The sequence below is a fragment of the Calypte anna genome, chromosome 2 (assembly GCF_003957555.1).
Source record: "Calypte anna isolate BGI_N300 chromosome 2, bCalAnn1_v1.p, whole genome shotgun sequence".
NCBI classification, from domain to species: Eukaryota; Metazoa; Chordata; class Aves; order Apodiformes; family Trochilidae; genus Calypte; species Calypte anna.
This window is the reverse complement of record NC_044245.1, coordinates 3,645,290-3,877,419: the sequence shown is the minus strand read 5'-3', so window position 1 is coordinate 3,877,419 and position 232,130 is coordinate 3,645,290. Positions and strand designations below refer to the sequence as shown.

The following is a 232,130-nucleotide window of genomic DNA, read 5'->3' as shown; positions in this document are numbered from 1 at the left end:
AGATCTGTGCAAAAATAAATTCTTCAGCTCTATTGCAAACAATAAAGCCCAGGATTATCTCCCATCATGAGTCTGTGCAACACCAGTGTAATTGAGAGTTCATAATAAGTACTAATTATAGAATAATATGAAGCAAAATTTTAACTTTGTATCTGAATTTTACCTAAACCTTCCAATTGAGCTTATCCAGAGAACTGAGAGCTGGTGTGGGACTCAGAAAGCACAGAAAATGCAAGAAAATAAAGGTTGGTTGGACAAAATGCCAGCAGAATATCTTGACCTCTTCCATGGGCTGAGAAAAGACTTTTGAAATAGTGCAGCTGTAAGAAACCAGCTTGAATAGGCTGAGATTTCACAGCTCACTTTCCAAAACTGTTTATTTATAACACTTAAATACAGAGCTGAATCCAAAAAACCTCAGTCTCAGACTCCCTGCTGATCTTTACATGGAGGTTAACCATAAACCAGGCTTCCCTATTTTCCAGGTTTTCTGCCCTCAGATGACAAAATGATTTTTTCCTGTTATTCTGAATTTGTGTTTATATGTTTCCTCCAGTCACTGGATGCTTTAGATCTGCAGATTTTCTTAAACAGGGAAAAAGCAGCTGTAAAATTACAAAACTTTCATGCAGCTTATGTTCCATTTTTCCTTCTGCTGCTCACCAGGGCTGATGTCCCCCTCAGATTTCCTTCCAAATAAAAATGCAGGCTTTTCATAGCTAGGCATGGTAATCCAAAAATATCCCTCTCATAATTAAGAAGCAAATCTGTGTGGCATGCTAATAACCGTAGCTAAACTTGCTGGATTAAATTGACCACTTCAGTGTCGAGCTGGAAAAACTGCATCCCTGGTGTTTATGTGCCCTTCCAGAGCTGCTTAGAGGATGATTTATTTCACCCAGCTGGTGTCAGGAGGCAAATAAAAAGTTGCTCTGCCTCTAAATTTGATGTCAGCCTCCTACTGGATGGCATTAAGGCTTGCTGTGGGTTATGCCCAGTGATGGACAAATGGAAGGAGGAGCCTTTCTTGCTCCTGAGGCTCAATGAGCTGCTGGCCTCTCCATTGCCTCACACCAGAGTAAGCTTCCTCCTTGTGGCTGTGTGTCCCACCTTTATTGGCCCCATGGTAATAGGGGGCCTGCCCTAACCAGGCACAGGTGGACTCACACCCACTCTTTGGCAACTCGAGGCACCTGGTTTATCTTGTTTCTCTACAGACAAAACCATAGGTAAACTGGCTCGTGTCCCAAGTCAGAACATTTCAGCATGTGCAAAGCCAAAAGTAATAAAAAATGTATAGCTAGAAGCAGCTTTCCAGCCAAAAAACAACAGCTCTGAGAGAGGACTAAGGGTATTAACAAAAGATTTCTTGTTCCATGTGGTCAGCACCCTGTAACGTTCCAAGTAGACTCTAAGTGGGGCTTCTCTGACTTCCTAGACCCCAAGAATCTCATCCCATCTCACATCCATGATCCCATCTTGTATGGATCCTGCAACTTTCTCCCCACCACGTGGAGACCTTGGTACCCAAACACAGGACTGAGTGTCTGCCTTCCAGCACATGTGATGGAGTGGGCACTGCTGCAAGCTTCCCAGGTCCTTCAAATGGAAACAACTCTGGTTATTTAATGTGAACCTGACATTTCAATTGTTTCCAGCCCATCTCCCATTCTCTTCTTACCCAAAACCATCATCAGAAGAAATCCTTCCTGCCAGTGAAGGTGTGATGCTTGTGATTCACCTGGCACATTTCAGGACTAATTGAGCCTCAGCCCAAGGGGTCTCGAGGGTCACCAAGTTAAACCAAGTTAAGTCTAGAGCTATGTGGAGTGAATCTCATCTTTATGTTGTTCCCACATTTTATCTTCTCTGTGGCATCACTGCTTCCTCACCCACCCTCCATTCTCACTCTGATGAGCATCCAATTGCCTGTTTACACCCTGAGTGTGTGTATTTATGAGTCAACCACACAGAGGAGTCAACTCCCATCTGCACCTGACAGGCTAAGAGCATAACCCCACGTGGCTTTGTGTTCCAAACACCTTAAATCTCACTTGAATTTTTTTCCCAAAACAAGTACAACCTCACTTCTGGGGAGAATTTACTTAAAGCATGTTCACAAACAGATCTCAATGCCCAGAAGAGAGAAGAGAGATTCATCACTGCAAGAGCAGCTGTGGACACAGCTTACTGACTTACTAACTTCTTACAACCAGGAGAAGAGCAGAAAGAGGCATTTAAGTAACAGCATCAGTTCTCTCCATAAACCTTTAAACAATTCCCTTCTGTTAAATTCAGTCCAAATTTTCTCCTTGGAGCCACTGGTGCTGGCTGCCAATTAAAAGCATCCAAATGGATACATTTGATTTCTTTTTTGTCAGATTGCAGTGCTAAAAGGGATCTGAAGCAGACAGCATCAGAGAGCATTACTCATGTATCCAGAAGCAAATACATTCTTTAAAAAGGAATGAAAAAAATCTCTTTGTGACTGACTACCTTTTAGAAAATTCCTGTTAGGTTATTCAAGGATCATAAGAGAGCAGAACATTATCACAAATATTCAGAATATTGGAGTTTTATTTGACTTAGAGCATAAGGGGAACAACCCAACACTAGCAGCTGTACCCTTAAGAGAGAGGGGCTGAAGGAATCCTGTATCTTTTATCTTCCTTCCTTGGTGTTTGATAGATCAATACGTGTATGATAGAGGTTCACAGTAGCCATTGAATTAATCTGTGTCCAATTGGCATCCCAGAACGATGAGGCAAATGTTGTATTCCCAAGGAACCAGACATCAGTGCTGGGATCGATCTTGTGCACTCATCATTCCTTCTCCTGCCACTCAGCAGGTGAATCCATGAATGTGAACAACACCCATAGGGTGTCATTCTGAAAACTTATTGAGTCCAGAGACAGAGATGGTTGCTCTTAATGAATCTTCATGTTTCAGTTGTATTTACTTTAGCTTTATCAATCAATAGTGCAAGCTGTGGCAGCTGGGGGATTGCTGCCTATACACCCAAGCTAAATCAAAAATGTCAAGATAAGTGCTCAGGATGCAGAATCACACAAACCAAGCCTAGAGAGGACTTTAAGAAGTGCTTTAAGTTATTCCTTCTCTGTGCTAGCCAAGCCCAGGCCTGAGACCTCTCAGATCAGGGCAATGTTATTGCTCCACAAACCTGTGACATCCTGGGACAGGGTGAGTAGGTCAAAACCAGAACATTTAAGAAGTGTGTCTTATGGAAACCATCAGAACAAGTTGCCCAGGGAGCTGGTAGAAGACTGGGAATATTCTAGAACAGGTTGGATGGGGGTCTGAGCAACCTGATGATCTAGCTGAAAATGTCCCTGCTCACTGCAGAGGGGTTGGACCTGTAAACATCTCTTCCAATCCAAACCAGTCTATGGTTACACCTTCAAATGGGACAGGTCTGTTTTGGCTGAAGGCAGGAAGGAGTTCTGAAGCAGCTACTTCTCAGAGAATTTACATGAGCAGTCTTTTCCTAATCCCCATTTCTTAGTTGCTCTGTCTCTGTAAATGTAAATGTAAACCCTTTTCTAGTATTTTTAAAGCATAGTATTTAACTCTTCATATGCTCTTAAAAATCTTGTCTGGCTTCAGTGCAGAAATTGGTTGCATTGGCTGCCAAGTGTGGGAAAGTAATCTCTTGAATCAACTTGTATTTCAGAGATTTTCATGGATCTAGAGGCCAGGTGGGATCATCAGCTCAGCCACGCTACCTCTTCCATAGTATGTGGGGTGGGATTCACCTCACCGTTATTTAAACCATTATTCACCACAATCCAAACCAGTCTATGGTTACACCTTCAAATGAGACAGGTTTGGTTTGGCTGAAGGCAGGAAGGAGTTCTGAAGCAGTCAGCTCTCAGAGAATTTACCCATAAGATCAGTCTTTTCCTAATCCCCTTTCTTTGTTGCTCTGTCTCTGTAAATGTAAATGTAAACCCTTTTCTAGTATTTTTAAAGCATAGTATTTAACTCTTCGTATGCTCTTAAAAATCTTGTCTGGCTTCAGTGCAGAAATTGGTTTCATTGGCTGCAAAGTGTGGGAAAGTAATCTCTTGAATCAACTTGTATTTCAGAGATTTTCATGGATCTAGAGGCCAGGTGGGATCATCAGCTCAGCCACGCTACCTCTTCCATACTATGTGGGGTGGGATTCACCTCACCGTTATTTAAACCATTATTCACCACAATCCAAACCAGTCTATGGTTACACCTTCAAATGAGACAGGTCTGGTTTGGCTGAAGGCAGGAAGGAGTTCTGAAGCAGCTACTTCTCAGAGAATTTACCCACATGAGCAGTCTCTTCCTAATCCCCATTTCTTAGTTGCTCTATCTCTGTAAATGTAAATGTAAACCCTTTTCTAGTATTTTTAAATCATAGTATTTAACTCTTCGTATGCTCTTAAAAATCTTGTCTGGCTTCAGTGCAGAAATTGGTTGCATTGGCTGCCAAGTGTGGGAAAGTAATCTCTTGAATCAACTTGTATTTCAGAGATTTTCATGGATCTAGAGGCCAGGTGGGATCATCAGCTCAGCCACGCTACCTCTTCCATAGTATGTGGGGTGGGATTCACCTCACCGTTATTTAAACCATTATTCACCACAATCCAAACCAGTCTGTGTTTACACCTTCAAATGAGACAGGTCTGGTTTGACTGAAGGGAGGAAGGACTTCTGAAGCAGCCACTTCTCAGAGAATTTACCCACATGAGCAGTCTCTTCCTAATCCCCATTTCTTAGTTGCTCTATCTCTGTAAATGTAAATGTAAACCCTTTTCTAGTATTTTTAAAGCATAGTATTTAACTTTTCATATGCTCTTAAAAATCTTGTCTGGCTTCAGTGCAGAAATTGGTTGCATTGGCTGCCAAGTGTGGGAAAGTAATCTCTTGAATCAACTTGTATTTCAGAGATTTTCATGGATCTAGAGGCCAGGTGGGATCATCAGCTCAGCCACGCTACCTCTTACATAGTATGTGGGGTGGGATTCCCCTCATAATTATTTAAACAATAAAGTTAGAGACAGACAACCTGCTCTGAAAAGAGCTCCTGTCCCTTTACTTTCCTCATAGGCAATGGATAGTGTCATTCCTTCTTCTCTGTGATAGATTTTGAGTAGGATGTGTCAATTACTGGGACTGTGGACTCCCTACTGCCAGTTCACTCAATAGCCTTTGGCTGACACATGGCTCCAAGGAATGTGAGCAGTTTGTGCCTGGAACTGTCAAGAGATGGAGAATCCAACACTTTCCTTTCTTGTGCTACTGATTTCTCACCCCTGTTATTAGAAACCAAACTCCAGAATTATTCCTAGCTTGATTGACATGGACTGTAACGGGGAGTAAGCAGCCCATGGGGAGTTATGCCCCTTCTTGTGTGACGAATCCATAGAAACATAGAATGATTTAGGTTGAAAGGGACCTTAAAGATCACCCAGTTCCAACACCCTTCCATGGGCAGGGACACCTCCCACCAGCCTAGGTTGCTCCAAGCCCCATCCAACCTGGCCTGGAACACTTCCAGGGATGGGGCAGCCTCAGCTTCCCTGGGCAACCTGGGCCAGGGTCTCCCCACCCTCACAGTACAAAATTTCTTCCTAACATCTAACCTAAATCAACCCTCTTCCAGCTTAAAGCCATCCCCCCTTGTCTTATTACTCCAGACTCTTGTAAAAAGACTCTCCCCAGCTTTCTTGCCCCATTCCCTGTTTCTGTCTAATGGCCCAAAAGCTTAAGTAGGGAGAGGTGACAGCAATGCTTGTTGGCATGGAAAGATTTCCAAAGAGGCAGAGGAAAAGCAAGGAGTGAGGAGATGAATGTGAAGGGATGTGATGGAAGAGTATGACCTGAATATTGAGAAAATTTGAGAATATTGAATATTTGAGAAAAATCAGGCACACCCCAGTATTGAAACAGGAAGACTGATCCAAGTGAATGATTAATTTCAAATGAGTAAGAAGGCTGTTTAATTACAGAGACAATCACTAAGCCGAGGAATTAATTGCCACCAGATATATTTAAAGACAAATGCAAGGTAAGAAAGACAGAGCACATATCTTTAGATGTTATTTATAGATGACCATGTTCCACTGGAAATCAGTGAGTAATATGCTGGATCTTCTGCAGACTTAAACAGAACAAATAATTCATGCTTCGGAGTACAAACTAAGAGTAATGACAAGGTGCAAACCAACAAGGAAGTAGCAGGATCTGCACTTTTACTGGTACCTTCTTTTGATATAAGGAGGATTGCTCAGTGCTTGAGACAGACCTACCTGTGAAACTGATATTCTTTTCTGCCACATTACCTCAGCATATTACAGTGTGAATGAATTCTTGGGGTTTTTTCATTATATCTTTGTGGAGTAGGAAGTAGCTGTAAGGATGGAGAAAAGCTATGGAAAAGGTAAGGAGAACACTTGTGTGTCCTAATTTAAATTAATTCAGGTACCTCATCTAACTCTTTGCACTGGCTGTCAATGGAAAAAGGAACCCTACTGGAAATAGGAACCTGAAACTTTGAGTCATTTGTTTTGCTCTCTTGAATAAAAAGGCTGTGGGATTTATAGCTGGGATGCAGAGTGCCTGTAGCAGATGATCTGATTAGAGCCTTCAAGGATTTGCCTGAAGTAATCCAAGTAGTTTGCAAAGGACAATGGATTTAAATCCTGGTTCTTACCCCTAATCACTGGTCCAAGCTGCCTTTTTTTGAGATGGAGTGAGATATAACACCCAGAGCAGCCTGATGACTCCTTCGTGTCTATAAACCAACAATGTGCTCCAACTGGGATTAAGGCAAAGCCCATAGCAACTCCCACAAGGGGCAGTGTGTCCTGCAGATCAAGTCAAGCTGTTGTCCTTCCCCAGTTCACCCCTGGTACCTTGTAAGTAGTTTTGCTCTCCCCCACCCCTTTTAGCTCAAGAAGGATGTGAAGGAAATACAAAGGACTGGGGAAAGGGCTAACAAAATTGTCAGGGGCCCAGAGGCTCATGCAAACAATCTGAGTGACACAGCATAACCTCCAGGCTGTGTTCAGGTAGTTCCCAAACTATTGATCCAGGAGATTTTCCCACACCCATCCACAGTGCTTCATCCTTCCCCAGGTTGATGCTCTTTCTTTGAAGGGTGGAGTAAATAAAGGGAATGAGATTATGGTGATGTTCCCTATCAGTCTGATTGGTTGTGGGGCTGTATTGAGTCCTACAAGTCATGCTCAGTATCCTTTGAGTGTGGAAGGATGATTATCTGCCCAGACCTGAAAAATCCCACACATCAGGCACTGCTCCCAGGAGGTCACCCAACCCTTCCTTGCATTTGAGGACTCACTGGAAGAAAGAGACCACAGGGATTTGCAACTCAGCAAGAAATGTGGCATTCAAAAAGCTCATTCCCCACCAGTGGACTGTTATGATGGGTTTTATCTTTACTGTGAGACCTGAGACCATGTCCATGGAGAAAATGCACACCCAGGACACGAGTAGCTGAATGTCCCCATGTCTTAAAGGCAACTGGGCTGGTGAAAGGACTCGAGCACAGATCCTATGAGGAGAGGCTGAGGGAGCTGGGGGTGTTCAGGCTGGAGAAGAGGAGGCTCAGGGGAGACCTCATCACTCTCTACAACTCCCTGAAAGGAGGTTGGAGCCAGGGGAGGTTGGTCTCTTTTCCCAGGCAACTCTCAGCAAGACAAGAGGGCAGGGTCTCAAGTTGTGCCAGGGGAGGTTTAGGTTGGAGATTAGAAAGAATTTCTTTCTGGAGAGGGTGATCAGGCATTGGAATGGGCTGCCCAGGGAAGTAGTGGATTCTCCGTGTCTGGAGATATTTCAAAAGAGACTGGATGTGGCACTGAGTGCCATGGGCTGGGAACTGCAGCAGTAGTGGATCAAGGGTTGGACTTGATGATCTCTCAGGTCCCTTCCAACCCAGCCAATTCTATGATTCTATGATTCTATGATTTTGTGATTCTATGATTCAACTCAGTGCCGATCTTGCATCAGGGTGCCAGTAACTCCAAGGATCTGCCACATGTTTGTCACTATCAAAGACAGCCTACAGGGTCAGAGAGATCACAATTTGATGCAGTGGAGTAGTATCTTATTTAAATTTTACTCAGACAGCTCTAATTGGAACAGAGCCTTCTTCACAAATTTCCATGCTGGATATTTTTTTTTTTTTAAGTCCGGCATCAAAAGAGAATGTTCAATACAAAGACCATTAAATTAGCCTGAAAAAATGAATCCAGGGACACAGTTTTACATTTCTCCTCCCAAATGAGCATGTAATTAAACATTCTTTTTGCATTTGAGTAATTTCATCGAGCTTCAAGCCTTTGGGCTATGTTCTGAAGTGGAAGATTGATTTTTATAGAGGTTTTGATGAAAAACTGGTTTTATTTTTGCAATTTATTCCACTTCTGTGCCACATCTGAGTGAGATTCATCCCCCTTATGATTTCAATGTCTTCACTGGAGATTGATGTGAATTAAATATGATTGGTTATGTCTCATAAATCTCCAGATACTCACATGGTAAATGGTTCTGCACAGCTCCAGGACTCGTGGCTTTGGATGTATCTACAGCTAAAGAAATTGTAGGATGCCAGATTGCTATTACAGAGAATTGTCACTGAATTAGTACTAAAATGCTGACTTTGCAGATGGATACCTCTGATCACAGACTTGAAGACAGTTCCCATGGGTGTTTTGAAATGGTAATTTCAAAATCTTATTACAAAAGTTTCAAAATCTGAGCAGAGATATTCACAACTGAGGCAGAGCAGGTATGGTACAAGAAGTAAACTAATTACATTATTGTGGGGATGTGCTCAGGTTAATCAGCCGATTTATTTTATTGATTTATAAGTTCTCAGGAGCATGATGCTTCTCTCATGTTTTCATTCCATTGTAGAGATCTGAAGCCACTTCCCAAATTAGCTTTGGAGAGTGTACAGAATCCCAGAATCCCAGAATGTTAGGGGTTGGAAGAGACCTCAAAATATCATCAAATCCAAGTCCCCTGTCAGAGCAGGATCACCCAGTGCAGGTCACACAGGAATGTGTCCAGGCAGGTTTTGAATGTCCCTATTCTGCACTTCCGAGAAGAAAACCCCCTTGTCAGCCAAGGGAGATCATGGTCTATTGTGCTCAGATCAAAACAGAAACATAGAATAATTTTGGTTGGAAAAGACTATAAGATAGCAAGTTTAAGTGCTAAAGCAGCACTGCCAAATCCAACACTAAACCATCTTCCTCAACACCACATCTAGATGACTTTGAAATCCCTCCAGGGATGGGAACTCCACAACCCCCCAGGACAGCCTGACAACCATTTCAGTGATGAAATTCTTCTTAGCATCCAATCTAAACCTCACCTGGCACAACTTGAGCCTATTTCCTCTTGTCCTGTTGCTTATTACTTGGGAGAGGAGATCAATCCCCCACCTCATCCCAATCTCCTTTCAGGGAGTTGTAGAGAGACAGAAAGTCTCCACTCAGCCTCTTTTTCTCCAGGTTAAACACTCAGTTCCCTCAGATGCTCCTCATAAGACCTCTGCTCCAAGACCCCTGCCCAGCTCCATTGCCCTTCTCTGGACACACTCCAGCCCCTTAATGTCCTTTTTTTTGTGAAGGGCCCAAAACCAAACCCAGGATTTGAGGTGCAGCCTCACCAGTACCCAACACAGGGGGATGATTCCTGCCCTGGTCCTGCTGGCCACACTATTGCTGGCACAAGCCAGGATGCTCATCCTCCAGGAGCTGTTTGAGCTCATTATGGAAAAATACAACCAATTCTTGAGGACATAATCTGTGCTCCTTTAAGTCTGACCAGAAGTTTGGGGTTTACTTTGGATTCATTTCTCATGCTGCTGCTGTGAGGTTTACCTGGTCCCTCTGCTGCAATCAATCTTTTTGTCTGCTGATCTACCTTATCAATGTGGCACACTCATGAATAATTGCCTGAGGATGTAAATAGTGTTCTAATTAGACCCAACATTTGAATGCTGGTGACACCTTCGTGACAGCCAAGACACCTCCTGAATTCCAGATTGTGCTTCCCTTAAACCCTTTCCCTTTCTGCAAATATCTTGAGATTTCTCTGCAATGCTGGAACCCAGCCTGGGGGGATTGCCTGGGAGAGCAGAGTCCTGGCATTCCCTGTCTGCTACAGGAATTATCCCAGGAGCCAGAAATGGATCCCTGAGCAGACAAAACCTTGTGACAATGTCAAGCAGCAAACCTGGAAGTCCCACAGGCAGAGCCAAAGTATTTTGACACACAGAGCTCACTGCAGTGCATACAAAGTTTATATGAAAAGAAAAGGTTTTCCACCCCTGGCTAGGTAAGAAAATGATTTTTTTAAGTTCTTCTAATGAAAATCATGGGGTTTTAACTCTCTGCTTCTGTTTTTCCCTTTCTTTAAACAACAGAGAAATAACTAAATTCGATAGGCCTCAGAAATGAATGCATTCAAAAGGGTTACACAAATAACACAAGGATACACAAACTACAGGTTTTAAAATAATTTATCCTTTTTAATTATGTCCCAAAACCTAAAAAAATCATGCTGATAGCAGTGGATCTCAAGCTAGTGACCATCCTTTGGAGAAGCCCAGAGGTCACTGTTACCCTCTTTCCCAACTCAAAGCAGGAGTCAGTCCAAGCAGATCATTTCAACCCAGGTTGTTATTGTTTGGATAATCACTGCACTTTTCAACTTTATAGATTGGACAAATAAGCCTAAAAACCAAGTAAATGGAAAGGATAAACAGGAGAAGTGTCAGCTTGATAAAAGAACTGGGCTGAAGAACTGCAGCAGGTTTGAGCTGAGGGTCCTGGTTCACAGCCTGTGCTGTCTCTTTGAATTAAACCCTCAACAAATCAGTGTCTGGGAGCATTTCAGCATCAATATTTCCACTGACTCCACGATTTTAATGCCTGAAGTGACCAAAATAGAGCCAAAACCAGAGCAGAGGGTACATTTGGAGGAGATATCACTAGCCCTGACCAAGCACTCCTAGATGAGACCATTGCTAAGGAGGAAGATCTATACTGTGGCCAAGAAGAGTGGGTCCCACATGTGTTTTCTGTTAACATAATCACAGCTGGAGGCAAAAAACCCTTCAGGAGTGTGAAGTTTATGTCACCCAGCTCTATGGTCTGGGCTTCTGGACCTTGTCTACCTAGAGCTGTCTTACTGTTGGAGGCCAGAGATAAGTTTTTTTTTTGAAGGGGATTTGTCTGGCTTGTTTCTGTGTCAGGATGAGCTAAATCCTTCCATGGACTGAAGTGATTAAACTCCCACTGCTTGTTAAAAGCCTGAGGAGACATCTGAACAGCTTTAACATGATGCTCTGTAGCTCAGGAACTGCAACCACTGTTTGAAAGAGCAACACTTCTGACATGATTCCCACCTCTTGTCCTGCCTTAGCTTCCCTAGCCAGAAAAATAATGGATGGATTGCAGATCCTGGAGATCCTGGATGGTGTTTGCCACACTCACACGGCTACAATAGGGCATCTCAAATAACACTCTCTGCCTGTTTTTAAGCAAACAAATGCCACCCAGAAAGCCCAACAAAGAGGTTATATAAGGGAGCAATGCTCTTTTTTTATGTACAGAAGACACAGTGGCTCCAGTGAAGCCGGAAGATGACCTAAAGATGCAAACTGTGGTGCTTTGAGATAACATTTTATTGTTTACAAGCTGGCTTTTGACAGGGAGTGTGCTTGTCTTGGTGGCCACAATTACAGAAACGCATGTAAATACTGACTTTTATTGCAGGGCTCTTTTGCTCTCCAGGAATAGACCAAGCCTTGCACAGCATGAAAAGTACAGCTGGTGTAGGGTATTCCCAGTGCTGAGTTTTGCCTGAACCTGACGACCCCTGAGGATCCCCACCATGGAAAGACTCCTTGGCAATGGATGCGGTGAGTGGCACTGAGATTTCCCTTCACTGAAACTCATCTTGTGCTTCAGGGAAGGCTCAGCTTTATGGCTTTGACAAGGACCATCACTGCAGGGAGGATATCAGAGGAGTTACAGAATCATAGAATAATTTGGGTTGGAAGTGACCTCCAAAGGTCACCCAGTCCAACCCCCTGCACTATCAGGGACACCCTCACCCAGATCAGGGTGCTCAGAGCATCCTCAAGCCTCACCTTGAACATCTCCAGGGATGAGGCCTCAACCACTTCCCTGGGCAACCTGGGCCATTTTTCCACTACCTGCATGGTAAAGAACTTTTTCCTAACATCCAGCCTAAATCTACTCTTCTCTAATTTTGAACCATTGCCCCTCATCCTACCACTCCAGGGCCTTGCAAAGAGCCCATTTCCAGCCTTCTTGTAGCCCCCCTTCTTCTCACAGAATTATTGAGGTTGGAAAGAACCTCTGGGATCATCAAGTCCATCCTCTGACCTAACCCCACCACATCAGACAGACCATGGCACTCAGTGCCACATCCAACCTTTCCTAAAAAACCTCCAGGGATGGAGAATCCACCCCCTCCCTGGGCAGCCCATCCCAATCCCTGATCACCCTCTCTGGAAAGAATTTCTTCCTCATCTCCAACCCAACCCTCCCCTGGCAGAGCTGAAGCCCATGGCCTCTTGTCTGACTGATAGAAACCGACCCCCCCCCCGGCTCCAACCTCCTTTCAGGGAGTTGTAGAGAGTGATGAGGTCTCCCCTGAGCCTCCTCTTCTCCAGCCTCAACACCCCCAGCTCCCTCAGCCCTTCCTCACAGGAATTCTGCTGGATCCCTTCACAGCCTCCTTGCTCTTCTCTGGACCTGCTCCAGCACCTCAATCTCCTTCCTGAGCTGAAGGGCCCAGAACTGGACACAGGACTCAGGCTGTGGCCTCACCAGAGCTGAGTACAGGGGCAGAACCACATCCCTGATCCTGCTGGCCACACAATTCCTGACACAAGCCAGGATGCTCTTGGTGTTTGGGTCCACCTGGGCACACTGCTGGCTCATGTTCTTGAGTTACAACATTTTACCCAGCTTGCACTTAAGAGTTAAAACCAACCATCTCATTTGCAGGGTGTATTTGGCAGCCTCAGCTCAGCTCTGGTTTCTGAGTGTGGCATTCACTGGCAGCAGAGAGCTGATGGGAGAGAGCCACTATTGATATCTAACTCTTGGTATTATGTTTGAATCTTGTCTGGGCCTGACTGATTGCCCTGATATGCAATTCTTCCGACCTGGGACATTTTTGAGGCAGCTCAGGAAAATCCTGGGTAAATTCCTGAGCAGGAAATGGTTTAAAGAGACATTTAGCTGTAAGCACTTCCTACAACCCCACCAGATTCCATAGGATTGAGTAACCAAAATTTAGACCAAGCTTATGTTGTGGTTTTTTTTTCCCCTTGCTGTGGATAATTTCTTTAAATTAAAACTTAGCTGATTTTAACCCTCAATTAAGAGTTTCCTTGTTAGCTTCCTATTGTTTAAAATTACTATCATTTTCTCACTTGTAAGCACATTGGAAGACTGGATTACATTTTAGAGTTGATTAGAATCTCACTTTTTATAGCAGGGAACTTCAGTTTGACCTGGACAGGGGTTTACAAATGGGTAAATCAGAACATCTTGAGATCTGCAAATTTCATCTGCATATCTGAGGCTGTGTCCTGGGGTCCCCACCAAGACTGCTGAAAAACTTTGATGAAAATTGTGGAGTCTTGATGCAGGGAAGTTGCCAGAGCTGTGTGCATCATCCATCAGCTCTGCCTGGAAAATACACACACAAACAAATGAAAATTGATAAGCTGCAGTTCAACAAGATGAGGCTGACTCACTGCAGAGGGAGCACAACCCACTCACCTCCCTAAACACTAGGAGATGTGGCTGTCTTTGAATTCACCCTCAGAGAAGCAGTGAAAGAAAGAAAGTAAAAATTTCCAAGCCTGGCTGCTCTTGTCAATGGGTCATTTTATATGCAAAAAAAAAAAAACCAAACCATCCATCAACCCCATTTTCTTGTGGGAATCTCTTGTGCCTGAAGATAGAAGGATCTCAGTGGGCTCAGCAGAAGTTTATGTTTAAAAAAGTTGGTCCCCTGCATTACCTGTGACCCAAAACTTGGGTACCTGAGAGCAAAATTTCCCATGAGCATATCATAGAATCATAGAATCATAGAATCATAGAATTGGCTGGGTTGGAAGGGACCTCAGAGATCATCGAGTCCAACCCTTGATCCACTACTGCTGCAGTTCCCAGCCCATGGCACTCAGTGCCACATCCAGTCTCTTTTGAAATATCTCCAGACACGGAGAATCCACTACTTCCCTGGGCAGCCCATTCCAATGCTTGATCACTCTCTCCGTATCCCTGGATGCTTGAGGTTGTTCTCCATGTTTGCAGTGGAATATTTGTTCCTTTGACAAAAGCATTCAGCTCTGTTTACAGGCGCTCTCTGGCCTGAAATGAACCAGTCCATGGATGTCACTCCCACCCTGCATGGAATTGTGGAACAGGAGTGATTGCTCTTCACTACTTGGAGCCAAAGTACTTGTTTGCTCACCAAAAATGTGCAACAGTAACATGGAAAACTTTTCTGCTCTTGGGTTTAAAACCCAAGACACTGTGAAAGCACAGAAGGCTTGAAAGCACAGAAGGCTGAGTGTAAGTAGAGAAATAAGGTAGCTTTAAGGTAAAAGATTAGTGTTATAAGTGCCAAGGGTCTTTTTATGTTGTTTTTGGAGTAAATAAATACAGCTCTGCTGAACTCTAGTGAACCTCCCTGGGCAGCACCTCCAATGGATCACAAAGCCCTTGATACATGGGGAGCCACTTCAAGGGATGGCAATTGGAGGCAAAATTCATGATCAAACTTTCTGAAAAAAGTCCAGTAATCTCTCTATGAAATCCCTTTCAGAGTCACCAGGTAATACAGGAGATATTAGCACAGAGCCTACAAATCAGGGATCAGTGTTGGGCCTGGTTCTGTTCAATATCTTCATTGATGATTTAGATGAGGGGATTGAGTCCATCATCAGCAAATTTGCAGACAACACTAAGCTAGGGGGAGTGTGGATCAGCTGGAAGGCAGGAGGGCTCTGCAGAGGGACCTGGACAGACTGGAGAGTTGGGCTGATTCCAACGGGATGAGGTTCAACATTCCAAGTGCCGGGTCCTGCACTTTGGCCACAACAACCCCATGGGGAGCTCCAGGCTGGGCACAGAGTGGCAGAAAGGGACCTGGGAGTTTGGATTGCCAGGAAGCTGAACATGAGCCAGCAGTGTGCCCAGGTGGCCAAGAAGGCCAATGGCATCCTGGGCTGGATCAGGAACAGCGTGGCCAGCAGGTCCAGGGAAGGGATTCTGCCCCTGTGCTCAGCTCTGGTGAGGCCACAGCTTGAGTCCTGTGTCCAGTTCTGGGCCCCTCATCTCAGGAAGGAGATTGAGGTGCTGGAGCAGGTCCAGAGGAGGCAACTGGGCTGGTGAAGGGACTCGAGCACAGATCCTATGAGGAGAGGCTGAGGGAGCTGGGGGTGTTCAGCCTAAAGAAGAGGAGGCTCAGGGGAGACCTCATCACTCTCTCCAACTCCCTGAAAGGAGGTTGGAGCCAGGGGGGGGTTGGGCTCTTTTGCCAAACGACTTTCAACAAGACAAGAGGGCACGGTCTTAAGTTGTGCCAGGGGAAGTTTAGGTTGGATATTAGAAAGAACTTCTTTATGGAGAGAGTGATCAAGCATTGGAATGGGCTGCCCAGGGAAGTAGTGGATTCTCCGTGTCTGGAGATATTTAAAAAGAGACTGGATGTGGCACTCAGTGCCATGGTTGAGCAACCGCAACGGTGGTTCAAGGGTTGGACTTGATGATCTCTGAGGTCCCTTCCAACCCAGCCAATTCTATGATTCTATGATTCTAAATAAGAAAAGTTTAGTAAATTCAATGCCATTGTCTTAATTCAGAAGCTCTGGAGCCTGATGTTTCACTTCTCTCAACATTTATTATGTCATCTTCTTGGGTAATGTTTAGCTCTCCATGGGAAACAAATCTTTATATGGCTGGTATTTTCTAGATGGCTACAGAAGCATCCAAAATTTAAATATCTTTTTCCTAAAAGCCAAAAAACCCAAAACAAACCATGCCAAACCTCCTAGAGATGGTTGCAGTTTGCAGGCATCAAAGTAATGCCAAACAATTTTAACTCCTTTGCTGTCATTCACCTCTTGATGCAGAAAATGAGAATGGGACATCTCTGGGGGCATGATTGCATATGGGATATTATCTTGTCATGGACATCTACACTGGCAAAAAAACTACAGGAACCATGGAAAACCTGTTCATGTCAATCCAGTTAAATCTAACAAGATTTAGTCTCTATACTCCTGGATTAGAGAGGATTTCCCTGTTTTGTATATTTAGTCTGGCAAATTTGGGGCATGAAACTGTTTTCTGTTTACGAGGAAAAAAGGAGTCTTCTGGAAAAAAAAAAAAACAAACAAAATGGTCTGGAAAATTACATTTATGTCAAATTCTTCCAGACAGCATCCATTCAAGACAATGAACTGTTATTCCCATTGGAACCTTTTTATTTTTCATATGCATTGAAGGGGCTTAGAATATGGCAATTCTCTCCATTAGCAGATGTAATGTTTTGCTGACATGGAGTAAGGATGCTTAATTTGCTTGCACAAATAAATCCTGAGGCAGCAGACATAGAAGAAATGCATCAGATGAGGGAATCAAGCAAGCAGCATAAATCCTCAGCTGTAATACTCAGCATCTCAACATAGAGAGCTCATCTGCAGCAGGCAGGAAGTTTTTAATATCTGATTCGTGATAAGGAGGGATGGAGGAAGAGCTCTCAACCTGGTTGAAATCTTTGTCTCCAAGAGATCACAGTCTGAGCTAAAAGGGAGAAGCAAAGCTGTTTGCATTTCTTAGCTGCAAGAAGGATTTTGGATAACAGGTTTGGGTTGAAAACAAGGGATATCCCAGCTAAACAAACAGGAGAAAAATCAATACTCTTACAAAGAATGTCCATTGACTGCCAAAAAAACCCCAAACAAACAGCCCAGATATCTGCTGAAACTCATTTTTCATTGGTTTGCTTAGGGTGTGAGACAGTAAGTCCTCCAAGCAGGCAGGTACCTTCACACTAACCACTTGGATTTAATATTTTTCTTTGGAAACAACAAGATTTCTGGGATGGATGGTAGACAGGCAGGTGGTTTCCTACCTGTAAGAAAACCCCTCCATTTTTAGGGGGATGAGAGGGGCTGTATTCTCCTCTCCTTATTCTCCATGGTTCAGTCCCAGGCTCCTGGGGTCCAGACCATTTGCCCAACTGATGACTTCAAGTAGCCCAAGGCTGGGGAAAAGCCCTCTGGGGACTCCAACACAACTGAAAAGGGCACAGGAGGTGGGGAAGGGTCTGGAGCACAAATCTTACAAGAAGCAGATGAGGCAATTGAGGTTGATAAAAGCCTGGAGAAAAGGAGGAGGAGAGGAAACCTTCTTGGTCTCCCCAACCATGGGAAAGGAGGTTGTGGCAGGGTGGGGTTTGGTCTCTTCTCCCAAGCAGTAAGTGGTAGAACAAGAGGAAATGGCCTCAAGTTGCACCAGGGGAGGTTTAGGTTGGATATTAGGAACAATTCCTTCACTGAAAGGTTTGTCAGGCCCTGGAACAGGATGCCCAGGGAAGTGGTGGAGAAATCCTCCCATCCAATCCACCCCTGGAGGGATTTCAGAGTCAGGTGGATGTGGTGCTGAGGGACATGACTTAGTGGTGTTGTGTTAACTGTTGGACTCAATGATCTTAAAGGTCTTTTCCAAGCAAAATGATTCAATGATTCCACCAATGACATCAGCCTCAGAGGTTTCAATCAGAGTTTGGGGCTTGATCTCCATACACCAGCAGCAAATACTCTGTGTACAGAGCAGCTCTGTGATGCATTTAACCAACCTGTGTGAAAGGTTCCATTTCCTGCCTCCTTCACAGAAATATCAGCTCTGTCACATCCTCTGGTGATAATGTGGAGCATTTATCTCAGTTCCTCAAGCATCATGCTTTAACCCAAGCTTTTACCTCATATAATCCCTGGTGTCAATCAGTGCCTTGGCTGCCCTGCTCCCTGTGGCTTCTGCTGCCAGACTTTTTTTTGGGAGGGCAAAATGTTTCCTCATGGTGGCCACAACCTGGGAAGAAACCTACATCCCCTGGACACTTTGGGTTAAGCAATTTGGATGTAGTGATGCCAGGTATTCTCCTTATCACCTCTCTGTGCACTCCAAGGGGAAAGCAGGGAGGGAGAGGCAAGCACCCTGTCTTCCCTGAGTCTTTAGCACATCATGTACCCTGGAGCAGTTTTACCAAGTTCCCTGTGTAAATTAGGCTGGTTTAATAATGCAGTTTTCCACTCACATTAATTCCTTCAAGTTCCAGCAGTATTGGAGCTCAGGTAGTTTGCCATGAGTTCAGAGAAAGTTCTTGTTTGTTTGTTTGTTTGTTTGCTCTTCCTGAGCCTGAGGAGTCTTTTTTTTTTTCCAAATATAGATTTTTTTAATTAAAATGTAAGATTTAAAAAAAAAATATTATTAATAAAACTATTTTATACAAGCACTTCATGAGTAGATGGTCCCCTGTGGGTATGTAATAGTAATTGCAAAGCTTGTTTTGCTACTCCCAGTAGCATTTATTGTATGAAAATAAATGTTGAGTACTGTGAAGCAATTAATCCTTAACTCTCCTGGGAGTTTGGGAGGTAATTATTACTATCTCTAGCTTACAGAGTGAGGTGAGCTGCAGGAACTGGATCCTTTGCCCTTGACCAGAGACCAAGGACAAGATTGTAGTTTGTTGGTACCAAGTAGATCCTTCAATCAAAATTTTCCACTCCTGCTCTTATCCAACTCTGCTGCTCCCATAGCTTTACAAGGTGCCACTGGACAGGTGGAAATTTCTAGAACTCCACTGAGTAAATCATGGGGACAGCTGGAGACAGAAAGTGAAGAAGGTCTGAGCTTTTAGCCCTCATGGATGGTGGTGAGTTTGCTTTAAACTTCTCCAAGAAAACATCCTGGCTCTGCACACACCACACAGAATCACAGAAGTATCTCCATGTGACTTCAGATTTTTCTGTACCAGTGGCTCTTTTGCAGGCTGACAAGTCCTGTGCTCTCTCTGCCATACCCTGGGCATCCTTTTAGCCCTCTTCTGCAGCCATTCTTGTGTCTGTATATCCTCTCTGGGACAAGGATGACAGCCAGAAGGATTCAAAACCTTGGTGCACTGTGGTTTTATGGAATCACAGAATTATCAGAGTGGGAAGGGACCTCCAGAGACCATTTAGTCCAACTCTTCCACTAAACAGACTCACTCAGAGCACATCACACAGGACTGCACCCAGCTGGGGTTTTGAATATCTCCAGAGAAGGGAACTCCACTGACTCCCTGGGAACCCATCGTTTTGTCACCCTCATGATAAAGAAGTTTTTTTTCTTATATTTAAATGGAATTTCCTACGTTTCAGGAACAGCATGGCCAGCAGGTCCAAGGAAGTGATTCTGCCCCTGTGCTCAGCCCTGGTGAGGCCACAGCTTGAGTCCTGTGTCCAGTTCTGGGCCCCTCAGCTCAGGAAGGAGCTTGAGGTGCTGGAGCAGGTCCAGAGAAGAGCAAGGAGGCTGTGAAGGGATCCAGCAGAATTCCTGTGAGGAAGGGCTGAGGGAGCTGGGGGTGTTGAGGCTGGAGAAGAGGAGGCTCAGGGGAGACCTCATCACTCTCTCCAACTCCCTGAAAGGAGGTTGGAGCCAGGGGGGGGTTGGGCTCTTTTCCCAGGCAACTCTCAGCAAGACAAGAGGGCAGGGTCTCAAGTTGTGCCAGGGGAGGTTTAGGTTGGAGATTAGAAAGAATTTCTTTCTGGAGAGGGTGATCAGGCATTGGAATGGGCTGCCCAGGGAAGTAGTGGATTCTCCGTCCCTGCAGATATTTAAAGAGAGACTGGATGTGGCACTCAGTGCCATGGTCTAGCAACCACAACGGTGGATCAAGGGTTGGACTTGATGATCTCTGAGGTCCCTTCCAACCCAGCCAATTCAATGATTCTATGATTCTGTGTTCCAACTGTGCTGTTGTACCAAAAAGGTAAATAGCTCAGAAGTCTCTGTGCTTCACTGAACAGCAGAGACATAACTAGGAGATGAATAGGGACCATCAAGAGCTGCTCTTCTGAATCCCATCATATCCCAGAGGCACAAAAATCCTTGGGTGGGATTCAGCTCTCAGTCTGGGCACCTGAATCTCAGTGTTGCCACAAAGCTGCCTAAAGGATCCATAGCAGCCCATGGAGAGATGGAGAGCGACCCAACTCACCTTGCACAGACATTTGGTTTGCTGGATGTCTCTTGAGGCTCCATTAACTTGAGGCTCCATTCACCTCCTAGTCATAAAATCATCATTTATTGAAAGAAGTCTTCCAAAACTCCCTTCCTCTTGCAGCTCTTATCTCAGCCCTTTCAAATGCCATAGCAGTGCTCTGGGTGGTCAGGATCACAGTCAGGAATAATCTTTCTGCTCCATGGACAGGGGTCTCCATGGCTGAAGGTTCTTTTTGCCCAAAAGGTTCAAGTAGGAGACCTTTGAGCTCCCTTCTAACCTGGAATTCTATGACCATTTCTGGTTGACATCTACTTCTTAAGCAAGGTGCTGATACTTGGGGAGAATTCAAAGCAGATGGTAGGAGGAGGAGAGGTGTTCTACAGAGTTTCAAATTAGGATCAGAATTTAAATAGGAGAATTGAGAGGCCATATTCTCAAAAAACCATTTTTTTTCTTGTGGACAAAATTAGGTTTTTTGTGGCTTTTTTTTTTCTGGCTTTGTGCATAAACTGGTGTGATAATTATCTTTTTTGTCTTGTTCAAAGATTTTTCTGTCCTTTTCCTTCATGATTTCATATACTGAGATCCTAAGAGTTACCTCCTTTGCTCTACTCACACACACAAAAAATGAATAAATCTCACCCAGTGACTTGTTAAAGACCTCAAGAAACACTGAGGTTGGAGGACCTATGGCACCTGTGCTTATGTCTGCAGTCCTTCTAGGCAAAATGTAGTTAGTGTTGCTCAAATCTCACAACTTCTGAAAGGACAAGACCCACTTTGTGCATTCTTCATCCAGAAAAAAAAACCCAAAACAACAAAACAAAGAACAGGTCAGGAAACAGTGGTGTAACCCACAACCCATCACACTGACAGTGCTGCCTCACTGAGCCTGAGTCCATCTTCTGTATCTTGTGTTTCCCAATGAGCTTGACAGGGTAAAACCTTTTTATTTCAGTGTTCATAAAGCACAGTATGATCCTGATCCTCAAATGGGTGATCAAATACAGATACAAAACCTGATAATAATTGGGAGTACCCTTGTTGTGCAATACTGCTTGAATGAAAGGTTTGTAAGATCTATGTTCAGAGAATTAGAACCCAAGAAAATTCCATGGATCTGACTAAATAAAATAAAATTAAATAAAACAGAACATAATAAAATATAACTGAATTACACAAGCTGTAAATCTGGCCTATCCCAATATTTTTGACTTGTGCAATTGCAGTGGTGGAACCACCAAATCAAAGGTGGTTTTGCTGTGTTCAGTCTCATCACTCACTTACTGAAACAACTGGTGGGTGTTTCAGTTGTTTTAACTATTCTGGTTTTGATAGAAAGCTCTAAAAGTGGGTCACAATAATTTTGTGGATTGTTCATAAAGCTGCCAAGTGTATACAGACACATTAGACAGATGGTTTCAGTCTTAGCCCCTTGTTTATCTTTGTTCACTTCAGAAAGCTTTTTCACCATAAGATATTATGCCCCTGAACATACATGAAATATTTTTTGTTGAAGTGCTGTGGCCTTGATTTTAAACTCTTTTTTCTGTACAGGGTAATCAGAATTGTGAATGGTGAGGGCAGAGATAATTCAGGTTTGGTTGGATGTTGAAGCAAGACTGAATGGCACCTCACCAGGTATTTCCATCCGCCAAGAAAATAATGCAGCAAAGGATGGTGGTGACTGTAGATGTCATAGAATCATAGAACCATAAAATGAGGTCAGAAGGGACCTTAAAACTATCTACTCCAACCTCCTTGTCATGGGCAGGGACACCTCTTACCCAGACAAGGATGCTCCAAGCCTCATCCAACCTGGCCTTGAACACCTCCAGGGATGGGGCAGCCACAACTTCTCTGGGCAATCTGTTCCAGAGTCTCAGCACCCTCCTACTGAAGAACTTCTTCCTAAGATCCATATTCTGCTTCACTTTAAAACCATTTCCCATTGTCTCATCACTGGACACTTATGAAAAGTCTCTCCAACCTTCCTGTAGGTTCCCTTCAGGTACTGGAAGGCAGCTCTCAGGTTCCCCTGGACTTTTCTCTTCTCCAGGCTGAATGATCCCAACTCCCTGAGAACATCCTCATAACAGAGGAGCTCCAGCCCCTCTCATTTTTGTGGCTTTTGTGGCCCCTCTCATTTCCTGCTTGTCATAAGAGATCCCTTTAGTCAGTAGAGATTCAGTCACTGCCATCAGCAGAGTCAAGGGCACAAGTCACTTCACCCCAAAGGATGAAAGGATAGATTAGATAAAATCTACTCAGGTGACAACATTTACATTCTAAACACCCATAATTAAATAAACTGTATCTATTCATTAGACTTATAAAAGATTGATGAAGGCCATACTTGTGCATGTCTGAAGTCATCTTATTTTGTTCAGCTGCCCTGTCTTGAGCCTATCTGCCTTAAAAAGCATCCAGTCACCATGCCAAACCAGAGATGGAGAACACTACAGAGTGGATTTTGCTAGGATCATTAATTTGCTAATGATCATTAATCATTAACCTGAGCTGCAGGTCTCATCCTTCTTCCAAATTTTCCTGCTCTCAACTAACAGCCATTGCCTTCTGCTACACAATTTTTCCTTCTGAAGAGTCATTTAGTATTTCAGAAGCATAGAATAACTTTAGTTGGAAAAGACAAGTCCACCTGTTGTCACCCAACATCTCGTGGAAAAGCTCAAATAAGTCACCTGGCAAGTTTCATTAATAAATTGGAGAATAAAATATCTCCCATTCTCCTCTCCTGGTTGCTGCTCTGTGGGCTGGGTTTTGCTCTGATGGAAGGAAGGTATTAAGATGTCACTTGTTGCAATTAAAGAATTGGAAAGTAACTTTGTCTAAGTGTCCCATCATGGTCAGAAACAGGATAGGTGTGATCCAGCACTGGATCTGATCAGTCACTCCTCTCTGTGGATACTTCACTTCTTAGCAGCAATTATATCCATAGATATAATCCTTCTTCCAGATTTTCCTGCTCTCAACTAACAGCCATTGTCTTCTGCTACATAATTTTTCCTTCTGAAGAGTCATTTAGTATTTTAGAAGCATAGAATAACTTTAGTTGGAAAAGACAAGTCCACCTGTTGTCACCCAACATCTCGTGGAAAGGCTCAAATTTAAATAAGTCACCTGGCAAGTTTCATTAATAAATTGGAGAATAAAATATCTCCCATTCTCCTCTCCTGGTTACTGCTCTGTGGGCTGGGTTTTGCTCTGATGGAAGGAAGGTATTAAGATGTCACTTGTTGCAATTAAAGAATTGGAAAGTAACTTTGTCTAAGTGTCCCATCATGATCAGAAACAGGATGGGTGTGATCCAGCACTGGATCTGATCAGTCACTCCTCTCTGTGGATACTTCCACTTCTTAGCAGAAATGATATCCATAGATACATATTCAAGATCAACTGGACTTAATTTTGAAAATGTAGGTTGATAGGTTCATAGATTTATTATGAGCTTGGAGTAGGAGATTCCAATGGATAAATATTTGGAGTAACTTGAGCAATCTCTCTGTGTTAACCAATGCTGGTTAAACCTGATCTGGTGCACTCAGGGGGATAAATCAAGAGAGATCTTCAAAAACAAACCCAGGGTGAGAGCTGGAATTAAAAATAAAAAAAATCACCTTAATTCCACTGATCCTGAAAGCCTTCCTCTGCTAATTAATAAATAAGGAGACCTGAAATGAAGGAAATCACCAATTTTTTATGCAACCTTTTGCAACTGATGAAGTCCTATTGGTGGATGTAATTGTCCTGTTTGCAAAGCAAGACAGCAAATGTTCTTTTGCCTCTAATCCCCACACAAATATTACACAGAAACGTATTTCACAGTTTGTTTACAGCGTGTGATGGGATTACCTTATTTAAACAAAGTCACCAAGTGGAAAGTGGAACAGATGCACTGAGTTGGGTTTGGAGAGAAAGATAAATGGGGAACAGAACCCCAGGCGCAGGGAACAGCAAATTCAGCCTTCAGTGAACTCTTGCATGAATCAGCTCTCAAATATTGTCCTCCTAGACATTACTGTTCATAGTCTTTGTATTTCTGATTGCCAGGGGCAGAGAGGAAAAAAAAACCAGACAGGAAACAACCCAGTTGCTTTTATTTACCTCCACGATTACCCTCCACCACGACTTCTTAGATTTTTCTGATACTTCTCAAGCAATAGCCAGAAAGATAAACCATTTAATGATGCCTCAGTTCAGATGTTAATTATCTTTAAGTAAAAGATTTAAATAATGATAATGAGGTAAGGTAGCCAAAGGGAAGATCCACGAGCCTAAGATAGTGATCACTGAAGTAACTGTGCTGCAAGTGATGGGAAGAAGAATTAAATTAAGATTTTCTTGAATTGTTCATAGAATTACCTCGGTTGGAAAAGACTTTCAAGATCATTAAGTCCAACCATTAAGTGACAAGAAAAGACCTTAACTAAGCCATATCCCTAAGAACTATGCCTCTTAAATACCCCCAGGGATGGTGACTCCACCACTGCCCTGGGCAGCCTGACGTTTTGTAACCTTTTCTGATGTTTGATAACCCTTTCAATGAAGAAATTCTTCCTAACATCTAATCTAAACCTCCCCTCGAGGCCATAAAGTGATGGTTCATGGCTGAGATGAGGAAAAAAAAAGCTTTTTAGTCTATTACATCAATATACTAGAAGAGAAACCGTTCAATACCACCCAGCTACTACCCTCCCAGCTTCACATGGCTGTCCTGAAGCCTAGCAACACCTTTTGCAGGGATTTATTGAATGGAAGTACAGTGGGATCAGCACCTGCCTTCCAGCAGCAGAGCAAATGGAAGCTGAAATTCAGTGTGGATTAAGTAAAAGTGAAAAAAATTGAGCAAAATCACCCACAAAATATCTAATCGATTGACACAGAGATAAGCTGAAAACAGAACCATCCTTTAGGGGAAATGCACCTTGGTGTTATAATACCTCTGTAAGTCAGTTTAATACTTAGGAATATTCCTGTCCTCACCCACTCATGGCAAAAAATAAAGGTTTAAACCATGGTCATCAATGTTGCCCATAAACTGGAGGGCAACAAAGATGGTTGGGACATTGTAGCATCTCTTTTATGAGGGAATGCTGTGAGATCTTTAACCTGGAGAAAAGAAGGATTTGGGGAGGCTGTATTAATGTCTACCAGTATCTAAAGGGGGGGTGCTAGGAAGATGGAGCCAGGATCTTCTCAGTATCATAGAATCATAGAATCATAGAATCATAGAATCATAGAATCATAGAATAGGCTGGGTTGGAAGGGACCTCAGAGATCATCGAGTCCAACCCTTGATCAACTACCGCCACAGTCACTAGACTATGGCACTGAGTGCCATATCGAGTCGCTTTTTAAATGTCTCCAGGGACGAAGAGTCCACCACCTCCCCAGGCAGCCCGTTCCAATGTCTGATCACCCTTTCCGTGAAAAAATTCTTTCTAATATCCAACCTAAACCTCCCCTGGCACAATTTAAGACCCTGCCCTCTTGTCTTACTGAGAGTTGCCTGGGAAAAGAGACCAACCCCCGCCTGGCTCCATCCTCCTTTCAGGGAGTTGGAGAGAGTGATGAGGTCTCCCCTGAGCCTCCTCTTCTCCAGGCTGAACAGCCCCAGCTCCCTCAGCCTCTCCTCATAGGATCTGTGTTTGAGTCCTTTCACCAGCTTGGTTGCCCTCCTTTGGACCTGTTCGAGGTTAGTAGTTCCTAGTGACAGTGTGAGGGGTAACAGGCACAAGCTGGAACACAGGAAATTCCATTTAAATATAAGAAAAAAACTTCTTTATGATGAGGGTGACAAGGCAGTGGCACAGGGTGCCCAGGGAGGTTGTGGAATCCCCTTCTCTGGAGATATTCAAAACCCCAGCTGGGTGCAGTCCTGTGTAATGTGCTCTGGGTGATTCTGTTTAGTGGAAGAGTTGGACTAAATGGCCTCTGGAGGTCCCTTCCAACTCTGATAATTCTGTGATTCCATAAAACCACAGTGCACCAAGGTTTTGAATCCTTCTGGCTGTCATCCTTATCCCAGAGAGGATATACAGACACAAGAATGGGTGCAGAAGAGGGCAAATACGATGCCCAGGGTATGGCACAGAGAGCACAGGACTTGTCAGCCTGCAAAAGAGCCACTGGTACAGAAAAATCTGAAGTCACAGTGATTGTCCACAGAGTCACAGAATTACCTCATTTGGAAAAGACTTTCAAGATCATTAAGTCCAACCATTAACAGACAAGACAAAAGCTTAACTAAGCCAAATCCCACAATCTGTGATCAAAATCTGAAGAAGGGAGTGAGTGTTCACCAACAGAGATCTGGGGGGCATGGGATGAAATGAGCAGGAGCTGGGTTCAAATCAAACACAAAAAATGCTCTTGGGCACCACGCTCAGTCCCCTGAGCAAACCAAACCATTTGAAAATGATGGAGACTTTCCCTGTCTTGAGACACAAAACCTTCAGATTCTCTCTCTGCAAAGAAACCAGGAAAAGAAATTAAAAAAAAATAAAGAGCAACATCTGCCTATACCTTTCCCCACCTCCCCTCACCCCTCGCCAGGAGAAATCTGTCTCTAAGAGGCTACTTAAAAGTGTTCAGGCTGCATGAATAAATGAAATAAGCAAACATAAAGTGGCTATTATTAGCAGCAAGATGCAGTGACCGGGTAAATGGCCATTCCCCTGTCATCTGAGCATCCAAACTGAGCTTTGCTGCCTGTTCAAATTGTTGTACAAGTAACTGACGTAATTAACATCTTGTCCCTCTTCTTACACAGGCAATTAGGAGCCACCAGGAGATGAGAAACAAGAGATAGGACTGGGAGTTTTCATGTCAAATGCAAAAGAGGGAGGAAAAAGAAATTTAGATGTCAACAAACCCAGGGATCTTTCTGTAAAGAGTTTAAGGGGGAGGGGGGGAAGAGACACTAAACTGGTTTTTCTCACCCTTTGTATGTTATCTCCAACAAAGTGAATGATTTAGTGGTTCGTTAAGAGCTACAGTCTGGATTTAACTTTAATATTTTAACCCATTAAACCGTTAAATTTAACCATTAAATTTAGTATTTTAACCCATTAAGCTCTTCCCCTAAAACTGGCAGCTTTCCTGGTTGTATTGAACAGCTTGGAATTAGGGAGCTGTCTCCATGGACTACCAACTATCAGGATTATGTTTCTCTCTCCTCAGCAGGTGGAGACAACAAATCTGCATCTGCTTGAGCTTGAAAATCTAGCTGGGTTTAGGAAGAAAAAATAGGAAGAAAGATATTTTTCTCATTGTTACCTTTATTTATGGGGCTTGTTGGGGTTTGGAGGAGAAAGCAAACCTATGTCTGGGGTTCCTCTTCAGCTGCAAAGAGCATTGCCCTGAATATGAAATGAAATGCTCCTCATCATGCTGGGGAGGGAAAGGATTTCCACATTTGCATCAAAAAATGCAGTGTGGTCTTGAGTCCTTCTTCCAAAATGAGAAGTTCAGAAAGGTCGTGTCACTGACCTGCACTTTTGTAAAGTGTTTTTTTTCCTTTTCTTAAACTTTTCTCTCTTTCTGTAGCAAGAAAGAGAGGATATAGAGATTCACAGGATGGAAGGGAGGGAGGGAGGGAGGGAGGGAGGGAGGGAGGGAGGGAGGGAGGGAGGGAGGAAGGAAGGAAGGAAGGAAGGAAGGAAGGAAGGAAGGAAGGAGGAAGGAAGGAAGGAAGGAAGGAAGGAAGGAAAGGAAGGAAGGAAGGAAGGAAGGAAGGAAGGAAGGAAGGAAGGAAGGAAGGAAGGAAGGAAGGAAGGAAGGGAAGGAAGGAAGGAAGGAAGAAGGAAGGAGGAAGGAAGGAAGGAAGGAAGGAAGAAGGAAGGAAGGAGGAAGGAAGGAAGGGAAATTAACAATGAAAAGGAAAATGGAAACAAGGTGGAAGAAAGAGGAAGAGAGGAAAAAGAGGGGGAAAAATGGAAAAATAGAAAGAATATTAAAATTGGAAAAAGTAAAGAGAAAAAAGGTGAGAGAAATAAAAAATAAAAATAAAAAAAAGAACTCAAAGGAGAGGAAAAAAGATAAAAGGAAAAAAGAAAAAAGACCAGAAACAGGGGGGAAATGAGAGGAGGAAGAGGAGAAGAGGCACAAGAAGGGAAGGGCCATAAGGGCAATAAAGCAAAAGGGGCAGAAAGGGATGAGGAGGGAGAAAACCCGGGAGGAAGGGAGAGAGGGAAAAGAGAGGGAGAAGGAGCAGGAGGGAGGGGAGCACCCTGGGGAGGGGCGGGCGGGGGGCGGTGCGGTCCCGCCCCGCGCAGGGAGGCGGCTGTGGGCGTGGGGGGGGGCGGCTCCGGCGGAGCGGTGCGGAGCGGGGCGGAGGGTCGCGGAGCGGGGGTGGTTGTGTCCCCTCCTTCCTTCCATCCCTCTTTCCCTCCTTCCATCTCTTTCCCTCCCTCTCCCTGAATGCGCCCAGGCCGGCGGCGGCAGCTCCGCGGCTCCGCGCTGCCCGCAGCCGCCCCGCCGGCAGCTTGGGGTGCAGGCTGAGCCCCGGTCCGGCAGGATGGGGAACACCGGGTTCGGGATGCTGGTCCTGGTTGTGCTGCTCGGATGCTTCTTCTCGGCGGTGAGTCCTTCCCCGGGTGCGGTGGCGGGGGCTGCGGGGCTGAGCTCGGCGGGGCCGGGCTCTCCGTGGTGCCTTCTCCTTGCTCGGAAGAACTTTGGGCAACTTTGAAATTCAGCGCTGTTTGGTTTAAGGAAGGTGTGTTTTGGTTGAGGTTTTCCTTTTCCTTCCGCTAATTTAGGGAAAAAAAACCAAAAAAAAAAAAAAACCCTCTTCGTTTTCTTCTTCGTTTTCTTCGTCGGGAGGAATTCACTTGGGGGTTTGAGCTCTTGGTTTTGCTGTCACTGAGGTTTGCAGCCTGGCTTGAGTTTCTTCTCTTCAGGAGCTTGATCGTTTAGTGCAAAGCTTCCCTCACCACCCCTCCCAAAACTGGGGATAACGGGATGACATTCCCGACACTAGGACAAGGGGGCTGGGTGGGACTTTCTTCTGGTTGTAGAAGCCAGGAGAAGTTCAGCAAAGTGCTGCTCTCTTTAGGCTAAAAACCTCACTGGGATGCACTGGAAGAGCAGAAACTGGGAGCAAGGGATGAGTTTTGGGGGTGCAGTGGGTGCTCATCATTCCCATCCTGGTGGGTCCCTGGCTGGGGGCAGTGCTGGGTTCTCCCCCTCCTCAGATGGCTTGGAGCAGGGGGTAGGATGAGCAAATGGGATTGTTTCTCCTGGCAATGTGTCTGTGGGTACACACACACACACACACTTATGCAGGAAAAAGCAAATTCTCTGTGCAAACAGCAGAGGTTCTGCACATCTCACTGAAGCTTCCTCCTGAAAGCTCCCATACACCATCCTGATCTGGATTGAAACCATCCAAATTGGAGTCAACAGGCTTGGGGTGGGGTGTTGGGGGGTGCTGGTTGTGCCTGAGTTTCCCTTTTCCTTGTAATCCTCTCCCAACCTTGTTTTTTGGGTCTTTGGGAGGTGAGGTCTCAGCAGCATCCAGTTGGGTTGGGTGAGGTTGCCCACAGGGTTGTGCCATTGGTGCTTGGTTTGTTCCACTCAGCTGGTGACAATAGTTTTAACAAAGCTGTTCTGATCCCCCAGCAAGTAGAATCCAACCCAGCTTGGGTTCAGAGAGTAGAAGGTAACCCAGATTTGGCACTGCATCACTCAGCTCTCCTTCTCAGTCGCCTTGTCCCTTAAGAAATGAGACAAATGGGCTTATTTCAAGTTGATTTTTTTTTTTTTGGCTATCACTGTGAGCCACCCAGCCATCTGCATCCCCAAAGATTCTCTTCAAGGAAGAACAGGCAGGGAAAATGGATTAAAGTATTTAAAAAGTGACCAGGCAATTAAATCCTGGAATTCTATAGACTTTGCTTTAGTGAAGATCCAAAAATAGCTCCTGTCTGGGGCTGGAGCTGAGAAGATAGTAAGAAGGCAGCACTACCATCAGCTGCTGGAGCTGCTCCAACTTCAGGTTCCACTGAAACCCGTGGCAAAATTCCCATTTTTGTAAGCACTTCTGGCACAAAGAGGTCCTCTGGGGCCAGATCCTCCAGGGAATTAAATCCCAAAGTCTGCTGAAATTCAGCATTCAAGTGGGGGCAGGATCAGGCCCTTTTGCTGGTGTTTGAGTTGCTGGTTGTTGTCAATAAGCACAAACCCCTCCTAAAGCTCTGGGACACCATCAAGGCCCAGCCTGGGTGTAATCCTGTTACTGGTTGCTTTTCAACCTTTGTATTCTCCTGTTGTTTCATACTTTTATCTCACTTCCCTGCCCTTGGTTTAGTGGCACCCTTGGTTGCTTTCTCATTCCTCCATTGGGTTAATGTTCCTGGGACCTGGTTCATAGCAGTGGGTTGGAAAGATTCACATGTTCCTTATCAGCCCTGCTCTGCAAGGTGACTAATACTAAAGTGCCTCAATGTTAAGAGAAAATCCATTTTTTTTTTTTTTTCCCCACTTTAAACCTGGGATTTGGTGCTCCTTTTTACGAGCAAAAATAACTTTGTGGTTGTATCAACAAGGCTCTGGGGCACATGGTGGCTCAGCAGAGGTGTTTTCTTGCAGTTTGTTGTTTGGTTTTGTGGGGTTTTTTGTTGTTTTTTTTTTACCCTTTGTAATTTATTGCCATAATTTTTATTGGGATGGCCTTGGAAAAAAACTTTGAGCCAGACCAATTGGCTCCTGGAGAAACTCAGTGTTGTAAAACTGTTGCAGCCCTGTGGTTTCTAATTGCTGTTGTAAACTTTCACCTCTTGTGGTTTGCAAAGGTGAAAAAAAAGGAAGGGGGGGGTGGTAAATCTCATTTGTTCATCAGACCAGGCTCACCAGAGCTCTGCTGCCTGGAAATGGTCAGGTTTGAAGATTTGGAAGCAAATTGCTGAAGCTGGTGGTGGCTGGGGCATGGGGTAAACTCCAAGTAACCCTTATTAGGCCCTGGTGGGTTGGTTACAGCTTTTTGGGGGTGTAACTGAGATAATCTGGTCCAGAGAGCTACAAGTTGAAGGTTTTTTTGTTGTTTTTTTTTTTGTTTGTTTTTTTTTTTTGTTTGTTTGTTTGTTTTTGTTTTTTTAATTTTTTTTATTTGTGATTTGCAAAGGTGGAAAAAAAGGAAGGGGGGGGGTAAATCTCATTTCTTCATCAGACCAGGCTCACCAGAGCTCTGCTGCCTGGAAATGGTCAGGTCTTAAGATTTTGTAGCAAACTGCTGAAGCTGGTGGTGGCTGAGGCATGGGGTAAACTCCAAGTAACACCTATTAAGCCCGGGTGGGTTGGTTACAGCTTTTTGGGAGTGTAAATGAGATAATCTGGTCCAGAGAGTTGGAGGTTTATTTTTCAGTGTGTTTAGTAAATGAGATGTGAATAATTTGAAGCAGTTGGTGGAGTCCACACACCTTGAGAGTGCAAGCTTGTTGGATTAGCCAGATCTCTCCAGATGGTGTAATTTGTGCTTTTTGTTTGGAGTTTTGTTCTGCCTCCTTGAAAGGAATAAAGAATTCAGATCTGCTCCTTTAGCAGAAGAAAAGGATCATTGTGAGAAATTGGTTAAATTTAAGCTCAGGGGACAGCCCCTTCCACCTTATCTGCATCCCTTTCATCCTGTCATTGACTGAGCAGTTAGATAAATACATTTAAACCAAAATAATCAATTTTTTCCCCTTTTTTTTAAATTGGCAAAGAGGCAGGGGACTCACTAGAATCCTCTAGCTTAATTCCTGCATCCAGCACAAAGATCCTTTAGCAACAAGAACCTGTGTTTGACAAAGGCCTTGCCATGAAACCTCAGTGTGTTCCTGAGTGTACTATTTTATTAAATTTGTCAACCTCTACATGCATGACTGACTTTATTTAAAGCCATCTAGGAGAACCAGTTGCCCAACCCCATAGCTTGGGAAAGTCTGGTTGCCTCCCTGTGAGACTGGAAGTTTTCACAGGATGTATTTTCAGCAATGCCTCTATTTTAGGAGCTTTTATCTAGGGCATAACAAGGTAAAAAGAGGAAAATAGACAAAAGCAGAGTGTCTGAGGTGTGTGTGTGTGGGGGAGGGAATACTATATGGAATATTTACAGGCTGGTTCCAGCCCCACCATCCTGTCAGCAGGGGGGTTCACACCAGAGTTCCCACATCTCCCAGCAGAAAACATCTGGATAACCAGGCAGGAGGGGAATCATGATGGAATGGCAGGAGATGAGTCCACCAGGGTGTATTTTTATTTTTTCTTTTTTAAAGAGTGGGATAATTGCCAAATCTTCAGCATCAGGAGGCAGATGGGACCATGGACAGAGAAAGCTGCTTGGCTGGAGAATTCGGGTGTTCATGTGGCTGTTGTTGCCTTCCCCCCCCCCCTTCTTTTACTCCTTCTTGTTCAAACTCCTTCCCATTTTAATACCAGTGGTGGGGTGACAGCCAGAGGGCTGCAGCAGATAAAAATGCAGAGCAGGGTTTGCTGTGCTCTGTGCTCAGTCCTCCCAGTGCTGACTCGTGATGCTGCTGTGACATTTTGTTCTGGTTTTCATTGTTTCACACTGGTATGACTGGTTTCCTCTCCCTGGAATACCCAAGGAGGGCTGGTGGTAGTTGGGAGATGCAGGGAAGTGCTCTGCATGTCTTGCAGATGGGCAACTGGAGGGTTGAGGGATGGGACCTGTGCCGTGGAAGAGGTGTTTGAGGTCTCCTGAGGCACTGACTGCAAGGAGATGGCAACCATGCAGAGCTGCTGTTATTTTTCAGGGAGAAAAAAGTGGTGGTGATGAGTGTAATTTGGTCCCTTTAACCAGTGATTCTCAGTGAAAACAACTGTGTCTTCATAGGATGATACTGTAGAAATACAAACTGGTTTGGGTAGAGAGGGACCCTAATGATTATTTAGTTTCAACCTCCCTTCCATGGGCAGAGACACCTCCCACCAGCCCAGGTTGCTCCAAGATCCATCCAACCTGGGCTAGAACACTTCCAGGGATGGGGCAGACACAACTTCCTTGGGCAGCCTGGGCCACTTTCTCACCATCCCTCATAGAGAAATCAGTAGAAATCAGTCTTCTATTTACCCAATCATATCCTGGGGGTTGGTCTCTTTTCCCAGGCAACTCTTAGCAAGACAAGAGGACACGGTCTCAAGGTGTGCCAGAGGAGGTTTAGGTTGGAGATTAGAAAGAATTTCTTTCTGGAGAGGGTGATCAGACATTGGAATGGGCTGCCCAGGGAAGTAGTGGATTCTCCGTGTCTGGAGATCTTTCAAAAGAGCCTGGATGTGGCACTCAGTGCCATGGGCTGGGAACTGCAGCGGGAGTGGATCAAGGGTTGGACTTGATGATCTCTGAGGTCCCTTCCAACCCAGTCATTTCTATGATTCCATGATTCCATGATTCCATGATTCTATGATTCTATGACTGGGAAGTTGGTGCCTGGGCAAGCTTGTAGACACAAATCATTGTTGGAAGTAGAAAAGAGAGGGAAAAGGGCCAGGAAGGGAATCTCCCTGATCAGTACCAAGTGTCCCATTTATTGGCAGTCTGAGGAAGGGCACCAGATACTGTGGAGATCAGTAAGACCCAGGATGAGATGATTTTTTTAACTCAGACCTGAGCACACTGGGAGATTTGTCAGACTCTCTGTGACACCTGGGGTTCAAATTCGGTGAAGGAGCTGAGGTACCTCTACAGAATAAAAAATATACTTGAGTTTTGGTGGGGAGCAGGACTTGGCTTGGTTTTCTGAACACAGGAGGTCATGTTCTGCCTCCAGACCAAGTCAGCCCAAGGTTGGCAGTGTCATTCCAGTGCTTTGAGTGGGATTGCTGCTGCTGCATCTCTCTGGCTTGGTGGAAATGGGTATGGAGATGTCAATAAATATAACCCCCTTCTCTGCTCTCCTTGACTTCCTCTCTTCTGTGTTGGAAAGAAGATGAAAAAATCCTCAGTTGTGGGCCAAAAACATAGGCAATGTGGGTTGGAGATGCTTGGTGAGCCCAGAGGAGGAGTTGGATGTCTGATCCTGCAGATGGGATGGAGAGCATGGACAGACAGACTGACAGGCAGGCAGCTCCTGCTCCCTCCTTGAGACTTGCCAAGCCTTCCTGTGCCATGCCATTGGTTTGTGCTCCTGCCCCATGGAGCTGGGCAGGGTTTTCCTTAGTGAGTGTTGAGCAGTTGCTATTTTACTGCTCTCTCCCTTCCATTCTCTCAGATGTTCCCCAGAAGTCACGAGCTCTCACAGCTTCCTTGTCTTTGCCTCTGAAAAGAAGATCCCAGAAGACTGGAAGAAAAATCAGACTTTTTTTTTTTTTTATTGAAGGTACAAGAGAGGTAGGGATGTGGTGGCAGCCATCAGCCTGGCCTCCATCCAAAGCTCATGCCATGGCAGGGAGGTCCTGTGTGTGCCTTCTTGTCACCATTCCCTTTGGGAGAAACCTGCAGCTTGCTTGGCTTGGTGCCTGACTTCCAGAGATTTCTCTGGAATGATTCATCTCTTGAGGCACCAGAGCTTCACCTTTGGAATTTCAAGACACATAAGGCAGGGAGAATAATGTTCAGAAAGTGCCCTGGGGAAGCTTTGAGAAGAAGATGGGCTCCCTGAAGCCACCAGTGTCCAGATGCTCCTTGTTGTATGGGGTTGACACCGGATTTGTCCAGACTTGGGTATTTAGAAAAACCTGAAGGCTTCTGGAGGTGTAAAAAAAAAGTGCAAAGTTTCTTTCTGATAAGGCTGTTGATAAAAAAAAGTACCAAGATGTTCTACTGGCTGTTAACTTGGCTACAAATCATTTTTAAACTCCTGCATAAAGCCTAATGAGGAAAGACTTAGAATAGCAAGAACACTTATGTTTAATAATTATATTTATGTCTTATAAATAGAAATAGCCTGTGCCAGCATGGCTTGACCTGCTGGGATGGCACAGGAAAGGTTAAGAAGAAGCAGATTTGGTATTTTTTTGCTGTTACAGTCCTGGCCTCCAATATTCTCTCCCCTCATCTCTCAGTCCTGGGGATTCAAGGCAGATTTGGTGCCCTGAAGTCACTGCAGCCCTGGGATGAAGTCAGAGGAGGTGACATCAGAACCCAGTCCAGTAATTTTTTTCGGTGGTTGGTTCATAAAGTGAATTTAGAGATATTTTTGAGCCCAGGGATATGTGCTGTGGGTTGCTTAAGGCTGGAAAAGAGACATTAGTGCTGCTTTACTGGTGATTTGTTGTGCCAGATTTTATCTACATTACTCAATTTTTAACATATATATATATGTGCATATATATAGTATTTCCAGGACTTAAAGACCTATTTTAGCTTCTGAGCAGGACATAAATTTTAGTACTTTACATAACAAAGTCCCTTTTCCAGCAGGCTGAAACAGTGGATATTCACAGCCTTAAACTCATTAGGCAGATTTCTCACCTCCAGGGCAGTCCCTAACCCACCCCTGTCACCCTCTGCACCTCTGGGAGATGGAGACTCACACTTGTGTCCTTTGCATTTAAATTCAGGTTTTAGACCTGAATTTGAATTCTTTTCTAAATCAGAACCAAATGGGGATTATTTTCTGATGGGTTTCACTAGCCAGCCAGGCAACAGACTTGGTGGTGCTGTGTTGATAAGTCCTGACTTGGCTCCATTGATTTGACTTGATTTTAAGTTGAGAAGAGATCAAAGGGACTGAATATAGAGACCTGAACTCTCTTGTTTGCTGAGCCACAATCTTCTCCTTGCTTTTGCAGCAGGCTTAGGAATGTTTCTCCTCTGGACAGTTTTGAAGTTAAGTATAAGCCCCACATTTTTTAATTTTCATCCCTGTGAAACTGCATCTCATCAAGAGGAGAGGAGGGGAAAAAAATCTATTTAAATACAGTTCTTGCCTTCAAGGGAAAATATCATTATTTGTGTCTCCTTTATAAAGCTGAAATCTATTGGGTGTGTTTTAAAAAGAAGATTTTTCAGCTCTCCAACCTTGATTCTGTGTTAACAGATGTTTTGATTAATACCAAGTGAAACATCACAAGCAGCATCTGAGCAGCCAATGTCTCCAGGGTCCTCAGAAATGTCATTGCCTGTCACACCTGATCAGCCTGTGAGCTCCCCAGGAGCTGACCTTGGGGTGGGATTCACCATGTAGATTAGAACACCCACATTTTGGGATTTCTCTGTGTCTGACCCAGCTGGTCTGAGCTCCTCTTGTGGTCAGCAGTGTGGTCAGGTTCATGGCTCACATCACTGGAAATGCAGGAAAAGATCCCACTGACCCACAGCATCCCTTACTGGAGAGGGATGCTGTGCTATCTGCCAGACCCAAGGGAGATCTCTCAATACAGAAAAATAAAATAATCTTCAGTTATTCCCTTTTTTTTGGACCCCTATGGACTACAGTTGCAGTTCAGTCACCCTGGGGTAGACACCTTTATTTAGAGGTCTTAAGCTGTGAGCTGAATCCCTCCCCAGGTTCCTCTTGTGTTGTATAAGAAGGCAAAAAAAAAAAAAAAAAAAAAAGAAGAAAACCTGCTCATGCTGAGCTTTTCCCTCCAGCCTGCTTTATTCATTACTGAAAAGCAGCTTTTAATTCATCTCCCCTAAGTGGCCAGGCTCCTGCAGTTCAAACTTTAAAAGAAGGAATCCCAGTGCAAGGGCAAAAGGGAAATAAAATGAAATGGACCCAGTGTGATGCTCACCAACCCCCATATAAATAATTAAATAAAAAAAAATATTAGAAAAATAATCTGTAACAGCCCTGTGCAGATACAACAAAATGAAGAACTGCTGCCACACTGCCACTCAGCATTTTTCTGCACTCAGCTTGGAGGCAGCCAGAATCCAAATCCTGCTGGAGATTATACCTCTTCCACCTTTATTTTGCTGTAACCCAACTGAGGTTTTATTTCCAGGGGATGCTGTGATGATTTTTCTGTGGCCTGTCCATTGCCCTTCAGAAAGTTCCTCCCATTCCATCATTCCCTGGGATGTATCTATTGCTCTTTATTTATTTATTTTATTTTTTTTAAGTCACCTTCCAGAGCCCTCAGGAGTTTGCTGAGCAGAGATTAAACCCCAGTGCCCTGGCAGATGTTCTTCCTTCCTTCCAGAGGGAGGGAGGGAATTAAATCTTCCCCAGCCCTGGTTTGATGGAAAAACCTCTCAGCTGTGGAGCTGCAGGAGCTGATGTGTTTCCATGTGTCCTGCAGCTAAACCCTTCATGCCAGCAGGGATTGGGCTCCATCCTCAGCTCTGCTCAGTATTTCTTGGCTGCTTTTGCCCCTGGAATTTGGGACTGGTGATGTGGGACCCCTCACTCAGCAAGGAAAGCAAAAAGGGATGGATGCTGCTTTTTTCCCCTTATGGGGTCTTGCTGTGTGCTGGAAGCCACACAAAGGGGGGAGGGAGCCCCTCTGTCACCAGCCTCTCAGCTTTGGGACCTTGGGAATCCCTTGGGATTCCCTCCTTGGCAAGGTTCCAATTGCCTTGGGGTCATTTCAAAGCAAGGTGTGAGCAGAAAAGCACTTGAGTTGAAACAAGCCTGCTGCAAAGTCTGCATCCATCTCTTGGGTGATTTTTCACTTTCACCCTGGCTCTTAAGCACAATTGGGCTTCTCCAGCTGTTTGTTTTTTGTTTTGTTTTGTTTTAGTGGTTTTGTGTGGATTTTTTTTTTCAAGAATAGAACCAGGTTTTCTCTTTGCTTAACATACTCAAAAGGCAAAAGAAAAAAGAAAAAAAAACAACCTGCTGCTGTAGCCCAGAAGGCCAATGGCATCTTGGGCTGGATCAGGAACAGCGTGGCCAGCAGGTCCAGGGAAGGGATTCTGCCCCTGTACTCAGCTCTGGTGAGGCCACAGCTTGAGTCCTGTGTCCAGTTCTGGGCCCCTCAGCTCAGGAAGGAGATTGAGGTGCTGGAGCAGGTCCAGAGAAGAGCAAGGAGGCTGTGAAGGGATCCAGCAGAATTCCTGTGAGGAAGGGCTGAGGGAGCTGGGGGTGTTGAGGCTGGAGAAGAGGAGGCTCAGGGGAGACCTCATCACTCTCTCCAACTCCCTGAAAGGAGGTTGGAGCCAGGGGGGGGTTGGGCTCTTTTCCCAGGCAACTTTCAACAAGACAAGAGGGCAGGGTCTCAAGTTGTGCCAGGGGAGGTTTAGGTTGGAGATGAGAAAGAATTTCTTTCTGGAGAGGGTGATCAGGCATTGGAATGGGCTGCCCAGGGAAGTAGTGGATTCTCCGTGTCTGGAGATACTTCAAAAGAGACTGGATGTGGCACTGAGTGCCATGGGCTGGGAACTGCAATGGTAGTGGATCAAGGGTTGGACTTGATGATCTCTGAGGTCCCTTCCAACCCAGCCAGTTCTGTGATTCTCAGGGCACTGACAGGAGGCCCAACACTCGGGGAAGAATTACTAACAGGCTCAAGTGTGAACTGCTGCTTCCATGTTTTGGGGGATGACACTGAACACAGAGCCCTGAACTTCATTGCAGGGCTGACGTGGAGCCTCTCTAAGACTTTTGTTACCCAGCCTCTGTGTTCTTCTGTATTGCTGACTCCTGTAGGCGTCCCTTTTCTTCTTTTCTTCTTGCTTTTCTTCTTGCTTTTCTTCTTGCTTTTCTTTTTTCTCTTTTTCTTCTTTTTTTTCCCTCCACACTTTTCTCTACACAAAGTTTTTTCCACCTTCTGGAGCCATTGCTCTGCACCTGGGGGATGGGCTGAAGCTTTGAGAGCAGAAATTGCTGCTCTTTCATCCCTTAGATGCAATTATTTCCAGCAGCACCATTTGGGGCAAAGTTAAACTTGGTTCCTCCTTGGCTTGTTCTCTCCTCCCTCCCTTGGGAAGTCATCCACGTGTCAGCAAACTGGATGTCAAAGGCTTTTTGCTTCAGGCTCTTTGTCCTCAGTGCACATGAGGGAAGGGTTGTCAAGGGAAAGAACAGCTCAGATAGGAACAGAAATATGTATTTATATTTTAATATATTTTTATTTTTCTGTTTATGTCTTTTATACATAGATACACACTTATGTATATAGTATAGACATATATTAAGGTAGAAATATAAAAAACATTTTCAGGTGTGGTAATGCTTCCTGAGCTCTAAAAGAGAAATAAAACTGAGTTGTAATCACAGCCTGAAAGTCTTTATCAGTGGAAGGAGAGTGTGCTGGCTGGATAGGGAATTGGGAATGTTTAGTTTGGAGGAGGCTGAGGGGAGACCTTATCACTCTCTCCAGCTCCCTGCAAGGAGGTTGCAGAGAGGTGGGTGTTGGCCTCTTATCTCAAGTGAGCAATGATAGGAGCAGAGGACATGGCCTGAATCATAGAATCATAGAATTGGCTGGGTTGGAAGGGACCTCAGAGATCATCAAGTCCAACCCTTGATCCACTACTGCTGCAGTTCCCAGCCCATGGCACTCAGTGCCACATCCAGGCTCTTTTGAAATATCTCCAGACACGGAGAATCCACTACTTCCCTGGGCAGCCCATTCCAATGCCTGATCACCCTCTCCAGAAAGAAATTCTTTCTCATCTCCAACCTAAACCTCCCCTGGCACAACTTGAGACCCTGCCCTCTTGTCTTGCTGAGAGTTGCCTGGGAAAAGAGCCCAACCCCCCCTGGCTCCAACCTCCTTTCAGGGAGTTGTAGAGAGTGATGAGGTCTCCCCTGAGCCTCCTCTTCTTTAGGCTGAATTCCCCCAGCTCCCTCAGCCCTTCCTCACAGGACTTGTGCTGGATCCCTTCACAGCCTCCTTGCTCTTCTCTGGACCTGCTCCAGCACCTCAATCTCCTTCCTGAGCTGAGGGGCCCAGAACTGGACACAGGATTCAAGCTGTGGCCTCACCGGGGCTGAGTACAGTTGCACCAGAGAAGGGTGAGAGTAGATTTGAAGAAGAATTTCATTACTGTGAGAGGAGTCAGGGACTGGAATGGGCTGCCCAGGGAGGTGGTGGGGTTATCATCCCTGGAAGTATTTAAAAACCATGGAGATGAGGCAATTCAGGACATGCTCTAGTGGGTGTTACAAGTTCTGATATATATATATATATTTTTTTTTTTGTCAGTATATATATATCACTGTGTATATATATATGTGTATCTGTATATATATTTTTATTTGGAGGGGGGATGCTGACACTTGGAAGCAGTGATTTTAAAAGTCTTTTCCAACTCTGACATAAAGGAGAAAAGTGACAAGTGCCTTTTTTGCAAAACCATCACTCCTCTCCTTCCCTGCTGCAGAACTAGTTTCCCAAAGCCCAGCCCACTAATTAATATTCAAGGTTCTGCTGGGCATTAAAAACCTCCAGCTCTCTGGAAACCTTGGTTTTTATGATCTGTGGCAGTTTGCATCCTCTCTCACCACCCACTCCTCTCTTGCTGCTCAGAGGTGATAACTCTCACCCACCCCTGCAGCCCCTCAGGAGCTGATGGTCTGACCAGCTCCTCCTTGGCCAAGTGATTCATTTGCTCTGCAGGTGCTAATTACTCTTTCCCCTCCCTCCTCCCAATAATTAATGAACTTGCCTAAACACAGAGTGGGTATTTCAGACCTATTCGTATCCTGAAGTTTCCTGACTGTGTTTCAGACTTAAAAAGCTTCCTTCCTTTTTTTTCCCTTTTTTCCCTTTTTTCCCTTTTTTCCCTTTTTTCCCTTTTTTCCCTTTTTCCCTTTTTTCCCTTTTTTCCCTTTTTTCCCTTTTTTCCCTTTTTTCCCTTTTTTCCCTTTTTTCCTTTTTTTCCTTTTTTTCCCTTTTTTCCCTTTTTTTTTCCTTTTTTTCCCTCTCCCCTATTGCCTTTCCCTTCCCCTTTCCCTTTTCCCCTTTCCTCCAACACTCCTGAAGTTTTCACACACTTAGGAAGAGCCCCATAGGCTTGGTGTATTTCTGGCTTCCACCTTGGCCCTCGTTTTCATTTGGCTCCTCCAGGCTTGGCAACACCATCCAGGAACAACCTTTGTGTCTCCTTGAGGTCTCTGCCAGAATCAGGCTCCTATTGTATTCCTAGGGTTATTTCCTTCCCACTTTTTTGCTTTGCTCCTTTGACTGGGAAGTTGTTCCCAGAGCTCTGGTGGTTGAATTGTGTTAGCCAAGTCCTCATGGTTTTATAGATGGAAAGGAAATTAAAAATTGGAGCTTACTGCCTTGGGTCTACTTGACCTGAGCCTCAGAAATGTCTTAAGGGACTACTAAGCATCTGAAAATATTCTTAAACCTGGCTATAAAGCTGAAGTTTAGTTGCTTGTTCAATTTATTTTTTTTTCCACACCTTATTGTTACATGGAGATAAAACAAAACCAGGATTTATTGAAGCAGCATCTTCCAGAAGCACTGAATTCAGCTGAGGAAGAAAAGCTAAGTGAGGGCTGAGTAAAGGTTGTGGTTTTCTAAAGGAAAGCCACCTCATGTGCTCCACACACTTTTGGAAAAAGAGATGCAGGAGGAAATGAAGTCCAGGTGGCTGTTGCAAGCTGTGATGGAGGCCTCAGGGAGCATCCAGGACCTGTGATCCCAGCCTGGGAATGTGTTGAGGACTGGCATGGGGGGAGAAGGAGGTTCTAATTCCGTGTAGGAGCAATGTGCAAGAGAAATGTGAGAGCAGTAGCTACAAACTCCAGCTGCAAGGAGGTTGGGATCAGTTGTGGAACAATCCCACATTGGAGCTGAGTCTCCTGTGCTGGTCACTCACTGATCCCACTTGGATCTCTGCTGTCTAGAAGCATTCCCAGAGCTGTAGCACTCCTAGGGACAAGCCCTGCTGGGAATGCTGAGCAGCCCAGCTGCAATTTTCACTCTTGTACATGCCATTTAATTTAATTTAAACTATTTCATGGTTTATAACTTGAAGAAAAGAGATTTAGATTGGACACTAGGAAAAAATTCTTTCCTGTGAGGGTGGTGAGACCCTGGCACAGGTTGTCCAAGGAAGCTGTGGCTGCCCCATCCCTGGAAATGTTCAAGGCCAGGTTGGATGGGGCTTGGAGCAGCCTGGGCTGGTGGGAGGTGTCCCTGCCCATGCAAAGAGATGATCTTTGAGGTCTCTTCCAACCCAAACCATTCTATGATTTCCCAGCACTTTTCTTTCCCTCTGCATATCACTTTTAACAGCAAATTTCTCCTCCCGTTCTTCTCTGCTGCAGATCTGACAGGATTTATTATGAAAACATCATCAGAATAAACCAGCAACCATGCCTTTGATTGGGGCTTGTTTTCTTCCCCGCTATGGGACTGCTGAAAAGTCAAGTTTCTGTTTCTAGAAAGGGTATTAAAATGCTTGGCAGGTTAATGCCCCTCTGCTTTGCAATTATTTCTTCTCTGCCAATTCACCACTCAAGCTTCCTGGGCTGTCAGCTCTGGAAAGGAGTATTAAATATATATTGCAACCCTGGGAGGAGAGCCTAACCAGTCAGAGTACAGTGCACCTAAAAATAAATTTCCCTTGCAGAGTGGCCTGGGGAGAAGTACAGGCAAGGAACAGTGTCTGCTGGGGTAAGCATGAGTAGGAGATGAACCAATAAATTCAGCTACAGCTGGAGAGAGGCAATGGTTCAAGCACAGGTTGAAGCTGAGAAGCTCTTAGTTCAGTTCCAGGCTCTGTAAATGAGCTTTCTTCTAGGGGTGGTGTTGCAGCTCCATGCCTAAAACCTAACCTGGAAATGAGAAAAATACACTTGCTTTACTTGCCCTTCATTTATTTCATAGAACCCTGGAATGGTTTGGGTTGGAAGGGATCTTAAAGATCATCTTGTTCCAATCCCTTTGCTGTGGGCAGGGACACCTCCCAGTAGACTCGGGTGCTCCAAGCTCCATCCAACCTTGCCGTGAACACTTCCAAGGATGGGGAAGTCACAGATTTCTCTGAACAACCTGTGCCAGGAAAGAATTCACCTTCACAGGAAAGAATTTCTTCCTGATTCCTTGTCTCATTCCCTCTTCTTTCAGTTTGAAACCATTCCCCTTCATTCTATCACTTCATGTCCTTGTCAAAAGTCCCTCCCCAGCTTTCCTGTAGCCCCTTCAGGTCCTGGAATATACTTTTGTCCTTCTCATATTAAACCATTTATCTTCCAAATATATTTTCCTTCAAAAAAATACCCTCCAATTCTAACCTCTTGGAAGCATCTGGGAAAGTGAAGGGCTGGTGCTGATGCAGGATTGTTTGTACACTCTCTGGGATTGCACTTGGCAGGGTGTGGGAAGGGTTGTAGGAGTGAGATGTGAGCACAGCCTGCCAAGAGCAGTCCCAAGAGCCAGAAAGCCAGCTGCTTTTGGGATGGAGGCTGGCCCATTTCTGCAAGGGATGTGTTGTCTGTCACAGGGACTGCATCAGAAGGAGCCTTCCTCTATGGTGTGTTCATCACTCAGGTGCTGGGCAGGTCTGGTCCAGTTCTGGTCCTCCTGCTAAAGAGAAAACTCCACCATCCCTCAAGTTCGGTCAGCTAACAGGTCCTCCTACTCTGTTTTTCCCAACAGAGCTTTTAGAGTCTCGTGGACCTTTTTCATGAGTGGTTTGGGTTGGAAGGGACCTTGAGAATCATCCAGTCCAAGCCCCCTGCAATGAGCATCTTCAACTACATCAGGTGGCTCAGAGCCCCCTGCAACCTGACCTTGAAGGTTTCTAAGGATGGGGTTTCTACCACTAGCTCAGTATGGCTCTGCCTGCCAGTAAAAGGCTGGCCAGGCTTGAAGACACCATCCATGTTTGGCTTTTGGACTGGTGAGAGTAGGAGCTGGAAACAGATCACCTTGGAAAGCTGTTAGTTTGTTGAGAGGTTGGCAGGATCTCTTTAGGGTTTCACACAATCCTCCCAGTATTGCAACTTCACCACTGGTCCAGTGGGAAGGTCCCAGTGGTGGTGCCTCTCTTGCCAATCTTCTCCTTGGTCTCTGTTTTTTGAGGGCAGATGTTTGTGAGTGCAGGACATGCTGCAGGACACGTTCCTCTTGCAGGAAACTCAAAACCAACTGGAGGGCTTTGCTTTGCATGTGGCAGAGGTTATCACTCTCACAGTTACCCCTGCTTTTGGGGGATCCATCCAGAGTTGACTTGTGCCTCCCTGTGCCACCCAACAGTGTCTATAATTTAGGCTGTCGTGGAGCTCGTGGCCATGAAGGGATGGAAATGTTTTGTTGGGGAGCAGAGACAAGGAAAGGTTTTCATCATGATGACCTTGGCCATATGGCCAGTGGCCATATGGACAGTCCCAGCATGGTGATTCGTGGAGGAGACACAGTCTGTTTCTTGTAAATCCTTTATTTCAGAGGCAAGAGAACAGGGCATTAATATTGTTGATTTCCAGATCCTTCACGCCATGCTAAAATAACAACAGGAAGCTTAAAAAAAGGTGCTTGTGTCCAGAAAAAGATGTGGCCAACCATCTCCAACTCCAGATGCCCAGGGGCCCGAGGTATTGACAGGAAGCTGAACACGAGCCAGCAGTGTGCCCAGGTAGCCAAGAAGGCCAATGGCATCCTGGGCTGGATCAGGAACAGCATGGCCAGCAGGTCCAAGGAAGTGATTCTGCCCCTATACTCAGCCCTGGTGAGGCCACAGCTTGAGTCCTGTGTCCAGTTCTGGGCCCCTCAGCTCAGGAAGGAGATTGAGGTCCTGGAGCAGGTCCAAAGGAGGAAACTGGACTGGTGAAGGGACTCGAGCACAGATCCTGTGAGGAGAGGCTGAGGGAGCTGGGGGTGTTGAGGCTGGAGAAGAGGAGGCTCAGGGGAGACCTCATCACTCTCTCCAACTCCCTGAAAGGAGGTTGGAGCCAGGGGGGTTTGGGCTCTTCCCAGGCAACTCTCAGCAAGACAAGAGGGCAGGGTCTCAAGTTGTGCCAGGGGAGGTTTAGGTTGGAGATTAGAAAGAATTTCTTTCTGGAGAGGGTGATCAGGCATTGGAATGGGCTGCCCAGGGAAGTAGTGGATTCTCCGTGTCTGGAGATATTTCAAAAGAGCCTGGATGTGGCACTCAGTGCCATGGGCTGGGAACTGCAGCAGGAGTGGTTCAAGGGTTGGACTTGATGATCTCTGAGGTCGCTTCCAACCCAGCCAGTTCTATGATTCTATGATACTTGCAAGTGGTGAGCAATTGAGTGAGAGAAGTTTGAAATCAGTGTCAGACATCAACAGTGATGTGGTAACCACAATACTTCTGCACAGCTCACCCAGGTGCTGGCTGCAGGTGAGATCTGGGTTACTGTGAAATGAGAATTAATTAATCTCAAGGCCAAGATATAAAGAACTTTGACTCTTCTCTTTACATTAATCTTTCAAATGTGTTTTTCTTAACAGAAAAACCCCCAACCTTTATTTGAGAAGTATTTTCAGACGAGTGGGGTTTTTTTGCTTGTAAAGCTGTGGGGAATGAGGGGGATAATTATCTTTGGGAAGTTTATTTTTTGATTGATGAGGGAGTAAAAAAAGAGTCGCTTTTCCCTTTTTACTTCTCATCAAGAAACTGAGAAAGTTTGCAACTTCTGAGTTACTTTTCTTGACAGAAGAATGAATAAATAAAACACATGCTTTTTAGGGATGATTTTTAAACTCTGTTTTTCAGGCCAGAAAATGGCCAGAATGTGCACAGCCATTTCTGGGAAGGGGGGAAATTTCAGCTTCCTGATAAGCATGTTGGAAGACTGACACACCCAAGGGAAAATGACCTCTCTTTTGGATCACAGAACAGAGAGTGGAAGAGTTTCAGTTTGAAAGCTGCTTGGTCACAACTTCATAGTTTGAAGCAAATTCACTGTGAGGCTGGGGATCTCTAACACACTTCAACAGCAGCAGGTTTAATTAATGAAGAAATAAACAGAGATAACATATTGCACTAAGGTTTGAGCTGAAAGGTATTTATGAATCTAAGACAGTCCTGACCACTGTGACCAGTTCTGGAGTCCTCAACACCAGAAGGACACAGAGCTCCTGGAAGGTGTCCAGAGCAGAGCCACTCAAATGCTCAGAGGGCTGAGCACCTCCCTGGGAAGCCAGGCTGAGGGATTGGGGTTGTTCAGCCTGGAGAAGAGGAGGCTCCCAGGTGAGCTCAGAGCAACCTTCCAATATCTGAAGGGGCTCCAAGAAAGCTGGGGGAGGGCTTTGAACACAGAGGGGGTAGGGAGAGGACAAGGGAAATGGGTTAAAACTTGGAGAGGGGAGATTGAGGTTGGACATGAGGAAGAAATTCTTTAATTTGAGGGTGGTGAGAGCCTGGCACAGGTTGGACAAGGAATCTGTGGCAGACTCATCCCTGGAAGTGTTCCAGGCCGGGTTGGATGGGGCTTGGAGCAACCTGGGCTGGTGGGAGGTGTTCCTGCCCATGCAGGGGGTTTGGAACAAGGTCTTTAAGGTAGGAAGAAATTCTTTCCTGTGAGGGAGGGTGAGGCACTGCCACAGGTTTCCCAAGGAATTTGTGGCTGCCCTCTCCTTGGAAGTCTTCAAGGTCAGGTTGGATGATGCCTGAGTGTTTCTGCCCATGCAGGGGGGTTGGAACAAGATGATCTCTAAGTTCCCTTGCAATCCAATCCAGTCTATGATTCTCTGGTTCTATGATCCTATGAGATTGGGGTTTTGGTGTCTCCTATGGAGTACATCAGTGAGTAACCCCTCCCCCCCTCAAGTTACCTTCTCCTACATTGGGTGGCATTTAAATGATGTGACTGCAAACAGCACATCTGGGTGTCAGGAGGGAGAAGACAAGTGGAGCTGAAAGGACAAAACTGAATTTTCTTCCTGCTGTGGGAGACACATAGAGATCAACCAATCTGTTCTTGGGTTTGTTCAGGAGATGGCTGTGCCACCCTCTGTTATCCTTGTGGCTGCACTGGTCTTGCTGGAGCTCCACACAGAGTAACTTCCCCAATTGAAATGAAGTTCTATCTGTTCTCTTTTCTGTCTGTGAGAATCAGTGAGATTCTGATGGAGAATCCCATAGCATCCACACAAACAGCATGAGTTCAAGACCTCAGTTCCATCATCTGCCTGAACATCCCTTTTCCCTAACAGGAGCTGGAACTGCAACCAGAAAGATGAAAGCAGGCAGGCACTCACATATTCATCCAACCCTAGGGATTTGACTAATAGTGGTGCTTGGGAAAATCCTACCCTGCGGTTACCATCCTCAGCCAGAATAAATCAGTTTAGCTTCACTGCTGGTGACATTGCTGGGCTGTGCCATCTGAGGGGCTGACTGTGAGCTTAATGCTCATGAAAATTGTTATGGGAGCAGCCCTGGAAGGCTCAAACCCAACTGCAGCACAGGCAACAGCAGCTCTTCCTGTGGCACACAAGATGCTACAGGGAGAAATAACACAAGGTGTTATTTCAAGCATTCAAGAAGCATTTTCAAGATGCCACAAGAAATAACTCAAGGTGGATGAGTGGTGTAGCATGTGTGGCCCAACCTTGCCCATATTGTGGCCTGTGAAGTTTGTTGTCATAGAATCATAGAATCATAGAATTGGCTGAGTTGGAAGGGACCTCAGAGATCATCAACTCCAACCCTTGATCCACTACCACTGCAGTTCCCAGCCCATGGCACTCAGTGCCACATCCAGTCTCTTTTGAAATATCTCCAGACACGGAGAATCCACTACTTCCCTGGGCAGCCCATTCCAATGCCTGATCACCCTCTCCAGAAAGAAATTCTTTCTAATCTCCAACCTAAACCTCCCCTGGCACATAAGGGAGAATAAGGGAGAGAGACTGAGGGGTTGGAAACTAAACTGCATTCAACTTTAATGTAACAGGAATGATAAATAGGAAAAATTACTAAATCTATACAAATATACAGGAAAATTGATCCCAGGTTCCTCCCCCCTTTCCCCCAATAACTCTCAAAGTCCAGGCTGGAATCCTGGGGTCAGCAGCAGTTGGGAGCTGGAGGCAGGAACACACAGATTCAGGCTGGGATGGATCAGGAGCACAGGCAGAGGAAGGGATAGAATCCTCCCAGGATGCTGAAGGAAACAGGGACAGGGGAAGAAGGGGGAGCAGGAAGGGGTTTGACCCTGGTGATGCCTCAAATTTATCCTGAGTATGAGGTGTATGGGATGGAATACTCTGTTTGGTCAGTTCTGGCATCTATCTTGTCTGTTCCTCCCCAAAGGAGGGTTTCAGGTGGGACCTCTTTACTCCTTCTGGTGGGCAAAATGTTCCTCAGAGCTGAGCAGTGTCCCTGGTTCTGCAGCCCATTCCCAGCTGGAACTCTAAACACCCAGAGTTCTCAGTCCCAGAGCAGCCACTGCCTGAGAACCTTGTTCATTTCAGCAAGTGCAGCTCCTTACAAGAGACTGAGCTGAAAGCAAAAGACAGAAAATCATCTTTATCCTGGCCCAAACCAGGACAGTCCTCTATGACTTTTTCTGATCTATAAACAGGGTGAGGAGCACTTGTTTGGGTTAACCCAAAGGGTTACACATGGTTTAGCAGAGTGAGTTTGCTGCACAGCCTGACTGGAGAATGGGAACAGGATGCCAGAGGTTTCCACGTTTCTTTTGTAATCAGTTAAATGTTCTCACTCTGATAAGCAAAGTATGGTTTTAATTAAAAAGCCATTCCAGCTGGATTTAATTTTTATGCCATTGAAGAGGCAGGCAAATTGCTGTGGATATAAAAAAGGAAAAAAAAAAAAAAAAAAAAAAGATGGTGTTCTTGTTCCAAAGAGTTGTAATCCACAATGGCTTAGATCCCAGGACAAGGCTACTTTCCCTGCTCCTTGGAAGAAGTGTTGGGATTATTTTTTTCTCCCATCTCCTCAGCAGGACCCGTAAGATATCCCTGCTTTGATTCCATATGTCTTTTAATTAAGGAGTTAATTGCACCATCCCAGGGGACAGCTGCAACTAGGGAGCCAACTTGGAACTTTTTTTGCCTTTGAAACAAGCGCTTGTCAGAGAAGAGCTGTACAGTTTGAGGGACTCCAATACTGAGGAAAAGCTTGTCCCTCTATTTTCTGTCCCTTTCAGATGCTGCATTTAATTTTGTGGGACAAAAAACTGGAGCTGGTGCTGGGTTACATCTACAGGACATTTAGCCATGTTTAATAGAAAATCATAGAATGGTTTGGGTTGAAAGGGAGCTTAAAGATCATCTTGTTCCAACCCCCTCCATGGGCAGGGACACCTCCCACCAGCCCAGATTGCTCCAAGCCCCATCCAACCTGGCCTGAATCAATCATAGAATCATAGAATCAATTGACTGGGTTGGAAGGGACCTCAGAGATCATCAAGTCCAACCCTTGATCCACTACCACTGCAGTTCCCAGCCCATGGCACTCAGTGCCACATCCAGTCTCTTTTGAAATATCTCCAGACACGGAGAATCCACTACTTCCCTGGGCAGCCCATTCCAATGCCTGATCACCCTCTCCAGAAAGAAATTCTTTCTAATCTCCAACCTAAACCTCCCCTGGCACAACTTGAGACCCTGCCCTCTTGTCTTGCTGAGAGTTGCCTGGGAAAAGAGCCCAACCCCCCCTGGCTCCAACCTCCTTTCAGGGAGTTGTAGAGAGTGATGAGGTCTCCCCTGAGCCTCCTCTTCTCCAGCCTCAACACCCCCAGCTCCCTCAGCCCTTCCTCACAGGACTTGTGCTGGATCCCTTCACAGCCTCCTTGCTCTTCTCTGGAGCTGCTCCAGCACCTCAATCTCCTTCCTGAGCTGAGGGGCCCAGAACTGGACACAGGATTCAAGCTGTGGCCTCACCAGGGCTGAGTATGGGGCCTGGAACACTTCCAGGGATGGGGCATCCACAGCCTTACTGGGCAACCTGTTTCAATGTTTCACCACCATCACAGGAAACAACTTATTCCTTATATCTGCGCTAAATCTCCTCTCTTCCAGCTTAAAACCATTACCTCCTGTCCTATCACTCCATGCTCTTGTGGAAAGTCCCTCCCCAGCTTGTTTCTTATCCCCCTTCAGTTATTATAAGGCCCCTATAAAGCCTCCCCAGAGCCTTTTCTTCAGCAATAAATGTGGACCCCACCCCCATTATCCATCCTGGTGGAGAACCTGCTTCCTGTGCCAATGAGCTGGATGTACACCTAGGAAAAAAAAGAGGTTTTTCACTTAGATTGTCTGGTGTTATCTGGTTGTGTTGTTCAGTTGTGGCATGAGATGCTGCAAGCAAATATCTTTAGCAACAGCTACAGGTATTCTGTATCACCAAGGATATGAGTGGTACACAGCTTTCCCAAAGGCTGATACACAAAAGAGAGAGTGCACCAGAAATACAGCAAGGTGATAGCTATAAAATACATCCAGAACTCTTGAATGTCTTGCAGATTGATTTATTTTTTAATTTCATTTATTTACCCCCAACAAGTATTTCCAGCCCATCTAATCACAATTCTAGTCTGAAGTGCTGCTGGAAAGAAATGGGGCCGGATCACTGAGTTTCATGGTCCTAAAGCACTTTACAAGGTTGGGTTTTGGAGGTGCAGATGGATGAGGTGCTGGGAGCAGGCAGCAGTGGATGGATGGTTCCTTACCCAGGCTGGGAAAGCTGTGGAAAAACTGCTTCCTCCTCACCTGCCTTGTGAGCACACAAAGCACAGAAGTTACAAATGGCCCTAAATGCTGCTATTAATTATTGAAATACTCGGAATTCTTGTAGAAATATGCCTTTTAATAAGCTACCACCATTTTGGTTTAGGCTTTGTTGCTTCCTCCCTTTCCTCTCCCTGTGTTTCTGGGTGAATCCCTTGATCCTCAGCCTAAGATTTTAGGAGTGAAGGTATCAAGCCACATTTCCACACTTAGAAAAGCCCCTTTCTCTCAGAAATACTTATAGTTTGATAAACCTATGGGGCTTGCACAAGGCACAGTTGTATCCCAATGCTGTGATTTAAAAGCATTCCAACTTTCTGCTATGTCCAAGTGCCATAAATCCTCATCTACAAATAGCAGCCATCCCTGTGTGCAGGGCTGGGAGTGGGATGTTCATCCCCTCGAGGCAGGAAATCCAGTTCAGGGAACTTAATGGCAGGAACCAGATGAGGCTGAGCACAATTTTTCATTGCAGTGGGCAGGCACAGACAGGTGCTGAACCCAAAATCCTCATTTTTCAGTTGTTTTGGTGGCAGGGTGTGGAGGTGGGAAGAGCTTCTGAAGGACTCGTGCTCAAACATGATGCCTGTGGGCAGTAGCTTACACTACCTTGTCTGGAACATCTTCCCTGACTGGAGTAACCTCTGTCCTGGCAATATGAGCTTGTGCCACTGATTTTGCCTCTGACCATAGATGAGCCTCAGGGAAAAGGTTCAGCTCTTCTTAGGAAGAATAAAACAACTGGGTTGTGAAATCCCAGTACTGCAGATGTCTGTGTTGGGTCTATGTTCTCAGTTGAGGAGACCCAGATTTGGCTGATAAGCCATGTACAGCCCTCCTCTGCAGGGATAGAACACCTAAAATAGCAGCTGGGTTGAAGCACCATCCCACAGCACATCTGCAGTCACAGGAATTGCACAATCCCTTTGTTTTCATTAAATCAAGAGCATCCAAATAGTTTGCAACTGGCAGATGCAGCCAGAGTTCACTGTGTCCCCAGCTCAGTCTGGGCTTTTGGGGCCCAACAAACCCAGAACTTGATGACATGGATGTTCTTGAACATCCAGGAGACAGCAAAGAAATGTAAGAGGGGTGTCTCTTCCCTGGGATAGTGGGACAGCTGCTTTGAGATGGATTTCTTTCTCCTGTACACAGGAACAGAGGAAGGCAATGTACACAGGACAGCTGGAGTCCCAGCATCCTTCATCCCTTAGTAAGAACTGGATGCAGATCCTCCTGGTTTGTCCTGGTTTGCAGATTGAGGTGTCTGAATTGAGTCATTTCATTATGGAATTGGTGTTTTGATCTAGATCCTGCTAGGGCAGGACCTTACACCATTTCAGATAGTTGAGGGCTCCTGGGTGCCTGTGCAGAGGGCACAGGTCTCCCACATGCCCTTTCTGGTCCCAGCCAGCCCAGTCCTGTCCCAGCTCTGCTCAAGAATGTCACTTGGGACTGAGCAGCAAAGTTCAGATGAATTAATTCTACCTTGAGTTGTGTCAATTTATGAGTGCACAGCTCAACGTCACCAGTCTGCACTGGTGAAATACCAGCAGTCACTTTGGGCAACCCTGAAAGCTAAAGAAGCAAAACCAGGAGCAAAAAACATGAAATAATTCTTAAAAAATGCTGAATTTCTCATTGATTAATCTCCTGGATTACAGAGGTTTGGTATCTTTCTTTTCTGGGCAATGGAGATGACTGGAAGGCTGGTGCTGTGGCTCATCTGTTGGCTGAGGTGGATTAACCACTCCAGGACAAAAGGAAAATGCTGCAAGTTTCTTGATGAAACCATGGGGACTGGCAGCACATGACTTTGCTTTGCCTCTTCTTGCTCATGACATAGATATTTAGACCTTGATCAGGCTATTTCTAACAACAAAAAAAGCAGTAATCAAAGAGGAGTGCCCCTGAAGTGGAGTTTCTAAGGACTTTTGAGCAGTGTCTCCCCCTCTTGAAGGTCAGAATGTTGCTGGAACTCCAGTTTTGAATGTTCTTGGTTTTGAACATTCAGCAGCAAGAGCAAGTGGGCTTCCATGCTTGGAAGCCAGCAGCTTTTTGAGAAAATTCAAGTGGAATGCAAGGTCTCAGTGCCTGGACCAAGATCTGACATCAGAACCCCAGGAAGTCTGTGCAGTTGTAGCTAAATTAAGATTGGAGTAATCCCTAATGGGAAGGGGAGGTTATTTTCTTTGGCTGGTTCTTGAAAGCAACTCATTTTCACCAGTTACCTCCAGTAACTGAGTCCAACAACCTGTTTCTGTTAAAAAAGAACTCTCACTTTGTTGAACTCTACAAGAACCAAGATGGAAATCTCAGCACATCTGTTTCCCCTCGCCCTGCCCATTCATCCAGACATCCTGGAGAGAGTTATGAACTTGCAGAGGTTTCCCCTGGCATCCCATTGTGCCTTTCTCTGCTAGGTTGAGTTTCCTTACAGCACAGCACCCCAGGAGACATTCAAAACCCATTTAACTTGCCAAAACCAAGGTGCCCAGGGTCTACTGAGTGAGGACATGCAGGTCTTGCTCCAGAAGGATGCAGAGCTCCTCTAATTACTTTTATATTTCCTTTCCACACCATCCCTTAGTCTTCAGTGCCTTTTTAAAATGCCTGATGGTAGTGTTACAGCACAGCTCTTCCCAATGGAATATAATAGGTTGCCTAGGGAGGTTGTTGAATTTCTCATTGATTTGTCTCCTGGATTATAGTGGAATGATGACTGGAAGCCTGGTGCTGTGGCTCATCTCTTGGCTGAGGTGGATTAACCACTCTAGGTAGTTACTCCAGGTAGTTACTACTCCAGTTACTCCAGTTAACTACTCCAGTTGCTCCAGGTAGTTACTCCACCTTGGGAACTGACAGCACGTGGTGGCCCCAACAGCCTGGAAGTGTTCCAGGCCAGGTTGGATGAAGCCTTGAGCATCCTGGTCTGCTGGGAGGTGTCCTTGCCCATGTAGTGTGGTTGGAATAAGATGAACTTTAAGGTCCCTTCCAACCCAAACCATTCCAGGATTTTATGAATATCATGTAGAAAATGAGTATTATCATCTCATTTTTCCTTGCTTCCAGTTTAGACAGCAAACAGTTAAGTTTGCCTTTTCTCAGCAGTGCATGCTGGAAGTCTGTGCTGAATTATTTACCTCATTATTTACCTCTTTTAATCCCCAAATGCTCTGCCACGTTACTTCTTCTCCAGAATCCAGGCTGCCATACTGGAGGTCTGGGCTGGATCTGTTCTTTTCTTGAGTGCAGCTTTTGGCTGTGTTCAGATAGACCTGAGGCCAGCCCAATGTAAGTGCTCCTAGGTGCAAGCTCTCCAAAACTGCTGATTTTAAATGTTTATCTCTTGTAGATCTTGTTTAACATCTGCCTTTATTAATAATGGGCTGGAAAAAGTTTCATCATCATCAGAGCCATGCACGTTGCCCTGCTGCTTTCCAAAAGCAGATTAAAATGACATTTTGAACTTCCCTCTACTGGCCTGGACCATCTGTAAGATTTGGTTTGGTGTAATGCTTTTGTTTAAAAAAACAAAACAAAAATAACCACAAAAAAAAAAAAAACCCAACAAAAGAAAACCCAAACAACCAAACTAAAAAACCAACCCTGCAAACACTGACTTCTCTTTAATCTTTTATTCTTACCAGCTGCAACTTTTTCTTGGTTTCTTGAGCTTTCCATGCAATGCTTCAAAGCATCATTTATATTTCTTCATCTGTATTTCTCCTCCAGCTAGTAAATATTGCTGGGTTTGGGTTATTGGTTTCCTGATTTATTTGCACTCTTGATTTCCCCTTGCAAGTCATAGTTGACCTGAGATTAGCTTTTATTCCAAATTAATCATTTGGATTGGGATATCATGCTTGGCTTGCTTAGTTATCTTTTTGGCCACCTGGCCTGTCCTTCCAGAAAAAACAGAACCTGTCTCACACCTCTGGGGTGCAAACAGGACAACCAGGGGCTGATGAATCAATCAGAGAATCAGAGAGTATCAGGTTGAAAGGGACCTCAAGGATTATCTGGTCCAACCCTTCCAACATTATTGTTTATCTGAGATGTCTCAGCATCCTGTTGAGCTGAAAGTTAAAACTTTTCCAAGTGATGGAATCCACCACTTCCCCTGAGAGCCCAGTCCAGTGTTTGAAACTGGAAAGGTGAGGTGGGAGGTACCAATCATTGGGCTGGTGTCTGACCATCAGGAGGAGAAGGTTATGTGCTGGGATGGACAAGGGCAACCAGATTTTATTACAGAAGCATAATGCAGGGGACAGTGGGAATATTTTAAGTGGAGTTGCTGCGGTTGCTTTCTGGAAAAAAAGGAAAAAAAAGAAAAAAAGTTATCATCTTCATAACTTCATTTTGACAGTGTTCTGTTCCCTGGAAAGGTATGTAGGCTCACCAGAGAAGAGCACTCAAGTGCAGCAATCAATTTGTTCCAGCTGTTTACTCAAAGCCCATTTTTTCAAATAAACATTCTAATCAGTGCAGTGCCATTTCCCAGAGGTCCCAGAGAGAATCTGAGAGGGGAACTTCATTCAGTGCATTGAGGGCATGGCTTTAATGTTGTTGTGCATAATTTAAGCTCTGTTTCATTAACAATTTGTTGGTTAGTGCAATTAATAATACCAGAGAAGAAAAAGAAATGTGCCTGATGTTAAATTCAGCTTTCAGGAAGTCAAATACATCCAAATGGGAATCTCCTGTTTGGTGTCAGTGTTCCTACAGAAATGTGTGTGTTTATAGAATATATTCCTGCTCATGTGAGTGGGATGGCAAGCTCAAAAACTTGGCTGGGTTTTGTCAGTTAATGTTTTTAGAAAACTCTTGGAATATGTTTGTTCTGTGTCCATGCTTGAACTGTTCCTGTGGTGAAAGTCTTCTGCAGGAGACCTCTGACTTCCAGGAGTTGGCCAAAAAAAATGCTGCTCAACTTCAAACTTCAGAGGGAAGAAGCACTTAAGTTTTTTAATTATTAGTTTTATTTTTTAATGATGCACCTGAATTGCTTTAAGACAACTGGGGCTTTGTGGTTATTTGCCTTAAGGCTTTTTTTGCCTAGGAACTTTGAGGGCAGCTTGAGCTATTGCAGAAGGATTTCTAAAGGGTTTTAAAGCTGTGCCTACAGTTTCATCTCTACATGTATCCAGTGTTTCTTGAAGCCATGGGATTTATCCTCCTTGTCTGGAGTTGTCAGAGAAAGAGGAAATGCATAGGGATGGCTTAGCAGGTGACATCTTTCCAGTTGCATCCTGAATTGATACCCCAAGGAGACAGTGGTGTCAACTGGGGATCGTAGGCAAAGGTCTTACAACAACTGCTGTTAAAATACTAGGAAATAAATTGTTGACATGTGAGTTTATCACAGCCAAAAATGGGAAAGTGTCATCAGAGATCACAAATGAAGTAAAAGGACCCAGCTGGGTGGGAGGGATGTGGTGTGAGGAGGTCCAACCACCTGGGATGGAGTCAGATGCTTGGAGAAGCTGCCAGAAATTAGAGAAGAAGCTCAAGAATTGCAGATGTGGAAGTGTTGGGCAGAGCTAACACCCTCCTGGTGGGCACCTGGGGCTGTGGGTTCACCATGGCCACTCTGAGGAGATCTCACACAGGTTCACTCACAGCTCCCTAGAGACCCCTCCTGCTCACTTGGATGCTTAGAGGTGTTGAAATCTCTGAGACAGGAGAGGAAATCAGAAAATCTCAGAGTCAGGATGGAAATCAGCATTTTCAAGAGCATTAATGTCTTGTGTGAAGTGTCCCCTCAGACAGATGCTGCCTTCAGGTTTATCCACCCCAAGGGACAGAGAGGTCCAGAAGTGAAGGGTGACTGTATTTAGGGTAGGATGTATTCAGGGGGTGATGACCAGGTCTGATCCTGGCCAGCTTTAGAAACCCTGGGAAAAAAACCTGACAGCAGAATGCCTCCCTTGCAGAACAATTTCCCTGGTTACTTCCATTCTTTCAGTGTTAGTTGAAGCTTCCTTATGTTTGTAGGAAATGGGATCCTTGTTCATAACAAGGCAATTCCCAGGTACTCTGTGAAACCCACCTGTCTGGGGAGCTCCACGTGTGTGCATGGGAGCTGCTGGGCTTTATCAAAGGAGAAAAACTAAAATGAGGAAATCCTGGTGTTTTTTTAAGAAGTTTTCTGTTTGTTTGTTTGTTTTAATCAAGTGCTTCTGGTGCTGTTCAAAAAACTTGTGGATGTAGCACTTGAGGACATGGTTTGGTTGGCTGGTGGTGTTGGGTTGATGGTTGGACTTGATGACCTTAGAGGTCCCTTCCAACCTTAATGATTCTATGATTTTTTCCAGGGCAGAGCTGTATTTTTACCCTTCTGTTTTCACATGAACATTTAGGTATCTAAGAGCTCATCAAGTCCAACCATCAACCCAACACCACCAGCCAAACAACCCTGTTGTGGCACTTGGGGAAGTTATGAAGGGGAACTCCCTTCACAAGAAGGTTTTCTGCCTCTCCTCAGGGACAATCTCAGTGCTTACAGTTTATTTTTCATGCTCAGCTGTGACTCTACAACCCAAAGTTCACTCTGTGTGGCTCCCACCTGCCCTATGATACCACTGGAATTTGCTCAAAGGTGATTTTGTTTCAGGACTTAGATAAGGGAACTGGAAGAGTTACATCTGGTTCCTGCTCCTGGTGGAACATCTTGTCTTCAACTTTGTACCCTTCTCTGCCTGCAAAATCACAACTTCTCAGTCTTTTCTTTTTTTTTTTTTTTTTTTTTTTTTTTTTTTTTTTTTTTTTTTTTTTTTTCCCCATTTTAGTCGATTTTCCACGTCAAGCATTTAAAGCAGAGGCTGAGCACATAGACAACTCCTTTTTTGTTTGGCTGGTTATGTTAAGCTGGAAATAACCTAAACAACAAACTGGAACCAAACTTTTGTTTTAACTAGAGATCAGATCCCTGATAGATTTGTCTCTATGAAGCAGATGTGTCCATTTGGTGCTAAAAGCCTTCAAAGAAGCTGGAGAAATTCTCAGCGTGGCCAGAGGAATGATACAAGGTCTGGAAAATGCTGTGAGGGGAAGAAAATTTGAGAACTGGGGATGTTTATTCTTAAAAAGAAAACACTGAAGGAAGAAATCACTATTTGTAGTCAATATATCAAAAGAAAACTGAAAATCAGAAGAGCATAAAATAAGAAGAGCATGAAAAGAAGAAGAGTGTTCTCCATAACCAGTCTGGGAAGAATTAGAAATCTGGACTTTAAATTGCAGTCACAGGAATTCAGTGTTATGAACAAAATGCACAAAATCTTTCAGTACAGAGAAACCTGGGAATAAATTAGGGACAATAAAGACATTATGGTGTCCCTTTCTAGGGACACATAAGAAGGATGGGACAAAACATTGTCCAAAGCCACTACTGAGACTTTTTCTGCTTGTGTATCATATGGGGTAAAATAGTTGGACCCTTATGGACCTTCCTAATTTTTGCTGGTTTTAATTTGTGCTCAAGATGTGAATGTGTGAGCTGGATTGTCAAAAGAAGAATCCCAAGAACTACAGCTCCTTCCTTTTGTCTTGGCCAACTTGAAATAGTTTTCAATAGTTTTCAAACAGAAGCACAGCCTGACTGAGGTTGGAAGGGACCTCTGGAGGTCAGCAGTTTGTGTGACATTTTGTCTGACCGTGTACACAACCATTAGTATCTGCTTTGTATCTGTGGTACAGACACAGGAGTTGAAAAGACTTCTGGTAAGCCGTGCCAGGCAGTGTTAAACCATTCCCAAGCAGTGCTTTGCTTCTAATCCACATTTCTGAACAGGATGAGGTTCAACAAGGCCAAGTGCCGGGTCCTGCACTTTGGCCACAGCAACCCCATGGGGAGCTCCAGGCTGGGCACAGAGTGACAGAAAGGGACCTGGGAGTCTGCATTGCCAGGAAGCTGAACAGGAGTCAGCAGTGTGCCCAGGTGGCCAAGAAGGCCAATGGCATCCTGGGCTGGATCAGGAACAGCGTGGCCAGCAGGTCCAGGGAAGGGATTCTGCCCCTGTACTCAGCGCTGGTGAGGCCACAGCTTGAGTCCTGTGTCCAGTTCTGGGCCCCTCAGCTCAGGAAGGAGATTGAGGTGCTGGAGCAGGTCCAGAGAAGAGCAAGGAGGCTGTGAAGGGATCCAGCAGAATTCCTGTGAGGAAGGGCTGAGGGAGCTGGGGGTGTTCAGCCTAAAGAAGAGGAGGCTCAGAGGAGACCTCATCACTCTCCGACTCCCTGAAAGGAGGTTGGAGCCAGGGGGGGGGTTGGGCTCTTTTCCCAGGCAACTCTCAGCAAGACAAGAGGGCAGGGTCTCAAGTTGTGCCAGGGGAGGTTTAGGTTGGAGATTAGAAAGAATTTCTTTCTGGAGAGGGTGATCAGACATTGGAATGGGCTGCCCAGGGAAGTAGTGGATTCTCCATGTCTGGAGATATTTCAAAAGAGCCTGGATGTGGCACTCAGTGCCATGGGCTGGGAACTGCAGTGGTAGTGGATCAAGGGTTGGACTTGATGATCTCTGAGGTCCCTTCCAACCCAGCCAATTCTATGATTCTATGATTCTCTCATTAGAGAATTCAGTCACAGGAATTTTAAGTGTTTTTTATTTTATTTTCCCGTTACATAGTTACCCTTGGTAGGAAATCTTCATAGGGTTTAGGCACCTGCTGGTTGAGATTACTTAATTTTTTTTCTTAATTGTTTTATTCTCTTGCTGATTTTTAGCTGGCATGTTTTGATTTGACACCAGCAGGTTTTTCCAGACCATTAAGTAGTTCTTTTAAAGCCATCCTCAGTGTCTGTCAGCTTGTTTAGTCAGGGTGTGTATTGTGTCAGCTACATGGGAACTAGGTGAAACCCTGGCTGTTTCCAAGTCAATAGAAATCTCTTTGACTGAAGTTTGTGTGCTGCAATTTATTCTGCAAAGAGACTACCACCTCCCAATGCAAACTTATTGGGTATTATTTTTAAAGGTGAAAAAGTGGACACCTGCCTCTGTGGGTGACCTTCTGCTTTGTAAAAGGTGTTGGTATGACCTCGAGACATAATAGTGGAGAATTAGAACCCTTCCAGTATCTGAAGGGTGCTGGAGTGATAGGACAAGGGGCTAAATTAAGAGTAGATTTAGACTGGATGTTAGGCAAAAGTTCTTTACTGTGAGAGGAGTGGATCAATGGCCCAGGATGCCCAGGGAGGTGGTTGAGGCCTCATCCCTGGAGATGTTCAAGGTGAGGCTTGAGGAAGCTCTGAGCACCCTGATCTGGGTGAGGGTGTTCCTGATACTGCAGGTGGTTGGACTGGGTGACCTTTGGAGGTCCCTTCCAACCCAAATGATTCTATGATTCTTGGCAGTCCTAGGTTACCAAGCCAGGTTAACTACTTGAACTTGATGATTTTGAAGGGTTTTTTGCCAACCCAAACAGTTATATGAATCTTTATGCTCAAGTTACACTGTCCCCAAGGTTGTATCCAGAGGTATCTGAAAAGCACTTACCAATAAGGCAGAGAAATTTACACTACAAGAGTTGTGCAGCAACAAAACAGTCTCCTAGAGTCATTGTGCAGTCTCTGTGCTTGAAAGGTTTTAAGACTTGAGAAATTTAAAAGTTAGAGAAATTTGCCAGAGCAGTGTTGGTGCTGATCTGGTTTCAAGCTGAAGGCTGGACCAGTGCACTCCAGAGGCCCCTTCCAGCCAAGACTTCTGTAATTTAATGTCATTAGGTTAACTACTTGAACTTGATGATTTTGAAGGGTTTTTTCCCAACCTAAACATTTCTATGATTATTTAAGCTCAAGTTACATTGTCCCCAAGGTTGTATCCAAAGGTACCTGAAAAGCACTTACCAATAAGGCAGAGATATTTATACTACAAGAGTTGTGCAGCAACCAAACAGTCTCCTAGAGTCCTTGTGCAGTCTCTGTGCTTGAAGGATTTTCAGGCTTGAGAAATTTCAGAATTAGAGAAATTTGTGGCTGAGCAAGATCAGTGTTGGTGCTGGTCTGGTTTCAAGCTTGAAGGTTGGACCAGTGACTCCAGAGGCCCCTTCCAGCCAAGACTTCTGTAATTTAATGTCACAGCACAAGGCATTATCCAATCTCCTGCAGACACCAGGATGCCTCTGCTGAATCCTGGGGTTGAGCAATGTTGGAATATTTCTTTAGCCAAATTTACTTCTGAGCCAGTGTGACTTTACTAAAATATTGGATGAAATTCCACCAGCTTGCAAGTGGGGGAGATTAGTTAATCAGGCTGTGATTATGTTGTTAGCTGGAGGCATGATACCACTGTTACTAATATAGGATTGAGCTTTTTCTGGGGCTTGGGCTCGTGCATTCAGCTTGCCAGAGAATCTGAGTGTCTCAGATTTAGTCTGTTAAAAGCAGAAATTATTGTTCAGTAGCACTGAGGGAGTAGCAGTAGGTTCTCAGCCTACCTTGGCAAAAATGCCCACTCCTGTTATTGGCTTTGTGCTGAGATTTATTTCTTCGTGTGTGCACAGAAGAGCTGTCAGTCCAAAATCACTTCAAAAGGTCATTTGAGAACCAAAATCTCAGTGAAATCAAAGGGATGCATGAAAACCTCCTCTTCTGGTATCCCATACTGTACAGGACAGGAGGACATGTACAGGGGAGGGACATGTACAGGACATGCCCCAGGGGAGGTTTAGGTTGGATATCAGGAAGTACTTCCTTATGGAAAGAGTGATCAGGGATTGGGATGGGCTGCCCAGGGAAGTGGTGGAGTCACCATCCCTGGAGGTGTTTAAGGAGAGACTGGATGTGCCATGGTGTAGCCAGTGTGGTGGGGTTAGGTCATAAGTTGGACTTGGTGATCTCAGAGGTTCTTTTCCAGATTCTGTATCTAATATTTAGAGGACACATGGGACAAAGGAGGAATAAGCATCAGGTAGGGTTGATTCCTTAACAGCAGCTTTCCTTTTCTCTCCTCTTTAACCTTTCTGGAGTTTAATACTGGGGAAGTAGATATTCCCTGTGCTCCTCACTGATACCTCTGTTCCTCAGCATGCTACCACTTGTAATCTCTGCTAATTCAGTTTACATGCTTGATGAAGATCCAGCAGAACTATTTTTAGCTCAGTTTCCTACTTTATTCCTCAGAAACAAAGTTTGGCTTTTTGTTGCTATGGTGTTGTTTCCTCTCTCTCTTTCATTTTTTTTTTCTTTTTAGAAAGAAGTTCTTTGGTATGAGGGTGGTGAGACTCTGGATCAGGTTGTCCAAGGAAGTTGTGGCTGCCCCATCCCTGGAAGTGTTCAAGTCCAGGTTGGATGAGGTCTTGAGCAACCTTGTCTAGATAGCAGGTGTCCCTGCCCATGGCAGGGAGGTTGGAGTAGATGATCTTCAAGTTCCCTTCCAACCTAAGCCATTCTATGATTGAATGATTCTTTTTTTACTCCAAATCCTGGCTTTCCAGCATTCCTGCTAACCTGCAGGACTGCAGTTTCTGGGGCAACCCTCTGGGATCATTGCTGTCTCTTGATTTGATGTGAGCAAGCATTCAGCAGTTAGGGATGCTGGAGAGGAGCCAGGAAACACCAGGCTCTGGATGAGAAGGTTCAGGGCAGGTAGGGGCTGCTGGGCTGGAGGAGGTGACTGTGAAGCATTAATTAATGCTGATCAGTCCAGAGGCAACATCATCAATCATCATCATCATCACTCCCTATCTCTTTTTATGGGATTTTTTTCCCCCCATCTCCAGTTGTAGGCAAACCTTCATTGGCTATTTGCAGGGATGTGTGATTGATTCTGCACCACCTGCTCCCCAAGGAGCATTGCATTCCATGGAGTTGTTCAGAAAATGCCCCAAGAGAGGTTTTCTGGAGACAGAGACCAGGTTGAGAGGAATATGTTACCTGTAATATTTCAGTAGGTCAGCTTTGATCTATGTGATCCAGCATCCCACAAGTTCAGTCAGCTAACAGCTCCTTCTACCCTGTTTTTTCCCAGGAGAGATTTTAGATTCACATGGACCTTTTTCATAGACTAATTAAATGCTTTGGATTGGAAGGGAGCTTAAAGATCATCGAGTTCCAAACCCCCTGCCATGATCAGGGACATCTCCCACCAGCCCAGGTTGTTCCAAGCTCCATCCAACCTGGGCTGGAACACTTCCAGGGATGGAGTAGCCACAGCTTCTCTGGGAAACCTGAGCCAGGGTCTCCCCATTCTCCCAGAAAAAAATTTCTTCCTAATTTCTAGCCTCCATCTCCCCTCTTCTGGTTTGAAACCATTCCCTCTTGTCCTATCACTCCATCCCTTGTAAAAAGCCCAACCCCAGCTTTCCTGTAGCCCCTTCAGTTGCTGGAAGGCTGCTCTAAGTTCTCTTGTAGTTTTGTTGGTAGTTTCCCTTGTCCTTTATCAATCACTGCATGTCATTGCATCCTTAGTAAAGCCACTGGGTTCTTAACAAATATCCCTGCAGACCTCTGGCTCTGTGTTTCTGCCTTCATCCCAGCCTAGAGCCCTCATGCTCAGCCACTTTGATTCCTTCCACTTCTTGCCTTAATCCCCATATCTATTGTTAAGGCAGTGATTTCCTTTTGACATGCCAGGAGAGTAGTTACTGAAGCTAGGAAACACTACATCCACTGATTTTCCTTTCTCTCCCCTCAAAATAACCCAAACCCCAGGAACCTTATCAAAACCAGCCACCAGTTCCATTGCCAGGAATTATTTTGATAAACCCCATTTTGTGTTTTATCCAAATCTCCAGCTGTTGCCTCCAGCTTTCAATCAAATGGTGTTCAGAAGTTGGGTGCACTTTTTGTGCTTAGAAAACTTGCTGATAGTTGTCTGGATCTTTATTTTTCCTTCTCTTTCCCACATAAAGATATAAAAAAAGCCTTAAATTTATTGACTTTCAGCCAGATGGTGCCACTCCCACCATCCAATCTGAGCATGTTTTTCTCTTTTGAGCAGCTTTCACCTCACATGCAGCTTCAGTACCCTGGTTTGCCTTCACAGTTAACAGGAGTTGCCTGGTGCTGTTCTCAGTTACTCCTGTGAAGTCATTTCCATCATGTGGAACTATTCCACTTTATTAATAAAATTATATTTTCACCTTCAAACTGCTTGGAGAAGCCAGGGAGCAGAAGTGGGTTTGAGGCTGTATGTGACTTCTCCTTTTTATGGGGCTATGTGTAGTTCTCTCTTGAATTTCAGCACTTGGTCTAGCAATGTCACCTTTTTTTTTTCTTTCCTGTTCTTGTTCTTTTTATTTATATCTCTGAAAGACTTTTTTCTGCTTCAGTGAGTTGGGTTTTCACAGCAAAGGCAAGACTTCCAGCAGTGTCCAGAGGTTTGCTGCTCCTTGTGCTGCCCTAAACATCATTTTCTTCCCAGCTATCAGCTGTATTGCCCAACTCTTCTGACCACTCCTAATCTCCAGGTCAAGTTTTATCTTCCTAGTTTTCTAATCTATTATTATATTTTATATTCCTCAAGTGAGATTTGATGTCTTTCTCTTGTTCCCATGGAACAAGAGTTGACTCCCACTCCTGTTTCCATCCAAATTCTCTTTTTCTTTCCTTTCTCTTTGCTGGCTGGCCAGTGTATTTTGAGGGAAATATTTAAAGATTTCATACCAAGCAGGACATCTCTGCCTGAGGTCAGAAGTGATGATCCCAAAGGTCTTGTCTTTTCCAACCAAAACCATTCTAGGTAGGCATCAGCAAGCTGTGGCATATGGGAAGGTCTTTCAGAAACAAGCAAATGGTGGTAATGCAGAACATGAAGTGTTTAAAGGTTTTTGTGACTGCTTTAGTTCATCTGTGGTGTAAGGAAGGAGTTGTTGGGTTTTTTTTGGGAGGGGCAGCCAGACTGACCTCATCTTTTTATTGTGGAATTTTTGTGGGTTGTTTTTTGTTTGTTCTTTCAATCTATTGGTTTGCTGATTGTAGTCTTTCTGCCTTGATTTCTCCCTCTGCCAAAAGAGTCTAAAGATATTAAGAAGAAATTCTTTCCTGTGAGGGTGGTGAGACACTGGCCCAGGTTTCCCAGGGAGTTTGTGGCTGCCCCATCCCTGGAAGTGTTCCAGGCCAGGTTGGATGGGGCTTGAGCAACCTGGGCTGATGGGAGGTGTCCCTGATCATGCAGGGGATTGGAATGAGATGATCTTTAAGGTCCCTTCAAACCCAAACCATTCTGTGGTTCTATTAAAGAAAGGCTCTGTGGTGACTGCTGAGATACACCATAGGAAGGATTATTTAATGTTTATCTTTCTTCTTATGTGTTTTTTTTTTTTCTGTCCCTTTATCTCCCCCTGGTTCCTCTAGGGGAAGGTGTGCAGACCTTGATAAACCTGTTCTCTGACCCAGTTTGCTTTTTATTATGATTGCTGGATCACAAGACCTGGAAGATCCACATTCTGGAGTCATTTGCTGTTTGGTGAGCTCAGGAAAGTTTCAAGCACCAGTTATGCTCTGACTGCTGAATGTGTCCAGTCTGGAGTGTTCATCTCAGCTGGAGATGCTAAGTCTGAGATGCTGAAGCAAGGAGAGGGTACATGGGGAATGCCAAACACCCTCTTTTGGTATCTGTCACTGAGCTTCAGAGTTCCTGCTCTGTGTAGGGGACACTGACTGCCAGGCTGCTGTGTGACACTTTAATGTTCACAGCCCTTCCCTCAGTACCTAGGAAAAAAAACAACAAACAACCACAAAAACAAATAAAAACAAACAAAAAAACCCTCCAAAACCCCGAGTTGCCAATAAGAAGCTGTGCATGGGAAATATGCCCTCACCAGACAGCCCCAGAGCTCCAGGTGCAGTCGCTGCTTAGTGCAGCTCTGAGATTTCCCACTGTCTATTTTGGCCAAGCCTGGTGTAGGGCAGTCCAGCCTTTATTAATCTAGGCACTAACTCTGGATTAACACTGGATTTCTGGACACTGACAGAGCTTTCAGTTCCCCTAGAAGTTCAAAAGGAGCTGCCCATGTTGCTGACCCAAATTGTTCCTCAAACCAGATCACTGCAGGGTTTCTGAGGAGCAGAGAAGATCCAGCTTGCTTCATTCTGCTCTACACCCTACCCAAAGCCTTACAGATTTCTGGGAGCCTCTGAGCAGGTCTGAGTTCAGTCCAAATCATCTTCCCTGTTGGGGCAGGTGGACCTCATGTGTGGCAGCGTTGTAGAAGGGTTTGGATTGGAAAAAACCTTAGTCCCAAGCCTCCTGTCATGGGCAGGGACACCTCCCACCAGCCCAGGTTGCTCCAAGGCCTATCCAACCTGGACTTGAACTCTTCCAGTTCAGGTTTGGAGATTCACCTGCATGGATCAAGGGGTTCCCAAGGTCACCCCAAAGTTTCAGCAGCCTGTGCCCATGGGATTCCTGCCTGGGCAATTGCAGGGTCAGTTCAGCCAAGTCACTTCCAGGATCTGGATGCCTGCAGGGAGAAGTCTCTCTGCCACCCCACTGGACAAAGGTGATGAGAAGTTTTTGAGAACTGCTTTGCATTGCTGCTGCAAGGAGCTGCTTGGCTGTTCTCTTTCTCTTTTTCTCTGTGCCTGTGCCACTGCTGCAATAGAAAACAAAGAAATAAGGCAATTCCACAGCCTGAGCTTCTCCAACGCACTTGGTACTTTTAAAAGCTTATAATAAATAAAGTTCCTCAGCCCTCTGCATTATTTTGACAATGCTTACAAGCTTATTTCAGAAGTGAAGGTGGCCATCCCAGCCCCACTGAAAACCTTAAAGATCATCTTGTTCCAACCCCCCTGCATGGGCAGGGATACCTCCCACCAGCCCAGGTTGCTCCAAGCCCCATCCAACCTGGCCTGGAACACTTCCAGGGATGGGGCAGCCACAGCTTCTCTGTGAAACCTGTGCCAATGTCTGACCACCCTCACAGGATGGAATTTCTTCCTAATTTCTCAACTAAATCTCCCCTCTGCCAATTTAAAACCATTCTCCCTTTTTCTATCACCCCATGACCTCGGAAAAAGTCCTTCTCCGGTTTTTTCTGTAGCCCTTTCAAATACTGGAAGGTTCTCTAAGGTCTTCCAGGAGCCTTCTCTTTTTCAGGCTGAACAACCCCAACTCTCTCAGCCTGGCTTCATAGGACACTTTTTTGTTAGGACCCTAATTCAGCCCTAATTCCCAACAGAGGGATATGCAAGCTTGTCACTAAGTAGTTAAACAACCCAGCTGCTCAGCTTCCTTTTCCTTCTGGGTCTCTGAGCTCTTTGCAAAACACTCTGCACATGTTTCTTTGATCTCCCAACCCCTCACACAGAAAGGAGACAATCAGAATAAATGAAGCCTCCATTCCTCCAAGCTGCTGGATTGATTGGGCCAAGTTGCCTTTGTTAAACAGGTCCTGCTTAGATGAGATGATTAAAAAAAAACAAAACCCAAAAAACCCAGCACAACATCTGCATTCCTTGTGAAATGATTGATCTGCTATTGGTGTGATTATATTGGGCAGAAGACTAAAATGGTTTAAACAGCAAAGTGAGAGTCAGGATACTTGGGCATTTGCCTGGACCTCTTTTATTTGGAAAAGTCTCCAAGGGACACGTGCTGATACCCATGCTCTTAGAGTCCCTTACTCATGGCTGGCTGCAGAGTAGTGTGTTTACAACATGAGTAGAGGTCGTAGCAGAAAAAATGTTTTCTGTGCTTCAAAACATTGGTTTTGCAATCCTTTATTGATCCTACAAAGGCCACAGGGGGTATTTGGGATGTTTTGGACTTGGGCTTATCTCTCTGTTCATGTCCCTATGACTGGTTCCAAACAGCTCCGTCCCAGTGCTGTCAGGACAAATCTGTAGCATGGTTTTGGATTCTTAGACAAAAATCCTTTAGAAGAGCAAATAATTATAATACACCATAAATAACCTTTTTTTTCTTTCTTTTCTCAAGGCCACCAGAGGCTTTTCAGCTTTTAAGTTTGACAGTGTTATTGTTGGAAATCGTGTTACCCTTCACTTCAGATAAAAATCCAGTGTGGGTGTCTTCCTTTGGTCCACTCTCTTTGCTCCATCTTGCACTTGCACACATTTTTTTGGTTTGGGTTGGGTTTTTTTGTTCCCACTCTGAAGTTTCTTAGCGATAACAATGCCCCTACCTTAGGATGCTCAAAATGGGGCGGCATCCAGTTGGCAGCCGGTCACTAGTGGTGTCCCCCAGGGATCAGTGTTGGGCCCAGTTCTGCTCAATATCTTCATTGATGATTTAGATGAGGGGATTGAGTCCATCATCAGCAAATTTGCAGATGACACTAAGCTGGGGGGGAGTGTGGATCAGCTGGAAGGCAGGAGGGCTCTGCAAAGGGACCTGGACAGACTGGAGAGTTGGGCTGATTCCAATGGGATGAGGTTTAACAAGGCCAAGTGCCGGGTCCTGCACTTTGGCCACAACAACCCCATGGGGAGCTCCAGGCTGGGCACAGAGTGGCAGAAAGGGACCTGGGAGTCTGGATTGCCAGGAAGCTGAACAGGAGCCAGCAGTGTGCCCAGGTGGCCAAGAAGGCCAATGGCATCCTGGGCTGGCTCAGGAACAGCGTGGCCAGCAGGTCCAGGGAAGGGATTCTGCCCCTGTACTCAGCCCTGGTGAGGCCACAGCTTGAGTCCTGTGTCCAGTTCTGGGCCCCTCAGCTCAGGAAGGAGATTGAGGTGCTGGAGCAGGTCCAAAGGAGGGCAACCAGGCTGGTGAAGGGACTCGAGCACAGACCCTATGAGGAGAGGCTGAGGGAGCTGGGGGTGTTGAGGCTGGAGAAGAGAAGGCTCAGGGGAGACCTCATCACTCTCTCCAACTCCCTGAAAGGAGGTTGGAGCCAGGGGGGGGTTGGGCTCTTTTCCCAGATGACTTTCAACAAGACAAGAGGGCAGGGTCTCAAGTTGTGCCAGGGGAAGTTTAGGTTAGATATTAGAAAGAATTTCTTTCTGGAGAGGGTGATCAGACATTGGAATGGGCTGCCCACTGAAGTGGTGGATTCTCCATCCCTGGAGATATTTCAAAAGAGACTGGATGTGGCACTGAGTGCCATGGTCTAGCAACCGCAACGGTGGTTCAAGGGTTGGACTCGATCTCTGAGGTCCCTTCCAACCCAGCCAATTCTATGATTCTATGATTCTATGAAAAGGAAGGAACTAAAAAGAAATGGAAAATCTAATTTTAAGACAGCTGGATGAGTTTATGGGCGAAATCAAAGCCAAGTTTGTTGCCTGGGAAATTCTTTCAGTCCTGTGTTCCTACAAAGAATGAGCAAAAAGGAAAGTCCTTGGATTGAAATTAAGATTGAGCTCTTCTGGCAACTGGCCAGAAGTGAAACTCCTTTGGGTTATGCTGCTGAGGCTTGAAATGGGACCTGTTTTAAATTTGCCTCTACACAAAGAAGGTTGAGAAAACCTAAAGCAGTGAGTGAAATCATGTTATAGGAACCATAGGAAGGCAAGAGGTGCTCCTGGCTGATACAATGACTATAATCAGAGGAACTTTGGGAAGGCAGTGATGGTATGAGACACCTTAATTCAGATGACTGTACCTGTGTGTCACTGAGAGTGTGTCAGCTGGGTGACCTGAGAGTGAACAGAAATGGATGGGGGATGTGATTTCACCTTCTGGAGGTTTTTGCAGTTCTCCTCCTTCCTTGTTTAACTCCAAATCCTATTTTCACTCTGGTCACCCTAGTCCCATCTCTTCTGGGATCTCCAAGTGGTGAACCCAGGAACACTCTGGGATCAAGAAGAACAGAGGTGCTGAGGCTCACATAGCTTCTTGTGGATCCATACTCCCATTTTACCTGTAGCTGAGGCTTTGCCATGGGTCCCATCTGCCTTTGAGGAGCTGCTGTGTGAGTAAAAGACTCAACAATAAAGGAATCAGCCCATGGTTAGCCCGGTCCTGTTAATAGTAGACAGCATTAATGAGACTGAACATTTTTGCAGCTCCTTCAGCCTGTGAAAATCCTTTGAGTTGTATTTAGGTTTTCTTTGCAGTGGCAGACTGTGAAGTAATCCTCTGAGAATTGGTGGGGTCTGATGGGCAGGAAAACTCTCATTAATAAAGACTCTGGGGACAATTCCACGTGAGAGTTGCTGCAGAATTCAGAGCTGCAAGAAATCACGTCCAGAAAAACTTCATGTGTTCATCCTTCATCTTTCTGCTCAGGGCTTCAGAGGGCATTTCAGGGGAAAAATGACCCCTGACAAACCCACCACAATTTTTTTTTACATGGGAGGGCTTAGCAAAGAAGGGTTTGCTGAGTTTCAGCTTCTCCCACAATGGATATGTCCAGGAGACTGGAAGACTCTTTACTACCTGGTGTTAATGTAAAGTAGCCAAAGCTGCTCACCCTTTTCCTTTGTCCTTTTGAGGTGGGAAATGGGAATTAGTGTCTCAACCCATGGTCTGTGTGGTCATTTGCCCGGAAAAAAGAAAAAGAAACAAAATTATAATGAAAAAAAAAGAACCAAACAACCCCAAAACCCAGGGAAAACAAAACAAAAATGAGGAAGAAGTGAAACGAGTTTTACCAAGCTGTCTAAAAAGTTGACTCCAAGCTTTTCTTGGAAGGATACACCAAGGAAGGAGAGTTATTTAGCCTCTCATCCCATTGAAGTTCTCCTTTGACAAGCAAAACTTGCAACTCTTGAGGGATCTTTGTAGCCACGAGCATTTTGTTAACTAGGAGGTGAATGAAGGCAGCTGAACTGGTGACCTCCCAACAGGAGACACACTTTTCTGTTTCTTAATGATGCCCACAATTTTTATTATTATTACTATTTTTTATTTTTATTGTTTCTGATTTATTTTTCCAGCTGACTCTGTTAGTCCACAGTAATGACAGCTGTGATATGGGAGGGTTGTTTGTGTTATCACTAGGGAGGTGGGAAAAGGTTGCTGTGATTTCTTGGGTTATTTATTTACTTGTTTAATTAATAGGGAAAATAAACCATAAACTAGGAGGCCTGCAATGTGAATCTGTTTGTTGACCCTGATAGTTTAGTTAAAAGGTCTTTTGACTTGAAATTCACACACCACTGACCTTCTCCAGCTAAATTGTAGGTGTTTTAGTTAGAACTGGTCCAACTATAGTCAGTGGAGTGGGATGAAAGCATTAAGAGCTGATGCTTGCCAGCTCTCTCTGGACTGTAAGGAATGGCAAAAATCAGTTCAGATTAAACATGTAGTTCTTAGCTAAATCCAGAAAGCTGTGACCCACTGAGAGAGAAGGTGACCTAAAGCCCACCCTGTTGGGGTTTTTTGGTTTGGTTTTGGGTTTTTTTGTTTTGCTTTTGGGGTTTTTTTGTTTGTTTGGTTTTGTTTTGTTTCCAGAATCATAGAATCATAGAATTGGCTGGGTTGGAAGGGACCTCAGAGATCATCAAGTCCAACCCTTGATCCACTACTGCTGCAGTTCCCAGCCCATGGCACTCAGTGCCACATCCAGGCTCTTTTGAAATATCTCCAGACACAGAGAATCCACTACTTCCCTGGACAGCCCATTCCAATGCCTGATCACCCTCTCCAGAAAGAAATTCTTTCTAATCTCCAACCTAAACCTCCCCTGGCACAACTTGAGACCCTGCCCTCTTGTCTTGCTGAGAGTTGCCTGGGAAAAGAGCCCAACCCCCCCCCCCGGCTCCAACCTCCTTTCAGGGAGTTGTAGAGAGTGATGAGGTCTCCCCTGAGCCTCCTCTTCTCCAGCCTCAACACCCCCAGCTCCCTCAGCCCTTCCTCACAGGAATTCTGCTGGATCCCTTCACAGCCTCCTTGCTCTTCTCTGGACCTGCTCCAGCACCTCAATCTCCTTCCTGAGCTGAGGGGCCCAGAACTGGACACAGGACTCAAGCTGTGGCCTCACCAGAGCTGAGCACAGGGGCAGAATCCCTTCCCTGGACCTGCTGGTCACGCTGTTCCTGATCCAGCCCAGGATGCCATTGGCCTTCTTGGCCACCTGGGCACACTGCTGGCTCATGTTCAGCTTCCTGGCAATCCAGACTCCCAGGTCCCTTTCTGCCACTCTGTGCCCAGCCTGGAGCTCCCCATGGGGTTGTTGTGGCCAAAGTGCAGGACCCGGCACTTGGCCTTGTTAAACCTCATCCCATTGGAATCAGCCCAACTCTCCAGTCTGTCCAGGACTCTCCAGTCTGTCCAGGAAAATAAAATAAAATCATTTAGGTTGAAAAGAATATTTTAGATGATGGAGTCTCACTATTAACCCAACACTGCCAAGTTCCCCATGAAACCCATGGCCCTCAGCACCACATCTCCATGGCTTTGAAATCCTTCCAGGGATGGGGACTCCACCACTGCCCTGGGAAGCTTGGGCCCATCCCTGACAATCCTTTTTGGTGAATAAATTGCTCCTAACATCCAACCTAAACCTCCCGTGGCACAACTTGAGGGTGTTTCATCCTATCACTGGTTATTTAGGAGGAGAACCTAGATGAGAGGTGTCGCTGCCCATGGCAGGGGGGTTGAAGAAGATGATCTCTAAAGTCCCTTCCAAACGAAGCCATTTTATGATTCTATGAAAAGACCAAACCCCCCCTGGCTCCAACCTCCTCTCAGGGGGTTGCAGAGAGCCAGAAGGTCTCCCCTCAGCCTCCTCTGCTCCAGGATCAACACTCCCAGCTCCTCAGCTGCTCCTGATTTGTGCTCCAGACCCTTCCCCAGCTCCTTTCTCTTCTCTAGACACTCTCCAGCCCCTCAATCTCCTTCTGGTCCTGAGGGACCCAGAACTGACCCCAGGATTTGAGGTGCAGCACAATGGGACAATCCCTGCCCTGCTCCTGCTGGCCACACTATTGGTGACACAAGCCAGGATGCTGGTGGCCTTCTTGGCCATCTTGGCACATCCTGATTCATATTCAGCTCCTGTCAACCAACATCTCCAGGTCCTCTTTTTTCCAATGGTTTGCCTAATGTAGATGTCTTTCCTCTTGGATTGGATGGAAAAAAAAAAAAAAAGCTGATATTTTAAAAATTGCATTTATAATCGAGTTTGCCTGAATCTATCTATCACAAACCTGCTTTGCAGAATACTAAATGATGAATCAGCCTCATTTTTTTTGGTTTTGAAAGCTGATAAAACTTTGACTCAAAAGCAAATATCAGGTCGTTGAGGTAAATATGCAAGTTTTTAGTGAAGGGAAGATGCAGCAGTGAGGTGGTTGTTCTTGGGCTTGGTAGAAAATTTACTGCATAATTTTATTATTTTTTTTAAATATGTTGTAAAAGTGCACAGTGCTTTGCCAACCCTGATCAGAGTTAGAGCTGTGTGAATTCATTTATAAAGTGAAAACTTGGTTTATTTATAGATCTGAGATGGTTTTGGCAATCGTTAAAGTCCAGAGAGTTAAATCTTGCCTTTGAAAAAGTCAGAATGTTTTGCAAACATTTCAGTCTTCATTTTTACAGCAAACCTCTCACGCTTACCCTAGTGCTTGCTTTAAGGTTAAAATAAAAAGGCAAGAAGCTCTGTAAATCAAAACAAAATGAATCAATGGTGCTTTACATGAGCCAAGAGAAAATTTCCTAAGATCTGTTTCCCTTTGGGAAAAAGAAAGACTTGAGAACCAAGACAACTCCAATTTTTTCCCCCTACCCTTGTGTTTGGGATTTTTAATTTTTATTTTGACTAGAAAACCAAATAATTAATTATTTATATTCTACTAATCAAGACTCATTCCCAACCTCAAGGTAATTACAGTCTGAGTAAGATATGGGGTGAAACAGTGAAGAGAACAGATTTGGTTAATAAGAAATGGTGAGAATAGATGTAATGTGCTAAGTGATTTTCTATTTTTTTTTAATCCAAAGGGCAATTTACATCAAACAATTGTTCCTTCTAAGGATTTCTGGGTCTTCTGCCTTACAGACTTGTCTGGCAAATATAGGGATAGACAAATTTCTCACACCTTTTGAAATGAGACATGGAAATGTGTTTTTTCTTTTTCTTTTTTTTTTTCTTCCCTGTCTTTGCCTATTTCTGCTGAAAATCCATGCTTTTTCCAAAACCTAGAAAGAGTGAACAATGGACCAGACAAAGGCTCATCCCCTGTCCTCAAAATCTGCCCCATCACCTACTCATGGTTTCTCCTGCATCACTTTTAACAGTGACAGTAAAAACCCAAGCTGAGCTTTCTACTCTTTTCACATCATTCCCCCTCTCACTCCCTCTTTGCTACTGAGTTTCTGGACAGGTTTTTCCTTTCCAAATGCCATTTCCCATCTTTTGTGGGGGGAGAGAGGGGGTTTTGTGCATATTGGGACCTCAGTTCCTGCTTGCAGTCGATGAAATCAGGAGTTCCCTCCAAGTTCAGACTGTGTTGGTGGCAGAGGGGACACTGTGTTATGTGACCCCTTGTCCTGGTTGTTCTTTTTTGGCATGTAAATTGTCATTTGCACATTTTCTGATTGAGGCAGCTGATGAATTAGATGTTGTAAGGAGGCTCTGATTAATTACCTGAGCATTTACAGCCACTGTTGCCTTTACCCCCCATGAAATAATTAGGGCTGACTGAGGAGGAACCACTTGAGGGAAGAAGTTTTGGCATTGGGAATTTCCTGCTTTTTACCTCCTTGATCTCCTAATTTGCATCTGAGATCTCACTCTTATTTGATTTGGGGTTTTGTTTTGCTTTCAATTAGGAGGCATGGGAGAATGGGGGGGAACAAGCCATGGAAGCACAGATCCCACTGCTCTTGGCATGAATATTAACACTGCCATCTTCCTGCCTTAGATAGCTCCTGGTGTTAGGTCAGGCAGGCAGGGTTCCCAGAAGATAAAGAAGCAGAATTGCTTCCTGATCATCAGAAAAAAATAAAAATAAAAATAAAATAAATAAATAAAAGAAAAAAGAAAGGGGGGGAAAAAAAGAAAAGAGAAAAAGGAAAAGTTGCTTTTTGTTTGTTTGTTAAGGAAAGTTTTATTCAGCAACCCCTGGCTTGCACTCCCTTCTCTAAACCAAACACAAAATAAAGCTGGAGGAGATGCTCTGCCAAATCCATGACTCCAAATGGAAGTTCAGGAATAATTTGTGATCCTGCTTGTGGGAGAAAGAGTAGGAAGTTCAGCAAAATGTTTTAACTGCCTGCTGCTCTCAACACAGGGTATGCTAAAATAGACAACATATCCAGAAATGGACTGAGAATCAGATTTGCTCCAGATTTCAGGTTCCCCCCACAGTGAGGATATCCCCAGTGACCCAGGGGAGCTCAGGTGGCCACGAAACCCCACGAGAACCCAGGGAAGATGGGTTTTGCTCACTCTTTTCCTTCTCTGCTCTTTCTGCAGGCATCCAGCACACTTCCAGAGTGCAGCATCATGCAGGAGATTGAAGAGGAACGCAGCCAGTGCTTGGCAGAGCCTCCTGGAGATAACCTGACATCAGGTATGGGGACATTCTCTTCTATCCTTGCCCTGCAAGCCCCATGAGACAGTCCCACACCTGCCTTACCTGTGCTATTTCTTACCCCTTCTGCTGCTGGAGCAGGTTGGTCACTCCAGCTGATGTTGAGCTTTCATATTAGGATGGAGGGAAATAGCTATTTCCCAGCACAACTCAGTCAACCAAGTGTTTGAATGGGTCACTGGGAACCAGTTGTTGCCTCCCAGTTGGGTGTCTCAGTGTGTTTAATGCCAGTCACCCACCTCTCTGAACTGGAAGTACCTCCATCAATTTTTCCCTGGAATCTAAAAGCCTGAACTTCACAAAGACCTTGATTTGCTTCAGTGGAAATCGTGGCAACCTTCTCTGTCTGTTGATCTGAACCATCCTCCCATTCCCACGCTACATTTGCTGGTGGCAGAGGAGAGGGAGGGAAGGTTGTCTAAGGGTGTCTATGAAGTTGAGCCAAGCAGCTGAGATCCTCTCCTTGTTCACATGATATGGAGCACACACCAGACTAAGCAATCATCCTGGAAGGTTGTCCTCTCCCCTTTACCCAAAATCTGCTCCAGTGAGCAGGAGAGGGGGGCCAGATCAATGATGCCACCTTTGCTCTCCAGCCTCCCAAAGTTTCTCCATCCCAGCCTTGGGCAGCAGCTCTGGAGCTCTGCCTCCCTCCTGGAGCAGGCATGACACACCATGCACCCAGCACATGCTCACCCAGGCTCAGTCTTCATTCGGAGAGATCAGTGTGGCAGAGAGAGAAAGTTGTTTTGGTTTTGGGGCTGTTCCATCCCATCCTCCAGCAGTGCTGTCAAAGACCCAAGAGTGAGCCCTGGAGTTGGACCTCTCCCCATCCATGTCTCTCTGAAGTTACAGGTCCTGGTTTAGTGAGTAAAGGGGGTGTAGGGAGCAGTGGCAGGCTGCCAGGATCCCAAAACAAGGGATCCCATTGCTGGGGAAGGGATGGGAAGATGCAAATCCTGCTTGATATTTGTCAGGGTTTAACACTGACCCAGCAATTAAACCCAATAACTGATGCTGCCTATTAATCCCCCTCTCCTCCCTGATAAGGAAGGGAGAGTAAGGGAAAGAGACTTAGAAGCTGGAAACTAAACTACACAGCTTTAATGAAACATGAATGATAAATAGGAAAAAAATCACTAAATCTATGCAAATATACAGGAAAATTGATCCCAGGTTCCTCCCCCCTTTTCCCCCAATAACTCTCACGTCACCCCCGAGGCTGCAGGGCAGCCCTGGGAAAGTCCAGGCTGGAATCCTGGGGTCAGCAGCAGTTGGGAGCTGGAGGCAGGAACACACAGATTCAGGCTGGAATGGATCAGGAGCACAGGCAGAGGAAGGGATGGAATCCTCCCAGGATGCTGAAGAAAAGAGGGAGAGGGGAAGAAGGGGAAGCAGGAAGGGGTTTGATCCTGGTGATCCCTCAAATTTATCCTGAGTATGAGGTGTATGGGATGGAATACTCTGGTCAAATCTGGCATCTATCTTGTCCCTTCCTCCCTAGGGAAGTGTTTAAAAGATGTGTAGATGAGGTCCTTAGGGACATGGTTAAGCACCAGGTTCAGTAGAGTTAAGTTAATGGTTGAACTCCATGATCTTAAAGGTCTTTTCCAACCAGAACAAGTCTGATTCCATGCATCCCACCTGGAAGATGTTTTCCCATCCCCTCTCCCTTGGCAATGCTTGCAGTGAGGTTACAGACTGCACAATGCTAATTAATGAGAGAAGAGCATCCTGCAGACAGCTGATCCCTGAAGGAGCTTTGCTTGATGCAAGGGTGGCTTTTGGCCTCTGCTTTTATCTCCTCAGATGTGTTTTTCTTTGACTGGGAAACTATTTCAAGTGTCCGTGTGCAGTTAAATGGAGCCATTTGAGGAAATGTTCTCCTGGAATCCAGTAAAAGGAGAAGTCAGAATAGTGAAAAACATTCATCTGAAAACTCACTAAATGCTTCATTTCATTTTCATGGATATTTAAAGAAATTCAATTAACGACAGCGTGTTCAAAGTGGAATAATAAATACTTCATGTGTTAATATTTTTTCTGCTTTTTTTCAAAATTATTTTTCTTCATGGGAAAGCTTAATCCAAAACAACTTTTTTTTTTTTTTTTTCTGCTGTATTGAAATTATTGAATTGAACTTATTTTACCCATTTCTGCTGTAAAACCACACTCAGTCACATTGCAAGCCCCAAATGCCCAAACACTGACAAGTATAAAAAAAAACCCTTTGGAGTATGTCTTTCATAATGCTGAAATATGGAACTGGGATAATTTTGTATTCCCACCCATAGCCAATAAATGGAACTGATGCAGAAACTGCAACTGTGAGCACTATAAATTGTGGGGGTTTTGTCCATGGAGACAGTACCTGCTCCATTAACTTGAGTTAATGTCAGATGTTGTTTGTGTATGGCTGCCTGCCCTGGGTAGGAGCAGTCATTGATGGATTCAGTGTAGAATAAGTGTAGGACACAGGAGGTGTCCAACCAAATTTAACCATGCAAAGTGTGTAAAAAACACTTGGAATCCATTTGTCCCAGAGCATCAGCAGGTATTTAACAGCTCCATACCTGACTCTTAGCTGGACCCTTAAGGGCTGCCCTGGCAACCAACAGAAAGAATCCAGCAGCTCTAAAGCTTTGGCTCTCAAATGGGTGACTGTGGGTGAATTTTTTAATGGAGAAGTCTGGTTTGAAAGTGATGTGGACAGGCAACTTCAATATGTCTAAAAGGGCTGTGACTCCACATGTGTTCAGGGCACAGTCTGTGAGCACAAGTAGGTCCAAAAATATGTTGTTTCTTTTTTTTTTATCTCTTTTTCTTTTTTCTTTTTTTTTTTCTGGCATTGGACTCATCAAATGAAGCTGAGCACAGCTGCAGAATGGTGAAACTCTGAACTTTGGCAGCTGGGGGTGAGAAGGAAGTTTTTGGTGAGAAATCTTAGGAGGGCAATCATAGAATCATAGAATCCTTGGGGTTGGAAGGGACCTCGAAAGATCATCTAGTCCAACCCCCCCTGCCAGAGCAGGGCCACCTAGAGCACTTCGCATAGGAACGTGTCCAGGCGGGTTTTGAATGTCTCCAGTGAAGGAGACTCCACGACCCCCCTGGGCAGCCTGTTCCAGGGCTCTGTCACCCTTACAGGAAAAAAATTTTTTTCGAATATTCAACTTGAACCTCCTATGCTCCAATTTACACCCATTACCCCTTGTCCTATCACTGGTCACCACTGAGAAAAGCCTAACTCCATCTCCCTGACACTCACCCCTTACATATTTGAAAACATTGATGAGGTCACCCCTCAGTCTCCTTTTCTCCAAACTAAAGAGACCCAGCTCCCTCAGCCTTTCCTCATAAGGGAGATGTTCCACTCCCTTAATCATCTTAGTAGCTCTGCACTGGACTCTTTCAAGCACTTCCCTGTCCTTCTTGAACTGAGGGGCCCAGAACTGGACACAATACTCCAGGTGCGGCCTCACCAATGCAGAATAGAGGGGGAGGAGAACCTCTCTTGCCCTACTAACCACACCCTTTCTAATGCACCCCAGGATGCCATTGGCCTTCTTGGCCACAAGGGCACATTGCTGGCTCATGGTCATCCTCTTGTCTACCAGGACCCCCAGGTCTCTTTCACCTACACTGCTCTCCAGCAGGTCAGCCCCCAACCTATACTGGGCCATCGGGTTGTTCTTCCCCAAATGCAAAACTCTACACTTCCCCTTGTTGAATTTCATCATGTTTCTCTCTGCCCAACATTCCAGCCTGTATGTGAGATCCTACGAAGGTGCTGACTGTTTAGTGGGAGTGTTGCTGGAAAGGAAAACATCCTAGAAAAACTCCCAGGAAAAATGTAATTTAAATGCAGTTCAGTCCCTCAGAGAAGGGGAATAGAAAGCAGTTGAGATCCCCTGCCATCCATAAAGGAATACTTTGATTTATGGCCAGCTAGGTGTGTGTTGCTTTCTGCTCATTCCACATCCTTTTAGCAACAAGAAAATCACTGGAGGTTTAACAACCCATTTGTTATCCTTTCTAATTAAATGAGTGGGAATGAGGAAACACAGAGTTTTGGTGCAGCCTGGTAATGAAGCTTCCTTTAGAAGCCATTATTGATTGTATTGATCACAGGGGCTTAATCATGGGTGTAATTGGATGTGTCAGATGGATTAGTCACCTCTTCACAACACCTGATGGGATCACCAAGACTGATCACCAGCTCAGGGTGAGCAGGTAGATTTCTACTAGCAAATGATAACATCTGTTTTTAATGTATTTTGTCTTCAGACACCTCATTTGTTTCTTGGAGTGGGTGGATATGTATGGGTGAAGGTTTTGCTTTCTTTTCAAGTTAAAATTCTGTGTTTTCAGTGCTGGGAGTGGGTGCCAATTGCTGTTTCTGCTGTCAGGAGTCCTGGCCCACAGCACTGCTCCTTAATATTAATTAGCAGGATGGATTAGCAGCACCTCTTTTCCCTATTAGAGGTGTAATTCAGTGTTTGTGAAGTTACCCACATTTGAGGAGACTTCAGCAGGGACACAGGAGAGACACAAAAGCATGACCACCTCTGATGAGCAGACCTTGCTTAGCATTTCACCATGAGAAGGGATGCAGAGGATGCTGCTAAGGGAGAAAACCAGCAGGGAAAACCAGAGTAAGGTGTTCTGGGAAAACCTGAGAGATCAAAGTCTGGATTTTAAATGGAAGTTTGTAACCATCAGGGGATTCTTAGGAGCAGCCTTTCTGGAAATCTGCAGGAAAAAGTGTTTTATTGACTCGGTGGCAAAGCTTCTCCAGTTTCTGAAGGGTGTGGAGGATCCAGCTGCATATTGCAGCTCAGGATTGGTTTTCATGAGCAGAATTCTCCTCTGCCCTCCTACCCTTTTTACCTCCATGCTGAAATAAGTCATAAAGCCACAAAGTGACAATTGTGATGCAATACAGTAGATTCTTGACCATTCAAATCATGACTTGGTAGACTGGGACTGGTTTGTTTCACCCAGGAGGGGAATCCCTTTGGGTGATTCTCTTTTAGGATGTGATGAGTGCCATCCAGATTGTCTTACCTCTTGATGAGATTTGTTTAGGATGAGGAGATTCTTATTGAGCAGCACAGCTGTGTTGGAAATAACCACACATCTCAGCTGGTTCCTCTCCTGATGTTCCCTGCCTTGGAGGGGATTTGGCCAAATGAGTTAGAAGTCTCAGTTCCATCATGAGGAGTGATGAATCTCTTCATCCACACACAGAATTGCATTTCAGGAAGCTAAACTTTTACTTGGGTGTTTTGTGAGATGGATTTCCCACCCCTTTGGCCCCCAAAGCATGCTCACGATATAATTTGAGCCTTATTAAAACAAAGAATAAAATCTTTTAAGAAATCTGTTACTCTGCAAGTGGCAGGATTTTTCCCTCCTCAGTGCATGAGAATGTATAAAATACCTCATCTCAACCTCAGGTGAGGCTGTGTTCCTAAAGCCACCTCTCTGACACTGCCTGCCCCATTTCTCTGAAGTGATGTAGAGGTTTTGCTGGGCTTTGACATGTTGGAAAATGAGGTTTGGTCACTCCTCCCTTTTTTCACTCAGCTAAGGAGAAAGGGCCTGCATGTCACACAGACATCCCTTGGTCTTAGACTAATGAAATTTATAGGTTTATTATGGATGAGGGGTCTGGATTTCCCTGCCAGAAATGGGCTTTTCTCCTGGCAAGCATGGCTGGGATGCACTATGTAAATAGTGATGGGTGACCCAGATCATGTCAGCTTGTAATGATGTCATTCAGCTGTGAATCATTGGCTGTGAATGCCTTAATTTCCCTTCCTAAACATGTTTTAATGCTGTTCCATGCTGCCCTCACAGTTGGTCTTCCTGCAAACTTTGCCTAACTTGAGATCCACAACTACACCAGACCAGTTGCTGCAGTTAGGGTGACTCCTGGGTCTTTTGGCTTTATTTTTCCTCCTTCAAAATAGAAACATTAACATTTTCCTATTGAGCAGGGGTGAGGTAAAGACAAACATACTGAAAAGTGTCCACCCATTTTACAAGTAGGACTTTATTAGAGGACAGAGGAATAGGCAATGTAGTAGTTTGGCAGCACCCAGAATTTAATTTTTCAGCACACTGGTAAGTACCTGGGGAGAAAAAACAGCCCCAAAGAGAAAAATCATGTCATCCAGGTTGGATTGCCTCTTGCCTTTCTCCATCTTTCCCAAATAAATCTCTACATCATATTGTGCATCAACCTGCAGTGGCTGTGGGTGCAGATTTGGGGGGATGATGTTTTCCCAGGAGCTGTTTGAGGAGTTTCTTGGGGGTGCTCAGGTGATGTGCAAAGCCACATTGCCCCACATGCCAGTGCCAAGCAATGTGGGGGGGTGATGGGCAGGCAGAGGCAGGAGCTTAAATCCTGGCAGTGTTCCATCATCCAGAACCACCAGGACATCTCAGTGCAGTTACACCACCAGCACCACTGCTCTCTGCAAGGTCCATGAGCTGGAAGCAGCTGGGAGGAGGTCACAGAATCACAGAACAGGTTGGGGTTGGAAGGGACCTTCAAAATCATCCATTCCACCCACCCCTGCCATGGGCAGGGACACCTCCCACCAGCCCAGGTTGCTCAGAGCCCCATCCAACCTGGACTTGAACTCTTCCAGTTCAGGTTTGGAGATTCACCTGCATGGATCAAGGGGTTCCCAAGGTCACCCCAAAGTTTCAGTAGCCTGTGCCCATGGGATTCCTGCCTGGGCAATTGCAGGGTCAGTTCAGCCAAGTCACTTCCAGGATCTGGATGCCTGCAGGGCGAGGTCTCTTTGCCACCCCACTGGACAAAGGTGATGAGAAGTTTTTGAGAAGTGCTTTGCATTGCAGCTGCAAGGAGCTCCTTGGCTGTTCTCTTTTTCTCTGTGCCTGTACAGAGCTGCTTCTGCCACTGCTGCAATAGAAAACAAAGAAATAAGGCAATTCCTTATTATAAGTTCCTCATTATTGATAATTATTCCATATTATTAATAATAATTATTAACAATTTTATTATATATTATATTATTAATATATTTCAATATATTTATATACTTTAATATATATTTTAATATATTTATATCTATGTTTAAATATATATTCAATATATTTTAATATATTATTATTATATATTGTATTAATGTATTTTATATAATATAATTGTTAACTATTAATAAATTATTAATAATTATTAACATATTATAGATTATTAATATATTTAAATATATTTATATATTTTAATATATATTATATAGACCAAAATATATTTAAATATATTTCTATTTATGTTTACATATATATTCAATATATATTTTAATATACTATTAATATTATACATTATTATATTTTATATAATAATTAACTATTAATTAATTATTGTTAATAATTATTATTCCTCATTTTTAATAATAATTCCTTATTATTAATTCCTCAGAAGCCTGAGCTTCTCCAAAGCACTTGGTAGTTTTACAAGCTTATAATAAATAGAGTTCCTCTGAATGATTTTGACAATGCTTACAAGCTTGTTTCAAAAGTGACGGTGGCCATCCCAGCCCCACTGAAAACCAGGCTTTTAGTCCTGGGACTGTTTCAGCCAGGACATTTCTAACTGGAAGAAGTGAGATTTAGGTTAGATATTAGGAAAAAATTCTTCACCGTGAGGGTAGTAAGGAAATGGAACAGGTTGCTTAAGGAGGTTATTGATGCCCCTTCCCTTGGGAAGTGTTCCAGGCCAGGTTGGATGGAGCTTGGAGCAACCTGGGCTGGTGGGAGGGGTCCCTGCCCATGCAGGGAGGTTGGAAATGGATGATCTTTAATATTTTAATATCCCTTCCAACCCAACCCATTCTATGATTCTGTGATCTGCATGCAGTACAGTGACTGCATAGGTGATAATTCAGTTAGCAGCAGCTTTCCCAAGGGTTAGGAGGAGAGGATGGCTGGAGGGGGTTTTGCTTCCCAGGTCCCCAGATGGTGGCAAATCTCTTTGTGTGTGCAGTGTGGCTGAGCTCCTGAAGCCTTGCTGCAAGGCAGGTCTCAGCACTGCATTGCTTCTTGCTGACTTCCTGTCAGGATTTAACACTGATCCGGCAATTAAACCGAGTAACAGACGCTCTCTGTTAATCTCTCTCTCCTCCCCGATAAAGAGAGAGAATAAGGGAGAGAGACTGATGGGTTGGAAACTAAATTACACAGCTTTAATGAAACAGGAATGAGAAATAGGAAAAATTACTAAATCTATACAAATATACAGGAAAATGGATCCCAGGTTCCTCCCCCCTTTTCCCCCAATAACTCTCACGTCACCCCCGAGGCTGCAGGGCAGCCCTGGGAAAGTCCAGGCTGGAATCCTGGGGTCAGCAGCAGTTGGGAGCTGGAGGCAGGAACACACAGATTCAGGCTGGGATGGATCAGGAGCACAGGCAGAGGAAGGGATGGAATCCTCCCAGGATGCTGAAGCAAACAGGAACAGGGGAAGAAGGGGAAGCAGGAAGGGGTTTGACCCTCTTGATGCCTCAAATTTATCCTGAGTATGAGGTGTATGGGATGGAATCCTCTGTTTGGTCAATTCTGGCATCTCTCTTGTCTGTTCCTCCCCAAAGGAGGGCTCAGGTGGGACCTCTTTACTCCTTCTGGAGGGTAAAAGTTTTCCTCAGAGCTGAGCAGTGTCCTTGGCTCTGCACACCAGTCTCTAGCAGTAACTATAAACATCAAGTGTTACCAGTCCTAGAAGCACACACTGAGAACCTTGCTGTTCATTTCAGCAAGTGCAACTAGTCACAAGAGACTGAGCTAAAAGCAAAAGTACAAGACAGAAAATCACCTCTATCCTGGCCCAAACCAGGACACTTCCACTTGCTTTTATTATTATGAAAAGACCCCAGGCCACAGAGGGGTTTGGTTTTTGGTTTTTTTTTAATTTTATTTATTATTTTATTTTATTTTATTTTTATTTTTAAGAAAGCTTCAGCCTCTCTGGGGCTGTAGTTTACAGTTCAGCTTAACCTGAAGCACCCAAATCGATTAAAAAAAAAAATTGAAGAAAAAGTAACCCTCTCTTTTTTGATCAAAAAAAGCAATCAGGTCTGGGATGGTTGGCTCAGCTCATGATCTGTTTATCCCATTATTGCTGATGAAATTGCTCTGCAATCAAATACTCCTTCAGTTGGAATACGAGGGAAAATACTCAAGAACAGAGAGGACAGACCTTTGAACTGCAGAAGACTTCTGACACCTGAGCAGATGGGATGTGGGTTTCTGCATTAACACAATTTCTTGGTTTGGTATCACAAGAGCACTGAGATGGACAGGGACCTCTTGGTCCAAACCCCTGGTTAAATTTCCCAGGTCTCTCAGCCTTTCCTCATGTGTGAGATGCTCCAGTCCCTTAATCTTTTCAGCCCTTTGCTTCCCTCTCTGGTATTTCCATGTCTCTCATCTGGGGATGTCCAGACTTGGACCCAACGCCCCAAACTTTGCATTTCCCTATTGTTGAACTTCCATCATTTTGTGATTTTTCAGGCCATCTTTCCTTTTCTTTCTTTCTTTCTTTCTTTCCTTTCTTTCTTTCTTTCTTTCTTTCTTTCTTTCTTTCTTTCTTTCTTTCTTTCTTTCTTTCTTTCTTTCTTTCTTTCTTTCTTTCTTTCTTTCTTTCTTTCTTTCTTTCTTTCTTTCTTTCTCTCTTTCTCTCTTTCTCTCTTTCTCTCTTCCTTTCTTCCTTCCTTCCTTCCTTCCTTCCTTCCTTTCTTCCTTTCTTTCTTTCTTTCTTTCTTTCTTTTCTTTCTTTCTTTCTTTCTTTCTTTCTTTCTTTCTTTCTTTCTTTCTTTCTTTCTTTCTTTCTTTCTTTCTTTCTTTCTTTCTTTCTTTCTTTCTTTCTTTCTTTCTTTCTTTCTTTCTTTCTTTCTTTCTTTCTTTCTTTCTTTCTTTCTTTCTTTCTTTCTTTCTTTCCTTTCTTCCTTTCTTCCTTTTCCTTCCTTTCTTCCTTTCTTCCTTTCTTCCTTTCTTCCTTTCTTCCTTTCTTCCTTTCTTCCTTTCTTTCTTTCTTCCTTTCTTTCTTCCTTTCTTTCTTCCTGTCTTCCTGTCTTCCTGTCTTCCTGTCTTCCTGTCTTCCTGTCTTCCTGTCTTCCTTCCTGTCTTCCTGTCTTCCTGTCTTCCTGTCTTCCTTCCTGTCTTCCTGTCTTCCTGTCTTCCTTCCTGTCTTCCTGTCTTCCTGTCTTCCTGTCTTCCTGTCTTCCTGTCTTCCTTTCTTCCTTCCTGTCTTCCTGTCTTCCTGTCTTCCTGTCTTCCTGTCTTTCTGTCTTTCTCTCTCTCTCTCTCTCTTTCTCTTTCTCTCTTTCTTTCTCTCTTCCTCTCTTCCTCTCTTTCTCTCTTTTTCTTTCTCTCTTTCATCTCTTTTTCTTTCTCTCTTTTTCTTTCTCTCTTTCTCTCTATCTCTCTTTCTTTCTCCAAAAGGGAAGACCTTCAGCTCTAAATAGTTTGGATCCTAAATTCTTGAAGTTAAGTGCAAGTGAAATGAGCTCTGAACTTGGCAGCTGGAGGCTGTCAGCATCTCACAGAGTCAGGCCAGCATTTTGTCTGTCTGTGACCCAAAGTTCAGTAGCATGGAAGTAGCTGAGATGATTTTTTTTGAGTGCCTGTGAAAATTTCCAAAAGCCATCAAGAAGCTGCTCCAGTTGAGCTTCTTCTGACACTTTATAATTGCAATCCAGACCTGGTTTGCAAGCAGGATTTGAAACCCAATCAAAAAGTAAGAGAGGTGGAAAACATGAAAGAAAATAGTGTCAGTCCCCTTCCCAGTGCCTGTTCATATCTGCTAAACTTCTACAAGCTTCAAACTTGTGGGCAATAGAGCAGAGTCCTGCAAGCTCATCCCAAACATGAATCCAGGACTGACAACAGCCCTGAAGAGAAGGATTTAGGGATGTTGGGTGATGAAAAGCTCAACATGAGTCAGCAATGTGCACTTGGAGTCCAGAAAGCCAACCATGGCCTGGGCTGCATCACCAACAGCATGGCCAGAAGGTTGAGGAAGGGGATTTTCCCCTTATATTCTGCTCTTATGAGACCCCCTCTGCAGTGCTGGGTCCTGTTCTGGAGCCTCCAACCCAGAAAGGACCTGGAGCTGTTGGAACAAGTCCAGAGGAGACCAAGAAAATGATCAGAGAGATGGAGCACCATTCCTACAAAGACAACTTGGAGAGAGTTGGGGTTGTTCATCCTGGAGAAGGGAAGGCTCCAGGGGGAGTTCAGAGAAACTTCCAGTATCTGAAGGGGCTTCAGGAAAGCTGGGGAGGGACTTTTGACAAGGGCATGGACTGACAGGACAAGAAGGGGAACAGTTTAAGCTGAACAAGAAGAGATTAGATATTAGGAAGAGATTCTTTAGTGTGAGGGTGGTTAGAGATTGGCCAAATTTCCCAGGGAAATGCTGTGGTTTTCCCATCCCTGGAAATGTTCCAAGCCAGGTTGGATGGGGCTCTGAGCAACCTGTGCTGGTGGGAGGTGTCCCTGCCCATGGTGGGGGAGCTTGGAATGAGATGATCTTCAAGGTCCTTTCCAACCCAAACCATTCCATGATCCTATGATAATGAGGACTGTCACATACAAAGAGATGGCATGGTGTTTAAACTCCAAATACTGCTTTTGCTGTTGCAGAGGCTGGCTTGAAAAGCCCAGTTGGAGCTTGGGGTTCTTTGTCAGTCCCCCTTGAAGAAGCCAAGTAGTGTTTGATGGGAGAAGAAGCAGTGAACATATGGATATTAAAAGTCAAGCTGGAAAAACGTTGACAAAGTTTAAATTAGGAGCCTGCTTATTCATCACCATCTGCTTAGAGTTCAGTAGGATAAGAAATAATTAATAGTTCCTTGCTTGCAAAAGTTCAAGTGGATTCTCACCTTCCAGTTGCATAAGGCTGGGATAGAGGATGTGTTGGTTGGATTTGTACACCAGACCAGGTAGCAGGAGCTCTCCAAGTTCTCCATCACTGGAGCAGGCACCATGTGGCTGATAGCAGCTCAAGTGCTCAAGGGAGCCCATGAATGAGGAAAAGGGTGGATGGACCATTCTCCAAGGCTAGGGAGATGCTGCATTTTCTGGCTGTGTCAGGGAGGAGGAAGATCCCTGAGACCCAAGTGCTTGTGTGGCTGCTCATTATACCTCCATGTACAGGAGGATGAATTTTTTCGTGAGCAAAAAGCCACTAAGTAGCAGAGAGAGCATTCAGGTGAGCCCCTGAACTGGCAGCTTGGGAGGGTGGTGGCTTCCAGGCAGAATATTCATCTTAGGAGATATCTGAGGGGGAATCTGTGTAGTAATGTAAGGTGGCAGTAGTGGAGCCAGAGGAGAGACTTAATTATTGAACAGAGGCCATGAGACTCAGCAGAGACAACTGTCCTGGTTTGAGAGGACCAGGATAGAAAGAACCTTCCTGGGACCCCCCCCAGCAGCTGCCAGGCTGCTAATGTGGTAGTAATAATGGGGAGGACCTGAGCCAATTGGAGGAGAGGGTGGGTGAGGTGACCCGAATGGACCAATCACAGTGCTCCTTCCTATGATGCTCAGTGTAAAATGCTCAGTTCTCCCAATAGAACCCTCTGGTGGGGTTCAGGTCTGTTTGCCACTGCTCCTCCTCATCTCCTCCCTGGAGAAGCCCATCATTCCCAGGACAGGTCACCTCCTGCCTTGCCAGGCAGGACCCCCTTGGGTGCTCTGAGGCTGTTGTGAACATCACTGAGACCCTGGGCTTGGTCACCCCCAGCTGCTGCCCAGTCCAGTGTGGGACTTTTCTGGTTCACCCTCATCAGCTGAGAAGGGTGAGTTCCATATTTACATATATTATATACACCTATCATTTCCTATTACTACCTCATTAAACCTCCCAAGTTTTTTTTCTTTCATCCTGAAGTCTCTCTCCCTTTTCCCCTCCATCTTCCCCTGGGATGGCAGTGAGGAATAACAAGGAGCATATGTCTCTTGTCTAGTTACTGTCTAAAACTGTGACAACAAATCACTGCATGATGCCTCCAAATGATCTTCCTTCATTAGCACTTCCTTTATCTGCTCTGAGACTCTTCTCACCCCCTAACACTTCAAGCTGCAGCTCTCACAGTGGTGGAGCCTCTTCTCTGAGAAGTCAAACAAAAGAAAGCTGGAAATCTGTTTATTATTATTATATATTATTATTTATTTCTTATTATTTTATTTTTTTTATTTTTTAAAGGCTAACTTTCCCTTGACCACTCTAGGAAAGCTGGCATCTGAAATATGAGAAAGAAATATATCTTGCTGTGCTGGTAAACCCAACTTCACCCCTTAGATGGGAACAGCCCCCAGACTTCTGTGTTGGCTGCTTTGCCCCATTCTTCAGCAGGTGGCCATTCTTCCAGGCCATGAATCTCTCTCTAAGGAAACAGCACCCAAAGGTGGTTCCACTACAAAGCTGTTGTTTGGGTGCCCATCCTTGCTTGGTAACCCACTGCTCATAGAGCCACAGAATGATCAGGGAATAATTTGGTTTGGAAGGGAGCTTTAAAGCTCATCTATTCCAACCCCTCTGCAGTGTGTGAAGATATTTTCAATTAGATCAGGTTTCTCAAAGCCCTTGGCTGTGAATGTTTCCAGGATGAGGGTTTCTACCACCTCTGGACAACCTGTTGCAGTGTTTCACCACCCTCATTGTAAAAAAAGTCTTCCTAATATTTAGTCTGAATCTTCCCTTCTTAAATTTAAACTGTCACACCTTCTCCTGTCACTACAGGCTCTACTAAAAAGTTTGCCCCATCTTTCTTATAGGACTCCTTGTCAGGGTTTAACACTGGCCCAGCAATTAAACCCAATAACAGATGCTGCCTATTAATCCCCCTCCCTGATAAAGAAAGGAGAGAGAATAAGGGAGAGAGACTGATGGGTTGGAAACTAAACTACACAGCTTGAATGAAACAGGAACGATAAATAGGAAAAAACCCTAAATATATACGAATATACAGGAAAATACAGGAAGATTGATCCCAGGTTCCTCCCCCCTTTTCCCCCAATAACTCTCACGTCACCCCCGAGGCTGCAGGGCAGCCCTGGGAAAGTCCAGGCTGGAATCCTGGGGTCAGCAGCAGTTGGGAGCTGGAGGCAGGAACACACAGATTCAGGCTGGGATGGATCAGGAGCACAGGCAGAGGAAGGGATGGAATCCTCCCAGGATGCTGAAGCAAACAGGGACAGGTGAAGAAGGGGAAGCAGGAAGGGGTTTGACCCTCGTGATGCCTCAAATTTATCCTGAGTATGAGGTGTATGGGATGGAATCCTCTGTTTGGTCAATTCTGGCATCTATCTTGTCTGTTCCTCCCCAAAGGAGGGTTTCAGGTGGGACCTCTTTACTCCTTTTCTCCTTCTGGAGGGTAAAATGTTCCTCAGAGCTGAGCAGTGTCCCTGGTTCTGCAGCCCATTCCCAGCTGGAACTCTAAACACCCAGAGTTATCAGTCCCAGAGCAGCCACTGACTGAGAAACTTACTGTTCATTTCAGCAAGTGCAGCTCCTGACAAGAGACTGAGCTGAAAGCAAAAGTACAGGACAGAAAATTACCTTTATCCTGGCCCAAACCAGGACACTCATTTAAGTGTTAAAGACCATCATAAGGTCTCTTTGGAGCCTTCTCCAGGCATAATAGCCTCAACTCTTTGAGCCTTTCTTCATGGGATGGGCTTTCCATCTCTCTGATTATTTCCATGACCTTCCTCTAGACCTGGTCCAACAGGTCCATATTTTTCCTGTCCTGAGGACTCCAGAGCTGGGCTCATTTCTCCAGGTGGGGTTTAGGACTGCTAATTCCCAGTTGGATAGTGGTACCTCCCCAGTTGCTTGTTGCCATCTGAGTCTACCCTGTCACCCAAAGTCCAGACCCGTTCCACTGGAGTCTTCCATGGAGAGCCAAGAGCTGATTTTTGCCTCGACCTCACCTTTCTACAACACAATGATGACATAAGACATTGCAACATCTGTTTAATACCCTGTAGGGCTTTGCTTTTGTTTTGCCTTGCTGACATGTCCTGGCTGCAAGCTTTTCAACAAGCAGCAGTGTTTATTTGACTTGGGAACAGCTGTCTGGTGGCTGATCAGGATTAAGAGCCACTTAGTGAGCAGGAGGCTTGTCCTGAAAAAGGCATTTTAGTTTGAAGCATCTGTAACATTTTCACATGTCAGCAGACTTTCTGGTTACTGTTTTTTGGTTTTTTTTGTAGCCTAAGATGATACAGAAGTTCTCACAGCCTTGGTTATGCAAAGGTTATAGAAGACAGGGGGAAATGCCAATGCTATAAAGCAGTGGAAAGCTGCAATTCAATTCAGAGCTCAGATTAAATCCATCTATGTGGGTCTTTTGTTTCTGACAGACTTGGGGTTTTGTCCCCCCCCTTAATCAAATTTCTGATTAAGACATCTCTTCTTCCTCATCATTTTCATTTTATATTTCTTTTCCTGCTGACTGCATCAGAGCACTTTCATGATGCTATCCACTCTTCTTCCACAGAATAAGAACATTGGAAAGTATTACCTGTGCCATAAGCTATGTTGAGCTCCTATTACATTATATGCTCAAAATTCAAAATCTGCCACAGCTGATGGAGATTTTTCTCCTTATTCTACTATGCACTGGACTTTCTGTAATCTAGGGCCCTTTATTTCTTGATATCCAGACCTTTTTACCAAGGAAAATGAAACTGGAGAACATGAGAAGCTGTGGTCAGAGGTACCATGCTTACATCCATCAGGCCTCAGAGGGTTTCTATCATGGAAAGACTTAAATTATCACAAATTTAGCATTTCCTTTTTCTTCCCTTCTAACTAGGGAAGGGAATCTGTGTGAAACCACAGCATCTGTGTGAAATCACAGCTTTCTGGTCCCTGTGATACCTTCCTACAGAGCTAAGGCGAAGGGTTTCCACACAACCTTCCCTGCTTCTCCAGTTGCCCCTCTAAATTTTTGGGCTGAGAAGCACATTTTCAGCACAAACTCCAGCATACATAATCATAGAATCATTTTGACTGGAAAAGACCTTTAAGACCTTAGGTGGTAAAAAAAAAATCTGTGGATGTAGCCCTTTAGGACATGGTTTAGTTGGCATGGTGGTGTTGATGCTTGGAGGTCTTTTCCAACCTTAATGTTTCTGTGATCAAGCCTGTTAACCCAACATTGCCAAGTCCACCATTAAACCATGTCCCTGAGCATCACATATACATGGTTTTGAAGTATCTCCAGCTATATTTAATAAGAAAGATAAATAATTATATATTTAATAAACAAGGTAGATAATTTAACAGATAAGAGCTGGATCATGGGGATGTAAGATGGTGAAGCTCTTTCCAGCTTTGCTTAAGGACTGCAGTAGCTTTTTAGTAGGACAGGCAGCCTCTGGCTGACAATTTGTAGAGAAAACTTAGACTTTAAATTTCCTTTTTTCAGTGGGGTGTCGTATCTTAGCCCAAAATCTACTGTGAAAAAGAGCAGCACAGTGTTGGCTGAAAATCGACCTTGTTGCAGAGCAGATCATTTGGACTTGAAGGTAAAGGATGATTCTTTAAATAGCACCAGGGTAAAATTCCTCTTAATCATGCCATGATTGCAGTAGGAAAGACCTCTCTACAGCATGTTCCAGACTGGGAACCATGAGCACATTGGTGGCTGTCACTTGTTTCTTTGCCTTCAATGAGCAAGTCAAGCTGAGCTGCTCAGTGGGAGGGTTTGCACTTTACATTTGAGTGGCCAAGTATGAGCTCTCCTCTTGGTGCTGCCATCCCAGTTGCCATATTCCCATATGCAAGTCAGGAGTTTGATGCAGATTGGACTAAATGTTGGAAAGTTGGGGAAAAGTCTCCTGACTCTCACAGCAGTTGAAGCTGCACTCATGCTCTGTCCTTGCTTGGCTTTTTTTCTCAGGAAGACCCCCAAAATCTCTAATGCTTTCCTCTTCACAGCATCCCTGTCTCCTTCTGATAGGGAAGACAGTGGAGTGTGGAGGAGCTAAAACCTGAGAAAATCCTATTTTCTTACTGCTTAAGACTCAGCTGGAGAGGATGCTGGGCCCTGTTGTCTAGGTGGTGATTTTTGCCAAGAAAGGTTGAACAAGATGATCCTTGAGGTCCCTTCCAACCTGGTGTTCTATGACTCTGATTCACATTAGACCTTTAATTACTAGGGCAGTCCCTCTTGCCTCCCCAGCACTCAAAAAAGCCCTGCTAGATGTTAAGCCCAGACATCTTCACCATCAATTGCTCTGGAGGTGCCAGCATGGGAAGAACTGTGTAGAAAGAGTAGGTACCTAAGTTCAGAATCTGATTTCTACACATCCAGTTCTCTACAACTTCTAGAAGAGCAGAGGGATGTGAGCAAGGAATGAGGAAGCCCTGGGATAATCCTTCAAGCATGCTCCATGTCAGAGCACTGGAGTTCTATCTCTTGTTTAGAGGTTGGTGAGGGGATAAGTGAGGTTTTTGGCAACCCCCGTTGTAAGTCTTTGTCTTGGATCTTTTGTTTCAGTTTACATGTTCTGGAATGAGGCAGAAAGGCTCAGATTTGATTTATCTGGTGATGAAGAAAGTAAAGTGTTCATTTAGTTTGTTGGTTAAATAAATTTAAAAAAAAAAAGCTGAAAGATTAGAAACTTTTTTTGTTTTTTTCCAAACTTGTTTCCTAGTAAATACTGATGCTGGAAAACCTCATAGGATTTTTGTGCTTAGAAATAATCCTCCAGAAACAGTTGCTGGTGATTTCTTTCACACTGTTTAGAATGACTCAGTCTGGAGGCTTAAGGTGAGGTTTCCTTCATAAGTCTTTGGGTCAGATTTCAGTAAACATTTAGAAAGAAAGATATCTTTGGCATTTCTTGGTGAGTGCTTGAACAGCTTCTCCAGGAAGCCTCTGCAGAAGTGCAAACTGGTTTTTACAGCAAGTAAGATGGGAAAAATGAAATTAATCTCTGTCAGATATCAAGGTGAAACCCAAAGTCAACTCTTCTCACCCACAGGCTGGGGAACCCATTTGCTCTCTTTCCCCATGTTCCATTTCAAGTCCATTTCAAGAGCCTCAGAAATGGTCAGAGGGCTGGAACACCTCTCCTGTGAAGCCAGGATGAGGGAGTTGGGGTTGTGCAGCCTGGAGAAGAAAAAGCTCCAGGGAAAGCTACTGGTGACCCCTCAGATGCTGGAAGGTCACTACAGGAAGGCTGGAGAGGGACTGTGTGCAAGGACCTGGAGTGATGGGATGGGGGCAATGGTTTTAAATTAGAGAAGATTTAGATTGGATGTTAGGAAAAAAGTTCTTTCCCATGAGGGCAGTGGAAAAATGGCCCAGGTTGCCCAGGGAGGTGGTTGAGGCCTCATCCCTGGAGATGTTCAAGGTGAGGCTTGAGGAAGCTCTGAGCACCCTGATCTGGGTGAGGGTGTCCCTGATACTGCAGGGCTTGGACTGGGTGATCTTTGGAGGTCCCTTCCACCCCAAATTATCTATTATTTGATGACTTCCTGCTGACCTGACCATGTAAATTGTCAATGGAGAGATGAATAAAGGAGCATCAGTGCCACAAAGAGAACATCAGGGTTGGGGAGGAAATGCTACAGTGTCAGGGCTTTGCATGCCCTGGCAGAGTTGTGGTTTTCCTTTAGCTTTGTGCTTTTCCTCTCTGTCACATCCTGAGTGATAGCAGGCAGCATGAGAGGCAAAAAAATAGCCAAATTAAATGCAAAGTCATGGAAAGCTGGAAAGAGATCTCTGAGGGGGTAGGTTTGCTTCAAAGCAGACTGTCAGGTTTGATAAAAATTTTTAAAAGTTGGTGAGATGGAGCTGGAGGAGGAGAGATGAGCACAGGATGCTTAAATGTATGAGTGGGGCTGGAGGGGAGGAGGGCACAGCAGCCAATAGAGGAGGGAAAGGGTTGAATTTTGCAGGGGAAGGTTGGGAGGTTTCATTATTTAGTGAAACCTGGTCAAATCCAACCTAAAGGTAAACCTCTGTTCTACAAGCCCAGGGCTGGGCAGGGGGGGGGTAGAATGAAAAACATGAGAGAAATGATCTGGAATTGCTTCCATGCTAGAAGCAACTAAAAGGCTGGGGCAATCAGCTTGCAAGAAAAGATGCCTGAAGAGGGATATGAAAGAGGGGTTTATGTTTTTTTTTTTTCTCTCCAGGGGAAGGGCTATTGTTGGGTTATGCATACTTGTGTCTCTGTAAAAGACAGTTCCTAAGGAAACCAGCAGTGAGCAAGTTCAAAGTGTATTCACAAAAAAAAAATAATCATGGAGTCATTGAGTCACAGAATGGTTTGAGTTAGAATGGTTTGGGCTGGCTCCCACCAGCCCAGGTTGCTCCAACCCCATCCGACCTGGCCTGGAACATTTCCAGGGATAGGGCAGCCACAGCTTCTCTGGGAAACCTGTGCCAGGGTCTCACCTCCCTCAAATTAAAGAATTTCTTCCTAATGTCCAACTTAAATCTCCCCTCTTCAAGTTTTTAACCTTTGCCCCTTGTCTTCTCACTCCTCACCTGTGTAAAGATGTACTTTTTTCTTTTAGGGGACACTTGAGCTGTGCCCTTGGCCCAGGAGGCTGGGAATTTTAAAAATGTCCATGGGTTCAGAAGTTAAGTTTGATCTAATTATATTTCATTGAAAAGACCTATGGGGAAAAAATAATCTAAAGTATTTTTTTGTTAGTATTACATACAACTTTGAAGATTTAAATAGATGATTATTCCTCTTCCAGGAAGTCTCTCCTCATTGGAGTCAGGGGCAGTAGTAGCAACTCAAGGTCTGTGATGGGTTTTCTTAGCTTCTAGTTTGCCAGAATTCAAGCTGCCTGTCTGGAACTGAGGAGATTGTTGCAGGGACCATCTTAGAATCATAGAATTGGCTGGGTTGGAAGGGACCTCAGAGATCATCAAGTCCAACCCTTGATCCACTACCATTGCAGTTCCCAGCCCATGGCACTCAGTGCCACATCCAGGCTCTTTTGATACATCTCCAGACACGGAGAATCCACTACTTCCCTGGGCAGCCCATTCCAATGTCTGATCACCCTCTCCAGAAAGAAATTCTTTCTAATTTACAACCTAAACCTCCCCTGGCACAACTTGAGACCCTGCCCTCTTGTCTTGCTGAGAGTTGCCTGGGAAAAGAGCCCAACCCCCCCCTGGCTCCAACCTCCTTTCAGGGAGTTGGAGAGAGTGATGAGGTCTCCCCTGAGCCTCCTCTTCTTTAGCCTCAACACCCCCAGCTCCCTCAGCCTCTCCTCATAGGATCTGTGCTCAAGTCCTTTCACCAGCCTAGTTGCCCTAACCTTGAGGGGGTTGTGGTTTTTTTCTGCCAGGCAAAAGTCCCTGGAGCACCTCTGCTGTGAAGACAGCCTGAGATACTTGAGGTTGTTCAGTCTGGAGAAGAGGAGATGGGGATATCTTAGAGCACTGCCAGTGCCTGAAGGAGCTCCAGGAGAGCTGGGGAGGGACTTTCTGCAAAGCCAGGGAGTGATAGGAAGAGAGGGAATGGCTTTAAACTAGAAGAAGGGAGATTTAAGGTTAGATAATAGGAAGAAATACTTTCCTGCAAGAGTGGTGAGACACTGGCACAGGTTTCCCAGGGAGTTTGTTGCTGCCCTGTCCCTGGAATTCTTCCAGGCCAGGTTGGATGGGGCTTGGAGCATCCTGGGCTGGTGGGAGGTGTCCCTGCCCATGCAGGGGGTTGGAAAGAAATGAATTTTAAGGTCCCTTCCAGCCCAAACTGTTCTGTGATTCCATGAGAAGTTTGGTGCTCTGCTGGGACAAGAAGATTGGGAACTGGTTGTCATGGGGCCAGACTGGGCAGAGCACAGGGGAGCACCCAGGTTGCTCTTCTGCATGAGCTTGTCCATGGGTGAGTAAATGTCACCCACCAGCTATTTACACTTCTAGCTCCAGAAAGGCTGGAAACTTCCTGATGGAATCAAATTGGAGTGAAGGTGAATTTCCATTCCAGAGACCCCATCCTTTGAGGGGACCCAGTGATGTCTCAGCTTGGTTTAATCGAACTCCACCTTTGCCTTGCTGTCATCATTGTGTGGGTAGCAAGAGGCTGGACATCAAATGGGAACCTTTGCATGTGAGCATGGATTTAATGAGCAAAAGTCTTATGTGTGAATGTCCTTCAGAAGAGAGCAGGAGTGACCCCAGAATTAGGGAGAATTTGGTGCAAATGAAAGGTGTTGGGTTTTTTTCTGAATTGGGAGGTCAGCCTGGGTTAAGAGTGTTCTTGGCACCAACCTGCTTCCATTCTTGTCCTCCCTCAGCCAAACCTCTTCACATCCCAGAGCTGTGCCAGAGCTCTGGAATTCATGTTTATTTATGCAGGAAAGTTATTCTCTGCTGCTTCCTAGATAAGCTTTGCCTGTATGTTTGCTGTAAGTGTAGATAAGACTCAAATAAATGGGTTTTGTGCTCAAGTCTGTCAGTTCTGCAAGCCACTGGGTACCTGTGCCTCATGACAATTGACCTATTTTCTGTTTATTAACCTTTTAAAAGGAGGAGAAATGAAGACCTGGGCTTTGATTTATCTAAGGTGGAGACAGTGGAAAAGGTGACTGCTTTCTGCATCTGCAGTGAGGTTTCCTAACCCACTGCATCCAGTTCTGTGTAAGTGGTCAAAACCTCTCAGAAGAAGACCTTCCAAAGCCCAGATAAGGCTGGTGCAACCCTTGGCTTGCACTTGGAGCATTTGGAGGAAAGCTGAGCTGCTGGAGGTCAAGATCTTAGCTCCAAGATGTGGCCAAACAGCTTCCAGCCCATTCCTTGAGAGAGAGACTTCAGGAGCCTTCAAGAGAGAGAGAGGTGGCTGCAAGAAATTACCCTGGTTGTGTGGCTTCCAGTGCAATGATGAGCACTTTGATCTGCTTATCTGAATGAGGTTGAGAGGGAGCTTCTTTAAAGTGGTGAAGGATTTCTCCCTCCAGCCCTCTAAAAGAAGATCTTTGGCTCCAGGGAGCACTTCATGATCTACCAGGCACCAGCAGGGCACAGATGGGTGTCTGGGGGTCAAATAATTGAAAAGGGGGGGAAAAAATCCTCTCTTATGTGTATAAATATATCTATTTATAATGACAAGAGTGTACCTGGTTGTGGGAAATGCTGCTGTTTTGAAAAAGTCACATGCTGGTTTTCACTTGTGATCCTTTTCCCACCCTTGGCAATGTCTCAGCTTTGGCTTTCAGCATCAATGAAATGAGCAGAGCAGCTCTTTGGCTTGCAGGGTGGGTGTATTCATGGCTCATTTGCACCTGGTGCCTGGGGTAAGGATTGATAAATACCTTTGCATCCTCCCTGCAGATACTGAGTGCAAGGTAGAAGACAGTATTTCTAATTAATTAATGGGGAAGCACTTAGCAATCACCAAACGTGATTTAATCCAGCAAAACAAATTGGCATCTTTATTACATCCATGCAGGCCAAGTGATGCTGCAGGGAAGAGAGGAATTTCCCTTTTCCAAAGCAGATTGCAGCCCTCAGATAATTTTCTTAAGTATTGCTCTGTCACACTGACATGACCCAGTATTTCCTGCTGCCCCCCTCATCCCAGCAGTTGGCCAACTTAACCATTTTGAAGAAAGAAAACCATTTCTGGAAGGCTATTTGATAGAAGTTGTCTGCATCCTGGTATGGATGGACAGGCACAAAGTTTTGCCTGCTGTTGGGATGGGATGAGTACAGGGCAAGCAGCAAGTGTTGGACTTGCAGGTATCAACCTTTGAATTGCTCTGATTCATTAAAATGAAACTACTGCTGCAGGCCCTCTTCTAACTATTAGAGAGAACCCTTTCAGAGAATGATTGATTCATATTCTGAACTTGAGAATCATAAAATGGTTTGGGTTGGAAGGGACCTTAAAGATCATCCGGTTCCAAACCCCCTGCATAGGCAGGGACACCTCCCACCAGTCCAGGTTGCTCCAAGCCCCATCCAACCTGACCTGGAACACTTGCAGGGAAGTTCTAGCATCAACAACCTTCCCAGGCAACCTGGGCCAGTGTCCTACCATCATAGTGCAGAATTTCTTCCTAATTTCTAATCTAAATCCACCCTCTTTCAGAATGAAACCATTACCCCTTGTCCTGAGCATCCTCTCAGACTGGAGAGTTGGGCTGATTCCAACGGGATGAGGTTCAACACGGCCAAGTGCCGGGTCCTGCACTTTGGCCACAACAACCCCATGGGGAGCTCCAGGCTGGGCACAGAGTGGCAGAAAGGGACCTGGGAGTCTGGATTGCCAGGAAGCTGAACATGAGCCAGCAGTGTGCCCAGGTGGCCAAGAAGGCCAATGGCATCCTGGGCTGGATCAGGAACAGCGTGGCCAGCAGGTCCAGGGAAGGGATTCTGCCCCTGTACTCAGCTCTGGTGAGGCCACAGCTCGAGTCCTGTGTCCAGTTCTGGGCCCCTCAGCTCAGGAAGGAGATTGAGGTGCTGGAGCAGGTCCAGAGAAGAGCAAGGAGGCTGTGAAGGGATCCAGCAGAATTCCTGTGAGGAAGGGCTGAGGGAGCTGGGGGTGTTGAGGCTGGAGAAGAGGAGGCTCAGGGGAGACCTCATCACTCTCTCCAACTCCCTGAAAGGAGGTTGGAGCCAGGGGGGGGTTGGGCTCTTTTCCCAGGCAACTCTCAGCAAGACAAGAGGGCAGGGTCTCAAGTTGTGCCAGGGGAGGTTTAGGTTGGAGATTAGAAAGAATTTCTTTCTGGAGAGGGTGATCAGGCATTGGAATGGGCTGCCCAGGGAAGTAGTGGATTCTCCGTGTCTGGAGATATTTCCAAAGAGACTGGATGTGGCACTCAGTGCCATGGGCTGGGAAATGCAATGGTAGTGGATCAAGGGTTGGACTTGATGATCTCTGAGGTCCCTTCCAACCCAGCCAATTCTATGATTCTATGATTCTCTAGTGCCATGAATGACAAGCCAGAGCTCTGATTTCCTTTCCCTTTTTTTAGGTTTACACATCTGACTTGTAAATACATAAATTTAGGGATATGGATCTTGCCTTTAAAACCTGGGCTCTTCCAGGCAGCTGCACAACTATTGGCAGCAGGTCCATGGGGGAATGATGGTGTTGGAAGAGCTAATAGGAAGATACCCGAGATCTTTACAGATATTTATAAGATATAGATATATAAGATATAGATAATATTAAAAGTGCATCTTTCAAGGCCAGTCTTGTGTGTCTTCAGTGTATTTTAATCAAAGAGGGGTTTGTTTGTTTGTTTTTTTTATAAAAGTGAACACCTAAAAGCTTTTTTCACACATCACAGGTTGTGGTGGGAGATGCTACAACAGGAAAAGATACAGGTGACACAAGTTCTAAAAGTGCATAATACAGGACATTTAAAAAAGCCATCTGATACTGTCACTTTGTATTTTATTTTGCATTATAACCTGTCCTGAGGTAATGGGTGTGCTATAATTTATTGAGGTTGGTGGAAGAAAAGATTGTGGAACATGAAGATCCTGTCATTAAATTGTCTGTTTTTTGTGGGCAGAATTTCTCATATCTTAATACTTTTGGAGCTGCTGGCAGTTTGGTGGCAGATAAGTGTGACAGTGAGGAGAGCGAGCTGGGCACCTGTTATTAGAAATCAGGGAACTGAATTTTAATTAATGCTACAGAGGAACATGCACAAAGGAGATGCTGTCAGGTGTTCCCTTCTTCATACTCCAACAAACTCATCCCAGGATTTAATTTTAAAAGTTCTCTTAGCTCATGACACACCTGTAAAAATATGAAAGAGAGCTGAGGGTTCTTTTTCAGCTTCAAAACATTTTTATGCACCCTCTTTATTGATCTGAAGCCTCAAGCTGCCTCAGCCTGAGCAGACTGATGATGGCACCAGGGGTAAAAGAGGATTTAAAGGAGGAATTTCAGCTCAGCATATAATTACCAACAAATGCAGCTTGGCAGTGGGTTTTGTAGCTCTCTTTGCCTCCATGTGAAAAGCATTTTCTCTAAGCTTCCTTCTTCATGTTCTAGTTTCTCTGGTGAGGCTGTTATATTTAATAGCAACTCAGGAGGCACCTTTGGGGAAGTGTTGGAATCTAAGGATTGAGTCCCCAACAGCAGAAGGACACAGAGCTCCTGGAACAGATCCAGAGCAGAGCCACTCAAATGCTCAGAGGGCTGAGCACCTCCCTGGGAAGCCAGGCTGAGGGATTGGGGTTGTTCAGCCTGGAGAAGAGGAGGCTCCCAGGTGAGCTCAGAGCAACCTTCCAATATCTGAAGGGGCTCCAAGAAAGCTGGGGGAGGGCTTTGGACACAGGGGGGTAGGGAGAGGACAAGGGAAATGGGTTAAAACTTGGAGAGGGGAGATTGAGGTTGGACATGAGGAAGAAATTCTTTAATTTGAGGGTGGTGAGAGCCTGGCACAGGTTGCCCAAGGAATCTGTGGCTGCTCCATCCCTGAAAATGTTCCAAGCCAGGTTGGATGGGGCTTGGAGCAACCTGGGCTGGTGGGAGGTGTCCCTGCCCATGCAGGGGGGTTGGAACAAGGTCTTTAAGGTCCCTTCCAACCCAAATCATTCTATAATTCTATGATTCTAGCTTTGCAGCTTCAGGGACAAGAGGGATTCTCTGCTAATAACAGCACAGAACAAAACCTGGAGAGCTCTGGTGTTAACACTGCCCTTGTTCAGGGCCAACATTATTGTAATTGCCACATTACCTCATTAGTCATTCCTTCCTCTGGAAATCTTTAGAATAAGAGCTTTCTTATCTTTTTTGAGAACTTTTGAGATTTAAGTTGGACATTAGGAAGAAATTCTTTAATTTGAGGGTGGTGAGACCCTGGTCCAGGTTGTCCAAGGAATCTGTGGCTGCTCCATCCCTGAAAATGTTGAAGGTTGATGGGGCTTGGAGCAACGTGGGCTGGTGGAAGGTTGGAGCAGATGATCTTTAAGGTCCTTTCCAACCCAAACTATTCTATGATTCTAATGGGACATGGCAAGTAAAGAAGAGCAGAGGTGCTATGGAAGAGGTGAGGTCTGTGACAACCTAACTCAGGCAGCAACTGAAGGGACTGTCTGTCCATCCAAACTTAGATGGAAAAGAAAAATGTTTCAAAATTCCTGTAGAAACTCTAAAATACATAAAATACACAACATGTTGAGGCAAAAACATGGCTGATTTTAAATTTTTTTTCTTTCAATTCAAGTCTGCCAACTCCTTTTGGCTTCAGTGCTTATGTTGCATTATTCAACAGTGCAGCATCTAGGTGGTATTTGTAATGTCTTGAGAATGCAGAAATAAAAGGGCAAAATCAGAACAGTGTGTCCTAACTCTTTGGGCAGGGCATTTTTTTTTCTTTTTTCTCCCAGAAAAGTTTTATTCTATCTGGAAAATTTTAAGAAATTAATTTTAATTTTAGCAAAAAAAATATATTCTCTCCCTGAAGTTACCTATGCCTTCATTCCTAGTTTGGATTGTTACTCTTCCATGGAGAACATCTCCTGGTGACAGCTCTCAGTCTCCAGGAGTGGTTTGTGTCTTTTTTTTTTTTATTTTTATTCCTTTTTTAGGGGAAAAACTGCTTATAGAGAAGGGATTTGTCCCTTGATCCCTTGGCTGTCATCAGTGTCCCCTTCATGCTGAGCAGATCCCCTGCTCAATCATCTCAGTTCAGGGGGAAGAAAAACCTGGTGAGAGGAGTTTGGGGGGGAAGCAGAGAAGAGGATCAAGTCTCACATTGTTCCCACCAGGTGTTTTATTGCAACAGGGGGAGATAAGGGCAAGGAAGGGAGATGTTTAATTACGTTTAATTAGGTATTTCTGCCTTTTCCATCTCAGAAAAGGCACTGCTCTCTATGAACTCTGATCCAAGCAGTTCTTGCACCATTCTGCTGTGCTTTCTGCACTGATTTCTGGAAAATTACCCACACCACCAGTGCCAAAGCTCAGGGGCTGGGATAACTGAAAGCTACATGGCTAAAGAGAATTATTTTGGTGCCTTTGCTCCCGAAAAGTGCCTGCACCAAGGTGCCAGCCCCCCCCCACTGTTGCACAGCTGCCTTGCCCTGGTTCCTCTGCTCCATCCAGCAAATACCATTTGTGCTACCATCTGCTTTTCCTTTTTCCCCAGGTTGTAGAAGGCAATGGGATAACATCACATGCTGGCCTGAAGCAGAAGTAGGAGAAGTCGTGGTCCGGCCGTGCCCAAAGTATTTCAGGTTCCTCACCACTTTTTTGGGTAAGCAAAACCATCCAGCTCCTCACACCTGAAATGGTTTTAGGGCTTCACCCCCTGTGGGGTTTCACATCATAACACAGGGGAAGCTTCTTGGGATCATCAGAGGGAGAAACAAGCTCTTTGCACAGGTTAAAGGAGGTTTCCAAGCTATTCAGGAATGCCCAAAGCATTGGGCTGTCCTCCCTGACCTTCTTGAACTACCCTGGATCATAAGGGATGCAAAAAGGGCTCCTGGTGAGATCCAATAATACGGATGCTGTGCAGTGAGAATTAAATCAATTTCTGTACTAGGATGTTCCCTGTAGAAAATGAACAGTTTAGCACTGAAATTCATTCAGTCTCTGGCAGAAAATAAGCAAGGTGGAACCTCAGACAGGGGAGCATTCTTCTGCCAAGAGGACAAATTTGGCCCCAAAATTAACCTGCCAATTAATGGGAAGGGAAGGTTAATGGAGAAAATAGCTTCACTTCACTGTTCAGGGTGTTCTGGGGAGCTTTTATTTAAAACTCAGGTCTCAGCAACAACTGGACTGCCTGTCTCCTGGTAGTTTATAGTAATTATTTACTAATTTTTATTGTAATAGCCCTGCAGAGCTGCACTGAGAATTAAGCTTTTTCTGCTGTGGAGATTATACACTGAGCTGATAGGTCTCCACTTTTACAGCTTTACCATCCAAACAGACATGATAAATTATGGATAGGTGGAAGGACACAATAAATTTACTGTTTAGTAAACCAAAGCACTGCACTGATTAACCAGCACATGCTGATTGCCTGACCAAGGCCACACCAAAAGTCTTTATGGAAGCCATGGAAAAGAAATTCAAAATTCCCAGAGTCCTACCCTAGCTTTGTAACCTCCTGGTTTCCAAAACTTCCCATCAGTTCATCACTAAAACAGAAAGGAGCTGCTGTAATATCACAGCTTGCAGGATAAGTCCCCTTCTTGTTGGTCCAGCCACATGGAATAGTTGTCCAGTGATGATGCTTTGTGCCCCCTCCTCTCCTGAACACATTTGCTCACTGAGTTTGAAGCCCAGCAGAGTTGGTTGAACTTAAAGAAAGGAAAAAAAAAAAAAAAGCACCTTTTCAAGAAGTTTTTCTGGTATTTCATCCCACTACAACAGAGCAATGAGGAAAGTATATATATATATTTATGATATATGCATCCAAATTATATATATGATCATATATAATGTGTTCAATATGTGATCATAGACATGTGTCTTGTTGTGGCTGTGTTGAATTTTAGCTAATGAGGGTGGGATGCCTTTACTTGTGTGCTAGGAGAGGCTTATGAGACTCAATAAATTTGCCCATTCTGGGGCATTTGCTGCTCTCTGGGATGTCCTGGAACATCTCAGCTGGTCTCCAGGTTTGCCTGAAGAAAGGTGCAGTTCTTCCAGAGCTCATCTCAAAAGACCTATGCTTAGGCAAGTGAACCTTTCTTATTCTGAGAGAAGTCCAGCCTCTACCAAGAGCAGTCAGGGCATCACTTGGGCTCTCTGTGCACTTATTTCAAGGGACCAAGCCAAGAAAGAGCCTCAAATACAACCCATGACCCTTCCTTAGAGATGTTGTAGTGTGCATTTATGCTGTTCTGTGAGCAAGCAGCTCAGCAAACATCAGCAGCAATGGGCAGCAGCCTTCTAGCAAGATTTCCCATGGCTTTGGATGAGTTCCCTCTGGGCAAATGTAGTTTTCTGCATCTGACTCTCACCCAAGGACTGCAGAGCTGCCTGGTTTGGTCAGGGACAGCCAGGGCATGAATTATTTCTTCATAAATTAGCCATTTAATGAGGTCAGATGAATAGAAAATATCTATTTCTCTTCATTTATTATGGTGAACCCCAGAGTGATTTGCTTTGTTGGAGAAAGGGGATTTGAGACTCAGTTTCTGCAGCATCTGCTGCAGGTCTGTCTGTAGGATGTGGGTGTTTGGGACCCCAGGAACACCAAGAGGAGGACAGCAAGTGCAGTCAGTATGTAGGAACCTGAGCAACACTTCAGATGTTGTTTTGCTGGGCTGATAAATTTTCTGTTGAGTGCAATAGAAATGGAGGCACTGAGCTCACAAGCAGGCACCTGCCCTCAGGACACTGAGGGGTCCATTCAGGTTCCTAAACAGAAGCATCCAGAACCACTTGAGATACCCTGGGGGTGGGAAGAATGTAAGAAATCCATGAGGATGCCTCAGCTGGCAGCAGGATACCTGTATTTAGGGAGCAGGTTTTTGACCTGCAGTAGCATTCATATCAACTGCTTTTAGAGTTTTCCAGATGTAAACCTCTCTCTGAGTTTGCTTTACACTCAGTGGGGAGAAACAGGATCTTCAGCTGAATTTTAGACTTCAGCATGAGTTGAATATCCTCAATAAACCACACTCTTCACCCCATTTAAAATCAAATTATCTCTGGCAGATGTGAATTCCTTACAATCCAGGTGAAGCCCCCCTCTGCAGAGCATCCCTGCTGGTACATCCCTTCTGTGAACAGAGAAACTGATGCAGTTTTCCAAGCAGAAACAACAGCTTTGATGTTCTTTGTGCAATCATATACAAATGTGGAAAGCAGATAGGGTCTTAAATAAAGGGAGAATAAGATTGTCTCTTGTGTTGTAGGATTAGATGCAAAATTAATGCCATCAAGGGTTGTGAAGCAGCTCTGCCTTTGTAGCAGTGAGGATCATCCAAGAGCTTTCAAGGAAATCAATCATTTGGTTAATGTTTCTGTCTTACTCTTTGATCCCTTTGCAGGAACATGAAAGCTTGCACCAAAGTTGTAAGCAAGCTAAAAATTTTTTATATTTATAGCAGGAAAAGGGTGGAATACTGGAACACAAAGAGTTAATGTGGTTTTCTTGCCTAATGGAAAATAGTCTTCAAATGACTAATATCCTAACTCATGGTAAATAAAGAATAAAATACCTCATGGCATTTAGAAACCTGAAAATGCCTAGCATAGTCCTGATACCATTTGACATCAGATTTTATGCCATTCACAGATCCAGAGGATTTCTATTATTTCCTGACATTCGTCAGTACCATGTGAAGGAGATAGATCAAAATATTGTTGCCACCTTTCATTAAACTACATTACTTACTATCCTTGGCCAGAGTGTTAAATACCTACAAGATGACATTTCTAATAAGGATTTGTTGCCTACAGGCTTTCTAAAAACAAGTTGTCCATTGTGCATAAGTTAAATAATAAAAATTAGCACTGACAGCTTCTAAGCTTCAGCTGTGAGGTTAATTTATTTAAAGGGGGCAGGGTGGAGAAGAATGCTCTGGAATCATAGAATAATTTGGGTTGGAAGGGACCTCCAAAGATCACCCAGTCCAAGCCCTGCAGTATCAGGGACACCCTCACCCAGATCAGGGTGCTCAGAGCCTCCTCAAGCCTCACCTTGAACATCTCCAGGGATGAGGCCTCAACCACCTCCCTGGGCAACCTGGGCCATTTTTCCACTCCCCTCCTGATAAAGAACTTTTTCCTAACATCCATCCTACATCTACTCTAAATTAAATCCATTTCCTTTCATCCTATCACTCCAGGCACTTGAAAACAGTCCCTCTCCATCCCTTCAGGGTAGGAAGGTCCCCTTCAGATCCTTCTGAGTTTCAAACTTGCCCGACTCCTTTTTTTTTTTTTCTCTTTGGCCCTAAATTTACCTCTGCTCTCCTTTCTCCTCCCTCATGAGCATGTTTTACTTTTCTTTCCTTCTCCACTTCCTTTCCTTGTGCTTTGTGGACCTACTGACCCCAAGGGTTTCAATTCATCACCAAATCATGGAATATTCCTAGTTTTTAAGCCATCTGGAGTAGAACCATGTGGATCTTTTCCTTCTCCAGGCAGGTGGTACCACATCTGGAGTGACCTAGGCAGGACACATTCCCTTTGTGGAGCCAAGCACATCCATTTGTGCAAGTGTTTGCATAGGTCAACTCAAAATCCTTCCATGTTGGTTATGTGAGAGTGATTTTTCCCTCTCTACTCGACTTTTGGGAGACTCCACCTGGAATTCTGCATCCAGTTCTGGAGCCTCCAGCACAGGAAGGACCCGGAGCTATTGGAGTGGGTCCAGAGGAGGCCATAAAGATGATCAGAGGGCTGGAAAACCTCTGCTCTGGAGCTAGGCTGAGAGAATTGGAGTTGTTCAGCCTGGAGAAGAGAAGGTGTAAATATCCAGAGAGCTTTAGTGGCATTCATGGAGAGGAAGAGAGAATGCAAGGAAGGAGTTGGAAGCTTCCGTGGAAATTTGCTTGATATATCACAGATTGTGGAAATACCACTTTGATTCCTCACCTGAAGCATTTCTGAAGTTTCTGTGTCTTCTGGAATTCTGGATGTCATCATTCCTCACTCACACCTTGTACCAGTCAAATCCATGGGCCAGTTTTGCTATGTGGATGGCTTCTGGGACAAACTGGGAGCTACTGGATTAGGGGCTGGACATGTACTTCCAGAGTACAAGAGGGTAGGAGGTGATTTCCCTCATCCTACAGTGGTTTTCAGTTATTTTGCCACTGCTTTTTAGTCTCCCTTTGTTGCACATAAATGACAAAGATCAATTGAATGGATGGAAGAGAAAGATTCTGGTAAATAACACGAGAAAAGACAGGAAGGTCAGGGCTTAGTGATACTTGGGATTTTTTTAGTAACACTGATGATGAAGATGTTGCAAGTGAAATTAAGGGAGGAAAGAGTAGTTTAAGCCAGTCTTCAACAAAGGCAGAAGGTGCAAACTGCCATGAGATGAATCCCAGGAGAAACTGGAAGAATGTTCCAGTGGGATTTATATGGGAAGTAAAAGCTAACTTTGGAGATGTATTTAATCTGGAGCTTTTAATATGATGAGATTAAGGATCTGGGGCATCTCCTGGGCTGCTGCTTCATGTTTTTCTGCTGGACCCACCACAGTTCTTGTGCAGTGAACCAGAGGTACAGAGAGGGAGACCAGACTGACAGCCAGAAGGGTGAGGGACTCAGTTCTGCACCTGGCCACTGAATATTCAGCCATGCTTTGTGAATTCTGAGCTATCAAGGCAAGTTAAAACTGCAAGTTTTGGTCTTTGGGTGACTCTTCCAGCAAATTTATGTCTTTGCTAAGTATGCTGACTGTCTGTCTCAGGACATTTCCTGGCTTCAGGCTGTTGTTCTTTGTTCTGGAAAGGAGACCCAAATCCTATGTGCTGAGAAGCAAATCCCCCAAGTCTCACCTGACTTTGGATCTCCATGGAATTAATGCCTTTGCTGGCTGCCTGGAGTCTTTGCATGAACACGAAGCTGTCTGTGCTTATTCTTGGCAGCTTTTAGTTGTGCCCAGAGTTTTGATTTCCATGGTCTCATTCAAAAGGTTTTGTGCAGTTCTTCAGGTAAGAATTAGGGTGTGATGAGAGTCACGTAACCAGACTCCAAAAATTGGCAGGTGTATTGATTGTCACCTCCAAGGTACATATTTGTTCTAAGTGTTCAGCTTTGCAGTGTTTTCTCTTAAACAGGACTTTTTGAAATGGAAAAAAAAGGTATTTGTCAGCACTGACTCAGAGATCTTTTCTTCTTCTGGGTGCTGACTGGGCCTAGGCTGCCTGAGAAAGATTTTGTCATCTGGTCAAGGGATTTAAAAATTCCCCAATTTAAATAAGAGCTTAAGTAATCAGGATGAGTTTTCCACTGATTTCAGTCTTGCTGCTGTCTAGGTAGTAATCAGGGGCAGTATCACCTAATGCTAGCCCCATGAAAGCTTAACATTAAACCTGCTCAGCTGTGTGGGTTTTCTCCTGCACATCCCATTTGTCCCTGAGGTGTTTCCCCAGGGTTGGAATCAGTCTGTCATTCCTCTGCTGTTCATGGAGGGAAATCCATGGGGTAATTCAGAACAGATGCTCAGGATTTCAGCTGTTGGTGAAGCAAATGTGTTCATCAGCAGCCACACAGCTTGTCAGAGGTATCTGAATCACTTGTGTGTTTCGTGTTGTTGCAAGTTTTAGGCAAATATTGTTTTATATCTAAAGAAAGTGGAAATTAATTCTTCTCTGGCTGTACCATTTTTTAAACATGGAGTAACTCAAGTTTCTACCAGCATTAACATTCAGAATCTGCCATCCCTAATTAAAGTTAAATTCCAAATCATTAAGTAAACCCTTTTCTGCATAAGGAGAGCCCCAAGATTTACTTGAGGAATCATGGATCATACTATGTTATCGTGGATGTTTTAAATCATAATCCATCATTAAGATTATTTTTTCTGTGTGTCTTCCATCATTTTGAATTTGCACACTCATACTCTGCTGGCAGTAGCATTTTCATTTGAATTTAAAAGGTATCTTCTTCTCTGCAGTACATTTCAATTGAACAAATATAAGTCAGGGGCTTTTTTGTTGTCATTTGGCATTCTCTTCTTTAATATTGAGCCCAAAGTTATTTTCACTACTTTTGTTTGATCTTGTCTACGCTTACACACAAAACATGGTCCATGCCATTCCTGGCCTCTGCCTGATGGCCTTTTGGCAAATTCAGTGGATGTTTTAAATCATAATCCATCATTAAGATTATTTTTTGTGTCTGTCTTCCATCATTTTGAATTTGCACACTCATACTCTGCTGGCAGGTAGCGTTTTCATTTGAATTTAAAAGATATCTTCTTCTCTGCAGTACATTTCAATTGAACAAATATAAATCAGGGGCTTTTTTGTTGCCATTTGACATTCTCTTCTTTGATATTGTGCCCAAGGTTATTTTCACTACTGTTTGATCCTATCTGTACTTACACACAAAACATGGTCCATGTCATTCCTGGCCTCTGCCTGGTGGCCTTTTCTAATTTTTTTTTTGGTTGCTTCTTCCTGAATCATCTGTGGAGAGATCTGGAAATGACACCACCACTCCATATCTTCACTTTGAAATCCTTGGACTAATCTAATCCTCTGTAGCATCACCTAACTTTGTTAGGACAGAGGTGTTCAAATCAAATTCATTTAATGGGAAGAGCTCCCCAGGAAACACTGTAAGAATAAGCCCTTCCTTGAGACAAGAGGTTAAAGAGATTTCTGCAGATAATTTCTCTGATCCCACCTGCAAGCTGGCAGGGTCCTCACATGATCCACATCGAGCCCTCCAAACACATTTGAGTCCCTGTAGGCTCAAGATAAGACTTGGAGAACATTGTGGCTTTCAGAGAGTCCTCATGATTGGAGTTCTCTAAGATGGTCCAACCATCCAGCCAGGAGAAGAAAAAGAATAAAAATAAAACCCACCACACCCATTAGAACATGTCCTGAAGTTCCACCTCTACACCTCATTTGAATACTTCCAGGGATGGTGGCTCCACCACCTTCCTGGGCAACTCTTTCCAGCCAGAAATAATCAAATGAAATTGGTAAATAGGATATGGATAGGGACTCCAGGAGCTGCTGTTCTGCCTTGTTTTGTTTGGTTTTTTTTTTTTTTTTGGTTAGTTAAACATAGGGATGAAACTCTTTCCATGCTAATCTTGAGCATCTAATCTAAACTTGTCTGATTTCTTGATTTCTCCCTCCAGCATTTTCAGGACATGGGTTATCCCATGGAATTGCTTAGGAAGGGATGAGATGACCTTTGGATGTCTGATTGGCCTTTACAGAGAATCCAAGTGCTTTAGAGCAGGCTCCCTACATCTCCATGGCTCAAGTTGGGTGGGATGGATCCCAGCCTTTTGGTCATGCAAAGGGGATCTCTAACAAGTAGATGAAAACCAAACAAAAATGCAGAACCTCATTCATCTCCTCCCCCACAAAATATTATTCATATTTACTTGCAAAACATCTTAATCTCTCTTGAGCCAACATTCTTTTTCCTCTTTTTTTTTTTCCATTCTTTTGTCTCTATTGCTGTTGAAACTGGAATGAAAACTGAATAAAATGAGGGGAAAGGGATGATCAGATGTCAGCAGCTAGCAGGAGAAATTATCAGTACCATCAGGAACCCAAAAATGAACCAGACTCACTATTTTTTAACTTATTTAAAAGGAAACAAAGCAGCTGAGCACATCTGTTATGAAGCTTTGGTCACTGAAAGCCCTTGCCCTGCTCAGGGGCTCAATCCAAATGTGTTGGTGTCACAAAGACAGAATTGCATGGAATTCAGCCAGTTATTTTGCACAGCCCCCCCTGGAGTCACAGGAAAGGAGACAAGTCCCACTTCTACTCCTGGTGGTCTTCAGGGCAGCCTCCAGCCTTGTTTTGATGTTCATTTGTCTCATTTTTCATGGGCAAAAGACGGTCCAAGGCAGAAAACAGAGCTGGGAGACCCCTTTCTATGGATCAGTGTTAACTTTACAGTCATATTTAAGAATTCCCCTTTCAGCTTAGCCAATTCCAGCAATGTCCATGGGTGTAAGTGACAAAAGAGGTGGCTTTTTCTTTATTTTTAAGATACATGACTTATTGGGAGTTTGGTTTTGGTTTAGACCTCTGAGGTTGGCTTGCACGATGCATGTGCCCCCCTCCTCTGAAGGACTGGACTTGTTTTTTTTGTTGTTTTTTTGTTTTTTTAAAAGAATTTCCTGATATTCAATAATTCCAGTATCAAAAGGTCTAGTGAAAAGTTTGTCCTAGGGCTTGTCAGCTTTGCTTGGAGTGTGAGAAAACCAACAGTTTGCAAAAGGTGTCTAATTAAAGGGAACGTGTTGTGAAGAAGGGGGAATTATCTGTTTTTATTAAGGATTGAGACCTCTGCCCTGAGGAATTAACATGCAGGAAAGGGAAAGAAAAATAAGGAAAAACAGAGGTTTTCCCAAAATCCAAGGGGCAGAAATTCATGGCACCAGAGATGTAATAACTTCAGGGAAAATAATGAGACAAAATGGACTCAACTGCACTAGGGGAGGTTCAGATTGGATATTAGGAAAAAATTGTTTAAGGAAAGAGTGGTGAGGCATTGGAAGAGGTTCTGTAGGGAAGTGGTGGAGTCACCATCCCAGAAGGTGTTCAAAAATGTGTGGATGTAGCATTTGGGGACATGGTTGGGTTGGCTGGTGGTGTTGGGTTGAGAGTTGGACATGATGAACTTTGAGGTCTTTTCCAACCTTGGTGATTCTGTGATTCTAAAAAGAAGAAATGAAGAAACTGAGGGGTGTGTCTGTCACTGACACCGTGCCACAGGTGCTGTTATGACATGAAATGGACTCAAGGATCTTAAAGATCTTTTCCAACCCAGGTGATTCTGTGAAATTGTGAAAGACTGAAAATACAAAATGGCATCAAATGCTAAGCAGGAATTGTACTGAAAGAATAATCTTGTGAGACTAGGACTGAGGCAGATAAAGCAAGTTTGGGGTATGTTTTCTCATGATTTACCTCACAAGTTTTCCCAGGTTTAAGCACTTCAGCATCCAGTTCAGTGCAAGCTGTAGCTATCTAATGGGCTCAGGTGTTTCCCAGTAACAGTGGAACAGCTCAATAATAAAAATGGAGCTAGAGATATTCCAGTGGGCTCAGCAGCATCTCAAGAAAAATAAATTATAAGAATTGCTATTGATTTAATAGCTTCTGCTTGAAAAAAATTGATTTCTGACCACAGAATATGATGTCAGAGAAGAGGGACAGATTGCTACCCAAAGCAGACCTTCCCCTCTGCTTTAGAAGCTATTACAGAAAAGGACAAGAGGGAGACAAAAGTGAACACCCCTTGGCAATGACTGACCTTATAGCTCTTGGCATGAATTCAGGCTCCCATTAAAAGCCAATGAGAGGTTTTCTTCCACTAAGATCAAAAAGCTAAAACCTCACCCATGACACAAACTTTCAGACATGTTTCTGAGCCTGAAGGGTGTATTTGAACCAGATGAGAGGCAAAAAAAGAAATTAAGGAAGATAAAAGCCTTAAGAGTTAGACAACAAATTGCTTGGAATACAATTATCTCTCTGAATTTATTTGGTTCACCTGTTCAGTCTTTAACTCCTACCCAGATCAAACACATTTTATAAAGAAAATCACAGAATCATAGAATGGTTTGGGTTGGAAGGGACCTTAAAGATCATCTGGTTCCAAACCCCTTGCCATGGGCAGGGACACCTCCCACCAGCCCAGGTTCCTCCAAGCCCCATCCAACCTGGGCTGGAACAGTTCCAGGGATGAAGCAGCCACAGCTTTTCTGGACAACCTGTTCCAGTGTCTCATCACCCTTACAGAGAAGAATTTCTTCCTAATATGTCATCTAAATCTACCCTAAATGTCCTGGTTTTCTATTTGTTCCACAAACTCCTTGCTTCCAATAAGTCATGAATAAATCATGACATTTCTCTACCAGGCCCTTTACTGGTTGGCACAACCCAACCTGCAAAGTCATTTTGATTCATTGCTCTTCCACATCATTTCCAAATACATTTATAGATCAGGAAATTAAATTAGTTTTGCTAAAAAAAAAAAAAAAGGGTTGCAGGTGTTTGTTCCTGTTCCAGAAAGTCTGCCTAAATTAATAAATTGTGTGTGCAGTGTTTTGATGTAGAACATCCCTCCAGTTTTCCCAAGGAACGGTGATGAAAATAAATATTCACTGCAGAGCAGTTTGTTCCTTTGTGCTGGGCTGTGAGGATTCTGGAGGCAGGGGAAGAAGAACTTGGAGTCAGCCCTTTGGGCTGTTGGTGTGGGCAGCAGAGGGACCAAGATCATAGAATCATAGAACCATAGAATCAGCTGGGTTGGAAGGGACCTCAGAGATCATCAAGTCCAACCCTTGATCCACTACTGCTGCAGTTCCCAGCCCATGGCACTCAGTGCCACATCCAGGCTCTTTTTAAATATCTCCAGACACGGAGAATCCACTACTTCCCTGGGCAGCCCATTCCAATGCCTGATCACCCTCTCCAGAAAGAAATTCTTTCTAATCTCCAACCTAAACCTCCCCTGGCACAACTTGAGACCCTGCCCTCTTGTCTTGCTGAGAGTTGCCTGGGAAAAGAGCCCAACCCCCCCTGGCTCCAACCTCCTTTCAGGGAGTTGGAGAGAGTGATGAGGTCTCCCCTGAGCCTCCTCTTCTCCAGCCTCAACACCCCCAGCTCCCTCAGCCTCTCCTCACAGGACTTGTGCTGGATCCCTTCACAGCCTCCTTGCTCTTCTCTGGACCTGCTCCAGCACCTCAATCTCCTTCCTGAACTGAGGGGCCCAGAACTGGACACAGGACTCAAGCTGTGGCCTCACCAGGGCTGAGTACAGGGGCAGATCAAAGCCAAAAGAACTCCTGGAAGGTGCAGCTGAGCAGGATGGTCAGGAGAGAGTGGAAGGTTCATGTCCAAAGGAGAACAATAAAACTATCAGTGGAACAATGGATGAATAAAGCTATGGACAAATTAGTGCTCTTCCATCTGGAAAATTGTGGATTGAAAAGGTGTAAGCCAGAGGTAAATGTAGTTCTGAGTGTTGTGGAGAAAGTATGTGAGGGATGATGGTTTCATGGCAGATGGGAGAAGGGCCTCTCAACAAAACTGTCCCTCAGCAGGTCTAAAATAAGTGTGTGGAAGTCTCTCTTCATACAAATTCTAAAGAAATGGTAGGGCTGATAGACCTGGAAGGTATAAGTGAAAGCCAGAAATATAAAGAGCCATCAGAATTATTAGAAAGGGGTAAGAAAAGTTCAGAGGATAGGAATAAGATAAATTCAGTGGTTAGGAGTGTGGAACACTGGCTCATATTCAACCTCCATCTGAGGGAGGAGAGGAGAGGAGAGGAGAGGAGAGGAGAGGAGAGGAGAGGAGAGGAGAGGAGAGGAGAGGAGAGGAGAGGAGAGGAGAGGAGAGGAGAGGAGAGGAGAGGAGAGGAGAGGAGACTTCCACAATCACCAGGATGTACCATCTGCAAAGCCTTAAAGTCATTTAGCTGCCTAATCTGCTCTGTTTCCTAGGAAGGTTGAGTTCTTCTCTGGGATAAAGACAAAAAGTGTTCTCCTTGTCTCCTGGGCAGTAGCAGCACAATCAGTTGGTTATTTGTCAATACAACTGAAAAAAGGTAAGAGTGGTGTGGGACAGGATGAGGAGAATCCTTGAGTCAGAAGATAGAGTTAAAATAGTAGAATTTGAATATCCCAAAACTGTCTTAAAACCAGGAAGACTCAGAGATTTCCATCACAAGGTTACAGGTTTGGGGTTTTCAAATTTTGCTGTGTTTGTGTTGGGTTTTTTAATGCTAAAAGCAAACACGTGGCATTTTAACCAAATACTATGTCAGAATTTAACCAATTCTACTTGTTGGCTTTAAGAGGCACTTCCTTCCTTCTGTTTTTGCTGCCCAGAGCAACTTCTGAATCTTCCTGCAAATGAGAAAAAGCAGCTTAGGATTGGTGTGAACCACACACCTGACCTTGTACAACCCCCCCTGCTAATCAGAAGGAAAGATTTGGCTAAGGAAAGCATTTGGTTAATTGCTGACAACCTTCAATTCCATTTCCATAGGAGACATGCCATTAAACTGGGCAGATTAGGAAATGAGAGAGGGCTTTGTGAACTCTACAGAAGCATTTGCTTAAAGCAGGAGCAGCTGCTGGGCCAGATGGCCAAGTCTTGTCCTGCAGCAGACATGATGCTAGAGAGATGCAAAAGGGTTTGGAGGAAGTGCAATTTATCCTCCTGCTTTGTGTACATGATCACCCTGGCACACTGTGGGCAGGTTTCTGAGGAATAGAGGGAGCAAGAGTGCTTAAGGAGGAGCTGAGTTTTATGAGACTCACTTATTATACATACATTTATACATACAGTTTCTGGTTTGGGTTAGAAAGAACCTAAAAGATCATCTAGTTCCAACCTTCCTGCATGGGCAGGGACACCTCCCACTAAAGCAACTTATTCCAAGCCCCATCTAACCTGGTCTTGAACACTTCCAAGGATGGACCCTCCTCAGTTTTCCAGGGTCTCATCACCCTCACAGCAAAGAATTCTTCCAAATTCATCATCTAGATCAACCCTCTTCCAACTTAAAACCATTCCCCTCCTGCCCTATCACTTCATGCCCTGTAAAAGTCCCTCCCCAGCTTTCTTGGGGCCCCTTCAGGTACTGGAAGGTGCTCTAAGGGCTTCCCAAAGTCTTCTCTTCTCCAGGCTGAGCAACTCTCAGGCTGTCTTTGTGGGAAAAGTACTGCTCTGATCATCTTCCTCACCTCTGGAATTGCTCTAGGTTTAATCATAGAATCATAGAATGTTTTGGGTTGGAAGGGACCTTAAAGGCCATCCAGAGATTATCATCTTACTACATATGAGCCTTTAAATTGTGGTAGAATTTCCCCAAAACTGCTTATTCAGGCCTATGGCTTCAGCCCTTGCCTTTCAGCAGTGCATTGAGTGTCATAAACACTGATATAAATGAGACAAAGGTCTGGCCTCATATTTACACTTGTAAATCCCTTTCTGTGAGCAGTGACTTTTATACCTCAGCACACTTTTGGAAAGCTGACTGCCTACTTTCCCATCCTGGTTCTCCAGCAGTAACTCTGGTTTCTTTAGTCTCTAAGCATTGCCATTATATTTACCACCTCTAGAGAACTAACTTCATTCCCCTCTTTCATTTCTGCAGTTATCTTGCTCCTTTTGTACCTCCAGCACCTCCTCCTTGGCAGGGAGCATTATGGGAAGGTCATCACCATATTCTCTTGAAAACCTCATCTTTAAACTCCTTTGTCTGGGAAGAGAGCTGTGAAAGAGCTGGGGAGCTGAGATCCCTTTAATTGGGTCTCTGATGCTTTGCTCTGGACTCAGAAAAAGTCTGAGGGAGACACAAAAAGAGAGGTTTCAGTTGATTATCACTACAAAGAAAAGAGTTTAGCCTCACCTCCTCTTTTGGCCTGAGTTCCTGTGGATGGGCTGTGGAACACCATAAGACTGCAGCATCAGTAGCAGCATCTCCTAAAGAAGAGAAGGATCAGGGGTGATCTTATTGCTCTCTATAAGTACCTGAAGAGAAGGTGGAGAGAGGCTGGTGTTGGGCTCTTTTCCCAAGTAACAAGTGATAGGACAAGAGGAATGGTTTTAAGTTGTGCCATGAGAGGTTTCATGTGAAATTAAATGGGAAATTTTCAGGAAACTTGTGAACTCTCAAATGTGATACCATTTCCAAGGCTAACAGCTCTGTCTTTTCTGATAATGCCATTTATGTTTTGCAGCTTTAATGTAATTTAAAAATTGGTGCATCATTCTGGGGAGAACTTGTGTCACACACAGGAGTGAGAAACACAAATTAATGAGAAATGGTTCTGGGAAACAGTATATAAAGCTTCTTGTGCTTTGAACACTTTACCTTCCCACTGGCAGAAGATCGGAATTTCTTACCAAAATCTTACTATTGGTGGAGAAACTGAGACCCAGGGAGATCACAGGAATCTGCAGTTTCACTGGAAGCAGAGCTGGAGTTTGACCTTGTGATGTAAAAATCTTAGTTTCATACTCAGTCTAAAGTTTGCTACCTGAAAAACTCAGAGTAAGAACTAAGCCTGTGAAGCACTGTTCCATATATATGTGTCAGGGTTTAACACTGGCCTGACAATTAAACCAAGTAACAGCTGCTCTCTATTAATCTCTCTCTCCTCCTTGATAAAGAAAGGAGAGAGAATAAGGGAGAGAGACTGATGGGTTGGAAACTAAACTACACAGCTTTAATGAAACCGGAATGATAAATAGGAAAAATGACTAAATCTATACAAATAGACAGGAAAATTGATCCCAGGTTCCTCCCCCCTTTTCCCCCAATAACTCTCACGTCACCCCCGAGGCTGCAGGGCAGCCCTGGGAAAGTCCAGGCTGGAATCCTGGGGTCAGCAGCAGTTGGGAGCTGGAGGCAGGAACACACAGATTCAGGCTGGGATGGATCAGGAGCACAGGCAGAGGAAGGGATGGAATCCTCCCAGGATGCCGGGTGAAGGAAGGGAAGCAGGAAAGGCAGGAAGGGCAGGCAGCTGCAAACTGGAAGCTGAAGCTGGCTTGGCCCTTGTGATGCCTCAAATTTATCCTGAGTATGAGGTGTATGGGATGGAATACTTTGGTCAATTCTGGCATCTATCTTGTCCGCTCCTCCCCAAAGGAGGCTGCAGGTGGGACCTCTTTCTTCCTTCTGAGGGGTAAAAGTTTTCCTCAGAGCTGAGCAGTGTCCTTGGCTCTGCACACCAGTCTCTAGCAGTAACTATAAACACCTAGGGTTATCAGTCCCAGAGCAGCCACTGACTGAGAAACTTGCTGTTCATTTCAGCAAGTGCAGCTCCTTACAAGAGACTGAGCTGAAAGCAAAAGTACAAGACAGAAAATCACCTTTATCCTGGCCCAAACCAGGACAATACGTTCATTTTCAATATAGGAAATAATAGAGTAGAATTTCAGTACAGAAACTAATCTGCAATTAGAAATTAGCAGAAATTAGAAATGTTGTTTGGTCTGAGGAGAGACAGCATCCATCACTTGAACCAAAACTGTGGTGTGGTAAATCCTGCATCTTCTAACCTTGTACGTTTTGCACCCTCCCAAATATCTGAACATCAGAGTTATTTGGAAGGTTTTTTGTTTCCCACTTTGTGTGGGAACTTGCACATCAAAAAGTGACATGGGCAGCAAAAGGGGGTAAAAAAACCATTTCTGTGAGTTTCTTGATGAATTTCTTAAAAGCAGGAACATTTTTATTATTTTTGCTTAATCCCAGTGATTCTGTATCACTGTGCTTCCCTCTGCCTCAGTTTCCACTCTTCTAAGGCATCAAGGCACCTTTGGAAATTATTTTCAGAGCTGTGGGAGGAATTACAAAAGAATCAAACAGGTGCAAGGAAGTGCTCTTAAAAAGAAGAAATAGGAGATTGATGAGGAAATTAAGGTGAAAGAAGCACCTCAGTTCACTGGGAACAAGAAGCAAAGAATCAAAAGCCCTGTGAACACTAAAGGCAACCCCAAACAGAGGGGAGGAGCCTTCAGCAGGAAATGGGAAGCAGAAAAGTTCAGATAATGGGGTCCATTGTGATGAAGAAGAAATAACAAAAATTACATAAGACCTCGGGAAAAAAAAATGAAAAATTAAAATTTACTGAACAGTCATGTCCTTGATTTGTTTGCACAAGATCTCTTATGATCCTGACACGAACCCAGGTGACAAGAATTGCAGTGACCCTGCAGAAGAAGCCTGGGGAGCAGAGCCACACCAACATGTGCTGAAGTTAACTTCTTTTGGAGCAAAAGCACCAGAAACTGTGTGTCTAGGTCTGTTGTAAAGGCAAATTACAGGGCAAGTTTTAGTGTTAAAACCCACCTGTTGAAACGATTGGAGAAATAAATTAAACCAGGGGATAAGCAGCCTCTGATTTCAGTGCAAGGCAGGTGTGTGGTGAGGAAGAAGTTCAGCTGACTCAACCTTCAGCAGTTCCTGCAAGTGATGCTTGAATATTTCCATGACTCATATCTGCATCACTGATCTGCTCCTGTTTTGCAGGATTTGTGTCATTCCTGTGGGCACAGAACCCCATTGTTGGAAATGTTTGCAAAGCTCTCTGGTTGCACTGATGTAATGTTTCAGCTTAGAAGTGAGTTTGGGCTCCTGGTTGTTCGTGGTGGTTCATGGCATCAGCTTTGCAGGCAGGGGTTGTAGGTTTGATGTGATAAGTGACACCAAAAGAAAGGCCATCTTCAAACCTTCAAGGATGTGGTTTGTGTGAGCTGGAGAATGTAGGGACTGGAGAAGAGGTCTTAGGAGGAGAGGCTGAAGGAGCTGGAACTTCCTGCTTGAGAAAAGGAGGTTGAGGAGAGACCTTCTTGCCTTCTAAAACTCCCTGGAAGGAGGTTGGGGTGAGGCAGGTGTTGGCCTCTTCTCCCCATTGACAAGTGATAGGACAAGAGGAAATGGGTTCAAGTTGCACCAGGGGAGGTTCAGATTGGATCTTAGGAAAAAGTTCTTCCCCAAAAGAGTGGTGAAGCATTGGAACAGGTTGCCCAAGGAGGTGGTAGAGTTGTTGTCCCTGGGGATGTTCAAAAAGGGGTACATGTGGCTCTCTGGGAGATGATGCATTGGGGATGGTGGTGCAGGAACTTGGACTTAATGGTCTTGATTTCCAACCATGATGATTCTCTTAATTCTATGGTTGTCAGAGTGGGTGCTGGGGGACTCCACAGGGTACTGTTGGATGTATTGCTTGTTTCTTATTTCTGCCTGAAAAACATCTATCTTGGCCTTTTAGACTATGAACCTTTTAGGGTAAGGCCTGTGCTGGTCAGATTGTTGATCTCTCCTTCTTTTGCTTGATAAATGGCTGTACAGCCCATAACCAATGGGTGTTTGCAGCCCAGGTGGGACAGGAGGCAATGGTGGCTTACAAAGAGAGAAATATTTTACATTAGGAAAAAAAAAAAGCCAACACCCTTACAATCCCAGATACACAAGGAGAGGCAAAGTAACAGAGAAGCATTTGAATTTCACACCTTTGTCAGTTTTGTTTAATAAAGGCTCTTTTTAGCCCGTTGAAAGTTCTAGGCTCTAAACTTGCTTAAGAGTCTGGGAAATCTTCCTGCCCTTGAGTATACTTATTAAAACAGGCATTACAGGTTGTCAGCATCTGGTTTTCCTCCCCTCATAGCCAATTTTTGAAGTATTTGGTTCTCCAACAAGAGTGCAATAGATTTCCCAGGAATCACGTTTGAATAGAGCTCACCTGGTAGGCAAAGTCCAAGGTTGGAAATGTTGGAAACTGAATGTTTTCAACCTCTGACCTTACCTGCATCATGTGAAATGAGGACTTCCACTCTCCCTCTCTTGGCTTTTCACAAGCAGAGTGAAAGAGGAGTCACTACTTCAGTGAAAGGTGTAAATACTTCACTGCTCTGCTTAGATTAAAATTTTTCCAGGAACAAAGGCAATGGGACAATAATCCTCTCAAACAACATTGGTTCGGGTCCAACTGGCATTGTGGTACTATTAGAAAAGATGGTTTTTGGACACCTCAGTATTAAAGTACACTTGGGGTTGTGGTCTGAACTCCATGCCCCAAGGGGTCCCTCCTATTTATGTGATATGAACACTTCCTAGCAGTGTGAGAATTTTATTCTAAGTACTACCTGAAATGTTCTGTGGCATTTGAGCCAACGAGAGGCAGACATTTGTTCAACAGTAAGCTGAATTTTCCTTTTTCAATCACCCTTTTCTCTTTTCTTTCAGGGAATGTGAGCAGGAATTGTACAAGCGAGGGCTGGACAGATGTGTACCCTGCACCATATGCTGTAGCTTGTGGATATGATACCAACAGCACCCCAGGGGAAGAGGTTTGTACACCTGGATGGGTAAACATCAAGATTCACCAGGGACTGAGCTCAGAATCACCTGATCTTCCCATGCCCAATGTTTTCCATTCCCACTCTGTTTCCTCAAGAAGGAAGGATCCTCTGGAGAATCCCTGTAAGCAGAGCTCCCTGAGCCCATCCTCCCTTTGATTTCCAGGGAGGTGACAGGAATCAGCACCTGGGAAAATCAGACCAGTGTGTCTGTGATGCCCACACATCCATGTTCAACTTTGAAAAAAGCCCTCCACATTTATATGTATCCTTTAGTAGACATGATTCCTGTATTTCTAGGACAACATAAGCATTAAAGGCTCAAAAGTGAGAAAAGGACACAACTCCCTTGCTGTTGGTGCTCTAGAAAAATACAGGAAACACACATATTTTCCTCCAGTGTTACTGAATTTTTATAAGGAAGTTCTCCAGCTCTCTGGGACACTGCCTGGATGTAAATTAGTAATCAGTGACCTAGGTGTAATTAGCTTTAGAGCGTATTGGCATTGCACAAGGAGGAGCTTTTTATTGGTTTGCGTCACACTGAAGCTTGAAGGATCAAGTCAATGTTTTCCAATACCTACTCTAAACTAATCACCTCTAGCTGTCCCACAGTCAACAAGAAAAAGCTTATGCTAGAAAAGAATCATATTTCACTGCAGCCACGTGTTTATGTTAACCCTATATCCATGATTTTTTCTTGTTGTATGAGGTATGTCAGTGTTTGGGAATGCTGGACACAGGAATCTCAATAATGCATAAATATATGTGAGGAGAGGGCTTTGTGTGTGGTCAGACTCTACCAAGGCCCTTGAAGAGTTAAAGGAGAATCTAAACAGACCTGAGCCAGCCTTAAGTGGGGAAAGAGTAAGGAAAACAGGAAAAGGAAGATTGCACAAAGAATTTCAGAGCTACTGAGGAGGCACTTGCTCAGCCACCACTTCACATCCTCACCTGTCCCATTCTTCAGATCAAGTTCTGGGACACTGGTTTCTTCTTATGAACACCCTCGTGATGGGGCTGCTCCAGGAAGGTCCTCCATGGAGAGCTCTGCTTTATGTTCCAGCTTCAAAGGGGATTTGGGAATTCCTGGGACATTCTTTGGCAACCCAATGGATTTGCAGCAGTGCCAGAGTGTCGCGTTACCAGGAGAACATCTATTGTGTTCTTTTAATTCTTTCTTAATTATTTTTCTCCCAATTTCCTCAGTTTTACCATGCTGTTTAAGTCTAATTGGTGTGGAAGTTGGCTGAGGGGGGTGGACGTGCAGTATTAATCTGTGAAGGAGAATAGATTCTTGTTGTTGGCTCTCAGTTTGACCAGGAAGGAGTAAAGGGAACAGAAAAAAATGACAATAGCAGGTTGTGTGGGACATGAGGTCCTGAACAGATGATAACCTGCCCTGATAACACTCCATGCACCTTTAGCACCTGCTGGTCTCAAATCAGAAGCAACAAGAAAAGGATGAAAAAGAAACAAGGGCTGTGTGTAAGATTTTAGTTGTGAATCCCAGGAGTCCCTAAGAAGCAGATGATCATAGAATCATAGAATTGGCTGGGTTGGAAGGGACCTCAGAGATCATCGAGTCCAACCCTTGAACCACTGTTGCGGTTGCTAGACCATGGCACTGAGTGCCACGTCCATGATGTAGATACTAAAGCTGGGCACTTAGGATCTTTTGCTGTGCTAAAGAATCCTTCTCCATCATGAGCTTAGGAAAAGACAGATATTAGAAAATGAGGTGTTGGGGGGAGGTGTTTTTGCTGTCCCATTGTCAGATGTGACATAGTTTTATAGAAATAAAGTTTGTCCCTTGTGTGCCTCTGGTCAAGAGGGGCCTCTCTAAGTGTCCCCACAGGCTTCATCTGAAGACAGTGAAGAAAAATATGAAAATATGAAATAAAATATATCATTAAATATGAAAGCTCCAGAGGTCAGTTTACCCCATGTTTCATTCCAAAGGAACCTCTTTACAGGGAAAAGGGAGCCCAGGTGACTTTAGGCTGAGTGATGTGAACCCAGAGTATGTTTAGGTGCAGGGCTACTAAAAAACTCTTGATCAGTGTTTCTGTACTTTTTCTCTGACAAAAATAAATGTCTCACCTTCTAATCTCTTATTACCAAGGGGAAAAAGTTGAGGTTACTGAACAGAACCTGAGGAAGCTAATTCTCAGTTCATCTGAGTTTAGCATCTACTTTAAATAACTGTGACATTAAACAGAGACTTTTAGAAGTCACAGGGAGAATGAGGAAATTGTCTCATCTCATTCTGTAAGTCATTCCAGGTGTACAACTAGAACCTGAGCATCCTGGGCATGCATTTCCTTCATCTTCTAAATCCCTTTTTTCTGATGAGAATATTTTAGTGATCTGAGTGCTGAGTGGAATTCCAATCCCATTTGTTATCTAGGGTAAAATTCTCTGCTTTGATATCTGCAAAATAGGAAATGATTGGCATTAACAAGTGCAAATGAAGAGTGAGAAGTCATTATGTGCTGTTTCCAGAACAGAGATGACCCCACATGCTACATTAAAGCTCTTTAAGAGCCATCTCTGTACACAAGGATTGGTCATCATAAAATATGAAAGCAAGGAATTGCTTATTGCATCTTTCTGTGCATAACTTGCTTCTGTGAGTAACTCTAAAAAGCAAAAGGTCTATACCTGTATAGACCAGAGGGTTTTCACCCACCCCTCCACTACTGACATCCCATATGATATCTTTTAATTTCCTTTCCTCTGCTCTCCTAAATCTAATGTGGGACAATCTCTACAAACTCAGTCCCCTCCCACAAAATCTCTCCTTCTACTGGTCAGGTCTTTGCTTGGAACACTTCTACTTTGGTGCCATCACAAAAGAAATCAAATAGAGAAAAGAAAGATGAAATCAACATGAAGGAAGCATTGGAAAATTCTCATCTGCCTTTGGGGCAGAGGCCTGACTACTAAAACAAGACTGGAAACAAGCCTACAGCTAAATTTGGGAGGGGTCTGCAGGATGGTGGGGTAGAAAGGTGGAACCTTATGTGGAACCTTAGGAACTGCATGACTCCATCAGCTCCTGGAACCAAATGGATGAGATGAGGTTGATAAATTGGCCTGAAACCCTTGGTATGAATTACACATCCAGAGTTTCTGACCCAAAGCTCTTAGTGATGTGGATTAATTAAATGGAGCTATAAAGATATTTTTATCCATCTTTTAGCCATCTCTCAGGTCTGTGGTCTAAGAAGGAATATAGATATGACTGATGTAAGCTTTGCACTCTTTGGAAACTGTGTCTTAACACCCCTCTAAGCTGTCTTGTGTAAATGCTAGAGGATTACTACTAATTGCAGCCTCACTGGTTCTGTAAAGTACCTACTACTTGTCAAAGCCTATGAAAATAGCATATAAAAATGTCATCTCTTGTTAACAATCAGTGCTTTCTCAAACAAGGTTGGGTTTAGATTTGCTGCTTAAACTCCTCTTTGGGGTTTGGGGGTTGTTTTTTTCTTTGTTTGGGTTTTTTTTTTGCAAATGGTGGCGAGGAGTGGACTCGGATTCTAATGGAAACTTGGCTTTTTCATTGATAAAACAAATGTATAAGTACCTGTGGAACTTTTGTCCTTTTTTTAAGCTGCAAATCAGCTGCTGGAGACCCTTAGAATAGCTAAGAGTTTTCGTGCCTTACTTCCCCATTTTATTTAGAATAAGATTCCCTGTTGGGTTTCGGGCCTTTGGTGCCCCATGCTCTAAGATTCCCTCCATCAGCTGTTGAAGAGAAAAGCTGTGAACCAATTTCCAGCTTAACAGATGTTTCGGAATGAACATATCTGTGATTTCAGTGAGAATATCTGGAACTTTTACTTGTCTAAACACAGTACCTATCTTCCACAAAAGCAAGCCAATTTCCAGACCAGTTTTTATCCTCTATCTTCCTGAGTGAACAGGAGGTGAAGCTCATCAGAGCCTGTGTGTCAGGCTGCAGTTGGACTCAACATGAGCCATTCATGTTCCCCAAGATTTTAACCATGTACCTGTCTCTGCAAGTGTCAAATCAGTTCCTGCATGAACTTTTCCCACGTGTAACCTGGTTTTGGTGTGCTCCAAGCTCTACTGCAGCTGGAGATCATAGAATCATAGAATGGGCTGGGTTGGAAGGGACCTCAGAGATCATCAAGTCCAACCCTTGATCCACTACTGCTGCAATTCCCAGCCCATGGCACTGAGTGCCACATCCAGTCTCTTTTGAAATATCTCCAGGGATGGAGAATCCACTACTGCCCTGGGCAGCCCACTCCAATGTCTGATCACCCTCTCCAGAAAGAAATTCTTTCTAGTATCCAACCTAAACATCCCCTGGCACAACTTGAGACCGTGCCCTCTTGTCTTGCTGAGAGTTGCCTGGGAAAAGAGCCCAACCCCCCCCCTGGCTCCAACCTCCTTTCAGGGAGTTGGAGAGAGTGATGAGGTCTCCCCTTAGCCTCCTCTTCTCCAGCCCCAACACCCCCAGCTCCCTCAGCCTCCCCTCATAGGATCTGTGCTCGAGTCCCTTCACCAGCCTGGTTGCCCTCCTTTGAACCTGCTCCAGGACCTCGGTATCCTTCCTAAACTGAGGGGCCCAGAACTGGACACAGGACTCAAGATGTGGCCTCACCAGCACTGAGTTCTGAGTTCTGAGCTCTGAGATGTTCTTATTTGCACCGGTGCTATTGTGTTCTCTGATGGGGATTTTAAAGGCTGACATGAAAGGATGGTTTCTCAGCAAGAAAGCCAATACAGGCTGAGTGATGGAGTGTTTAGGAGGGTGTGGTGGCAGCTTTCTGAAAATCTTGTTCTCTTTCTTTCCTTCCCACCAGCAAACAGTGTTCTATGGCACAGTCAAGACGGGCTACACCATCGGCCACACCTTGTCCCTCATCGCTCTCACGGCTGCTATGATCATTTTATGTCTCTTCAGGTAAGATCACAAGTGGAAAAGGCTTAGGGATGAACAGGGAAGGGGGGATGTTTAGGCTGTGAGTGTCACAGGTAGATGGAAAAGATTCCTTACTTGGACAGGGGGAGGAATGTTCCCCCAGCTTTTGGTATCATTGCTTTTCAGTAGGGGATTTGTGGCCTTGGGGATTTTTTTGGTAGGGGATTTATGTATGAGGTTTATCACTCAAAACTAATTATTTAGGTGAGATTTGTCACATTAAATGTAGATTGTCACATGATTCATCTCTGCATGAGAGGCCAGAATCTTTGAATCAATAAGGTTGGAAAAGACCCCCAAGAAAAGACCCCCCCCCCATCAAGTCCAACTTTCAAGTCAACACCATCAGACAACCAAACCATGTCCTAAAGTGCTAGGTCCACGTATTTTTTGAACACTTCCAGGAACAGTCCCTCCACCACTTCCCAGAGCAGCCTGTTCCTAATCTTATTATATTCTGCAGAGACCTTGTCAATATGATACATATGGATATTATGGGATGATGTATTTTCACTGAAGGAGTTATTCAAAGTGGTACAGATCAATCAGAAAACTGCTTCCCAAAGTGTATTTTCAGTCCCTTCCTTCTATAGCCCATGGAGCTCCATGGCAATACATCCAGAGCCATTTTAGGCATGCTGGAGCCTCTGAGATGTGCACAAGACTAATAGATGTGATGCAGAACCTTCAGGAAACCAAGGCCCTTATGGGTTAATAGACAAACACCCTGCAGCAAATCAAGTGGCATCAGATACCATCTAGATTGCAGCAAATTAAGTCAATCCTCAATCTATATTGTTTAGAATAGATTGAGGCATCTAAATCTGCATGCCTCCCATGAAGAGCTCTTCATGTAATCTATTATAATGTTCAAGTATAGGGAAAAGAGCAAAAAGCAGAGCTCCATTAGATGGAAGAGCCTTTTAGGTGTGATTCCATCTCCTCTCACCACTCTCCAGTGGCTTCCCTGAAATGTGTTAGATTTTTGTCCCACTTATGACAGGTCCAGACATGATCCCCAAAGCAGAAGTTCTGGGGTCACTTCACACCAAGCCTGGCCTCACCCTTCAAGATCTTTGCACTCCTTATTTGATTTGCACTTATTTGTTTTGCCTTTACTTGCAAGTAGAGAGGACTTCAACTGGATCCTGTTAGCTTGTCAGAGATTAAGAACAAAAACTCTACCAGTGCACAGTGAGTCATTAAGAGGTGGTAATTTAATCATGGTGCTGAGTGAGGCTTGCTGTTGTGCTGATGACTGCACAAGGTGCCCATTCCCAGGGAATCAGGCCTTTCACTTGAGCTGATGTAAAGTCCTGCTTACCAACATGATCAAACTTCAGCTTCAAAATATTAGTAGATAATGAACAGAAGCACCCTGCTGTTTCTCTCAGTACCATCAGTCACTATTAACTTTTCTATTACAGGAAAATATAGTTCCTTTTGCTTCAGACAGTCTCTAAAATGTATTAATTTTGGCAGCAGCTGCCAAGAATTTATTTCTCTTTCTGAAGAAATATTTCACTTTGAAAAGAATTATTGCAGCACAAACATTCTGCAGAAAACAGAACCCTTGTCATGAGCCTGGTTTGCTCAGTCAAAACCATTTCTTTTCCAGTGGAGAGCAATGTGATGGACCTGTTTTCTGTCATTCTGTGCTTTGACCTTGTTTGTTTTGTTGTGGTTTTTTTTCCAAGAACTAGAAGAGGAACAACACTGCTGCAGATGTATGGATTGCCACATGTTCTGTGGGTTTCAAAAGGCTGAAGTGGATTAAGTGGGCATAGTCAGTCCTGGAGTTTTTAATCTTTAGTTCTACGTCTGTATTTTGGCAGAAGAAAGGAGTAAATAGGTAAATAATGCTTTTTTGAGAAGCTTTGCTACTCAGAAATGTTGTTTCATCTCTTTACCCACAGAAAACTCCACTGTACTCGAAACTATATCCACATGCACCTCTTCATGTCCTTCATCATGAGAGCCATTGCTGTCTTCATAAAGGATGTCATCCTCTTTGAAAGTGGAGAATCTGAGCACTGCTTTGTGAGTTCAGTAAGTAGCCATCTACCTGGAAGTTTCCACCTTATTCTGTTGCCCTTCTTAAATAATAACACCAGAAATTACTTTGCAAATGTACGTGAGACAGGATGTTGGAAAGTTGGGGGTTTTTTTCTTGCTTGAAAGAAGCAAACCCATGATCTCTGCAGGTTCATTTGTATAGGAAATGCATAATTAGCAGGGTCAAGAATTTGTAGGCATCTGGCCCCAGGTCAAACTCAGAACTGGGGCTCTACAAGATTTTGGGGTTCATGTCAGTCCTGTGTCCATCTCCTGGTCCCGTGGTAATTTTTTTGATATCCTGGCCAAAGGAGAGTGGCAGTCCTGTGTTTTACGTGTTCAATAAAATCTCCTTTCAGTGAGGCTGGGAGTCAGATTCAGAGTCAGATCCAAATAAATAACTCAGATGGATCTACAAGGTTCTTGAAGGTACTTATGAGGTGAGTACCTATACATGAGCTGTACGTGTAAAGTGCAACCCTACTCAGTCAAGCTTTAATTACTCATTCTCCACTCTTCCCATCACCTTCTAGAAGGCTCCTGGATGGGTCCGTGGGCTCCCCTGATGGCAGTGACCAGTTCTCTACAGGGCTTTAAGCAGGAAATCTGTGTATAGACATCATGATCTATTTTTCATCTGAATCTATATCCCACACCAGCTCTCTGCAGCTCTGAGATTTCCCCACTGGGATGATAAATGAGGGGAATAAAGGAGCTGGGATATTTGTTTCACTTTCCAACTCAGTGTTATCAGCTGGAGCAAACATTAGGGAGGCAGAGGAGCTGTTTATCTAAAGGTCATATTGACGTAAGAGAACACCAGTCATGAATAATTTTAGACAGGAAATTGAAATCACCAAAATAAAGAGATGTGATCAGAAGCCAGCCTCCCCCCCCCTAAAAAAAAAATAAATCTCCATAATAAATTCATAATATTAAATTAGCTGCTTGACAATAGTTACAGGGGACTGGGCACAACTGCCCAGCAGTTTCCTTCTGGACTTGTTGGGTTTGGTTTTTTTGTTGTTTTTTTCTATCATACAAGAGCAGAAAAAGATTCTCCTTTCTCTCATCCACCCAGTTCTTAACTTGCCTTCTGGCTTTTCTGCATCCTTACCCTGAGTCTTGTCCCTGCTGTTATAATCACCTTTCTGCTTGAGCATCTCTCAGATGATACCAAAGAGCAACCTTCTCCCCAGCTTTTCCCCACACACAATCCATTCCCATTGCACCGATCCTATGTTGGTTTTTTTTTCCCCCCTACTCTGTGGTTCACTGGGATCTGTATTTTTTAGCAATGGCTTTTTATTGTGAAGGCCTGTGAATGGTTAGAATGACATCTAAACTGGAATAGATAAATGCCTGGTGTTTGGTGCCTCAGATAACTGCTGATGCTACTTGGCAGAAGAGCCAAGAACCCAGTGAGCCATGGAGCTTGACCAAGCTCTTACCCCAGCAGGAGTTTGCTCTGGGTAATGAGTGAGGCTCAACTGCAGGAAGCTGTGTGAGAAGTGTTTGCTTCAACCATCCACCCAGAAACACTGCCCAATATAAATACAGGACTTTGTCCTGCAGAATCCACAGCTCCTGGAAGAGCCAGACCACTGTGTGTGTGTCTCCCCAGCAGGGTTTTTTTTTAACATTAAGATACCAGCTCAGGGGGAATGGCTTGAAGGATACACAAGGTCCATAAAAACACGTGGAACAAATCTGTCACTGCAGCACTCAGCTGCCCATCACCCCTTGCTAAATCCACACCTGTCTTGAGCCAACATTTTTAGACCAGGAAAAATACCTCCATGAAAAGTAGTCAGAATGCCTCTCCTGATATTATTCATCTTGTTGGAGGAATGGTTATAAAATCCATCATGTTTATGTGGGTTTGGTTGGGTTAGGCTGGCTTGCATTAGGTTAAATAATTGGTTTGTTTGTGCTTTAAACTTGTAGGATGAAGTTTTGATTTGGGAGACCTGGGTAGGAGTTCTATACCCAGAGCCTGCTACACAATTTACTGAAGGTTTTGGGTATAATGGTTTTGTATGGCCCTGAGTTCGTTCAGTATCAGAAGAGATCTGCACAAACAGTTCAGTTTTGCTCTGACCACTGTCTTTTTTTTTTTAAAGAGGGCAAAATGAAAGCAATAACAGGGTTTTACTAGAAGAGAAAGTACTGCACTTTGTTCCTTTAAGGGAAAAAAAAAATAGATTCAAGGCTATAAAATCCAAAGAAACAGAGACCTCTCCCAGCATTCTGAAGTGACTAAATTGCTGATCTTGGCATTACCTGTTGGAGTAAGAATATATAAAATTATATTTTACCCACCAGCCACACAAAAATATCTTAAGCTCTTCACCAGCATATGTGTCACTGCCTCCATTCCTTCCCTCTGTTTTCTTTCTGGTTTTTTTTAACTTCTCCACATCATTTACTGGAGCTTTCTCTAGGCTTTTTTTTCTTTCTTTCCCCTCTCATTTGTTTTACTGTAAAACATGTATTGTAGCAGTGTTCAGTAGACATGGAGGTATCAGCAGATATGAGGATAGTCCACAAAACTTGTTTGGCAGATGGAAGTCTCTTTATTTAACCTAATGGTAAAACTGTAGACCAAGGAGATGAGGGTGTTGGATTTGAGTGCTGACAGGAACATCAGAGAGATCTTCAGCAGAATCCTCCGTAGAAATTCAAAGCTGTCAAAAAGCTCAGCAAGAAGAACTGAAGCCAGTCCATTGCAACATCCATCTCCTCAAGCCAACAGGAAATACTTGGCTGGGTGTCAGAGGAATTTGTGGACAGCATGAGATGGTTCAGGTCAACCATGAGTGAAAGAGCACAGTGAGAAACTTCTGCTTCACATGAGCAGGGATTTTTTTTTCCTTTGCTCCTTGTGCTAAAAACCAAATGTGGCTGCTACCCAGGAGGTGGGAAGAACAAGGATTTCCTTCACATTACACACCTGGGCAATACAAAGTGGACCTCATCATAGAGAGAGCCTCATTTCCATGGGCAGACAGACTGGAAAGCACTTGGTGCCTGCACCTTGGTGCCTGGATGAGCCATGGAACTCAAATGGATGGGGAGCAATTATCATAGAATCACAGAATGGTTTGGGCTGGAAAGGACCTTAAAGATCATCTAGTTCCAACCCCCTTCCATGGGCAGGGACACCTCTCACCAGCCCAGGTTGCTCCAAGCTCCATCCAGCCTGGCCTGGAACACTTCCAGGGATGGGGCATCTACATCTTCTCTTGGCAAACTGGACCAGTGCCTCACAGGAAAGAATTTCCCTTTAGCTTCTACTTCGTGGTTGTCTTGTCTTATTAATGTCTTGCCATTGCCCTGGGGTTGATGAGCAGGGACTGGGGACAGTTACCCCATTTACCCAGATAATTCCATTTTTACATCAAAACTGCACTCTGAGTCATCTGACCCAGAGGCCAGACCAGCTAGGGCTAATCACCACCTTGGAAATACTCACAAGACTGCCTCCCAAAAGCAAATGATTGTTCCTAGGAGACAACACAGAAAAGCTGAGTCCCTCAAAGGCTGACAGTTGTGTAACCCCTGTGAAAATTAGTGGAAGAGAAATGCTTCAATAGCCCTGAGGGGCTTAGACTTGCTTCTGACCTGAGGAAAAGCAGACATGAGAGCTTCTGACTGAATTCAGCAGATAGGATGCTGGCTGAGGAAGCTTTCCTGGGCAAGGCATGAAGGGCAGTCATGTGGACTTGCAATTTTTTAGGTTGGTATAAACTGATGCAGCTCCATCTATTTTTCAGAAAGAGGGTTTGCAAGGTTTCTGCCAAGTGTAAGACCTGACCCTGCTATGCTTTGCACAAAGTAGAGGTTTTCTCATGGAACTTCCATAGGAGCAGAGCCAGACTTTTAAATACCTTGCTATTTTCAACTGGCTTTCAGCTGGCACTAAGAGGTGAAGGCACTAATGAAGTTTGAGGTTATCTCATGGAGCTTTGGAGCCCGTATGGGTTGAGCTATTGCTAGAGAAATGATACTCCAATCATTGAATTAATACTCTATCCAGTTTCTGGCCCAGCCTTAGTGGAAGTAGTGGCACAGGAAACATGGAGATGGAGATTGAGCTCAGAAGCTTCTGCCTACTGTCTCCATCTTTTTCTTCTAAATCGTTTTGGTTGGAAAAGATCTTTAAGATCAAGAAGTTCAACCATTAACCTAGCACTGTCATGGCCACCACTAGGCCATGTCCCTAAGTTCTAAGCCTACACATCTGTTAAAGTCCAAGACTTGGCTTGCTGAATATGTGTGTGTGTTCAGGTGCATGGCTGTACAGCAGAGCTCCTCAGTCCAGAAACAGCATTTCTGCTTTGTGAAAGTGGTAACAAATCAACAAGCTCAGACACAAATCCAGGTTATAATAGTTGAATAAATTGCCCTGTGACAGCTGACGTGGAGTAAGTATTCCAGTGTGTGCTCTTAGGCAATGATGGGCACATGAAAATGTAATGGATTGTGACCTAGAGGGAAGCAGGTTGAGATAAATTGAATTAATTTCCTATTGCCAAGGCTTAAGAGCACTCCTGCATAATATTTCTGGGGCAGCATTGATGCAGAGCAATATGTTAACAGGGAAAATATGTGTTGGGGACCTTTTATCCTTGTGCCTGAGATAGATGGTGACCATGAATCCAGTTGCTGATCCATCTGCTGTACTTCTTGTGGGGCTGACTGGCAGTTGAAGCCAAGAAGGGCAGCAGGAGATGCAAGGTTCATCATCAAAATGTAAGGTTATTATTCCCATTTAAGCTCTTTTCTTTGATATAATTCCTGATAGATGAGGAGATGCTTGAACTGAGGTTTTCAACTTGACAGTGTAAGACCTCACAAACTGAAGGCCATGTGCCTCTGTCAAAAGCCACTTTGCTTCTATCAAGATGGCATTTTAAGAGGTTCTTTCATTTTCTTTTTTTTCCTTTTTTCTTTTTTCTCTTTTCTCTCTTTGCTCTCTTTTCTCTTTTCTTTTTTCTCTTTTTTTCCTCTTGTCTTTTTTCTCTTTTCCTTCTTTTCTTTTCTTTTTCTTTTCTCTTTTCTTTTCCCTCTTTTCTCTCTTTTCCCTCTTTTCTCTCTTTTCTCTTCTCTCTCTTCTCTCCTCTCTCTTACTTCTCTTTCTCTCTCTCTTTCTCTCTTCTCTTCTCTTCTCTTCTCTTCTCTTCTCTTCTCTTCTCTTCTCTTCTCTTCTCTTCTCTTCTCTTCTCTTTTCTCTTTTCTTCTCTTCTTCTCCTCTCTTCTCTTCTCTTCTCTTCTCTTCTCTTCTCTTCTCTTCTCTTCTCTTCTCTTCTCTTCTCTTCTCTTCTTCTCTTCTCCTCTCTTCTCTTCTCTTCTCTTCTCCCTTTTTTTCCAGTGGCTCAGTACATTGATTTAACCTAAAAGCTTATTTTTTTGAGGAACAGAACTACCCAGTAAGACACTATTTTATTTCAGTCAGTGTCTTCCATTGACACAGTTCTGCATTTCTGCAAATGAGGCCAGCAGCATGACTGCTGAAGTCTGCAAAGGTTTTGCCATTGGTCTCTGTAGGGTCAAACCATTACCCTGTGCAGCCAAATTGCCTTTGCAGAGGACTCTGTGCTGTAGCAGAAGACTGAGATTAAAAAAAAAAAAAAAATTATACATCTTTAGTTTGCCAACTCAGCTTCTGGAAACATTTCCTCTACTGCAGTTTACCTTGCAAGGACCAAGGATGTGCTTTTCTGCTCTTCTATCAAAGCCAACTAAGTAGTGAAAAAAATTCTATGTAAAAGTCATAGCCTTGAGCATGGGAATGAGTGGAAAAAATAGCCTGAGGCTGTGAGGATACAACCTTCTGTCTTAGCCACCTCCTCAGGAAAGGTCCAAGCCAGGACTGACAGTCACTGTTGCTCACCTCTTAGTGAAGTTGACCTGTAAAAGCAGGTTGCTTTTGCCTCTAGTTGAGACAAAAATCCCCTCTTGAGTGCTCAAAAGAAGCTTTATTTTTGTTCCCAGTAAACAACACAGTCTTGGGCAGCATGATCCCACTGAACATCCTTCCTCTTCCTTATCAGAGACAGTAATCCCTATGCCAGCACAGTGCACCCACTCCTCCCATCATTATTTTTTCCTCTCAGAGAGGAATCAATCTTATAAAATAGAAGTGAAGCTAAAAGCAGAGAGAAGTACCCCATGAAAAACAAAAACATGCTTTTGGAAACTAAATCTCCATGTAACTTGCACAGAATTTCATGGGCAATGCAGAGCTACAGACAGCTCTGTCCATAATTCACAATATTTCAATTAGAAACAGGTTGGAAACTTGGGTTGTCAATGGGATGAATTCCAGTGAGATGGGGAATTAATCCTAGTGTCTAATCCTAAACCAGAGCAATTATTTGGTCATTGTGTCCTCATCACAGAGTACATCATGGTGAGGTGGGTGTCTGAACAGAAGAAGAGCTGGGATTCCATCTGATTTTGGGCAAGTGGGGTGGGAATCAGCTCAAGGCTGAGAATCTTGAATTTATTTATGATTATGAGTGACTAAAATGGCACTAGAGTTAGGGAGATGTATAATTAAACCTGTCCCTGAAGACCCTAATTTCAACATCTCCAGTGCAGATGGTACTTGCTCAGTGCTACCCCATTCTCCACCTGTTCCCCAACAACAAGATCACGAGTGGCATCTATAAAAAGCATTTTAAAAGATCAAGGAAGCCTCCTTGAGCAGGTTGAGGAGAAGAGCAGCTCTTGCTGTGTGCAAATTCAGTGTGAGTCACTCAGATGCTTCCCTTCAGATAGGCCATGTCCTCTGGGCATCATAAAGGAAAAGTGCTGGATAAATCTGTCACTGAGAAAATGAGTTTTCTTCTGTTGAAGGGGCCTGTAGAAATCTCTGTGTAAAGCTCTTCCTCCTGCATCAGTGGTGGTAGCCCAGGTAATAGGACCTAAGTACCTTAGCAGGGATTTGGAGGCCTCCATGATTGATGGAGGTGAATCTGAGCCAAATTTTTTGATTAAAGCAATGAAGGCAACTGTCCTAACTTCATAAATAATGCCAGGACCTCCAGTATTTCCCAGGATTCCATGTGATGTCTGAAATCCATCTCTAAGCTGATTTCCATCTATCTTGGTGCCATGCCAAAGGGCAGATCCACATAGAGGAGAGGTCACACACAGACAGGGACAGGTCAGCTCTTGGGATGGGGATTCCCAGGACTGGGTTGATGAGGCTCAGGCAGACACTTTACATCCCAGTGTATTCCCAGACTAGCTGTGAGAGGTGCCCCTTTATGCTCCTTTGATCTAAATCCTTCTTGGATCCAAGTCCTAAACCTGTAGCCCACCAAACCCCCAGTAAAGAAGCCAAGGGAAACTTGGTAGTAGTGCAGTGATGCTCTATGGTGCTCATCAGTATTTCTGTGGAGCTGATGGACCTTTTTTGGGTTTTTTTGTAGAGTTCTGTTCCATTCACAGGTGGCAGATTCATGCAAGTGTCTTGGTTGGGTGTGTCCCAACCTCCATCAACACCTCAGACCAACTCTTGTCCAACTAAGCTGGGGAATTTCAGCAATGATGAAAAATGATGATCTTGAGCAGTTAATAATGAGCAGAGTTGTTAAAACTGAGGGGCAGACAGATGAGTATTTAAAGCAGTGACATGTTCAGCTCAGGATTAATCACTGGCTCCAGCATCTGAGCTGAATTTTTCTTGGTGGGTCAGCTGGTCACTGCATCACTTTGGGGAGAAATATGCTTTTCTCAGAGCTACCATTATTTGAAAACAAAGTGCTGTTAGACACAGGGAATATACCTGGTAGGGCTATTGCTCAGGCTTGTTTTTCCCATCCTTATGTCCTCCTCTTTCTCAGGAAGTCACTTGCAGTGGGACTTGGTTCCAAGCTGCTCAGAGAAGCTGTGGCTGCCCCATCCCTGGAAGTGTTCCAGCCTGGGTTGGATGGGGCTTGGAGCAACCTGGGCTGGTGGGAGGTGTCCCTGCTCATGGAAGGGGTTGGAACTGGATGATCTTTAAGGTCCCTTCCAACCCAAACCATTCTGTGATTCTATGGCTCTATGAAATGAGGTCCCACTCTGCCAGGTGCTAGGAGAGGGTTGAATTCATTTGAAGTGATCACTGAGGACAAGTCCCTCCCCAAAACATGTGTGGCATCAAGAAAATCCCTTTCCACACTTCTCCTTTTAACCAGAGTGTTTCACAGCAGCTGTTTGCAGCAGGAGAAGGGAGGAGGGGGGGGGGGAAGTGCCACTTTGTCACTGGTGCAAATCAAGGATTGCTTTCAATTCAACGTTTTTCCCATGCAGAGCACCAAGGAAGAGCCCCTCACCAAAGAGTATTAGCAACCAGATTCTCATGCTTTTGCTCCCCAAAAAGTGCAGGGTGTTACCTAGGCAGACTCACTGAAGGCAACAAGGCCCTTGCTGAAGCAACATCTCAAGGATGTCCTGTGAAGGACATCCAGGCTGGACCTGGACACACAGATGAGGGGAAATGGCCAGAGCTGTCATATTTCTTTGAGCAGTTGATTTCTACCTTCAGGTGTTTTGCAGTGGGTTTGGCTCCTTGAGCCTTAGAGAGGAATTTCCCATTTTATTTTTTTAATTTGGTAAAGTGCCAGTTCCCATTACCTGTGCTGCACCCAGCAAGTCTTTTAATTACCCATATCCTGAAGGACAACAATTCTCTTTCCCTTTTTAAATCTCTCCCTTTCCAATGCAATTATATCTATCCATGTTCATTAGAACCCTGCTTCTAACCCTAACCCTTCTTCTCCTTTTTATTCTTTTGTTAAATATATATATATATATAAATCCCCAACCTTCTTTTCCTTCCTGAGTATTCAGATTTGCCTTTCTTCAAACCTCTGTCTCCAACACCTTCAGCTTTTCCAGTATCTACCAGGTTTGGAGTGATTGCAGTTGGGCTTACATTTTAAGGACTAATTAACACAGATATTTGGGGGGGTTTTTGCTTGTTTGGGTTGGTCTTTTTTCATAATCCTGAGGAATCAGTTTGTCCCCTTGTCTGCCTCCCTGACAGAGCAGTGGCTGCTGACTTGCACATCAGGGTAGGACTTTGGGGCATCCTCTCTGTCACTAAGCCACCTTCCCCCAGATGGAAACCCAAAACCTAGAGAGCAGCACCATGCTGGTAGGGGTCATGGTCCAGCATATCAGCAGGGTTTCCAAGCCTGAATGCATCTCCAAGCTCATACAAACAACACCTAGACCTGAGCTGGCTCTCTCAGTGATGCACACTCTACTCCAGGCATGGTGTAAATGCTTAACACATGGTGAGAATCCCCACCCAAATGAAGTTTTGTAGGGTTTTTGGCTTTCTACCATGGAGCTTGTTGCAAAAACCAACCCCAAAGTTACATCAGAGCAAGGTTTCTGGATAATTCACTGTGTTTGCTATGCAGAGATGCTGCAGTTCCCCACTGTTGATTTCTTCTCTTCCAGGTAGGCTGCAAAGCCATGATGGTTTTCTTCCAGTACTGCATCATGGCCAACTTCTTCTGGCTCCTGGTGGAGGGATTGTATCTTCACACCCTGCTGGTCATCTCCTTCTTTTCAGAGAGGAAATACTTTTGGTGGTACATCTTGATTGGCTGGGGTATGCATCTTCCCAAAACTGAATGCCAAGAGGTGATCCTGGAGTCATCTCCCCTCCCTGTGAGGGAGCTGCTCAAGGCCAGGCTGGGTAGAGCTGGGAGCAACCTGGTCTAGTGGGAGATTTCCATGGCAGGGGGATTAGAAGGAAATGATTTTTAAGGTCCCTTCCAACTCAAACTAGTCCAGGGTTCTATGATTTTTGTTAAAATTTAATCCACAATCCTTGGGGCTCTGGCAGGGCAGAGATGGGGCATGTGTTACCTTGCTGGCAGTGCAACCAGCAGCAAGATCAAGTGATGGCCAGAGGAGCTTTAACCTAAATCTCTAAAGGTATTTCAGAGCACATTTTGACTGGGTTTATGGAGAGCTGAACACCTCAGTGGCTCTAAGGACTTTGGGCTTGAAACTCCTCAGCACCTGGGACCCTGGAGCTGATATCAGGCAATGACCTTAAATTTCAAGGCTGAATCCCAGCAAAGAAAAACTGCTGGACTGAACCAGAACTCTCCTTGTCTTGCTGAATTCAGGCCAGCCAGCTCACCTGAGATCCCATGGCCCAGGTGCTAATGCTGATAACCTTCTGCTTACTGCATTCAGGATTTCTCCAGCTTTAATGTGAATCCAGTCTCAGACCTATGAGGCAAAATACATAAAATAGCTAAAAATAAAATAAAACAATGAAAAGCCAAGGAAGGCAGAATTAAAGTCTTCACAGAGTAACTCAGAGCTGAATTCCTGATTTATGCAAATTAATCCTGCCAGATCAACCATTCTTCTGTCTCCAAAGAGGAAACAGAAATCTCTTTGCCCCTTTAAGCCATTTAGCTGAAGATTTATGTATAAGTAAGCAAAGTCCATGCTCTCAGGAGCTGAAACCTGGAAATAATTAGAGCAGGGAAGAAGCTTGAAAAGAAACAAATATAGAGGGGTATGCCTGGGCTCAGAATCTGATCAGTTAGCCATGGAGTAACTTCCATCAAAAGTGACAGGAGTTATTCCTGCCTGGGTTCACACTGCAGAGGAGAGACAATTCCCTGTGCTGTGAGCCTGAGAAAAGATGGCTTTGTTCCAAACACAATTAATCCAGTCAGACCTTGCTAAAACCTGCCTTGTGCATAGACACCCTTTCTCTCAGCACAGCAGAGCAAATTTAAAGCAAATAAATATTTGAAGCCAATGATCTTAAATCAAAGGAAATCTCCTGCACCCGTGATGGGTTCCGAGGTTGCTGGGGTGGGGAAGGGCAATTTGAGAAAATGAGATGTGCTTGGTGGATCTTTTGGCCCTTTCATTCATCCATCATTTGCAAGAGCATCAGTGATGGATTCAGGATGGATCATGCAGGAATTAATAATTGGATGCACTCATTACAGCTCTTCCTATTCATATTACCCCTGCACTCAGAAATCATTGGCAATAAACAGCACACAGCCCTGTGACCAATGCAGAACAAAGTGACACATCCCTCCTGGAGCATTTCCAAGCTGAATCTCATCAACGTGAGAGACAGAGAAAAGAGGCACCACAAGGATGGAAAGAGACCACCTTAGTCAGGCAGATCATGGAGTGAAGAGCAGAGGCAGGTTCATCTAGCCAGCTGCAGACACCTACTTGTCACCTTGTCCCTCCAGGCTCTTGTCACAGTCACCAGAGATCCAGACAGTACAGTAAAGGGACTCCAAGGGCATATTTCTTGTCCTAAAGCCACCACCTGAAGGAGCTCAGGCCAACCCATGTGTTAGAAATAGATATTTGATGCTCAAGAGGGCCTGTGGTGGCTGGTTTAGCAAGGGGTGTACACAGTGGGTATCTAAAGTGATTTATCTTCCTTGCATTCCACCATCAGGAGTGGGTTTGTAGGCACTGCAGCAGGAAGATAAATCTGCAAGGGAGCAGCTACAGGAAACTCATCTTGCATGGCCAGTGGGAGACAGAGGCAGTGTGTGGCTTGTTTTGAGATGTGAGGGTTGAGAACACAAAGCATTTGCCCATTCTTGGGGGAAAGCATCACCTGAGTCATTCAGGAGAGCTGCAGGGGGATGGGGACTCTGAAAAAAAAATTGTAATGATTTCTGACACTAACACCATCTCTTCTCTTGTCAGGTGCCCCCTCCGTGTTCATCACTGCTTGGACTATTGTCAGGATTTACTTTTTTGACGTTGGGTAAGCCCATGGACTCGTTGCTTTTCTCTTTTGTAATCCTTCCTTCATCTCCAAGGAAGGCCAAGGAAAGTTGTAGGGACCCATGCCTTGGTATCAGAGGTGGCCCTTGCCACCATGAGCTGGGAAATGTTCCAAGATCCCCCTGAAAACCCATATTTTATGTCAACTTAGATCCATCACTCACTCTCTTTGTTTCCCAGTCCCTTCTTAGGGTTATTTGCAGGGAATCTGTGAACAGACCAAAGCCTGAAGAGGCTGCAGAAAAGTTGGAGAGGGACCTTTTATAAAGGCATGGGGTTGATAGGATGAAGAGGAATGGTTTCAAACTGAAAGAGGGGAGATTTAAATGAGAAATTAGGAAGAAATTATTTACTGTGAGGCTGGTGAGATGCTGGCCTAGGTTGCCCAAGGATGCTGTGGCTGCCCCATCCCTGGAAGTGTTCCAGGCCAGGTTGGATGGGGCTTGGAGCAACCTGGGCTAGTGGGAGGTGTCCCTGCCCATGCAGGGGAGTTGGAACTATATGATTTTTTTCAACCCAGGTTTCCAACCCAGGCCATTCTAGGATCAGGTCACGTTTGGCCCTGTGATCCTGTGTATAACAAATCATCTGAGCTGCTGCCCTGTGCTCAGAGCAGAGCTTTGCATCCTACAGAATTAACCCTAAATATGCTGGTGCAGCAGATATTTAAATGCACCCATTAGCTTTCTCACAGATTAAGTCAAAAAACTCATTTTTTTCCCCCAGAGGGATCTTTGGCTCTGTTCTTCACCCCCTTTAAGCTAGCAGGAGCCTCTGATATTTTATATAAGAAGCAGATAGAATGCAGCTAAATAAACAAGGCAAAAATCAGAGAATAGATGCAAGTAAATAGGCTCTGATCCTGCAGTTTCCCTTCATGCTTTTACCCAAACAGTCCAACTGTAGTAATTAGAATGGGTTTTGATGAGAAAACACTGCAGAGAGTTACAGAATCATGCAATTATGTACTCCCTGTGCGTTGCCTCCCTTCTTGCATTTACAGCACGTGGTTAACTCCATTTTCTCCTCTATATTCTCTTTTTCTAAATGTGTCCTGGTTTGTCCTTATGTCAGAAAGAAAAGCAGCTCAGATTTCTCATTACTTTTTTTCTTTTTTTGATTTATAGCCACACCAACACATTTCCTGAGGGCTACTGACTTCTTTTATGGTTCCACTCTATCTGCATAAAACTGGCCTTATTTACTCTGTTAATAAATAAATAGCTTCAACAAAGAGACCAAAGGATTTCACCAGTCTGGATACCATTTCTCCTAACTAGATATTCCTACTCAGCTGCAGCAATTCTTAATAGAAATTGTCTGCATTGTCTGGAGGCTTTAAAGCTCCACAGTTTTCTGCCAAGTAAAACAAAGTGTGAACATACAGAATATGCTAATACCTAACATTTATGTATTTATTTATTGCATACTAAAATTACCTACAGAGAAACAGTTGGGGAAATTAATCCAGATTAAGTAAAACCTAACTATGCAAGATTGGTTAAGCAGCATTAAGCCTCTGTTTAAACATTTTGACTCCAAATTAAAGTGACCTTCAGTCAGACTGCCTGAATTTATTTTAAAAATGAAGTGCACTAGACATAATTAGGGCCACTTTAATTCTAAATGAGAGGGCAGTATGCACCTGATGAAGTTTAAGCATCTCTATATGAGCAGTTGGCTCTCACCTCCTTTTTTAGCTAGGGCAGATTTAGGCAGAGCAGTCCCTGGAGTGCAATTTCTTTTATCCTGAAGTTGGTGCCTAAAATAGGTCTCAGGAACTGTGCCCTACAAGGGCATCTCTTTGTCTACTTTTATTTGCACTGGCAATGCATTAGATGAGTTGAATCCAGGTGAAATAATCTACAGTGGGTTCCACTGATCTATTCTAAGACCTCTTTTCATTCATCTGCTCCTACAAAGGCACCTGCCACCACCTGACTCCTGAGGTCTGCAGGGAATTGTGCCCCAGGCAATATTAATCATTCCCACAGCATTCCTATTCTGTCATTTCCATGGTGTTCCAGATGATGGAAAGGAGTGGTGTGTTTTGTAGCCAATTCTGACTTCAGGATGAAATGAATCCCACCCTGGACCCTATTGCCTTGTCTGATTAGATCCCTAGCTTTGGTTGGATTCATCCCATCACAGGCCTCATGGCATCTTTAAAATAAAGACATGTGGATTTTTTTCCTGATGCTGCCAATCCCCCTGCCCATGACAGTGGATAGCACTGGAGGCCTCATAAATCAGTGATTTTCACAGCATTTCCTTGCAGCAGACCTTAGGGAAGGAGAAATCAAGTGAATCCCCATCCTTTTCCACATTCACCCCAGGATAACATCCTCAGACCATTCCATTACTGAGGGAAAAAGACCTCACAGCCTTATATCTGGGGAAAATGGTACCCACCAATGCTCAAAGCCACTGCAAAGGAGGTTTTTAGTTCTTTCCAGTCCGTGCACACCAGGTTTAGTCCTCTTCACATCACCTGGAATAGCTCTACCTTCAGCATCCAGGAAAACCAAGTGCTTGAGAAGGTTACACAGCTGCTTTCTGGTGTTCCTTGGTGTTTTAAGTCTGGTTTTTTTGTTTCTTTTTAGGTGCTGGGAGGAAGTCGTGGAATCCCCATTCTGGTGGATCATTAAAACTCCTATTTTGGTGTCTATTTTGGTAAAGTATCAGCACATTTTGCTGGCTGCAAAGCCATCTTTAATACTGGGTGGTTGAGGGAAGTGCTGTGGAAAAGTGTTCTGTAAATGGTCATGGAAAATGTGTTGGCAGAGAAAATCCTGCTGTATATTCAATGTCTGTCTGAGGACGAGGAAGCTCACCCTCTGGGTAAACCTCTTTAAGCTCTGGCCATAAAAAGAGTTTGGGAAGCCAGGGAAATCTCATTTGATTTAACTCTGGCCACCCTGATCCGTACTGGGCACCCTGGGCACCCTGGTGCAGCAGCCATGGGTAAAATAAATATAAATATAAATATAAATATAAATATAAATATAAATATAAATATAAATATAAATATAAATATAAATATAAATATAAATATAAATATAAATATTTTGGTTGTCTGAGCAGACCACATGAAGAGCAGAGGGTGACCCTTTTCAGTTGTGGATGTCACCACTGTCAAGTGAGAATGGGATGAGTCCTGCTATAAATTCCTACCTAAAAACAAAGAGGTTCCATTCATTCCCCCCAAGTATTTGCCTCTGGCTGTAGCATCCCATGCAAAGTCAGATTCCAGTTCTGTGTTTTTGAAGTAAGTTCTTGAGAAGCTTGGATGATTTCCAGATAAATCAACAGAAGTGCTTGGCTTCTTACTTCTCTGGAGATGATCAGTTCTGGCCACAGAAACCATGAGATTTCTGTGGAACTCTGAGTCCTTCCATCCCTGTTGAATATTTTGTTTCCTCTGTCAGGTATTGAGCCCCATCTTGAAATCAAATTAACTTAAACTTAGCTTTGAGTTTTCTTAAAGGAAGGCAAGTGTGTGGGAAAGGAGGAAAAAGAATGTAAAAGAAATCAAACCAAATCTATCTCTTTAAACAGAAATCTTTTCTTAGGCATACATTATTCTTATTCCACGTACATTATGACCTTTACAAGAAGCCTTGTTTTAATTCTGTAGCATTTGTCATACAAGGATTTCAAACTGAGTCTCAATAAAGACATCTTCCTCTATTCCCCTCACAGAAAAGACATATAATACTAAGATTAAACATCTCCAAGTCTTTATATCATCATAAAAAGCTATAGGTAGTATCTCCCTTTCTCAAGATAACCTTTCAGTAAAGAAATACACCCTGTACTTCTTGGATCAATGAAGCTGTATTTTTTTTTCCCAATAAATTATTTCCTCGGTACCAAATGAAATTTCCCCAGCAGTGTCTGATTTTCCTTCTGCAAATATCTTATAAATCTAGCACAAAGGAAGGCCACGAGAGCCTCTGTCTGATGAACAGCAGGAAGGACTGTAACATGGGAAGAAATACAGAAATAAGATGTAAGATACAAGCATATATAAGATGTAAGACATTAAGCACTGGGAACAGAACTGATTGCTTTTAGTTATGCTCTAGGTTTAAAAATAAACAATTTTTCCAGCACCTTGATATCCACATCTTCTGCCAGCCAATGCTGTTTTAAGCCTGTAAGTTCATCCTCCATCCAACTCATCCCTGCCCTGTGTCCATGTTTACTCCTGACCACCTCAAGCCAACACAGTCAGGATGTAGCTGCTCCAATCTTCCCTTCAGTGCTGCTGCTTTGAACTGATAAATTCCACTTGTCACCAAGTCAGACCCAAACCATTTTTATAAGCAAATAGATATGAATGGAAAGTGTGATAAATGGCACGGGAGAGATAGAAACTGATTAACCAATGCATCATAACCAAGAAAGACAATTAATTTCTAATCACTCACAGCCTTGGAAAAAAAGAGTTAGTGTCTAAATGAGAGATGTGCTTCAGCCTCCTTTATTCACCTGCTGTTGTGATAAATGTAGGAATTGCTGGAGGAAATTTTTACAATCTGTTTTTGCAGGGAATCATGTTGGCTGGTGAACACAATCCCTTCCAGCCGCTGAGTCTCTAAAAATCAGAACCATTTGTTTGTGCAATGACCAGGAAAGGATAAAGAAAGAGGTTGTGTGGCAAACTAAAGCTAAATGAAGTCCTCAAAAATCTGTCACCTCTTTTCTGTTGTTAAAAGCAAGTGGATTTGCCTCATACCATCTCCTAGGGGCCTTTAGGAAATTGCCATTCCTGTCTCTCTACCTTTGCTACTAAATAAGGTTAAGAGTGCTTGGGTGTGCTGGTGGAGCACTTGAGATTTTTTTTTTAGTGCAAAGCACCATCTAAACTCCAGGTATTAGTTAGGTTCCTCTGGTCTCTGCATCAAGAGAAACGTGGCCAAGAGGTCAAGGGAGGGGATTCTCCCCCTCTACTCTGCTTTCATGAGACCACACCTGGAGTACTGGGGCCAGTTCTGGAGCCCCTATTCCAAGAAAAACACGGATATGCTTGAGTGTGTCCAGAGAAGGGCCAGGAGGATGCTCAGAGGGCTGGAGCAGCTCTGCTGTGCAGACAGACTGAGAGAGTTGGGGTTGTTCAGTCTTGAGAGGAGAAGGCTCCAAGGAGACCTTAGTGTGGCCTTCCAGGATCTGAAGAGGCTACAAGAAAGCGGGGGAGGGACTTTTTAGGATGTCAGGGAGGGATAGGACATGGGGGAATGGATTCAAACTAGAGGAGAGGAGATTTAGATTGGATGTTAGGAGGAAGTTCTTCCCTGTGAGGGTGGTGAGACCCTGGCACAGGTTGCCCAGAGAGGTGGTGGAAGTCCCATCCATCCCTGGGAGTTTTTAAGGCCAGGCTGGATGATGCTCTGAGCAACCTGGGCTGGTGGGAGGTGTCCCTGCCCATGGCAGGGGGGTTGGAACTGGATGATTTTAAAGGTTCCTTCCAACCCTGAAAATTCTGTGATTCTATGATGCATGAGAAGGTGTGTTGGTGGGCAAGCATGGAAGAAGAGGTTGTGTGTGTCCACATGTCTCAGGCCCACCATCTTGCCAATGTGACACAGCCACCATAACCTTGCTCTTCCTAGCAAATAAAAAGTATCTCCAGTCTTATTCACATCTTCACAGTAACTGGGCATGTGATTTTACAGGGGGGATTAAATTCATCTCTGTCATTTCTGTTGAGCTGGAACCAACCTACAGCCACATTTATTTGAGAAACTCCATTCCTGAGGTCTGGTTATTTTATTTTATTTTTAATATGGACAGGGCTCTGAGCAGCCTGACCTGGTAGGAGGTGTCCCTACCCATAGCAGGGAACTGGATTATCTTAAAGATCCCTTCCAACCCTAAAAATTTTATGATCCTGTGGCCTAATGCCGTAGGAAGGGGGATGCTTTCTGCTGCATCCACAAGGTCTTTCCCGTGCTCTCCAAGGTCTCTGGAGAAGTTGTGCCTGATAGCATTGAGTAGAGGCCCTGTTGAGTGGATGCTGCTTGGTGTTTTCCTTGGGTTTCCTTGGCTCACCACCTCAGCCTTTGAGATGCTCAGCAGCCAGCCCCATGTCACCGTCTCCCGAGGGCTCTGACGTCCGGCGCTCCGCTAAACTTCCCAAGGCTTTTCCCACCCTCTCGTCGGCTCCTCCCTGCCCAGCAGGAACGTCGTGCATAGCTGTGCTCTATGGGTTTGACATCATCATACTTGGGATGTATGACACAAAGTCCCAAGCAGGCTGATGTCAGGCCCAAGATGGCTGCCACCCTGTGTCGGTTTATTCTGTGCTCCCAGATTTTTAGGGGTTTTCTGTTGGTTTTTTTTTGGGGGGGGGTTGGGGTTTCTCTGCTCATGGCTTTTTTTAACAACAGCTTGGCACTAAAAGGAAAAGCCCCTCAAATATCAGCAGTTTTCTCCCAAGAGCAATGCTGATGGGTGATTTCTCTCTCTGTTTCTTTCCTCCCCCTACCCAACAGGTGAACTTCATTCTCTTCATTTGCATCATCCGGATCTTAGTCCAGAAACTGCATTCCCCAGATGTTGGGCACAATGAAACCAGCCAATATTCGTAAGTCTGAGACTTTTCCAACCATATTTTTGTGGGGTTTTTTTGGGGGGTATCACTTTGGCTGGGAGTTCCTGATTGCCTCTGCCTGCACTGATCAGAATCAAATCTTTGTGACTCAACCAAAGCTGGTCAGAAAGCAGCAAATGGGGAATTTGCTAAAACAGCTGAAAATGTTTCATGTCAGAACAGAGAGGTGAGAAGGTTTTCATCTGGGATTAATGAAGTGAAAGCAACAGTTATGATCATGAAACAAAATAGGCTTTTTCTCTGTGTATTTAATATTCTGGGGATTCTGAAGGCAAAGGATGTTTCTAACAGAGCAGCTGTCCACAGTATATAGACTGTTTTTTCTGCACTGGTTGCCCCTCAATTCCTGTTTTCAAGGAAAACATGTAAAAAATCAGTACATTCAGTAGATCTATGGCAAATTTTCCTTATTCTAAAGCAGATCCTTAACCTAGATTGGGTCAGTTCAATGCTTTTCTCTTCACTATTGAGAGGTGCCACTGTCTCCAAACTTTTACTTGATGTAATCTTTTTATTCCAGGTTTATAAGGTTGACTTTAATAGGGCTGTTTATAATGAACAACATGAAAGTAAGATCAGCAGCTGTCCCAGTGGCCAAGACTGGATGTAGCTGCAGTATTTTAAGAATGCAAGAAATCTCCCTGTCTGCATGGATTTATTCTGGCTTCAATACAAATAAAATAAAAGTGAAGACTTATTTTTGACTCTTACCACTGTCCTGGCTTAGCACATCAGCTAATCTAGATATTTATTAAATTATCCCTTGAAAAGAACTGAAAAGGAAGAAGCCCAGTGTCTACTTAGTGACTGTTCATAACTCCTCTTTGCTGTTGGAGGGAGCAATGAAGAGTCTGAACTCAGTTCATTTTCTGCAAGAAGGCAGACAATAAATATAAATATAAATATAAATATAAATATAAATATAAATATAAATATAAATATAAATATAAATATAAATATAAATATATATGGTCCTTAAATGCTAACCAGCCACGTGACTGAGGCTTTCTCCCTAGTGATGGAAAATTATGCATTTCATCTCCCTCTTAGGGATTTTCAGATATTCATGAAAGGAAATTCCAGTATTTGACCTTAACTTCTCCCTGCAGCAGTCAGAGCCAACCACCTCTTTTTCTCTTGTCCCAACACAGCAACCCCAGCAGACCCCATGCTTTCTGTCACCTCTCTTGATGTATTTCCATCTGGGCACTGCATCTTTTGCAGTCCTCCCTGGGTTGCAATCTGGGCCAGGTACACAGATTAAATCAGCATATTGAAATATGTTCTAGTGCTAAGCAGCAGCCTGGAGCACTTGGCTCCTGTTCAGCTCAGCAGAAGGGCTGCCAACATGCAGCAGAAGGGTTATGCCCAGCTCACCTCAGAGGTCATGCAGAGCTTTGGGTTCAGGTTTTGCAAGGAACTCAGAGGTGCCAGGAAAATTCTCTTTGCTCTGTAAACAGAGCCAGGCAGTGAGTAACGTGGACTTCTTCACTCAGATCTGCCAAACAGGAGGTATTGCTGGTGTACAAATGGTCTGCAGAGCTACACCTTCCTTCTCCACCTAGAAAAACATCTCAGGTCCATCAGGAGATGGGTCAGATGCTCACTTAGAGGTGTCCAAACCCTATGAGATGCTTTAGGATGTTTAATACACTTGCCTGGACCTGGCACATAGGACCTGGGTCCTATGGAAGATTTGTACCCTGATACAGCAGGAGATTCTCTGGGGCATCTGAAAGACTCTGTTGACTGCCTTAATTGTAGTGGAACATGAGACACCACCCTTACCTATGGGAATTAATATTAAATGTCCCAATCTGAAGGCTGGATCCCACCAAGAGGATTTCCCTGTGTAGTCCTGAGTTTTTTAGCAATGCCATTAGGCATGTGGTCTGAAACTGTAGGTACCTTGCTTCTTTTTCATGTCTTTTTACCTGAAACACTGCTGCAAGCTTCAAGGATTTTTGCCTTCAGGACCCAAGAAAAAAAAAAACAAAAAACCCACCAAACAACTGGTAGTGATACGTGCAGGTTCCTCCTGCCAAATCTGAGATAAATATATTTCAAGTTAACAACATCAAGGATCTCTCATTTGCATTTCTCCTTCTTTCTCTGGTTTATTTCATATTGTTTATTTTATAACAAAACAACATGTTGACAGGATTGTTCAGTTCCATCCAGTTCCAGCATAGCTGCAGGCTGGAAGTTCAGGTGCTGACTCACTCATTAATGCTGCAGACAGCGAACTGGGCTTTAATGTGTTGGAAAGTGTGAAAACAAAGCTCCCAAAACAGTTTTCTAGAAATGACAGAGACGTGCAAGGACGGGACAGCAATATTTCTGGCAAATAGGAACCATTTTCTGCAGCAGAGAGCTTGAGGAAAACTCATCTCTTTGTATCCTGTACCTGTTCGTAGATCGATATCATCTTCAAAGTTTTCTGATTAAACCATGGGTTCACTTCTGTCCCTCCCAAGGAGAGGAGGAGGCTCAGTGCAGGCTGTGAAGATGTGTTTTCCTTAAATTACCTGTCACCATGTGTATCTGTCAGAGACACCATGTCTAAGAAATTGAACTCTGTGCTGGGAGTGGAAGTAATGAGGTTTGGGAGAAGCTTTGGCTTCCAGCAGGTTGCTTTACCCAGGTTTGGACAACCTCCCGAGCACTTCTGCCACCTGCACAGCCTGGCTTTACCTTCCTTGGAGAAACCACACCATGGCTTGGGAAGATTATTTTCCTCAGTTCAGTGGTTGGGGGAAAATATCTTTTAAATATCACAGGGCTACACCATAGGACCTTGCCTTGAAGCCAGACTAATATCTTAAGTGTGAGGGTGCTGAGATGCTGGCCCAGCTTGCCCAAAGAAGCTGTGGCTGCTCCATCCCTGGAGGTTTTCAAGGTGAGGTTGGATGGGGCTTGGAGCAACCTGGGTTGGTGGGAGGTGTCCCTACCTATGACAGGGGTGTTGGAATGAGGTGATCTTTAAGGTCTCTTCCAACCCAAACCACTCTGTGATTCTGTGATCTAAAACATCACTCAATATTCTGGGAGCTGGGAGCTGGTTTGGAGGGTTGTGCCAACTGGAGGAGGGGGCTCCTCAGGTTGGGCATTTATGCTCTTTTCATTGCCACAGTCCAGCCAGGAGGGAAAAATCCTATAAATTAGGCCCTGGTGTTGTCTGCAATGATGAGATAATATTTTCTAATCAATTGGAGATTGCAAACAGTGTCTCTGTGGATATGGTGCACAAAGATCACATCTCAGCAATCTCCTCCAGGCTGAATGTTCCTGAAAGACTGGGGAGAGAGGTCTCTAAACAGCCAGTGCTGATATTCACTGAACTGGGATCTGCTTAGAGAATTATTTGCTCTCTCATATGCGAGAACCTGAGGGAATTAGGGCTAGATCACACTGGAACAGGCTTCCCATAACAGTTGTGGAGTCTCCATCTCTGGAGACACTCAAAACCTGCCTGGACACCATCCTGTGCAACCTGCTCTGGGTGAACCTGGGTTGAACCTTGGAGAAGATCATCTCCAGAGATCGTCTCCAACCTTCCCTGACAATCTATGAGTCTGTGATACTGGTGTGGGTCACACTGCTCAGAATTTCTTCCAGGAGGATGAAACATGGTATCCTGATGGTCACCAGTCACAGTGGCAGAACAGGGCAACCAAGACTCAGATTCTGCATCTACCCACTGTGAACAGGGCTGTGCCCCCTATGAGGGATGTGGCAGGAAAGGCAAATTCCTGGAAAGTTCCTCAGTGTCCTACAGGCACTTGTTTTGCCTGGAATGAGTTGCACCCATCTGCTTTTCAGCTCCAGCCACAGCCCTGGGAGAGCTGGAGAGGTCTGCTGGGAGATGCAGCGATGAGCATCAGCTGCATGAAGCTGGCACATCAGCCTTCCCAGTGGGCTGCTGCAGATGGTAAATCAATGAAAATGGTCTGAGGGAGCTGAGACTGATGGGACTCTGGAGGTGGAGGATTTGCAGATGGAAGAACGAGTTTTCAATTATTCCAGAAGCATCTGGGAGAGGGGGACACAGAAGGATGTGGGTGACCAAGGGAGCCAAAGCCTCCATAAGAATCCTTAAGCCCTTGATTTCATTTTATTTCTCTCAGCTATATTTTAATAATGATTATAGTTATTAAATTATCATCTCTTCCTAATTAGACCTCTGCTTACCCAGACTGATGCTGTTAAGCACTAATACTGCTCCTTCCCCTCCTTTGGAGATGTTCACTGTGCAGTAGCTTGTCATTACTCTGAGCTAAACTTCCCATTTCTCCCCCAGAATCTGTAATATTCAGAAACTCCAAGCAAAAAAAGGACAGCACTAGGTGATGATTTAGCTTGTAGAGATGTTAAAATCTAGAGATCATTTTAACATCTTGTAGAGATGTTAAAAAAGGTCTCCAGTGGGAGGAGAGGGAAGGAGAAGGGAGAAAGAAATACATCCATTGAAGTTACCAGGAGTAAAGATGTCACATTTTGTGTTGTCACCACACCTGAAATCACCAGCCCTCTGCAGTCTCTAGGCCAAGGAGAAATAATCCAAGGTGCTCCTTACCTGGAGGTCCAGACATATTTATCTGAGAGCTTTTAATGAGGAGGAAAGCAAGGCTGTGGAAATGCTCCCAGCAGGGTCATAGGGATATGACAAGGCTTTTAAACTGAAAGAGGGTAGATTTAGACCACATATTAGGAAGAAATCTTTCCAGTGAGGGTGGTGAGACACTGGAAGAAGTTGTCCAGAGAAACTGTAGGAGCTCCATCCCTGAAAAGACTCAAGGTCAGGCTGGACCCTTGAGCAACCTGATCTAGTTGGAGATGCCCTTGCTCACTGCAGGATATCTGACCTCTAAAGTCCCCTTCCAAGCTGAACCATTAAAAGAATCTATGATTCTGTGATCTTTGGTGAGTCTGAACTGCCCTACAGTGACTGTGCCCAGCTGAGGGTCCATCTCCATTGTCAGTGCATCCCAGCCCAGCTCAGCAGTGTCATCCTGGGGAGGTTAGGCTGTGAGGAGCTATCTCAACACCCTCCATTTCTCCATTTCACTGTACCCCAGACACTTCTTTCCTCTGGGCCTTTCTCATGGCTGCTCTTGAAAGGCAGGATGAGTAGCCCTTAGCATGTCTTAAGGACTGTCAGGGTTTAACACTGGCCCAGCAATTAAACTGAGTAACAGATGCAGTCTAATAATCTCTCTCTCCTCCCTGATAAAGAAAGGAGAGAGAATAAGGGAGAGAGACTGAGGGGTTGGAAACTAAACTACACAGCTTTAATGAAACAGGAATGATAAATAGGAAAAATTACTAAATCTATACAAATATACAGGAAAATTGATCCCAGGTTCCTCCCCCCTTTCCCCCAATAACTCTCACGTCACCCTCGAGGCTGCAGGGCAGCCCTGGGGAAGTCCAGGCTGGAATCCTGGGGTCAGCAGCAGTTGGGAGCTGGAGGCAGGAACACACAGATTCAGGCTGGGATGGATCAGGAGCACAGGCAGAGGAAGGGATGGAATCCTCCCAGGATGCTGAAGCAAACAGGGAGAGGGGAAGAAGGGGAAGCAGGAAGGGGTTTGACCCTTGTGATCCCTCAAATTTATGCTGAGTATGAGGTGTATGGGATGGAATACTCTGTTTGGTCAATTCTGGCATCTATCTTGTCTGTTCCTCCCCACAGGAGGGTTTCAGGTGGAACCTCTTTACTCCTTTTCTCCTTCTGGAGGGCAAAATGTTCCTCAGAGCTGAGCAGTGTCCCTGGTTCTGCAGCCCATTCCCAGCTGGAACTCTAAACACCCAGAGTTATCAGTCCCAGAGCAGCCACTGCCTGAGAAACTTGCTGTTCATTTCAGCAAGTGCAGCTCCTTCCAAGAGACTGAGCTGAAACCAAAAGCACCAGACAGAAAATTACCTTTATCCTGGCCCAAACCAGGACAAGGGCAAACAAAGGCACTTAAGATGTATGATGCAAGTTACACCTTCAGGATCCAGGTAATCAGCAAATCTGAACTGCAACAAATTCAAGTTTTGGGGTTGCACAGATCTCAGCAGCAGGATTTCTCATCACCTTACCCTTTAGCTCCCTTCCCTTCTCCCCTTATGACTCTTTGTTTGTCTTTCCAACAGGAGGTTGGCCAAGTCTACTTTGCTGCTCATCCCTCTCTTTGGCATCCACTACATCATGTTTGCTTTCTTCCCTGACAATTTCAAAGCAGAAGTGAAGCTGGTCTTTGAACTCGTGGTTGGGTCATTCCAGGTAAGTCACCCCTTGGGCCAGGTCACCAGGTCTGTCAACAGGGAGGATGCCATGAGCTTGAGGAGGAGAAGAAGCAAAAAATGTGAGCTGGGTTTTTCCTGTTCAGACCTAATATTGCTCTGTATCTCTGGGGGAAAAGCTCCTCACTCCAGCTTGGCCAGATAAGCTTGGAAGATAATTTCACATTTGGCCTCCTGGAATTCCAGAAGGAGATTTTCTCTCCTCATTTTTGGCACCTGAAAAGAAAATTTACCTCTACAAGTTGGTCACCCCAGGGTTGGGTCACCCCAGGATTGTTTTTCTTGTGTTTAAGGGAGAAAAATAAGCACCTCACTTCAGTTTACATATTATTAATATGGTGTAAGAGGGATTTCCTTCTGGCCAATGACAGAAGCCAGAAACTGTCTTCACCCAGTTGATTTTCATGAACTTTGTCCTCTGTAAATACCCAGGTCTTGCCTGTAGATCCTGCTCAAGCAGGATTCCAGCTCATTGGCACAGGAGGCAGGTTCTCCACCAGGATGGATAATGGGGATGTCCTGCACATTTATTATTATGAAGAAAAGTCTCTGGGGGGACTTTATGGTATCTGAAGGGGGCCTAAAAGCAAGCTGAGGGACTTTTCACAAGGGGATGGAGTGATAGGACAAGGGGTAGTGGTTTTAAGCTGGAAGAGAGGAGATTTAGACCAGATAGAAGGAAGAAATTTTTTCCTGTAAGGGTGGTGAGACATTGAAACAGGCAGCTCAGTGAGGCTGGGGATGTCCCATCCCTGGAAGTGTTCAAGGCCAGGTTGGATGGGGCTTGGAGCAACCTCATCTAGGGGAGGGCATCCCTGTCCATGCAGGGGGGGTGGAACAAGATGATCTTTAAGGTCTCTCCCAGACCAAACCATCCTGTGGTTCTGTGGATAAGAAGCCCTGATGAAAGTTGTTCCTTAGATCCTCCCCCATCACTTCAGTCAGTCAACACTGGGCTGTCAACCTTGGTCCTGCTGTTGCATGACAAAAAGCATTTTTTTATATAATTCATCCCACTGCACCCATCCATGATTCAGCTCCAACCACTTTGTGTCCTCAGAGCCTGAGAGCAGGATCTGTCACCATGTCCCATCCAGGTGTCAGGGCCATGCTTCATCCAGTGGTGAATGAGTCATGGCCCTGTCTGTATCATCATCATCATCATCATCACTTCACATCTGGCATCTCTCTATGGGGATATAAATGGATCTGTGTTTACTTCTTGTCTGTAGTGTTTGGAACCATAAGGGCTGAGAGAGAAACTGGTTTGGATTTTTTTCACTGAAAGCTGAGATTCTCAAAAACGAGGTGTCACCTCAGGAGGGAGGGGACAGGAGCAGTTTAACCCCATAGCATCTCTAAGATCATTCTGACCTCAGTGTTGTACTAGAGAGCATGTTCAGATCTCCCCACTTTCAGCTGACAGAACCAGGCAGGAAAGTTGGGTCCAGAATCCCATCTAGCTGGAATGACCAAGTGGTCCTCTTTGAGCCAAGCTGTCTGTTGATGGCTTTAAACACCAGTCTGGAGCAAACTCTGAGCTCACACCCTGCTGCAAGACACCTTAACCAATCTTTCCCTGCTCCTTTTAGAGGGAAAATGTGAGCAAGTGGTTTCTTAGGGGCACCTTAGCAGTCCCCCCAGCAGTGTGTCCTCTCTCCAAGGCTGCAGTGAGCTTGGGAGGTGCTAATATTCTTTTTTCTCCTTTCCCCTAGGGCTTTGTGGTGGCTGTTCTGTACTGTTTTCTCAACGGGGAGGTAAGATAACTCTGGTTTTTGGTTAATTTTTGCAACTCAAGTAAACTGAATGCTCATGGAGAGTGGGAGGAGAAGGGTCCCATTCCTGATGTCACCATACTTGAGAGGGGGAAAAAGCATCCAGGCCAAATTGCTGACCTCAGGGAAAGAACTCCATCTTTTTGCTTGAGAGTTTCCAGCACAATCAATAAATGTATCAGGACTTCTGTGGTCTTGCTGCTGCTGGGCCCATCCTTTATTCATGAAACAACACCAGCAGAACTCCCATATGACCTCGTGAAAGCCCCAAAAGAACTACCCTCAGCAGGGAAGGATAAAGCCCATCTTCAAAGCCCTGCTTTTGCTTTGTGCCTTGATGGATCAGACCCACTGCCAAGATGGAAGCTCATTAGTGCAGTGATATTTTTCCTCCTTCTGCCCATAAGCAATTCAGCAGAGGCTGATTAAACCTGTAGGGTGAAGGTTACCAAGTAGGTGCTGAGCAGCTAAAAACTTGGCACTGCTGCCAGCTGGAGCTCAATAAACTGAGCAGGGACAAGAAAGAAGCAGCTGTGATCTGGGTTCATCTTCCAGCTTCCCGGGGAGAGGAAGAGTGTCCAGAATCACAATTTGCTCTCTTACAGCTCTGCTGCTGCTTTCAGCCACGCTGATGCTGTGCCTGCCTCACACAGTGGCATGCAGGGCAGAACCAAACAAATTTATTATTGATCCAAAACTGACCCAGGCATTGACATGACTTGTGAGGCACAGATCAGGGCCAGGTAAACATGTTGCTACCTTACAGGCATTGATTTTGCCTTTCCTGTGTCTCCAGGCCTGGGGTTTGCATCCTGGTGTTGTGCTATTCCTGTGCTTGCTGATCCCAGAGACCCTCAGGCACAGCTTTTTTATCTAATTCATGATGTTATCAAAAAAAAAAAAAAAATTTGGACTGGGAAGCAGCAGGAGGGGACAGGGATGGTGGTCAAGATTTAGATCTGGACAGTGTAAAGCAGACAATGAAAGCAAAAACAAGCAGCTTCTATAAAAAAAAAAAAAAAAAGTACTGCTGTGTTGACAGCTTTACAAACAGGCTATAGTTAAAGTGTTTGTATTTGGACAAAAACAGTGAAAAAAAAAAACAAAAAAGCAAGCAGCACCTTAATTATAGCTCCAAAGTGCAGGATATGTCGCCACTGAAGTGGGAAGCAATTCCCTGTGCTCTCCTTCCTGCTGAAGCTCAGGGATTTCTGCTCAAGTAATTTACGGGCTGGAGTGTGACCTCTCTTTTCTATGTAGCTAAAAGTTCTGGTTGAATTTAGTGACCTTCATAAAATACCTCTTGGCCCATGGGAAGGTGGTTCCCCCATCGCTGCTCACACCATCAAGGCAGAGCAGTGGAAAACACTCCCTGTTCCTGACTTGTTTATTTTTCCACCTCCTAGGTCCAAGCTGAGCTAAAGAGAAAGTGGAGGAGGTGGCACATGGAGAGGTTCCTGGGCTCAGACATGAAGTATCACCACCCTTCCTTAGGCAGCAATGGCACCAACTTCAGCACCCAGATCTCCATGCTGACCAAGTGCTCACCAAAGACCCGTCGGTGCTCTGGCTTCCAGGCTGAATTCTCTCTGGTATGATGGGGAGAGGCTCTCTGAGCACTGAGCATCCACCAGAGAAGCTGAGAAGCAGAAGGATCCCCAGGAATCTGCATGAGCCAACAGAGGACACAAAACTGGAAAAGCCACTGGCATCCAGGACAAGACAGGACAAGTCAAGAGGCAGAGAAATCCTTTTCCTCTCCCTCTTTTGAGACCTTTCACTCTTCAGTTTTAAGCCCTTAGGGGTTGATCACTATGAGTAAAGGTGCCAGACACTTGAGGAGAGACTGGGAGATCCTGATGTGCCATAAATAATGAAGTACAAGGGGGTGAAGGAGGGGAGAGCCTGAGTCCTTGGTGGCTTCACCAGAACTGGCATCTCTGGAACAGATAAATTGCACTTCTTAAAAAAAAAAATAGAGAGACAGTAAAAGAGAGAGGGAGGCAAAAGGGGAAAAAAAAAGCCAAACAAATGAATGTGCCAAAAGTCCCATTGCTTTGAGGTCATGATAAGGCACCAAAGACAGAGCTGGGGACACAGGGAGAAGGGACAGTAGGAACACAAGCAGGAAGGGATGAGGCCAGCTCCTGGCCCCTGCTTCTGCAATCTTCTCCGAAAGCCCCTCGGAGGGTGACCCAGCTCTGTGGTCTGTTCTACTCATTGTCCACCCTCTTGGCTAGCAAAAGCTCTCAAGCACCCTTGGGTGCTCTCTGGAAAAGCAGCTTGCTGAGAAGGAAGAGTGTGGATGCCCTTCTCTGCCCTGTGGTCCTCTTGTGTTCCTTGGTTGTTTTCAATGATGAAACAACTCGATTTGCATGTATAAAAATACAGGTAGAGATGCCAAAAACAGAGCAGGGCTGATGTTTTTCATCCTTTTTTAAATTCATCCATAAATCTGTGTGCATTAAGACACATGGGATCATTAGGGATCAGGGGTAAACAATTGGTCTGTAATTTGTTTGCACTTGCTTAGCACACACTGCCAGGAAAGGGAGATGTAGAACCCTGTAATGTTTAATTGAATCAGACCTGCCAGAAGGAGCCACCCTGCAGGATGAAAAAAATCAGCATCATGGCAGCAAGCAAAAGCATCAGAAGAAGGTTGTCTCAGCATGTAACTGGCACTCCAGGATTCAGGAAGGAGTGAAGGAGCTATTAAACTGATTTCTTCTTCAGCTTTGGCATGGAACGTTCATCCTATGATGTTACATCTTAAGGATGTGTGTATTTTACCTCCTTTCTGAAGTCCCATTACTTTCTGTGGTGGGTTCATCAACTCAAACCAAGGAACAGCTGGTTTGTTTTTTTTTTCATTTCTTTTCTTGGTGAAGGGGAGAAGGAGAGTTGTAAAAGAAATCCTGCTCAGAGATGCCAGGCAGACCACTCACATGGCATCAAATGCAGCTCTCACTCTCAGGCCCTGCATTTGAGACATCCCCAGCATCCCAAACTCAGCCAGCAGACAGACAACACAAGGGTTCAGGTGCTGATATTTGTGTCCCACCCAACTGCACTGAATGGACTTGCCCCAGTTTTACATCAGGGGTGAGAAAGCCTTTTCCAGCTCATGTCTGAGCTTAGTTGTTGGGCTGCTGTCCTCCTGTGTCACAGCACTGTCCTTGGTCACCAGTGCATGTACATGGAAGGGAAGGTGGGCTCCTCTTTCACAGATCTTGACTTATCCACTTCTTTTTCTTCATAGTGAAATGTAGCTCATTGAAGAGAAGCATCTGGAGAAGAGAAAGCTCTGGGGAGACCTTGGAGCACTTTCCAGTACCTGCAGGGGCTACAGCAAAAGCAAGGAGGGAGTTTTTATAACAGGTGGAGTGATAGGATGAGGAAAGAATGTTTTCAAACTGGAAGAGGGAAGAAATTCTTTTCTGTGAGGGTGGTGAGACACTTGGCAGAGCTTGTCCAGAGTTGTGGCTGTGCCATCCCTGGAAGTGTTGAAGACCAGGTTGGATGGGGCTTGGAGCAACCTGGGCTGGTGGGAGGTGTCCCTGCCCATGGAAGAGGGTTAGAACTGGGTGATCTTTGAGGTCCCTTCCACCCCAAACCATTCTGTGACTCTGTGATCTTTAACTTGATGATTCTGAGGTTTGTTTTGGTTGCTTGGTTGCTTGCTCTAAGCAGTGGTTCACTGCCAACAAACCACACTGAGCCCAGAAGGATAGTTACACATCTGGCCATCCAGTTCCTTTCTCATTTCTGAGAAGGTGGTTGTGCCATTCCATAACCCTCCCCAGACACTGTTATCATCTGAACTTGATGCTCCCAAAGTATTTCTCCCCGTGGGGGACTGAGAACAGCAGAGAGGGCTGAAGTCAGTCAGGCTCCTGAGGTACCCTGAGGTTACCATGGCTGGGAAGGGTTGATGTGGAGTCCTGAATTTCTGTGAACGAGCTCAGATGCCATCAACTAAGTCAGTGTAGCCATGGCCACCCAGCCAGAGGACAGGTAGATATTGTGAAGATAGTCCCAATGGACTCCATGGACCTGAGATTGAAGTGCTGACCAGACCTCAGGCTAACCAGGTGCAAACCTTCTTAGTTCTGACTCCACCCCATTGAAACCATATCCTTAGCAGGTAGAACCCAACGTTGACATGCCATGAGATGATGAAAATTTTCTCCAAGCAGCTCTCTAATTCCCTAAATCCAAAGAAATCAAGAGGATACTTGAAATGCCCCCCTGTTGCTTCCACTGAAGCCCTCATACCTTGATCCCCCAGCAGCAAGGTCCCCATTGAAATCTCCATGAGGTTCTTAGAGGCAAGGACCCTCTTTGTGTTTGGTGCTGGTGCTGCTCTGGTGAGAGCTTTCAGACCTGGATTCAGCCTCAGTCAGAAGGTGCTGGAAAAGTCCCACCAGGAGAACCAATTCTCCTGTGGCTGGTTCAAAGCAAGGATTTGACCCAACTCTGCATTTCACCAGGTGAATAGATAGCTTCAGAAGGAAGCCTAGAGGGAAAACTCTCTCTCAGCTTCTGAGTTGTTCCACTTGGAGTGAAATGCTTCCTCTCACTGGCTCAGAGTTTGGAAAGCTGGGAAAGATCTGATCCATCAGGCTGGCCAAGCTCTTCACTCTGTCTCTTTATACCCATCAGGAGTAGGGGGCTGCAGAGGAGCTCTTCCTAGGCTTGGTACAAGGAACCTAAGGTGTGGACTTGAATCCCAGGTCTCAGACAAGCAGAAGAGTTTTAACATGGAGTTGCTGAGCATCATTGCCACCCCCCTGATGAACCCTCATCTGTTTTAGGCTGCCTTGTTGGGGTAGAAGGTCTGTGAGCCATGAGACACACTCTGCATTTTCCCTCAGTCCTTTCTTTTCCCCTCCCTGTGCTCCTCCCTTCTCAGAAGGATTTTCTGCTTTCCATTCAGAGCTTCTCTTCTGTTTCAGCCCCGTGCTGACCTGTGCCAGCATCAACCTCATGCCAAAGGCAGCAGGAATGGATTTGCCTTTTAGAGATGTGACAGGGGAAAAGTCAGCTGGTTATTTACCTATGCCACAGGGCCTTCTGCAGCTTTCTGAAGCCCAACTTCCCCAAAAGTTGGAGATTTGCCAACCAGGCTATTCTGCACAGGAGCCTGAGGAAAGGCTGAAAAAGTTGGCGTTGTTCAGCTTGGAGAAGAGAGATCTCTGAGGAGACCTTAGAGCACCTTCTACTCCCTGAAAGGGCTCCAGGAAAGCTCCAGGGACTTTTTACAAGGGTATAAAACAAGGGGTAATGGTTTTAAGCTGGAAGAGGGGAGATATAGGTTAGACATTAGAAAGAAATTCTTTCCTATAAGACCCTGACCCAGGTTACCCAAGAAAGCTGTGGCTGCTCCATCCCTGGAAGGTTCCAGGTCAGGTTGGATGGGGCTTGGAGCAACCTGGGCTGGTGGGAGGTGTCCCTGCCCATGGCAGGGGGGTGGAACAATATGATCTTTAAGGTCCCTTCCAACCCAAACCATTCCATGGTTTTATTGTTCTGTGATAGGATGTGGCCCCAAGAGGGGCTCCTTCAGAAAATGTTGACTATATTAGGATGCCAGGGCTCCTGGGCATCTGACTTGTAATTATTTCATCACTGAACATCCAACCACATCTCCCTTATGCTGCCAAAGATGTCTGAGAGATGAAATGATTGTGCTGACTGTACCTCCTGTGACAGGCACAACCCTCAGAGGGATGCAGGGAACATGGAGATGTCAGCCCAGCTGGGCTGGCTGCATAATTTTGGAGAACAGAGGAGTCAGGGGTGAAATCAGAGCTTTCCACTCTGGGGATCTGAACAATCAAGTGAACAACAACATTTAGATCAGGTCCTCATTTAAGTGGCTTCGTGCAGGAATTTGGCCCCATAACGTGGCCTCCTCTATACTGTTTTTCACCCAAGTCATCAATAAAAAGGAGTTCAAGGACCTGACTGCAAGCCCAAATGACATTTCTGGATGTGACAGGCTTTTAGAGATGTTTGAGGATCATGAATCTGTATTCTGAAACTGTCTACAGAAATCAGGTCAAATTCTGGTCCCACATGCACCAATCAGTTCACTGCAGCAACTCCTGAATCACACCAGCATTAAACTGGAATTTTGCCTTTCAAATAAATCCTTTATCTTCATCCTGGAACTCTTTACTCCCTCTTTATAGCAGTGAGAGATCAAACCTCTCCTTTTAAAATAGTCATTCTGTATTTCAGTGATTAAGTATTAATTATTAATAAATATGGAACAATTGAAGCATAAAAATTAAATTATTATCTCAAGGTCTAGAGGTAGAAGGGTCAATGCTAACATGAGACCATAGCTATTTCTATTCAGATGGGACTTGGATTGCTCTGTGGCCTTCTAATAAGCAGCATGAAATGCAAATGTGACCATGTGTGGGTTTAAAGAAGAGCAGTAAATAAATTCCAGGCTGTTGAAGAATTTCAGGGCATAAACTTGAAACAAGTTTTTAAAATCAAAGGTGTATGTGCAGCATCATCATCACTGCAGTTATGGAATGAAAAAGGGATTCCAAGAGAGCCCAGGAGACAAAATGCCTGAATATTTTACTTTGGTTTATTTCATTTCATTTCATTTCATTTCATTTCATTTCATTTCATTGGCGTTTTTTTTTTTTTTCATTTTGTTTCGCTTTATTTATTTCATTTCATTTTATTGGATTTTTCATTTTGTTTTATTTAATTTATTTTATTTGATGTCATTTTATTCCAGTTTGTCGGGGGGTTCATTGTATTTCATTTCATTTGGGGTTTTTCCATTTTATTTCTTTTTTTTTTTTTTTTCATTTTATATCATTTTAAACTTTTTTGTCTCGGAAGCAGTTCTGTTTTTCTCAAGGAAAGCATTACAGGAGAAAACAAATGCTTTGTACATTTACTAATCACCAGATTTACTGCTTTCTCAGGATCCCCCTTTGTTCCCACTCAGCTCAGAAGCACCGAGGCAGAGGGGTGGCTGTGTCCCAGCTACTAAAGCAAAGGGATTAAAACCAAATCTCTGCTGCAATCTGATGGAAATACTTTCAGAGCAAGATGCACCTGCTGATTAACAACAATCTGCCTGCTGGCTTTGAAAAAGAAAAATGAAGTTCCAAAGAAAGCTCAGGGCTAAACGTCATTTGGCTCCATGGCAGGGATTAAAGGGGTTTGGTGGGATTATTTTGGCTCTGTTTTTTCCTCCCAGTGCTTGAACCCCAGTGGGTTGCTGAAGGAAATATGAAATACTTTCAAAGCAAAAGGGAATTCTGGAAATGCCAATAATTTGTGGAGCTGGTTTTAGGCTGTCCACACAAGTTCAGCTTGGTTTGGTACATGGCCAGTGGAAACTCTTGTGGTGTCAGAGAGCCTGAGAAGTCCTGGTTCTTCTCTGGATGGTGAGGATGAGTTTAATACCAAACCCCTTGTAAAAAAATGCTTCCTCTCTGCTGTGTCCCAGCCTCTCTGCTTCCAGACAGGGCTTTGAGCTGAAGAAAGGATCTTGACTGGGGTGTTGACACAGCCCTGTGCTTCCTCCCAAGGCATCTTTGCCCCAAGGAATGTGCCAAACTCTTGGAGACAAGGACAGGAGTCCCAAACTCTCCAAATCTCAATGCAGCTTTGCACTTTGGACAAGGTGATGCTTGTGGTGGCAAGGGCCAGAACACTTCTTGATCCTGGATGATTCTAAAAGAAGAGGAGGCCAAGATCTTGGCTTCGTGTAGGCCATCTGGAATGACACTGCTGGGATCATTCTGGAAGTACAGTGCTTCACAAACTGGTCACAGGGAAAAGAAGTTAAATCCCAGACCTATATATGTGGAGTAAAATATCCCAAAGTCCAGGACACCTCGAGTTTCAATCCATTTTCTCTCAATCAATCAACTTTTCCCCCAAACTCAGTGTTTACACACCAGTCTGATGAGCTATAATTACAGTGACTGATCTTGTTATTTCCTCTGGAGATCTGGACAGTTGTAAACTTTGTTTTTGAGGAATTAGGAGTTTCCTGGGCCTGTGGACCATCTCTTCCACCTCCTATTGTCTGAACATTCTAACTCCTTCTTTGCTTGCATGGTGTATACTGAAGAGCCCTGGGTTTGAAAACCAGGTTATTTCTAGCATACTGTGAAATCACAGGGCAGAAGACAGAAATTGGGACTGGAAACAAGGTCACAGGTCTGTAAGGGAAATGATGCCCATTTAAGTTCTGAAGGCCAGGTCTTTAGGACAAGCAAATTGACCTCAGCAGAGCACTAGTGGTTTATACCCCAATTTTGTGAATATTGTGAATTTGTACATAGGGGAAATCTGAGCAGCACATTTGAAAAAGGAAAAAAAAAATCCGCATTTTTGATACTCTAACGATGAGAAATTAAGTTTGAAAAGGCACTTTGGAATTCAGAAGTGCATTTTTCAGATTCTGTTTCCATCACCTCAAGTGATGGTTCAGCAACCGGTGCCAACTGAGTCTTCTCACCCAACCTGTAAGCACCTCTGCCCTCCTGTAAATAGGCTTTGACAGCAAAGAGTGATGAAAACTGGCTGTGAACAGAGAATCACTGTCTGTGGACTTTTCTGTACCTAGGTGCTTGTGATGTATCCTTCATGCCAGTGAGAATGGGGCCTGGTGGCTCAGCACAGGTGAAACCTCTGCCTTGTTTCATGGCCTTTTGCCTGATGTTATTTATTTTGTTCTGACTGTACAAATTGCCTGATTTGGTTTTCTTTTGTATTTGGTTCATCTCCTTGCTTCAGAGGAGGTTCTTCTCTGTGGTTGACACTGCTGAAAAAAAAGCAATAAAACCATTATGGAGACATTTTATCTAAGATGTCCCTCTGGATGTTTTGATTTCTTCTTCTCAGCCCTGAAGCCAGAAGGCAGAGGAGGAAAGGCTGAGAGGGAGGTGGGGAGATGGCATGGGGGTTCCTGAGCAGATATAATGATCTCATACTTTGTGAGGTTAGCCAGATAGACAAAATATCTCTCAAAATGGGAGACCTTCTTGAAAACCTCTGTGCCAGCAGAAGAATCAGGAGGAGCCCCATCATCTGTGACCCCCAAAAGCATCATGGCATCAGCTAGGTGGCTGGATGCAATGTCTTTTGGAGGTAGGACCCATGCATGGAATTAATCCTGCAGATGCAAACACACTGTTGGTTCTTTTGCACTGCTGATGCTGAATAATTCCTGTATTTTTGGGATGTACACCCATGCCCGTGTATTGACTGTTACAGTGTGGGGTTGGATGCTGGAATATCCTCCAAATGTCTCCCAGTACTGGTCAGGTTCATGCCCAGGAGAATTTCCCCTGCACCCTGGATGGACACACCAAAGCTAAGGTCTGTCTTCTGCATCACAGACTGGGGCAGTTCATTAACCACCCTACAATAACAGGAAAATCCCAAAATATATAAAAAACCATGTTTGTTCTCATTCCTTTCAGGACTGGACACATGGGAGTCTCTGCCAGGTCATCTGGGCCGCATGGCAGGAGAACCTATGTGCTGCTTTTCTGGAACAGACACTGATGGGCCCATTTCACCTGCAGAAATCCCACACGAATGGGGGAAACCAAAATGCTTGAGATGCACAACAGAGCTTCCTTCCAGCACTCCCTGCAACACTTGGTGTAGATAATGACCAAGGGCATCTTCCAAGGCAGCTTCCAGCTCTGGGCTGGGGTTTGGTTTGGGCTTGTCACAAACAGCTGATTCCACAGCTCTGGAGGTGTAAATTCAGAGTCTGAGCACCACGAATGATCAGAGAATCATAGAATAGCCCAGGTTGGAAGGGACCTTAGAGATCATCTCCTCCAACCTCCCTACCATGCCCAGGGACACCTCTCATCCAGCCCAGGTTGCTCCAAGCCTCCTCCAACCTGGCCTTGAACACCTCCAGGGATGGGCCAGCCACAACTTCTCTGTGCAATCTGTTCCAGAGTCTCAGCACCCTCCTACTGAAGAACTTTTTCCTAAGATCCAGTCTAAACCCATTCTCCTTAGTTTAAAACCATTTCCCCTTGTCCTGTTGCTGGACACTATTATGAAAAGTCCCTCTCCAGCTTCCTTTTAGGTTCCCATCAGGTATTGGAAGGCAGCACTAAAGTCTCCCCAGGGCCTTCTCCTCTTCAGGCTGAAAAATTTCCATCCCCTGTCTCATCTTTGTGGCCCTGATGAGAACCTGATGGCCCTGATCCTGCTTGCAGCTTTTACAACTAGAACCTCAACTCATCCTCCTCAGTACTGTGCATGCACATGCAAAAACCCTACATCTGACTGTGGAAATAATTATAGGAGTGGGTAATTAACAAGTTGCAGGTGTAAAGGGAAGGAAAACAGCTGGGGCTGGGGTTCAGCATTCTGCTGCTAGGGTTTTAGTTGAGTTTTCCTTTGGGAGAGAGGTGAAGTTATTCCTCTTGAGTGTGTTTTTTATCCACTTCGAGAGTTTGAGTCTGGGAAATGCAGAATTCGTTGCATCTTTTCAATGTGGAGTCCAAATCTGCCTCTTAAAATCTTTCATAGAATCAGAGAATTCTTTTGGTTGGAAAAGACCTTTGAGATCATGGAGTTCAACCATGAACCAAGCACTGCCAAGGCCACCACTGCCCCATGTCCCTCAGCACCACATCTCCAGAGCTTGGAAATCCCTCCAGGACCCCACCACTTCCCTGGGCAGCCTGAGCCAGGTCCTTACAAGCCTTTTGGGGAAGAAATCATTCCCAATGTCCTATCTAAACCTTCCCTGGCACAACTTGAGGCCACTTCCTCTTGTTCTATCACTTCACAAATTCTGCAGGCTGGAAGGAGCTCTCTCTCCTGGGCTGATTCCAACGGGATGAGGTTCAACAAGGCCAACTGCCGGGTCTTGCACTTTGGCCACAACAACCCCATGGGGAGCTCCAGGCTGGGCACAGAGTGGCAGAAAGGGACCTGGGAGTCTGGATTGCCAGGAAGCTGAACAGGAGCCAGCAGTGTGCCCAGGTAGCCAAGAAGGCCAATGGCATCCTGGGCTGGATCAGGAACAGTGTGGCCAGCAGGTCCAGGGAAGGGATTCTGCCCCTGTGCTCAGCCCTGGTGAGGCCACAGCTTGAGTCCTGTGTCCAGTTCTGGGCCCCTCAGTTTAGGAAGGAGATTGAGGTCCTGGAGCAGGTCCAAAGGAGGCAACTGGGCTGGGGAAGGGACTCGAGCACAGATCCTATGAGGAGAGGCTGAGGGAGCTGGGGGTGTTCAGGCTGGAGAAGAGGAGGCTCAGGGGAGACCTCATCACTCTCTCCAACTCCCTGAAAGGAGGTTGGAGCCAGGGGGGGGTTGGGCTCTTTTCCCAGGCAACTCTCAGCAAGACAAGAGGGCAGGGTCTCAAGTTGTGCCAGGGGAGGTTTAGGTTGGAGATTAGAAAGAATTTCTTTCTGGAGAGGGTGATCAGGCATTGGAATGGGCTGCCCAGGGAAGTAGTGGATTCTCCGTGTCTGGAGATATTTCAAAAGAGCCTGGATGTGGCACTCAGTGCCATGGGCTGGGAACTGCAGCAGTAGTGGATCAAGGGTTGGACTTGATGATCTCTGAGGTCCCTTCCAACCCAGCCAATTCTATGATTCTATGATTCTCTCCATGGAAAGAAATGCATTGGTGTTTGCACATGGATTTTGCACAGCATCCAAATCTGCTAGTAGATTCCAAATCATGAGCAAGCCTTGTAAATCAACCCTTCCTTCAGGCAGGGTAAATACTGGAATTCTCAGTAGTTCTAAGGACGTTTACCATTCTTCCTTTCCATTTCCAGTGCCTCTCTGTGAAGCTGGTGGTACCACAAAGCTCGGGTCTGTCTCCGTGTGCCAAACACTGGCATCTTGTACAACAGTCACTGGAACAGAAGGTAGTGCTCAGCCTGCAGGGATGCTGTGATCATATCTGACAGCTTTCCCACCCTACCAGGTGTCCAGACACCTCCTGAGCCTCATATGATGACCTTGACTTTGACTCTCTTTGAGCTTTCTCTCTGCATCTCCCCCTTTTAATGCTCAGAACAAAGCTTGAGCCTTCCTCTGTGTTGGACTAATGCCTAGCAGGCAACTACAAGTTAGCAGTAATTATTTGCATAAAAGACACATTATTTAATGAACATGAATATTAAGCAGTGAAAATAGATCCCAGTGGGGGGTCACTGAGATTTTCCTTGTCCATAGGACCAGTTCCACAATTCAGCCCTCCCTTTTTTAGCTGATTTACACTCAGTGTTGACCAAAGACTGCTAAAGGCCAAATCTACAACTAGATGACAAGTTTTCACTATATGCATTCCTCCTTTCTTTGTGGATTAACCATTTCATTTAAAAAAAGAAAAGGTCTCATACCTCTGGACCAAACTGTTGCATCCCACCTTTCACTGGATCCTTCTGTGGATTAAGCCAGAAATCAGAAAAAACAGGTTACAAAGGCTGGGGAAAGGGAAAATCAGCCAATTGCATTCATCCTGTGTCTACAGAGGTGATAATAATCACATACTGCTGGAAAAAGTCTTCCTGAGGAGAAGCTTAATTAGTGTCCAGAAATTAATTAGTGTAAGTGGCTTTGATGAAGGTCACCTAGGAGGTCTGATACAAAAATCAACCCAGCCATCTTAGATCCCTGTTATGTGTCATCTGCAAGAGCCATCCTCACACTGAGGGTAGGATTGGGTCTTTTTTAAGCTGAATTTATTCTGAATTTATTAGAATATGAAACTACATATACCTGGAGATTTTTGAACTTGGTTTTTAGATCTTTTTTTCTGTAAGTTTGGTGGTGAAGTGGCTTTTCATGACTGCAAAAACATGATTTTCTACAAGAAGGGCCCATGATCAAAACTGGACAGTGGCATCTTTTCCCTGTGACCCCCCTGTGCTTTCCCAGGACAAGGACATTTCTCATCCCCATGACATCAAAGCAATTTCTCATGCAGTGAATCACGTTTAGATGTTAAATTATCTTCACTCCACGTGTCACCAGTTACGCTCACTCCCTCCCACTGGGGAGATGAGGTTGGCATTGTGAATCTGCAGAAAGAACCTGGCTGCTCTTGAACACTCTGGATTGTCCAAGGATGACAAAGATGAGTGTGACAAAAAGAGCCTGAGCTCTGTGTCACTATTGTAATACTTCCAAAACCTTAAAACTTCTTTCCATGCTGACACAGGCTCAGAGGAAGTATTCCCATGGGTATAACTCCTACTGCATTTAATGTTTTGGTGAGCAAAGCCAGGTAAGTTGAAATGTCATCTCAAAACAACTATTCCCCACCTGGCTGATATGCTCACAATCAAAATGGCCTCACAGCCCAAAACCAGAGAAGGGAAGATCTTTATGCATAGGGCATTAGGTTCCCCCTTACTTCTCCAGGAATCCATCCCTGCCCCATCACACTGCCCAGTTGAGATCAAAGTTGAGATTGAAGGAGTAGAGGAACCACCTTGGTCTGCTGAAACCAAACAGAATCCCTCCAGCTCTTGGCTTTCAGAGCAACTTACACAATTATTGGATATTGACTGGGAGAAAGGGAGGGAAAGGAAAGGAAAGAAAAGAAAAGAAAAGAAAAGAAGAGAAAAGAAAAGATAAAAGAAGAGAAGAGAAGAGAAGAGAAGAGAAGAGAAGAGAAGAGAAGAGAAGAGAAGAGAAGAGAAGAGAAGAGAAGAGAAGAGAAGAGAAGAGAAGAGAAGAGAAGAGAAGAGAAGAGAAGAGAAGAGAAGAGAAGAGAAGGGAAAACAAAAGAAAAAAACAAGGAAAGGAAAGGAAAGGAAAGGAAAGGAAAGGAAAGGAAAGGAAAGGAAAGGAAAGGAAAGGAAAGGAAAGGAAAGGAAAGGAAAGGAAAGGAAAGGAAAGGAAAGGAAAGGAAAGGAAGGAAAGGAAAGGAAAGGAAAGGAAAGGAAAGGAAAGGAAAGGAAAGGAAAGGAAAGGAAAGGAAAGGAAAAAGGAAAGGAAAGGAAAAAGGAAAGGAAAGGGGAAAGGAAAGGAAAGGACTTGCTATCCTGGGGTTTGGTGTGCTTGGGGAACCAAGGCCAAGACACCCCAATGCACACTTTGTTGTCCAAACATGAAGTGGACAAGAACTTCAACTCAAAGCTTCAATACCTTCATAGTTACACATAATGGTTGACACGCAGGCATCCAGAAACTTAATGTCATCTCCAAAACAAGGAAAAAGGATATTTGAAGTGAGGTTTGACTACAGGAAGTGAGAGACCATCATTTGCTCTGGAGAGTTCTCCAGTTTTCCAGCAGATGACACAGAATTCCTTAGAAACTGAGGTTTTAGTGGGAGCAGGGCAGTGGCTTTCAAAGCCCAGTGATGCCAATATGAGCTGTGAAGAAAACAAGGGTAGAACCATAACATACCAACATCCACATATTCATGTATCTTTCCCTCCCTTCTGATAAGTCCTGACAACTTGTTTCACCTGAATCCACACATTAATCTTATTTTACAAAGGAAGGAAAATTCTGGCAGCAAGAACCCAGTACTGAGTTGGCCATTGCTGGCAAGAATCTGCCTTCCCCTGCCCTTGCAGATTTATTTCACAAATAAATCACTGACTGTTCCTTACCAACCACTTATCTGTGAGTAATTTGGCATAAAGCAGTTAGAAGCCATAATATCTCATTATATTTTATTTCCTCCCAGAAAAAAAAAAAATTAAAAAATATGGTGAACCAATAGAGACATAGCTTCAATCTGCAGTGATGAAGGGATTTGTTAGATGTGATAAATTCATGTGTGCAATGGGAACTGGGTGCAGCTTTTTGTTGCATCCCATCACGTATTTCACACCAAGTCAGTGCCTGAGTGCAAATTCTCCCCTGAACTCCAGCCCTCTCCCCCATACAGAATCACAGAATCATAGAATTGGCTGGGTTGGAAAGAACCTCTGGGATCATCAAGTCCAACCCTTGATTCACTACCCCCATGGTTCCCAGCCCATGGCACTCAGTGCCACATCCAGTCTCTTTTGAAATATCTCCAGACACGGAGAATCCACTACTTCCCTGGGCAGCCCATTCCAATGCCTGATCACCCTCTCCAGAAAGAAATTCTTTCTAATCTCCAACCTAAACCTCCCCTGGCACAACTTGAGACCCTTTGTGCCCTCTTGTCTTGCTGAGAGTTGCCTGGGAAAAGAGCCCAACCCCCCCCTGGCTCCAACCTTCTTTCAGGGAATTGGAGAGAGTGATGAGGTCTCCCCTGAGCCTCCTCTTCTCCAGCCTCAACACCCCCAGCTCCCTCAGCCTCCTTTTGGAGGACATCACAGGTTTACCTAATTCCAGCTGAAATTAGACATTTATTCACAATAGGAAAGCTTAAGATACTGAAACAAAGTGAAACAAACCAGCACAACCCAAAAAGCAGGATGGAGATGGCACCCAGAGAGCTGGGCAACCCTCTCAGAACCTTCCATGGGCTGGGTTAATGAACTTTAATGCCTAAGATTGCAACTTCTAAGTAAATTTAAACCTATTGTAAGGTTTACAGAAGAAATTTCTCTACAGTAATCTTTCTATGTGGGTGATGTTTCCAAAATTAATTCTGGGTAATCATAGAATCATAGAATTGGCTGGGTTGGAAGGGACCTCAGAGATCATCGAGTCCAACCCATGAACCACCGTTGCGGTTGCTAGACCATGGCACTGAGTGCCACATCCAGTCTCTTTTGAAATATCTCCAGACACAGAGAATCCACCACTTCCCTGGGCAGCCCATTCCAATGCTTGATCACTCTCTCCGTAAAGAAATTCTTTCTAATATCCAACCTAAACTTCCCCTGGCACAACTTAAGACCATGTCCTCTTACTCCTGCTATGCACACAGTGCTTAATTCAGACATAATTTATAATAAATATGAGTTTTGTGGCAGATGAAAATCACAAGAGTTGCATCTGTGGAGCTAAGTGGTGGTAAGAGTCAATGGACACCTTTCCTACCATTGATGAAAGATATATTTAATTAAGCAACTCATTATTCAAATCTAATTGCACTGCAGAATATAAACTAATGGGACTTTCTCTTCAGAGCTGTTCAGATCCATAGGAATATTCCTCTTCTGGAAGTTGCCCAAGCCTTGAGCATGAGTGGCATTCTTCAGTTTCCATATTATCAGAAGTGCTATGGCCTGTTCACAGTGAGAAAGCTTTGTTATTAAGTCAGAGAGAAAAGCAGTAATTAGTCCTGCAAGAAAGAAATTTCCAGGGAGCCTTCAAGATGTGTTCCAAGTGGATCACAGCCATTCAGACAGAACATCTCTCTTGTCAGAAGGAAAACAAGTACTTGAAAAAGCAAAAGCTTTGCAACAGGTGAAGTGCAGCGTGGCAGGAAGGTAAGAAGCACTTCAGGGATGAAGATAAATGAGAGTCCTCACCATTGTACAGAGAATCTGGCAGCAGAAACTCAGTACAAATTTTTCTTTTTCATCTCATGAACCAAAAAAATAAAAAAAGCAAATGCATAATACAAATAAAATAATACAGTGGAACCCGAGGAGATGGACAATGCAGATTCCCATTATTCTGAACCCCTATTTATTCTGAACTCCTCTGAGGTCCCTTCCAACCCAGCCAATTCTATGATTCTATGATTCTATGACCTCCTCAAAATAAACAGACTTTTTTTCCTCACATGATCTCAACAGGGCAGGTACAAATTCCTAACATCACCCAGAGGAATGCATCTGATAGATCTCATCCAACCACAGGTTGAATTTAGCAACCAAAGGTAGAAAATCCTTCCATCCAACCTCCCTCTCCATCAAGCTGCTGTCTCTTTGGGGAGACCAGAAGCTGAAAAACTAGATTTTATTGCACAGATTGCATCACTGTTGCTTCTCTGCTGAGGAAATGAGCTGGAGCATGAAAAGCTCCTGTCAGCTTTGTAAACAGCAAGCAAAGACCAATTGTTATTGCAGTATTGATTTTCTGGGTGGATTTCTTCTCACTTGATTTTTTTTTTTATTTATTTTTATTTATTTTTTTATTTTATTTTTTTTATTTTTATTCTTCTCACTTGATCTATTATGCTGTTAGCTGTTCATGTCAGAACTCCTCATTTAAACTCCTTTCTAGGGAGCTCTTCACAATATGATTAATTCTGTTCTGGAGGAAATTCAACTGTCCAGGCACAGCAGATAAACTGAGGCAAGAGAAAAGCACTGCAATAACCCCAGATTTTCTGGTTTAGGATTTAGACACTGGAATCACCAATTCTTCTGTTTGAAGAGGGTAAAATGTCATCCATGCAAAGACCTTCCTCTCTCAGAATAAAGAGTGAAGAGGAGATTTAGAGATGCTGAAGGATGTGAACTAAAGGCTTAAGGTGATGCCTACAGAGGGGGTGCCATGGGGAATCTGGATGTTCAATGAATGGATCACCAGCACCTAAAGCTGCCCTTGACCTTCTGAGGCACAACTGTTTGTGGTTCCTGCCACATCACTGAAGATAAAAATTAGTAAGAAGCTCCTTGAGAACTAAAATTTCACGTTGTGGGAGGAAACACCAAGAAAAAGTTAGGATGATGAAGAGGGAGATGCTACACAAATTCATTTCAACTCAAAGCTGGAGGAAGAAAGTGGCAAGAGCTGGAGTTTTGCTTGAAATACACACCTTCACATCTCACAGTGTATCCTATATTATTTTCTAAAAAATACATGTAATTATTGTTTCTTTAGGTCCTTTATTAATACTGAATACAAATTCTTGTAATCAGGATCTTCTGGTAACCACTGCATATGGAAACCTTCAGTATTACAATACAAAAATATACTTAGGACTAGAAAGGACATTGCTTTGTTAAGAACATAAATATGCTTAGTGAAGGTTACTATTTCTAAGGAAAATATAAACCCAGAATTTTTGTTTTAAAATAGAGAAATAATTTGCTACCTCCAGTAATATACCTAAAATTCCTGACTTTGGCTCATTGACCCTTTATAACAATTTTTCTGGGCAACGTGGCTTTAGGAGAGAGTTAATTTGACCATGGCTCCTGTAAAAAAAGATATTAGATGGGATAGAACACCCACCAGATGATCATTAGCTCAGTAGTTTTCCTTGTAAGCACAGTAATTTTCCTTGTAGGTCATAAGAAGTTCTTTCTCTCCCCAAAGAGCAGATGAAAACAAGCTTGCACTTACATATATTCAGTTTCTTTACTAATGGAGCATTAATTTTTACTTTTCATGAGGCTGTTTGCAAGGTTTGGGGTCTAATTTATTGAAAATGCAGCTGCATATATTTAAATTATTTACACACCCAGACATGTAGATTGTGATTAAGTTTTTTCTTTGGTTGCAACACAAGGTTCATTTCTTTTGCTGGTTGATTTAGCATGGAGAAACCTTCCCTGCAGAGCTGTTTCACAAGAAATTGCTACTGGCAGATAGAAATGTCAGGTTTACCCTCCAGGTGGGAGCAACAACAAATCAGACCTTTGCTTGCTCCATTTTATCTCTGCACATGTGGCAAGAGCTGTGTCTTTCTCTTCTCATATGTTGAGTTCTACTGGGGGAATTTTTCAAGTACGAGTTTCATGGCCACCAAGAAGTGAAGCAAAGTAGCTCAGGGTCTGTGAAAATGGCTAAGGATGGCAAACTTCCCAGAGCCAAATTTCAACTTAATTATTAATCCATTGAAGCTGGAAAAAGGTTGTTTTGATGTCCCAGATTTCATTTTAATAATCATGGAATCATAGAATCATGGAAAGGACCTTCGAAATCATCAAGTCCAATCATCAGCCCTACACTGCCCTATCCACTAAATCATCTCCTGAAGCAAATGGATAAATAATGAGGCTCTGAGCAAATGAATAAATAATGAGCAAATAATGAAGCTCTCATTACAGTCACTGGAGGTCTGGTCAATATAGGCAATGCCCCAGTAATATCATAGTTTCATCTCATGTAGACAGATAAATTAAATCAGATTAATTACAGATTAGCAAGAGATCGTTGCAGCTGATGCCACGTGAGATCCTCAAGGTGTTGTAGATGTCTACAGGAGATCAAAAGATGTAACACAGGACTCATATCACTTAGACACCACTTAGTAAGGACTCCACTCCTGGAAGGAAAACCCACAGCATCTACTCTGACCCTTCAAGGCTGTGTTTGGGCAGATGGAAATCTCATCCAGTGCCTGCTTTTTGCCTTGGATGCCAAGGAGTTACTGGGACTATGACAGCTGGAGATGCCAGCAGTGGCATTGTCCAATGATTGGCCAGGATAACTCACCCACCATCACATATCCTGATTTATTGTGACTGGAAGTGTTCCATGTCCAGAAGACTCTTTTTTTTGGGTATAGAATATATTGATCTGAATCCCAATTTACTGGTAGTGAAAAGGGACAAGTCAGGAGACTCCAAGGGTCACACTCTGGTTTCCAAGCTCCAAACCAGCCAAAAACTTACCTCAAACTATGGGTAAAGTTTCCCCTGTGGGAGAAGCAGGACCACAGCTGAAGAGATAGCCAAGATCTGTGAATTTCAGGATGTTCCCACAACGACTGATTTCCTCACCTTTCTCTGCTGCTTCCATCTTCCTGGATGTGCAGGTGCAGTCTTGAGCTCCTTCACCAAGGTTCAAACTCTTTGTTCCTGCTTTTTCTGGAAGAGGCAACCAACAACAACTGCTCCTGATGGGACAAATATTAGGAAGAAAATAAAGAGACACTGGACAGAGACCATAGCCCTGGTTGCCTGGAGAATCTGTGGCTTGGACCAACCTGGAAGTGTTGTAGACCAAGTTGGATGGGTCTTGGAGCAATCAGGGCTGGTGGAAGGTGTCCCTGGACATGGCAGGGGGTGAGATGAGGTGTTCTTTAAGGTCCTTTCCAATCAAAACCATTCTCTGATTCTATCAGCCTGTTCCCATCCCAAATCACCAGCTCTGCATGGCTCTCTTTCTCTCCCCTGAGATGGAACCAAGAAACTCTGAGGGAAAGGGAAAAGGGAAAGGGGAAGGGGAAGGGGAAGGGGAAGGAGAAGGGAAAAAGGGAAGGGAAAAAGGGAAGGGAAGGGAAGGGAAGGGAAGGGAAGGGAAGGGAAGGGAAGGGAAGGGAAGGGAAGGGAAGGGAAGGGAAGGGAAGGGAAGGGAAGGGAAGGGAAGGGAAGGGAAGGGAAGGGAAGGGAAGGGAAGGAAGGGAAGGGAAGGAAGGGAAGGGAAGGGAAGGGAAGGAAGGGAAGGGAAGGGAAGGGAAGGGAAGGGAAGGGAAGGGAAGGGAAGGGAAGGGAAGGGAAGGAGAGGGAAGGAGAGGGAAGGAGAGGAAGGAGAGGAAAGGAGAGGAAAGGAGAGGAAAGGAGAGGAAAGGAGAGGAAAGGAGAGGAAAGGAGAGGAAAGGAGAGGAAAGGAGAGGAAAGGAGAGGAAAGGAGAGGAAAGGAGAGGAAAGGAGAGGAAAGGAAAGGAAGGAAGGAAAGGAAAGGAAAGGAAAGGAAAGGAAAGGAAAGGAAAGGAAAGGAAAGGAAAGGAAAGGAAAGGAAAGGAAAGGAAAGGAAAGGAAAGGAAAGGAAAGGAAAGGAAAGGAAAGGAAGGAAAGGAAGGAAAGGAAAGAAGGAAAGGAAAGGAAAGGAAAGGAAAGGAAAGGAAAGGAAAGGAAAGGAAAGGAGAAGCTTGACCCTGGACCACATCCACATCTGTCCATCATTCTGTGTCTCCACTGTCTCTCACTTCTGTGAGTGAAAGACTTGGGAACAGATGTTTGCTACATAGTTCATGGGAGGAGAAAAAACACAGAAACAAAACTTTTCCTTCGTTCTGGATGCTCTGGAAATAGAGAATGAGAGAAGAACAGTGAATTAATAAGCTTTGATCTTCTTTTCAAGTGCCTCTAGCAGCTGCCAGGGCGTCCTCCTTGTTTTGGGCTCTCAGCCAACACACCACAGCATCTTCTGCATATTGATGTCCTACAGCTCCTGGATGGTCCAGGCTATGGTGAGGAGAGGCCTCTCCCAATGTGTTCTCTTCATTTCTATGATGCAGAAAGGGCCATGTTTTGTGCAATCCCTCAGTAAATCACCACAATGGATCCCCCTGAGCTCCCAGCTTCAAATGCAGCTTTGGCACAGCAGAAAAAGTCTGCAAAGCTGCAGGGTGCACCAAAGCCATTGACTTCTACTTGGTAAAAAACTCTTCAGGTGCCACTCTGGCCACAAAAAAAAAAAAAAATAATATCCCATGAGGGCAATAAAAGCACTTAGTGCTTACCTCCTCCTCACCAGCCATGGCAAATTCACTTCTGAGCTATCACCAGAAGATACCAACTTGTTCTGTTTTGTAAGGAAGCACTTTTGGTAAAAGGTAAAAATTGCCCAAGATTCTATACTAAAGTAGTGGTTAGATTTAGGGACTCCTGGCTTATTTCCAGCAGTTGGGATTTAGTTCCTGGCCTGATTCTCATGGAATCATGAAGTTTGGAAAATCTGTCTAAGATCATCAAATCCAGCCATCAACCCAACACCACCAACCAACTAAAACATAACCTGAAGTGCTACATCCTGACATTCTTTTTTAACACCTCTAGGGATGGTGACTCCACCACCTTCCTTTGGCAGCTTGTCCCAGTGCCTGAACACTCTTTCAGTAAAGAGTTTTTTCCTAATATCCAACCCACTGAGAAGCCTACTCTTTGGAAAAGTCATGGGCAAACTGGCATTGCAGGCTGTCCTTAAGCTCAAGGGTTCATCCAAAGAGCAAATTATCTTCCATATCACTTCATTTTATTTTAGGGTAGAGAAGCTTCCTTCAGGCCCAAGACACACATGGAAGGATTATAGACCAACACCAGCATCCCAGCATCCCACATGACCATCCTGCAGGAGATCTCCCAACTTTGCCATCCTTTGGCAGCAGAACCACATAAACACTGATTGGTTCATCCTTCTCTTCCCTGCTGGTGCTGAGCACATGAAAAAAAAAGATCTCTTCCAGCTTATTTATTTATTTATTTATTATATATAAAATTTGGAAGCAGCTGCAGCTTTGCCACCTGTTGAGAGGCAGCTCTGGAGTTGGGGGAATTGTGCTTTTATGGCTGAGTTTGGAAATCCTCTTTGCTTCTACCTGAGCAGCAGAAATGGTTCAGCTCCTTCAGCTGGCTGCAGCCATCCTGAGGCTCAGGGATGTTCAGGAAAGGCAGGAACATCACTGAGATTATCCCCAGGACAGATTTTCCAGGCAATGGGAAACCAAATGTGCTTTTTTTCCCAAGGGAGAGCAGGTGGGGGTTTGGGTGCAGGTCTGATCCTGTGCAGAGCTAAGACCTTGCAGAGAACTTTGGTGCTTCAGTAGAATGTTTTGCCATCAGGAACTGTGATCAAAGTCTCTGTCCACTGAATTAGGGAATTTCTGCAACAACACCAAATGCCAAAAAGTGCTGAGAGTGGTGACAGCCAGCTGAGACACTGAGTGAGTGGATCAGACACTGAATCCCCAGCACAGCAGCTTGTTGGCTGGTGGGACCCTTGTCAGGGTTTAACACTGGCCCAGCAATTAAACCCAATAACAGGTGCTGCCTATTAATCCCTCTCTCCTCCCTGATAAAGAAAGGAGAGAGAATAAGGGAGAGAGACTGATGGGTTGGAAACTAAACTACACAGCTTGAATGAAACAGGAATGAGAAATAGGAAAAATTACAAAATCTATACAAATATACAGGAAAATTGATCCCAGGTTCCTCCCCCCTTTCCCCCAATAACTCTCACGTCACCCCCGAGGCTGCAGGGCAGCCCTGGGAAAGTCCAGGCTGGAATCCTGGGGTCAGCAGCAGTTGGGAGCTGGAGGCAGGAACACACAGATTCAGGCTGGGATGGATCAGGAGCACAGGCAGAGGAAGGGATGGAATCCTCCCAGGATGCTGAAGCAAACAGGAAGGGGTGAAGGAAGGGAAGCAGGAAAGGCAGGAAGCTGGAAGCTGCCTTGACCCTTGTGGTCCCTCAAATTTATCCTGAGTATGAGGTGTATGGGATGGAATACTCTGTTTGGTCAGTTCTGGCATCTATCTTGTCTGTTCCTCCCCAAAGGAAGGTTTCAGGTGGGACCTCTTTACTCCTTTTCTCCTTCTGGAGGGCAAAATGTTCCTCAGAGCTGAGCAGTGTCCCTGGTTCTGCAGCCCATTCCCAGCTGGAACTCTAAACACCCAGAGTTCTCAGTCCCAGAGCAGCCACTGACTGAGAACCTTGCTGTTCATTTCAGCAAGTGCAGCTCCTTACAAGAGACTGAGCTGGAAGTAAAAGTACAAGACAGAAAATCACCTTTATCCTGGCCCAAACCAGGACAGGATTCCATCCTCCAAGTGGTGCAGCCACATCCCAGACCTCTTCTAGCAGGCTCAGGGCAAAGCAAAGCCTGTCCTGCTGCTGGGATGATCCACCATACTGTTGGGTTTAGCTCTCAAACCATGACAAATCATGGGGCAGCACAGAGGAGGTGAGAAATCCAGCTTAAGAGGTTGAGTTCTTGAAACCTGGGATCCATCTCGTCAAACTTCACAACTTTAAAAGCCAGACAGTAACTCCATCGACTTCACAAACCACCTCTGGACCTGCCAGCCCACAATAAACTCTGCCAGGTCTCAGATGGGGTGGTTAAACACTTCTCCAGAAGCATCTCCCTCCCTTTATGGACAGCAGCAAGACCTCAGAGCTCTAGAGAATTAGGTTGGGTGAGGCAACAAGGTCATTCAACAGATGTAGATGAATCCTACCCCAAATCATCGACCTGTTCCCCTTCCTCCATCCAGTCCTGGAATGCACTGTTTGATTTGCATCCCAGACTGAGGCTGCAGCCTTTTGGGACCCAGCAGAGATGCTTTTATGAGCTGTTTCCCAGGCTCCTGCATCTGAGCTGCACAGCAAGGTTTCGGGAAGTGATGCACAGATTTCCTCTGCAGGACTTTTAATTGAGTGTTATGTAAACGTTTCTTGGGGTTGTGGGTTTGGTTTTTTTTTCCTGCTTATTACAGTCTGTACAAAGCTGTGGTGACAAAAGTAAAAGAAATTAGCCACAGACACCTGATCAGTTAGGGAAATTGCTGTCACAGCTAAACCAGGACCAGGGGGGAAGCTATGGGCAGGTCAAGAGAAGTTCAGGCAGAACAAGCCTGACAAGCCTCATTCTATGAAAATTCTCTGATTCCTGAGTCCTTGAAAATTCAGTGCAAATCTTATGGCTTTTCTGCAGCAATTACAATGCTGGACTGCAGGGCTACATGGTTACATACCAGGCATCTTGTTTTGTTTTGGTTTTTTTCCCTAATTTCTCTTTTTTAAGCCTTCCAGATGACTTCTTTTTGATGATTTTTAAGCAAAGCAGACAGTTCAGGGGGGTCAGCTGCAGCTATGGCACTAATTGGAGCTTGGACTGAACTTGGCAAGGGCAGCACTGGCACCTCAAACCAGCATTTTGGCCAAAAGGAAGCACAAAAGCTCTCAGCAGACTCCTCGTGCTTTGTTTTGATCCAAGCCTGGTCACAACAGGGAACCCTGTCACACAGGATTAGCACAGATCTGTCTGGATAGATAGATAGATAGATAGATAGATGACCCCAGACAGGTCTATCTGCTGTGATTCACCTCATGAGATGCAGAGCTCTTTATCCAAGCCCAAATTTCTTCTCTCCATCATTCTGTGTTAATGGAGAAGGGATTTGTGTGGCCAACACTACAATTCAACCACTATTGCTCAACCTCTGTGGGGCTGCAATGTCCTTTGTGGGTTGGATGCACCCCTCATTCCATCATCTTTTCATTTGCAGAGCACCTTGTCGTGCCCTGAATTTTACTCATCCTCTTCAGGATGCAACAAAGAAAATGATCTCTGAAGCTCTCCTTGGGGAGTGAGAGCTCTGATCTGGCTCAATGAGCAGAGGTTGTGCTGTGGGAGACAATGAATTTTTTATCAAATTTAGCACTGAAATTTCTTCCTCTGTGTCTCGTTTCGTTCAGTGGATTAGTGGCACTCACTTTTTTTGTTGGGTAATTAGTGAACTCTCAACAAGAAACAGAAGGATTAAGATGCTCACTCAAAAAAAAAAGCAACCCAGCAAAAAGAAAAAAAAAATCCTAAAAGATCCCATGACGTTTTTACTCCACTATTTATTATAATGAATCAATTCCACCCAGTTATCAAGCATCCAGCTGTCAGCCTGGTAGTTACCCCACACAAGGGCAAAGACTTTCTTCATGGAATTTAGAGCAAGTTTCTACAGCAAAATACCAAATCCTGCAGAGAACAAGGTTAATTTTCATAGAATTGTTTGGGTTGGAAAGGACCTTAAAGATCATCTTGTTCCAACCCCGCTGCCATGGGAAGGGACACCTTCCACCAGCTCAGATTCCTCCAAGCCCCATCCAACCTGCTCTGGAACACTTCCAGGGATGGGACAGACCCCAGATTCTCTGGTCATAGAATCATAGAATTGGCTGGGTTGGAAGGGACCTCAGAGATCATCAAGTCCAACCCTTGATCCACTACTGCTGCAGTTCCCAGCCCATGGCACTCAGTGCCACATCCAGTCTCTTTTGAAATATCTCCAGACACGGAGAATCCACTACTTCCTTGGGCAGCCCATTCCAATGCCTGATCACCCTCTCCAGAAAGAAATTCTTTCTCATCTCCAACCTAAACCTCCCCTGGCACAACTTGAGACCCTGCCCTCTTGTCTTGTTGAAAGTCGTTTGGCAAAAGAGCCCAACCCCCCCCTGGCTCCAACCTCCTTTCAGGGAGTTGTAGAGAGTGATGAGGTCTCCCCTGAGCCTCCTCTTCTTTAGGCTGAACACCCCCAGCTCCCTCAGCCTCTCCTCATAGGATCTGTGCTCAAGTCCTTTCACCAGCCCAGTTGCCTCCTTTGGACCTGCTCCAGCACCTCAATCTACTTCCTGAGCTGAGGGGCCCAGAACTGGACACAGGACTCAAGCTGTGGCCTCACCAGGGCTGAGCACAGGGGCAGAATCCCTTCCCTGGACCTGCTGGCCACGCTGTTCCTGAGCCAGCCCAGGATGCCATTGGCCTTCTTGGCCACCTGGGCACACTGCTGGCTCATGTTCAGCTTCCCTGTCAATCCAGACTCCCAGGTCCCTTTCTGCCTGGCTGCTCTCCAGCCACTCTGTGCCCAGCCTGGAGCTCCCCATGGGGTTGTTGTGGCCAAAGTGCAGGACCCGGCACTTGGCCGTGTTAAACCTCATCCCATTGGTCAACCTGGGTCAAGGTCTCACCATCCTCACAGCAAAGAATTTCTTCCTAAGATCTCATCTAAGTCTCTCCTCTTCCAGTTTGAAGCCATGTCCCCTCATCCTATCACTCCATGCTTTTAAAAAAAAAGTCCTTCCCCAGGTTTCCTGAAGCCTCTCTGGAAGGTTTCCTAAGGAATCCACAGAGACTTCTCCAGGCTGAACAACCCCAACTCTCTCAAGTTCTGCAACCCTCTAATGATCTTCATGGTTCTCATCTGGACTTGTATTTTGGATGTGGCAGCTAAAACACCTCAGTTTGGAAGAGCTTTGGAGTTGGTCACCATCTGACTGTAACCATCAGGGGTTAAGCATCAGCTGAGGGTTAATCTTGATGGTCACAGTTTGAGGGAAAGTCAACTGAGCTGATCTGCTGTGGAGAAACATCAATTCATCTTCCAAGAACTCATTAACATTTCCCTTCTTCATCAGATGGAGACTTTGGGAGTCATAAAGAAGCTGCACAACCAGCTAAAAGTTACCCAGTGGTGAAAGGTAGGAATAAAAACTGCAACTTCTGCACCCTGGCCCAACCATAGGAGCCACTGGGCAGTGACCTTTCCATTTCTAAGGCAGAAATGATCTACAAGGAAAACCTGATGAGTCTCTCTCCATTGGCCTCATTAGGATTTGGATCAAACACAGAGACCAATCTTTCTGGGCTCCCCTGTGAAGCTCTGCTCTTAAATGATTCATAGGAATGAGGTGCATGCATTACATTTGCAGTGCTGCAGGCATCAATATGCAGGCTTATAAAGAAACAGCTTTTTGTTCAAGCAGCCTGAGCAAAACCCTGATTCTCCTAAGGGAAAAAAAAAAAAAAGAAAGAGAAAAAAGAAAGAGAAAAAGGAAAAGGAAAAGGAAAAGGAAAAGGAAGAAAGGAAAAGGAAAAGGAAAAGGAAAAGGAAAAGGAAAAGGAAAAGGAAAAGGAAAAGGAAAAGGAAAAGGAAAAAGGAAAAGGAAAAGGAAAAGGAAAAGGAAAAGGAAAGAGAAGGAGAAGGAGAAAGGAAAGGAAAGGAGAAGGAGAAGGAGAAGGAGAAGGAGAGAAGAGAAGGAGAAGGAGAAGGAGAAGGAAAGAAGGAGAAGAGAAGAAAAAGAAAAAGAAAAAGAAAAGAAAAAGAAAAAAGAAAAAGAAAAAGAAAAAGAAAAGAAAAAAGAAAAAGGAAAAAAAAGAAAAGAAAAAAGAAAAAGAAAAAGAAAAAGAAAAAGAAAAAGAAAAAAGAAAAAGGAAAAAGGAAAAGGAAAGAAAAGAAAAAGAAAAAAGAAAAAGAAAAAGAAAAGAAAAAGAAAAAGAAAAATAAAAAGAAAAAGAAAAAGAAAAGAAAAAGAAAAGAAAAGAAAAAGAAAAAGAAAAAGAAAAAGGAAAAGGAAAAAAGTGAAGAGTAATCTTTTGCTTCTTGTATTCAGGGAATCAGCTGTATTAAAACAAAATAATCCAGTGGGTTAATGCACTGAAGGTTTGACAGCCCAGCCATCCAAGACTTGGAAATCCTGAAAGTATCTTAATTTATACATGAATCTCACCTGTAGTCAATGTTGTTATGGAAATCCTCACCACATTTGAGGACCAGACTTAGTTCAGATGCCCACCCAGAAGTGCCCAGTGTCACCTGAGATGGTTCAGGCTCTCTCACCAGGCTCCAAATATTGCTCCAGAGGACACAGATCTTCTCATTGCATCTGCAGCTTATCTTCCATCCTCTTGCAGATGCCTTGGATGCCTCCAGACAGCTGTTCAAAAGTTCTCAAAGAAGATAAGAAAACTCTTATTCTAAAGATTTCCAGAGGAAGGAATGACTAATGAGGTAATGTGGCAATTACAATAATGTTGGCCCTGAACAAGGGCAGTGTTAACACCAGAGCTCTCCAGGTTTTGTTTTGTGCTGTTATTAGCAGAAAAATCCCTCTTGTCTCTGAAGCTACAAAGATAGAATCATAGAATGCTTTGGGTTGGAAGAGACCTTAAAGATCATCTTGTTCCAGCCCCCTGCATGGGCAGGGACACCTCCCACCAGCCCAGGTTGCTCCAAGCCCCATCCAGCCTGTCTTGGAACACTTCCAGGGATGGGGCAGCCACAAATTCCTTGGGCAACCTGTTCCAGGGTCTCACCACCCTCACAACAAAGAATTTCTTCCTCATGTCCAACCTCAATCTCCCCTCTCCAAGTTTTAACCCATTTCCCTTGTCCTCTCCCTACCCCCCTGTGTCCAAAGCCCTCCCCCAGCTTTCTTGGAGCCCCTTCAGATATTGGAAGGTTGTTGAATAATGCAACATAAGCACTGAAGACAAAAGGAGTTGGCAGACCTGAATTTAAAGAAAAAAAAAATTAAAAATCAGCCATGTTTTTGCCTCAACATGTTGTGTATTTTATGTATTTTAGAATTTCTACAGGAATTTTGAAACATTTTTCTTTTCCATCTAAGTTTGGATGGACAGACAGTCCCTTCAGTTGCTGCCTGAGTTAGGTTGTCACAGACCTCACCTCTTCCATAGCACCTCTGCTCTTCTTTACTTGCCATGTCCCATTAGAATCATAGAATAGTTTGGGTTGGAAAGGACCTTAAAGATCATCTGCTCCAACCTTCCACCAGCCCAGGATGCTCCAAGCCCCATCAACCTTCAACATTTCCAGGGATGGAGCAGCCACAAATTCCTTGGGCAACCTGTGCCAGGGTTTCACCACCCTCAAATTAAATGATTTCATCCTAATGTCCAACCTCAATTTCCCCTCTCCAAGTTTTAACCCATTTCCCTTGTCCTCTCCCTACCCCCCCCCGTGTCCAAAGCCCTCCCCCAGCTTTCTTGGAGCCCCTTCAGATATTGGAAGGTTGCTCTGAGCTCCCCTGGGAGCCTCCTCTTCTCCAGGCTGAACAACCCCAATCCCTCAGCCTGGCTTCCCAGGGAGGTGCTCAGCCCTCTGAGCATTTCAGTGGCTCTGCTCTGGACACCTTCCAGGAGCTCTGTGTCCTTATATCAGAAGATAAACCATCCAGAGAAGGTTGGGAAAGTCTGACCTGATTGAAAAAAAACCAAAAACACAGGAGAAATTCTTCATCAGCCAAACACTTGCACAGGTTCACCCACACACTAAACCCCCCTAGAAAAGCTCTGGTCACAGGACAACTTTCTTGGACCAACTCTTGGACCCAGGGCAACTTTCCAGCCACCACTTTCCCATCCATTCTACAGGCAGAGTTAGGAGTCACCATGGGTCAGGGACCAATTGCTGTTTTTCACTAAGAAACCCATCAGGAAAATGAAGATACTCAGCTGCCTGAACAAGGGCTGTGTCCATGTTGGCATCAGGGCTACAGATTCCAGACCTCATTATAAATCCAGCCAGTGATGTCAGCAAAAAATTTTTTTGGAAGATCTGAAGTCCCTTCTCCTGGAGACACCAAGGACCAACCACAAAAAGGGGTTACAGATATCTCTGGTACATCAGGCAGACCTGCCAGGACAGATAAAGCCCGTGGATTATTATTTATTTCCATCCTAATTTCACTGGCAGGAAAAAGCTGCATCTTCAAAGAGAAGTTTATAGCACCTGAAGCCAAAATATGCCACTTTTCCATATAAATGTAGTAGCACGAGGCAAAGAGGGGAAAAATACTTATTTTTTATAAATACAGAGAATATCATGAAGTTCTGCTTATACAGCAGCTTTTCATCAGCTGCAGCCCAGAGCATCTCATGACACTGAGAAGCTACAATGTTTTTCTCAGCTTGCTCATAAATTGGAAAGAAAAAAAAATAAGGATTTTAAAAAGTCTTTTTTTCCCCCAAAAATGCTAAACATAACCAGTGGTTCAAAGGTGTTGTTCAGCAGTTAATAACACTTTCAGCTTCAAACATTTCAAGGATTCTTCAGCAAAGGATTTATTGCTGAAATGGCACATTTTAAATTTTATATTCCGTTCAGATCAGAAAGCTGAGAGCTTTCATGGTGAAAAGCAGAAAAAGGAACAATTTGAGTGTTTTTCAAAATTGCTGTTTTTCTGATTTCTACACAGGTAAATTGACAATACCAACAATTAGCATTCAGGTGCCTCTAAATCTGAATGTCTGCCTCTGGAAATAAGTTTTAACCATAAAAAGTAACCCTGCTTTTCATTGCATTGTTCCCTGCTTAGGAATATTTTTGGACAAGACACCATTTGCTCACTGCACAACATTAAGGGTTGGACTCGATGATCTCTGAGGTCCCTTCCAACCCAGCCAGTTCTATGATTCTATGATTCTATGATCCAGAAATCCAAGTCAAGACTCTGATGGTCCTCAGGGTAATTGCTTGAGTGAGAACTCAGCCAAATGGGCATCATCCTTCTGAGAAGTGGTTTGGTTTTTTTTTAATTTTAATGGCCATCAGACATCAAAGCTTTGGTCTGAGAGGCAGCATTGCTTCTAGCCTCTGTTCTCTTGCACCCTGTTGGGTCTTTTTTGATCACTGCCAGGGAGGCCACTAACTAATTAATTAACACATCCCTTGAAAATCCAGATGTGCCAGCTCCTCCATCATGGCTCTGCCATGGACATAACAGGAAGCTGAACATGAGCCAGCAGTGTGCCCAGGTGGCCAAAAAGGGCATCCTGGCCTGGATCAGGAACAGCGTGGCCAGCAGGTCCAGGGAAGGGATTCTGCCCCTGTGCTCAGCCCTGGTGAGGCCACAGCTTGAGTCCTGTGTCCAGTTCTGGGCCCCTCAGCTCAGGAAGGAGATTGAGGTGCTGGAGCAGGTCCAGAGAAGAGCAAGGAGGCTGTGAAGGGATCCAGCACAAGTCCTGTGAGGAAGGGCTGAGGGAGCTGGGGGTGTTGAGGCTGGAGAAGAGGAGGCTCAGGGGAGACCTCATCACTCTCTCCAACTCCCTGAAAGGAGGTTGGAGCCAGGGGGGGGTTGGGCTCTTTTCCCAGGCAACTCTCAGCAAGACAAGAGGGCAGGGTCTGAAGTTGTGCCAGGGGAGGTTTAGGTTGGAGATTAGAAAGAATTTCTTTCTGGAGAGGGTGATCAGGCATTGGAATGGGCTGCCCAGGGAAGTAGTGGATTCTCCGTGTCTGGAGATATTTCAAAAGAGACTGGATGTGGCACTCAGTGCCATGGGCTGGGAACTGCAACAGTAGTGGATCAAGGGTTGGACTTGATGATCTCTGAGGTCCCTTCCAACCCAGCCAATTCTATGATTCTATGATCTATGATAACCTGCACTGAAATCCTGGATAAATGCCTCTTTATTACATGGATGTTGTGGATATGTCATATCCATGGTCAGTCCCATGCATCCTGCTCATGTTGGACTCATTTTCCATGGAGCACGTGGATAGGGAGAGTGAATCTGGTCCTCCAGGGCATGATGTGATTATTGGGCATTTGCAAATCAGTTTTGGAATGGAGACCCAAGGGGGTTGATATAAAACCCATTGCCCCTTCTGTTTTCAGAGCTGCCCACTCAGCAGATCCACAAATCCTGCTTCCCAGTGCACCCCTGATCCCAGGGATCCATCAAGATGAGGACATCTTTGGCCTCCAAGAATGAGTACAAAGTGGGTGATGGGTGTCCCAAAAACCTCCAGGCTGCCAAACCAGCTGTGTCTGGGATTCTCACTGAAATCTCCGTCCCTGGAGATATTTCAAAAGAGCCTGGATGTGGCACTCAGTGCCATGGTCTGGTAACCACAACGGTGGTTCAAGGGTTGGACTTGATGATCTCTGAGGTCCCTTCCAACCCAGCCAATTCTATGATTCTATGATTCTATGAAATAATGGGATCTCCCAGATGTTGGCTCCTCCCAGCCTGGGGTTCCAATTTACTCCCTGGCTAATGCAAAACATCCAGACATTGATGATGTTTGCACCAGGGGAACTTCAGATTAGATATGAGGAAAAATTTCTTCACTGCAAGAGTGGTGAAGCATTGGAACAGGTTGCCCAGGGTGTTCAGAGAAGGGGTGTTCAAAGAAGAGGGAGATGTGGTGCTTCAGGAGATGATTTGGTGGTTAAGGTGATGTAAAACTGATGCTTGGACCCGATGACCTTGAAGGACCTTTCCAAACATGATAATTTTTGTTACAGTCTGAGGTAACATTAAAATTTATTTTTGTTTGGATACGTAAAACAAAGTCCAACCATTGAAAATGGTTGAGTGTAAGCAGATTTTATTTGACAATTGTCACAGGCAAACAATGTAGAACCAGACAAAAGAGGTAGAGAGGAAAAGAGGATATAAGAAAGAGAGAGAAAAAGTTGTAAGAAGTGGTAAGAAAGAATGAGAGTGAAGAGAGATAAAGGGTAAGAAGGTGGGAAGAATAAGAGAGAGGGAGAGAAGAATACCAGACAAAAGAGGTAGAGAGGAAAAGAGAAAGAGAGAAAAAAAGTGGTAAGAAGTTGTAAGAAAGAACAAGAGTAAAGAGAGGAGAACTAAAGGATAAGAAGGTGGGAAGAATGAGCGAGAGAGAGAGAGAGAGAGAGAGAGGGAGAGTCACCAGCAGGGGTCCAGCTGTCCAGTGAGGTTCTTCAGGATGGTGCTGATCCTGGACAGGGTCTGGTGCAGAGATGGTGGTGGGTCAAAAGATGTCAAAACAGTCAGAGCATGGACAGGCAGATACACCCCTGAGTCCTTTTGTTGCCAAGGGGCAGCTGTCAGTCAGCCAGGGTCGTTAGCAGGCAGGCTGCCTGGAGGGGAGCAGAAGGGTGTAGTCCCCCAGCCAGTCCTCAATTCTTATCTTCTTCCAGAAGCCATTCCTCCTCTCTTCCAGCCATTTAACCAGGTACATCCTGCCTCCAGGGGTGTCCCATCATTGAAGGTTGGCCCTCAGGAAAGGGGCTTCTTCCTGATGCCATCCTTGCTCTGCTCCAGCCCCATTAGCGTGGCTGGAGGGATGTCCCAGCATGGAAGGCTGGTGCTCAGAAGAGGAATAGCTCTTATCACATCCCGAGGGGACACCCCTTGCTCAGCTCTGGCCAGCCAGCTCCTCCACCCTAGCCAGGGCTATTCATTTTAAAATTGCTCTTTTGAGACAGTTGCAAATCAGTGAGATCAGACTCACACAGTTCTATTCTATGATCCAAACAAGAGGTCCAGAAAAGGTTAAATAGCATCAAACTGAGGGCAGAACCAACCCTCATGACACTTGAAATTGCAAGCTCCTGAAATACTTTCTTCCCTCTCTTCCCACCACCTCCTCATCCCCCTCCTAAGTTACAAAGGAGATACTAATTAGTTTCCAGCACCAGGCACATCTGTATTAAATGCTGCTCTCAGCTGACAGACACTGTACAGTAATTGGGTCAAACACACAGATGCTCAGAATAACCAAAGCACTGTGGTTTTGCCTGCAGCTCTGTTAAAGGAGAATTTCACAGTAAAGGAGAACCCAGGACAGTTGCTTGCAGCTCAGCTTCCTTAAGGATGTGCAAGGAGAGCTCTTTATTTGCATTAATGATTTATGAGGGTTTTTTTTTTTCCTTATAGCTACCAATATGTGACTGGTGGAAAAATCATTTTGACCTTATAGAAAAAGCATCAGGCTGAAGGATCACAAATGTGTTAACTTCACACAGATTGTAGGCATTTCCTCTGCCACTGCATCCACTCTTCACATCCTTCACCTTCTGCAAAACTGGGATCAAATCACCTCCTTTAGTGAATATATGGTGACATTGTTAAGTTCTTCACATTTCTCCATGCAGGTATTTGCAGTGTTGCCTCTTACTCAGCACAGAGACCATCAAAATAACCACAGTAACCCTAATGCATGCTGGCAGTTCATGTGGATGAGGGGCTGAGCACTTACACAGTCTGAAGGGTTATAGAGTCAGAGAATTCCAGTTTGGAAGAGACCTCAAAGATCATCTGGTCCAACCTTTCTTGATAATAGAATGGTCTGGACAACATTGCTCATCACCCTGTCCAGTGAATTGTAAGACTGTCCAGTGCTGGGGAACAGATTATTTGCTTAGGGAGATTATTCCAAAGGTTGAGAGTTCCCATTGTGAAAAATTAGCCTCCTAAAATGTGAATACCTCACCAGGTGGGAGCTGGAGGTGATTCCTGCAGCTGGTTAACTGAGCCATGGCAAGCTGGGAAGGGGACAGCAGCAGGATCCAGAAATAAAACAGCTCTGAACACATCAAAGTCAAGGTGGGATATGTCAGAGTAACTCGATGGCAGTCACCTTGGGTCTTCACTGGTATAAATTTCATATATCCCTCCAAGAAAATAGCCCAGTTAGTGCAAATCAGTGTCTGAAGCTGATGTTCTCCTGCCAGATCTTGGGGAGTTGTGCTGGTTCGTATCTTCAGGAGTTTAGACTTGCATTTGCAGAGCTGGAACTTCTTCAGATTGGAGAAATAGACATTTCTGTTGGCCTTGCTTGAAAATGTGGATAGTCACACGATGCTGATGCTTTTACTTCTTTCCAGATACAAAGAAACCTTGAGAATTCAGCTGAAAATCCTACATAGTGTTCCCCTGCTATCTCTTTCTGCTGCAAAATCAGCAAGAAAATGGTCTGTATGTTCATGAATGATAAAAAAGGTTTCCATGAGAGGCTGTTTCTTAAGCCAGCCCCATCTGTGGAGAAATAAAATACTTTAAAAACAGCTCCAGAGAAGCAGACATCTTTTGAAAGGAGAGATAGAGAAGCAGAAGGTATCTGCACCTGGTAGTAACTCTGCAGAAACTTAAAATCCTTCAGGTGGAAAGCTTGGCCATCCATCCCATATCCCTGGGACACACTAAAGCACCTTTTGCAGAGAAGGTTCCCACCAAAGGCATTCCAGTCCCCCCTCAAAAAACCCATAACATAAACACCTCCTAAGATTAATTCTATTTGCTGATCACATCAGAGGAAGTGTGGGGTGAATCTGGGAAAATCCTAAAGCTGAGTTTGCTCCATTCACACTCCTGCTTTTAAGCAGCAAAAGATGCACCAGGATGTTTAAGGGGACACCTCCCACCAGCCCAGGTTTTTCCAAGACCCCCAGGGCCTGACAGGAGCTGTACCATGCCACAGCTTCCATCCTGCCCTCTTGGTCCTCTCTGTCCCTTCCAGCTCAGTTGCCCAAAGCCCATGGGACCCAGCAAGGGGCCACTGAAGGACAGGATGGGCCACTACAGAACATGGGACAGTACAGAACCAGCTCACCTTTGCCATGAGAGATTTACAGCCTGTAAGGATCAGCACAAAAATAAATAAATTGGAAAGTTACGTGGGATAGTTCTGCCAACAAGAGCCCAGAGGACCAGAAAACTTCATCCTGCAGGAAAAAAAAATGGGGCAGCCTAGGATTTAGATACTCCAACTCTCATGAGAGATAATGCTTTTAGGTTGGATATTACAAAGAATTTCTTTACAGAGAGGGTGATCAGGCATTGGAATGGGCTGCCCAGGGAAGTAGTGGATTCTCCGTGTCTGGTGATATTTCCAAAGAGACTGGATGTGGCACTCAGTGCCATGGGCTGGGAACTGCAGCAGTAGTGGATCAAGGGTTGGACTTGACGATCTCTGAGGTCCCTTCCAACCCAGCCAATTCTATGATTCTATGAAAGCTTTCTCCTTCTGAAGCAGTGCTCTGCATCTCATGGTCAGGCTCTGGATAGAGAACTTCTCCATCTGCTTTGTCACTGCAATGCTCCAAGCTGATGTGACCAGGTCAGGCAGAGCCTCAGCAAGAATGTTTCATGTCTGGTTGTTCCTGGGCTCCTTGCAGGTACCACCAGCTCTCCACTCACCCTACAGGGATGCCCTGCAGCCCAGCAGCTCTTTAAGGCCAACAGGACCTGTTATTAATTTGGCACCTTCCCCAGTGAATCACCTTGAGCAGAAACTTCTTACCCACTCCCCACACCTGTGAGGACCACAAGGACCCTCCCCAGAGCTCAGCTGATGCTCAGCAATCCTATGATGCTCATCAATCCTACCCTCAACCTGACCCAGCTTATCTGGATACAAAGCAAGGTGCAGCTGAGGACCACTGCCCTTCTCCAGTCCAATTTTTTTTTTCTGATGCTGCCAAAAACTAGGGAACCTACAGGCATGTTTCCTCTGTGGAGAACTGCAAAGAAATACCAAAAAAATAAAAATAAAAATAAAAATAAAAATAAAGGAAAGGAAAGGAAAGGAAAGGAAAGGAAAGGAAAGGAAAGGAAAGGAAAGGAAAGGAAAGAGGAAAGGAAAGGAAAGGAAAGAGGAAAGGAAAGAGGAAGGAAAGAGGAAAGGAAAGGAAAGGAAAGGAAAGGAAAGGAAAGGAAAGGAAAGGAAAGGAAAGGAAAGGAAAGGAAAGGAAAGGAAAGGAAAGGAAAGGAAGGAAAGGAAAGGAAAGGAAAGGAAAGGAAAGGAAAGGAAAGGAAAGGAAAGGAAAGGAAAGGAAAGGAAAGGAAAGGAAAGGAAAGGAAAGGAAAGGAAAGGAAAGGAAAGGAAAGGAAGTTCCTGGTGCTGTGAATTTCCCAGGAAAATGGGATGGACCTGTTCTTCTGTTATTGCTGGGGGCTGACAGGCAGTGCCTAGACCTGAGGACAAGATGTGGAGGACAGAAACACTCCATGTGCCATCAGCTCATGCTGCTCCTGCCCATGCAAGTTGAGTGCCTGGAGCAGTCGTGCTCAGTTTGTTGTTTTTTTGAGAACATGGCTCTAGAGAAAAAAGCCCAAGCTCTTCCTTTCTGCATATTAATGAGCACAATGCATATGCATAGAAAATCCATACAGTTCTCTGGGGGATTTCTTACACACTTCACCATTTATTCCCTAACACAGCCAGGGTACATGAGGACCAGCTACAAGGTCCTGAGTTTATGCCTGCTTTTAGAAAATATCCTTAAATCCCCAAATGCCCTGGGGCACCTCTCCCAGTGCTGTTTTCCCATAATTCTGGCAACTGCTCACTTGATTCAAGGTAGGTGAGGCATAAAAAATCAAAGATCAAATGCAGTACAGCAGCACATGAACATATGTTGGGGAGGAAAAGGGATCTATGATAAAGTGAGCTCAATTATTTTCTTCCTTTTTCTTTCTTCCTTTTGTGTGTGTATTTTTCTGTTTTGTTTTGGGTTGTTTTCCAGGTAAAAATAAATAAAAAAATTTAAAAAGGGAGAGAAAAAAAGTCTTTGCTTTGGTTTTGTTTGTTTTTTTTTAAATAGAATGTCATGATGCTATCAATTAAACTCCTTTGGAAATCTGCAGCACTTTTTCTTCTGGGGAGGGCAGTTACAAGCCTTGAAATCCCTGACAAAGTGGAGGAATGGAAAGATTCCAAGTGCCATACATAGCCTGTGATTACTCTGAGAGAGCATCAATAAAACATGATCTGCTTCTCTTCAGCTGATAGAGACTCATAAATAAGAAAGCTATAAAACGTGGAGTCCAAAGAGGAAAGACTTTCAGTGTCAGAAATAGTAGGAGAAAGAAAAATCTGGGCAAATTATGTGATGAGAAGTTTATTTAGATGCCCACATTGCTTTTTCAGTGCTCTGCTTCCCTTCCTGCTCTTCCCAGCACATCCCACCACCTCCACAAAGCAGGAACCACCCAGCCTTGAGCATCACCTGAGTGATACCCTGGGAAGAAGTGACTCAAATTACACCTCCAGGCTTCTCCCAGCTCCACTGTCCAGTCCCTCTGCAAACCCAGGTGAAGATGAAGTCCTCACTTGTGTACTGCTTCTCTTCCAAAGCTTTTCTTGTCCTCCAGTCTGTGCTAGCTCATGTGTGTTGCTAAAGAAATGCCAATAAATCTGTCAGGGTTTAACACTGACCCAGCAATTAAACTTAATAACAGATGCTGCCTATTAATCCCCCTCCTTGATAAAGAAAGGAGAGAGAATAAGGGAGAGAGACTGATGGGTTGGAAACTAAACCACACACCTTTCATGAAACAGGAATGATAAATAGGAAAAATTATTAAATCTATACAAATATACAGGAAAATTGATCCTACGTTCCTCCCCTTTTCACCCCAATAATGTTCAAATCTCCACCAAAGCTGCAGGGCAGCCCTGGGAAAGTCCAGGCTGGAATCCTGGGGTCAGCAGCAGTTGGGAGCTGGAGGCAGGAACACACAGATTCAGGCTGGGATGGATCAGGAGCACAGGCAGAGGAAGAGATGGAATCCTCCCAGGATGCTGAAGCAAAGAGGGAGAGGGGAAGAAGGGGAAGCAGGAAGGGGTTTGACCCTGGTGATTCCTCAAATTTATCCTGAGTATGAGGTGTATGGGATGGAATCCTCTGTTTGGTCAATTCTGGCATCTATCTTGTCTGTTCCTCCCCAAAGGAGGGTTTCAGGTGGGACCTCTTTATCCTCCTGGAGGGCAAAATGTTCCTCAGAGCTGAGCAGTGTCCCTGGTTCTGCAGCCCATTCCCAGCTGGAACTCTAAACACCCAGAGTTCTCAGTCCCAGAGCAGCCACTGACTGAGAACCTTGCTGTTCATTTCAGCAAAGGAACTTGTTAGATGTAGGTTGAACAGTTCAGGTGTGGAAGAAACCTCCACAAGTCCCCACCACATCCATGGATATGAGCAGTACCTTTGAGGTCTTTATGGCCTCTAGCCTTAAAAAAAACCATATCTTCCAGCACTGGCTTTTCCTCCACACCAATTTTCCTAGCTGATTTTCCTGATTTTCACTGATTCTGATTTTCTTCATTGCAATTAAGGGTGAAAATTCACCTGGAGAAATACAGGTTGGCTTCATGTGCCTGGGGAGAACATCTACGATCTCCTTCAGAACCAGCATGGAGCACATTGGTATTGGTAGTATATTTGTCAGTATAAATAGCATAGTTTCAGCTATCAAAACACACAGAAACTCATCAGATCATGAATAAACATCAGAGATAATTTTCCCTCCCCTCTGACTTTCATCATGCCAGCAGAAATCACTCTTCAAGGGGCAAAAGGTTCAGGAGAGAAAACCGAGAGCAGGACTTTCCCTGAGAAATCAAATAAATGATTAACAGCTTGACTTGCACAAAATGAGATAAGCTGATGCTGTAAAGAGTTATATGGATGTACTCTGCAGAGGTGAAGGTTGCTTGGGGTTAGGAACATCCAATTGTCCTCAGTAGATTAATGTCAGGTTGTATTTGGGGTGATGAAAGAGACAGTGATGCTGCTGCTTGGATCCTGCGGCCGCGTTCCTACCCTCAAAGACTCCAGCACTTTGGAAGCTTCCTCTCTGAATTTGAGCAAGCCGAGGCAGATTTTTTCCTCTGCTGACTCTAAACTACCTTCAAAGAAAGATTTGAACCTAAATATCCATTTTTAACCTGAAGATTTGGGTTTTTTTGGCATCCATTTGCATTCATTTGGTGGGGTTTTTCTCTTCTACTACACACAGAAAGTTCACAAGCAGCATAATAATGCCATGTAGCAGTTCCTTCTGCCTTAGTTAAATGACACTTAATTCCTAATTAGGAAGCGTTTAACATTTTAAGCACACATCCCTTTCTTCCCTCTGCTTGAGAGACTCATTCCTCTGGGGAGCTGCTCAAACTCTCCGTGTTGCTGTATGGAGTCTGGGGGCTACAGCAAGACCTAAAAAGCCTCTAAAAATCCACCACTTCATCTGCTGCTTCCCTGGAGTCTGCAGGTTGGGCTCCAGCTGCAGTTTCACTCCCTGCAATCAGGCACTCATAATAACTCAGAGCAATCAAGAAGCCACCACCTTGGACTTATCTGATACTGGACCTTGGACAGCTGTAGATCCTCTGCTCAGCTGGGCTGAACACAGGTATTTAGGTTGTCCCAACATGCTAAAAGCAAAGTCAAAATGAAAAAAAAATGTAAATGTGCCAATGTCACATGCCAAAACAATGCAAAATGGGTGCCTCTAATGGCCCTAGGACAGAGAGGTGAGCTCTCAGCTCTGCTGCCCATGACTTTTTCTCCTGCTCCCTAATGATCAAAGATCTAATCCAGCATTATTTTCTTGAAGTCAGCTCCAAGAGAGGTGGACAGGACACCAATGTCACCCATCACATTCAGTTTCCTCCATTCATTCTTCAGCCACTCTCAACATCCCAGATGAAATGGCCCTGAGGTTTTGATTGTGGTCTACCTGGACTTCAGCAAGGCCTTGACACTGTCTCCCACAGCATCCTCCTGAAAAAGCTGTCAGCCCACAGGTTGGACAGGAGCACCCTGTGCTGGGTTAGGAACTGGCTGGAGGGCCGGGCCCAGAGAGTGGTGCTGAACGGGGCTGATCCAGTTGGCAGCCGGTCACTAGTGGTGTCCCCCAGGGTTCAGTGTTGGGCCCAGTTCTATTCAATATCTTTACTGATGATTTAGATGAGGGGATTGAGTCCATCATCAGCACATTTGCAGATGACACTAAGCTGGGGGGGAGTGTGAATCAGCTGGAAGGCAGGAGGGCTCTGCAGAGGGACCTGGACAGACTGGAGAGTTGGGATGATTCCAACGGGATGAGGTTCAACACGGCCAAGTGCCGGGTCCTGCACTTTGGCCACAACAACCCCATGGGGAGCTCCAGGCTGGGCACAGAGTGGCAGAAAGGGACCTGGGAGTTTGGATTGACAGGAAGCTGAACAGGAGCCAGCAGTGTGCCCAGGTGGCCAAGAAGGCCAATGGCATCCTGGCCTAGATCAGGAACAGCGTGGCCAGCAGGTCCAGGGAAGGGATTCTGCCCCTGTGCTCAGCTCTGGTGAGGCCACAGCTTGAGTCCTGTGTCCAGTTCTGAGCCCCTCAGCCCCTCAGGAAGGAGATTGAGGTGCTGGAGCAGGTCCAGAGAAGAGCAAGGAGGCTGTGAAGGGATCCAGCAGAATTCCTGTGAGGAAGGGCTGAGGGAGCTGGGGGTGTTCAGCCTGGAAAAGAGCAGGCTCCGAGGAGACCTCATCACTCTCTACAACTCCCTGAAAGGAGGTTGGAGCCAGGGGGGGGTTGGGCTCTTTTCCCAGGCAACTCTCAGCAAGACAAGAGGGCAGGGTCTCAAGTTGTGCCAGGGGAGGTTTAGGTTGGAGATTAGAAAGAATTTCTTTCTGGAGAGGGTGATCAGGCATTGGAATGGGCTGCCCAGGGAAGTAGTGGATTCTCTGTGTCTGGAGATATTTCAGAAGAGACTGGATGTGGCACTCAGTGCCATGGGCTGGGAACTGCAGGGGTAGTGGATCAAGGGTTGGACTTGATGATTTCTGAGGTCCCTTCCAACCCAGCCAATTCTATGATTCTGTGATTTTAAATGACTACTGGAAAGAGAGGAATACTTGGAGGGATTCCAGGCTTGCTAACCTGGGCAAAAAATAGGTGGCTGACATGGAAAAAATATTAGGCAAAGCCAAAGATATGAGATTGGAAGCATAATCTGTGCTGGGAATCCTTTCTGAGCCTGGCACTCATCCAGCACCATGAGAGCATCTGTCCAGCCAGCACTGTGCAGCTTTATGTGTTTGTCACAGCAATTGTCCCCAGAATTTGCAGCACACTTCTCAACCTCGTATCTAAACAGCTCCCTCATCCCAGTCAGTGAAAAATGGGGATAAATGTACAACTCAAAGGGATGGAAGTGCTGGATAATGAGAAAGGTGGAAAACAGCTTGCAAAGAGCAAATCAGCTCTGGAACCAAAACACATGAAAATGCATTGCTCCAAGAGGGTGAAAACTCAACCATCTCCAACACTGATGGTGCTGGAGCTGTGAGCAGGAGCGAGGAATGATGGACTGAAGGACATCATCACTCCTTCATAGAATCATAGAATCATAGAATTGGCTGGGTTGGAAGGGACCTCAGAGATCATCAAGTCCAACCCTTGATCCACTCCCGCTGCAGTTCCCAGCCCATGGCACTGAGTGCCACATCCAGGCTCTTTTGAAATATCTCCAGACACGGAGAATCCACTACTTCCCTGGGCAGCCCATTCCAATGCCTGATCACCCTCTCCAGAAAGAAATTCTTTCTAATCTCCAACCTAAACCTCCCCTGGCACAACTTGAGACCCTGCCCTCTTGTCTTGCTGAGAGTTGCCTGGGAAAAGAGCCCAACCCCCCCCTGGCTCCAACCTCCTTTCAGGGAGTTGGAGAGAGTGATGAGGTCTCCCCTGAGCCTCCTCTTCTCCAGCCTCAACACCTCCAGCTCCCTCAGCTTCCCATAAAATTTTCCCCCTGGTCCCTTCACATCCTCATTGCTCTCCTCAACATCTTCTCAGCATCCCTGCTTCACAAGGTGTCTTTAAAGACCCAGATGGGCTGGGATCAGTCAGATGGTTCTTTGGTGAAGAGCTGGCAGCCAGACTCTTACTCCTTCTCCCAACAAGAACATCATGAGGCTTTCCCCAGCTTGGGCTCAGTCTCCATGGAGGCCTGCAGGACCTTGCTATTTTTCTCCTAGTGGTGCTCAAAGAGCTGCTCTGAACCCTCCTAGAAGGAAGTCTCATTTTCTCTGTGTGACTTCAGCTCCAATATTGTAACATCTGAAGAATGCATCAGAGCTGTGATTTGTAGCATCCCTCTTCACCCCGAGTTTCCTGTCAGGGATTAACTGTGTTGGCTTCATTTTTCCCCCACTGGGGATGTACAAAAATGATTCCAACAGGTCCTGTATAACTCCACAGCCCTAAACATTCTTCCACACACCCACATACCAGGCACCATCAGAAGTTTAATGGCATTTTTCATCTCAAATTGCAGCTTCAGGGTGACCCGCTGACCTGTGACTGGAAATCTAATTTTTTTTTCTATAAAGGCTGTTGATTTATTTTTGAGGGAGATGGATAAGCCCATTTTGTCTTCCCAGGAGAAAAAGGCATCCTAGGATTGATAGGCATCACTGCTAGATGCACTTCTGGTGGTGTCATCACACTTCCCACCATGCAGCCAAATGCAGATGGAGCAGAGACAAGAAGCAGGCAAGGAGAGGGATGGATGGAAACTGTTTAAACACTTTTCTGAGTACAGGTCTCAGGCAACTGGTTGGTGATTGTTCAGTATTCCAGATGTTTTGGTTTTCTCTCTCCAGTGTTCACTTCTTTTCCAGCTTTATCCTGACTGATGGTAAAATGAGAAAAAATAAGTAGAAAAATGGTAGAACAGGACAGAAAGAATGTGAAGTCTGAACTCCACCCCAGGGTGGGCAGGGGACTTTTTCAGTGATGAAAATATTCTTTTCAGTGATGAAAATATCCTTTTTAATGATGAAAAGGGAACTGGGCTGAGAGAACTGGAGGTGTTCAATACAGGAAAGAGGAGGCTGAGGGGAAACCTTCCCACTCTCTACACCTGCCTGAAATGAGATTGGAGAGACAGGGCTGGTTGGTCTCTTCTTCCAAGAAAAAATGATTGAAGAGAAAATGACCTCAAGTTGTGCCAGGGAAGGTTTAGAAGGGATATAAGAACATATTTCTTTACTAAGGGAGTTGTCAGTCCCTTCTCTAGCCTTCCTAGGGCAGGGGTGGAGTCTCCATCATCCCTGGAGGGATTTCCAAGCTCTGGAGATGTGGTGCTGAGGGACATGGGACAGTGGTGGCCTTGGCAGTGCTGGGGGAACAGTTGGACCTGATGATCTTAAAGGTTTTTTCCCAAACAAAATAGTTCTATGAAAAGTAAATGAGCAAGACAGACTTCGTCTCATTCTGGTTGTCTCACTTGGTCACTCCACTAAAGCAACTTGGACTTGGTGAGCTGAGGCACTCGGGTCACCTCCTGAGCCCTCACTCCTGGAATGTACAATGAAATCCAGTGTTTCCTAAAGAGCTTCTGTTGGGTTTGGGTGGGTTTTTTTTTACCTACCCTTATGAATAGGTTTATAAGATCATCTCAATTGCAGAAGAAGATGTTCTGGACTGAATTGCCACAGCGGGGACAAGTCTGGATCCCTCTGGCTGCAGTGAGATGCTTTCAGCCTGAGCTGGACTCATTACAGAGTCAGAGAGGCTCCTGCAATGTCATTTATGCTCAGAGGCATTTGCTAAAAGTTCATCCCTTTTCCCAGCACCAGGAAAACCACTTCACTTGTCAGTGGGATGGAGCCTTCTCTGATCAACCTGAGCCAGGGTGTTTTACAGCAGGTTCCTTCCTGCCTGCAGCAAGGTGCAATCTACATTATTTTCCAGGCTTGATTTCTTTTGTTTTCCACCCTCAGGTTCTTCCTTTCACAAGGCAGCACTAAAGCCTGGGACATCACACTCTGTTGGAGCCCATACATGGGTTTTCCTTCCCTGTGACTCTTTCCACATTTCCTTTTTAATTCCAGAAACAAATGGCAGTCTAAGAGAATAACCCCTGGACAAGGAGGGGTTTTTTGTTTGCATTTATCCCTAGATGTGCTTTAAGCACTTCTATGTGTAGGCTGGTGGAAATCTCACTAGTCAGACCTTGTTCTCAGACTCACAGCCTGGGAAACAGATCTGCCCACATCCTGCTGGGATTTGCAGCATTTGTTCTGGAGCAGGGAGAAGAAAGGTAGAAAAGGGAAGATGACACCAGCAGATGATACACCCGTGTTACTGATTTGTTCTCCTAAATGTGTGATTTCAAAACAAAAGGAAAAGGAGCATTCTTAAAGAGTTCAGATGTTTTGATGACAGGTCTGTAAGAAACTATTTCCACCCACACAAGCTTTTTCATTTTGAAAATTTCCCTAATTGCTCTATTGTTATCTTACTGCTCAAACTTTGATCAGTGCACTTTGATTCAGATGAAATGTTTTATTCTTAGAGATGCCAGTAGCTCAAAACATCTCTTTTGCCTAATTACTCTAATTGCAGAGCCAGGGCAACTTGCCTGCTTAGTGCAGAAGGTATCAAATGGCTCAGGTCGTGGTGCCTTCTCAACTGGGATAAAAGCAGAATATAATTCTATAAATGGTGCTCTTGTGACACAGGGTATGAAGATGGCTGTGACAACCAGAGTTCAATTCCAGCTTTCCAGGTGGCAGAGATGCCTCAATCTGAGCTCTTCACCCCAGTTAAAATTAGGTCACCTAATCCTAAAGAGCAGGTCAAATATATCACTCCCTAAAAGTACTAACTTCTCCCCTAAATCCAGAATCAGAGCCTAGAGATTTGATTTAGTTGCAGGGCTCTTGTGCCATTATTAATATTATAATTATTATTATTATTGAGATTTTTATATATAATTATATATTTTTTAATATTTTATATATAATTATAGGTAATTACTATATATTTTTATAGACAGAGTCCTCCCACTGCACAAGACCTCAGTTCCCTCATAGATCCTGCCAGCCCCATGCAGATATCTCACATACAGGCAGAAAGGGACCTGGGAGTCTGGATTGACAGGAAGCTGAACAGGAGCCAGCAGTGTGCCCAGGTGGCCAAGAAAGCCAATGGCATCCTGGGCTGGATCAGGAACAGCGTGGCCAGCAGGTCCAGGGAAGGGATTCTGCCCCTGTACTCAGCACTGGTGAGGCCACAGCTTGAGTCCTGTGTCCAGTTCTGGGCCCCCCAGTTCAGGAAGGAGATTGAGGTGCTGGAGCAGGTCCAAAGGAGGGCAACCAGGCTGGTGAAGGGACTCGAGCACAGATCCTATGAGGAGAGGCTGAGGGAGCTGGGGGTGTTCAGCCTGGAGAAGAGGAGGCTCAGGGGAGACCTCATCACTCTCTCCAACTCCCTGAAAGGAGGTTGGAGCCAGGGGGGGGTTGGGCTCTTTTCCCAGGCAACTCTCAGCAAGACAAGAGGGCAGGGTCTCAAGTTGTGCCAGGGGAGGTTTAGGTTGGATATTAGAAAGAATTTCTTTCTGGAGAGGGTGATCAGGCATTGGAATGGGCTGCCCAGGGAAGTAGTGGATTCTCCGTCCCTGGATGTGGCACTCAGTGCCATGGTCTAGCAACCGCAACGGTGGTTCAAGGGTTGGACTCGATGATCTCTGAGGTCCCTTCCAACCCAGCCAATTCTATGATTCTATGATACCCTCCCCCCAAAAAAGGCACTAAACAGATATATTTATTCAACTGAAGAGAGCTGATCACAAACTTCAAGACACAGAGAAAACAATAATTCCTTAGCAGTTTGCTTAGTAAGTGTTTCACCCTCAATATTTTTCTCCTTGCCACGTTGCACTCTCTGTCTGGAGTAAAGAGCCCATTAGTATCCAGTGTTTTCCTCTCAGCATCCAGCATTTTCCTCTCAGCAATTCACTTTTAAAGACAGCAATCAATCCTCCTATTGACTGCAGCAGGGTGGATAGAGTGAGGCCTTCCTGTAAGATTCATTTTCCAGTTCTGAAAGAATTTCTCTGGGTGTCAGGAAGAGACAAAGTGGGGCAAAAGCAATCTCAGAATGGAAACTGGTTCTTAAAGAGAATCAATCCACAGTCAGTGCATGCAATTCACTGGACACAGGATTGCAAATGTACAGTAAAGCTTTAAAAAAAAAACAATTTTTATTTTTGCTTCTTCAAAGTATTTCTAGCTCTGAATGCCATTCACAAAGGGAGCTTTACCCATGCAATAAATGGAGTTTCCCTTTATTTCATATATATTCTTGGCTATCAGCAGGCAAAATAATCCAGGTGAACTCTGAAGAAGTTTTAGAGCTTTCTGGATTGAGCAAAACTGGCAGCACAGCAGCTCCTGAGTTCTGGGATGCCAAGGACAGTGGGGAAAGGGAGCTCTGCTTCAACCCAAGTCATTTGTTAAGCCACTCACCCAGTTGATTTTTATTTCCCTGCTATCAAGCTCTGCAGCTTCCAAGAGGAGGAACTGAGATTTTTATTGCAGGCATCAGCTAATGAAGGGGAGTAATGATGTTAATGAAGGAGACAAACAGATGTGGGAGGCAGGCAGGGGAATTAGCTCAGGCAATCCATCAGAGCAGAGTTTAGGAGGGAAGGGGTGAGGAATGGCCTCCTGATAGGTACATGGAGGGACTGACACCCCCCTAACCAGTCACAGCAATGGGGGTGTGAGGGGTTGTGCTGGAAATATAATGATAATGTTGAAGAGAAAGAAAAAAGAAAAGAAAAAAGAAGGAAAAGAAAAAAAATAAAAGAAGGAAAAGAAACAAAGAAAAAGGGAAAAAAGAAAAAAAAGGAAAAAGAAAAAAGAGAAGAAAGGAAAAAGAAGGAAAAAGCAACAAAATGAAAAAAGAAAAAAGAGAAGAAAGAAAAAGGAAGAAATAAAAAGGAAAAAGGAAAAAAGAAAAAAGAGAAGAAAGGAAAAAGAAAAAAGAAAGAGAAAAAAGAAAAAAGGAAAAAGGAAATAGAAAAGGGAGGAAAAACATTAAAAAAGATAAAAGGAAAAAAAGGAAAAATAAGAAAAGAAATGAAAGAAAAGAAAAAAGAAATGAAAGAAGGAAAAGAAAAAAGTAAATAAACAAGAAAAAAATAAATAAGAAAAAAAAGAAAAAAGAAGAAAAAGAGGAAAGAAAAAAGGAAAAAAGAAAAAACAAGAATAAATAAGAAAAAAAGAAAAAAGGAAAAAAGCAAAGAAAAAAGAAGAAGAAAAGAGAGAATTAAAAAGGAAGAAAAAATAATTTAAAAAAAAAGAGAGAGAAAAGTGGTAAGGTCTGCAGAGTACCTGTCTAGATCTCTGTAAAACATGTAGTTTATGGGTCCAACATCTCAATTTTAGCTGAAGTTCCTAAGCCTATTCATATATGGCTGCAGGCCACCCAATTGCCTAAAAAATATCATTAGAGAGTGAGCTGTCCCTAGAAGTGCCTCTGTCCCCTGACTGGCACAGCAAGGGCCTGGATGACTGATGGAAAACCAGGAGCTTTCTTCTGAACATCTGGTGTGAGCTGGCAGGGATTTCAGCAGGAAAGAGAGGGGGAGCAGAAAATGTGACAGCCCTTTTATCCAGGACTGGGTGAGCATCTTCCTGATTTTCTGACTGATTTTTTGTTTGCTTTGTTTTAATGAACCAGAGCAGTCCCAGCTTCAGGACACTCTGTGAAGCTCTTCTCTCTCCTGCCTTCTCAGAGTATTGATGAAACCACTTCTCTCCAAAGCAAATACATTTTTCTTCTCTTCCTTGCCAACAGTTTCCCAACACACAACCTCCAAAGGAGGCTGAAAATCCTTTTTTTTTTTTTTTCTGGCCTAACCCTCCCCAGCAGGCACCCCATCACCTCCAGCCACTCAAACTGGTTGCAATGGGAGAGGTCTCTGCATCCCCCTGAATTTGCCTCCTGGCTGCTCCCCCATCTCCCCAGCATCCACGAGGAGCTCTCAATATCTTAATTTCCTTTCCCTTGAATCATAGACTCATAGAATCATAGAATCATAGAATTGGCTGGGTTGGAAGGGACCTCAGAGATCATCAAGTCCAACCCTTGATCCACTACTGCTGCAGTTCCCAGCCCATGGCACTCAGTGCCACATCCAGTCTCTTTTGAAATATCTCCAGACACGGAGAATCCACTACTTCCCTGGGCAGCCCATTCCAATGCCTGATCACCCTCTCCAGAAAGGAGGCTGTGAAGGGATCCAGCAGAATTCCTGTGAGGAAGGGCTGAGGGAGCTGGGGGTGTTGAGGCTGGAGAAGAGGAGGCTCAGGGGAGACCTCATCACTCTCTCCAACTCCCTGAAAGGAGGTTGGAGCCAGGGGGGGGTTGGGCTCTTTTCCCAGGCAACTCTCAGCAAGACAAGAGGGCAGGGTCTCAAGTTGTGCCAGGGGAGGTTTAGGTTGGAGATTAGAAAGAATTTCTTTCTGGAGAGGGTGATCAGGCATTGGAATGGGCTGCCCAGGGAAGTAGTGGATTCTCCGTGTCTGGAGATATTTCAAAAGAGCCTGGATGTGGCACTGAGTGCCATGGGCTGGGAACTGCAGCAGTAGTGGCTCAAGGGTTGGACTTGATGATCTCTGAGGTCCCTTCCAACCCAGCCAATTCTATGATTCTATGATTCTATGAAGGAGCAGGGCAGCAGAAGTTGGCATTGGGGTCCTGCAGTCCACATGTGCTTTGGAGACAGATTCTACTTGTTGGGAAAGAGCCTGAATTCAGAGAGGAGCTGAAGGCTGCAAACCATGGTCTCCTACCCTTAGAAACAAGTTTTATAGGAGGCAAAATTAAACTCATCCTAGGGAAGCAGCAATATTGCCAAACAAGATTTTCCCTGTCACACATAAACATAAAACAGATGCTAAAGACCAGAATTGCTATCACTTCATGAATGCAGAGGGAAAACTCAAATACCATTATTTCTGCTTGACTTGAGCTTGACAACACAATTTTCCTCCCCATGCTTGTTAATGTCAGCATAAAGAGAGGCCAACCACCGACACCCACCATCAGTGCTAATAAAAAGTACGGGTGCTTGGTACACAGAGATCCTTCTGAGAGCTCCTAATAACTGAGAAGCTGCTTCTGTTATCCCTGCTGCCTCTCTGACTGTTAGTCAAAGCACCTCTAAACGGGGGGAGTAAGCTGCAAGGGACCAATATAATTTTGGGTGACTTTATGGCATCAATAATAATCAATAATCATTCTCCAGCCCAGGAACCCAGAGTCAATGGCTGAAGCTTTCAACACCTCCTCTTCAGGAAATTTATTTTATTCCTTGCAATTCTCCTGTGCCCTGTTGACTGGCTGAGTTTGGTCTTGAGATTCAAGTATTGTCATCCAGCTCTTCACTCCTTACAGAGCATCTTCAGCCACCTCAGTGCAGGCTTGAAACCAGACAGGATTCTCCAGACAAGAAAAGCTGTTGTTCCCTCAGCAAGAAATCAAAGCTCTGAGCAGGGGAAGAAGGAGGAAAACACAACATGTTGACACCCAGGACACAAGAGCTCCACACCACTGAATATTTCCCTCTGGATGTTTCCTGATCTACTGGGAGGTGTCCCTGTCCATGCCAGGGGGTTGAAACTTGTTGAGCTTTAGGGTCCCTTCCAACCCAAACCATTCTGTGATTCTGGATATTGAGAAAAGCCAGAATTCTCCTCCAAAGGACTAGAAGCTTTTAATAGTAAAGCATTTGAACTTTTAATTCAATTTATCATTGTGTGAGGCTCAGGCAAAGATGCAGGACATGCTACAGCAAAACTTCTTGCTGGGGTTTCTCACCTTCCAGTGGTGATTTTTCCTCGAGGCTTCTTGGAGGCAAAGAGTTTCTGTACAGGTGTGATGCTGGTGTGATACTGGTGTGATGCTGGTGTGATGCAACTGCTGATCCCACCATCTGAGCACAGTAAGTGCTATTGGGGGTTGGGGTTTTGCAGGAAAAAATGCCATGTGTTATAGATTTGGAGCTCCTAATCCCTCTCTTCAGCCCTCCCTCCATGTATTTTGTTGAGCAAGACAGGGAAACCTCAGCCTGCTGGATACACAGTGCTAATTATGGAAAAATACACAAGTTGAAAAGCAGCAAAAATACAAACTTCTGCTTTGGAACAGGATTAGTGGCAAGAATGAAGGTGTTCAGCCTCTATCCCCTGGCAATGAGGAAGACATCAGCCTTTCAGTGCTTAAAGAAGGCTTCTAAGAAAGATGGAACAGACTTTTTAAGAGGACCTGTAGGAGCAGGGGTGATGGCTTTAAAATAAAATATGAGAGATCAGACTAGATGTAAGAAAAAAAAAAAATGAGGGTGGTGAAATTGTGGCTCACATTGCCCCAGGAGGTGGTAAATGCCCTGGAAAGATTCCAGGTGAAGGGCTCTGAGCAAGTTGAAGATGGTCCCTGATCCCTGCTGGACTGGATGGCTTTTAAAGTCCCTTCCACCACAAACCATTCTGTGATTCTGTGATAAAAGTTGTACACTGAAAGACAAAGTCCCTACAAGGTGGTACCCACCAGGTCTCCCTGGCAGGTGATGAGACACCACAAAACCAGTGAAAACCAGGCCCCATTTTCCAAGCCTGTCACAGCCATGGAGAGAAAATATGATTTTTGTGTGTGATTTTTGCTTACTCTGACTTAACTTTTTTTTTTTCTCCTCCTTTCCACTCAAACTGAGTTTTCACACAGCAGCCCTTAACAGCCCAATGGAGGAAGTTTTGCTCTCAAGCTGTGCTTGGTTCACGTTGCCTCCCATCCCTTCCCATCCTCCCAAGCAGCACTGGGGAGAAAATCTGCAGAGTTTCATCATTTTGCTCTTTTTCCCCCAATTCCTCCACCAAAAGCCTGAGTTTTGTGTCCTCTCCATGGATGTTAAAGGACCCTTTTCAAGTGCAAGGTAGTGATGGTTTGCTGGTCTGCTCCCCCTTCCTCAGCTCTCCCTGTGTCACACACACCCCCATCACCACCCTCCCCCCATCCTTTATTTATTCCTTGGACCAGGCAACAAAGGAAAATTCCCTTCATGAGAATTTTATCTGATTTTTTTTTTCCCTGGCTTCAAACTCCTCGAGTTGTGTCTTGTGCAGCTTCCTCCACCACCACCTACTGGCATGCAAGAAAACAGCACTTGGATCCTGTGTTAAAAACAGCCAAATCCTCTGTTAAATCAGTGTGACAGGAGCAGGTTCCCACAAAAGGCAGCTCTGTCACTCGAGACCCCAATGCCCAAACTCATACCCCTGCCAGAATAAACCAGAATTCCTCACCAAATGCCTCACAAATCCCCAGGCAGGGCTGACTTTCCCAAGGACCTGGATCAGACAGGAAAAAAATGTAATGAAGCCAGAATTACCTATCTTGGCTCTTTCTCCCCACAAAGCAGCCTAAAAATCCATTTTATAGCAATGAAGGTAAAGCCAAAATCATGTCCCTTAGCAAAGGACCAAGCTGTGGGCAGCCAAGGTTGGGTCCAGGCTCTCCTGACTCCCTCTAACCCAACACAACCCCACACTTTGCCTGGAAATTTAGGTATTTATTTCCCTGGTTTGGGATCAAGACTTTACTGGGGTGTTTCTCACCATCCCAAACCCCCCTCTGTGCCTGGGTGATGGGCAGCCTGGGTTTGCTCTTTTGGGGAGGATTTTTTGGCAAATCAGTCTCCTTCCTCACCATGCATGGAAGCTCATTAAAGCATCTCCCCTCCAGAGATCACCCAGGCTTCAACATTTCCCTGGATTAAAAACAACAACTCTGCTTGAGGCTGACAGGCACAATAAAAAGAGCTGGTGACAGATCTGCCAGGGCTGAAAGCAATGTAAGGAAAAAAAAACCAGGCTGTGTGTCATGTCAAGGATGTCTTGTCCCTTGAAGGGTGAAACCCAGAGGAGGGAAATTGCTTTCCTACAGCCAAGCCTTCCCCCAGACCTTCAAAGAGGGAAATTATCCATCCTCCAACTCCCCTTCCACGTGGGAAATGGGAACTCAGTGCCCTGCTCCATACTCCTCCAGTTCCAGCAAGATGCTGGAAGGGTAGTCAGGAATCACCAGAAGGAACCAGAGCTCCCAGTTTGGAGCAGAGTGGGAGGGCAGGGGACATATGGGTGATATCCTAAACCCCAGTGTTACTTTTCTGATGCTCACATTGCTCTGGGTTTTGGCAAAGCCATCAACCTGGCTGCAAGGGAGTAAAGGCAAAGTGGGGAGATTTGGTACCCAAACCTGTGACTGGAACTTTGCACCCCTGGCTCAGTTTCCCCCATTTGACACTCAAGGAGTTGCTCATGACCTTAGAAAGGTTCTGATGAAAGTGAAACGTGGTGATGAGCACTGTTAGCTCTGGGGTTGATTCCTTCCCATCCCAGTTCTGTTCCTTTCAGGCTCCCCAAATGATGATGCTGCAAGAGGAAGAAACCAGGACACGTGGCTTCATCCAACACCCCTTCAAGGGAAGGCACCTCCTTCTAACTTCGCCCTCTCCACTTCTCCAACAAGAGAAATCTTGGTTTTCCCATTAAAATATTTCATAGAATAATAGAATAATAGAATTGACCGGGTTGGAAGGGACCTCAGAGATCATCAAGTCCAACCCTTGATCCACTACTGCTGCAGTTCCCAGCCCATGGCACTGAGTGCCACATCCAGGCTCTTTTGAAATATCTCCAGACACAGAGAATCCACTACTTCCCTGGGCAGCCCATTCCAATGTCTGATCACCCTCTCTGTAAAGAAATTCTTTCTAATCTCCAACCTAAACCTCCCCTGGCACAACTTGAGACCCTGCCCTCTTGTCTTGCTGAGAGTTGCCTGGGAAAAGAGCCCAACCCCCCCCTGGCTCCAACCTCCTTTCAGGGAGTTGGAGAGAGTGATGAGGTCTCCCCTGAGCCTCCTCTTCTCCAGCCTCAACATCCCCAGCTCCCTCAGCCCTTCCTCACAGGAATTCTGCTGGATCCCTTCACAGCCTCCTTGCTCTTCTCTGGACCTGCTCCAGCACCTCAATCTCCTTCCTGAGCTGAGGGGCCCAGAACTGGACACAGGACTCAAGCTGTGGCCTCACCAGAGCTGAGCACAGGGGCAGAATCCCTTCCCTGGATCTGCTGGCCACGCTGTTCCTGATCCAGGCCAGGATGCCATTGGCCTTCTTGGCCACCTGGGCACACTGCTGGCTCCTGTTCAGCTTCCTGGCAATCCAGACTCCCAGGTCCCTTTCTGCCACTCTGTGCCCAGCCTGTAGCTCCCCATGGGGTTGTTGTGGCCAAAGTGCAGGACCCGGCACTTGGAATGTTGAACCTCATCCTGTTGGAATCATCCCAACTCTCCAGTCTGTCCAGGTCCCTCTGCAGAGCCCTCCTGCCTTCCAGCTGATCCACACTCCCCCCCAGCTTAGTGTCATCTGCAAATTTGCTGATGATGGACTCAATCCCCTCATCTAAATCATCAATGAAGATATTGAACAGAACTGGGACCAACACTGATCCCTGGGGGACACCACTGGTGACCAGCTGCCAACTGGATGCAGCCCCGTTCAGCACCACTCTCTGGGCCCGGCCCTCCAGCCAGTTCCTAACCCAGCTCTTCCAACACCAGTTCCACAGTTTTTCTTGCCTTTTTCATAACCACTTCAAATCACAACCCCTGCCCATCCTAGGCAGGGAAGGAGGAGATTTTCCCTGTTGGGGGATGTCTGACCCAGGGATTTACTCCAGGAACACAGGAGGAGAACAAGCACCACATTTCCCTCAGTCCAATAAAACCCATCCAAGTTCTCTCCTGCTATTACAGAGCAAAAAAGAAAGTACCAGCACCCTGCTATATTTTCTATGTACACTTTGTACAGACATAACCAAGAATTAAAATACAAGAGCAATCCATCACCTTCTGCTTGCTAATGGAATGCAAATTTCTGTCCCCTCAGGGCCTTGAGCTTTCTCTGCAGAGCTGAAGTGTGAATTTACACCCCCCTTACCCACTCCATGGGACTGGTGGAGCTCCTAGGATTAGTTCAGCTTCTTCATAGCTTGGTTTGGGGTTTAGATACTTACAAAGCTCTCCAAGATGCTGCCAGGGCTGGGGTGTTGGAGTCAAACAGTTTGGTTTTCCTCAGGGCTGGTTCATCCACACTACAGAGCAATTAGCCTTGAGTTTCCTGAGACCCAAAAATATGGTTGCTATTATTATTTAATTTTTTTTTCAGTTCAGTTCATATAAAGTACAGCACTGGGCTCTGTGCTGAGTGGAGTTTTCATCACTTGAAGGTGAGAGGTTGGGCTTCATGCCCTGGGGTGGGACATGAGGACACAAAATCTTGTTGGGAGGTGTAATTCTGCTCAAGTAGGACTGGAAGACAGCTCAGGGAGAGAAAAACTATCATGGGAAATAGCCCTTGTAGTGACTTATTCCCAAAACCACACCATAGTCTTGCAAAGGCATAGCTGGAGGTGTCCAAATGAACAAAAACTTAAGAACAGGAGAACTATCCAGCCTCTAGCACTTGAGCTCAACCACTGACCTTCCTATTTTGCATCTATTTTGTTTACTGTAATGGCAAGTTTTCCTAGAATAAATCATCTCATTGTTCCCATTCAATTCATCCATCTCCTTCTTGGGTTCCCACCCAGCTCCAGTAAGGAACTGGCAAATCATAGAATCATAGAATCATAGAACTGGCTGGGTTGGAAGGGACCTCAGAGATCATCAAGTCCAACCCTTGATCCACTACTGCTGCAGTTCCCAGCCCATGGCACTCAGTGCCACATCCAGGCTCTTTTGAAATATCTCCAGACACGGAGAATCCACTACTTCCCTGGGCAGCCCATTCCAATGCCTGATCACTCGCTCCGTAAAGAAATTCTTTCTAATATCTAACCTAAACTTCCCCTGGCACAACTTGAGACCCTGCCCTCTTGTCTTGTTGAAAGTCATCTGGCAAAAGAGACCAACGTCCACCCGGTTACAACCTCCTTTCAGGGAGTTGTAGACAGCAATGAGGTCTCCCCTGAGCCTCCTCTTCTCCAAGCTGAACAGCCCCAGCTCTCTCAGCCTCTCCTCATAGGGTCTGTGCTCGAATGTATCCTCATGGGCCACACCATGAAATGTGAAATTGCTGATTACACCTCTTTTCTGCCACCTGTTTGAGCAGGTCACCCTCATTCAGTTTTCTCCCTCAAGCTCCTGGACCTCATTTAATTGCAGAATTCTCAGTCCATGGGATGACATCGATTCCTCCGGAGTCACTCTGGATTCACACTGGCCAAAGAGATCAGACCCAATTGGCAGTTTTATTAAATGTTCTCCCCACAAATTAATACTTAATAGATGGGAGAGATACAGGAGACTGAATACAATTTCTCCAGCATGGGAGATACTTCATTACTGCACCATCATCTGCTTGGGTTCCTGCAGTCAATTTGCAGCCTTTTAAAATGATAATGGATAGAACTTCAAACAAAGCAAATGCCCCATGTGAAAGCTAATGCAATAGTGCTCTTGGCAAAGCTCCCTTTGGAAAGATAAATGAGTTTCATCACTGGTTTTAAAGGATTAACTCAAGTTCTAGTGGCAAAAGTTGGAGCTGGAAAGAAAATTCCATTTGTTCAAAGGAGACGTGGTCCTTGGTCACCTGCCCTAGGTGGGCCTGTGACCTGGAGGTTGGGCCAGGTGATGTCCAGAGGTCCTTTCCATCCCCAACCATTCTGTGACATCTCTCAGACATCTCCCAGAGGAGCAAAGAATTCCCACCCCCCCCCAGACAAACCTTCACACCACTGCCAGCCCATCAGGATGGGTTCAGCTGGCAGCACCCATGGTTTTTCTAAAGCTTCAGATCTTGGAATCAGGGAAGAATGGAAATGGATGAGGAGCCAGCAGGCCAAGGCCATGGAAGTTTTATCACCTCCAGTGATTTCTGTCTGGCACAACTGATGGAGTGAGGAGTGGTCCCATTGCTGACCATTCCTCCCAATCAAACCAGGCTGCAGCTGCCCCAGGTGATCTGATTTTACCTGAGCCTGGTAAAATAAAACAAAAAAAAAGTAGTAAGAAGAAATATCTAGAGAAATAACTTCATTTACAGAGGACAAACCATGACTGAGCTGGACTGGCTTTAGAACATGGTGGTTAGTGAGGTCTTCAGCATTTTTGTGAGGCAGCTCTGGATTTTGAAGGAGATGCAGTTTTGAGAAAAGCAACTGAATTGTTGTTTGAACTCCTGATGTTCTTTCCAACTCACAGAACTGTGCAAGCTGCCAGGTTCAACACTCCCCATCATCCCCTGGGTTGGATGCATCTGTACAAGCTGGAGAAAGAGTGTTTTGTTTTGTCCTGTGTTGGTTTCCTTTAAAAATACTTCTTTGAGGGCCTTTTTTTCTTGATTAATGGATTCCCCCAGCAGAGGTGGCCTCCCAGCTTTAACTAAATCCTTTACTGAGTTTCTCAGCAGGAGCCAAACATTGCCAGAGTCATGAAGTCAAAGAGCATATGGGGGTGAGGTCAACACCAGGTCCTGAAAGACGTGGGATTTTCCACACTCTTCTGGTGGTGGTGAAGCCACCAAAGACACTTTCCAAAGCTTTGAGTCCCAAGCAAAGTGGGAAATCACTCCTAATATTACTACAGGAGTCTTTGGGGGGGGTCAGATTTCTGGAAGATGCTCCCATACACCTGGGAGAAAAATGGAGCACGAAGCAGGCTGAATGAGTTAATGGCACCACTTTTATCTGAACCAGATAATACAGTTGGGTTTGTCTCAGCACAGCAGCCTCTCCTTCCACCCACACCTCTTACAAGCAGAAATAATGGGGAAAGAGCATCCCCAGACAGAAGAACCCTTCACAGTTGGCTTTGCAGCAGCTCAGCTTGGCATGAGGACAAGCAGCTTGGCTTTGGTTAGAGGAAATGTTCCAGGAGATGGTAGGGCTGAAAGCAAGAGTTATTCTGGGAAATCCAGAATTTTGGCCATGGTCCTAAAGGAAAAAGGACTCCATAAAGAAAGGAGCAAGGTTTCAGGGTGTAGAAACACATCTTTCAAGACCTCCTGTTGACCTCACTCTCATTTGCTCTTTATCTGCATGACTCTGGCAAAATGTTTGGCCCCTGCTGAGCCTCTGGTGGGTTTTCCTACCTGAAGCACAAATAATAGGGTGGATGAAGGGAGAAAATCCTTGTACACCTTCCTGCCACCATCCCTGGAGCATCACTTGAACTTGAAGAGAGAAAAACCCCTAAAAACCATTGTAATCCTCCAAGAGAAGCCATAGGAGATCCTGGCTGGGGACAGCATCTTGCAGCCACTCCTCTCTGGGTGTTTAATCCCTCAGCAATGAAAAGTCCTGGTGCTACTTTTGGCTTCAGTGCTGATGGAAAAGTCTCACAAGAGAGATTTCACCAGTCCCATCCCACTTCAAAACCCTTCCCATCCAGCTGGATGTCTCACCTCCTGCAGGGGTGAATCCCAGCAGCCCCACCAGTACATGGCACTGGTTTATCCCAGCTGGTACTCCAACCTTTTTCTTTTTAACTTGGATGGATGAAAACAGGTGGCTTGAGCTAAAACAGCTGCAGACAAGTGAAAGGTTAACAAAAGAAAAAAAATAAATAAAATAACCACACCTCAGGAAAGAAGTTTCTCAAATAAATATGACTTTAGGTTGGCTCCAGCTCAACAGAAATGACAGAGATGAATTTAATCCCCCCTGTAAAATCACATGCCCAGTTACTGTGAAGATGTGAATGAGACTGGAGATACTTTTTATTTGCTAGGAAGAGCAAGGTTATGGTGGCTGTGTCACATTGGCAAGATGGTGGACCTGAGAAATATGGACACACACAACCTCTTCTTCCATGCTTGCCCACCAACACACCTTCTCATGCATCATAGAATCACAGAATTTTCAGGGTTGAAATGGACCTTTAAATCATCCAGTTCCAACCCCCCTGCCATGGGCAGGGACACCTCCCACCAGCCCAGGTTGCTCCAAGCCCCATCCAACCTGACCTGGAACACTTCCAGGGATGGAGCAGCCACAGCTTCTCTGGGAAACCTGGGCCAGTGTTTCACCACCCTCACAGGAAAAAATTTCTTCCTAATATCTCTAGACTCTTTTGGCAGCAAAAACACTACAATCAGCAAATAATCAGTAAATTTAAAGAACAAACAAAGAAAAAACAACCCTGCCCAGCCTGGCCTTAAAAACTTCCAGGGATGGATGGGGCTTCCACCACCTCTCTGGGCAACCTGTGCCAGGGTCTCAGCACCATCATGGGGAAGAACTTCTTCCTAATTTCCAACCTAAATCTCCTCTCCTCTAGTTTGAATCTATTCCCCCATGTCCTATCACTCCCTGACATCCTAAAAAGTCCCTCCCCAGCTTTCCTGTAGCCTCTTCAGATCCTGGAAGGCCACACTAAGGTCTCCTTGGAGCCTTCTCCTCTCCAGACTGAACAACCCCAACTCTCTGTCTGTCTGCATAGCAGAGCTGCTCCAGCCCTCTGAGCATCCTCCTGACCCTTCTCTGGACACACTCCACCATATCCATGTTTTTCTTGTCACAGGGGCTCCAGAACAGGCCCCAGTACTCCAGGTGGGGTCTCATGAGAGCAGAGTAGAGGAGGATAATCCTCTCCCTTGCCCTGCTGCCCGCTCTCCTCTTGATGCAGCCCAGGATCCATTTGTCTTTCTGGTCTGGCAGTGCACACTGATGGCTGATGTTGAACTTCTCACCCACCAGCACCCCCCAACCCCTTTTCCTCAGGGCTGCTCTCAAGCCACTGACTGCCCAGCCTAAATCAGTGCTTGGGATTGCCCTGACCCAGATGGAGGACCTTGCACTTGGTCTTGTTGAGCTTCATGGTGAAAGAAGTGAGTAGCTACCACCTGCAGGTAAGGCTACAAGCTTGTTAGGCTCCACAAGACACAAAATTATGGGATTGGGAGGGAGAGAGAAGGAATGAAATTAATCACTTATTTCTTGCAACTGCCCAGGGGCAATGAGATACAGTATGGAGGAGGTGGAGGAAGGGGAAGCAACATACCATAAAATCAATGTCTATTGATTTCCCACATCTTGTAGGTTTAAATGTTTTGCTTGATGGGCTCCTCTTTCAACAGATTTTGTTGGTCTCCCCTGGGGACAAAGTCTGAGTGATCAGAGATAAAAATGGTCATACCTTGAAAAATATTGTCTCATGACTGCCAGAGGGGTTTCTGCCTGTATGATTTTGCTCACCTGGCCCATTCTGGCTGTTTTATTTTTCCATCTTCACATTCTTGGTGCTGTGGATGAAACCCACCCCTTTGTGTGGTGTGCTCATGCAAGACTTGGTGGATTTTGGCAGTCCTGCTCTGGTGCATTTCTCGGGATGCTGATGGATATGTACAGATAAACTTGGCATTTGGTTCCTCACCACCATTGGGCTCCTGAGCCAGCACTGCTTCATGTGACATCCCAGGGAGGGATGAAGAATACACCTGAAGAGTTGCATGAGATCAAATCAGTGAAAGCTTCTAGGGAGGGTGTCCTGGTTGGGCCAGGATAAAGGGGATTTTCTGTCTGGTACTTTTGCTTTCAGCTCAGTCTCTTGTAAGGAGCTGCACTTGCTGAAATGAACAGCAAGGTTCTCAGTCAGTGGCTGCTCTGGGACTGAGAACTCTGGGTGTTTAGAGTTCCAGCTGGGAATGGGCTGCAGAACCAGGGACACTGCTCAGCTCTGAGGAACGTTTTGCCCTCCAGAAGGAGAAAAGGAGTAAAGAGGTCCCACCTGAAACCCTCCTTTGGGGAGGAAGGGACAAGACAGATGCCAGAATTGACCAAACAGAGTATTCCATCCCATACACCTCATACTCAGGATAAATTTGAGGCATCACCAGGGTCAAACCCCTTCCTGCTTCCCCTTCTTCCCTCGTTCCTGTTTGCTTCAGCATCCTGGGAGGATTCCATCCCTTCCTCTGCCTGTGCTCCTGATCCATCCCAGCCTGAATCTCTGTGTTCCTGCCTCCAGCTCCCAACTGCTGCTGACCCCAGGATTCCAGCCTGGACTTTCCCAGGGCTGCCCTGCAGCCTCGGGGGTGACGTGAGAGTTATTGGGGGAAAGGGGGGAGGAACCTGGGATCAATTTTCCTGTATATTTGTATAGATTTTGTCATTTTTTCCTATTTATCACTACTGTGTCACTAAAGCTATGTAGTTTAGTTTCCAACCCATCAATCTCTCTCCCTTATTCTCTCTTCTTTCTTTATCAAGGAGGAGAGGGAGATTAATAGAGAGCAGCTGTTATTGGGTTCAATTGCCTGGTCAGTGTTAAACCCTGACAGATTTATTGGCTCCCAACATGGGGGGAGAGAGACTTTTGGTTAAACCATGACATAAAGTCTGTTCTTCTTTGAGAATAATTCTTCAATGTCTTTTCTGCCACTTTTTTTTTGGCTTGGTTTGATAGATTCAAACACAAGGTACACGTAGACATCTCAGAACCTTTTTCTGCTGAGTCCTCGTGCTTTGCAGAGCAGCAAAAGTTGGTTGATCAGTCAGGCAGCTCCTTCTGAAGGTGAACTCTGCTTCCCCAGGCAAGTGGTTGAGTGAAAATCCTTCACAGACAGAAAGATGGGTCCCAAAAATTATCTCTGTACAATGAAACGTGGTGACCTTCACAGCTCCTACCAGTATTTTGGTGGGGTTTGGGTGGTTGGTGGGTTTGAAGGTGTAGTCAGTATTTTCTTGTGTTCTGGGGTTTTTCCTGCACGTGGTGGTTTGGAGCAGCTTTTTTTGTGTGTTTGTGAGATCCAGAAACCTGGGATAGAAGGGAGGAGGACAGGGAGGATGGAAATGGTTCAGTGACATCTCCCCATGAATGAGAGTGACCAAGAGTAACCAAGAACTCAGAGCAAAAGTATTATTATTGTTATTCCTTATTGCATCACATTTCAGAAATAAAGTTTGGGTGTTTGCTGTGCCCTTTAGATTGCAGTCAAAGGGGAATTTGGTGACCCCAAAGCTGTGCCCTCACTCAGAAATCTCTCATGCTGCCATCCTGGACAGACTAGAGAGCTGGGCCGATTCCAACGGGATGAGGTTCAACATTCCAAGTGCCAGGTCCTGCACTTTGGCCACAACAACCCCATGGGGAGCTCCAGGCTGGGCACAGAGTGGCAGAAAGGGACCTGGGAGTCTGCATTGACAAGAAACTGAACATGAGCCAGCAGTGTGCCCAGGTGGCCAAGAAGGGCAATGGCATCCTGGCCTGTATCAGAAACAGCGTCACCAGCAGGTCCAGGGAAGGGATTCTTCCCCTGTACTCAGCGCTGGTGAGGCCACACCTCGAGTACTGTGTCCAGTTCTGGGCCCCTCAGTTTAAGAAGGATGTAGAGGTCCTGGAACAGGTCCAAAGGAGGGCAACCAGGCTGGTGAAGGGACTCGAGCACAGGCCCTATGAGGAGAGGCTGAGAGAGCTGGGGCTGTTCAGCCTGAAGAAGAGGAGGCTCAGGGGAGACCTCATTGCTGTCTACAACTACCTGAAAGGAGGCTGTAGCGAGGTGGGAACTGGACTCTTTTCACAGACGACCTTCAACAAGACAAGAGGACACAGTCTTAAGTTGTGCCAGGGGAGGTTTAGGTTAGATATTAGAAAGAATTTCTTCACAGAGAGGGTGATTAGGCTATGGAATGGACTGCCCAGTGAGGTGGTAGATTCTCCGTCCCTGGAGACATTTAAAAAAAGACTGGATGTGGCACTCAGTGCCATGGTCTAGCAACTGCTCCGGTGGGTCAAGGGTTGGACTAGATGATCTCTGAGGTCCCTTCCAACCCAGCTAATTCTATGATAATTCTATGATCCTGACTGCCTTTTCACTCCCTCCATCAGCTGGAAGGGAGGATAATGGATTCTTGGAGAGGGAAAGAAACTCCACACTGAGCAGTTGTTTCATTGCCTTCCCCAGCTTATGACTCCAAATCTCCAGTGGCATTTTGCCCAGTTCATTTTACTTTAGCAGCTGGTAAATGAATATGTGATCAGGAAGCATTTCCAATAAATGTAATTACTCCTCTGCTGGGGAGGCTTGTGGCAAAGACAGCCCAGCAATATTTTATATGAAACAATAAAAAGGGAGAGGAGAAATGAAGAAGGGAAGAAGAAAAGGTGAAGTTCTTGTCTCAAGAAATTCCAGTTTAACTTGAGTTTCACGATTTAAACCACCAGTCACCTCCTAACCTGATGGAAATCAGGGAAGAAACTCCTTTAGCCATGGGGAGAAATTTCTCCAGTGGATTTGTGTGCTCCACAGCCACCACAAGTTGTCTTTAGGGGATGAAATTGCTGATGGAAATGAGTTATTTGATGCAGCAGCAACTTCAGGAAGAGGATCTGGATGTGCAGGGTGGTGTAGGGAGCACGGTCCTGAAAAATCCTGCATTTGAGTGAAGAAGAAAACAAAGGAAAAGAGAAGAAAGCTGAGGTGTGCTGGGGTTGGGGTTTGTTTGAATAAATCTCACACTGGCACAGGTTGCCCAGAAAAGCTGTGGATTCCTCATCCCTGGAAGTGTTCAAGGCCAGGCTGGATGGGGTTTGGAGCAACCTGATTTAGTGGGAAGTGTCCCTTCCCATGGCAGAGGGCTTGGAATTAGATGATCTTTTATGTCCCCTCCAACCTGGGATTCTGTGATGCTCAGAACCTGTTAAATGTTCCCAGAGCAATAGATTGGGAATGTTGCATCAAGACTTCAGCTTCTCTTGCCTTTGATTGGCAACCTGGAAGTTTAAAAATGCTATGTTTTTGAGTGAAATTTTATCAGAATTGGAACTTTTCTTCTACAGAGAATGGTTTGATGCAACATTTCTGTAGCTGCTTTGGGTAGGAGGAATCAAGACACAGAGAGAGACATCCCTGTACCCAGCCCAAGGACCACAAGTGCCTGATGTTGGTGTCAGATCTACAGAGCTCAAGGGGACCTGAACCTGGAGAGCAGATGTTCTGATGGAGTTTCTGGAGCTCAGACCCAGGGTTAAGTTCTGTGCCTGTGTGACAGAGCCCAAGTAGAACATACCCAGAGAGCAAGAATTGGATGCAGGGCTTTCAGTTTTCCACAGATGTCTCAAAACCCCTTCATCTTTTGTATTTTGGTCTCTCTGTTGAGACTGAGGTTGGTTACTCCAAAATGGGAACTCTCCAAGTCTTCAAATTGGAAAAATGTTGTCCCAGTGATAATGTTGTGAGGTAGGCTCAGTAAATTGCCTACACAGTCGTTGTTTTCAGAACAAACAGGATTTGTTTTCCAGATCCTTCCCCAGTGTCAAGGTTTAACACTGACCCAGCAGTTAAACCCAATAACAGATGCTCTCTAATACCCCAAAGATGCTCTAAACCCAAAGATACTCTCTATTAATTCCCCTCCTTGATAAAGAAAGGAGAGAGAATAAGGGGGAGAGACTGATGGATTGGAAACTAAACTACACAGCTTTAATGAAACAGGAATGAGAAATAGGAAAAATTACTAAATCTATACAAATATACAGGAAAATTGGTCCCAGGTTCCTCCCCTTTTCACCCCAATAATGTTCAAATCTCCACCAAAGCTGCAGGGCAGCCCTGGGAAAGTCCAGGCTGGAATCCTGGGGTCAGCAGCAGTTGGGAGCTGGAGGCAGGAACACACAGATTCAGGCTGGGATGGATCAGGAGCACAGGCAGAGGAAGGGATGGAATCCTCCCAGGATGCTGAAGCAAACAGGAACGGGGGAAGAAGGGGAAGCAGGAAGGGGTTTGACCCTGGTGATGCCTCAAATTTATCCTGAGTATGAGGTGTATGGGATGGAATACTCTGTTTGGTCAATTCTGGCATCTCTCTTGTCTGTTCCTCCCCAAAGGAGGCTGCAGGTGGGACCTCTTTACTCCTTTTCTCCTTCTGGAGGGCAAAATGTTCCTCAGAGCTGAGCAGTGTCCCTGGTTCTGCAGCCCATTCCCAGCTGGAACTCTAAACACCCAGAGTTATCAGTCCCAGAGCAGCAACTGACTGAGAACCTTGCTGTTCATTTCAGCAAGTGCAGCTCCTTACAAGAGACTGAGCTGAAAGCAAAAGTACCAGACAGAAAATCCCCTTTATCCTGGCCCAAACCAGCACACCCATCTTGGCTGCACTTCTCTGAATTCCCTCCAGCATCTGAAAATCTTTCTTCTAGAGAGGGGCCCAGAACTGGACAGAGCAGAACTTGAAGTGTGGCCCCAGAAGTGCTGAGTCCAGGAGCCCCATCACTTCCCTTCTGCTGGCCACACTGGTGCTGACACAAGCCAGGATGTTGGTGGCCTTCTTGGCCACCTGCTGCCTCACATCCTTGTCCCCAAACAGAGTGGATGGGGATGGAATCCTCCCACCAGAAGTTTCCTGCTCCTCTTGAGGGAGGTGCCTTTCCAGCAGGGGCTGGAGCTGCTGCTCCTGAGAAACTGGAACAGCCCCACGCAGGCTTGGAAAGGGCAAAGCTGAGCCCATCACTCATCCCAGACACCAGCACAGTGTGTGTTAATGCTGTGACCTTTTGTGTTATTGAACGTGCTCAGTGCTACAAAAAGGATTGATTTCCTGCCCAGAAAGATGGACAGATGTGATGCTGCTCCTTAGCCTGGGTCACAGGTCCTCTCAAAGACCCTTTTCTTTTTGCCACACATGCCCAAGAGGGTCTAAAGAAGGAATAGGACCCACAATAAACCAACCAATACCCATAATTATTCAGTTCATGAAGGGATTTGGGTCCTATACAGCTCACCAGCCAGTAATGGTTGAGTCCCAGCCATTAATTTATTATTTTAATTTTTAAGTCTGTCTGAAGAGGCAATGGGGTCCAGAGAAGACTTAACACTGAATTTTAAGTACTCCAGATTGTCAAGACAGGGGCTGAGATCTTTAAAATCCTTATGTGATCAAACTCTGTGATCACAGCTTCCTGTTGTTGGCTCTCGGACATACCAGATAAAAACTGTCCTGAGTTGACCAAGTATTTCATTTTCAGGATGTTTTCATTTTGACTTTTGCTGAGATCGTAACTGACAGTGAAGAAGAGTCTCACTTTGAATGAAAAATGCAGCATTTCAAGGGATAAAACAAAAAAAACAAAATCAATTTTGGATTTTTTTCTGTTTGTGACAGAAACAACCAAATGAGTTCAGTTCATGTTTGAAAATACTAATTTATTTTTTTTTCCCCTGAGTAAAATATCCAGCAAAAATATTTTCTTTGGTCCTGGCACAGTTTAAAAATATTTATCAGATGGAGGAGTGAGAAAGAATTAAGGATCATCCAAATTCAGCTCAGCAAACATTCTGACTGACAGGTATCCCTGTGGTTCTCTGTGCCCACTTTAATGAGCATCATTCCAGCCCTGGGATCAGCTTGGGAAAGTGTCAGCAGTCAGAAACAACTCACTGAGCTGTCAGAGGTGACCAAATCCAAACCTCACTCCTGTCCTAACCCAGCTTGCAACCTTCCTACATAGTGAGATGATGGAAATGATGAGATAATGGAAATGTCTCCATGGGGAGTTTGCCAGACACCAACCAGGAGGTGAAGAAGGCTCAGCACAAGCTGGGAAGCAACAGGGTTTGAAGAAAAACCTGAAATCATAGCCAAGCAGCAGCTGCTGGTGGTGGCATCAAGCTGGGGAAGAGCTCAGTGGGCAGAGGGATCAACACACCCATGGCTGGGGAAAACAAACACATCCATGATTGAAAAAAACATATCCATAGCTGGGAAAAAAATGCCAAGACAAAGCATGAGGCAGACTCAGACCTTTGAGTCCAAATGTGAGGTCTCCCAATAAACCAAGAGCATCAGGAAGGAGGAGGCTTGCTCTTTGCTGTCACAGTTAATGTCACAATTAATACTCTTTCTACATAATGAGATGATGGAAATGATGAGATGATGGAAATGTCTCCATAGGGGGGTTGTGAGACACCAACCAGAGGTGAGGAAGGCTCAGCGCAAGCTGGGAAGCAGCAGGGTTTGAAGAAAAACCTGAAATCCCAGCCAAGCAGCAGCTGCTGGTGGTGGCATCAAGCTGGGGAAGAGCTCAGTGGGCAGAGGGATCAACACATCCATGGCTGGGAAAAAGAGTTCCAAGCCAAGGCATGAGGCAGACTCAGACCTTTGAGTCCAAATGTGAAGTCTTCCAATAAAACCATGAGCATCAAGAAGGAGGAGGCTTGCTCTTTGCTGTCACAGTAAATGTCACAATTAATACCCTTCCTAGATAATGAGATGATGGAAATGTCTCCATGGGGACTTTGTGAGACACCAGCCAGGAGGTGAGGAAGACTCAGCACAAGCTGGGAAGCAGCAGGGTTTGAAGAAAAACCTGAAACCCCAGCCAAGCAGCAGCTGCTGGTGGTGGCATCAAGCTGGGGAAGAGCTCAGTGGGCAGAGGGATCAACACATCCATAGCTGGGAAAAAAAATGCCAAGCCAAGGCACGAGGCAAACTCCGACCTTTGAGTCCAAATGTGAAGTCTCCCAATAAACCAAGAGCATCAGGGAGGAGGAGGCTTGCTCTTTACTTTCACAGTAAATGTCACAATTAATACCCCTCCTAGATAATGAGATGATGGAAATGTCTCCATGGGGACTTTGTGAGACACCAGCCAGGAGGTGAGGAAGACTCAGCACAAGCTGGGAAGCTACAGGTTGTAGTGTAACAAGGCAACCAGGTGCCCCTAATTGCCAGAGGGTGAGCAGTACTGCAATGCCAAGGCCCCGGGTTCGAGACTCCTCAGAGCCTCACCCTGAGGGTGATGAGCACTAGTGGTGCAATGAAGGTAATACAGTGCTCCAAAAGCAACTGACCTCTCTGCAGACATGCTCAGGACTGAGCTGAGCCTGTGCTTCAGGACTCACCTTTTATTGGCCCCCTGGTCCTGCTCATGCGCAGTGGAGGCCCACCCTAATTGGGCACAAGTGGGCTTGACACAAGCTGATGCTCACTCCCTGGCAATTAGGGGCACCTGGTTGCCTTGTTACACTACAACAGGGTTTGAAGAAAAACCTGAAATCCCAGCCAAGCAGCAGCTGCTGGTGGTGGCATCAAGCTGGGGAAGGGTTCAGTGGGCAGAGGGATCAACACATCCATGGCTGGGGAAAAAAATGTCAAGACAAAGCACGAGGCAGACTCAGACCTTTGAGTCCAAATGTGAAGTCTCCCAATAAACCAAGAGCATCAGGAAGGAGGAGGCTTGCTCTTTGCTGTCACAGTTAATGCCTAAAAGGGGCTGGGAGTCCTCCAGGGTGTCAAAGCTCCCAAAAGTAGGGCTGAAGGTAGGGCTGGTAGCACCCAGTGCTTCCATAGAGCATCCATGTGCATCCCGGGCATCCACAGTGTTTTCCATCATGGATGGAAAGGGTTTTCAAGACCATGAGGCTCACCCATCACACCCACACCCCTGTAACCACCAAACCACTTCTCAGTGCCCCATCTCCCTGTTGTTTGATTCCACTGCCTCCCTGGGCACCCTGTCCCAATGCTTCCCCACTCTTTTGGGGAAGGAATTTTTCCTAAGATCCAAGCTGAACCTCCCCTGGGGCAACTTGAACCCGTTTCCTTCTGTCCTGTCACTTGTCATTGGGGAGAAGAGGCCAAGCCCAGCATCACTGCAACCTGCACTCAGGTTGCCTGTAACAACCACACAGTCCTGTGGCTGGCACAAGACATTTTGGGGCATTTATATTTATATTTATATTTATATTCTCATTTTTATTTTTATGTATTATAAATTATATTTAATAATATATCATCATAATTATTATAATTTATATGATTATATCATTATATGAAAATTATATTAATAATATATTATTGTAAATTGTATTATATTTCTCTTTATATTATTTATTTATTTTATGTACTTATATTTATATTTATGGTATTAAATATATTTCATATATTTATATATAAAACATAATTTTCTGTTCATATTTGTTTATATTTATATCATATTAAATATATTTTTATATTTTACATTTATATTTATACATTATATTTAATATATTTATTTATATTATATATTATATATTATATTAAATATCTTCTATATTTTATATTATATTAAATATAGTTTTATTTTTATTTTATTTATTTTTATTCTTTTTTATTTTTATTTTTATTTTTATATATAAACTACCTATCACCATATTGATAAACATTCTTTGGAGCCCCTCTGCCAGCAGAGCCCTTGCTCACCTGGCAGGAGGTTGTAGGGAGGTGGGTGCTGGGCTCTTCTCCCCAGGGAACACTGATAGGAGCAGAGGGAATGGGCTGAAGTTGCACCAGGGGAGGTTTAGACCAAATCTGAGGAAGGATTTATTTCCTGAGAGAGCAGTCAGGGATTGGAATGGGCTGCCCAGGGAGGTGCTGGAGTCCCCAGACCTGGAAGGGTTTAAAAACCCTGGCCACAGCAACCCCATGGGGAGCTCCAGGCTGGGCACAGAGTGGCAGAAAGGGACCTGGGAGTCTGGATTGCCAGGAAGCTGAACAGGAGCCAGCAGTGTGCCCAGGTGGCCAAGAAGGCCAATGGCATCCTGGGCTGGATCAGGAACAGCGTGGCCAGCAGGTCCAGGGAAGGGATTCTGCCCCTGTATTCAGCTCTGGTGAGGCCACAGCTTGAGTCCTGTGTCCAGTTCTGGGCCCCTCAGCTCAGGAAGGAGATTGAGGTGCTGGAGCAGGTCCAGAGAAGAGCAAGGAGGCTGTGAAGGGATCCAGCAGAATTCCTGTGAGGAAGGGCTGAGGGAGCTGGGGGTGTTGAGGCTGGAGAAGAGGAGGCTCAGGGGAGACCTCATCACTCTCTCCAACTCCCTGAAAGGAGGTTGGAGCCAGGGGGGGGTTGGGCTCTTTTCCCAGGCAACTCTCAGCAAGACAAGAGGCCATGGTCTTAAGTTGTGCCAGGGGAGGTTTAGGTTAAAGATTAGAAAGAATTTCTTTACAGAGAGGGTGATCAGGCATTGGAATGGGCTGCCCAGGGAAGTAGTGGATTCTCCGTGTCTGGAGATATTTCAAAAGAGCCTGGATGTGGCACTCAGTGCCATGGGCTGGGAACTGCAGTGGTAGTGGATCAAGGGTTGGACTTGATGATTTCTGAGGTCCCTTCCAACCCAGCCAATTCTATGACTCTGTGATTCTATGAGATGAGGAACTTCCCATTGTCCTCCCCAGTAAACCCCAGTGGCATCCCTGATCCCTTCAAAACCAACTGGGAATTGATTTCCAAGCAGCTCAACCTGTACAAACCACCCAGCACAGGAGCAACTTGGGGATTTGGGTTTGGTTTTTTTTACCAATCATTAGAATTGCAGCTGTCCCCTTAGCAGGAGGTACTTGGTACCTGGTACCAGCTGGTACCTAAGAACTCCTCCTGGTGCATGGCAAGTGCTCAGTCCCCATGGAATCAGCAGAAAAAGGGATTTTAAAAGAAAAAAAGAAAAAAAAAAAAAAAAAAGAATTGTATTCCTGCACATATAATGATAGGAGATGTAGGTAACTTCTGATAGAAACCAACGTGACTCTGCTCCCCTCCTCCAACCCAACAGAAGCAAATTTACTGTGGGATTAAGCTGGGGAAAATCCATCCTGTTTCCCTGGCCCAGCCTTGGCACTGAGCTGTGTCACCTCCTCCTGCCAGGTCCCAGTTCTCTCCAGGAAGCCTTCACCTCCTTTTCCATGTTCCCTGGGACACCTTGGAGATGAGGATGAGGATGAGGATGAGGATGAGGATGAGGATGGAGCAGATATACCCAGGGTGCAGTCTGGCAGCCCCACGTGTCCTGGTTCCTGCTCTTCCCTCCCTCTTTTCCCTGCTTTATCCTCTCCCTCTCCATGCTGCTGGTTCATGGAGGTTGCTTTGGGGTGGGTCCCACTTTCTTCTTCACACTCCCCCCATTTTCCTGTGATTGTGGAGGAGAGGACATGGAAACAATCCCTGCAGAAAGGCAGGAGGAAGATCTGGTGCTTATAAAAATAAATGAGTCACAAAAACCTGTAGGGCAGGGGAGGAGGATGGATTAATGGGATGCTGCAAAGTCCCTCTCAGCACCAGCAAACCATCTCTCCAAACCAGTTTGGATACTGGGAGCTTCCAGCTGACTTCAGGCTTTTGTGCTGAGCAGCCCAGGACAGAGAGCAAGGTTTGAGGTCCTGCCTGGAAGCAACCTCACCTTGTCCTTGTCCTGGTTTGGGCCAGGATAAAGGGATTTTCTGTCTGGTACTTTTGCTTTCAGCTCAGTCTCTTGGAAGGAGCTGCACTTGCTGAAATGAACAGCAAGGTTCTCAGGCAGTGGCTGCTCTGGGACTGAGAACTCTGGGTGTTTAGAGTTCCAGCTGGGAATGGGCTGCAGAACCAGGGACACTGCTCAGCTCTGAGGAACATTTTGACCTCCAGAAGGAGAAAAGGAGTAAAGAGGTCCCACCTGAAACCCTCCTTTGGGGAGGAAGGGACAAGACAGATGCCAGAACTGACCAAACAGAGTATTCCATCCCATACACCTCATACTCAGGATAAATTGGAGGGATCACCAGGGTCAAACCCCTTCCTGCTTCCCCTTCTTCCCCCGTTCCTGTTTGCTTCAGCATCCTGGGAGGATTCCATCCCTTCCTCTGCCTGTGCTCCTGATCCATCCCAGCCTGAATCTCTGTGTTCCTGCCTCCAGCTCCCAACTGCTGCTGACCCCAGGATTCCAGCCTGGACTTTCCCAGGGCTGCCCTGCAGCTTTGGTGGAAATTTGAACATTATTGGGGTGAAAAGGGGAGGAACCTGGGATCAATTTTCCTGTATATTTGTATAGATTTAGTCATTTTTCCTATTTATCATTCCTGTTTCATTCAAGCTGTGTAGTTTAGTTTCCAGCCCCTCAGTCTCTCTCCCTTATTCTCTCTCCTTTCTTTATCAGGAAGGAGAATTAACAGGCAGCGTCTGTTATTGGGTTTAATTGCTGGGTCAGTGTTAAACCCTGACAGTCCTCTACCCCTCCACCCCCCCTTACCTCTTCTCCAAACTAACACCCCCAGCACCCCCAGCACAGGCAGCAGCACCCATTTATTAGCAGAGTTTAGGAAACCTCAAATCCCTTCCCATCCGACTTCACTTCCCAAGCAGCCAAGCAGAGCTGGGTTAAATACCAGGAACACAAGCACCTAAGTTTCCAGATTTCCTGCTAATTAATCCCCTGGTTTCTTCTCTTGGAAACCCTCCAGTCCCTTCCTGAATCCCTCAGGCCAAGAACAAAGCCCTGATGCTCAGAGCTGGAGTGTCAATATTTAGCAGCAAGAAAGAGGCTTTGTTCCTGAAAAGCAAGCAAGCCAAAAGGAAGGAAAAAATAAATAATAAAAAGAAAGCAGCTGCAGTGACTTTGCTTTTGACAAATCAGCCAAGCTCAGGAAGTGGATTTGCATCCCTCAAGTGATTCTGCTCCTCTCTCCAGGGTGTTTTATCTCCGTGTCATTAATCCCACAGCCGAATCTCTTGGGAGATCCTCAGCATTCCTACAAGCAGGTAAAAAAAATTTCTGGAGGTTCCCTGATTCGGTTCCTTGGCTTCCATCCCAGGCTGGGCTGGCAGCTTTAGCTGGGACACTGCTGCCTCCCAGTGCTCGCAAGAGAGAGATGCAGAAAGTGTGAGAGGTGACATTGCAGGTTTATTATCAGTTGTTTCTTTTCCAGCTGAACATTCCCGGTTTTCTTCCCCAAACTCACACCTGGGGGGAAGGGAAAAACTTGTGTGAGGGTAGGGAGCAGTCAGGGATGTGCCTGTCCTGGGGCTGGGGGTATAGGAAGCTTCGTGGAATGGTTTGGGGTGGAAGGGACCTTAAAAATCATCTCATTCCAACCCCCTGCATGGGAAGGGACACCTCCCACCAGCCCAGCTTGATCCAAGTCCCATCCAACCTGCAGAGAGAGCTTCTTAGTGCAGGAGGCTTGAAATGGGCACAATCACAGAATCATAGAATGGTTTGGGTTGGAAGGGACCTTAAAGATCATCTCTTGCCTGTAGAGCTGCTCCGAGGTCTTGTAAGGGCTGAGTTCCTCACACCAGAGCCACTCAGAGACTCTTGTTTGTGCCCCACAGGAATCACTTCCACAGAACTCACAGGAACTGTCCCTTTGTCACAGGTGACTGCAGTTTGCCAGCATTTTAAAGCACCTGACAATTAACAGAAGATTTGACAGAAATCAGGGAATGAATCACAGAATGGTTTGGGGTGGAAGGGACCTCAGAGATCATCTTGTTCCAAACCCCCTCCCACCAGCCCAGGTTGCTCCAAGCCTCATCCAACCTGGGCTGGAACACTTCCAGGAATGGGACAGCCACAGCTTCTCTGGGAAACCTGGGCCAGGGGCTCAGCACCCTCATAGTGAAGATTTTCTTCCCTGTGTCTCATCCAAATCTCCTCTCCTTCAGCTTAAATCATTGCTCCTCAGCCCATCACTCCACACCCTTAAAAATAAATCCCTCCCCAGCTTTCCTGGAGCCACCTCCCACCAGCCCAGGTTGCTCCAAGCCCCATCCAACCTCATCTTCAACATTTCCAGGGATGAAGCAGCCACAACTTCCTTGGGCAACCTGTTCCAGGCTCTCACCACCCTCAAATTAAATAATTTCCTCCTAATGTTCAACCTCAATCTCCCCTCTCCAAGTTTTAACCCATTTCCCTTCTCCTCTCCCTACCCCCCTGTGTCCAAAGCCCTCCCCCAGCTTTCTTGGAGCCCCTTCAGATATTGGAAGGTTGCTCTGAGCTCACCTGGGAGCCTCCTCTTCTCCAGGCTGAACAACCCCAATCCCTCAGCCTGGCTTCCCAGGGAGGTGCTCAGCCCTCTGAGCATTTCTGTGGCTCTGCTCTGGACACCTTCCAGGAGCTCTGTGTCCTTCTGGTGTTGAGGACTCTAGAACTGGACCCAGCACTGCAGGGGGGGGCTCACAAGGGTTTCTCCCTGCTGGGTTTAATGTATTAACCACCTTGCTACTGCTTCTCACCTCTTTGCTCTGACCCCAGGATTTGCAGAGCAAACCAGCCCTGGTCACAAGTTTCCAAGAAAGGAGAGAAAAATGACTTTGGGATGCAAGGGATGGACACAAAGCAGAAGTTTCAGTAGCAATGTGGAACACTCTGGGGCAATTTCTGGCTTGTGAGTCCAAACTAGTCACCCAGCTTCCCTCCACTGCAAGCTCCTCAGATGCCTCCAGAATCACGGATTCCTCCTCCTCTGTATCATCTGAATGTTCCTCAAATGAAACCTGTGCCCAGGTGGAAGGCACAACCTTGGGTGGGGACCCATGTTCTGGGAGGAGGATGCCCCAGTTCCTGGCTCTGCTCATGGTAGATAAGCCAAACTTCTGGCTGGTCCTGCAGAAAAGGCTGACCCCATGCATACAGCCAGGTCACACCTGATCACACACACCCACAGCTGGAAAAGAGGTCATAGAATCATAGAATCATAGAATAGGCTGGGTTGGAAGGGACCTCAGAGATCATCGAGTCCAACCCTTGATCAACTACCGCCACAGTCACTAGACTATGGCACTGAGTGCCATATCGAGTCGCTTTTTAAATGTCTCCAGGGACGAAGAGTCCACCACCTCCCCAGGCAGCCCGTTCCAATGTCTGATCACCCTTTCCGTGAAAAAATTCTTTCTAATATCCAATCTGAACTTTCCCCGGCACAATTTAAGACCCTGCCCTCTTGTCTTACTGAGAGTTGCCTGGGAAAAGAGACCAACCCCTGCCTGGCTCCATCCTCCTTTCAGGGAGTTGTAGAGAGTGATGAGGTCTCCCCTGAGCCTCCTCTTCTTCAGGCTGAACAGCCCCAGCTCCCTCAGCCTCTCCTCATAGGATCTGTGTTCGAGTCCCTTCACCAGCTTGGTTGCCCTCCTTTGGACCTGTTCGAGGACCTCAATCTCCTTCCTAAACTGAGGGGCCCAGAACTGGACACAGTACTCAAGCTGTGGCCTCACCAGGGCTGAGCACAGGGGCAGAATCACCTCCTTGGACCTGCTGGCCACGCTGTTCCTGATCCAGGCCAGGATGCCATTGGCCTTCTTGGCTACCTGGGCACACTGCTGGCTCATGTTCAGCTTCCTGGCAATCCAGACTCCCAGGTCCCTTTCTGCCACTCTGTGCCCAGCCTGGAGCTCCCCATGGGGTTGTTGTGGCCAAAGTGCAGGACCCGGCACTTGGCCTTGTTGAAGCTCATCCCATTGGAGTCAGCCCATCTCTCCAGTCTGTCCAGGTCCCTCTGCAGAATCCTTCTGCCTTCCATCTGATCAACACTTCTAAGGTCTAACACTTCCCAGGTCTAAGAGGTCTCTAAGGTCTAAGAGTCCCGCTGTCAACATGGAAAAAACCCACCATGCTCCATCCTGAATTGCCACCTTTACACATATTTCAACACCTCCAGGGATGGTGACTCCACCACCTCCCTGGGCATCCTCTTCAAGTGCCTGACCTCTCTCTTAGTAAAGAAATTCTTCCTACTATCTAGACAAAAGCTCCCCTGGTGCAACTTCAGGCCATTCCCTCTAGTCCTACCATAGATGAAGACAAAAAAACCCAAGGTGAGGCAGAGCCTGGGGATTTTCTGATCCCCATCCTGCTACTTTCATCCCCCTTGGGCCAGGGCTCCCAGGATCCCATTAAGCACTGGGAGCTCTGCTACCAAAATCCTGATGTGAGGGCATGGCCCAGGGGTGGGATCTCAGGAAACACTTCCTTATGGAGAGGGTGATCAGGTATTGGGATGGAGTGGCATCCCTGGAGGTGCTTAAGGAAAGGTTGGATGTGGCTCTGAGTGCCATGGTCTGGCTGATGTGGTGGGGTTAGGTCAGAGGATGGAGTTGATGATCTCAGAGGTTTTTTTCCAGCCTCAGTGGTTCTGTGATTCTGGGTTTGGAGGAAAAGCAGTGCACAGCAATTGACTCGACTGCTGGAAGTTAAAAACAGAGCTTTGTAAAGCTTTTCTGAAAAGAAAAAGTGAAAGGGATTCATTCCTCCTCCCCCACACCTGGAGCTCCAACACACCTTCATTTCCTGCTGACCTCAGATTGCTTCTTCCCAAAATGATCTCCAGAAAGTCATCCCTTGAGCAGAGATTTATTTGCAGTCAACCAGGAGGTGCCTGTAAAAGCCAAGAGGGGTGGAATCACCTCTGTGCCCCCCCTCAGCCATCAGATGCACCTCACAGCTGAGGTCAGGAGGGTTGGGTTATTATTTTTTCTTTCAAAAAAACCCAGTGCTGGAGTCTGTTCACCTTTCCACACCTCCTGGCCTTGGTTTGGGTCTTGGAGACAAGAGCTGAGCCAGCCAGCATCCTGAGGAGGTAGAACCTTTCAGGATGAAGCTGTTCTTTTTCTTCTGGCCACTGTTTCCTTCCCCCTTCTCCCCCCAGCCTGTTTTTACATGCAATTAGGTCACCTTTGAAAGTCAGCACACAGCCAAAGTTGAGTTACTTTGTTTTAAAAATAAAAAACCCCACGTGTTTCTATCACTTGAGGAGTTGTTCTCCTTTTGGCACAGGGACCCTCTGATCCTCCCACCTCCTTTTATCAGCATCTTCAAAAGAAGAAGGGAGTTATAATTGCTTTTTCCAGCTCACCTTAGGAAAAGGGAAAAAAAAAAAAAGTAAAGGAGAGGCTGCTGCTCTTCTCTGTTGGCATCTTGAGAAGAAACATCCTTTGAGCAACCATTTATTTACAGAATAAAAATAACATCTAAATTTCAAAGGGCAGAGCAGTTCAGAAGCCCGAGGTGCTCTCCTCCCTCCCCAGCCATCAGTTCTTGCTCATCACCTCCTTCTGCCTGCCCAAACCTTCTCTTCTGCTTCTGTCCTCCTGCCAGGGCCACACCATGGCTTCTGCTGCTTCTGCCAAGCCCAGGGATGAGTTCTGCAGCCCTGTAACCTCCTGCTGACATCTCTGTGCCCCAAGCCAACAGCTCAGCAAGCTCCAAAGCTAAAAGGCCAAAAGGCAAAGAGTGGGCTCTGCCTTTCCAGCAGAAGAATCCTGCTGAAGAATTTGAAGCTCTCCCAGAGCTTCTTTCCCCATAACTTACACCCTGCTAGAGATTAAACCTCAGAGAGTAGAAAATATTTCACTTTAGACACATTAGAAAGGAGTGAAAGGTTCCCATCACGTTTTGCTTGTGCTGCATCTCCTGGGGAGAAACAGGGAGAGAAGGTTGAGGGAAGGAAGAGGACTGTGGGGATCATCACCTTGGCCAAGCCCCTGCCAGGGCAGGTTGACTCAGAGCAGGTGGCACAGGATGGTGTCCAGGTGGGATTTGGATATTTCCAGAGATTGAGACCCCACCAACCTCTTTGGGCAGTTCCAAAATAACCAAGTTCTTCCTCATGTTGAGATGGAACTTCCTATGGATCAAGTTTGTCCCAGTTACATCGTGTCCTGTCCCTGGGCACCACTGGAAAAAGACCCCTCCTCCTGACACCCCCCCTCTGAGTCTTTCTAAGCATCCCTCAAGCCCAGATCGTTCAAAACTGTTGGGTTTTTACCAGATTCTTTGGTTCCTCCTTAAGGAGGCTCCTCTGAAGTGCCCCTCTCCCAAAGGACATTTCCCATCCCCTGAAACCATCACAATCAGCTGGTGGGGAATCTGAGTTTTGTCACATCAAGGCATTCATTCCTATGGAGTCAGAACCTTTAGCCAAAGTGGCTAAAATCAGGCAAAGAAAAGTCTACAAGCTCCCAGTTGGGACTGGTAAGCAGGATTAACTCATTCCATTAACTAGCTTGGCTCCAGTAAAGAGATTAGGCTGAAATTTTAACAGCAAACTACAGAATCTGCCAGACAGTTGGGAGAGAACCTCTGGGACCATGCTGCATCTTACTTCCTAAACTTCAGCCCTCCAAAGTGCAAGTTTTGCAGGAAAAGCCATAAAACATGATGCTGAAAAGACTTCTAAAGCTACAGAGAGATAATGTCACAGCTGACTGCAGTCTGTGGCTTGGATAAGCAAAGTTCCATGAAGGCTTCAGAACTGGACACAGTTCTCAAGGTGGGGGGTGCTTGTGAGACCTCACCTGGAGTACTGGGTCCAAATCTGGAGCCCCCAAGTGCAGGAAAGACATGGAAGTTCTGGAGAGAGTCCAGAGGAGGCCACGAAGATGATCAGGGGGATGAAGCACCTCTGCTATGGAGACAGGCTGAGAGTTGGGGTGGTTTCATCCTGGAGAAGGTTCCAGGGAGATCTAAGAGCATCTTCCAGTGCCTGAAGAGGCTACAGGAAAGGTGAGGAGAGACTTTTATCCAGGGTCATGGAGTGACAAGATGAAGGGTAATGGATTTAAACTGGAAGAGGGACCCAGGTTTCCCAGAGAAGCTGTGGCTGCCCCATCCCTGGAAGTGTTCCAGCCCAGGTTGGATGGGGCTTGGAGCAACCTGGGCTGGTGGGAGG

At 45.0% G+C, this 232,130-nt stretch overlaps 1 protein-coding gene across 3 annotated transcripts; it reads left to right on the top strand.

Moving 5' to 3' along the window:
* Positions 1-28,704: 28,704 nt before the first annotated feature.
* On the top strand, positions 28,705-156,240 carry VIPR1 (vasoactive intestinal peptide receptor 1). 3 transcript variants are annotated; one of them, XM_030445167.1, is made up of 13 exons: positions 28,705-28,958; positions 75,151-75,247; positions 102,402-102,509; positions 120,653-120,756; positions 125,607-125,707; positions 127,642-127,774; positions 137,246-137,399; positions 139,502-139,562; positions 142,186-142,255; positions 146,080-146,171; positions 152,340-152,469; positions 154,205-154,246; positions 155,671-156,240. In XM_030445167.1, the coding sequence occupies exons 1-13, from the start codon at positions 28,896-28,898 to the stop codon at positions 155,860-155,862; spliced, it is 1,347 nt and encodes a 448-aa protein (XP_030301027.1). In that variant the 5' UTR covers positions 28,705-28,895; the 3' UTR covers positions 155,863-156,240. The 3 variants fall into 3 exon arrangements, with proteins under 3 accessions (XP_030301027.1, XP_030301028.1, XP_030301029.1); XM_030445168.1 differs by lacking the exon at positions 28,705-28,958 and adding an exon at positions 74,854-74,917; XM_030445169.1 differs by lacking the exons at positions 28,705-28,958; positions 75,151-75,247 and adding an exon at positions 120,932-121,040 and having other exon boundaries at positions 102,426-102,509.
* The last annotated feature ends 75,890 nt before the right edge of the window (positions 156,241-232,130 follow it).

Excerpts from the sequence above, each read along its gene's own strand:
- VIPR1 (XM_030445167.1), top strand. The coding sequence starts at position 28,896 with ATGGGGAACACCGGGTTCGGGATGCTGGTCCTGGTTGTGCTGCTCGGA. Across the intron at positions 125,708-127,641 it reads ATCATTTTATGTCTCTTCAG|AAAACTCCACTGTACTCGAA; the intron begins GTAAGATCACAA and ends CTTTACCCACAG. Across the intron at positions 146,172-152,339 it reads AATGAAACCAGCCAATATTC|GAGGTTGGCCAAGTCTACTT; the intron begins GTAAGTCTGAGA and ends TCTTTCCAACAG.